At 22.8% G+C, this 248,355-nt stretch overlaps 1 protein-coding gene and 1 non-coding gene across 2 annotated transcripts; one reads left to right on the forward strand and one right to left on the reverse strand.

The window, feature by feature from the left end:
• The first annotated feature begins 11,808 nt into the window (after window positions 1-11,808).
• Window positions 11,809-240,877, forward strand: LOC112595971. The gene is made up of 9 exons (XM_025341395.1): window positions 11,809-12,261; window positions 58,876-58,978; window positions 152,459-152,593; window positions 169,003-169,214; window positions 179,598-179,759; window positions 183,399-183,533; window positions 199,829-200,066; window positions 227,621-227,776; window positions 240,752-240,877. The coding sequence occupies exons 2-8, from the start codon at window positions 58,879-58,881 to the stop codon at window positions 227,740-227,742; spliced, it is 1,104 nt and encodes a 367-aa protein (XP_025197180.1). The 5' UTR covers window positions 11,809-12,261; window positions 58,876-58,878; the 3' UTR covers window positions 227,743-227,776; window positions 240,752-240,877.
• On the reverse strand, window positions 132,583-132,665 carry Trnal-cag. The gene has a single exon. It is a non-coding gene; the product is annotated as a tRNA-Leu (tRNA).
• Window positions 240,878-248,355: the final 7,478 nt, after the last annotated feature.

Consider the following 248,355-nt stretch of genomic DNA (forward strand, 5'->3'; position numbering starts at 1 on the left):
GTTCTATTATTATTATTTTCTTGATTACCTTATGAAATAAGTTTAAAAATTAACTACAGTAGTTATATATTTATTATTAAGACGTAAAATGTTTTTATAACATTTTTTTAATTTTTAATTTTTAAGAAATTATATACCTACAAACTATTTTATTTGGTAGAATTACGAGATTATACTTTAATATTTTTAATAGCTTTTAGAAATGTTTTTTTCTGCTGCCGTGATTGATTTGACATAAAGATTTTATTGAAAAAGTTTAGGAATTTTATATTTTTACGGTTTTACAATGAAGTGTATTTTATTGTTATTTTTTTTTTTCTAATATTTGTAAGAGCCGTTAACGCACTCCAATCCTATTATATGTATAGTCAATTGATTGGAAATTACATATATATATATATATTTAGTTATAAAAGCGTTAAAGCTGTAAAAGGTTCATTTGTATTTGTAGTTTGTTTCTAAAAGAATGTTACACTTCTATTGTTACATTTAGAAGTAGCAAGTACTTAAGATATACTTGCTCTTCATAAATAAAAAAAAGAATATTAAATTTAATAATAGAAAATACATTAATGTAAATAAAATCATATAGGCATCTAGAGGCTATAGTAAACCATTTTAAACGTAGTGATGTGTCTTGGACAATTATCCAATAAAACCAATATTTTAGATAAAGATATAACATGCTTAGTTTTATTATTTTATGTGAAACAAAATAAGATAAATTTGGAGTTTTAAACATTCGAGAATAATGACAGGTGATTTTAAAAATAAGATTTTTTGTCTAATATTACGTTAAAATTTTTAGACGTTAAAAATGTATACAAAACAAAAACTTTGTTAGAATAAATATCATTAAAAAACATCTAAAAAACTTAAGATTTTTATGGAACAGTTGAATTGGGAGGCTAAATGTTGAATAAACAAAATAATAGTAGAGAGGGAACATGGAAGAAAGTTTGTTTTAAGAGGAATGTAAATAAGAATAAGTCATTGAGAACAAATATCTAAAAGATCCAAAGCTCTAATTTGAGTACTAGAGAAGCAGTAGAGCACAACGTTTCTTTCAAAATAGGTCATAAACACATGGCTTGGCAGCACTTATTCACGTACTTGTTATTATTATTTTTTGTTTTTGTTGAGATATTATGTTGGTATATGACTTAGAACGATATTTGTTACAAAAATATTATCATTACTCCTTAACTATCTCGTAAGCACAAAACGGTTATATCTTAAACTAATTAATTCAAGTATTAAAATATGTATTCTTATAGATGCAGATGAATGGCCATTATTATCATAAATCAGAAAAATACACCTCTGTCTTTAAAAATAGTAATTAAAAAAAAATTTAGCGTACAATTTTTCAACTTTTTAATCAATATAGATATACATTTTAGAATCGCGTGTCATAAACGATTAAATTATTTTATATAATATGATATACAAGTGTTAACCAAATCGATAAATATTGAACAGAGTAATTCGATAGAGTAAATCAGCAGAGTGTAGTATTATACTTTCAACTTTTACCTATTTTTTCTGCCATTTTTTCCTTTTTCCACTCTAGCTTGCTATTATGCAGTTCAATCCTGTTTACCAAATTACATCTCTGATTGTCTTCTGCTGCTGATGAACCGAATAATTATGATGCGTATTATTAGTGCACATTTTGTTGCACGAACTATACCGAAAGTATTCTGTCCATTATGCTACTATATGTTAGTATGTATAATAATTAAATAGCAACGATATCCTAATGGCACATATAATTATTAATTTAAGTACAAGATGTTTCATTTTCCTATTCTGATTATACATCCTAACGGACTACGAACGTTCATTGTGTATCTGTCTGCATAATACATTTATTATTTATAATACAATTTATTTATCGTTTGGTGGATTTGGTTGAATACCATTGTGGATATTATAATGAATACGTTACTTAAATAATATTGATGAACGAAGAAACCAAAAAATCGAATACTCATTTTTTTTCCACATCGTAAAACTTTTCAGCTTGTATTTATATTGCAAATATCGTATTTTTATGTATTTTTATTATTATTTCAGAGACCATAAAACTATTTAAAAATGTATATCTTTATAAATTTAAATATCTTTATGTGTATAATATGTAAAATAAATAACTGTCTTTTTTGAAAAAAAAAATAAAAATAATCATTAAAAAATAAAAAAAATAGTATAGGTTTTTGTATTGTAGGGGTTGAGACTTCTATAGGATTCACAAAAAAAGTTTAATCCTTTCCTATTTCTAAAATAAATATGTAGGTGTCTATAATAATATCCAACATATTTTTAAACTGAGACTTGTTGTTATATATCAGGGGTAGCAAACCTACAGCACGCGTGCCAGAGATGGCACGTCGGTCAAATTTCAATGGCACGTGAAATATTAAAATTATAAAAAATTATGCTATTTATAGAATGTTGGTTATAAGAAATTTAAAGAAATAAATTGTTTAAAAATTATTTATTCTTTTATAAAATTTATTATATTACTATATTTGTTATGTAACTTTATTTTTATCCTTAGAAATATATTTTCTTTGGGCACGTGAAAAGTTTTCAAAACCTTGATTTGAAAAATTTTACACTTGACCCAAAAAATGTTCACCACCTCTGTTATATATGTTATCCTCACATGCATTTATTATTTAGATCACAATTTATATAATAAAAAAAGATTATCAACCCTTTCTTAATTCTTTAAATTAAAAGTATTTTATTATTCTCAATACATTGTTCTGTTGTAGTTGCAGGAAACATTAGAAAAATAACCAATACCAAAGAAAATTTTTTGATGTATGTCTGGTGATAATATGATATAATATAGAATGTATAAATCGAAAAATAAGTATTTTATTACCTATCTTTCACGTAATTTGCGAAATTTTTTTTGTAAATTTTAAATAAATGACTGCTTTGATAAACCTATAAATACGTATATCGATAATTATTTTAATTAATGTTCATCTTGCAGGTGTGTATTTAATATTCGTATTACTTAGTCATCGATTTTTATCATAAAGCTTACAGTTATTTTTGTATATTATGAAGCAGTGAATTATCATATTTTAGTTACTCAACTTACTAGTAGGTAATTAAAATTTGAATAAATTAAATAAACATTTAAAAAAAATTAAATTTAGACTTTAGGTATAGTTGTTTATTCATTAATATTTAATAAAAAAAAGACCTTTAAAACCATTTAGTGTATTATAGTGTATTATTAAGTATACAAAATGTTTTTTTTTTTTTTTTTTATATAGATTTATCGTTAAATATAAAAAAAATATTATAGATTACATATAATATATTGTATTTTTTAAAAGTTTTAAATTTTGTTTTAGAGTTTGACGGCGGTAATAAAGTTGATGTTCTGAGTTAACTGAGAATATTATGAAGTATATGTTGAATTATAATATTCGACTCTCAGTGAGAATATATTTGATTTTAATTGAGACACCTTGAGTTGTACAAATGCGGGGTTCTTCTTTGGATATTAGGAAGGTATTAGTAATTTATGTGTGACCAATTTTGATTCTTCATATTATAACTTCATATGTCTTGATTGTTTCGACGAGGAAGGTTCAATTGCCAATGCAATGTTTAATTTAATTTAATTTAGTATGTGGAGAAAGATATTTATATTTTATTTTTTTGTTCAACAACTAAAAGATATTATAAATTTTTATCAAATTTCATATCATATTGATTTTAACAATTAAAATCTTTATTTTCTACCTCTATAATTCAGTATTTATAAATGAGTTAATTTATTTGTTCATAATTGTATTCATAAAAAATGACACTAATACGATATACAAAAGATCATATGCCTTTTTTAAACATGGTTCAATGTTTAATGTATAGATGGTTTTTATTTGTTGTACTCGTATATTGTATATTTGTATTCATACAAAATTTATTTATAAATAAGCTAGCTAGTGCGTTTGTTTTATAATTTATGGATTACCCATTTCATTTTTTTTTTTAATGACTAACAATCATAATATTATAAGATTAAATTAAACAATATTTTTACTAGAAACTAATGGGAATTATTGTAATATTTACAATATAACTAGAGAAGTTTTTTGTGAAAAAATAATATAAAAAAATTATCTTGAAACACTACCCTAGAGTATAGTTTATTTTGAAGTTTTTTAAGTATAAATGTATAGGTATACACATTAAAATATTTGTTTATGAGTTAGTAATATAAACTTTTTTACAAAGTGTAGTACTTGCCCGTATTATTTAGATTATTTATTTTTAGTATGTTAAAAATTAAATTATACTCAAAACTCAGTTATAAATTAAAAATACTATTTGAAAAACATTTAAATTTGCTCATTATTTTATTTTTTATTTTTAGTATTGTTATATAATTTCAAACCATAAATATAAGTCATGATAAATTTATCAATGTATTTTCACAAAAATTATTGATATTTATAAATTCAACTAAAGTATATTTTTAAGTAATAAGAAGCCCAAGGCTGTTTAAAATCGGTAATTTAAAACGATTAAAAAAAAAAAAAACTATGTAGATAGGCATTTTGATTTGGTAGTTAGTAATTTTTTGTGATAAAAATCTATTAATATTATATCCAACCAATTGCCTTAATTACTAAAATTTAGTTTAATCGTAGAAAAATTTAAAACATTAAAGTGTGTATCATAATATACAATGAAAATAAATATAATATATTGATGAGCTTTGCAGTTTAATCACAAATCATTTACATAAATTTATATCAAAACCATTTCCAGAAAAAAAAAATGGAAGAGTTTGTATTTAGTAATATTGGCTTTGAAATTACTATTGTCATTATTTTATTGAAAGTGTGATTTCTGCTGTACGTCAATTATTTCACATCTTACTTTCGCACAAAGTTTTATTGATTGTATATAAGTTTATAAAACTGAAAGTGGTGAGTCAATTGACTCCTAATTATAACTAAAGACGCGTCACAAAAAAAACTGAACTTATATGCCATAGTGGGTAATGATCTGTTTGTAGTTTTTTATCCGCTAGTGCTAGATATGTTAAATACGATTGTCTCTCAACGCTATTTTCAGTAAAAAATTCAAAACGACACTTAATAATATATTAAGCAAAATAATCCAATTCAAGACATTAATTACTAAATATAATATTTTAATTGTCACAAATATTTTTATAAAATGTATACTTCACTATAAGTTTTAAATTACTATTTATTATATTTTATAATTTAATTAATGTGTGTTTTTATTCCTTATATTTAAAAAAAAAAAATGTTAATAGTAAACTTAATGTTGATACATTATTTCTTACCAAATGCTTATTTTATAAGTTGTCAACTTGGTAAATAAATTTTCACATAATTATAAAAATATATTTTAATATAACTTATTGTATTTAAATAAATAAACTAGAAAATATGAACGTAGAAAGCTGAAGAAGTTATTACTATAAACACCATAAGACTGAACTAGATGTATTAAAATTATAGTGTTATGTAGGTCCATTATGAATTATATGTCTTTTGTTTTTGCTTTTGAGAAACGGTAAATAGATTGAAATATATATACCAATTATCAAAATACTTGTTAAAAATCTTAATGTATTTTAACTAAGTTATGATAAACAGTAGAATATGTAAGATAAACATAAATGTTAATGAAATATAACCTTACTTGAACACTAAAACCGTTTTATATTTTAATTTTGATAATAATAATTAATAAAAAAACAATTTTGTATAGGTACTGGAAGTTTTTAGCTTAACAACAAAATACCTTTGATAACAATCAGTGAAGGGTAAACGTCGAATCGAGAGAACAAAATACGTATAAGTTTATGGTTATTATTAATAATAATAATGATAATATCTCATTTTATAGTAACTAAAGCTTAATATAGTTTACAAAGAATACATTTGAAATATAAATATTTTTGGTTTTACCATATTGATCCATAGATCAATGAGAACATCAAGAGTATTTAATAATAATAGATATTAGAACCTATAATAATAATAATAATAATAATATTGAACACGAATATTGTCAATATAGTGAGTAAAATAGTCTTTGTAAGGTTTCCTTATAATATTATAACATTATAATCAGCTTATCTTGATTAAACAATCAACTTGGACTATTTTAATTGAAATATTTCACACATCTTAAATTTTTAATGTATTATACAAAATTGTGGCATAGTTAACAATAATATGTATGACGAGTGTATGAGTGAATGCTGTGCTTTCATTATTATTAGGTTTGGTGTATAAAAAATACGATAATATAAAATGTAATAATTACTGTATAAAACGTTTAAAATTTAATTAATTTTATTAAAGCATAATTTTATTAATATGAAATTATTTATTTTTTTGAAAAAGGTTGGCAAACTCTAATGTACAATAAGTTTTGAGTATATCACTGTCATGGAATTGTTAAATTTGAATTTTATAATAAATCTGTTGTGACAAAAAATAATTCTGAGCGTAGGCGATCGAAGTATATTTCATGATATTGCTAGTGATTTATTTTAATTTTAGTATAATGTTAGGTTGATTACTTTTTTACCAAAAATATTGTATTATTAGATAATTAATATTTAATTATTAAAATAAACAGAAATTAATTATTTACATCAAATTATATCATTATTATTAACTTATGAGTCAACACTGACTTATTTGAAAACAGCGTAAATAGGTTCACAGTACAAATTAGTACATCAAAATTAACTTACAAATTTAAAAAAGCATTACGTATAGTAAAATCCATAACATACATAAAAGCCTTAAGTCCCTGCAAATAATGCTTTTCAACTAATTAATATTATTATTTATCGTTTAAACACATAATATTGTACAAATCTTAACTTGAAATGCTTATAAATATATATAAAAAAAAAAAAACATAAATAATTGGTACCAAAATGCTTCAAGTATCTAAAAATTTTCGTTTTTAAATTACATAAAAATATATATAAATATATATATTTTGTGAAATTCCTGTATATTCTTAAATTATTTCCTGATTTTTAACAAAATAACTATGAGTTATTTGTTTTTGACTCCTTTTTGACTTAAAATTAAAATACACACTAGTTACAACTTTCTACTAAAAGCCATCTTCAAAATAATTAAAAATCAAAGCATTTGTATTGCTCCAAAATGTAATGTTAGGCACAAAAAAAAAACCATACATCACTGTAAAATTATTATATTGCCGAAAATTTTATAAGTAGTTAATATTATTAAACAAATTATATTTACATAACCAACATAAAATATTATAGGAATCATAATAGTTTATCGGAAATATAGAGATATGATTATTTTGTTACACCGCTTGCTTAATAACTATAAACTAATACTACTTAATAAAATAATAATTATGAACAATTTTTTGTGAATGTATTTTTTTTTTTGTTTTATAGATTTTAAAAAGTATTATTTATTAAATATACTTTGGTAGTATTTTAAAATATTTCTTTATTTAAAAATAATGCTTGTGTGAATTTTATTTCAAAAAAAAATTGAAAATTATTTAATGTGAATAGCAGGTATTTAATTTAATAAACGGGCAATTTAGTCGATTGTGTTATGTATTAAATCTCTTTTTTTTACATTGCAGGTGTACATTACATACGTTTCTAACGGGGTTTTTGGTTATAAATAGTATTTTTTCATGGTATTACAACAAAAATCCTGGACGTAAATAAATTACTACGTGGCAATAAAATGAAATGCAATAGTATTTTTCTTATTATTTTCACCCTAAAAACCAGTCATCTACTGACTATAACATGGTAAAAATATTAAACACCTCAAAAGTATGATATATTTCACTTATAGATATACTAAAAATGTACACTTAAGTCGTTTTTATTTTTATTAGTTTTTTTTTTCGTGTAAAAAATATTGAATTAAAAATTCCCTTTATTATATTATAATATATTGTTTATTAAAAATTATCTATGAATTACAATACATTTTATAATTCCATTCATTTTTTTTTTTTTTTTTTGATGACTGCTTTTACTTTTATTGATTTTGGTTATTTATAAGTTTTAAAAATGTTATTACTCTATAATCCATTTAAAATCAGTTTATATCAAAACGTTCAAGTGTCCAGCACGTCTTGTGGTTATAAAACTCGATTTTTTTAAATGATTCTTTTAAAGGCTACATTGTATCTCATGTTGATAATTTATTTTCTTTCTACCTATCCACGAAAAATAATGTTTATTAAAGGCATTTTATATTCATTAGTATTAAGATTACTTAACCAATTAGTTTTATCTCCATATAATTGTCAAGACGAGTAGAAAATATATTTTTGTTTAAAAATAAATTTAATGAATTTTTTGTCTTGTCCTTACACTTTCACTTCGGTACTACTGTTTTATTAACTTTACTATAATTGTAAATGTAACATCAATGATTTTACTAAATTCTTGTTATTTTTTAAACATTGATGTTCATTAAGCTCGTTAATATTTTTAATTAAAAAATGCAAGTTATAATATCTACTAAAAATTTAAAGGTGTATCTATTCTTACAGTTTACATTATAAAGTAATATAAATCATTTTTCTTAAAAACTTGCAAGAAATAAATTTAAATTGAAAATATTTAATTCAAATTAGAATACGATTTTGAAATAATTTTTAAGGAGATTTGAAAAATAAATTTTAAAGGGACAGAAAAAATTGTATACAATATTTAAGGATAGGTAGATAAAATATGTAAATACGCGCTGAGTAGTTAGCTATTAAATAGTTTTATTATTTGTGGTTTGACGAAATCCTAAATTCAAATGCGTATAGAAAAACTTTTATGGGATTTCGTATTAAATTTTCAAGAATTTTTATTTGGTGAATAATTTTTTATCAAAATGTATAAAAAAAAACACTTAAATTTAATGTTCCTCATGCCTACAAATAACTCAAAAAGAGTTATGAGGGTTAAAATATTTTGAAAATTTTATCGTATAAAGAAAATGATAATCTAATAATATTCGGTAAAAATTGCAAGTATCTATTATTAATTTTAGTTTTGAAATATTAAAAATTGTTTGAGTTAAAATAACTATCTTACAAATATATAAATATTGACATTTGTAAGAAAAAATTTAAATTTCAAATACATAAAAATAGCTCAAAAATAATCGAAAATTTTAGTATAAATAGAAAATGATAATATAAATATTTGGTAAACATTTTAAGTATTTATGGTTTTTATTTATTTGAAACGAAATCAGTGTTGTTAAAAACTGAGATTGTAGAAAAATCTCTTGTTTTTCTTAATTTTTTGTTTGTTTTTCCCGATTATGAAAATAAACACTGAAAATTTTAAATTTGACTAATTCAAAATACAAACTAGATAAAATTTAACGTCCAAAATCACACCTATTTTTGAAAACATAAGCATTTTATCATCAACTTAGAATTTAAAAGTACCGTTTCTATGAAATATAGAAGAATCTAAAAAATGAATGTTTATGTATGAAGCCAGAATGTTAAATATTTTTGGTGATCCAGTTTTTTTCTCCGCGGTTCAGATTTTAACATCTGTCCATTTATTGACATCAAAATTGTTCTAGTATAGGTATAAAATATACACAGTATTATTAAAATAAGTAATTGATACATATTGACTTTTGAGAAAGTGTTTTCCAACTGATAACACAATTATATTCATTTTTTAAGAATACTGAGTAATTAAGTAATTCGAAAGTATATCTTAACCATTGAATTTTATTTTATTTATTTATGACTTCATAAACATACATCAGATTATAAAATATATTATATTTTGCTTGATATTTTGAAACTAGCTGTCATAATATTAAAGTTAACAATAATTAATAGACCATTACATACCTAGGAAAAACATAATAATTGAAACATTGAGTATATAGCTACTGATATACTACCTTTAATTGCACACTGAGCATTTTAATTATTTCTTTCAAAGTCATATTTATACCTTATCTAAATAATAGTTACTTATAAGAACTATGTTGTTTTGAATAAAAAGAAATACAAATTATGTAATATTTTAAATATTTTTAAAAAGGGTAACAAGCAAGGAGAATATGAGAAATCTCGTTTTTTCGACAAATATCATGCATACAACCAGTATAATAATATATTTAATTGTTATAGCTATACTTAAGATGTTATTTACGCACGGTGTTCTACAGAAGTTTTTCATAAAACTCTATATTTTCCGATAAAAACATAGCCACTGATAAAAAAATCTTTTTTGATCCCTCATGAGTAATGCCTTAAAACAACCGCAGGAAACGAAAAAAAAATATGTATGATACTTGACTTGTGTTGAAACCGAAATGACTGGCGGATCGTCGATCTCATCTCTATTCTCAAGTTATGAATTTGGACGCTTTCTCTTCGTGGTTATGTAAAATGTAGCTACTACCTCTTTTAAACAAATACATATATAGGGGGTATTTTTTAATTGATTTTTAAATTTATATAAACTCAAAACTTGTACTTCTATTTTATTTAAAGTACAACCGTCCTGGTAAGATTTACTTTGTGTCATTACCCCTATATTGAAATTACCACTAGACACAAGACTTTATTGATCTTACCTTGAATATAATATTATAGCGTAGCATATACCTACTGTGATATGAAAATGAAATATCCGTGACATGGAAATCACATTCAATATATTGCGCACGTATTAGTTTAATATGCACAGTGATTTCTATACACGGTTCGAGTGTTTCTATAATTCAAATTTTGAAAAAAAAAATGTTCTTAAATAGTTGTTCAACTAGAAGTAACTAATGAAGTATTCATTTAACATTATATTTCTACAAAAACATTTACATTTGCATATTTACTGGACGTGTATTATTTAATGTTTAATTGTTTTTTGTTGTTGTTTTTTTTTTTTTTTTAGTAAAATTGTGTTTTTTGGTTTTTTAATTAAAATATATAAATTACCATTTTTATTTAAATGGCTCTATCAGGAGTATCAGACAGAATATATTTTTCTAAAAATGTCGAAATGTGGGTACCATAAAAACTCAAACACCACGATAACAAAAACATGTATTTTTTTTTCTTGGAAATCTATATAGTGTACTTATTTACTCTTCAAACATGTTAATAATAATACGAAAAAAAAAAAAACCGTTTATTTTTTATTTTTTCATACCTACGGCTATTATCGGTATAACATTGACGTGTAGCTTACAGCCATCTAAAATCGGATCACTGCGTACACGGCGTGCACGTACAGTATTATTATAATATTGCGCACGAGTACAGGCGCTATACAATTCAAACCTTTATAACCGTTGTGACATATTATTACAATAGAACGCTGCAGTGGTGCGATGCATAATAATAACGATAATAATTAATAAAAAAAAAAAAAAAAAAATAAATAAAAACTAAAAAAATAACACTATGATAACGTTATCGTCACAAATCGTTTCGCTAATAAGCGATATCGCGCCGGCCGTCGCACACGGCCACGACACACGACTACGCCACCGCCGTTTCTCGCGCGGCGGTCGCGTTCACGCTTGCGTCGCGCCCACGACACGCCGGGCAACCGCGCGGGGCTTTGGCGCAATTCGCGCGACCGTTGAAAACCAGAGTGAATATCGTCCTCTGGCACGCGCGCACGGCTTTCGCTCTCCGCCGCCGCGGATCGCGTCGATTTCGGGTTCGGATACGGCGTCGTCGTCTCGTATTTTCTTTTTTTTTTTTTTTAATATAACCTTCGCCGACTCTCGTCTCGTGTTTCCTAAAAACGGTTTAATCCGAAACCGCCGCCGCCGCCCCCGAGATTTTCCTCGGGTCCGTCTTCGGGGCAAGAGGGTCGAACAATAAATTATTATTACCGCGTCCGACGACAGTTGTTCGTCACCGTTCACCGTACAGGAATATCGTTCGGTGCGTGCGCGGGCGACGCGTGTCCGAGTGTCTGACAGCGGATCACTGTGGTCCGCCGATCGCGCTTTGGCCGCGGCCAGTCGTCGGCGACCGAGCGCGGTACTGTGCAGTGTTAGGAATCTTCGCCGACGGAGTTTGTGCGGGTGACCGACGACGACGACGACGATAACACATCACCGGTGTAATTATTATTATGTCGAGGGCTTGAACTGCCGCCCGTCCGTTCGTCGCGACAGTGTGATATAGGCACACGCGAAGCGTCTCTGTCTCGCATCGACAACGCAGGTGAGTGACGATGAGACACAATCACGTTAGACGTAGGCAAATCACAAAAATCATAGGCCTTTGGCGGCAGTGGCTGTGTAGTATTTTTAGTTGTGGTTGGTAGAGGGGGAGTCGTATTTTTATCGGCCGAACGACGCGACGATGACGCAAATAAAACGTTGTCGTCGTATTATTGTTGTCTCGAACAAGGGGGCTTCAATAAATTATATACTAATTTAATATCATGACGGTCGTCGGGCGGATTTTCGGACGCGATTCTGTCGGGAGTTGTGATAAAGACAAAAATAACAGGGGGGGAAGGGAATATAATATAATATCGTGACAATTATCACAGAGATTATGAGAACCTTTTCAGATACAGTACAATAAAAACGAAAAAGTGAGCAGTCTTTATCAACAAAGTTTTTTTATTAACTCTTGTTGTTCGAATTCATAACAACGATATAATGTTGTATACAATAGAATTTGAAAGAAATTCCTTAGATGGCGGACGAAGAGTATAATATTGCAATTGGATTCATTTAAAACATTTTTGTCCATTACTTTCCATTGACAATTTGTCTTTTGTGTTACTTAAAAAACATATTAATAATAATTAAACCGTGTTTTGTTCAAACGTCTTGACAAAATTTTTATTTTTTTAAATATCTAAACTCCTTAGTCCTTGGTCTTACGTATATGTGTTACGGTTGGATCTATTCATAGTGAAGAGTAGACATACATATTTTTAACCAACCTTTAAAGGAATAATTTATTTTATTATAATATACTTTAGGAAATATGTCTTTAGCGATATTTTAATAACATATTGAAATATAAAATATGTTTTAAAATAACTCGAATCCACTCCAATGTGGGAGTAATATCTGTACTTAAAAAAAAAATAGTTGCTCTTCGGAGACTCAAACTTATACCGCTGGCAATCTTCATGATTTATTTTATAGACATAAAATCATCGTGCAAATATTTATTTTAACCTATTAACTGTTCATTAATACAATCCTTATAAATATTATAATCACTGCATTTTAAAACCCTATAGTATTACATATTTTTGTTATTGATTTGTTGATTCTTAAAATATAATCGTATCATTTTTTAGAAATATAATTACTAAAGAATACATTTTTAAAATTGTACTACACAGTTAATTTAAAGATTATAAAATATAACATATCTTTAGCAGTTTTTTTTATAATATTATTCTATATAGAACACATTACATTAATGTATGATACATAAACTGATTAAATTGAATGACATTTATAATACGATGATTTATTAATAACCAGTCCTACATAAATAAATAAATATATATTTTTTTTGTCTCTTTTATTTATAACTTACTTACTTTTAATTCAAGATCGATGTTTCAAATTTAATATTGCATTAAAGCAATATTACTTATAAGTAACTTATAGGTCATACTCATTGATTTGATTAAATTGTATGCTAGTGATTTTTATAATACACATTACACAATTTCTGAGGGGACTGATTGGTTAATCTTGTAGTTATCTTTGTAGTTATGCCTAAAAATTAACCAATCCAATATCCACAAAAATGTATTTAAATCTATTTATTTTCTTTTAAAAGAATAGGTAAAAATAATTTATTCTTGTTATTTATTAGATAAAAAGAGTATTATGATTTTATAAATGAAGAGTAATGTGATTTTTTTATGTTAATAAGTATATAAAATGATGAAATTATATTTTATTCTTCAATCAATAACTATATCCTAAATTATTATTAAAAAAAACATAATTTTTTTTTCTTAGTAGAAATAAAAATATTGAAAAAAATCACTGGAAGGAAATAATTAAAATCTATATTTATTTTTAATTTAAAATTTATTTTTACATCTACAAAACATTTTTGTAACACTGACGTTACTCAAAAAATTATTAATATATAAATTTCTATGCATATAATTAAAAATAATTCTAGCTGTTTTTGTCAATACTATTGTACTATGTTTATTATTCATTTTGACGTTCACATGAAATATTACTTAATAATATATTACCATACATTTTATAAATAAACATTTTCGACTTTAAGATTAATCATTAGTAATTACACAATTCTTTCTTTAATAGGTCGTTAGTATATACACAATAACAAATACCATAAAATACAACATTCCAAAAAAATAAATATCTAAAGATTAACTAAAATCTGGATAAATATTGTCATACTGTTTATAGGTAAAGTTTCTTATATACATACTTAGGTATTATTATGCTTTAAAAGTTAAAAAATGGTATTATTATTCCATTGAATAGTCTCATTGGATAATCGAATTGTGGATTAACTTTGTAATTAATTATCGTTGAAACTTTTATCTTTTCATAAAATAGTCATAAACCTTAATAGCTATAGCTTATACATATTTGGATAATAAACAAGTATCTAGTTAATATGATATCAGTTTTCATGTTCTACTTTTATTTATATATAGTAAACTTTTCTTAATTTTCAGCGTATATATTATTAATACGTATATTATATCATGCTAGTTTAACAACGAAATACAATATTTGTGTAATTATGTAATATATATTTATCTATAATATTAACTAGGTACTTATTACCAATTTAAAATTTTATTATTTACAATTTAATGCCGCAATTATCATCTTTAATTCTAGATGCGTAAATATTTTTAAAGATCAGTAACTCGTCAACAAAATTTATGGTGTAGTTTAAAAAAGTCAGTAACTAGTTAAAAATTAGTTATGTTACAGGAATTATTGGAAATAATTTAATTTTAAAAGACAAAATTTTGATAAAACGTCAAAACTAAATATTATTATATTTATGATAAAATCTGAAATATCATCAAAATAATTTTATAGTTACCGTTGTGTCACGCCAACACTATATTTTACAACTATTGGTTAGTACATCAAACGTAAACGTAGATGTGATACGTTTATGGAAATAATGTAAAATATAATATTACCAGATGATTAGAATATTTTTATGGCATAATAATAACCATTATTTTAATCAGCTTTTGTTTTCATTAGATGATATGCGCTTAAATCGAATAGGTCGTTGACGATGAATTTTCATCATTTATTTCAACTTGAGATTATTATATTGTTACATATTATTGCACAACTACACTGTACACTGGTGAGGGGATGTGGCTTGCGGGTTTCTAAGTTGTAAAATCGATTTCAAACGATACGACTGAACGAAATCGAAATCAATATCGTATATGGCACGGAACGGCGCAAAATACGGTAACCAGTACCATGGTCCATGAGTATACGATGTGCTATAATATTATTATAGTTTCGTTTACCAGCGAAACTTTATGAATCACACCGCGGGCTACATTATGAGCGACTTTGTTTACACACGACGCTTAACTGCAGGTGCACTGAAATACCTATTTACATATTTTACGCTATACTACTGTAAGGGTTATGTTAACCCGACCAGAATAACGAACTGGTGATGGTTAATCGAAACCGAATTGAGAATATTATAATATTGTTTGTGATGGCTCGAAAAAGAAACTACATGTTGTGCTATCCCACAAGTTAAGTAATAAAAACATAATAATATCTTAATTTTGATGACAATGATTTGTATTTGTTTTTATTAAGATGATTAAAAACCAATGATTATATGTTTTTTCTAATATACTTGCAACTCACTACTAGATAAATTGGTTTGTTATGTTTAAAATATGTTTAAATTTCTATGTTGTATATGTGTGCGTTTCGGACACACGCATGTGCATTCCTTAGTCAAAATTATTGAGTGAACCTACTTCAATGTAAATTTTGTTATTTATGTATGCTACGTAAAAAATCATATTAATGATAACATAATTATAACTATATATTTAATAATATCATAGCTTTTAGTTATTTATTTTATATATTAAATCAAATATTTATGTTTGATTTGAAAAAAAAAAAATATTTCAGTTACCAATGGATGTAGTTACTACAAGTTATTAATTTACCAGTATAATACCTTCATAATTGTTAATTTATGAATAATATCAAAGGTTATTTTTTTCATTTTTTTTTTTTTTTTTTTTTTCATGTGATTAGTTGTTGAGCTAGTTAATGATTATAACTTTTGGTTAATATGTGCATTTAGTAGTAAGAGACATAGTTAATTAATCAGATTAAAAAAAACCTTGTCCTCCTGTCTTTAATAATGGTAACACAAATTATGTATTTAAATGTCAATATGTTTATTATCTATCATTACCCCACCTATAGTGTCTGTATATATGTATATACATCAGTTATTAAAATAGTTGAAGCATATGCATATTAGTTATTTGATACAACTATCTTCCATCGTCAGGAATCTGTGAATAATATGGGCGATACGATGTGAAGTAGCTTAATAGTTAATTTGACGTTTCGCTCGTGGCTGGTATAATCCTTATGAAACGGAAGATGCATCACTATAGACCAGACATGATGATACCTTCTCGAAAATAATATAAGTAATACGTACAACACTCGTTCTTTCGGAATATCGTCGTCCGTAGACTAACAATATAATATGCACTTGTAGACGACGTATTTAAGGTATAGGCATGTCAGATGTGGACAAGAATACTGTTAACGACTTTTCATTTTTTCAGACTGACTGACAGACAAAGGAAATTATCTTTGTTACTCGCTTTCCAATGTACCGTATAAACTGCGTGGACCACAACCTTTAACCGCGATTTAAAAGACTACCGTTCAAGATATTACTCATATTAAAACATACTGATAAAGCCTGAGAAATTGAATACTCGTGATCAAAAATGTATCATTACTTCTACTGTAATGATAATCATCACGTTATTTTGATTTATATGTTATCATAATTTTTCAAACAAGGATCAATAGTTGTAAAATACTACCTTATGTTTATATGTGTATATTCACTTTGTCACTTTTAAAACGATCCACGTCAGTATCGAATTCGTTTCTTTCAACATTTAAACATGAACTTTATTTGAATTTTGTATGTATATTTTACGACTTTTTATAATTTATGTTGACTTTATATTTTGAGTTGTCATTTTACTTAAATTTAATTACACAGAAATGATAATTTAATTAAATAAGAAATCGGAAAGAAATTAACAGAGATGCAAAACAGACTAAAAATTGAGCAATCTTTCGTTTCCTACTTTAGTAAACGTTCTTATTGGCACATGGTTGTGATTTAAACTCGAATTAATTATCATATTAAAAAAACTGAGGATCTTTCATTTTTAAAGTTAGTAGTTTCTTCAACAATCACATCTGTTAAATTTAATGGTACATATAATTTACATAATAATATGATGACTTGACTTGAATCATACGCTTTGGTACTATATGTCACTATTATTACATTTATACTAGTATAAATAATAGTACCTAATAATTGTAAAATAATAATAGATAATAATATATAATGATTAGTATCTGTAATTTACCATGATTGTATTCGTATTAAAATTTTTTTATAATATATATTAAAATTATTAAAATTAATATATAAATATATTATTTAGATTTCATACTATTTTATGCAAAGTATACTGCAGAATATTCTTGAATTTTAGTACTTTTTTCTATTAAATAACCTGACTATTTTTTAATTGGATACATTTTTAAAATTTTTACATTTAGCTATTGACTGTGATTTTATTAATTTATAAAATATTGTGTAATGTAATCCTTTTTTAAGATATTGATAGATCTTTTCAGTTCATAGCTTAATAATTATATTTATTTTTCATATGATTCAAAAAGAAAAAAAAAAGCTTATTGATAAATAATTTTTTATATGCTTGGAAGTATATAAAAAGGGACTAATTTTGAAATAATTTATTATTATTATTATTATTATATAAATTTTATTTGCATCCAAATTAATTTTTAAATGATATTTATTTACATTATCTATATAAAAGTAAATTATGACTTATGATTAAATTCTGAAACATACTTTACCCAAAACTAGGTCATTAGATTACTTGTTTATACATTTTTTAACGTATATGTTTTAAAATATATATTATGTACTTTGTTTAAAAAAAACAAAACAAAACAAAATAAAAGACAGTGGTTTTTAGTAAAGCTTAAGATACATTTATATTATAAACATTATATATGTAGGAAACCATAATCCCAAGTGGAATGAATAGACAAAGATTTATTATAACAATAAACTTGAACAAATTGGTACCTACTATACACCTATTAGTTGAGAAAAATTATTTTTACTGTTAAAATAATGTAAATTATTTTCTACTTATGGTATAGTTTATAAATATATATGATATAAAATAATATTTTTTTTTTAGATATTGCCATTATGTTTAGCAAAAGTATCAATTAGCCATAGTAAATATATTTCTTTAATATTTCAAAATAAAAATCAATGAAGTTACAGATGAATAAAAATAGTTATGATTTGTCTTTTGAATGTAGGTATTGCGTTTATTTTATAATTATTTTAAAAATGTAATTTTATTATACGATATAATCATGTTTTTATGTATTATTATTTTTTTTTTTTTTTTAGATTAATTTAAATTAGTTAAGCAAATATTTTTTACACTGTTAAATCGTTTGTAGTTTACATACATTATTTAAAAATAACCTTTTGATCTGTCCATTATTATTCCATTTCAAAATAATTGTAGTAAAAGTTTGGTATTATATGGTCATTATTTTAATTCTGTCTATACTCACTACAATACAAAAATTATTTTTAGCTTTTAGGTACGTATAATTATGTAGGTATACAAGTTGTACATTATTTTTTATTAGCTACTTGTAAAAACTATTACAGCTCAACAATTAAGTTAATATTTTGTTAAAATATTCAATTGAGTAGTAACTTATTAACATAATACTTCAGTAAAGGTACAATATAATATGAATGGTGCATATTATTGTTCGATATTAATTGAAAACATAAATTATATTAAATTGTTTATTTTTTGATGTAAATAATGATGTAAAAATTATTAATATTACACCTATTTAACTTATAACATAATATATCATACCATTAAATAAGATTTAATTGAAAATAATAATACTTATTAAAAAATAAAAATACATTTTATGCTTTTGTAGATAAATTTATGTATGAAAGGTTATTTATAAAAGACTTTAATTTTTGATTATTACACATGCAAAAATTTTGTTCGATAACTCTGTATATTTAATCGTAAGCCGAGTAACAAATAATAATATAATAATATGTATTTATTTTTTTTTGTGTCAGATAATATATTTTACAGTGGAAAAAAATATGACCGGATTTTCAACTTTCATGGATGTTTATAGTAGCATCAAATAGATCTAGTTGATACTGTTAGTCTTTGGAAGGAAAAAAAAAATTTAAGCAATTAAAAAAAAATTAACCAAGGGGAAAGATACATTTTTTTCAAGTATTTTATTTTATATTGTGTTTCAAACTTATAAAAATTGTTTACCTATTATAATATCATAAATATTTATATATAATACGTATACATAGAATATATTTTTTTTTTTTTTATTTTTTATTAGAAACTTGGTGAAAACCATTAGTTTCAACAATTACAATAATACGTATATATAACAATTAAAGTTATGTAGCAGAAAATCAACAATTTTAAAAATTAAATATTCGAAATTAATAAAAACAAAAATAGACAGATAATTAAGAAAGTACAATGAATCAAAGAAATAGATAAGAGTAATATAATGGTGCGTGAGTAATATAATAATAACTTGTCGTCACTGTAAATTTAATTAGAAGATAAAATTTAACAATATAAAATGGTATAGAATTAGGTATATGAGAAAATATTAGATTATTATATTTAGGATTTATTTAATAGTGAGGTGAGAAGGGAAAGGAGTGGTTTAATAATATTGGAGATTTCGGAGATAAGTGAGGTTAGTAATGTTTCAATATTTGAGCCAAATTGAGAATGACTTAAACCGGAGGAAGTGACATGAGCATATGATGGCTGGGTGGAGGGAGTACAAAAGATGGCTTTTGGAGTATTATTTTTAGATGAAGGAGTTGGAATATTATTTCGACTAAATGAGGGCTTGATGTGTTTAAACTTTTTATTTTCAGGGCAACCTTTATAGTTAGTGGTGTGATTGCCATTACATAGAGCGCATTTGGCTGGAACGTCGCGTGACTTGGTACAGGACTCTGAGGTGTGTTCTTCTCCACATTTAACATAACGTGGGTAATGAAAACAGTATTTATGAGTATGACCGTAAGATTGGCAATTAGTGCACTGTGGTGGACTTTTAGGAGTCCGTGGTTTTTCAACTGTGATTTTAGTGTTAAGAAGGAACTCAATTTTGTATATGTCCAAGTTATTTGTGGCTTTTTTAATATCGACGAAAAAAAGTGGCAGCGGTGCTTTATCCGAAAAACGTTTGATATTATGTATATTAGTAACACTATGTCCCAATTCTGCAAGACTAGCAGAGATGTCCTCGTGAGAGGTGGTCGGGTGGATATTACGGATGACCACTCGAAGCGGACGAATAGCAATTGGCTGGAAGGTATGAAAGCAATAGTCATTTTCGTCGAGGAGTTCTACTAGAGAGTTGTAATGTTCCCGGAAATGAGTGTAGATGATAGTATAAGAGGGCGTAGACTTACATATAAATTCAGAAGACTCTAATATAGTCAGCAGGATGGAGATGAGGTCGGAAAAATTGTTCACATTTTTAATGTAGACGGGCGGTGGTTTCGTTGAGACGAGACTGTTGTGTGTATTGGCGGTTTTCGAACATGGGTTCACATCGGCTTCATCAGTGTTAGCGAGGACTGAGAACCGATTTGGACTAGCGAAGACTTTGGATTTTTTCTCTACGACCTTTGGAGAGAGAGAAGATGTAGAATGATGTCTTTTATTCTTGTTGTCTTTACATTTATTGTTCGATTGAGACGACATAATAGCGTGTATTATGGCCCTGGCAAACTTGCTGTTGAAACCGCGATAAGATAAGAGAGCGACGGATATACGGTTAACGTGCGCACATGATGGCGTTCGAAGCCGGACTGTGAGAATATATTATATTCTATGTTATTAATTTTATTTTACTTTGTTAATAATATTTTTCAATTTTTATACGTTAATTATTACTCATATTTTTTATTTTTATGTATTATTTACTAAAAAAAAAAAAAAATTATATTATACTAGAATTTTATTAATTATTACTTTTCAAAAATTATTATAGTTATTCTTGTTGTAAGTTTTTAGAGTCACTATTACGATATTATAGTAAATTAATTTATACCAGTAAATGAAAATAAAATAAATATTAAGTATTACTTAGTTATTGAATAAATTTTAATATATATATAGTATATATGTATTTATTATATGCATATACTTTATAGTTGTTATCATTACGTGCCGAATTCTATTATGCTTAGTCGTCAAAATATAATTAATAATTATCATATATTCACTAATAAGTAATAATAAAGTTGTTTGTACATCTAAAATTATTTAAGATCTATAATTTTGTAGATTAATTAAATTTGCACAATACAAAAGTACAAGCTTCTACTTTATATTTATGTTTGTAATTTAAATTCTATTTAAATTTAATTTGTCACTGTATAATATTTTATCTATTTTAATACGACATAGAGCAATTTTTTTATTTGAATATTATTGTTCTTTGCGCTATTTTAATTGTAGGCTCACTATTTAAATAGTGTACTATAAAACAGTCTTAATATTATATACGTCCTACGGTAATTATTTTGGTTATATATTTGTTTGTGTATGATGTAAAATATAACAAAAATATCACTTGATTGTGTGGAATATTCATTAAACAAGAGTATTAAGTTATCTAACCAATGCATCTCTTGTAATTAGATATTACAATTTTATATGATTTATTTAATAATAAATTTAAGGGAATTGGAACATGCTAAAACTTTGTAATACAATTGACTCAAAGGTCAAATCTCTAACAAGAATATGAGTGGCATACAGAGTGCTATAACTTAAATTTTGAAAAAAAAAAGTTTAAGACTTTTACAATTTTATTTATACTTGTTATAAATCAAATTATGTTTATATTGAAAAGAAGGTTTGGTTTTGTTTAAAAATGTAAAATACAATTATTTTAACATTATAATCCATATTAATGTTTCATTTTGTCTTCTGATTGAGAAAATATATTTTTAAAACGTGACTAATAATATACCTATAGAAAACATTGAATATAATAATTATTTGATTTTATCATTGTGATATCGATTCATAAACTTATACCACCTGACTTACTTTTCATATACATGGTGACGGATATAGACGAGATGAATTATTTATTTTATACACGTTAATAAATTACTTACGCTACATTAAATAGTACGTGTACATTAGTAACAATTATCTTGATTTCTTGTGATAAGATGCACGCATGAAAAAATTTGCTTTTTCGAATGTTTGAAACCACTCACTTGGATGTGAATTACTCTCCTTTTAAAATGACCAAATTCGATGTTTGTCTATCATATAGTTCTCAATTATTTTTTCAGAGTTAAAAAAAAAAAAAAAAATTAATTACTTATGATAAATAAAAACAAAATGCTGAATTTCAAGTGTTAATATAGAAATAAATAGTAGATAAGATCTTCGAAATCTATCAAATAGAATCTATAATTTAAATTTAAATTACATGAAAAATTATTACAATATAACGTGTTAATATTAATTCAGATAAAAATATGTTTTATTACTTTTTTTATATACATAATAATGATATAAATTCTCTTATAATCATATAGTTGTATTATTTTAAATTAAAAAAAATATCACGCAATTGTTTTTAATAATATTTATAAATTGTATTTTAATGTAATTTTACAATATTAATGAATATACCTATAAAGTTTGTTTTTATTTTTGTTGTTTTTAAAAAAAATAATAATTATAATAAAATGAAAGATCTGTCAGATAGGACCATTGACTGTGTCCGTAATAAATTAGGTCGTCCATACAATATTGCATTGTCATTTGAATTTCCATGTACGTAATATTATAGAATACATTTGAACTAAATTATTTTAGTTTATATTTATTTTATTAAACGATATTCATGTTACAATGTTTATTTAACGAGATCATCTTCTGAAAACGGGATAAAAAGCATCTCTTTCGAAGTATGTCGGGACAAAGGGACATGGTGGTCAAAAAGGACAATTCTGTTTTTAATGTTCCACGTATATTTAGGTCACTCTTAAGTAACATTGTATAATAGAACAAGTCTATATTATAACAATATTTTTATAATACTTATAAATGAATTCTAAAAACTATTAAAAAAAGAAAACTGGTCACTAGCTATGGTAGGTTTTAAGTGTATGTCACTATAATGAATGTGTTAGATGTGATAAATCATTGTAACGAAAATGACTTTGAGTGAAGATGATGTGTAAGATTCTATTTCTCAAGTTATTTTATTATATATTTATATAAAAGTTGGTTATTTATTTTTCTAGCACTAAATCAGTAGGTTGAATTGATTTTTGATAAAAAAAAAAATTAATAAATAAATATATATAGTATGTATTATATAATTTTATGTATTGTAATACTATATAAATATGTAATTATTATCGTTATTAACTTAAAAAGAATTATGAAGCTAAACTCTAATTCAATTAGCATTCATTAGATGTGATTTTTCATCTACGAAATAATGATTTGTACATTTTATAATTTAAAAAAAAATTTAAATTAAATTTTTAATTATTTTGATATTTTGGAATTGTTATGAGGCACTAGTTATACGTATGAGTAATGAGAAGCCTCATAAATTATTTCCAAGCTTTTAAGATAAATAAAATAGCATTTTATCAAAATAATTATAAATACTAAATAACTTGAAAATTGAATTTGAATAGATACATTTTTATTGCTATTTTTATACATTTGTTGAAAGTATCTTTAATTATATCTTTCGGATTTACTTATTAAAAAAAAAAAAAAAATTAAATAAATATGGTATTGCGCAAATATTTTTGTTTCTAGGTTTGCTATTGTAGATGGCTATGAAAATTAATTCTTTGATGAATCAATTAGATCAAATTTGATATTCTAAGTCAGTCTCAGTATTAATACAAAATTTAATAGCATATTATGTAGACATAAAAAAAAAAAAAAATTATAAAACTAAAATGTCCCTATTTTTTTCAATTTTTAATTTATCCATTAACTATTAAAATGAACTTTTCTAAAATTTACACAATATGATAAAATTAATAGTTATCAGAAACTTATTAAAACATAATATATTATAATCCTAGTTTAATGAAATAAGAATTATTATAACATTAATAATATAAATGGATGACAAGTAATGTTATTTATATTTAAACTATGTATAGATATTATATAAAAATAAGCATATTATAATAAATAAGAAATACTATGAAAATAATCTTATATTCTTGTCTTTTTAAGCCACTTTTAGTGCAGAGAATAATGATTAAAATGTTAAGATTCTATAGTATTCTATTGATATTGTAAATCTGTCAGTTTATAGTTAAATTTAATTTGAAATACATTACATTTGAATTACTTATTAATAATAAATAAACTTAATTAATTAATTTAGGTTTCCAAGAAATGATACATGAGTATGCAAGTTATTTAAGTTTTTAAGTTATTTATCTTGTTATAAAATATTTATATATCTCAAGAATACATTTAGATTAAATGTACTTCAAAAATATTATAATTTATACTTCATAATTTAAAGTTTGTGTTTGGTTTTATTTGGTATGATTAATAATTTAATTATAAAAATTTGAATATCTCATATATTATATTACTTACTTGATGAACGACAAAAGCCAGTAACTTTATATTTTTTTATTTACATTTTAATGCTTTATATTTTTATTGGTTCTATCTTATTAGTAAAAAAAAAAAAAGGTGTACATTGAATTGCTCTAAAACCAAGAAAATGTCTTAAACATTTAAAAAAAAATTGTTATGTACATTTTTAATGATAAATAAATATTCTTCTTCTCTTATATTCTTTCTACCCTATAAATATTTTCAAAAAATTAATATACAACATAAATGGATACGTTTATTATATTTATGCCTAGTGTTGCTTGTAGCACTGGATAATAAAATGGTGTTTAATATTTTCAACTATAGATCTTCGAAGATTATCGATCAATATTATTTTATGTATTGAGAAATGTAGTTTCTCCTCAATTTAAATCAAAGGTGTTAACTTCATAAGATCCATGTTGACAATAATTAATTTTTAAATATTGTATTATATCGTAAATTGCATTTTCTTCCAAAATATTAGAAATAATTTTATTGTTTATTATCTCATATTTTTTTCAACTATAGTATCATTTTTTTTTTTAACGGATTTTCCGATATTGCTGTTATCTGTTTAAAATTGATTTTAAATTTGAGCAATAATATTAATGATCCAATGATAATCTAAATGTTTCTAGTTTAATAATATTAACTGAAAAATGTCTATTAATTGTTTGATAAATGTAAAGTCCAATTCTTAATTAATATTGCTTGTCAATTTTTAAGCATTTTAAATTGTAAAAGGTTTATTTTTTCATACTCTATCACAATAGGTATAACCAATCGATAATTTTTACAATAATATATAGCTTCTAAAAACCTAGTTAGAATTAGTTGAAGGGGTATTGTTATCTGTAGTGTCACTTCTATAAATTTCAATACTTGTGACGAGCATTCTTAACAAATCTTTTTTACGTTTGATAATAAAACATATATTTTTGGAAAATTTTTACGTTTTTCTTCAGTTGTTCTGTGAAGGATATGTGCTAATCATATAACTTATTCCATTTTTAAGTATAGTGCCTTGATATTTTTCCCCGCCTTTGCATGTAAATGGCTGAATTTTAAGGAAATTTGAATACCTTTTGACTTTAAAAAACACATATATTTGTCAAATAATTTAGGTATAGTAATATTTTTTAATTTTTCTAAAATGACAGTATTCAATAAAAAAATTTTGATGGAGCAACATATCGGTCTTCTATGTCCAAAGTTTCATTTACACTCACTCACAATTTTTTATTCTCAAAGTAAGCTCTTAGAGTATATATTATATTATTATAAAAATCGCTCACAAAGTTCTTTCATATTTGATATTATTGATTTTTTTGGAATATTTTTAAAGAAAATGATGGAAATTGGCTTTTTCAGCTTAGGAAAAGAAATGTTTATAGATACCATTTCAGTACAAAGATCTGTTTTAAATGAATTGTGTTTTGGTATATTATTCAATAATGTCTGAAAAACTACACTTTTTCATTTTCTTGTGACTTATAGTGCAAGTTAATGTTTTTTTCTACTTACATTTCTACGTCACAGTAAAATTTTTGACAGCCATTTTTATCTTCTAATTTTACAAAACAGTATGCTTTCATTAGTCAAAAAAAAAAATATGTTTCCCAAAATTCTTGAACGTTTAAATGTTAACGGCAATTGTCTGATGCTTTATTTTAGGATTTTTTCAAAATAATCGGGTAATTAACTACACAGCCAAAACTTCTAAAGTTGATTAGGAATCAGTTATAGACTATATATGCTATATATTTACTATAATATTTCAAATATGTTTGTCGAATAATGATTTGTCTATTTCATTTTGATATCACCATCAATAAAATAGATTTATTACAATTTTCTTTAAAATTACAGTTCAAACACTTAACTTTTATATTTATTTTTAAATTATTTTATGCTGTTTTGTGGTTTATAATTTTTTTTAAATTGATTAAAATATATAATAAATTATAAGCCTTTTGTTCATTATTAATGATTACATTGTAGACCTTTATATAGTAGTGTTTTTCAAAACAATAAAATTTCAAGATCATTCTTTTGAATAAGTAACATTATAGAGAACACGAATATAAAAATATTTTATCATTATGTCACATTATAATAATATAATAACAGTATAAATCATGAGATGCATACTAAGTATTTCATATTTCAAGCAAAGTCACAAATTAAAAAAAAAAAATGAGAGTTTAAAAATGTTCATGTTAAATTATAATATAATAACATTATTTCATTGTCATTTGTTTGATTTCTATAAAAATATGAGTTATACATTTCACAAAAATTAATTTAAATTAAATGTAACATTGAAAAAATTATCTCTTACTTTTTTGAATAGAGTAAAAATACAAAATGTTAAAAAATTAAGACACAATAAAGATATAAATTTTTCTGGTAAACACAATTTATAATTACCATAAATCTTACACGAATAATTTGTAACATTATCTAACTACCTTCAAATAAAAAAAAATAAATTGAGAAAATATTTTTTTTTAAATACTGGTAATAAATAAGAAAATATATAATATATAAAACTTAAGTAATCACTATACGTACACATAAATTCTTATAAATTTAAAGAATTAATTTTTAAGCACATTAATTTACTTTATTATTGATTTTAAATTTAAACTAATCATATATTAGGGCGTTGGAAAGAGGATTTCCTGATATTGATATATAATTTTTTCAAAATATAACGACTTACAATAATTAATAACATATCCAAGTTTTATTCAATCTATTTTAACACTTATAAGCCACTATTATTTTATTGTTTAATTATATATGTTAATAAAATATAAATTTTCTGTATTTATATTTTAGAAAAATATGCCTTATCCCCCCCCCCCCCCCCAAAAGAAAAAAAAAGAAAAAAAGAATACAGAATATCATATGACTATACTTTTTTTTTGTAAATTTGAATATCATTAAAGTAAATAGTAGCTTATAACACAGTTGAAAATATATTTTAACATAGTAGATAAATAAATTACGTATAAAGGAAGTAAAACTTATCAAAATTAAAATACATATACATAATTTATGCATCGCGTGATATAATGTTCATGTCCACTAAAAAATAGTTTAGGATTTTTTTAGTCTGAAAATGACCGTACCATAAGGTTTAAATATTTATATAAATACTATAGTAATCAATAAAGTTATAAATAATCTTACATTAGCATTAACGTTTCGGTTGAAAAAATCATATTTTTAGATTTGTTCTTTAAATAATATCATGATAGAGTTACTTAAAATTTTAGTATTATCTTAGATATGTAAAATATTGATAAATATGAAACATATTTTATAAATAAATAAAGCGTTTTTATCTTTGATATTTCACTATTATATTTAATTATATTATAATTTTTTGCTGAGAAAATAATGAAACCTTTATTTAATGATTTTTCTATACCATGATTAATTATAAGTACTTTGAAATCATATGTATAATACTAAATAAGTAATATAAGAATGTTCTAGCTATAGTATTACTAGTATTACTTACTTTTAAAATACAATAATAACTAAGATTTCAAATTATCTTCAATTCTAAGAATACGAAAAAAATTGTGTGTAATTGATAGTGGCTATTGCAATTAAAATAATATTTAGAACAGTTTATAAATACATAGTTATTTATATAATTAATTTTTTTTCTTATTTACATCGTGCATTATTTAATATGTCAATTCTTTACAAAATGCTGGAGAAACAGATCCCACGACTGTAGTGTACCCAAATTGCATATCCAGAACGCCGTGTTATCATTATTTGTATTTACGTTTAAATAATTTTAAAATCGTAATTTCATTATGATTATAAATACTACAACAATAAATTAGACAACAACAGCTGTATATATATACCTAGAATGTACACTTACAATATCCTAGTGTAAGAATTTTATATATTATACGATTGTAAATGGATAACAATATACCAACATATACAAAATATTAAATATTCAATTACAAAAAAGACAAGTATTTGCAAACATATTATTATCATTTTTTTCAATGTTGACTTTAGATTCATACTCAAATGTGCCTCACTAATGAAATGTGTGAGTGTAAAAATGTATTATTGAACAATATTTAACTCATTTTGTATTTCAATCCATAATGAATTCAAAAATTAAATTTGTTGAAAATTTATAAAATATGTTTAATGTATATTGAATTATATTCATAAAGGTATCACATTTTAATGCATTGTGAAAATGGGATTGTTAAAATTTTAAATAATATAAAAAAAATATTTATGTATAATATAGTTTTTAGTTGTTATTTTTAAATAGAACTAAAAGCTTATAACATTATTTAAATATATCATGATGAGTTTCGGAAATGAAATTTTTATTCTTGCGAAAAACTATTTTGGAAACTTGATATGTTAAATTAATTGCGAGTATTTTTGAATTATTATAAAAGAAATTTTTAGCCAACTATAAATTCATAGTTATTTATTACTATACAATGAATAGTTAAAAAGTATTTTATGCAATTTACTATAAATTATAATTCTAGAAATTTTTTATTATGAAATAAATAACAATAATTTTAAACATTCAAAAGTTACTAACAATATTATAAATTAGATAAACTCTGAAAACCTCGTTGATTTTATAGCTATATATAATTTTTCTTTTTTATGTTTATTTCGTGGATCAAAATTAACAATAAACCTTTTATCAGAATATATAATATATTACATAAAGAAAAGAAAACACTATACTCAATGAATTACACAAAATTCTGGGACCATAAAAAAATTAATAATTACAATACAAAAAAAATCATACTCTTTTTAACGAAAAATATTTATAAAAATAACCTAGGTTTTAGTATATTATATTAAAAAAAAAAAAATAAAATATTTTATAATTAGATAAAAATATAAGCAGTTATTATAATTTGAAACTATTTAAACTACAACTTATAAGGTTAATATAAAAAAAACGGTACTTTACTATTATCAGTCGATTACAAAATAACAATTCTATAGTTTGTTAATACATAGTGAGCGAAGAATTTGAAACAAATACTTTATGCACCATATGAAATTGACCGGAAATTAGATTGAAATGATGTTCAAAGTTTGCATAATTAAAATAATAAATCCATTATAAATTTCCCAAAAATGTTATAAACAAATACCAAATAATAATGATATTTATGGTAAAATGTATAGGTTCATGTTCAATGTTTTCATAAAAAAGGTAGATATGTATATAATGTTTGGATTCATTATTTTTGTTTTATTTTATAATTTATGAAAGTGAAAGTAATAAATTAAATTTCATTCAAATAAATATAGACTTTATTACGGCTGCTAAGGTAAACATAGCCATTCCTTTGATATTAATATATTATTTTAAAATATTTATATTTGGGAATGTTTTTGTTTAAATAGACATACATTATAATTGTTTTATGTTCGTGTTTTTTTTTTATGATATTTTAAAATGTTAAAGTTTAGTGTATTTGTTTTATTTTATGTAAATTTTGTTACCTTCAAAACCCAGACTTAAAGTTTTAATCAAAAGGTATTTAAAACTAATTTAATGATAATGCTGATATATTTTTAAGTCTTATATCAGTATATATTATTGAATAGACATTTGGCTGTTAGTTCAGTTTGAATAATTGAATAAATTGCACTTATATTATATAACTTTAAAAATGACATAGTTTAGCAAATATAATTCTTTTACTCTAAGGTTTTGATTTTAATATGCTTAATTTACGTATAGTTTATATTAAAAAAAATATATATTTCAGAATTTTTTTATGGGGGTACAAAGTTAAGGTATAGTATACTGTAAATTTAACCTTGATGGTAAGAATTTTTTAGTTCTCATAATTAATGTGCTTAATAATCAAAAGGCGGTAACTTTATAAACAAATTACTTCATTAAAAAAAAATTCTACTATGCAATAATAATGAAAAAAAAATATTCAACAAAAAATTTAAATTTGATCACATATATCCGTTATAATTAACAACAATAAAAAAAAAAAAATATATCAAATTTTTTTTCGTCATTTTGACCAATCTTGATTCTAACTCCATTATTACTTTTTTTTTTCAAGTGAAAAAGTCAATAACTTTATTTTTATCTATCTCTCTGAGTTTATTTATTATGGCCAAGCTATTTAAATGTAATTTAGGTATAAAAGACCGTAAGTAAGTTTTCAACTACCTAATAAGATTGAAAAAGATTGCTTAGCTGTAGCTGTAGAAACTTGTAACATAGTAAACATTTGCAGAAGTTTTTTGATGTTGTGGAAGATTATTTGTAGTGTTCTAATGCCTAAAATTCAAGTTGAGGAATATTTTAAATTTCAGTCCGTTTATTTTTCCAAAAAATTATTTTTACTTTAAATTCTAAATCTGAACCCTCAATTATAAAGATTTTCAAAACAATTTGCAGATTTTATTATAATCTCAGTATCATACAAATTAATGTATACAGAAATTTTAACTTCTATCCCTAAACTTTTATTTTGTTCCATAATAAATTTGTATAACAAATTATTATTTTAAAATTTATAAGTATAAACACCAACATAAGAAATTAATAAATAAAAACACAGAACTGATTTAGATTTAAGATCATATAAATTATGATAACACTATATAATTGTAAAAAGTAGACCGTTCATTTAAATCAATATTTTTTTTTTACTATCTTATCTAGTTATCAATTGTCGGTAATGTTTTGGGAAAAAAATTGTTTTTTTTTTGGATTCAATTTTGTTTAGAAATGCCCCAACTCTACTGAAAAATACATGTTATGTAGAGTATATTCTCCAGAAATAACAATCCAAATGGAGTGCTATAGCACCTTAGTACACATATCTGGACCAAAGCCTGATAATATTATTATATTATCCTATTTTATATTATTTCTATTAATTATTATCAATAAATCATTCAGTATTTAAACAATGATTTTTGAACAATTATAAAATATTAATTTTATATATGTAGATAATGCATTAATTACACTTATTTAATTAGATAACGAAATTACTGTTCTTTTGTTAAACTTGCATAAAAGGCTTAATTTAAATTTGGATATTTTTAATTTAAAATTATTGAAACGATTTTAATTTTATATTATTTTTACATAGTTTTGAATAAATAATTTAATTTATAATTTATTATTCAGTATTTATTTTTTATATTTAATTATAAATTATACATAATTGATGTTGTGTATTATTCATATAACACACTATATTATTTTACAAATTAGTAATGAATATTTTTTTTATTACATCATACTGATTTTATGAAATTAAATATAATATTATATATGATGATAAAAACACTTAAATGATCAATTTAATTAAACTCAAACAACTTTTTACTTTTTAAATTTATTTTTATGGTATTTAAAATTATAAATAATTATTTATCTATAACGTTAATTCTAAAATATGTCTTTCATTCAAACAATAAAATTTATCGACAAACATTGTAAAACTTCTAAAAACAAAATATCTACTTTTAAATTTATCTATAATATCTAAAATACTTTTTTTTATTGTTTATTAATTTGAAAATTTTCAATTAAATTTTAACATTTTTGTTTAATAGTGTAGTTCAATTTTTTCAGTCTTTCATAATTTTAAATGTTTTCATTTTAATTAAGCTTACACTATATACATTTATTTAGCTTATTTTATAATAGAATCAGTCATTTTCGCTTATGAAAATACATTAATAATTATGTAAGATGGAAATTTAATTGACATAAATATATAAATATAAAGTATCTTTCAAACTATTTTTATGTTATATGGGCTGATCAAAAGATTTGTCTATTTGTTCCTGTTTCATTTTGATTAAAACCTGAAATGGTACGACTGATTATAATATTGATAAAGTTTTACATACTGTTTTGAAAAAAGAAAAAAAAGAAAAAGAAGTTTGTAAATATTTAATCTATGTCCAATATTAAAGTTAGTAATAATATATGGTATAAATAATAATTATTCTAAATAATGATTAAAATTTATGATTTCTAACTTAGTCAACTTCAATAAAATAGCATATAGAGTTCAGACATTTCATTTTTGAGAACCTATATATACATACCATGTAATATTCTTTTTGAATTCTTAAAGTTATTATTGCTTTTCACTTGCTATTCTTATAACATAGAAAAAAATTTAAAAACCATCATCAGTATTACAGTCATGTTTTCACTAACTCCACGAATAGGTAAGAGAAAAGAATCAAGTATTTCTACCATCTCCATTTAGCCAATAAAGACCACTTTTCTTGTTAGCTCAAACCCTTAAACATGAAACATCAAGCTTATATCGTTCAAATGCTAGTTTTATTTTTACTGATATATTTCTTTGAAAAAGACACCGTTGTGTTTATAATTTTTCAAAATCATCCTTTGTTGTAGATCCAAGTATTACTACGAATTGCTATAAAGCTGCTCATTCTGTATTCAAGTATAGTGCGCACAAATACTTCAACAACTCAAAATCAACTACCAAGTGAAATTTACAAACTTTGTGTATAACTTATACAACATAATTAATTAAGATTTTAAAGCAAAAAAGCAAAACTCCATTGTAATAGTTACAAACAATTTTTTTTTAAAGAAAATATAAAATAAATAATAGTTAAAATGTTTAGTGTTTGATAAGTCGTAACTTACTGTCAATATTAAATTTTTTAAGAGAAAATTAAATATATGTTTAGCAAAATTTTATATTTTTGAGGTTTGATATTAACATATAATTTCAGTGTGTATTGATTTAATTACTAGAAATCAATGTTTATAAAATGTTTAAAAAAGTTTATTATATTTTTGGGATATTAAATTAATTAAACGCATATAGACGCACATATTTCACAGCATTCTTAATTTTATTTCTGTATCATAAAAATAAATTAATGATTTATAAGACGTTAATAATGAAATAGTTTCATAGGTAAATATCACTGTTTTCATAAAAAGTTTATCTAAAACTTTCTGTACACATTTTTTAACTTTGTATTATTATTTATTATTTATTGCTTTGATTGATAGAAAACAAATAATTTATTTATTAAAACTATTTAGTTTAAAACAATTTACTGTACAATAATTATAAAATCTATAATATTAAAATACGGAAACTATTTACTTCTAAAAATTTATCTAACGTCTTAATTTGTCTCAAAATTCCCGAGAAACAATTTACCACGTTATTCTGCAATGGAACCAACTCTATGATCTAATATATATTTTGCATACATACTGCATATTTGTTAAAGTTATCCGATGAATAGAATTTAGAATTGTTACAGCTTTATACAATAGACTTTTAAATTGTATTTCACCAAAGGTAGAGTTTTATTTGTATTACATTCACTATATTTTTGCATACGTGTTTAATATGTATTGCATCTATCTAATTTTTTTCTTTTTCAAAGAAAACCCAATTTACTTTTTGTGGTGTAATGGTGTTTTACACTATTACTGTATTTATTTTATATATTAGTGTTATGATATACATTCATACATACATATATATATATATATATATATATCCTAGACAGTTAAATAAATATATAATCTTACATTTATTCTTTATTATCACAGAGTCTCATTACATAGGTTTAACTATATTTTGATTACTTAACAAAACGTATAATAATTATACTATAATCCTTAGTCCTGCTACATATTCATGAGCCGAAAATGTTTTGTTTCATTGCTTCCTCTGCTTGTTGCTACTAGGTCATCGTTAAAGTAAAATATATTCTACTAACATTTACTGGATGATAATTTATGAACTTATGATGTCTTATTGTTTTTACATTTTGAGTGGAGTGGAAACTGCTAATGTTAGTTGGGTAGTATGATTTTTTATCCAATACAGTAACTAGGATTTTAATTATAAACGAGCTTAAACACTTGTAGTATATGCCATTGATAAGTAATAAAAAAAATTTGTTCTCTTTAGACAATTAAACATTTAAAATTTAGTTTGCTTACATTATTTCTGAGCTGTTTTATAATCAACAATAAAAACATCTTATTTCTTACAAGCTTTTTGATTAGTTATAATGACTGGTGTCAAATTTAAAGATATATATAAATTATCGTTAACATAGGCACTTTGTTAAGTTATTTTTTTAATATATACATTTTTAATTTTATTATGTCAAACATCAACTAGTTTTTCAAATTAAGAAAATACAAGAATTTATCAAGAATAGAATAATATAGTTTCACAATATATTCTAAATTCACTAAATAAAAATCACTTAAGTGTACTGCAGCTATTGAATAGTCAATAAAATAATATTGATTGACCTTAATTTTGTTTATTTATTTGTTTTTTTTTTTTTTTTTATTATTATTATTGAAAATTTAGAAACATAAAATACTTAAAAGTTTAATTTATTTTTATAATTATATTATTATTTTTATAAATAATCACTAAGGAATAACTAATAGTTAAAAAGAACAAATAGTTTATGTATAAGTACATAAATACCAATTAAACGCGTTTAATAAAATAAAATCTTCCTTTTGGAAATTTACCAAGCAATCAAATCAAAGCACCTATATTACTTGTACATTAAGATTAGATAATGAGACAGCGATTCTCCTATTGTGCTAATCTATTTTATAAATATTTTTCTTTTGTTTCGTACCTCATAGTCTTCTTTCTCGGATTTCTCCAAAGATAATGTTTACCCATATAACCTCTCATCTAACTACTAATTCACTCTTGATGATGATCAAGCTGTCCTCTACCCTTTAAAAAACAACTTTTCCAACGGCCTCGATGGTATTTCTGCGCGACTACTCTTCAACTGACGAGATTCTATTGCATATCCTTTATTTATGTTCTTCAGATTCTTTTTATATAAGGGCATTTTTCTTGCCGCATGGAAAACATGTTCAGTAACACCTGTTTTTAAATCTGTTTACTCCTCTTTTGTTTACAATTATAGGCATATTTACATATTTCCACACCCATCGTCAAAATGTTTGAATCAATTGTAACGACGATCAACATGGTTTTCGATCTAGGAAATCTACAGCAATCAATAGTCTAGTTTTTACATCGTTTATTTTAGAAACCTTTGAATGCCACGTTGATACACTGTTCATTGATTTTGAAAAATATTTTGATGTGGTTGATCACTGTCATCTTATTACTGAACTAACCTAACTCGGTATTGGTAACCCCTTGCTATTCTGGCTCTAGTCGTATCTCAGTTTCAGAGTGCAATATGTTAAAGTTTATAGTGCCTCCTCCAATTTGTCAACTATTTCCTCGGGAGTTCCCCCCGAAGGGGGACGTCTAAGTTCACTTTTTTCATTATTTCCATTAACACAATCAATAGTTATCTTTCCACCTTTAAAGTCCTTTTGTTTGCTGATGATATCAAAATTTATCGTAAAATTTCTTCCATCTCTAACTGCTTCCAATTAAAATCTGATCTTGACCCATCGAGTTGGTCAAACATTAAATTTTAATAAATTCTAATTTATGATTTTAGTAGGAAGTGTATTCCTCTTATACACCCGTACTCTCTAAATGGCTCTCAACTTAAACATGTATTCAGTATTAAAGATCTTGGGTTCTATCAGACTCTTACTCTTTAATTTTATAACCATATAAATAATACTATTGGCAGAACTCTAAAAGTGCTCAGTTTTATAAAATGCAACACTAGACTATTTACTCCATTCTTTGCCTTCGTTCCTTCTACTTTTTTTTATTTTGCTCTATTTTTGAATATGGCATAGTTGTGTGGAAACCATATTTGGCTAGGGATAAATTATGTATTGAACGGATTCAAAATCGATTTCTTTACTACGCTGCTTATATCCTTAATATTTCTCACCCTCTTCACAACTACATTTATTTTAACTCATCCTTAAACGTTCCTACTCTTTCTTCTCGCCGACTTGATGCTGATATTCAGTTTACCTCTTTTTTACTAAATGATTCCATTGATACCTCCGATCTTCTTTCTTCTATTTCCTTTTGCATTCTTGTCTTTCCAACTAGAAATCACTCCTTGTATTATATTTCTTCTTACCGTATAAACTACAACCACAACCATTCAACTCATAGAGTTTTTCGACCCATAATACCACTTAGAATTACATTTCTAGTTTTAAGAATTATATATTTTATCTTAGTTTTATTCCCATACTTATTGTATGTTATATAATTAGTATTACTATTAATACTATTTTATTATTATTATCTTTTTATATAATTATCGATGTTACCAATAATGTTTACATTTATGCTAAAATTTCTAATAACTTGTATGCCATCTATGTAATTTTAAAATTGTGTAAATTAATAAATAAATAAATGAAATAGATATACCAAAGTATTAACCTTATTTTCTCTTTTTGAGTGTCATTTAAAAATATAAATATTTATATTTAACATATATAGCACCAAGCAAAATCTAATTGTTAATCTCAATTAAGCCTCTTGGAAAAAAAAATAGTATAGAATCAGAAAAAAAAAAAAATAAAAAAATAATAATTAATTAATTAATAAGTGTATAAAAATCATCTTTCAAACTATAATTTTATATAATACAGAAAATAAACGTCAAGTAAAACACATTTTTTCAAACATACAATATAATGATGTGTTAAGTATAGTTTATTAAGACTTATGTGAAATAGAAATATTGAAATTTTTCAATAATCATTAATATTGATATTTATTTTAGTACTTTTGGTACTTAGATGGTACATAAAAACTATTGTCTTTGTTATAAATTTAAAAAATAATAAATAATTGTAAACACGCAGCCTAAGATTTTTCATATAAGAAATTATAGTTATACCATAACTGAAAAATGACAAGACATTAATTTTGTTTAGTGTCATAATGTACTTGGTTTTTATTATGCATGCTCGATGTAAAAGAATCCAAATAGTATTAAAAGCTTTAAAATTTGGCACATTGGCGTACACCACGCAAGTATATGTCACTTAAACAAAGACAAAGTACTGTTATGAAAAACTTAAGCACCTATCTTCTCATAAAGGAAAATAAGTTTTTGAAAGCTAGTAAAGTTTTAGTGAATAACTACATTTATGTAATTGAAAACAATTCCTGGCCAAAAATATATTACAATAACAACTTATAAGTTACAAAGATTGAAAAGCAATCCTGTGCTAACACTTTTTTAATTCTTCTTTTTTTATATAAATATGGTTATAGAAAAATGAAAGATAATACTGATAGTTAATAACACATTTTTTATAAAAAATATATACCGTTCTTCAAATTAAAAAAAACCTTTTATCTAGCTAATACTAATTCATATTCATTCTTCGTGTCATTTTTGGTATAGCAAAATAGTTTAATTTACATATTATTATAATTATTAGATTCAATATCAACAATTTTATTCTCTTAAGACAATTATATGATAATAATTTAATTATGTTCACTTAATAAAGTAAAATAATGTTATTATTGATTTTGATAGAAATTAAAACTATTCAATGTTTTTATTCGTAACAACGGTAGATTGTTTTGCCAAAAAAGTGTATAATTTACTAGTTGAACATTATGTATGTAAATCTCATTTAATAAAAACTAATTAACAATTTCTCTTAACGTTTTGTTGATGTACCAAATACTCTATGTGCTATACAGCCTATACAATATGAATATGTATAATATAATATATTATGTTTACATATTCAGCTTATAATATGTATTATGTGTATTGATACACTGCATCAGTGTGCCATCATATAAACATAATAATCTGCTAATAATTGTATTTATAAATTCAAATTACACACTACTGTACACTAACAGTTTTAAGTATGTATACTCATTTTAATAATATGAGATGGTTTCATGTCGATGCATATTGTCGTTTGCCTATTTGCGTTTTAATTATTGAGAATACTACAAATTTACAAAAGGTAATGAGTACGTTTAATGAACATTACTACAAAAATTATGTTATAGCATTTAATTTTCTATTTTAATTTAACATTGTATTATTATTTTTCTATTTTAAATGTAATTTCTTATGCCACATAGTTTTAATATTATAAGGAATGCATACAAATTACGACAATGTTTTCAATGTTTTAATTTTTTTTTTTTTTTTTTTTTTCATAGAATTTCTCTTATTCTTAATCATAAAAACTCAACTAAGTATATTTTAACTTATATTCATCCATAATCGAAGATTAATGAACAATTATCTTGAATCTTTAATTATTCTAAAATGTATTCTCATTCGAACGCTTGAAAACGTAACACTTAATTTTTAAAATAAAAATAGTTATTAAATTATTAACACAATCGACACTTTTTGGAAAAAAATTCAAAAAACGAATTATAATATTCTCAATTTCCTGGTGAATTGTTTGTCGTTTATTTAATCATACTGATTGTTAATATATTGGATATTTTCAGTTTTTAAATAGAAAATATCACAATTTTAGGATTGACGATTCAATATAATGATACAAAAAAAACTTTAGTTTATCAACCGATTTACCGTTAAGATTGGTTTACATAGTACAGATACAATAAAAAGTAAAATAGAAATGATGAGAATTTTTCTTTGTTTGCAACAAAAAGTAAAGCAAGCTATAACAAATTTTAAACTTTCTACTTACAATAAAAGCAATAAAATAACAACTTAAATTCGACAAAATGTATTTGTTTTGTTTTGTTTTTTTTTTGAAACTCACTATAACATCATCACGTGACTTTATTGTATAGTACTCGTATTTACTATTTTTGTTTTGGGCAACAGTATATGAGATTTTTAACAAACAATAATTCGATTTTTATCTTTTATCATTGGTCTAATTTTATACAAAAACTGTATGTTGTATTTATTTAAATTATCATCCAAGTATATTGAAATGATATTTCGACAAATATGATTAATAATTAACAAGCATAGTAAAGTATTTAAAATAAAAAAGCCTTTATTCGACCAAAAAATTTATACGAGAACTTCAAATACTTTGAGTTGGGGGAAAAGAACATTTTCTAATATTATCGATTGAAAGTCATAGCTAATATTATAATAAAAATACTACTTTTTTTTTGCCATGAGATATGAAAAAAAAATGAAATTTGTTGAGATTAGACGATCAGATAAATTCATTAATTGAATTGTTGCGGTTATTACAACGAAAACGGTGCTTTTCGGGACACCAAAACATAAAGTTACCCCAGCTCAGCAAAATGAAGGCAACCATTAAAATAAATTTTACTCATATGGCCAACCACACCTTAGGGAAATTCCGTCAGCTACCGCCGATTGATTAGGGATAATTTTCTACACTTTTGGATTACGGCCAACGACACTGGTCTGAGTTTAGGATAAAACGTAAATATATATATGAGTGCATTCCGCATTACCAGTTACTTCATCAAATAACTTTAATAGTACATTAAACAATTTAATATAGAAAATTAAAAAATCGAGTAAAATAACATAATTATCATTGGGTATAACCTTTTGTGTAGCGTAAAAAGCGTATGTCCAAATTTGTTATAGCACGTGTTACTTATTCGATTATGCCACCGCTCACTGATATCAAGAATCCGGTAAATGACTAAATCGACCAGATAAATGTGTGGTTTGGTATTCAAATCATCTTTACTTCCAAACCAATTGCTGAGTCACAAACTAAAAACAAACATTATCAATACTATCCACCATGACGATTACTCCACAATTGATACAAAAAATAGCACTTTTTAAGGCAATTACCTAAACCCCACTCTGGCTCATTTATTTCATCCGAACCTACAGTTTAAAAATTAGCCACTTAAATAAGTGGTAATTTCGACTCACTTTTCTCTATCAATAATACTTCATTTCAAACCATTAGTTGTAAGAATAAAATCTAGTAAACAATATTTTTGGACCATTGACTGTGTTAGCTACTTATTGAGTATCATTAAATATGATCTATCTCTTCGTTCTCTTGAAATTGTATACATATTTTTCAGAAATGATTAAATAAATTAAGTATCATGATTACTAATAATCATATAAGATATTATTTTATTCATGAAACAGCGCATTTCATAACTAAATATATTCAATGGAGATAATTCCACAAAAAAAAAACATTAAACGTATTTTTTTTAAGTAATGCAAACTACAAACTAAGCTCATTTATATATAAATAACAAAGATTATAAACTAAAAATAAATACAATTGCGTAGGTACTCAATGTATATATGTGTACGAAAAATTGTGTTTTTTATACTTGGTCGAATTTAAGCAAATATGACGTGATAAAATGAATATATTTTACACTTCAAGCATGTGTCAACATACCTTTAAATGAATTAACTATAAAAACATTTCTTCTAACAATTAGATTTAAAAACCGACTTTTTATTTTCTAAATCATTATTTATTTAAACTTTATTATATCTGGCGCTCAAATAAAACTTGGTACCAAATTTATTTTCATTTGAATCGGTTTAAAATTTATAATTGAATATTGTAGGACATAGTAAATTTAACTAATGGTCATTAATTATTGCACTAAAGCTTTTGTAAATCGGAAATTGTATGAATAAAACTAGCGTGCAAGTATATTTGAATTTTAATACTTCCAACAGATGACAAAATTAAAACAGGTGTTGCCAATGGTTATTGTTATACCAACTATCAATATATTTGCTTAAACACATAGTATTGAACATATTTTATTTCTACCACAATAGGTTACACCTTCGTTATGGACCACCAGAACATTGTACAAGTACACATCGTAAATTGTCATAATGTTAATGTTGTGAATATTCTATTGTGCAGTTTAAATAATGTCAAATTACAGAAAACCGTACTTGTATACCTGCTAAAACAAAATGTTACACTATAGATATGATAGCATACACATAACACTAAGCTCAATCGCAATATAAATTAATACAAAAGTGAATGTTAAAAATACTTGTAAATTAAACAATTTGTCTTGTTAAATTGTATTTAATGCACTTATTATTTATTATACTACGATTATTACTTAAAATGTTTTTTTTTTTTTTTAATTAAAAATATTAACAATTTAACTTATATGGATTAAGAACAACGCCTGGTGTAGGAGTAATTTTAGATAAATAATGAGAATATTTACGCACAGCTATTATTTATATAGAGCGATAAAAAAAGTAATCTATATTACCAATAGAGCTTATTTTTATTAAGATTAACATATTATATTTATCATATTTTCGTTATTGACACAAGTAGATTATATTATCAAAAAGTAGTAGTTTAAATAAAAGATGTGTTCTTATAGTTCGAAATGCTTAACATAAAGATATATTTATAAAGATCATTCATAACTTCAACAAAAATAAGGTAATTATTACTATGTATTTAAAATGTATTTTAAGCAATTAATCCAAAATTTATCAACATTTTATAATTTTTAGAAATCTCCAATAATAATAAATTTTAGGTACAATATAAAATCTGTTTGGTTAAACCATTTTAAAATAATATTATCCATAATATATATAATATAATATAAAAATAACAAAACAATTACTCAAAAGAATTTTGATTCTTAATTAAAAAAAAAATCATCTGTTGAATATTTTACAAAACATAAGAAAATAGATTCTTAGTTAAAATATGAAGTTTCTATGTATTAAACCTATTTTATTTGTATGTATTAAATGTATGGCAACATATTCTGAAATCATTATAATATATCATTTTAAATAATGATAAAATATTAATAGGATTAATATTTTAATGTTTATATAGTATTTTAGTAGACATTTTCAATCAAACCAATATGGACAATGTATTAAATATATATATTAATTATAGGAAATGAAAATAAATCAAATTTCAAGCTTTCTAATATAGAGAGATATGAGAAAAATGAAAGTATTTCTATGCGTTTCTAACTATACTTAATCCATTAAGACTTTAAATTAAAACTCTTTTTGAAAAAGGTCTAATGTTTTTATAAAAGATTTCATAACTGACTGATGTTTCTTCAGATTCATCTCATTGAAAACCAATCAATCAGTCAATACATCAACGAAAACCTTTCAGACTTCATTAACTGTAAATAGTAAATGGTACCATCATCACATTATCTAAATGTCTGGTTATTTTAATATAAGTAAAAAAAAAAAAAATAATGTCAATTTTTTATGTTGATTTAGTTTTTTTTGAACCGTTTTAGAAAAATCACACTTTAAGTTGTAAAATGCTACAATCAGCACTTGATAAGTAATACATGAACAATTATTTTAAATTTGAATTTTGTACACACACCTATAAAAATTCTTATTAAAATTAACTCCAACACATAGCTTTTGATTGTAAATATTATAATTGTACTAACACTTATAATAGAATTTTTAAAAGATAATAATATATAGTATTAACTTGATGATTATTTTTATTTTTTTTGCCTGCAAAAAAAAAGCTAGATGGTTATCAAACTTGTGTATAGACTATAGATGATGGTATAATATAACATTTGAATAGAATATTCTTTATGAACTAAACAAGCGTATAAAACATATAAAATATTTTAATGAAAAATGCTCTATATTAATAAAAACATCGTAGCTCATATTTAATTTAATTCAATTATTGAATAACTTATATAAAATAGTGAATAAATAGGTAATATGTATAAGAAAAAACATAATGAGTTATCATAATATTATTTTTATCAACATTGACTAATTTTTGAACTAAATTATAAAAATACTTGCATTTGTAGTCTTACATATACACAATATTTTGTAAAATATCTTTATTGCTATACAGCAAACTTACATTTCGGAATATTATTTTTACTACTAGTCTGAACTTGTGTATATATTATTATTGGTCTATAACAAAAAATAAATAAATGATTGCAACTTTATCACTAACACAATGACTACTTCTATTATCTAGTTCATTATTTCATAATTTTTTTACACTGAAAAAAATAATTATGTCATGAAACCAACTTTATAGTAGCGAAAGGCTATCATACTGGTTTTAATTTTTTCATGTCATATAAAATAGTAAAAGTCTATTATCTTATGTGTGGCAATCGATATCTTCTTATTAGTCTGGATTTATCTTAACTGACGCATAAATTAATAATTATTATTAGCATTCAGCATTGTAAGTGATAGATCGTAAATTTGAGTTCTCAATTGAAAACATAGTCTTAAGTTATAAGTTTTCATGGTTTTTCAGACTGAAACTTTCAAAATAAAAAATTTAAACGTTTATAAGTGTCTGATATTTAGAGTTATTATGTAGCTATATTGAATAATAATATAAAATTGTACAAAAGAAATTTTTTAATAATGATTAGCCAAGTTGTATAAAAGCAATAAATTACAAAAAATATTATAACGTTTATGTTATATCTATATATTAAACAGTCATACAGCAAAAAGTATACATTTTTAGATAGTATAGTTATAATATTAAAAGTTGTTTTATCACAACATACAATTAGATAATTAAAAGTTCATATTCCTTCTAAGTTCGCTTTATTTAATTTGAATAATATTTAAACGGTAAGAAGCCTAATAGATGAAAAACATGAATATTATGCTAATATAAACAAATTTGTTAAATATAATTAAATAAATTAAGTTTTGGTTTCCAAAATTATGTTTTGAACAAAACATTTTGTTAGATGGATTATGGCTTTCAAAGTGGATAAAAACTAAAATACATTAAGTTATTTTAGATTATATTATATATAATTTTAGTTTTTTATTTATGCGACCATGTTATTTCAAAGTGTGTATCTCGCAATATTTCTTTGAAATATAGAAAAATATATTTATTTATTTTTACAAAATACTTGCATCCTATTATCACTTATTCATACATATTTACATATGTTAAATAAGGTAAAATTTACATAACTTAAATTTTGTATGTTAAATATATTATAAAATTTTAAAAGTTATATGTATTACATATTAACCTATTATAAACAATCCTCAATGATAGAAAATGGAGAAGTCAATGTGCTCTAAGGTAAGTTTCAAATATATTAGGTCATTTGAATGGTTCAGATTATTGTTAAATTTTAATTAAATTATAAATCATTATATATTATTAAAATTCCTTCTACAGAACACACAGTGTGTCAAACACTATTTTTTAGGATATTTTATAATGTTTTTATTTAAGAAGCATTAAGTAATGTATTTTTATATCGATTTGTCATATAGTTGGTTGAGCACATATATATCTTCGCACATATTTAATAATACAATTTTTAATATTGTATATATTATTGCTATTGACTTTACTTGGAGTTAATACCAATAGTCTGCAGAACAGTGTAAACAGTGTTCGTAGTATAAATTTTATTTTGTAAAATAAATAACTAATACTAATATTACATATAAATGATAGGAACATATATTTTTTAAATACTTTAAGTACGTAATATGAAGAATTTTGTATAAAATATTTTTTTTAAATAAATTTTTCACATTTTTCAGATTATTTTAAAAAGCACATAGATTTTCTTATTTTAACTAGATTCAATTTAATTTCAGAAACTACCAACAATATTAAATATATTTGCATATTTATATATTGCTCTATAAAATGATGGTAGAAAAAATAAATTATCACATCGACGTAAAACCAATGAGTTCATCAATTTGCTCATAGTATATAATTTTTACTTAAAAAATATATTTCAAAATTAAACAAATCTGTATGAATATAAAAACTAAAAAGGAGATTTATCATGATCACTTAATATCTCACCTAAATTATAACTGATTCAATTAAAAACGTAAAAAAAAAAATAAAATTGAAATACCTATTAAACCAGAATTTTTGAAGTATAAAAAATTTGATTATGCTTTGTGAAAATGATTTAGGAATGAGTAAAGTAAACTATGAGGATATAGAATCTAAAACTAAAATTTATATTTAGTTAATTTAATCTTTGATCCACAATACATAGTTTTTATATCATTCACCCTAAATCTCAAGATATCTTTCAAAGTAAAATAAAATGCTGATCAAATAAACCAGTTCGATAGAAATTCAGAAGAGAAATTATATTTAGTATGAATTATGTAATGTTTAATGTGACACCATGAATTATGATGGTTAAGTCTGAGGTAAAGAGATTTGATAGAAATTTATATTCATTTACAGGTGATTCAATTTGGCTTAGTCGTAAAAAAAAAAAATGATTAATGTCTGAGCCAAATTGAATCGCTTGTAAATTTCGACCTCTATTAACATCATATTCGGAAAAACAAAATGATATTCTCTATTAAATTTGTGACCATGCGTAGATAAAAAAAAAAAAAAAAAACCCGTCAAATGTTTATTGAATCAAGTTTATACCGAATAATAAACAAGTATCAAATACTTAATTTATATAATTCACAGCTTCTAATAATTTACAAAATCATCTAATTAGCATAGAAGACTGGTACACAAAATGAAGGTTAAAAATTAATTAAACAAAATCTGTTCATACAACGTTCACTCTTAGACTTTTACCTTGCTCTGCTGTTTCCATCTTTAATTCCCAAATTCCCAACTTACAAATGGTCAATTACCTCGGTCTAATCTTAGATCTCAGGTTAACTTGGGCTCAACATATAAAATCTAAGCGTCTAAATCTTAACTCTCGTTTTCGTTTGCTTGAAACATTTATTAATAATGACACATGCACTAACCTAAACACAAAACTACTTAAATATAAATCCTTAATAAAGCCATTATAGACATATGGTATCCAGCTATGGGGTAACGCCAAAAAATCGAACCTTAATAAAATTCAAACCTTCCAATACTTAGCCCTCAGGAAACTACTCAATGCTCCTCCTTGAACAGCACTATCCACTCGGATTTCAAATGAAAACTGTCCAAGAAGAAGCAAAAGCACATTATAAACGTTTTTATAACCGTCTGTTCTCCAAAAATAATCCATTAATACGGGATCTTGGAGTCTTGACCATTATTGGCAATCCACCTTGGTGTCTCAAACATAGTTGGTATCGTGACCTAATTGATCCCCCTATGCAAATTAAAAAAAAAATACTCATTAGTAATAGTCATTGATGGATGGCTTCTCACATCTCGTGTTTCGTGTAAATATATGTGTTTATGTTAGATCTCCTCTTTTTAGTTGTATTAATGTATAATTTATATATGTAATTTCACTCTCTACCACAAGTACTTATTGTGCCACTAAGGTATAGATTGTATATTTTAAATAAAGAAATAAAAAATTACATAATGACAACATTATAAGGTGAAACCTTAAAATTCTCATTCGTTATCAGCATTTATTCTATTAAATCGTTTATTTTTTACTTTTTTAATTGCTGTATAAACACTATCAGAAATCTTATATTAAACTTTAAATTTTTTTAGCTTAAAAAATGTTTTGTTTTTCAATATTCAATTATAAAACTGTTTTTTAAATTTTGTGTTATTTATATCTTTTTTTCTGTTAATTTTGAAAATTAAGTATATCCTAAAATACCAAGTATTTTATATTAGAAACTAATCTTTTAAATTGAAAATTGAAGTATTTTTAATTCTCAAAATTCTGATAACAGTTAAAAGAATATATAATGTACCTAACCTAATGCAATATTGTGTTTTAATTATATTTGAAAATTAAACTCTGTCAAAGCATATATATATTTTATAAAAAACGATATCATTGAATCCACCTTTTTCATAATTTTAATAATCAACGAAAATAAAACTAAAAAAATAACTTTTTCATAAATATATTAGGGATGAGTGCACAGAAGGGATCTATTTAGATATTATTTACTTATTTAGAAATTATATAGTATTCTAAGAAGTATTTATTGTCAAACCTTCACTTCAGCAACTACATATTAATGTAACTCAGATCAAAACTTATAATAGTTACCAAGTGACTTAGTTATATATTTGAAAAGGCCAAAAATAAATTACTAGACATGTATATGGTTTAACGACCTACATAAGATAATCAATCATTCATAGAGTATATAGCTCAACAAGTTTAGATGATTAAACTCCTAGACACCTAAACAATACCCAAACTAGTGCTCGAATCACGTATGTCAATTATAAAATTGAATAATATTTCAAAAACTACTTTTATAGGTACCACCCGTGAATAAGTTTAATTCGAATTATCGCCATATAACCAATGTAGTATCATTATGTTATTGTAAAACGATTAAATATAATTTCAAAAATTAAAAATACTAAATAAGTATGAACATAGTAAATTTATTTAAATAACTTTTACATTTAATAAAATTAATTTAATAATTTGATCACATTTTATGATTATTTTTAGAATCTACTTAATGTAAAATATATTTAATAATTTAAATGTTATATTTAATTTGAAAATATGTATTTTTATGAATATTTTAAGTAGTATACATTCATGTAAACGTACAATATGACAAAGTTTGATTGGTAGTGATAGTAAAATAATTTACTGCATTATGAACGAACTGAAAAAAATACGATAATAATAATGTAAAAAAAAAAAAAAAAACGAGAAAATGATTGATGGTTCTATTCTATGTATAAAACCACTGTATTATCACGTCATTATCTGGCCTAAAAAATATAACTCTCGTAGTCATATAATGGACTTTATTATTTAGCAACATTTCGACAAGTACGATGGAACTTTTAATTTAATCTTAAGCACACATTTGTTATCAGTTATTCCTTTAGGTAGGTATTCGTGTTCTGTTTTACCTTCCAGCCTCTAGGGATGACTGACTTTATGCTATTTTAACGTACGAGTAAACGCCTTTTCTTTCCCGGGATTTAATGTAACTGATGTTTTTGGAAAATAAATAAATTAATCCCCATTGAAAACATTTGATATAATATACTAGAATTTCAACATTTAATTTATACACGCAGTGTAGAAAATATAATAATATTTACGAGTATAACACTATACGAACCAAATTATGACTATTGTCTGCAAAACTTAAATACAACTTTTCGTTAATGAGTTATGTATCTAATTATAATTTATTATAGACGTGTATTCCAATAATATAAAATTAAATTTACGTAAATAAACTTTATATTCACCTCAATTTATTGTCCTTGATTATTTTACATGCACATTTGATAATTGCATAACTACTCACATTCATTCTATTAATAGTTTATAATACATTATAGTGTTTTATAATACAATTTAATGAAATAGTACTATAAAAAAATAAATAAAAAAAACTTTAATAAATGATAAGACCAGGACGGTTTTGTGGGTGACTTGGGCCTACAACCTGGGCAATTGTTGAAAAAAAGGCGTTATCAATAATAATACACTATTAAAATTGAAAAACCATAAGAATATAATTCTAATATTTTAATATTTCCAAACACCTAGATGTCATCAAGAATTTTATAAATAATTCCTGTTACCGTTTCTAGTGGTAAAAGAAGTTTTTTTAAAATTGAAACATATAAAAACGTATCTGTGTTCAACATTAGAGATGAAAATCAAATATCTCTAGAAATTGTTATTTGTATTAAAAATAAAATAGAATAAAAATTAGACTTCTCAGAATTTATTAAAAATTTTACAAAATTAAAGCAAGACAAGTCTTTATTAAGGTTTAGAATCTCTTTTTTACATTAAAATGTATGTAAATTAATAACTAATTTATAATTAAAATATGATATGAGTTTTTTGTTTATATTTTTTAAAGAAAATAATACAGTATATATATTTATGTATGTATGTATGTATGTATGTATGTATGTATTACAATAAGTATAAGGCTGTTTTTAAATACAGTTTGTTGACGTAATTAAAAAAACCATCAAGATGACACTTGAATTTTATTTGATTAAAATAAGACGACTAATATTTATACAGGAAGATACGCATATCTGTTTATTCAACTAGGACGCCAATGACTCTACTGCTGGAACTGGATATGACAATGCATGTTAAACATTATAAAATTAAATTAATATAAAACATGAAAATTTGAAATTATTAGGTACATTAAATACTAAAATATGGTTTATTTATAAAATACTTAAGTTAATATTATATTAATAGATAATCATATGCGTGTATTCTGATATACTACGAAAACTATTTCTACTTAATTATGTTCTATGTCTACGTAATACATTTTATTTCTATACTGTGACCGTAATAAATGGAATTTAGTTTAAAGTTACACAATATTTGTTTATGGACGATTTCGAAAAACCATTTAATCACTGTAAATCTGTTTACTTCTCTCAGATAAAAGTATATGATACAATATACTTTTGCATAATCGATCCAACTGTATTATTTAGTATTATATATTTTTACATTATTTTTAATGTAAAAATTTTGGAAAATTATATCGATAAAACACATTGAATAATATTATATGTTTCTTTAAAATTTTGTTTCATTTTAACTATAAATTATATAAAAGAAATATTTTCAATAATAGTTAATGGTTTTTGAAATAATGAGTGGTTTATAATAAAACAATCTCTTTGTAAGAGTAAACGTTAATTGATTTTATTTCTATTTAAAATAGCTGTATTTGACATATTTTTGTAGTAAAATCAATTCAATAAACTATAATTATAAGTGTTTAACAGTGGTTTACTTTTATTCAATCATATTCGTTACATACAAAAATTAAAATCGATTAAAAATGTTTTCAAAGTTATTTTAAATAATATTAAGTAATGACATTTTAATGCATTTATGAAATAAACTGATTAATTATTATAATTATAATTCATACTATTTGCGGAATTCTAATTAAATACGTTTATATTCAGTTTAATTTATTTATGATTGATACCGTGACTCATTAATTACATAATATGCATGAAGTTTAAATATTATAATATTATTTCCGTACGTTTATTATAATTAAAATGTTTAATACACACAATTAAATTAGATATGAAAAATTTAAAATTATATTCAAATAGTAATAATTAGAAATCATTGTAAAATATATTCAATACTAATATAAACTCTAATTAATTCATTTTAAAATTATTTAGAACTTTAATGTTTTAAATAAACTATTGATTTAAAATAATTTAGCTATGTTATTATTGAAAAATATTATATTCAAAATTTTTAGCTAATAACTTTGCTGAGAAATTTTAATTAGTTTAAGTTATAGACTCGACGATAATATTATCATTATAAAGTTAAGACGATAACAGAGTTTCTTGTTATAAATTATTATTGCTTAAAATGATTAAACACTGAATAATAACATTGACAAATCTAGTTCTAAATAAAATTGAGTAAGCCTCATTAGTATAATCTATAGTTAACACTTATTGCTTATTTATAATGCTGTATCATCTTCCCATATAAAAAAGTTTTCAATGTAGCTATATATGTTTATTTTAATCATATATCTATTTTAAATATTTAATTTTAAGTTGTTTTATATATATATTATATAAAACATATGGATCATTGTGAACACTTTATTATCATATATAGATCAAGACTTGTTGAACAATAATCAATTTAAACCATATGTGGTCAGTAAAGCGAATTAAATAAAATAAAATATACATTATTTAAATGAAAATAAATAAACAAATAAATGAAACAATAATATTATTATTTTAACATTTAGTAATTAGATTGTAATTGTCTGCTGAAATTCTTGACTCCGAATTTAAAGTATCATTACAAAGCCAACACCCAACACTGTGGTGTAATTTAGAGAAAACCGCTGCGTCTGGTCATGGCTGCGTTTTAAATCACGTTATGCGTGCTGGCCGGAAAACCCTCGGCGACCATCTCGTAGTTTTCGGGAAATTAACTCTAGATCAAGGAGACAGGATAAATGTAATTTAAACACACCATCCCTTACGACAGCAGATTATTGTCACTGTATTTTATATAATGCTATCATTTAATCTTATATTATTATTATTTGGCGTCCATTTTTGAACAACATTTTTTTTTATTTAACTAATCAATTTAATAGATATACCTACGTTATTAGAGGCATTTTAATTTCAGTATTTCATCACAAAGATTTGATATTAAGGTTCTTTGAATAATATTATTCTTAATTGCATTCTATTTTTTAACTTAAGCTTCTGTCATGTATGCTAATACATTCAATCAGTGCATACTAACTGCGTCCGAAACTATTATTCTATTATTAGTAGGTGAATTGCGTCCCGGTATACCTTTTTTTTTTGCGTCCTAATATCGATATCAATATGTTAGTAAAAAATAAAAATTAATGTTTATTTTTATTTATAATATAAAAGATTCATAAAATCATATAAATATGCAAAAATGCAAATGTTTTACATTTTGTTACGATAATAATAATTTTAATTAATTTTAAATATAGTGTAATATAATTTAAAAAAATCATATATTTTACATTTTGTCATGATAAGACGAACTGCACTGAATAAAAGTAAAATATAAAAATATAGTAAGGGTAAAATACAAAAGATTATTGAAGTAATGTCTATATTTTATCGAATCTAACAACTAATAAGTTGTATTATATACACATGTTTTCCTAACATCTTCACATCACATAATACCCACATATAAGTTATAAATACAATATATCATAATGTACCTAATTATTATGATACACCACAATTGATATAGATGAATTATATCTACAAACTAAACTGTCCTCATTCCACAAATAGTGAGGTTTATTATACAGTATAGTTTATAAACTATCGATTTTAGTGATTTTAGTAGGTATTGGTAATAATTATACAGCCGATTTGTGTCCCAAAACGGGACGCAAGTTACCGGTCAAATTTACTATATACCTAAAAAATATGCCTTTTAGACGCAAGTAACATATAACCCATCTAATGTGTACTAATAAATTCAAACGCATATAATTAAAAATACACAAGAACTTTATTGATACAATAACAGCGACCGCATAAAATGATCAAAACTGGAGAACAATTTTCTATCCTCTTTTTAAACATAATTGTTATTGGCATACTAATATGTATTATCTAAAGACCTAATAATTATTAATTGAGTTACTTATAATATAATTATTTTTTTAACTTGATTTTACGCATCATTTTTGTAATTTTTAATATGACACTTTATAACTTGCATAATATTTATTAAAAATATAATGTGTAAGTATATGATCATGTTTTAAATTAAACTACGTGTCAAGATTTCATTTCATGACTAGGAGATACATTTATAGTTTAAGGTAAGTACACTACATTATAAGGCATCACAGTTAAATCCACAATAACATAGAATAAAGTACTGTTTTAATAATACAGAATAATAATAATAATATAAAATATTTTTCGATAATATTTTTTATTTATGTTACGTGATGATTAAAATCGAGACATAGTTTCACATGTTTTAAAGTGTAATATTTTCTTCTAGTTGTATTATATGGTTTCAAGTCAAAGCATTATATTATTCTGGATAATTTTTTAAAAAATAATTGTTTGTATTGCATTCTAAAATATATTCAATATTTAAATTTATTGCATTACATTTAGACTTTAATGATTAATTTTTAGGACATAATACTAATACTATTTTTTTTTCTTTTTAAGTATAGTTTAATTTAATGATATCGTCTGTGATGTATGAACGCTATTTTTGACTAAAATTTTATGATTTTCGATAATTTTAATTCCCTTAACTTAATGACTAAAGTTTTACTTATAATCTGTATCAAATCACGTAATTTTTGTAATAGATTATTGAAGTTTTGTGAATTAAAAAATAATAACATTGTTATTGAAAATAAGATCTAAGTTTGTTAAATGTCAAGACTTATATTTTCACTATTTTACCTTAATCATTACATATAACATTTTTTTTCTACTCCTTCATTTAAATAAATTATTTTTTTTTTTTTGTAGATCTTTATATAAATCGAGTAAAAATAAAATACATAACCGGTTCTGTTTCATTATAAAAAAAGTATTATTTGTCACAACGCTATAATCAATTAAAATAGGCTTAACATGTTAACATTTATAATACATTAAGGAATACGGCATAAGAACTGTAACAATATATCGGTAATAATAAAAAAAAAAAAAAAAATGTTACATACTGAACACAGATAGCTTCCTTAAATTTTAAAGTAGAAATAAATCATTGCTCAGTAAATAATTTATGGGAAAAACTTGGTTCACTAAAAAATGGTCTAGACTTAAATAAAAAGTATGTGTTCATATCTTTTTATCGCTATTTTATTGTTATATGAGATTTTTTTTTAAAGCACCAATTTCCGTAAATTATTTTTCAAAATAAATTCTCCTAGTACACTTTTAATATATAATATAAAAATCTATCCTAATATTTTACTGGCTAAAATGTATTCATTAGAATTTAGTTTTATTAAGAATCTAAAAATAAGTAAGCCAACAATACTAAGTAAAGTAATTTATCTCATTCTTAAAATTAAATTAAATATTATTTACAATAATTTTGCTAATGGTGATGGATTTCAAAAAACATATTTGTCATTTTGAGTTGACGTCTCTTAACAGAAAAAGTCTTAGTTTTAGATAAATAAATAAATTGAATCTTTACGCATGTAAACCTAACTTTGCATATCATATTTTATCGTATCATTTTGTAAAGAAAAATTGTTATCTAAATAAAAAATGTTTTAATTTTCAGTGACTTGCCAGATATATACTGTAAAAACAATTTTATAACGTATTTGTTATTATTCAATTAAATAATTTGTCAAGGTTAAAATTTAATTAAACTATTTGTATAAATACATAATATTCTATTACAATTTTTTTCTCTATAATTCTATTTTTTAACTGAAAAATCAGTGTCATTCAGGATAAATTGGTCATCGATTATCACAAAACAATACTGAAATATTTAATTGAATTTATTGTGTTGTTATAAAAATTAAAATTGGAATTGATTTACTTAAAAACACTTAATTATTTAGTAAGAATTATTATATTAAAACGACTGTCCATATTTGGTATCATAATCTAAAATTTTAGTGATCTGATTAGCTAGAGAGACTAGATTGGCGTCAGACGTAACTTCTAATTGTGTGTGGTCCACGGAACTGAGCTCCTCTTTTATACTAAAAATCGTACAGCACTAGCCTATTGTTGTTACCACAAAAGAAATAAATCACAGTAACGCGTTTCCCGCGTGTTATCTTTTGTATGTTTTTAGTGTAAACATGACCCGAGGGGGTTTTTACATGCATTAAAAGCCAACAGCCTTTTACATCCCAATTTTACTCACAGAGCAATAGGTTCGTTTAGACTCGTTTGTCCTTTAACAATACATACATACTATGCATTGGTATGCGTGTAAGTAAGAATGAGAACAGAATTGGTAGTAAATCAAATTATAATATTCCTTTGGTTTGAAAAAATAATATTATTCGATTATTTGACTTAAAAAAAAAAAAAAAAAACCAAAAAAATAATGCATATAATAAAATTTGTCGTGTACAGCATTTAAGTATGATTTTCTAACTAGTTTATTAAAAATTAACACTATTAAGTTTTAACTTTGTATTTTCATACACTTAAGTAATAACCACTACCGATATTATAATCCATGTAAAATAAAAAAAATTCAAAAACGTAAAAATAGCAAACATAATTTTCTGCACTAATAGCTATAATTTAAATATATTTTTATCATGTTACTAGATATAAAGTATTAGTAAATATATTGAAAATAATTTAGTTCATAATATTTTATGAATTATAATTTTATAAATAATAATCTGAAATTATCAACATTTTTTCTTAATTACACTTGACTTCATAAATATTTTTAAATTTTATTTTATTTAGTTTTAAATATCAAAAAATATTTCTTGATTCGTTTATTTTAAAATCAATTATTCTTAATTTTTACAAAAGTGATACAATTTTAAATGCATTGTGTTAAATTGTTTTAAACTACTCAATCTACTTATTTAAAATTCTAGTTTCCATCACCCGCAACAAAAATATATGCGTAGATTTAATATTAAAAAACCAAATTACCAAATACATAAATATGAGGTCTTGTTTTGGCTGTCAAAATAATGTTGTATACATTGTTTAATATTAATAGTTTAAAAGCAATGATAAATCATCGAATTTAAAAAACGATTGAGCAGAGACCAGTAAAAATGGAGTGACGCTTGATGAGATTTCTTTAACATTTTTTGACGGTTAGTTGTATCTGCAGTTATTCCTTTTTTACGCTCAAGAAAAATACTGAGAAGAATAAAAGTTCTTTAAGAGTACAAAATTTACCCGATTTTCAATCATGACTTGTTCATACCATTTTTATTGCCAAAAAATGTGTCCACAGAATAATAATATATATATATATATACATATATATATGTATATATAATTATGTACAATACTATATTATAATGTATATGTTATAGAATATAAACTGTTTGAAATCGTCTCTCGAAATCTAAAAAAAATAATTTAATAATTGCAAAATACGCATGCACTATTTAAAGCTTATTTATAATTCAAACACTAATATAGTAGGTAATTAGATACATATCTGGTTATTTTTTTTCACTATACAAATCTGTGATACGATAATCTATATAGCATTATAATTTAAAGTCAAATCGCTTAAATCTCTCATAACAATGAATATTTTAAGACATGTTTCATGATAGTCATAAAATAATTATTCGATATTTTTTAATATTTATACATAGTTGGTGTATCCAACAACACATATCTAATATAAATTAGACTACATTAGCACGTTATGACACATATAATTTCCCAACGAAATAACATTCCCACTATAGCTACCCAAGAATTATCATTTTATTTTTTAATCTTATTGAATGGTAGTCGTCAATATTTCTATTAAAAATAAATCGCTACATGTTTTCAGTTACTTTAAATATTTTTAATCGGTGCAAAATTATGCCTTATTGTACTTCCATCGTACCTTTCTGAAACACTTTAACAGTGTCTTCAAAATATATTAATTCAACTCTCTTCTTATTATTTCAATGTTTTAAAATGCTGTAGTGTTGTTTTTACCGAATATCTTATCATAATTACTATGGTTCAAATTATATCTTTACCGCTGAGAACGGTGTATTTTATTTTATTGTTATATAATGCAAATGATACTATGTTGTTTATATTATTTTGTTAATTTTTTTAAGAACCGTATTTCAATAAAATAAATGTGATACTTGTTTCTATCAAATTTAATACATAGGTTATTTTACTTTATTACTTTAATGAAATTGGAAATGTTACTTTGATTAAAAATAAAAATTGCAATCATAAAAATCAAAATCAATTGGCTCAAAATTGTAACAAAGCGTGTGTTAAAAAAAAAAAAAATCTTTCTAGTTGATTAACACAGCTCACAGATATTTAATAATATTATCTACAACAAACATACTATATATTGTTAAAAATACGTATTATGTTTTCATGTTATTATTTTTTATCAATAAATTTAACTCTTAGTAAAAATTCAAATTGTGTATTTGAAAATTAAATTTAAATCGTATTTAAATTAATTAAAAATATTATTTTTTTTAAACTAACCATAAGGTGGTATTTGTATTTTAAGTATTAATATAACGGTGGTGCATACATAGAGTAATATAAATATAAAATATTGACAAAGGACCGTTTTATTTTTTTTGTCCCTTTTTCTGTAGTAGGATTGAAAGGGATAAAGAGGAAAACATAACTACCTGAATTCTTACTATACGTCCTATACTAATAAGAAGTAATAATCTATATAGGTCACATTGGTATTGAAGAGTAGATATTTATACATTTATTCTCAAAAGCTTAAAATAAAAAAAAAGGAGAAAAAATCAAGGTAATAATATTGTTTTGTCAGATGATAACAAATACATTCACCCTAAAATACATTTAAAAAAAAATTTACTTGCTAAGTATATTTTTTAAAAATGCAACATATTTAATATTAAGTCATTAAGCTTCATATGTTTGAGTTAAATATAAAAAATCCGGAAGTTTAATTTAGTAATTAAATTGAATATGATTAGTGACGCTTACTTAACCCATGGGTACTTCTTTATGTCTAACAACATAAATCCATAAACTGACTGTAAACTGCACATTATATGAATTTAACAATGAAAAATATTAACCAAATGTCAATTATGTAGAAAATCAATTTTACACTAACCAAAATTATTTGAAATAACTTGCCACGATTAAAAATTAATCTACTTCCTTCAAATCATAAATTAAAACATTGTAATTAACACAATAGTGATTTAATAAATACATTTTATTTATAAAAACTAAAACCATCTCAATATATTATCTTAAAAATACATTTTAGATAAAAATAAATATATATATATATTTTTTTTTTAATGACTTTTGGGTTTTTTTTCAGTAATCATAATAAATTTAATATCATTCTTAAGTGTTACTGAATATATGTTTAATGTAATTTTGACGGTTTTTTTTTTTTTGCATAGTTAATCACAGTAGATACAATTATATAGTAGTGTCGTAAAGTCGAGTAAAACTTTATCAAACTTTAAACATAGTGTCCACCTATTAATTGAGTAAACTAATGACCTGTGACTTAATGATTATAGGAGTAAATTATAAATAGATTATAAATCATTAACTGTTCACCGTATCGTATATTAATTAGTAATACATTTTTTTTTTGTTATTTTAGAATATGGAAACAATATTTGGTGTACACATTCGGCTTCATATTGCAGCAGGAATTTTGCTATCTAGCTATTTAATTATAGCTCAAACATCATCTCTTCGAAACGGTAATATAATTAAATGTATTTAAATTATTTAATTTCTATAATTATAGTTAAAACAAAAACAAAAAAAAATAATACATTTTTTATAATGGAATTCAGTATTATACTTTTTATGTTTAATATTTTACTATTTTTTTGGTTATTTATTTTGAAGTCGAGTAAAAATAACTTAACCAAATACAGTGGACCCTCGATAACTCGAATCGGTTGGGGGCGAAAAAAAAATTCAAGTTATCGTAAATTCAACTTACAGAGGTTACACATATGATATGTTATAAAGTAGGGGCCAAGACATTCTTTCGAGTTATCGAAAATTCGACTTATAGAAGTTCGAGTTATCGAGGTTCCACTGTATTATAAAATACATTTTCTATGTAGATTACTTAATATTTAATACTTATTTATATTAATTATACTATATTTCTAGAAATATGTGGCTATAAAAAATAAAGTGTAATTTAAGTTAAATTACTAAAATATTTGTCCATGAACTAAAAATAATAAAAAAAAATATAATTAATTTAAATGTAATATTGACATTATATTATTTAACTAAGAATTACATGTTCATTTACATTTTATAAACTTTTATCTTATATTATAATATTATTTAACAACGATTTGTATTGGTCTTATATTATTATTTATTAAATTATTCAAATTTTAACCTATTATAATCTATTATAATATATACTCTAATTTTATAAATAACTAAGATAATTGTATTAAATTAACAAGAATTTTTATCCAACAAATAACTTCAAATCAACATTTAACAAAAAAAAAAAAAAACAAAACAAAACTAAAAAAATTAAAATTTTGTATACTAATAAATATCTCAAAAAGTTATCAATACATTTTTAAAATTTTATCCTGAATAAAAATTATGATATAAATATTTAGTGTAAATTGCATGTACTAACGGTTATTAAGTTTTGAGTTATATCAAAAATACAAATATCAACAATAAAGTTATTAATTTGAACTTTTATAGTTTACAAAACTAATAAATATTTTATTTTTATGAATATAGGTAATTAATTATTAACACAATATATAACAAAAGAAAAATATTTTTTTTCTACTAAATATAATATTACAGTGGAACCTCGATAACTCGAACTTCTATAAGTCGGATTTTAGATAACTCGAAAGAATGTCTTGGCCCCTACTTTATAATATATCATATGTGTAACCTCTGTAAGTCGAATTTTCGATAACTCGAATTTTTTTTTCGCCCCCAACCGATTCGAGTTATCGAGGTACCACTGTATTAGCTGCATACAAATTACATGCCAAAAAAAAAAAAATAAAAAAAATAGTCTGAATTACATGTTACCTTGTAAAGGAGTTTGTTTGATTTACATGCTGTATACCCACAAGCTTATTTATAATGTACTTATATGTACAACTTAATAACAAAATAATGTATGTAGACAATTTTGCATGTTGCCAACAACAAAATAAATTAAATGATACGTTTTAATAATATTTAATAATGACATTGAATATGACAATATCGACAATATTATTATTATTATTATTATACATATAATATATTGCAGTGTATTGAAATTATAATAATAAAATATCCAACATGTCAAAAAAAAAAAAAAAATCCATTAAGTTTTATAATTTTAATATTTATTTGAAATACAATGTAAAAAATGTAAAATTCATTCACTTAATAAGCTACTGTAATCTTATTTAATACTTCATATTTACAGTGTCACCTTCTCAATTATTTATATATTTTATTGTAATGTAACCTAAGACCGTCATTAAATTTCTTCAGTAGAAAACTAAGTTTAATTATTTCAATTAATAAAATTATATAGGGCATCCCTCTAAGATATGGCATGCAATTTGGACATTCAAATTAATGTTTGTTTTTTTTTGGCATGTAATACGGATGCACCAATATCATTTTAGAAATATAACACAATGATTTTTTTGATAAATACAAATATTTTCAACAAAATATATATTATTTTTTGGTTAATAAGGTAATAAAATGGAGATATAAATATAAAAAATTAATCAGAAAAGTTTTATTTTTTATTTTTGGCACGCTGCTAACTTAAAACTAAAACTGATAAGGCCTATAATGAAATAAGAAATTTGTTTTAAAGTTTCACTGCAATACTTGAAGTAAATTATTTTGTAATCAGCGCAATCGTATTATAGGAAAAACACAAAACTTTGATTCTAACAGTTTACAACAGTTATTATTGAGTACTCAATTATTAATGGATATTGATTTTCATCGTTAATTATAATATATACACACATATATATATAATGTATCAGCTATGTTCTATATAATTTGTTTTTGTTTTTAATTATTGGTATAGTTATTGTTATTATCGGTGACATGACATTTAATAATAATATTATACTTATAGATTATAACATTATTATTTACGAGACTGGTGATAAATTAAAATCATACCAAAATAATGTATTTAATTTCGAATAATGACTTAAAATGTGTCATTATGTCATTATAAAAATAGAGCGTAACAATTAATGAACATTTTTTTTAACAATATTTTTTTATTTTTATTTTTTTTTATTTTTTTAGTAATAAAATCTAAAATAACTATACTATAATGTTAATAAATAATTAATAAATTTAATCTGAATCTGTTTCTTAAAATTAGAGAAAAAAAATATAAATATACATATATTTATAAACTATCTAATAGGCACTTTGATTTTACGTATGACCAATCCTACACAGTTACTGGTATTGGACTAATATTTGAAATATACGTTTAAGCATATTTAGATTTTAAAAAAAGGTTCATAACCTATAGGTATTTTTTTTTATTATAAACTAAATAAGTTAAATTTACATTAATATAAATTGAATTTGTGTACCGTATCAAAAGCTTAAGAAAAATGTTGTATTTTATATTTGCATAAATATAACTTTAATCAATTTAATTTTTTTTTTAATATTATTATTAAATGTATAGAACTAACGAAGAGACGATTATTGATATATAAATTTAATACTAATAAATCACGAGTCTTTGACATCGATACAATTCCGATATCATGCCATTATATTCATAAAATTAACAATACACAACGACGATATAACGATTAACGGGTATACACTATACTACGGGATGACTAACGAACAAAAATGACGTGCAGAGGTATTATGAACGACTAGGTACCGAATCTAAACGATTTTTCATAGATCAAAATTCAACCTTCGTCAATTCGATGTCAACAAATAGAACAATACAATTTTGGTTAGATATATTTATTTTAATTATACAATTATATTTCATAAATTTTAAATTATCCAATTATTAATGAATTACACTTTTTATCTTGATAATAATATTATGGAACAATATTTAAATTTGTATTTATATGTTATAGATTAATATAAAAAATCAATAACAATAATAATAAAATCATCTTTACAATATTATATAGAAATCTTTGTTAGGCATTCAATTATCACATAGTTCACATGTACACTAAATAGTATTAAATTTTAAATCAATAATTTGTATTTTTCCATTACGCTTATAGGAACAGTCGATAAAATCAAAAAATACTATTACTATTTCAAGTATTATTTATTTTAGATCCAATGATAAATGAATATATTTTTTTTAATTCTTCCTTCTGAGAAAATGCAGATCAGAAAATAATTTTAAACACAATTTAAAAAAATAATAAGATTTTAAAATCAATATATTTTTATTTCTTAGCTATCCTATTTATAATTGTAAATGTAATGCATAAATTATTTGATGTGGATTGACGTGTAAGACCTATGCTTGCAATATTAACAATCTTTAGATCATTTCAATTTAGTTATTATAAAATTCAAATATTAATATATAATAAAAAACTACGGTCTAATAACCAAATAACACATTTAATGTAAAAAACTAAAAAATACCATCGAATTTTCATAAAATATTTTATTTTAAATTAATTGTTTAGAAGCTTTTAGTCAAGAAATATTGCAAAAAAATGCTAATGCTATTATTGTGATAGTTAAAGTGCATTGATTGCTGTAAAATGTTAGTATTCTGTTTTCATTAGTTTTCACAATTTTTCTAAAATGTTCAAAACTAACATTTAAGTATATAATTTTCGGAAAGGCTATTTTTATGAGCTAAAAAAAGAGAGTGTTTTTAAAAAAGTCTATTTTTTTCAGAACTCGAAATATAAAGTCATACTTTGTTTGAAAAAAATATGTCCTTTTTTAAAATATATGATTCCAGATACATTTTTTTTTTGTATTTAAGAAGTCAAAACTTTAGTAAAATTTACAAACATAAAATAAACGTTATTAAAAAATATTCACGGGTGGTCGAATATTTGATTTTTACGGCATAAATAACAAAAAACAATTTTTCAGGTACTAAAAAACAGACTTTAAAAAGTTAGAAGTTTTACTATAAATTACGATTTCAACCACCCGCTTTGCAATGAAGTATTATTAATTTATTTCCACGGGTTTTAAAATTATAAAATAGATAATGTATGAATACAAATTTAAGTTTCTTGTCTCATTTTGTTTGCCAATTTATGTTTGTTTTATTTCTTTTATTATTGTTAATTAATATTTGAATGTTGCAACTACTAGTCTATTGATAGAGTCTTAAAATAATAAAAATAGTAAATTTTCAATAAAAACATATTATTTATTTATAATAACAAGTTATTCTTTAATTGGTATACGTACTTTCTCTAATCAATTTCATGAATAATATATAATATTATGTTTTTAAATAAAGTTGGGTACTAAAATGTTTTTATTCCTTTAAAACTCTGAGTGAATCAAGTGATAATTAGTGTGTTTTTTTATTCTGTATTTCAACCTTTTTTTAAGCAGAAAAAATTATTTTAACTACGAAAATTATGATAGTTCTAATAAGAAAAATTGATGTTTTTGAAACCTTATGTATAAAGTATAATTTCTCATCTCAAATAATTTTTCTAAAAATTAAGGAAAACTAAAAACTAATAGCAGTAAAAAAGGAATATTAATGAAATCTCAGTTTTGAAAAAATATATTTTGTTTCAATTGAAAACGGAAATAAATTTAGATATTAAAAATTTAAAACTAATACTTAAACAATTAAATACTATAATCAATATAATTTTAAAATTATTTTAAAACTTATGACCTATTTATATTAATTTTTAAAGTTATTTTTCTATTTAAATTGATCAGATTATTGTTTTTTAGTAAACAAGTTTGAAAATTTAATACATAAGTTGTATTATAAGTTTTTTATGTGAACAATTTTTATTAAAATTTAAAGACAGTAAACTTATATTGTTACAATTTTCTACAAATATTTGAAATTAAGTTTTGACGTCATTGAATTTTTAAACGTAAAAATATATTTTTTTCCTTACCGATTTTTGTAATATTTAAAAAATGTATACATTGAGACTTATAACTTGTTGCAATTTTTAACAATACAATTAAAGTACGAAATATTGAATTTAATCGTAAGATATTAATAGCATAGATTTATTCACATTATTGTGTGGTTTATTAATATTGATTTAAGTTAATAAAAATATTATATGATATATTGGTAATAATATAATAATTACATAATAAATACACCAACGCGATATTATTGTCAAAAATTAATTCAACCTAACGTATAACTAACTGAAAAATTAATTTCTTATACGTAGTAGTATAAATATTAAATACCTGAATTATGAGATATACTTAAAAAAATTATTTGATTTTTGTGTAGGTGTTTAAAATGATTTATTATTGAATAAAAATTTAACACAGCCATTTCAATAAACTACTGATTGACGATTGATAAAGGTACACTTGACATCTTACTAAACTGCTGCAGCACGCTTTGTGTATTTTTTTTAAATAAATAATTTAATTTTAAATTAACAGTTAAATTAAGTATACAATGAGGCATCATTTTTTTTTAAATATATTGTTTAATGTCAGTTTAAAACATAAAAATAATTAAGTTCAATACGATTTTAAATCTATTTAGTAATATGATTAATATTGTATGAAGTAATATAAATGATCATTTTTTTAATTTATACATATTTATTTATTTTTAATCATTTCTGATTATGATCAATTTTAACGATCGTTTATTTTATCGTTGTTTTGAGTTATTTAATATATGAAATATTATCATAATTCTATGTAAAGGAATTATCTTTGAGCAACGTATACCTACTAAAGTTCAGTTACCTAATTAAAACGATAACAAAAAAATTAAGAATTGAAGTTTGAAGAAAAAAACATAATACAGTGATGAACACAATATTACCTATGTCATATGTGCAAGCAATGTTTTGTATAATAATATTATAATAATATTTTTCAATAAGATATTAATAACAATTTCAGCGCCTTAATAATACAATTTAGATTTAAACATATCCATTTATCATAGCTGTTATTGTAAAACATATAACAAATTTATATTATTTGGGATTACAAAAGAAAATATTTAAATATTTTTAAGATTCGAAATAGAGTGATTAATATATTATTAGTTTTATGAATATGTGTGCCTTTTTTTTCTAAATAATTTACATATTTTTCATATGTGTTTCTTATTATGTACGATAAAATATTTTTTTCATGAGTAAAAATGCTTCAAAGTTTTACACACTGAGTCATTATAAATTAAACTTTTATTTATATTTTTTTTAACCGCCTTAAAACATCTTTGTTTAAACGATTAGAGTTTTTTATAAAAACATAATAAAACATCATTTTCACACTCGCATATACATGAATATATATAAATACATATTCAATAATATGGTTAGGGGATAATACCTACAATGAGATAATCATTTTCCTTAGTTTAAGTGTCTTAAACTAAATTGAAAAACGTCAACCATTTGAGGCGCCTAACATCTTATGAGATATCAATAAGTCGTTTCATAGTTGCGTTGTTGTACAATATTATTTATAGATATATGTGAATCAAAATATTTAGACAAATTTTAATTTATTTAAAACACGAACTTATTATTACACTGTTCTATTGTATCTACTTAGAAGTTAATAATAACTATTAATATTATTTTAAATTATGTCACAGTAAGTAATACATTTGTTTTTTAACAAAAATAAGTTCAATCAATCTTACTACTAATAGAAAAATAAATTATAAATCACAGTATAACTATAAATAATAAGACATATTCAGAAATATAGCCACAGACAATCTTAATTTAAAATCGTTTTTCATCACAATATTATGCTATGATTTATTCTTAAACTCAAATTTAATACACCCATTAAAGTGACCTATTTGATTGAATTTATCGTTATCATTACGAGTTACATTCGGCAGTTTTTTTAAGAATTGAAATGTTATTATGATTTATTTCTGTATATTATTGTACAACGATACAATTTATTGTTTTTTCTTTTATTTTTTTCGTGTAAAAAGTACAGACATCAATCACGTTAGTGCCAAATCTCGTGTAAACTAATGCTATTTATATATATATATATATATATATAAGCAACTTTGTTATTTGACTATCATACTTGAATGATATACAGTATTATTATTTTGAGCTACATGTGTTGTAAATAACATAACTAGGATTTTTCTTTTTAAATTTATTATTTAACTCTCTTTAGACATTCATAATTTTACTGTATCTTATTATGGAATTAGAAATATTCTGAAAAAAATAATAAACATCTTTCAGAAATATTACATAATTAAAACAGACCTTACTCTTGTTTGACCATGCGTAGCCAATTTTTAGATATTAGCAGGTCACTAGTAAAATGAAAAATAAATTATTATTTTTAATTATTATAAACCAGAATGATAACATTGAAAAATAAATTTTTCTGTCCCATTTAAACTAAAATTTTAATATTATTTATTCACGTTAAAAATATTTTGTTATTTTGTGGTTTTTTCTTGTATTTGTATAATTGTTATGGCTTATATGTTTCCTATAATAGCTTATATTTAATAATTGACAGTGATTTATCGCTACAATAAAATTTAAGTATATCAGCTCTTGATTCGATTACAATTTAAATTTAACAACTACCAATAGTATTTTGATTATAAATTCTGCAGGTAAGCAGGTATGTTATAAAATATCCAGTAGTATAAGTAATACATTAATATAAAATATTATATGTTAACAATATATCATAATATACCAGGCATATGGAAAACATAAGACAATTTTTTTTTTAAGTTTTTTACAATTACTATGCAAGCTGTAATCTTATATGAGACATTGAACAACGTGGTGAATGCAAAAACGTATTATCAAGCGACGATCATATTCATTCATATTTAGACTGTATCCTGTTGTAACTTAAAAAAGATATTTGCATTCCACATTCATTGAACATTCTATACACTAGAAATTTTTTATCCATAATATTTTTAGTCAATATAATTTTATCAAGAACAACAAATAATAAAATATTTATGACACATTTTTTTACATTTTAAATTTTTTGAGCAAAGCAAAAACTCAATTAGTGTAACTATCTTGTTTATTATTATTATTATTATTATTATTATTGTTATTGTATTACATCACTTGTAAATATATTTTTAGTTAAAAATTGTACTCAAAAAGTTTCAGGTATTATCTTTAAAATTGAACATCTAGTTTTCATGCTACTTTTCAAAGAAATATATTTTTAATATTTTTGATAGTTTGTCGAAGCGTGAAGAAAAATTATTAACGTACAACATTCTAAAAAGTAATAATTTATTTATATACTTTAAAACTTAGTATTAAAACACAACATTAAATATTTTCCGTGGCCCAGTGTTGCACAATGGTTGACTTTAGTCACTAATGTGTTGCATCGGCCACCATCGCTAACTCTCGGATGGGTGACCACCTGAGTTCTTAGTGACTAATCCATGGCGCACACATACACACACATGTTCCAACCGTACTAACCAAACTTTACAAACAAACCTTACACAAAAAAAAAACCTAAAATTCCTATCCACAGCTAATGGCCTTAGTTTTCGAGCTAATATAAGATCAATAAAAAAAAAAATAAACACCATCCTATGCTAATATTAGTGAAGCTGATCGAGTGATCAATACTGTGTTTTCTGACTGCTAACCGGCTTTTGGCATTTGTATATTTTAACATTTGTCATTTTTTTTTTTATTCCCTTCAGTTTCCATAACTACGTTTGAGTCAGTTCATATTTACATTTTAAATATTTTCATCCGTAAAATATGTTCACACATAGTTACACATAGGTATATTTAAATAAGTACATTAAAATATCTTGTAGTGTGTAGGATTTTTCTGATTTTAATCTAGTTTTAAACTACATTATTCTTAAAATGGTATTTTAAATCCATTTAATGAAATTATCTAAATAATATTAATATACTTACATAATTTATAGTATCTCTGTTTAGAAACTATTAACTCAAATATAATGTGAAATGATTATCAGTGAAATTTTTATGTTAAAAGATTTTACAGAAAACAAAAAATCTAAAATTATATCATTAAAAAATTCATTAAAAAAAAAATAAAAATTTGGTTTAGTTCTTAAAAAAAAATTTGTTAACTAAACAGAAAAATTCGTTAAATCGATTTTTTTTTTTTACTTTACTGTACTATTTTTATCTGTTTATTATTAATTTTAAAACTATACTATACAGTATTTATAGTAAATATAGGTATAAGTATGAACTATAAATTTAATATTTTTTTCATTATGAAAGTTATAGATAATTTTATCTTTGATTAAAGTATTAAACAAATGATTGGGTACGATACTAAGTTGAATAAGAAAAAAATACGTATAAATATTCTTTTCTCATATTAAGAGTTTAAATTCATCAACTCGATAATATTCATTAAATTGCAAAATTATAAATTATTACATCTTGTAACATTTTTATTTTTATTTTTATTTAATGCGGTGTACATTCATTATTGGTATTTTTTTGTATTTTATTTTTTTTTTTTTTTTGTATTAGGTCGTATAGGTCGTAGTAAGAAAAACAAATATGCCTAGAAGTATGAGTGATAGGTGAATTAAACCATACTGAAAATGAACAATTTCGAATAAAAATAAAAACGTTGAAAGTATAGAAGAAATTGAGTTGACAAATAAAAAAAACCTAAAATCTACAGTGACAGCTTAATTTAGTGAATAGCAAAGACAGCACAAAACCCTAAAACTGGGAAACTGGGTCAAATTAAGAAAAAAGGTGTAGAAAAATAGTTTTATTTGAATTTGACCAAAAACAAAATACACAAATAAGTAATTGAAAAGCAATTGTATTAATTATATATAACATATATTATAATACATCTGCTACATTTATTTAGAACTCATGTTGTATATTTCAAATAATAATTTAGATAACTAAAATAAAAACAAAAATACATTTTATCCAAAAATATCACTTGACTTACTATAAGCATTAAAAAACTTTTATACTCAACAACTAAGTATCAAAGCTTATGGCGATTTGGTTTATGTGAAAAATTTAAATCATTTTTTACCAAATCATACGTTCCTAGCTCGCCTTTTTTGTAGATCTAAGAATCTGAGATAATAAAATATTATGTACGTGTTTAGTTCTATTACCTGTGATAAACTGGTGGGAGTAGTAACTAAATAATTAGTTTACTACTATAAGTTTTAATGGAGTTATTAAATAATAAAGTTATGATAATCTTCTCATTATAAGTGGTATTGAAATCAATACAGTTACCAATTTTATATTGAGGTGTTAGTGCATTAAAACTGTAGACTTATATGCTTATAGAACACATAATCCTAATAAATTTAAGATTTTATATTTTATATTTTTATTGTCCAACTTTCTTCGTCTTGTATTTGAACTTTGTATAATTCATTAATACAACAATAACTTGGGGTTTTATCATACTTTGTAAGTTCTCGAACACATTTAATTTGAATTATTTTTCATTTTTATTAAGATCTCTAAGAAATATAATAAATACGAAGTTAAATACGAAGTTAAATACGTTACTGAAAAAATCTGTAAAATAAATTAAGATAAAATTGCTAAGTGTGATAATTGTACTAGTTATATTTAAATAATTTTAATGCTGTGTCGCAATGATAAATCATTACATTCGAAAAACTATTCTGAAAATGCTTAGTTTTTCCCTAATACGTGGCCTAGATTTTTTTTAACGACGTTTGTTTATTATTCGTTTATTTAATTTTATTTAAAGTTTTTTTTTTTTAAATTTAATAATTCAACTCCGACTACTTTACTTAGATTTTAAGAATATAAATAGGACGCGTAGATTGTGTTAATGGAATTCATTCGAATTTCACTCACCTTGGTAAAAGACAATAATTATTATGCATTAAATATTTTATCTAATGATAAAAAACATGAATATAAACAGCTTTAACTTATTAAAAGTATTGAAAATACTCATACTTTATTAAAATGTATAATTTATGAATAATGAGTATATATATATATATATATATATATAAATTATTATAATTGTTAGTATTGGATATATTATAAATAAAATTATGTATTATATTATTATCCTGGTTAATAGAGACTATTAGTATGGTGAAATCTATACAATACATAGTAACTAACTTAAGGGATATTAATTGATCGCAAACTTACTAGTTTGTCAATCAACATTCCAAAATATATTTTTGTTTTTGTTCTATGTAAATATAAAAAATATAACTTATTTTATTGTCAATAAATATTGGAAAACCTATAAAATATATCAAAAATTTCTTCTTTCTAATTCACATAAACAATTAATTAAAATTAGGTATTTTTTTTTTCTTTCATAATATTATCATTTATTTTCGGAATTTTCAAACAATAATATTAAACGTATATGTAGGTGCCTTTTAATATTCTTCTTTACTATCAATATAATGTAGAAATGTATAAATAATATACAATTATAAAACTATATAATTCTAGAACTTGTTTTCTTATTATTTTAAAAATATCTTTATTATTAACACTTATAGTTAGGTATTAGATAGTTAGTATATTTTAATTATAAAACCTCCTTTGATTGATTTTAAATATACTTTATACAATAAAAGAGATCAAAAACACATTTATTCAAACAACTAAGATATCTGCTTATTTTAGAAAACGTCTGTTTCATATAGTATAAAAGTATGTTTCAGTATCATCAACATTTATATTTAATTTTAAAATATTGAAAATATCTTTAGATTAACAATAAAAATACAAATCAATGAAATTAACAAAAAATATTTTTTTTCTTAACTTTACAATTTTTTTAAAATTTTTTTGCTAGGTATTGTTAGAGTGAATTTTATTGAAACCATTGAGATTTTTAATATTAATCATCAACCTTTGTAGTTAATGTTTACAACATAACTTGAACTAGAATTAAAAAAAAAAAAAAGAATCTAGGGTAAAAACAATGTTAGGTCTCAAAAATAAATCAATGCTGTCATTGAATCCGTTTCCGGCAACATTGTTATGGTTGGCATTGTGTAGGATCTAAGAGCAAATGAACCAAATGGTACAATATTAGACACTAGTCAGTTGGGGTATATTGGATAAATAAAATGAATACCAGGGAAATGGAGGGAGAAATTACTACGTGCAATATTAAAAAGAAATGAGTTTTTAGATTTAACGGTCTGTAAAAAAATTACACAGTATTTACAACAAACGTCTGTACAAAAAAAAAAAAAAAAAATAAAAATAAAAATAAAGAACAGATCAAGTTGACTATAGAGAAAAGTTTTTAGTTATACGCTTAACTTCTTTTGCCTGAAACTGAACATGAGTACAAACATTGAGTATTATTGTGTAGACAATTTTTTTGTAATCCTATTAAAATAAAGTTTTAAGTTCACTTGAAGGTGTATTTAAAATTAAAATAGTTTATTTATTTTTAGATGCTTGTCCAACTTAATATTATGATAATAAAATAATATTTTTAGACAAGGAATTATAGAAATTCTGCACTACAGCAGTGCATTATAATATAATACATGTATTATGGATATATTATCATTTGTACACAACTCATAGGTAAGTAGGTATATGACATAAGTGTAAGCATAATAATAATAATAATAATAATAATAATAATAATAATACTCTGACATTTGATATACTTAAATCTTAAATAAATATTTTTTTGTATTCATGATTATGTAAAGATAATAAAATATTTAGATTTTGAACAAAAACTACAAGCTAGAATAAAAAAATAAAGAAATAATTTTAATTAGTTTGTAAAAAAGTATAAACTGTTATAAACCTTGAAAAAAATAGACAAAAAAATCAAAAAAAAAATATCAATTATCAATTTCGTTTACATAGAGTTATTTTTAAATTATTAAAATCCTCAAACAATAATATTATAACGATATAATAGGAATCCTCAAGAAAATATCTGTTTTATTATTGAATGGTAGATATTATAATAATCAATTCATTCATTAAATGAATATCTATATTATAGTTTATTTTTAAATGACAAATATGCCTACATAATACTTATTTAAATTATACGTACAAATAATTTAGTCACGTACCAGTTAAAAGATACAAAGTGAGTACAATATTTAATGATACACGTACATTTCTTAATAACTAAATGAAACGACTTGATTATCGTGATAATACACGTGCGAGTTACTTCACTATTAAATTTTATAAATTATTATGAATATTATGGTCAGTGGAAGGATTAATTCCTTCAAAATTATCTAAAATTATGTTTTATATTATTACTTTTACAACAGGTATACAAATATTGGATCACTGTTTGTATTTTACTTTAGTTCACATTACTAACACATAAAATATTATATATATATTTATATACACAATATGTAAATATCCATGCATATGTTGTAATTAAAGCATTTTTTTGTATTATATGCATAAAAAAGACTTGTGGTGTTGAGTTATTAATATAAACATGTTTAGTAATTTATATGCTAAAATGTATTTATATTCATCTATATATACTTTTAGTGTAGTGTCAGTATTTGGTATAATTGCATAACATATGATTTAAAGTTTGTTTTTTTTTTTAACGCTTAATCACATTTTAGTATTTTGTAATATTTTACTGGATGTAAATGTAAAAGCAAATAAATTCACTGTGTAAAATAATAATTTTAATATTGTGTTTTAATGACTCTATTATAATATCATATTTTACTATTATAGTGAATTAAATTTATTTAAATACGCATACTTAATCAAAATTAAATAAGTTGAAGAATGCATTATTATTTAGAGAAGGTTATCCTAGACATAACTGAAGTTAAAAAGTTTTTATATTATATAAGTATTTAATAACTATATAATATACAAAATATAGTCATATTAATTTTATTAGAGAATAAACATTTTGATAATATATATTTGTATAATTTTTAAGCTTTGATTAGAAATACAAATATTGCAGTTATTACTAATCGAAATATTATTTTGAAACCATTTTTGATGAATTTAGCCAACCAAAAGGTTTGGAATTGTGTATATGTGTTAAAATGTTAAACCATAATTCAAACGTCTTATTATTGTTTACTATAATCATTATCAGATATGATAATTGAAACAATATGTTATACTGGTTAGTAGGTAGTAGATACCCACAAAATCTATAAAATAAATAAAAATACATATTTTTAAATCTTCAAAATAATATTAATAAAAAATTGATTTCTATCGTTTCTGGTTTAACCATTTGTACATAATCTATACGATAGATCATAAATAAACTTACCAATGTATTTTATTACTCAAACACCTACTGAAAAATCATTATTTTATAAGCATTAGTGAAATTTATATCAGCACTGTATATATATATATATGTATTATAATTGCAAACTTAGATAAAAAACAGAAAAAGGTATACAGCAATTTAATGTTGATAATCCCAAGCTTAAATATTTTAACAAATCGTGGGTAGGTAGTAGGTACCCACTTTAATTATACATATTATTCAGTCGACTATTACCCGCTTGTCTGTCAATAACATTTTTTTCTAAAGAAAGTTTTTGGGCTGAAATAATAAAGTTTCTGTTTTTATGATAATAAAATTAACACACAAATAGTTACTAAAATAAATTAATTATTGTATTGAAACAAAATTGAAGCATAGCAGCTGATTGCCTAAAATGTAAATTGATAACATTGGAAACACAATAAATACAAATTAATCAATAACAATACTACAATGGACCTATACAATTATCAACTGATTTACAATACCATTTATGGAATATAATGATTAGAACCCTAACTATTTTGACAATGAATGAATTTAGACTAAACGACCCGAATCGTGTGCGTTATTAATAATTGTTTGCGGTAAAACCTATTATTATAAGTAATAAAAATAAAAATGATTGCAATGGTAGAGCTAATTCGCGTAGTAAATATGGATTTATACACAATATAATTATTATATAAACTGATTTAAATCTCAAAAAACTAAGATCTAAGTGCAAATTTTAAATATATTATAGTATATTATATTAAATTATTATTCACATAATATAGTTTTAATTGTATAATACCAACTTACTTTAAATTATTCAATATTTTATTTTATTCTAAATTGATTTAAGAAATATTTACAATAAAAACAATTATGAATAAGGTAATTTTTAGAATGTTAATAAATAAAAGATGTTCATTGTAACATAATATCAATGGTTTTTTTTATCTCGACCTCTATTATAAAATAATTTTATGTATTTTAGTAAATCATTATTGTTGTTTCTCGTTTCTATAAATCATAATAAATATTGTATTGTATTTATTTTAGACTCAAATCTGATATAAATAAATCGAACATTTACTTATTTTTTTAATATTATATAAAAAAAAAAAAAAAATTGGCCATAACAACAATATTATATTACGCTGTATCTAAAGATGGTGGTTGAAGTGTCGTCCTGAAATGTTCTTCCAACCATCTAAAATTAAATAACAGAGACGATCGATTTAGTTCTACACCATATCTCATTTAACATTACGCCAAATATAAACACACTTCATTTATGGTATGTGCTTCGGAGTCAGATGAAATTATGTTCATTAAACGGTTCACAGTGTTATGAGAAAACTAGCGTTCAATTAGTGTTACATAATGACATTATGCTCTCTATTGCTAGTTTCTGTGAACAGTGTTTTCTATTCAACTGTGTATAATTAGTAAAAAGGTTTTTCTATCACGTAAAATTTGACAATAAAAACCGCTGTTCGAAAAATAAATCGTGGCGCCAACATAAACAAATCACACACACATAAAAAAAAAAAAAAATACGGACTACCGATAGGATACAAAAACAACTGTGCATTGACCGCTCGTTTCATCTAGCTCAACTACGACGACCGTGGTTTGAATTAATATACTATGCATTTATTTTGTTATTTATATTTATTATTGTCAATTTTAATACAATTATTTTAGATTTATACGTTAAAGATAGAATACATTTCGTATATAAATAACGTATAAATACGTGAAATACTTATTTACTTTTACAAAAATGCATAGACTATAATTTTGTTAATATCGTTCAAAATCGATAATTTTCAATTTGTCAATAATATATTCCCTGCTCAAAAATGGTTGCTAATTTTTTTTTTTTAAATTATTTTACTTTTATTTAATATTTTAGATTGTGATTGGTGAATACTTAGTCTATTTAATAAGGTAATATTATCCAAAAGTAAGTTTTCAGATTTTTTTAAATCATAATAAAATATATTTTAAAACACTAATACGTATATATTAATTTCTAGATTGCCTTAAATGTCTACTTTTTTTTAGATTAATTTTTTCTTAATCTTTTAGAAACCAATATGAAAATCGAAAAAAAATTAGTTTAATTTCTAACTGATACATAAAAGCACACACGAACATTTTAATGCAATACAAAATATAGAATTATAAGATCAGAAAAAACTTAACATTGTAAGCCCAAAATATTTATGTTATTTCCTTAGAACCTAAAATAACCACGGCGTTTATAACTAAAAGACATACGTCATTCGATTTTTTTTCGATGATTTTTCAATTATCAGAGGTCTTAGCTTCATTTTGAGTTCTTTGATCACGAACTATGTTTGTTACAAGATTTATTTTCTCCACAAAAGTGATTAGTCTGTCTATACGGTAAAACTATAAATTGTCATTGAATCTACTACGTTGAGAAAAACAATTGACAACAAAATCTCTGCATTATTTACACTAGTTGACCACAGAAAAGTTGTTTCTTAGTCCAATCTTCAGTCAAATACATCGAAACAAGATACATATATATATTACACTGAAATGCGTGCATAAAGTTGGCACTACCACTTTGTGCTACAAACTTAAAACCCGAGTAAATGTTTTGAAAATTAGTTGATACAAATTTAACAAAATATTTGCTTAAGTTCAAAGTCTATAGTACAAAGTGGTGGTTTCGACTTCATACACGTCATCAAATCGATTATTTTAATAAGCCATACCTTACTTACTGTTGCATTTTTTATAGTATAAACATTTCAGAGATTAAACTGAGCTCGTTTTTCTAGTGTTATATTTTTAATTATCTACCACTGGGTGAAATTAGAAATTCTTATAAAATTAATATAATTGTCTATATCTTGAGATATACAAATGTATAAATGTATAATTTGTTGAGCTTGATAAATAAATAAAAAAAAATTATCGTTAAGAAAAATAATGTATAAAAATATGCAACTTGATTTATGGTTATTCTGTTCGGTACACAGAAAATACAGTAAAACTAATGATACAATACACATTTGAATCATTGTTTTTTTATAGTTTATTTATAAGCCGTTAAATATTATTTTTAATGACATAAAAATAATTCAATGAGATAATAACACAAATCTTATTTCATCATATTTTTATTAATTTATAGATTATCGGTAAATATTGTTCATAATCAAGAAAATTAAATACAAACAAAACTATTTTAAGTATGATTTAGTGGGTCATGGATACGATTTGGAATTTAATCAAGTTTTTTATTCTGTACAGTTTCTTGTACCTAAATGTTTTGTATTTTAATTTATGCAAATTAAATATATTTTTGGTATATTTTAATTATTTATAATCAATTAAATAGTATTCTATAGATGTGGCATAAACTCGACCATAAAAAAAAAGGATTTAGAAAAAAAAGAAGAATATCATTATAAAATCAATATTGCTCTTTTAATCAAATTCAAATTGTTTTTTTTTTTTTTTATATAATATTTATAAATGCTGAACTTAATTTTTAATTAGTGGTAAAATACATTTTTTAAAAATATCTCAAAACAAAATTGTGTGTACATTTTAGTAGTAATATTCTTAGCTTATAACAATTTTTACTGATATATTAAAATGTAACACGCGTCACTTATGTTCTAAATTACCAATAATAACTGTAAGTATCGATAATTTATTAAGGTCATACAATAAAACATTTAATCTCAATTTTATAGATACAGAAAAATATCACATAAAATTGTTACACCAAACTTTCGTTTGTTCATTAAATAATAGAATCTTTGTTATTTATTTCTTTTCGTTATTTTCTTTATTCTGCAAATATTTGTTAGTTGTTATGAAATAATAAAATTAATAAAATATACTGAACAATATAAGTACAGAGAAGAAAACACAAGGGAAAAAATATTTATTAAATGGTACAAACTTATGTCACTGTTGTTTTTATTGATGCTTTTTGGTAAATATTAAAGAAAAAATATACATCCATGATAATATCACAACAATAAAATTCTTTAAATTATAATATTACCATTTATTCACTAGTATAACTAATAAAACTATTTTGTATTGATTGTTTCGTTTAAGTAAAATTCTAACATACATCGCTACTTTATTGTTTTAATAAATCATTGTGCTATGTTCAAACATATTGATCGTTTATAATAATCATAGTAAGATATAAACGAATTATATTTCATATATTTGATTTTAATAATGCTGTAGATTTTTATTCACGTTAAATATTATGTACATATTGACATCTCATAAAAAAATGGTAAAAATGTAATTTTATAACACTGACACTTTTAGAACTCTAGGCAATAGTGATATTATGTTAGATGATGAAAAAAAAGTAACATTTTAATGTGTTCATATGTCAAAAGAATTTTTTCAGGTTACCAGCGAGATTTATTATTTTTATCGATAAACGTTTACTATTAAGTTTTAATGAAAAAAAGCAATTTAATTTTCACATTTGCTGAGTAAATTTATTAATAATTTTCCATTTAAACTGAAAAAATTAAAATTTTGTTTCGTTGTAAGGAAAAATTGTTTTGCATCAATCAATTACTTATTTATATTACATTTTGTAAAAAAATTTGATGACGACCAACGTTATGGACATCTACATCTACATAATAGCAATCAGTTAATGAAAATCTAATTTTCGTTGTAATCGATGTGATCCAAATTTATAGTTACGTCGGACAAAGTTTTACTGATAGCATAAGCATAGTTTTTTATCAGTCTCCCTCCTCATACAATAAACGGCTGACTTTGTTTATATATTACCAAGCTAGTCATATCTTCGTTTATTTATTCTTTAGTTTATGGTGGTTAAAAATTTGTTTTTATCTACACCAATAACAGTATTATCCACAATTATTATCAAATTGTATCTAATGCATTAAATTATGAATTAATTAACTTGGCACACAGACTTAATCCAATTCATATCAAATATTTTTTTTATTAAAAAGCGCAATCTTGTCGCTATATTTTATGAATAATTTGCAACAATTTAAAATACTGATAAAAAAAAAAAAAAAAAAAATTGTTACAAAATTAAAAGTAGCCAAGTTGCAAGAAATAAACATAGTTTTGGCTCGCCAAGTTAATGTCGTTGTTTAACCATTTTAAACGATATAGACCAAACCACTGCCAACACTTTTGTGAAATGTTGTAAATGATTTGCAAAATATAAAGATACTAGGTATTATAATTACAAAATTGGATAAAATCAAACTCCAAGTGACAGTTACCCAAAATTAATTTTACTATTTTTTGACGACCTCCACTACATTGGTCATTTGATAACTTATTCTTCTTCTTACATTATTAAAATTATCAAACTTATCAAATAAATATTGATTATATGAATTGATTTTATTCAAATTACCTAATTTATGATTAAAATACCAAATATGGTTCATTTAAAAATTCGTTGTGTGTGTACAATGACATGAAAAAAAATCTGAAGAACCTAAGGACTATTTGTCTCTCATAACTGGTTTTCAGAAACAGCAAACAGGCGTAATGTTATCCAGACTTCTTCTAAATAGTTTAAAAATAAATAATATTTCTATAAATATTTATTGATAAATTTTATGGTTGGTAGAAGAGGCAAAATTTTTTCATAGTAGAGTTTTTGGCTTGGTTAGATATAGCTTATACTGTTGATTTTTTTTTCAAGTAGTATGTGGTCCGGCAGGTTTTTGATTTTTTTAAATATTCGAGTGATTTTTGTATTTTTATGGCATTGCTGCAATCATTACTTTACCAAAATACCGTTCTATGTTAATTATTTTTTAATATTTGTCCAATTGAAATATTTACTGTATGAGTACCTATCATGCTACAAAAATCGTCGACAATAGAGTCTACATATTCTTGGATGACATTCGAACTCGGGTCTGTCGGCTTTATAATTGAGTTATGTTCAATTAGTTTAGAAAACACTTTCCAACTTGGTTTTGTAATGTTCTATTTAAGAGAGAATAATACAAATAATTTTTATTTTAGATACGAATATCCATAGGCCAATGAACACTCCCACTATATTATATAGTTAAAATTGTCCATTCCATAAAAGGCGATAGGTTAGAGGTGGTTTTGGTTAGGTATATGGTAAATAGTGATCCGTTAAAACTGTTGTATCTGGTTGGTTCTCCGTTATTAAAGAATATAAGGGATTCTTCGTTTTCGATAAATTGTTCAATTTTTTTACCACTAACATCAGTGAGGTTAGATCCATAAAATTAATTTTGACTATTGAAGTTTTTCATGATTAGGTATACAAGATTCAGGAAATTGGTTTATTTTTATTTTTTAACTCTATATCATAAAAAGGTGTACAGTCTGGAATATTTGACTATTGTCCTTATTGCTTCTAGATGGAATTTACTGTAAATATTATTTTTTATGAATTTCGTCACTCCTCCACTTGCTTTATTTGCTGGTCTACAATTTTTATTGTATCCTTTTAAGTTTTCTAGACTTGAGTCTTGAAAGATTTTTTAATTTGTTTCCTGAAAACAGAGTATATGTGGGTTAAATTCGCAGAGGACTTGGTTTATATAATATCTTTGTTGATCTTAAAAAATCTTTTGAAAATTCCATTTATATTTCATTATACAATACTGATCCTGATTAATAAATTTTTTGGCCAAATTAATTTTTTTAAAGGAAGAGCCTGGAATAAAATATTTAAAAATTTGGTGAGGTAGACATTTATTGAATGATTATTTATAATAACTTGGATTTTCTTAATTAGATTGATTATTCAGATATGCATCTTTATGTTAACTTCTTCAACTAAGTAATGCATGAATACTTATGGTTTGTTGGTGAACAGTTATTTGATACTTTAGAAGCATATTTAATATTTGAAGGACTAGTTAAAGTACTTAATACTTAAAAGTTATATGTACTTTAATTTGATACGGCACACTAAATACGTGTGTTGATCGTGAATTAAGTCTGTACACTAATTACTTATGCTGTAAATACTTGCATGTTTTATTTAAATATACGATTATAAATATATATTATATACAAATTTTTACATAGGGGATAAGGTTAAGTGATCGCGTATTACTTACGGACACTATACAATAACATGAATGTCGTTATATAGTATCGGTACAATATTAAAGGGGACCTTTAAAAGGTCGAGTCCTATCACGTCGGGCCCGCTCAAGCAAGTAACTTTCGGTCGTGGGACTCGACCGGAAAAGCGTGGCCTTGGCAGGCATGTTGGGGGGGGGGGGGGTTGTGTCTGACGTGATCGCCCTGAGAAGGGAAATTTTGGTGACACCACTCTGTTGCCGTTTGATGCCCAGATCGTAGGTCAATTCTTAGCCGTGGCCCGTGGGTTTACTCTTGGTCCGCGAATTGATCGTTCCTCGGTCAGTTGCTTAACTTATCTCTGGTTGTTCCTCGTGATCAGCACTAGTATTAATTCGAGTACTTTTAATTGGTCGGTTATAGTTGGTTTCTGTTCGGGCGTTTGATGATTCCAAGGTTGTCGTGGACCAATGAGATCGTACGGTCGATATGATTAATCGTCGGCTTCTTTGAATGTTGATTGCTGATCGACACGGTTCTTGCTGCCGTGTCGCGGTCACCGCGTATACGTCCGTCGGTCGATACAAGTCAGGTCCACCAAAGAACGGCGATGTTGGAGACCGGCGGTGAATAATTACGGGTCAAGTTGTCGTAATGTGACCGTCTCGATGGTGTGGGGCAGCATGTTGCTAAAGCGCTTCGGTGTTCACGATACACTGTTTAGTCGCCGTGAAGCGACTAAACCGTAGTTAAACTGTTGGTCAACACGAATCAACCTGCCGTGGTGCGGCAACCTCGTAGATTAATCGTCGTACTGGACGGTGCTTAGTCACCGTGGAGCAGCGGTATCGTATTCGAACTGCTTGTCGATACGACGTTTGAATTGCTGTGTAGCGGTGAGATTGTAAAATGATCCGAGTCTTCTATTGTCTGGATCTGGGCCTGGTTTTGTGATAGATGTTGACAGGTTGAAGAATTGAAGTGGGCTGATTATTCCGTAGAAGTTCGCCAGTATATATACCAATATACCCTCCAAGTGGTCACCTTATACCGATTCTGATTAGTTGACGTTGGTTAATATGATGGATAAAAACCACACCGTGGCCTAGTTGCTTCTCTTTAATCAGTATATTTTTCATCCGTCATAATGTTGAGATATCTTTTTAACACATACTTCTATAGGCGTGTTTTACTTACTTATCATACCGGTCGAATTGTTGGTCTTTAGAAAGAAATTTTCAGTGTTTTGGTATTTGTTCCGTAACAATTTAGGGAATCTCATTAATTGTGTTGAATATAATTATTTGTTCTTTTTTAGGAAATTTTTTCAGTAATTTTTCAAAGTTTTGGTGAACTTTTTTGTTTTGTGTGTGATCTTTTGATTATTTAGAGATAATGTTATCAGGGAATACAAGTAACTTAAGTGAACTTTTTGAAGTGGCTGGAGTAACTTTGTATTTCTCAGACAACTTTGAAAGTTTAGATGACTGTTGATTCATATTTGGTTTGAGACTAGTGTTTGTTATTGGTCGTTTTAAAACGGTTTTGTATGTACATTATTAGGCTTATCGGCCATAATAGCAATTTGTGAGCCCGCTAGACTCACTAGTGATTAGATGCATGGACTATATACTTGGAGATATACATTACCAAACTCGATGCATTGTTACTTTCATTATATACTTATATCGAGAGCTAATTAAACAGAATGTAAAAAGATTACCTATGTGATCATTTTGAAGACCAAACACGTAACGATTATTATTATAATAACCTTAAATTCTATTGTAATACAACAGTAATTTATCACGTACCTATTGAAGTAAAAAAAAAAAAATATATCATTAATATTTAAAAATTTTTCTATACCTACAGATTTTTACAAAGAACTGTAATAATGAAATTAATAATTGTATAAAAATTAAAATCAATTATGTTTAGAAATATCGACTGCATTATGCAACAAAAACAATATCTAAAATTATATTTCATAAAATAATTATGATAATTATGATAATGTTCATTATTTAAAATTCAGTTTAAAAATAGTATTCAATTACTTCAAAAAGTATTATGAGTATTTATGATGACACACTATAAAGATAATAATGCTTTTACCAATATGTAAAAATTTATTTTTATTTTTCTAAATTTATAATGATGAATAAGTATTAATCAATAATTTTACCAATTATAACCAAATATCATTTATTTTAATATAAAAGTGAATGAGTAGAAATTTAATCGTTAATCTGAAAATAGTATTTTATTTAAACTTTACAATTATAAATGACTCAAGTAAAATTGAAAATAAATTAAACGATTTTATATACATTACGATATGTGAGAAATTAAAATTACTGTTTAAAATAATAATAATAGCTTCAATTAATGAATATGTCAATAAATAAACGAATATTGTTAAATAATTAAGTGAATATTTTATACAGTTATCATTAGTACACCATAATAGTTTGAATTTTTATAAATTTTTAGTTATGTATCATATGTTTATTTTAATTTAAGCTTGTCAAAATCATTATTTGCCACAGTTTAAACGATTTTCTATAACTAGTTACTATAATACAATTAATTGTATAATTGTCAATTTCTTAAGTGTTATAAATTATATCACTCACCGACTCACGTAGTTTTCTATATCAACACGGTTTTCAAAGTAAGACGTATAACACAAATTTATACTTTATAGATAGATTTATACTGAAAACGTATTACTGCTCTTGAAGTGAACGTGCTATATGAGATTTGGAATGAAAAATATGTTGGTCAAAAGTTCAAATTTAAAAATTATCTTGCATTTTTATTAAATAAGGGAATTTAACTGACTATATGTGACTAAAATATAAAAACAATTAATTACATTTTCGCAGTTTTAATATTTTATTTTTAGAATTTTCAAGAAAAGATTCATTTTTAAAATTATTTAAAAAAAAAATTTACATTAATTTGTTATTGAAATTAATTAAAATATTTTAGTTAATTTGTTTATTTAATAATTAGTAAAATCATGTATTAGTATACAGATTTATGTAAAATGTTATATGCTGATTTTTTTTGACTTTCTTCTACGAAACAGTCGCTGTAAATATTAGAATTTGTTCTTAATTCTATTTTTGTGGCTTTCCATATTTAGCTATCTGGAATGAAATGTGAGTCATATAAATTGTGAATTATTCGCTTCTTCATTTTGTCAGGAATCACTTTAAGTGCGGTTGATGTACTGCTATTCCGACGTTTCTTGATAAGTGTTTCACCATTAAGCTCTTACAGAAGTAGAAAATGTTTTTCAGTTTTCTACATGCATATATAAGAATGAGGATTAAGATAAATAGTAGTAGCGATTGAAAGAAGATAATGAATACGCAACAGATAATATCGATCTTTGTTTTGAAAGTATGTATATCGTTTACTGAATATTTATGCATTATTTTAAGATTAATATTCTTTTACATATTGATATGAGTTATGTAATTGTGTTAGTTAGTATAGAACTATTTGAGCTATTTAAAAATTATAATTGAAAAATATAGTTGACCAGAAAATATAACATTATAACTATAAATACATTGAGTTAAGATTTTTGGCATTTAACCTTCTAAACGTTTATTGTGAAATGAAGATTTATTTAATAATTTACAAAATATTTGTGTTTGGCAGTGCCAGCTACATGTTTCGCATTAATATAACTAGCGACTATTAAATTGTTACCGTTCCTAAGAACTGTTATTGTTCCATTGTTATTTTGTACTTATGTGACAACTATTGTTGAAATAGAAAATAGTGACGTAATCTTTAGAATTATGATTATTTAGGTACAGATTCCGTATGAATGACAATTATTTTAATCCTAATTAAGATACAAATGAATTAATTTAAAAATCTATGATTTATTATTTTTTACTATAAGATATTAATGAATACACTTTGTGTTTATATAAAACACATTGTTGTTAAATTTAACAAATAGGCAATCAATATTTCAATTTATTCTTCATCATTTTTTTTTTCTAAAATAACTAAAAACAAAAATTAAATGAATACTTAAGGAAATAATATTTTAATTTGGCATTCAATCAACCTTAGTTTTGATTTTGAAAATAAACATGATATTTTAATATTTTTTTTATCCTACATATTATAATTTTTGCATAATTTTATTATTAATAAATCAAATAATAAATGGTAAAAGTTTTAACTGTTATTATTTTTATAATTAGTAAGAACAGTTCACTTAATAATTTTTAACGCTTTCAACTTTGACAACTCAAAATTGATTCTCAGTAACTGTTGATTTTAGTTATGTTACAGTAAAAGTTGTAAAATTTATACTTATTAACGTTGTTATTTAGGAATGATGTTAATATATGATAATGAAAAATTTGGAAGGGATATATCGTTATTTATTTAGGATTTAGGTTAATTTCAAACAACATTATTTCATTTGTTAATTATACGTATTTAAAAGTTTGTATTATTCATTTTTAAATGACAAAGAATTAAGGTATTTATTTTGAATCATATAACTTTTCAGTTATGCAATAGATGCATTTATTCATATTCTAAAATCTAGGTAGGTACATCATCTTACAGTGATGACCTTAAGTGTCCATAAAACTATTGCAGCTTATTGTTTCTAAAAGGTGCTATCCCTTTCTTCTGATGATTTAAGATAAGTTCTGAAATTGAACTAAATGTCTTTGCATGTAACAAGTTAGTATATCGTATAACTGCTGCGTTAAAGAAAACCAGTTTCGGTACTTTATAATATAAATACATCAATTATGTAAATTTAAAGTTTGAATTTTATTTTGTTTACATAATTTATAAAAGCAAGAACTGATAATAAATTGTATGGAGATCTGCGGGCTTTGTCAGCATCAGGTATAGAAACGCGAACAGTTTTTTCGACTTCCAACTCTCGATATTTTTTATTTGATTGTGTAATCATCCTCTCAGCTCGCTTTTGAAAACATTTAATTAAATTATTTCTTTTATTTTTACATAAATGATATTTTTTTGACGTTATTTATTAACTGTAATAAAAAGGCCTGCTTAAAACAACTTTAAAGTGGTTGAAATATAAATATTATTTTTTAAATTATATCAAGATACTAAATAATCAAAACATAAAGTATCATGACAAAAATAGAATCATAATCATAACGTAAAGTCGTTGATAGTTATACGCAGAAAATGTATTGAACATTTTTTGAAAAAAAAATATATCTATTAATGAATGAGATATTTTATTATACCTTCATTGGTGAAAACCTTTGCATTATTTTTAAATATATTTTTCCGTACATAAAATACAAATTGCACTTATTAGGATGCCGATTGATGCTAACTTAACTATTTTTTGTATATAAACATTGGTTGGTTCTAATATTTTTAATTCATAAATTATGTAAAAGAAAAATTATTAAACAATAATATTAGTATCTAATTATAATGTATGGTGCTTTTGAAATAGTATACATTTTAACTACGAACACTAATATTTGGATTTATTCTGTGCCATCCAAATTGTGAGTATATCTTTGACGTCTCAATCAAGTTTTTTACAAATCCTTGACTTTGACGATATTATGTTTTATCGTATTTAAATTTTAAAATTAAACACATAGAATATAGTTTGCTAATTAATTAAATTAACAAATTTTCATCCATTTTCAGAATGGCTGGTGTCTCGAAAGTTGTATAAATATCTAATAATTTGTATGCGATCTCTTTCGCACGTTTAATCGTTAAACTTCTGAGTAAGAAAAATTACATAAGATGGTTTGATAATTTAAAATAAATCGAAATTCATCAATATTTTGTGATTTTATATCAATTAAATCTATTTAAGCCCTTAAATTAAAAGCGGAATGTAAAATTTGTTTCAAGATTAAGCTTTTTTATTGGATTGGATAGCTTTTCTTTTTGAAACAGATTAACCATAGGTTAGGTAATACTTACTCTAATAAGATAACAACATTTTCCAACGTGTACAGAAATTAACAATAATAAAATCCATATAATAAATCACGATAATTATGAATTTATTAAATGATTATTGTTATTTATTTTAAAATAAATTTGTTTTTTTGTATAACATAATTTATTGTATGACAGTTATATATAATTGTACTACAATTTATAAATACGGTTAAGATATAAATATAGCGTACAAAATGTAATTAAAAATATTAATTAATTTATATTATACTATATTTTTAGGATTTTGAATTATTATACATTTCAAAGGTATAAGAAACGTATAAGACAAGACATAAGCATATAATTAGTAATAAATATATATTGATTGCAGTATCAATGTGAATAGAATAATACAGCAATGCGCTAAAATTGCAGTTTTTTTATTATTATTGTTATTATTATCATTATATGCGAACGAAAGCTCAATAACTGTTTTTACGTGAACGCTATTGTATATTTTGACATTGCCAATAAAATAGTGTCTGTTTTTCACCGTTTTATAAGCCAAATTCTACAAGGATTATTTTCCTCAGCTTAACTACGCAAAGAACGCGAGTTATTAGCTCATACAGTGGAGGTGTATATCTAACATGATTCAATACACGCCTAAAGTATTAAAATGTTTGGTCCCCATATTATAGACCCACGTTTATTGGTCACTGGATTGTACATAGTTTTGGTAAATAATAGACAGCCGTAGTGTCAAAAAATATAAATTATATGCACATCAATGTTTTACCTAAATTAAATTTGCATAAAATAAGATTAATATAAAAAGCAACATTAAACCAATTATTACAATAATATTGCAAAACTGATTCCAGAGTAGTAATTCCGTACAAGCTGCAGTATTAACGATTAAATGTATGAAAATGTATTAAATTCTAGTTTCTTTAATTAAATAATTGGAACTTATGAATGCATTTTGATTTTTTTGAAGGTAAAAATTAAGTTTTAACTTATTTTACTTTAAATTGACTTAATAGTTTTGTTTTTTTTTTTCGTTGCATTAATTCACTAAACAATTTTATGGATACATCAACATTGAATTAAACTCATGAAATACCTCAAAATCAGTTTTTGGTCGATACTACAAATAATGATTAATTTAAAGCCTACGTATTTTGGTCACTTTGATAGAGAATTAATAGCTACTCTTGCATCATTTTATAATTTAATTTGTTAAAACCTATATATTTACTAATATATTTCTATATTCTTCTAAAAATTATAATTATGTCTAAAAAAATATGACTGATTTAAAAATAAATAAATTAATGAATGATTTTCACTCAATAACCCACATGACCATTTTTCACTTGAAACCATTTGATTAGTATATTTTTATCTTTCATGATCAATTTATTGGTACCTACCAATTTACAACCCTAATGTTATAGCAGTTCTATACTATTGAGTAAGCAATTGCGTAACTCTAGTTAATTACCCACCTAAGTATTCAATATACGATAATAATTAGCTAGCAATAAAAATGTGTTTATGTCAACAAATGTCAATATCGATCAGTGGAATTTAATGAATTTATGATAATATAAATAAACCATTGTAAACCATAGAAATAAATAATTATTATTTTTTTTATTTTATTTAACGCAAATATAATCAAGCACACATCATTACTAGTGTATGTATGTGTTATTACCAATATTGATAGTTTGAAAAGGAGATCAGAAATTAGCGCCATTGGTTTTAAATAATTGTACACATTTAAATAATAATTTAAGCTTCACGACAAACAGATATGTTTAAAATTATTATCAATTACTCGTAGTTTATATTAAAGTAAAAACAATATTTATTTTCTATTGTGTTAGTCACATATGTATTGAGTTATAAATTGACCTCAAAATTATATTTTTTTTCATGACATTGTAGAACGCGTTTTTTATTTTCTTAAACGTTATCTAAAATATAAACAAATAAAGGTAAAAACGTAACTATTTATGAATTTTTGTTTCTAATAATGTACAACATATAATATGTTGGTTTGATTTATTCTCTTTAAACTTGACTTTAATAATTTAATAATATTACAAAAGTTATGAAAGAAAAATGCATTTTTATTAAAAATAAGAATATAAATTGATTTTGGAAAACATATTGGAGAACATATTTATTGCTATTTATTATTATTTTAATCTAACCAAGTAGTACTTTATGGAAATAATAGATTTACAGGTTTCTATATAAATCTTTAACATATACATTAATGTTTAACTCATATTACAAAAATGTATGTTATACTACATAATATTGCAGTATATCCCAGTCTTAGAAAGTATAAAAATAATTTATTTTATAAAAATAAATATTGATATTGATTTTTACAGGGCTTGAAACCGAAATTTTTTTTTTCGATTTCGATTTCGGTTTCGGATATCGGTATTTATTTTTTCCGATTTCGATTTCGGTTTTTGATATCGATATTTACTTTTTTCGATTTCAATTTAGGTTTTTGATATTGATATTTACTTTTTTCGATTTCGATTTCGGTTTCGGATATCGGTATTTATTTTTTCCGATTTCGATTTCGGTTTCGGATATCGGTATTTATTTTTTCCGTTTTCAATTTCGGTTTCGAATACCAGTATTCACTTTTTTCGATTTCGGATATCGGTATTTTTTGTTTACGATTTGATTTGATTGGTTAACTTTCTTCCCATTTTAATAAATCACAAAAAAAAAAACTAAACAATGTTAAGACCAAATACCACGAGAGACGATACTATAACATAACCACAGAGATTTCAATGCATGCCGCATGCGAAGTAATAACTAAAATGATCGCAACTTCCAACTAGATAATAGCATGATAGAAATTATATTATGTTATTACTTTACTTCATTAGTACATAAATAGTATCCCAATAACAATTAAATTTGTTTAATATTATTCTAATAATATTTCTTTCAACAGTATGGTAGGGGGTGGGTGGAGGGCCGGAGGGCCGGAGGGAACACATTTTTCAGTTGACAGAATTTATAAATACCCAAACGATTACGTTTTAGTCTATAGTTATTGTTATATAAATTAATGATATTATTGGACCGGACCAATCTTGTTCTAAGAAATTCAGTCAAAACATGTTATTGACATATTTTATCGTGTGCAGTATTATACTATTATTATTTATTAATTAATTTTTAACCGCATAACCAAACATTTTCCGACAACACATCTCATCATTCTCATGATCTCATCTGACAATTAATTGTAATACGTCATTTCATATACACATTTATTTTCGAACACTATAGGTGAATAATGAGAATATTAACTCATTAAATATTACATTAAACGATAAGTAGTCGAAATTCGAAATAATGCTTCGAACTCATCTTCAGTATCTAGTAGAGGTTTTAATTTCTGTTTTTGATATCGTTATTTGTTTTTTACGATTTCGATTTCAGTTTTGATTACCGGTATTTATTTTTCCGATTTTGATTTCGGTTTCGGATATCGGTATCTATTTTTTCGATTTCGTTTTCAGTTTCGTTTTTGATATCGATTTTTAACGGTTTTAACCGGTATTCAAAATCGGTACTCAATACCGGTTTCAAGCCCTGGATTTTTATGTTAGTTTGATTGTGGGTTATGGTGTAATTATAGCTATAATTTATTTAATTTATTATTTAAACAATTATTATCCAGCTGTAAAACTAGTAAAATTGACTTATAATACAGCACATTTTTTTTTTTATATATTAAGAATGTTTATTATTTTGTAACCCATGATTAATTATACTATGTAAGAATACATTAATGATGTACAGTTTTTTTTATTTTTTTATTTTAAATTGTATTATAATTGGTTATATTATTTATTGTACCATAAAATATCATTGTTTAATAAAAATTCTAATAACATTAACTTAATACAATAATTATTTTATTCTTTAGAAAAATACCAGTAATTATGTTAACTACAAAATACTTTTGAATGTATACAAAATTTTTATAGTTTTATTACATTTTATAAAATTATCAATACTGTTTTATAACCATGAAATTCATTTAGCCATATTGTTAGAATTTTGTAATTTTTATTATAATGATGTTGTACAAAAATAAATTCTTATTTAATGAATATTAATGATTCATAAGTTATAATGGATATTACAATAAAATATATGAGGGAATAATCCTAAAAAATGTTGTAATTAATCTAAAACTTTTTAAGGATAAAAGTGTAGAATTCGTTGGTCTAATATTGCACTTGTTCATAATTTCTCCCTCGAGAAATATTTGAAATTAAATGCAAAGTATTTACATTGCGGTAATTGCCTTTACTGAAAAGATATCGGACGTAAAATAATAATTTCTTTTTTCAAAGGTAACATTTCAAAAAGAACGAAGCAAAAAGTATATTAAAAGAATACGGAAACATTTTTCTTTTCTTTTTTTTTTTTTTTTTTTTTAGTTGGAACAACCCAGATGACTGGAGTGTAAAACATTAGGTACAACGGTTTAGCAGTAGTTGGGAAAGAAGGGGGTTTGTAGATGACAGGATGGTAAAAAGATTTTACGAATGAATGCGTCTTGTTGTCGTATATAAGCATGTTAACAATAAAATATATATAATTAATTCTAGAATAAATGTTTTTGTTAATTTTGTTATCAGTATAACAATGTGTAATAATATCATTGTATTATTTTTTAAGGCTGTAACTGATAATTGTTGTCACCGTAGAACAAATGATGAGGTTACTTTTTACTTTAAATCATGTGTTTTAATATTATGAAGTAAATGGCTTAGTTTTTATTGTAAATAACATTACAGTTGTTATCTAAATATTTTTGTCTATATTAATAAATATAACATAGATGACAAATTACGCCATATTTACTAACTATTAATTGTAACTTCTGACATAACTTCGTATCAACTACATATAAATACCATTCTGTGAGTATTTAATTAAATATTATAAATAATTAAAAAAAAAAAAAAAAAATACTTAACAAATATTAAATTTTAAATACTTTTCAAAATATAGGTATACACATCATTTATCAAAATATCAACATACTGTTTAGAATTTGTTTACAAAAAATGTGTTATAGTGACAATTTACAATCCATTAAATAAATTCTAAACACCTTCGTATGTTTTTCTAACGGTTTGTTTAAAGTTTATCTTGATTCTATGTGCAAATAAAGTTTTTAATTAATTTTAAAGTAAAATACATTTTCGAAAATAGCTTGTTACTAGTAATGTGTAATAATATTTTTAAAGAAAATAAATTAGCATAATATATTGTTAGCTTTTTTAAAATATAAACATTAATTCTTAAAGCTATGCACTTTGATTACTTATATTTTTAGTGCATAATGATAACTATTTTTATATTTATTTATTAATACCTGTATTTGGACTTCATAATGAAGTTAAAATAGCACTATGTACTTAATAGTTTCAATGTTAAATATAATACTCACACATCTATAATAATAAATTATAGCATCTCTATCTTAAAAGTAACCATATATTATATTCTTTTAAGTTTTAGATAGCTTATGTTTCTAATAATTTGTGTGAAATTAAACACAAGTTGATTTAAATAGATAAAAATATAGATTATTTTAAAAATTTATCATAAAACGTCATAGAAACATCGACGTAAGCTATATGTAGAAGCAGATACTTATAACAAATTAAACATAAAAATACTGGTTCAGTAACCACTTACTAGTTATTCGTTATATTTGATTATGAAATAATAGTTGTAGTTATATTCAATCATTATTTAATTAAATATATCATTTAAAAATTTAGGATGTCTAATCTATTATTTGTACTTAAGTTTGTTATCAAGTTGTATCATGCAATATGAATAATGAACCCATATATTATATACTTTATACTTTGTCATACTTTCTAGAGAATTATTTTTTTAATTGGTTCAGTTGCTAAAAATATTTAATTAAACTTACACTTTACTTTTAGATTTTGAACAGCACGAATAACACTAATAATTAGTTTCTTTTAATATATATTTTTTTGGAAATAGTTGAACTTTGAACTTAAAATATTTGTAAGTTCATAATATTTGGCATAGTTAGAATTTTGAAAATTTAATTTTTTAGATTTTTAAGTATTCATTTAAAATAACTGCTTACTTTAAAACATTTTAAAAAAAATGCCAATATTACACGTGGTCTTACTTGAACCAAGTTTTGCTTAAAAATCGTTGTTTGTAACGAAAATGTATCATTTATATTTTATCATGTTTATTTAATATTATAATACAATATACTATACTGTAAGAAGATGAGTAAACCAAATTGAGTGCTCATTGCTTAGCAATTGATCTGTGTATCATATACTGCTTTTGTACTAATGCATTTTATAACTGCCTAAAATACTTATCTCACAATGTACTGATTTAATGTCTATAAAGTTCTTTACTTATAGGTTAACACATTGTTTTAAAAATGTTTAAATTACTTTTATAATGATGAAGTTATAATTATTTAGAAATACTAAAGATCAAAATATGTTAAAAGAGCCTTGGCCAAGTTGGACAAATAAATGGCATAATTAACCTAATTGTCATTTTTAGTATTATTATTTTTACTTACTTATTTAATTTGTAATAATATTAAATAATTAATAGCTACTATACAGAGAAAGTTTTAACAATGAGTTTTATAATACATATTAAATATGTAATGTTTAATATTTATTGTATTATTTAGTTTATCTACTAAGTTTTGAAGAATTATAATATAAACATTTCAAATCTAATAAATACCATTTACGATATCTAATCTAAAATAGATATATTATTGAAAAAAAAAAAATTATATTTTAAGTTTATTTTTAAATAATTATGAAAAAATTAACTGAATAAACATATGAATATATAATTTTGTAGCATTAAAAAAAAATGAAAATAATGGTCTCTCTGTTTTAATCTAAATTTTCTTAATATATGTTGAACATAAATTTACAATCAAATATCAAAATGATTTAAATATTTTTATAGCACCTCTCAGGTTTTATATTAGGTACCATATAATACGCATTTAAAATTTAAAAATCAACTATAATTTATATTTATAGTTGTTTTTACTGTAAATTTAAGTATTCCATAGAAAATATATACAATGTTCATACATAAAGAATTAAAAAACAAAATGTAGAATCACTAGTTTCTACTTTTTCCGTAAGCTGAAAAAAAAACTGAAAATAGTTTTAATGAATTTTTATTATTTTATTATTTTTTAAAGAAAATTATATGTTTTGCACACTGAATAGTTATTGTAACTGTGACGGCTGGGAAAGGAAATGATTTTCAAGTGGTCGTGTGTAGAAGGTATTCCTCCAACTGGAAGTAGGCTGAATATAATCCCGGATGCTTTTAATGCTTGCAGGTTTGCCTTCCGTTTTGCTGTAGTTCAAAATAATCTTCTATTCTTGTGTAAATTGAAGTGTATGGGTTGAAGCGCAATTCACCAGTACATTACTTAGGACAAAACCAACACTAGCTGCTGTCTTTCATTAAAAATATTGGATAACATTGAAAGAACTTGAAATTAATTTATTTTAAAAAATGTTTCATACACATATTATTTTAATTTTTAATTTAATATTTTTACTTGCAATATACGCTATTATACTATTATTGCAGTTTGAAATATTTTAAAACAAAAACTTGAAATTAAGTTGTCCCTATATAACATTAAACAATATAAGTACTAAAATTCTCCAACTGTTGACTTGAAATCTAAAAATATGTATGCACATTCAAAATTTCGTATGATTATTTTACGTCAAATTTTCTTTTTTTCTTGGTATAATTGCTTAAGTGGATGTTATAATATTATACATTATACAAGTATAATAGTATTGTGATAGAATATTTAGAATAAACACTTTAATTTTATTTTAAAATTGAGAGTTTACCTACTCGACAAAACAAACTATTTTTAAATATTGTCTATTCGGAATTCAATTAAATTCGCATTTTTAATTTATTATAGTCAATCGTTTTGATGGGTTCAATAACATTATTCAGCATTAAAAACGTCCAAAATTGTAAATTTAAAATTTGCTTTATTTAACAACATTTTTTATGTGACATACAAAATAAAGTGACTTAGTAAGTAGTAAGTGCAATAGTAGAAAAAAAAGTTATGATAGGTGTCTAATATATATTGTATTATGTAGTCATTTTACATTACTTGTTATTTTATCTGTAAACTTGAAACCATTTTTACTAAATTCTAATATTAAGAAGACTGGATTACCGAACTTATTAAAAAAAAATATATATATATACAGATTTTTAACGCAATATGACTTCTGATACCTGATTTTAAATTTTCGCGAAATTACGCTTTTTGATTTATGATTTTGCAATGTAACTATAGCACAACTTACAAGAAAACATTTAATTAAAACGAAAAATAGTACTTGTCAGACGTCAGTGCGAGAAAACGTGTGTTGGTGACTTGTATGTATATGTATTTAAGGTCATAGTGATAAGTTTATGTGTTATACTAATGATAAATTTATATTAACCACTAACTAGCAAGCCAAGCACGAACTATCTTGGAAGTGTGCCAATATTGATAATTCCTTAAAAACGTTCAACATCCAAAAAATTGTCAGATATTAATTATTCATTGTATTTTTAATAGGAAATAATATTATTTTTTTAATAAAATTACCTAGATTTGTATTATTTAATTGAATTGATTTAGTTTAATAAAAATAATTTAAAAATAAAAATGATTCTATACTTTATGTATTATTATTGATAACAAAACAGATTAAACTATCATATTTTGATACACTAAATCGACCAGCTGTTTTGAAAACACAGCAATTTACATCTTACACTTTTGTTAAAATTAATTATTTAATAAGTTATTAATAATGAATTAACCATGCATTAAAAAATATTCTATGACCTAACTAGGTATATAAATATAAGTAGTTAAATACACATTGTTTATATGCTTATTATACTTTCGAGAAATGTTTTCTCCCAAAACTGTTTAGTTAACTTTTAATTGTCTACTTAGTGATAGACTATATAATTGAAATATAATAATATAATATATATCAATGTATATTTAATGTATGTAATATATTATAATGTATAATCTGATAACTATCTTATCGACATCCTGCAGCTCTTTTAATTATTGTTATTTTAAACTTAAAATACTTTCAAAGATTATTTATTCCACATAAGACCTAACTGATTATAAAATCCACCACAATAGTTGTCTACATTGTGTGTAACATAATATAGCATGAGCTTTATCAATATGGAAAATATAATATTAATTATAGTATTTTTCTTTATTTTTCAATGATAATATTTTTATAGCAAAGATATGTTTTAATCTATATATTTTATTTTAATAACGATTAATTAATAAATTTGTGTATACAAAATACGTTTATATATATTTTTTTTTAAATTAATGATTTTTTTTTTTATTAAACATAATAACCTAAAATTGATTAAATAATACAATAAAAAAGCATTATATATAAAAAATACAAATGTGAGTTATCATTAAGAAACCTACACTATTTCAATAGAAAGCAACCTGGTTACGTTTTATGTATGACGTTGCTTACTAATTAATTCCAATTTCTTCAATAGACTCCCGAAAATAATTTATTAAACATTTGAGTAAATAATCAATAATTATTTAGTTTTACCCCCTCCCCCAATCATCTTTAAAAATACATTAATAAATTAATTTAAAATCTATCAACGTTTCTCTTAAAATTCAGTGTAAATTAAAACATGTATATATAAAGTAAAGCCACCAGTAAAATATACACTTACCATATTCCATATCAATTAAAATGTTGATAGTAATATTTAATTTCACAGCATCTGACCATCTAAAATCCTATTTTCTCTAATAAATTTATAAGGCAACTGTATTTACCGATACATTTGACTTCCAAATTAATACCGTTAATTATATCGTATCACTCCAATATGTATAGTTTATGGGTTATATTCTAATTTTTATGTTATTTTACTAAAAGTTTTCCTACTTTTTTTTTATTAAAAAAAATTCAAAAACATTGCTCTCTCTATGCATTAGGTACATTCTCGAAATAATAAATAAATTACCATTCAAACGTTTTGTTTTATTTACAGTCTTACAATGTATAATATTACATATCGTTATTTGTTTTATTTATTATTATTATTATTATTTAACAAGCTACTCGGTATTTTTTAAGAAATAACGAGTTAGTTTCATTGTATTAAAACAATAACAATGATTTTTATGTATCAAACCTCTATGGAGTATAAATTCATAAAAACATGAATACAAATTAAAAACGAACAAACATCGCTAGTAGTATTCAAAAATGAAAAAGCTTAATACAACATGATCGCTAACCTATACCATAGGCCTGTCTCAGTGTCTTAAGGCAAAACTAATCAATTAAAAATAATATATTAACGAAAACAATAGCAAGGACAGGAATTAAAACATAACTTAGATGCACATTCTAATTTCTAACTTTATTACCGATTCTAAATATTGTTAAATAATATACAGTATATTACAGTATATAGCGTTTATCGTTTATATTAAAAATTATCGTTTTATCAAAATATATTTACCTCTTTCCCTATCCAAGCCGGATAAATATTGTTAGGTATTATGGGGTAAACAAATGAAATTATTTGTTCACTACAGAGTAAATATAATATGATTTTTCCTCAAGAGAAGTTTTTTATAGAATGGCATGCACTGGTGTTCATTGGAGTTATCTACTAGATAGAAACCAAGAATCGCAAGGAATGATAAGATAGATGAATTTGTAATATTTATCCGAAGAAAAGTAAACCGTCCACTGTGTCCATGATTCCACTCGTGTGTGATTCTTTAGAATTACGATATTAAGCTAAAAAAGAAATTATATTAGCTGTAGTTATCAACTGTGCGTGCATTCAAACTTTAGCGGTGGAATTCTCTTTTTCATTTTATTCTATGTTCATATATGACTCAAGATACATAATCATTGAGTAGGATAGTGACAAAAGTTTAACCTTACAATCAGATAACGGATAATAATGGAAAAAAATATATGCACTTAAAAGGATTTGGAACAATTGAATAGTTTCAACAACGATTGAGAATCGCGAGAATTGAAAATATTTGAAGAGGAAAAGAATAAATTATAAATAACGGATGAACAATAGTATAGTAACATGTATGAAAATAAAGTGAGCTGTATGGAACTTACAAAACTGCTTATAGAAAATACTACTAAGTCTTATGAGAATAACCCATTTGTAAATACTAGATATGAATCTATGAGCGTGGAGAATATATCAAATAAAAAATTGAATTCTATTGTATATTATATTTTTTATCATTGTATAATATATACAAATTAATTGAAACATTATTCAAATTACTGGAAGTACAACTATATTAGTAGGTACAATGTTTATTATTATTCGATGTTGCAATGACTCACGCACGATAACCTATAAAGCTTTTAGATTAAAATAATTAAAATTTTTCCAAATGTTTTTTTTTTTTTTAATTTAATGAAAATAACTCTAAGTCCAACTATACAATTTTATACATAGATAGGCGTGTAGGTGCTTGCTGTAGCTCTGAAATACTACGTCTGATTACGGTCTATCCCGGGCTCCCCAATATGGATCCTTTACTTATTCTATGATCAAATTCCCTTTGATAAAACGATTTCGTCGTCGTGTTCCCGAGAATCACGAGTAGGCACAATATTTTAACACTTCTGCTATAGGGCACACGGATGGCATAATATGTCCTAAGCCCACACGTTAGTTGATAAAACCACAACCACTGTCAGCGTTTCCTCGAAAATGTTATCACAATTAGTCTTAAAGATCAGATCAGTGTAGAATTACGACTTTTTGTTAACGAACAGAAATTATAATAACAATATATTATATAATTTATGACAAGGGTGATTATATGAACTGTGACTCCTTTCCTTATTATTATTCTATTATTGTTACGACCCACGTTTAATTGTTATCTCACTTCAATTATGTCTTGAAATGTTTAAGTCCATTTTTGTATAGGTCACATTTTCTGATTTATAATTACAATACATATTATTGTATAATTATATCATTATAAGCATTATGACTTTAAACAAATAATGTTTTTTATCCATGAAACTATGCTTACAATTTTATTGAAACAATATTATTTTATGAAATAGATTTATATAACAGTTCCTAGTAGATTATAAAAAAATCTTATGGAAATGTTGGCTTCTAATTATTTTTTTATGCAAAATGTATTTTTATTCTTTATTCATCAGTAAAAATGTGTATACCAATAGTGAATCTACCAGAATTAAGTACAAACAATTAACAAACGTAGAACAATTGAACGCAAACAGTTGAGTTTAAATTATTAAACTCGAGGAAAATTAAACTCTTACATTTTTATTATAATAATTATGTTATACAATTTACAATGTAAGTTATAAATTAACTAATTAAAAATATTAAATGACTAAAAGGGTCTGTTCCTTGATCGCTTTGCTCATTATCATAAATAATTAAACAATAAGAGATCATAAAATAACACGATAATTTTACAGGTACTAAATGATAAATGACGTATCAAAAATTAAATATTTTGTGCAGTACTCTAAAAACAATATAAAGTGTACTGATTTCTCGTTACATAAAAATCAGTTACAATTAATATTTCTTATTATTGATGCTGTAATTCGTTAAATAAAATATATATATAATTGTTTTATTTGGTTTAATTTCTTTTCCCTTTTTATTAAAATTTCAGTAAATTTTCAAATAGAATAAATGCTATTTAAAATTGATTTAAATGATAATTTCAACCTTTTGAATTGTTATTAGTCCTTAGTTTATTATTTTTATTAAAATCACAATAGTTTAAATTCTATAACTATACAGGAAATTTTTTGTTTTTAAATTTTGTATTAGTCGACCGACTTAATCTACAAGTATCCAATCTTTTTAAAACAATCAAAAATAGGTCTCATCAATATTACATTATTTTTTACGTACAATTTGGTTTCTAAGAGTTTAAAATACAACGATAACAAACTTGAGAAAAATGTAATTAGAATTTTAAATTTAAATATTTTATGTGAATTCAGAATTTTTTCGATAGTTTATAGAAAGTTCGGTACCATGTACATGTTATACTTAGATTGGTAAAAATTATAAAATAAATCTTTTAATGCGTTTTGTAGAAATGTTATTTTTACAGAACTGTTTATACCTTAAATAGGTTAGGTTATTAAAGTAAAATCAATAGCAGCATTAAATTTAAAAATGTTTTTAACAAACAAAAATAATAAGTTTTGAAAAATATACAATGTAATAAGCTATTAGCCACGGCGAATCGCTGCCATATGTAAACAGTCCTAATACACATGGTTGGTACAATAAATTTATTACAATAAAAAAAAAAAAAAAAAAAAATAGTATAGATGATTAAAATAAAATTTTACATCATCTTAATTTTAGTAAACTTCTTAATTGAAAAATATATTTATTATATAATATTCACTTTTGAAGATGCTGATCCAACAAAATTTGACGTTTTAGTAGTTCTGTTAATTTGCAATCTTTCATATTTTCTATTAATTCATTTGTTTTGTTTATCGAAATATTATGTTTTTACAGTTTTATTATTTTCTATACAATCTTACAGTTATTTAAATATATATAACAACAGCGTTTTAATTGTATTATATCAAATACATTTCTATTAACCCATTTATTATTTCTGTTACATTTATATAAATATCTGTATCATAAATTTCCAAGATCAATCTTGATCACTTTTAAAGAATTCTATGACAAAATAACAGTGACCTAAATCTTTATGTTTTATACTACTAGAGGGTAAAAAATAAAGTATCACTAGACACTGATGTACATATGGACAATTAAAATCTAATATTTTTTAAGACACATATTTTAAATCTCGTTCAATTTTTATGAATAGTGTTTTTTTTTTGAACTTAGTAACCATTGATTCTCGCTTAACTTAAAATTAAATATTATCTTTTTTTTTTTTTATTTAATTGTATTTCCATAACTTACATTAAAACTATTTCATTATTTTAATTTTCAGAAGGAAGACATTTAACTTTTAAAATTATAATCTTAAATATTAAAAAATATAAAAGAGGTCATTTTAATGAATATGTCAAATTTGAACTCAATGATTAACAATTAGATATAAAAAACAATTCAAAGCAAAGAAGATCATATAATTTTATATTTCTAAACAATAAATATAAACTATCATAATTTATTTATATTTATTTATCAATTAGTTATTATAGTAATTTTCCTACTATTTTTTAATGGTATTAACTATTAATAGACAACAGCTTTAAATTTTACTTTATAATAGCATCATTTATAGTTAAGTATAATTATACATGAAAACAAATCCTCAAAAATTATAAAAAAAAAAATTCAAATACATGCAATTTTTTTTTATAAATTTATCAAATTTTTGGAGATTTTTTTTCAAAATTTAAATTTGAAACGCGTATAACATAATTTAGATTTTCACTTAACGTTTATTAAAATTCCATAATTACTAAAAACTTATGGCGATTTTTATGTTACATTTTTAGTATTTTTGAGCAAAAAGTTTTTAATTTATAAAAAAAATAAAAATTAAAAACAAATTCAGGTATTGGGTAGTTGGTAAGTTATTATTATTTATTTATTTATTTATTTTTTTTTTTTACCTCACACTGATTTTAAATGAAATTTTCTGTTTTTCCAATTTTATCACCGCTTATTACTAAGAAAAATACTGAACATTTTTTACTACTGAAAGTGCCAATTAGATTAACTTGCTTACCTTAAAATACATCAAGGTTGAATATCTGAGTATTTTTACTGTTCCTCAGACACAAAAAAAACACTCACATCATTGCTCCACTTAAAATCCAAAAATAAATAATTAAATTATAATTATAAGTAATTAATATTTTATTCTTGATATATAATAATTAGGGCACGGATGTTGTAGTAGTAAAAAACTACTAAAATTGATTGCAGTATTGCACTAAAAAATACCAAAATTTGCACTAAAAATTACAACGTTTCGTTATAATTTATAGATGTTTTATTTTAATTCTGCCAAAAAATATATTTTTTACATTTTATAATAATAAATATTAATTAATAATCTATGCGTATTCTAAACATATTAAATATTTTAAATTTTAAACCTTATTGCATTGGACTATAAGTGTTTGTTTTAAATTTTCGAATTCGAACGCTTTTCGATTTGGAGCCAATAAGTTCTTATACCTCAAAAAACTTCGTTCTACGTCGGTTGATGTAAGTGGAGCGTTACTATATGCTGGAAATATTTAAGTATTATCTTATCTATACGACTTTCGAGTTTCGAATATAGCTAAAATAGTTGTATAAATGATTAAATTCAATAAAATTGCAATAAAATTCCAAGTATTCCAAAAATTGCAAAAAATTGCACTTAAAACTTTTAGATTTGAATTCGTACTTACATGAAACGTATTTAAAACTTACTTAGCAATAAATTGGAAAGGTAGAAGAAAAGTTGCAAATGCAACAACATCCGTTCCCTAATAATAATATAAATTATAAATAATATTGAAAAGAATTTAATATAAGGTATTTAAATAATAAACGTATCACATTTTTAAAGGCGATGTGTCTTACATTTAATATACTCTGTGTTTCAAATTCAAGTAGACAAATAGTGTTTTATTTTTATTTATATTTTTATTTTTATTGGTTAAACTTATCATTTATATATATATATATATATACTTTTTAATGATTTTTAAAATGTAAATTGATTAATAGTAAATAACAATGATCTCATTCAAATAAAATACATCTATCAACAATAAATTTATAATATTTTTATGATTATATATCCAAACACATGCATACGTTATATATTTATCGATTAGTGAATGTTATACTACTGTTGTATGGTTTACAACAGTAATATTTTTACTCAAGTGTTATAACTTAATCAATTTAAACATGTTTAGTATAATTATTATTTTTTAATTATATTTTAATGATCAACCTTCTTAATATTGCAGAGAATCATAGAGCAGTGATTAATCATGTACCATCAAGGCATGTTAATAAAACTAGTAAAAAATCATTAAGGTTAAAACAAAATATATTTTATTGTATTAATCAACAATAATATTATTCTAATAAAGATAAGTAATATTAAAGTTGATATAGTACTATAATAATATAATACAAAAACAATAATGCTTTTGCTGATTGACATCTAGTTGCACTAAAACAATAATTATTATTTATATGTGTTAATCAATATAAATATGTTACAAAATATAAGATAAATTTAGTATTCTTACTTTATTAAAACATTAGGAAAATAAAATTTACCATTGGTTAACAGTAACAAATACACCAAACTAATAATAGTTTCAATAATTCAAAAAAAATTAAAAATAATTTAATAAGCAACATAATATGTTATATATATATATATATATATATATTATATGGATATTATTTACAGCTTAAGTCATATTTTTGACCAAGTTGATCGATATTGAATATTACGTGCCATGACCTGAGCAATGTTTGATTTGATTTTTGATGATGGGATTTTTTTTTTTTTTATGGTTTCCAATTTCCGCCTCAGACTTAACATGTCTATCATAAATGTCATAAAGCCCCTACAATTCATGTCATTTTAACCAGTAAATTTATTTATACACTAACAAAGAACTTGAGAACACCACGTGTACTTTAACTTTAACAATACTATAATAATAGTAATTTATAACATCGAAACATATAGAGTTTATACGTATTTAACTTTGTAAGTTATACTTTATTTATATTTATATATTTAGAATTGAGCTATATTAATGTTCACAGGTATTTATAATAACAATAGAATTATATTTTAATAACATTTTTTTTGTCTAATACAAAAACAGTTTATTTTGAATATAAAGGCAAAAAGTAATGAAAATAGTTTATTTTTATGTGATAATATTTTAAACTTACTATGGTTCAAATTCGTAATTAGTGATTATATTATAAGTTTTAAATATTTTTTTTTTTAATTACATGGCCCATATTTGATTTATTCAAACTTATAATTATAAATTGCCTTCTCAAACCAATTTCTATTTTTACACAAACTCATACTTTTAATTTTTTATTATTTAGATATATCAATTAACATATTTTTAAGCATTTTATTTTACATTTAAAACGTATGTACAATATACATAATTTACATTTATGTTCTTAATTCTATGTATAGATGTATATTTTATGCATTTGTATTTAATACTAGACAGACTTATCACATTACCATTATCTTTTAATTTTACTGCTATAAACAATAAAACTATTATTATGCATTGAACAATTATTTAAAAGTTTGTTTTTTAACAAATTTTATACTTAAGGAATGAAAAAAAAAACTGTTATAGTAATACACTTTTGACTTTTACTGCAAGATACTTCAAGACAATAAAAAGTACAACTTTGGTACTCATAAAATAATAAACATAACTTAAGGTTTATGTTTCACAGGATTTTGCGAATAGGGAAAAATTAATTGTATCGTTTTAATTTTAAATCAAATCGCATGTTGTATTACTTAGAAAAATATGTAAAAATGTATAATTTATCTATATATCTAATATTTAATATAATATACATTAGATATATTATGACGTAAATTATATTTTATTTTAAATGTAACAATTTAAAATTCTTCAATAAATCATATAGTAATCTTAATGAATCTAACGTAAAATATTAAGTTAGAAGATTGAACGTGATGAATACCAGAATTTATAGTAAAAGTAATAGTTGAAAATTATAGACACATTATAATTATAATACGATAATTAAAGATACATATTAGTAATATCTAATAAAGAAATATTTTACTTGTAACTTATTTCCTGATTATTTTTTTTCAGGTAAATATAATGACTATCAAATTCAATAAAACTACTTGTGGTAATGTATATACCATTTATTTTTTATAACTATAAAATGTACACAATATACTTTATAAATTATTTTCAATACTGTATGAATTTAATAATATACTAATTTAAAGTAAAACATATTGGATACTATAGTTAAAAAATAAGTTAATTTATAACATTGAAAATTCAGAACGAAATTGTGTATAACATTATTTCGTTTCCTCATAGGTATCCTAAAAATACCAGTCAAAACATAATAGATCCCCTTTATTTTTATTTGTCGTGAAATTAATTTTTTTTATTAAATTTAAACCTATTATCGCTATTATTGTCATCTTTAATATCATAAAAAACTACATAAGAAAATAGTTTCTAAAAATGGTGTTACTGACTTCAAAAACCATAAGTATATGAACTTGAGATAATAAAACATAAGTAGATACAAAATTTTGAGTGTTATAAAGGACATAAATAACCATTAAATTTAATTATTCCAATAGGCATGTGATCCTTGATTTTTACCCCATGTGAATAATTAAAAAATGTTTATCTGTCAGAATAACACAAGAATTATATTTTAACTTAGATTGAAAATGATATACAGAATTATTATAATTTATTTTTTTTATTCAATGCTATACACATTCATGTGATTTATTTATTAGTTTAATTAGCAACGTTTAAAATTGTTTTTATAGCGCTGATGATTAATTACTGTCAGATTTTATACTTCAACACATTTCTATTATACACCAATCTCAGCAGTCTATCTTAAACATTGATCTAATTATTTTATTTTTGATTTTCCACAAATGAAGTATTACTCTAAACTTGTATATTAATATTCAATCATATTCTATTTTTATTAATTGAGAAATAAATTTAGAATCGTCATATTAATATAAAACCAAATGTATGATATAAATATTTAGTACAAATTGTACTAAAATGTTTATGAATGTTTTAAGTTTTCATTTTTTTAAAATAATATTTTGGTACATATTGTATAGTATAAAAATATCAAATTGAATAATATTGGAATGGAAAATTTTAGATAAAATATAAATTACATGTTTAAATATATTATACAAACTGACTTTTTTTTTTAATAAAAACTTATAATACTATCTTAATAAGTTTTAAAGTCATTAACTAATTTTATTACTTTTTAATACTATTTATATAAATCTTATATGTTTTTCATACACTTTTAGATAATAAAATTTAACATTTTTTATAATCACTAAAAATATTAACGAACTCTATTTAATTTCACGAATCTTTACAATATATACAAGTTTTTTTGATATGAAAATTAATTAAATCATAATTCTCATGACACACGAATGCACGGCCATTTTCTTTAAAATAATAATAATAATTTGAATAACATTACTAGAATCATTCAAAATGAAAAATTTTATCCGATATTCAACTAGCATAAGATTCCTAAATGTATTTATTTATATTCTGTATATTTTAGTCGTTATAGTATATATCATGTACAAGTATATAACTAATTCAAATATTATTTACAATAATTTCACACTGTAAAATTGAAACCAACAGACGATAAATTAAAGACTATAATTTGTTTTATCATACTTATTTAAAAAGTTTTGAGCTTAATATAATTTATTGGATTTTTATAGCTATATTGCTAACATTTAAATTTATAAAATTTAATTTAAATAAGATAGTTATACCTAGTATAAACCATTATTATTTTTATCAATAATTCTATAATTCGTCTTAATGATGGATGTTTATGTATAATCTTAATAACTTACGATAGGTTATCTTAAATAATACTTTCACAAACTCCAAGCTAACTAAAAAATAAATGAAATAAGAGAAATTGGATTATAAGAATAACTTAGTTTAAAACATTTACAAAACTATATTTTGAAAACTTTGAAGTACAGAATACATAATATCAATATAATTTATATACCTATACACATTTTATACTAAAATTTCCGTAAAATATATCTGATTATACGTATATCATAATTTTAAATTGAAGATATTAACAATCTTTCGTGAACAACCCGATAGTCTGCACACATGTATACGTTTCTCGTGGATTCTGCTCCATTGAACTTCCTTGTAATTTAAACCCAAAAATATCACAGCTGTTTCACTTAGCAGTATATTTAAATTGCCCTAACAAGGATCAATTAACTAAATTCTACAAGCAAATATAGTTATATACCTATTTTATTTTATTTCATCTTAAATATCATATTATAACGTATGTCATAACGTAACAATCAACGAGTACACAATTACAATGGACTACACATACGTTTGTTCGCGATAATTTTGAATCTAGATAATAACGTACCTGGGCTATTTCGAATAAAACCATATCTTCAATTAAAATCATGAAAAATACAATCGTCACCAATAAAGCATACAGTATAAAAAAAAAATAATAGTAAAGAAAATAAACACATTTTATCATCTTCTTTCTTTCCGTTGCAATAATCGACTCTCACAAGCTCAAATAAAATAAAACTGTTCTTTACGCAAAATCAAATCTTTTTGCTTTCCACAGAAGATTCTATCGCCACCAAAAATAACATTATCGAAACTGACGACCAAGCTGATGCTTCAAGTGAGGAACAACCAAACACATAATGATACGCCAAAAATCGTTTTACCTCCACCTATATTTATAAAAAGTGGCCATGACTATATCGGACCATGTAATCTCTTCAAGATATCATCAATCCCAATAGTTTCTTCTGAGAGTCAACCATAACTCACCACAGAATCCAATCAGACACTCCTGTCAACTACAGGAAAATAACGCATTTTTTGAAATATGATAAAGTGCAATATCATACTTATCTGCACCTACAATTCTCCGATGGTTGTTATCAGGAACCTCCTCCAACCGTCCACTCTTAAGGTTGATATTGCTTCAGTTATAGAAGAAATAGGCCACACTGTTAGAAATTTCACCAATGTCAAGTATAAACGAATAAAACCAAACTACATCTCTTCTTTGTTGATTTCGATTTTGTGGAAAGCGACAGTGGTACTTTCTTAAAAATTCCTTTTTTACACACGAAGGTAAAAGCAAAAGAATCTTACAAAAAACGACAAATATCAGAATTCTAAAATTACCAAAGCTACGGCCACACTATACCCCACCTTGCGTGTGTGTCAAATTTAGAGAAAATTATCCTTCTACCTTTACACAAAATCATCAGACCTTCTAAAAAATAGTTCTCCTCACCATTGTTTTCTTAAATCTCAAAAAAATTAATAATGTTATATCAAACTCTCTCCTCTTCCTAATTTGGAATTCAAACAGCCAAGCAAATCACAAAAATCAAAAATTAGTCATACTTCAAAACATAAAAATACTATTGACATCGCACTTATCTCTAAAACACATTACACTATTTTCTAATGTTATGATTTATTTGGTTTTAAATCTTCAAAACTAAAAATCCAGACTACTCACCATATGCTGAAACTGCTAGCATAGTCAATTCCTCACTAATATTTTACTCTCTCACTCATTACTAATCAACGCATATACAAATTTTTAGTATACTTTTGATATTAAATGACTCACCTATTAATATTTATGCAGCATAATATCCTCTTGAATACGTCATTAATCTATCTCAATTTAATGACTTTTTTTCCAATATTGAGTAGAAATTTGTAGTAAAAGATAACATAAATGCAAAGAACATTGGAGCTGTTGCAAAAATAACACTCGTGTTAATATCCTCGAGCTTTATCACATACTAAAAATTATAAAACGCGTGCCCCTCCTCCCTTCATTAATCTATTGTCCAACTTTATATAAAAAAAGGTCCGACATTTTCGATTTATTCATATCAAAAGTGCCCAGCAGTTTCCAATAACAACTAACCTGGATGTCTTTTGTTCTAACCTCTTATCCGTCTTCTTATCAAATGGATACGGTCCTTTTAAGTAAACCTAATTAACTTAAATGTATTCAAAGCCAAGTGAACTGGGAAAAATTTAGATTAATTCTTGACAACCAAATTAACCTGAGAATCAGCTTAAAACTTACCATAACATACAGATGAAGTTATAAAAAATCTATTTAAATCAATTCAAAAAATAGCATGATACTCTTTCTCTGCTTTTCTTTCTAAAAATTACACTTAGAATCTTCTCCTAAATAAACAAACTTTAATTTAGATAAACAAACAACGTAAGCCATCTGGCAAAGACTCAGCAATCCTTCTTCTGATAAATGCAAATTTTAATTTTAAAAATATCTGATCTCGATTAGATCAAAGAATTTTAACAAATATCTTGTTTCCTTATTAAATAATGATAATTCACTCTAGAAAGCTATAAGAAAAGTTCTTTGCTCCAAACTTTCCTTACCTCCTCTGAAAAAACTTGAGCCTCTAGTGATCTGGAAAAAACCAATACATTTTCTCATTGCCTTTCTTAACTTTTTAACCTCATGGTAACATATGTCCAACTTAATTCGAATTAGTAAACCGTTTCTTAATTTGTTCAATATCCATAATTTGTCCTCCCAAATATATCCAACCGACCGAGATCGAATACGTGATGCCTAGACATAAAACTTTAAGCTATGATTTAATCACAACAGAAGTGGCAGTACAACGAAATTCTCTGTCCTTTAACATTTTTTCTTTATTACCATGATCCTCAAGTCAAATTAACCACCTGACTTGCTTAGTTTATACAAACCCACAAGTCTTTTACAATTGTTCTTCAAAATTTTCAAAAAAATATATTAAAACTAATTCTTCTAATAATTCAAATTAACGTAACAAAAAGTTTATTTGAATTCTTCCACTATTACTGTATTATACACCAAATCTATCACCTAGTTGACAACATATCCTACGCATTTGAAAAAAGCTAATATGCATAGGTGCATTACTTATCGTATAGTTTGGCATATAAGTCTCATTTTCAGTTAAAAACCATTTTTTTCCCTTTACTAATTAATTACCCTTTTAATTTTACTTAAATAAAAGCTACTTCAACGTGCGCTCAGGATTTTTCATATATTCAATTATTTTTTCTACAACAATTATGAACATAAAAAATACAGAAATACCTCGACGAGTGACCGTCTTTATGAACTCTCATGTCCCATTAGTTGACTAGTTAAAACTATGGATAGTCACTAATAGATGATTATCGGCAACAACCACGATGCGTTGCAACACGGAACCTTCCTATTATACTAAAATCATAGATTTAACGCCATCAACATACCCCATATTTATATATCTCGACAACTACGCAAGCGAGTTGCAATACATTTAAGTACGTATCAAGATAAGATATTCGTGCATTTATATTCCCATATACCCACATACCTAACCAGAAGGAGCAGTGAGCCAAGTCATCAGGTTTATTTTATATTTAAATATATTTATGTTTTTGTACTAATTTCCTGTTGTGAATTTTTGATTGTTATTTAATTTTATATAATGAAAGTTAATAATTTGTTTGTGAAACGACTACATACAATTTCATTACAGTTCATATCTAAAATACTCCCTAAATTTATGTCAATGTATCTATTTAACCTTTCTTTCTTTAGATCGGTTACTTCTAACTTTAAAATAATTAGTAGCTTCTCCTATGACAACGCACTTTTGTTTGTTTTTATACTTCAATTCCAAAATGGTCTTAAAATGCATTACAAACTACCTAAATCTTGATATCGATTTAAATTAGGGAGGGGAGGGTAAATTTCAATAAAACAAAATCAATCTATTATACTTGTATGTTCATGTTTTACGAGCTATCTGTCTTGCTATCCACCTAAATGACCTACCGCTACCATTTGCCTAAATTTCTTACTAACTAGATTCTCACTTAAATTTTCGACTAATGCCTTTTATATTTTACCAATACATCAATTTGAAAAATAAACTTATCTTTTACAACTTGCTCCTCAAACCAATATAAACTTATGAAATCCAGCTATGGAAACACATCAAACCCTATAACATCTATAAAACCCAAAGATTCCAATCTAAATATTTCCGCCAAATACCCAAAGCCCCATACTTTGTCTCAAATGATATCCTCCACCAAAATCTCTCAATTATATCCATTAAAAGTTTTGCTGATATCTTTTAAAAACGTAAAATTATGTGAAAAAGACAGAAAATGAGAGTTTGTCTAATTTTTTAGTTTGTTTTAATGTTTAATACATTAAAAGAATTATATGAGTTTAGGGTGATTCTGAGCCATCATGTTATTGAATTATTTTTATTAAACCATTAGTATCTTGTTTTTTATCATTATTATTTTGCATCATTGTGATTTTTTTTTCTGTTTTCATATTGTTATTATAATGCCTTAGCATTTTTTTTTATTTCGATTTTATTTTTTTGTAAAAAATATGTAAGTATAACGTTTAGAAATAAATATGATTGTATGTGACGTGTGTGTTGTTTACTTAGAATTCCATCGTATAATGATCTATATAAGTATATAATAGGGGTTGTCTACTGCCTGAACGAAAAATTAAATATTCACCAAAACCGTTGATTACAATGGAGAGTTTAATCTTATTTTCTTTGTTCTTTTACGTCACCGACACGAAAATGAAAAAAACTTGCACTGTTTTATCATAATGAAAGAAAAAAAATACCTTTTCTCGTGGGAGGGGAAAAATTAATTTTTTTAAAGAATTACAGCTTTGTCAGAAGTTTTCACTTAGATCAATTAATTAAAAATATACATTCAGTTAATCAAAACATCCACAGAATAAAGTAATAAAAAATATTTTGTTCAAATAAAAAAAAATTAATTAATATGGTGAAATATGTATAAGTTTTGTATAAAATTATATATTTATGTATTATTTTATTCATTTTCGATTAATAAACACATTTTTTTATATTCATAACAATAAAATATGAAATTATTATTATTAACGCATGAACAACTATGATGAGTACCAACGTCGAAAATATTTTTTATTAAGTTACAAACATAAAACATTGTAAAGCGATAATGCACTCTTTCTATTTTTACCAAGGAAAATTCCAACAATGGTTCACCTATTGAACATTTTTTTTTTTTCATTTACAAAAAATTAATAATAAATAACATAAGGTATGAATAATAATAACTTTTATTTAAAAATATAGGTATATTAATTAACGTATACACGTAGGAATTATTAAATTTAACTCAATGAAAAATATATATTTATCAGAGATATCAATAGATATACACTGTGAATAAATAAATGTTTTTTTTAATATTTATAACTTAAGTGTGAACTTTTTTTTTTTTAAAACATTCTATGTGTATTAAAAAGTTTTTTTTTATTATATAACTAACTATTCAAATACCTACATAATGATTAATAAATATAAAGTTATTTTAATCAAATGCTACTCCTTTCAAATAAATAAATATTCAATAATATTTTATTCTATTCAATTTTTTCCAGTTAAAAATAATTGTAAAGGGAAATTGTGTTGTTTTTCGAGTTAAAAAAAAAGGTAGGTTATAATAAGTGTAGTATGACACCGAATATATAACGTCACTTTCATAATAAGCTCTCAGAGTTTCTCATTGTATTATAATATTATAATTTATAATTAGGTATATGATAAATAATAAGAATTAATTTAAATAGTAAAAGTTTTGTTTTTTTTTTAAATATTTACTAAAACATGTTTCTCGAAATAATGTTGAATGTAATTTGTGAATTTCACTGTAATAATAAACGTTAAATAAACATTTTTAATTTTATAGTTTAATTTTAAATTTTATTGTAAAATTATTTTGATATATCATATATGGTTAAAAAATTTGATTTTGTTTTTTAATTAAACATTCATTAATAATTCGTTTGTTTTAAATTAATTTTTTTATTAAATTGAATATTATCTTAACAGAGTTTTAGTAAATTACCTTCTTTTACGCTTTAGGTATTCCTTTCAAAATTGTTTTCACATATACACCCTTTCTGCACGCATGTTCAACCCACTATATTCTGTTTTTGACAATCGTAATAATACCAGAGGTTTTAGTATCTCCTCGTTAAGCCGTCTTTTCCATATCCTCCTTATTTGATTCAATAATAATTCATAACACCTTGGCTTAAATATACATACACATACACACACACACACACACACACATAAATACTTCAGTAACTTCATTATTTATTACCATATTATTTACAAAGACCATATCATACTGTACACATTTGTCCGGCACTATAAATCATTAAACATTATACAGAATTCCTTTGATAATTTATATTTTATTTTTCGTTCATGTATACCTATTAGTTCTTTAACTCTTCCAGGGATATAGAAAATGTATTCATGTATTGTGAATTTATTTTCAATTCAAACATTCAAGTGATCTTTAATTCGTAAATTGTTAAATGTATACATATTAATATTAAGTGCACACATTTAAAAGAAATTTAATTGTTAATTTCTATCAATATATTATATACAATGAATCGTATTATATTTATCACATACATGGAAGCTAGATATGTTAGGCTAGATATTTTTATCATAATTAAATACATATGTAATTAGGTTATGCAATTTCACAATAGTCCTGTTGGTAACAAGTAGTTATCCATAATTTACATCAACACATTTTGAATATTTTAACTTATAACACACAGTTGATAAAGATTCGATTGGTTTTAGAATTAAAAAGTTATGATATTTGATAGAAATAATTTATATGTATGAGTACATATTTTAAGTAGAATACATTTAATATAATTATATTTTTTATAATTAAACTTACATTAGGTATCTTAGTAAATAAAGTAATTTATGAGATATCAAAATTTGTAATTAATTTAATGTTTATGTGTCGTTTGTAGTTTATATTAATACATTGAAAATATGTTACCGTTTTATGTAAATACTTATTAAAATCTTGGTCTCTTATATTTTCATATTTTTTCCAAAAAAGTAATTTATAGCTTTGAGCTATATTGATAATAATATAAGTGTCAAATGAAAAATGTATCGATGTATATAGAGTTATTCCTAACCATACTAACCTTGATGTCTTCCTTTAACAATGAATTTATTAAAACTCTAATTTTATATTCTGAGTAAAATGATGAATGTATTGATTTTATCACATTGTATTTTTTTTCCTTTTTTGTGTATATGAGTATACGAAAAATCTTTGATTTACAAAAATGAGGGTGATTTTAAATATCAAATTAAATCTAGTTTGTTCTTTAAAAAAGCCGAACTTAAAAATATTCTCGTATTTTTTTTTATAATTGGGAAAAATAACAAAAAAAAGAAAAAGAATATAACACCAATTTTGAAAAAATTGATTTTGTTTTTTTGATGTAACTCAAAACGAATACTCGTAAAAATTAAAAAAATTTCCAAATATTTATATTATTATTTTAAATTTACTATAAAATTTTCAAAATTGTTCGACGATTTTGTGTTATTTATAGGCATACGATATTTTTATTTTTATTTTTATACATGTTGATTAAAAAATATTTATGAAGTAAAAATTATAAAAAATATAAAATAGATGAAATGCAGAATCCAGTATTTATTATACATGGAAAATGTTTTCCAACTATCGATTTAATAATTAAATTAATATGAATATAGATCCCTAAAATTTTTATCGCCTCCAAATTATTTAGACCCACTATCATGAAACTATTATTCTATAATATTCATTGTTAAATAACTCAAAAAATAATTGTTCTGTTTGATTTTTTACATTTATATATTAGCATTTATAGAGGAATTATTTGCTAATTATTAATTATAACTATAAATCAATAGAAAATCGAACTTTTAATTTGACTAATAAAAGTTTGTATCTTCACACAGCTTCTAAAATATCCAAACTTTTTCACTACACGCATAGCCCAAAATCGGCCAAATATAAATAAAAATCAATACACTAAAAGCTAGCACTAACGCTTATGAATTTATTTAATCAAAAACGCATTATATAAAATAAATAGCAATATGTTAAAATATATTATTTAATAACAGTGAACAACATTAAATTGCTATTAATTAATGTATTAATTTACTAAAAAAAAAAAAATAATGATTTAATTTACTTCAATATATTATTAACATATTTTAATGTATTTATCGCAACCTTATACTTTATTTATACAAATAAATTAATAATTTTAAAATAGTGATGTACTATTTTTCCAAAGTAAATATTATTTTAAGCACACTTTTAAATTTCATACTGTACACTTCAATTTATAGTAGTACACAAAGTATGTCATACTACACATAATTAAAAGGGCTATGGAGCCACCGGACACTTCTTAAATACCATTATAATCTAAATAATTCAAATTATGGTGTTAAAGAATATTAAAAAAAAAAAATTCTAAAAATCAGAATTTAAAGAATTGCATTATTGAAAAAAGGGATTTTATACGTTTAACAAATCATCCTGTATATACATAAAACTTCTTTATATAAAAAAGTAAAGTATCTAACTTAATTATTTTTGCATACAATCTAATATTAGTTTTTAATATTTTAGCCTCAAAACTAGTTTTTTTAATTTATCTTATGCCTGCAAACTAAAACCATTAGCTATAAGAAAGTATGGTAGGTTAGATTTTTTTAGAATTTGTAGAACTATAGTACAGTTGCACGAGTGTGAGTACCATGGATTAATCGCTAAGAACCCGCGTGGTCACCCATCTGAGAGCTAGCGACACCAGCCGATACTGTATCTCAGAACACGTTAATGACTAAGTCCAACAAACGGTTTTTATTTTTATTATTTTTGTTGTTGTTTTACTAAACTAAAAGAGCAAACTATATAACTATAATAAAAGCGAGCGGGTAAAATTAAACCAATTGCTGTATTAATCGATTTTAATTCAAAAGTAATTATCTTATACGAGATTGTATTAATTAATTTAAAAAGTATAGCAATAATAACTTGTATAATTTAATATTAATGCATTTTAAATTGTGTTATGGCATCATTATAGTTCATCGTTTTTTTTTTTTTTTTTTTTTTTTCATTCTTATAACTTATAATTTTATAAACATATGTGTTCATTATGATTTTACATAATATAATGGGTAGGTATTTTATACCAAAGTAGGGACTGAAGACGTTACAATCGATATTAAAATTATATTTTAAAAACAGTGATTGAAATTTGAAACATAACTCAAATGGATAACAATTTAAGAAAAGCATTAAATGTTGTTAAGAAAACAGTATGAGTATTATTAACAAAAATAAATATTCTCAAGTATAAGTAATTAAATAAATGTGTATGAAGTACTAGTATAATTTTATTTTCAATGATTGATAGGAAAAATATGTTGTAGATTTAAAATATTAATAATACGAAAAGTATACTATATAAGTTATTGCTTAAAATTTAAGAATGTTGTAATACACATAAAAAGATGAATAATTAAATATAACATTATGAAAATGTTTTAATTTTTAGTAACGTTACACGATTTTATTTTAAACTTTGACCTTGGAAATATTTAATAATTTATTTTAACATATACATACAATAATATTGACCTTAAAAAGTTATTAAATTTAAGTGTCAAATGGATGTATATATAATATATAAAGGTAAAATGATATGTCAAAAATACCGACTAAATGACATTTTGAATACATAATTTTTTCGACAATTTTGTTACTTTTTATCTCTTTGGAAAAATTTACTACCACTGATATTAAAAATAATAAATTAATATTATTGGTACAAAATACCCGTAAACAAATAAAATTAAAATATACAATTAAATTATCTATCCATTTTCCAGCTATTTAGTGACATATTGTGGTTTTTGACTAAAACAATTTGAGTAGCCATTATAATATTATATATTTATTTTAATTTTGAAAAAACCACGAAACTATTGAAAAAACAATGGTAATTTTCACAAACAAATTTCAAGGTAAAGTAAAAAGATCAAAAATAATACCCATGTGTTTATATGGGCTTTGGCATATTATGAATTAAAATTTAAAAAAAATATATACACAAATTTATTATTTTCGATAATATTGTAGAAACATAACAATTTTATAACCAAATTAATAAAATAATAGTTTATTGAACAATTATTTATCATTAATCAATATATAAATTATTTAGAATTTATCCAATTTTCAATTGTGTTAAAATATAAAAGAACAAATTTAACTTACAAACTTCATTCCTATCTTACATAAATTTAAGATAACCAAGACAAGTTCCAAATGGTTTTTCTATCAATATTTTATTGTTATTAATTTTTAGTGATTACTAGTGATTTTAAATTCTGAGCAAAACAAAGAATGTATTATTGTCTTTATTTATTTAAGAATTCTGTGTTTTTATTTTAAATTTTGAACATGCTTTGATTTTTAATTTCAGTATCTTATTTTCTAGTAAAATAATGTAAATTTTTCAAATTTTTAAGTTTTTTTTTTTTTAAATATTTGTCAAAAAAACTAAATTCCTTCACTAAAAAGTTTATAAATTTGAAAATTAAGATACAAAATTTGTACAAAAATTTAAAAGTATTAAAAACATATAGACACAATTTTTATAAGTATATTAAGTTAAAATGTTGATAAAATACGCTAATATCATGAAGATTTACTAATATTTTAGAAATAAATAAAGTATGACTTAAGCTTGATGATTTGATATAAGGTTTCTTTTAAATATTTTATTTGGAAATCAAAATATAGACAGTTGTTTATATAATATGATTAGGTATTATTATTATTATTATTTTTTTTTATAGTATCTGTCTAATGAAAATCATTAAATAAAAAGCAAATGTATTTTTCGTGAAGATAAAAAAAAATGACTTTATGAGCTCATTTGGAATTAAAAACTTCTCATTGCTAAATATCGATACAATAGAATTGTCATTAGACGTAGAACCGCTGATTCTGAGAATAAGTAAATTAAGTGATAGAATAATAAACGAGATTGCGTGCAATTAATAAAGTTGATACCTTTATAACTATATCGTTATGACTCAGTGTATTAAAGAAAGCGTCAATCGACAATACCATCTAATACGTTACCTATATATATATATATTTTTTTTTTTTGCGTAAGTTTTTAAAAAGTTCTGATAAGGATGTTTAAAACTTGTTAGTAAAATTATTTTTTGTTTCTTCTAAGACTTTCAGTATTCGATTTCACGGATACATGATTGCAATTTACAATGTAATATACTATAGGATAAGTACTTCTACACGACCTCGTAAAACTACCATGTTCCAATGATATCGGGTATCTTTAATAGGTAAGCTAACTAACTGCTTCCGTGGATATTACATTATTATAGTCTACATTATCTGCACGTACTAAATGTAACTATAACAGTAATTTCGTGGTATTACAGTAGATAGAAAATGGAAATACACAATAGTCATTATTTCTATCACTTATCAATGAAGATGCTAGGAAAATTGTATTCAACAATAAATTTTTTTTTTTTTTTAATTTTGTACGAAAATCAAAAAATATATTGTCCTGATATAATTATATTCTTGAATTAAAAAAATAGTAACAGTTTTTTTTTTTGTTTTTTTATTCACAGCATAATATATTTTTAATGAATAATATAATTACTTATCTAATTAATATATAATCTACTTGTTGGATAAATGTATTATGTTTAGTTCTAATTTTATAAATTTGGCCAAAAACTTTCTTTTTTTTTATACGTATTTAAACCATTTTTATAACATTGTATACGATCCGTGCTTATTTTAAACTAAGGTATTATTATCTACTTTTAAATTTTTCTTACGAACTGTTGAAAAAATATTAAATGTTTGTGAACGTTTGTTAATCGTTATATTTTGTCAGCAATTCTTTTCTTTTAAGTCAGCAAAAATTTATTTTCAAAAAGCCCCGTAGACATAGTTAAATATATTTGTATGTGTACATATAATATCAAACAATACTTGTATAGTTGGTAAAATACTATGACATGACATACATTTATTTATTTTTTAACATCAAAATCTTGATATATATATATATATATATATATATATATATATATATAGGTAGATATTATATAATATCAATATGTAACCAATAAATAATTTGAAATTTTAATAATATTATTACTATTACTATTTAATTTAATTTTATCATAATTTGTGCATCATTAGTTTTAAAATGTATTAATATATACTAAGCCTAAGTTACTATATTGTTAAAACTTTTATTGTCGGGAAATATTTTTTTTAATAAATTTAATCTCAATAAAATATTGAAAATTATAAAATGCATACTACATTATATTTTATATGTAAAATACCTATACCTAAGCTATAATATTAGCTTTTAGCGTTGTGTCGAAGGCGTCGCTTATATTTATCATTATGATACTGAACATTGTTTTTTTTTTTTAAACTATACCTAATTGGGTAGGTCAAAACGTTTAGCCCTCTCTATTAAAAACTGTAATTACACCATTCCAGAACACACTTATTATCATAACTAACGGCAGCCGTCACAAATAATATTATTTTCTATGATACACTCGTATATAATACTAGTTTATAAATTCCATACCCCATAATACATTTGTTGCGATCACATGCAAACGCTTAATCAATTTTGATGATCGATATAGATTTTATAACCATGATCAATTTTAACAACGGTCACAAAGTCATATCCTGTAACGTGGAACTTGTGAATAATATAAATTGAACTTGTATACATAGGTGATTGATGGACATCTTGCTTGGCGTACTAGGGAAATAGATGGAAATATCGATACTAGTAAATTTTTGTATATAACTCCTTTTTTTATCGTGTATTGTTGCAGTAAACACAAATTTTCAAACTCCCAAACAGCAATGCGAAAACAGTTTGATCGAATATCGAACAGCCAGTGTCCATCAATTATTAGGACCAAATAATAATATCGTAAAACCAACTTCTTCACACTGTACACCGTATCATGTAATGTTTAACCGGATTTATAGTTTTTTTACCTACCGTGTTGTGTCTACAAGTTGAGCTCCGTACCATTCGAAGATTTTTCCAATAGGCTGTAGTTAAGGAAGGATTTCATAATTATAACAGCTAATATTAAAATTCAATAAAAGGCACACCATATATCAGACGACATATTATCTAGCTATGAACCCGTTTTTTAGTATACTGTTTTGATGTTATAAAAAATGAGATACTCACAAAATGTTGTTAGCTAAATATTTTATGTATATTGTACAAAGCACTTATGTATTGTGAACGAAGTAAATCTTATAGACATAGGCACCATGACCGATAAATTAAATGACCACAGCTCACATTACACATACAAATGCATAACCACGATGATTTACATTGTCGGTCGACGGCTTTTCGGTTTGAAGAAAATGCGGTTAATTTCGGTATTTTTCATCGCATCTGTTGTGTTATTTGATTCTCGATTAAGAATAAATGTAGGTACTTTACATCAATACTTCATCATGTCACCTAGGTTACTCACAGGTTTTGAGTATATATAATATATATATATATATAAACGTATAATTATTTATATACTTCTAAACCCTACAAATTGCTACGTATTGTTGACGTAATTAATACATATTATTTTCAATGGTTGTAAAATTAAGTCTAACTTTGTTAAATATTCACATAACATGCTAGACGATGTTTTTTCGAATGATATTTAAATTTGAAGTAGGTATTTCACTATCGTTATTTCATTTATATTATAGTTATACTTATTAGGCATCATAATATATAACGTATACATAAATATGATTGTATGATTGTATGAATAAACAGGTTTTATAAAAGTTTGACTTCGGTGATTGTATAATAACAAATAGATTATCAATGTTATTTAGAAGTATTGGATAACTAAATTTATGAATATGAGTGAGATGTCAATATCATTATTCACATCAATAAACGAATTATTTTTGTAGTTATTTGTATTGTTTAACATGGACTCAATGTTTGCGATTTCTGAATTAACAGAGTGCTCTGACTACGAACGAATAGCTGTATTCCGTGTGTCTAGTTACCTATTATTAATACTTTGCGTGCATTACCGCTGGTTTGTCCTGTAATAATCTTTCGTATATTACGTATATGTAACTGTGTTCGCTTTGTAAATACATACCTAATGCATGCATAGCAATTCAATAGAAGTGAATATGATCTCCGACAACAAATGAGTTCTAGTGATAGCAAGTGAGATGCGCGTGTGTGTGTGTATGTGTGTGTGTATGTGTTAATAAAAACTTTGAAATGAGAAAATGGTATAGGAAAACAAATTTTGTATACCTATAGTTAAAAATATATAATTGTTTATAATATAATATAACACAGACCTTTTGATTCAACAGATAAAAAATAATGATTACAAATTATAGCAATGTATTTCTGGTTATGACACCGAGATAATAATAAATCAAATAACTCCCAGCGACACAGGGCGAAAGGTAAAATTATAGATAAGTATTCACAATTTAACAATGATGGCAGTGGAGCGTAGATTGGACAGTAGTTCCCTATTATAAAATTGAAATATTTGTACACACACACACACACACAATGCACTGCCTTTTACCTTTTTAGACTGAATATAAAGTTATAGGTACCTATCGTATTATTAGTTATTACCTTAGTACAATATAATATTAGTATTGATTTCTGAACCTTTTCAAATATAATAAGAAACTCAGAAATTTGCACTTAGGACATTGCATTTTGACGTTAATTAACAACTATTAAAAATGTCATCATTATAATTAATTACATAAAAATATATAATGTATATAAACTATTTAACTGCTAGATAAATTTGCACACGAACCGAAGCATATATTTTGTTCAAATCTAAATTTGACTGAAGTTGGTTTTTCAAAACATACTCTCTTCCGACTCCGAATGTCAAATGCTTCTGTTAAATTTAGGCCCACTTCACAGTTAGATGGTGAAGTAAACCACATATATTTAGTATTCTAGTATTATATAGTGAATATAAAATAAAAATATTAAATCAATAACATCCTTGTATCCTACTTAAGAACATTATTTATGTATTATTTTTCAAATAAATTTTAATAATATAACAATATTACGCTGTGGACAACGCATATCACGAGTACACTTAAAATTGTTTTTTTTTTCACAGTAACAATAATTGTATAATTTTTTTTTTTTTCTAACGTAATTATTTTTGTTTTATAATAAAATATAATATGGTAATAATTGAATTATTGATCAAAAGATAAAATATGTAAATAAAAATATAACGTTTAAGTAAGAATGTTATCAATTATCATTTTATTCGTGTGGATAATTAACACCATAACCGACAGTAAAATAATATTTAAAACGTAAAAATTAAACAGGCATTTGATTAAGGTATGGATTTTTTGAAGAGGTGATTATCTTATACTTAGGGGCTTAAATATTAGTATATAAGAGTACCCTTTCTCTCATAGTAGTTACGTTGACGGCCCAAGTAGGTGTTAATAAATTAAAGAAGATTATTAAAAAGTCTTTTTATTTTAATAACTACTTGATTTTACTAGACTCTATTAATTTAAATATGGTTTAAGCTTATAGTTTTGAGATTAATCCTTGATAAATAAATAAAATACTTGTTTAATATCTACGAACATGCATGATCTACGAATATCTACAATAATTTTAAGCCAATACTTAGCATATAAGATAAACTAGATTTCGAACTTCTGATTATATGTCAAGTTAAAAATCAGCCATTGAACAAGTATGTGTAAATAGCATAACATATAATGTACATAATATTATTATTTATCAGTTATCTCGTATACTATGATTCGCCGAGAGTTCATAGTCCGAAACAACATGGTGACCGCAGACGCTGAATTCAACTGTGAACATTTGGAGATAGAAATCTAGTTTATTATATTTAACTATATAATAGTGTATTTCGTGTGGCACGAAACACTGAGCGTGTAAACAAATAGATTTAATATTATAGTACACATTTTGACGGGGCCGTTTTTATAATATCGTTGACTTTTTAAAAATACACCGAGGATAGAAAAAACCAACTGCGCAAGAGTTTTCTCAATTTCTTTTAGCCCAAAGATTCACGTAATTAATCAAACGAGTATGCAGTACCTTATATTGTCTAAAATCTTATCGTACCTACACTTTTATTTTATGTTTCTATTTTTTTTTTTTTTTTTTAACAAGTATACAGCGATACTTATGACAAATTGTAAAACCAAACTTTTAGTTCTTTTATAATACACTATTTATGGAAACTGACATTAACGAGTTTTCAATTCGTTTTTCGTAAGTTATAGTAAGAATATATTTATTCATAAGCCAAATTATTTTATTATTTATGATTTATAGATGTCACATTAAAATAACATTGATGAATTTGAAATTGTATTGATTATTAGATTCTCTTACTGTTGAACCTTGTTTCATTGAACGTCCTATAGAATAAAGATTGCTTATACATATTTATTGCTTATTAAGGATTTTTTACGTTATAGTTTTAACTATATTTTTCAATAATATAAAAAAAAAAACTTCTAGTTTTTTAATCAATAGACAATAATGTATAAATGTAGAAGTTAAAATAGTGTAATAATAATACTTAACTATAAAAATGTAATTAATAATTATATACTTAAAGTCAAACAAGAAACAAAATAATTCAATAGTGTTATAATAATATATCATAACGCTAAAGCAAAGTAAGATACAAATATTGACTGTAAAAAATATAATAATATAATTTAACTGTTTAAGAATTTAAATATTAAACATTTTTTTTCAAAATTTTGCTTTCAATACATACATAATTTATTGTATTTATTGTTAATTATATATCTTATTTTATTACATCTCCGAAAAAAAAATAAACGCAAATAATTGATTTTCTTTGATTATTATTTTAAATAATATATCTATTGATATAAGTCAGATAAAAATAAACATTAACCAAAATGTTATAAATAATCGTATATATCGTACTCGCAATTTAATATATATATTGATTTATTATTATATAATCATTAGTCACAGTACTTACTATCTATACTATTTACTCAGGAAATAAGAAATTTGCATTTTAAATTCTGAGTAAAACAAATCATTTTTTTGGTTTTACAATGTTTTATTTTATTTATTATCATTATCTTTTTCTGTAAGCATTTTTCGGAATAAATGTATTATTTTTTTTATTTGTTATCAAAGGTTATCAAAGCTTTCTACTATCATGTACCGAGGTGAAACTGGGCAAGCTAAACTAATATTCTGTCTGATTTTTTTTTCATCATTACGCAAAATTAATAAATTTACTTTGAAGATATTTAAACTTGACTCGTGTAACATAAAATATTATTTTCATTCAAATATATAAATAAATATTTGAAAATAAACTATATAACTTAAATAATGATAGCAATATTTACAAAAAAATTTTAATTAAAGGACGCAGTATCTGTTTATGGCGTTTCCGTTTTCCTATTAGGTATATAACATACCAATATTTAGGCTCAGAAGTTTCAATTTTGTATTGTTTCCTTAAGCATAAAAGTAAATTGACCTATTATAAAACTCAAAGGTAAGACCATTATCTACGTTTTCTCGTTGAATTTTAAAGTATTTAAATATTTTAGCGTTTTATGAGGATTATTAAATTTTAATATTTTAGGCATTCATAATTTTATTAAAAGTTAAGCTATTATAAAAATCCAACGAGATAACATAGATAATATTCTAAAACTTTAATTTTGATAAAAAGTCAATTATTTTCTTTCTAATATGTTCCAAGATAACAATACAGCAGTGGAAGTGCTAAACTTAAATATTAATATGTGACGCGTTAGTTATACGAAGAGAATATAGTATGCGCCATGCGGTTAGATCCTCTGAAAACAATGATCATTATGGATACAAAGCATATTTATTTTAAAAATAACTAGGTTATAAAAATTTGAAATTATGTAAGTTCTATCAATTTTATTTTCTTATGACAACTTAAAAACCTTAAAAGACTTTTTGTTTAACATTGATATTCATTCAACAACAAATATGGACTTATCATAAATTTTAATACAAAAAAATTATCGTTAAATAATAATCTTTTGCATATAGTTTAAACGCATTAGTGCTTAAATAATACGTTATGTTGTCAATTATAATGTTAAGACTATCATTATAATTCCATACCTATCTACTTGTATTGATGTGTGTATTAATACCGAAGCAGAATTATATTTCATTTAAAATACTTAAATGTTAGCAGTGGATTTTGTATCACTTTAAATATGAAAATATTATAAGTGGATTAAAAAAAAAAAAAAAAAAAAACATTAATCAATATATATTATTCATTTATACAGTTATAATTTATAAGTCTAAGTTCCATATAAGAAAATATATATTATATAGTTACATTAATATTTCTCAGCTTCTTCTAAAGAAGGTAAATTAATTATTTAAAAAATTTAGTCAACTTTTAGTATTTTTTATGAGCATGCAATTTTGTCTTAAGTAATTTTTATTGCTTTAGTTTATAGTGTAAAAAGCAAAAGTGTATGAGTATTATAAAAATTTTAAACTGAAAATTAAAATACCTTAAGCTACTATTTTGTAATTTTCATATGGCAAAAATGGCAAAATAGTATAAGTTTGTAATATGATTTGATTCGTTTACAATCAATATTTTTCCCATAATATTGATATATTGTGGCTTATGTCGTCTTAAGCCTTTTAAATATTCTAGATATTTTATTTTTATTTATCATGAGATATTATTTCTAGCTTATTGAAAAAAGATTTGTATTATTCAATGTAGTAATATAGCACCTAATAGGTATTCCTTGTCAAACTCATATAATATATATTCTAATTCGTTCATAGAAAAACAGAAAAAACTTTTACTATTCAAATTTTACATCCATGCAAATAAAAAATTACCTTCTTATGTACACAAAACGAATCAGGGTTTTTTTTAAATTTTACATCATTTTTGAAAGAATTTATGGTAATACCCGAGAAAGATGGATATGGTAATAAATTAATTTAAAAAAATGCTACCAGGTTGAAATAAATAAGTAATAATATTAAATCTTTATAAAATAAAATAAATAAATAAAAAGATTAACTGTTTAAAGAATTAAATTTAAAAAAAGAATACCATGTTGAAAATAACACATTACAAACAATTGATGATACAATATTACTCTAAAAAAATTCAAAAAAAAAAAAGGGCTTTTGCTCAAATTAATATCAAATATTGTCCATAACTTTTACAAAAATTATTCTGACAACCAAATATATTATGACATACATAATAAATTTCGATAAAAGTTTAGGTGATAATCATAACTAGCTATTTATCTTACAATTTTTATTTTTATTTTTTTGCATTTAAATATGGCTTACCTATTTGTATAAAATAAGATTAAATTTAAATAAAACTATTAACGATGCAATACCAATACATAGTATATTATTATTTTGTTTATTTATTATTATTTAAGTAAGTTTAAACCATAAACATTATTTTATTAACATTTCTATACAGTATAAGTAAACAATGACTAAAAATATTTTAAATTAATGTTATATTTTATGATTTTATTTAATTGTTTTATTTGAATAATTCTTTGTATGCAAAACTAAATAAAATATTTATATTTATTTCAATACCTTGTCATAAATTAATAAAAATTAAGAGTTAAGTCAAAGTATAAAATCTGAAAGGCATAACTAATGATCAGAAAGAAATAAATCAACATATTTAAAATAAAAAAAATAATTATGTCTTGTAAGTGGTAGATAGGTACTTAATATTTTTACGATTTTATTGTCATACTTTAATTTGCCATAAAAAGTTAATTTTACGAATTTTATACTAAAAAATTTATAATGTGAATATAAATATTTAAGTTTTGCCAATAGAAATTCGCAAAATTGAATTTGTTTGTATAAAACTAACTCTAGCCTTTTTTCTTGAGAGTCAACGATATACTAATATTATTAGGAATATATAAGTACCTATATATTTAATTTTCTTATAGATTTTTAAAAAGAAAAGTACTTATTAAATTTCAAGTTTTTCAGTTTATTTTTTTTCATCTAACGTTATTTTAGATAAAATCAATGATCTTAAAAATGGCACATACTTAAGAATCAAAATGTCAGTATTATTGCAGGTGTTTCAAATAGATAATAATTGAATGTGTTTAAATAAATATATTCAGTATACTAGAATGATTATAGCGCTATTTTTATCATTTTCCAATTAGATTTGTAATTTAATATGGTTTAATATTTAATACCACAGCACACCTATATGTAGTATCAAGGTAACTAAAACAAGACGAATATTTAACAATCGGTCACTGTATTATGTTTATATTTCTATGGTATTAATATGATATTTCTAGCTAATATTCCATAACTTAATACAAAACGTACATCATACAGTACTATTAGTGGCCTTTTATGGTTTAATAATTCTTGCTGATATATGCTATAATATTATACACAATCGCGACGGTCAGTGTCGACGTTTGACATTCGTTCAATCGACATTAATTTAATATAGTACGCATGAAACCCGAAAAATCAGTGCACGCTGTACGCGCGGCGTATAAGGGGGGTGTGCAATTGAACATGAAGTTGACACCAAAAACGACCCTTCCGGACTATTTATGAGACCCCTATCAGGGTATATCGCCGGTCGCGCGAATCCCTCTCCGCCGAAATTGATTTATCTCTGGCAATGCCGACATAGCCAAAAATTCCAACTCGTTATTGCCCCTATAATATACAAACCGCACATTTATTACGCTTTACATATTACATGTATACAAATATTCTCATAGTATATGGATATTGTTTCAGTAAAATTCTCAATACGATTAATTAATAATTAATCTACTCAGGCGTATGTCACACGAGTTGATGGTTTTTTTTTTTTTTTTTTTTTAAACTTTATTCATCAACGACTTTTCTATTAAGTCCCAGTTTAAACGTAGTACAACATCCCTGACATTAGGTAACATTTCTCAGATTACTTTACAGACAAATTTAATTACACCCCATCTCAGTCCCCTCATACTCCTTACACAAAACACGCCGTTTGCTTATTTTAATTTATTTTTCACGGTTAAATAAATTTTGCTATAACTTAGTACAATCAGAAGATCTGTTAGCTACAGACTTTGAATATATATTTATAAAGAAAAGAACCTTGTCACTACGTTTTAATATAATTTATAGCATGTTTTATATTATTCAATTATTGTAATTCCAAAATGATTAAAATATGATTATTCCAAATTCGAATTTGTATTCTATGAAAACTTGTTTTTATACTTATTTTCAATTTATTCACAATGTGTATTATTTATAGTTTCATATTTTCTTATTCCGATCAGAATTAATAAACATATAATACATCCACACCTTAATTAAAAGATCTATAGCTCTTATTTTCACATAATTTGCTATACATAATATAATTCATTTAGAAAATAAGTATTAGTTTACGTAATTAAATTACATTTTGTAAAGTTATTGATTCTTATAAATAATAATATATTTAAAGTTATTTACAATTTAAACGTTATATTATTTTTTTGCCGATATATTAAATTAAATTTTAGTCATTATTAAAAAAAAAAAAAAATCATAAAATATTAATTATTTTTACCTTTAACGAAATAATTGTCATAATTTTTTCTATCAACATGTTTAACATTACATTGTGCGGTTTATGGTTGAACGATTTATAACGTACAGGAGTATAAGACAAACCTGAGACAAGACTAATCGTCTGTGTAATGATGCACCTTACAGTCGCTATAGGTATGTGTCCTACAGTGCGCGAATGTATAAGATGATTTCACTTTTATGTCTTGTTTCATACAGTAAACCATCCCTACTTTTTGAGCGAACATATTTTCTGATCACAGTAAAGAAGCTAATTATTCATACAAATGAAAATAAAATTACAAAAAATCAAAAGTAACAGCACAATTATTTTAATTATAAATGTCTTATTGTACTCCCATCTGTTAAATTATACATAACTTTTTTTGCAGATCACATATAATCTGAATTAAAAAAAAAAAAAAAACTGTTAAAAAATGATCCAATTTTTGATTTATTCGTTTTTAATAAAACCAATTTTTAGTTTTATTGGTATAATTCAAAAAAATAAATAAATAAATATATCAATGCTAGAGATTGGAAATTTGTGACTTGTACAGCCTCTATTCTATAACAATATTTTATTATCATTTACTTATTTTATCATAATACAATGTATAGTAAATAGATAATACATTGTTTTATTGTTACTAGTTATTACCTATAAAATTGTTAGTACTTATATTAAAATTTAATAGTAAGTAAACTTCTAGAAATATATTTTCCAAATTATTCTTTTGGGATCCATTGGAAAGTCGCAATTTTCAAAATTTAACAAACAACAACCGACCTTGTTGTCTTATTCAAGAAGCCTACTTTGTATTCCACTCTCTTACGAAAAGTACCGGAAAATATGTAAATAATTCAAAACACTTAGGAAAAAGTAAACAAGATGAAACAAATTTTTTTTAAATTATGACATGAAATAAATCTCTTGTGATATATAATATAATATTAAAGTTTAAGATTTAAGTTAGAAAAATGTATCTAAAATCAATAATTTTTTTAAAATTTATTTTTACTATTTTTTTTTTTTTTATTTTACTAAAACCATTGTTAAAATCAAGTAGTTTGTAAAAAGTTTGAGATTTATAATTTATCATATTTTTTTCTGCACACATTAATTTAATATTTAACTATTTAAAATTGTATACATTGCCTTATTTTCAATATTACCTATGATCAATGAATTTAAATATCTATGAATGCAAACATCCACTATTTAATATAATAAGTTAAAATCCTACGAGTAACTGATAAGATTAAATATTAATGTGAATGTCGAAATATAAAGTAAAAATGTATTTAAAATATTATATATTTTATGCGTTTATTACGTTTGTATTCAGCTAATGAATAATTCTTTACCCTTTATTTTAATTGATTTCAGATACATTTAAAATCTGTCACAGCTAAAATAACTAAAGAGTCAACAATTTTCAACATCTATTTTGGTACTAATGTGAAAATTAAAGTTCCTATAAATAAATAAATTATATTCTGTTAGAAAATGGTTTTTTTTTTTTTGGATCGTCTTAAATGAAACGAACCATCTATATATAGTTATAAAACAGTAAACAATCGGCTCGAATAAGAGGTTATATCAACAAAATATATAGGTATACTATATACTACATTTTAAAAGTGTAATTTTCTCTTTTTTCTACTTTATTTACTACCTAAAATTTCGTAGATGGAAAAAATAATTAAATGTACTATCATATAGTCTTAAGGTTTGTCATCTCGTTAACTCTTTGTAGGTTGATTCTGTTATTTCTTTAGATTCATAATTATGTATCTAATATGCGAGTATATGTGTGCATGTATGTGTATATATGAACATCTAAAATCTTACGGATGCGGGTAAAGTAAGAACGTAGGAGGGTTGGTAAAAATACTACAATGCGTTAACGTTATTTTGGCTAAGTCGTATAGTTGATCCGTTGCCAAGACTATTAAACATCGCAGGATTTTGTAACGAGCTCTGAGTTGACCTCATCAGAAGGCTCGAGGAAACAAATGAGAAAAAACAAACCTAATCTAAAAGAGTAAAAACAAAAAAAAAAAAGGGCGGTGTTGTCTTGTTTGCGAATGTTTATTTATTTTTTATTGTTTTTATTTTTATTAATATTATTATTATCAGTATTAGTTACATTTTTTTTTTTTTGCTTTTCAATTATATGGAAAACTCAACGTAAGACAATGTGAATCGATACCTAAGTATATAATATTACAATAATAATTTATCGTTATTTTTATCTTTAATATTAGCTAGTCCTCGCCCAACTACATTAAAGACGCCCCTATCTTTTATTTCGTTCTCCTCCTTTCTATTTTCTCTTCTTTATTTTCATTCATCTCTTCTTGTCAAAGACCCCTAAAATAAATCATAAAGCTTTTAAACCTAATAGTAGTGTGACTAGAGATGACATTTGTGAAAACTGATTGTTAAAATCATATAATTTTAATTTAAAAGAACTATGTTTTATGATTTTATGATGCAATGTTTGTTTTTTAGTCAAAAAGTCCTTAAAATTTAATGTTAAGTTCCAAATAAGTTTTTACTAGAAATTAAAAAAAAAAAAATGTGAAATCTATTTACACTTTTTGTGGTAATTTGAACAATTGATATTCAAATTTTGTCAAAATCTCGAAAATTTACGAATTATTTAATTATATTAAAAATATATTTTTACAATTTTATTGTTCTTTTATACATTACAAGTTCGGAAAAATTTGATGCTTAAACTAAACAACACAATTATAGTTATTTTATTGGAATTCATGAAGTGTTATTCGTAGGGGCTTGGCATTGCATGTAAATTGTTCTAATATTATTAATTATACTGTAGGTGTACAATATACACAATTCAATTTCCAATATATCAATATGAATTTAAAACTACTTATAAGACCAATCTAATCACACCGTCCTAACTTTTGTAGTAAATTAGTTTATTTACTTGTAACTTGTAAGTTAATATAATTGCAGCAAATTTTATCAATTATTATGTACGTAAAATAATGTTATAATATAAATTATGTGATTTTTTTTTTTTTTTTTGTAAAAATTAGTTTATTTTACTTTATTTATAAGTTATAACTAACAAATAAAAAAATAATGATAATTACCTACTAATAGCATACCATAAATACATAATAAAAAGTCTTTATACATGCTGAAAAATTAATCTCCACTTTGAATCATTTCTTATTATAAGAATAAATACCTACAATTAATTGAGAATTTATAAATTGTAAGTCATAATCATTAAAATTAAATGTAAATAGGTATGTCCTTAAATGGTCTACTAAATATAATACCTGTTATATTACAAGCAGAGTTACTATTTTTATTGTACAACTTTAAACCACATAATCAATAATCACTCTTAATAAATATACACATTTTATTTTTATGCATATTTTACATTTACCTCTAATATAGATTGAAAACTTTTATTCTATATGTATAGGCGTTCTTTAAATGTACATATTAATAACAATAAAATAATATAAAATTTATTACAATAATGTATTTATTTTTTTTATCTTTTATCATTGATTAAACTTACTGTATTATGTATTGTATATTTAATCAATGATTTTTCTTTATTTTGATCGTCGGTTCCGGAAGTCGGTTAAAGTACATTCAAATCTGCTTTAAAATATCTCCCATATTATTTTATATAATACTTATGAATCAAGTTGTAAATATTTATGTATTATAGCCATATGTTTAGACAGCGACGAACAAGGTTGTTATGAATATTATTAATTGAATTGTTTTCAAATTTGTAGAATAGGTAAACTTAATTCATAAATATTTAAAAACAATAATTTTATTATTATAATAATTTGTATATGGTATGGAATTGTTTTAATTTTATTATTCAGTAAACAATAATTATTAAGAAACATGTTGGTAATGATTAATAAAGTAAAAAAAAAAATTGCAAAATTTAAATGTCAGAAGTGGGATTCGAACCCACGCCCACAGAGTGGACTGCGACCTGAACGCAGCGCCTTAGACCACTCGGCCATCCTGACGATGTTTTACACAGTTATTATTAACATTATTTAACTAGATTTTAATCTATAATTAATATCGAAATAAAAATTAATTGTTTAATAATAAGTATATTATAAATAACGAATTTATTTTACTACAGTTTAACATTTTTGAAATAATTAATTATAGCAGCGTGATAGAAAGTACGTATTAATAGTAAATACTTAAAATAAGATTTACCTTGGTACGTGTAATATAATTTTTAATTTAACCTTTTAATTCCTAGTGCTATTTTAATGGCATAATAAAAGAAACGTCATTATAAAATTCAATTCAAATTATTTTTGCTATGTTAACACATGTATAGAATACGTCAAAAATAATAAGGAATTAATACGGACCCAAAAAAAGTGATAGTATAAAATAAATTAATTGATAACAAAATTATCAGAATTTTTTTTTCTCTTCATAATATCACCTTTTCTTATAATTCCAAAATAATACAAACACTAAAAATTCCATACTTATTTTCTAGAAACTAAACTGTTATTGTTTACAGATTATGAAATGATTTTGTAATTTTTATTACTTATCATTATCATTTTATTGTGCCGTAAACATTATGCCATTAACATGGCAATTGGGCATCATAATCATCATAAATTTCCTATCAATAAAAATGTCAATATTGCTTTGTTGATTTATATTTAACTGTTTCTTTTTTGTAATACTATTTATTTGATTGGTAAAACATTTTTTTTTTTTTTTATAATTATAAAATATTTAAGATTTATTAAAAAAATAAAAATACTTGATTTATGGTTTTGTATTCATATTCGTTGTTGCTCGATTGTCATTAAGATGGCATAGAAAATCACAACCTTTAACGCCCAACTGCCATTACAATGGCATGTCTCAATAACTTAAGACTTAGTGATCAAAAAATTCTCAAACTCAAAATAATTCTTAGTTTGGTCACATGTATAGAACCAACACAATTTGGGACTAAAAGGGTTAATAATAAAAGAAAAAAAAAGCGTTTTTTCAGCGGTGATCACTTTATGCAGTACATCACAGTTTTAATTAAGTGCTTATATTTAAAGTTACCTATGCATATTTATTTTTTATTAAAATTTAAATGTGCATATACGTCACAATAAACAAGCTGTTGTTGAAGCGCACTTGAATGAATACCACCTGACAACTGCAGCATAATGTGCATATCCCAGTAAAGAATCTGTACCTAACGGTACAGCTCGACTTGTAATTCTCAGGAAACGAACAACACGTTTCGTCTGACTGAAAATGATGAAGCTCGCAAATTTATTAATTTACAAGACTTATACCAACGGTCTCAACGTGACCACCATAATGTTCTGGCATTAGTCGTGTAGTGCCACAGTACATGTCTTCAGACCTCTAACCACTACTATTCGGTATTCCTATTAATATACACATTCTGCTGTGGTATCATTTGGTGATGGTGGTAAGGTGGCAAGATGGGCATTTGTCCCTGTCTGATTTTAAAAACAACTCGATGATCCGAAACTTGGTTCAATCATTATTTAAGAAAAAAACATGCCTATTTTTATAATTTTTTCTCAAAATATTATAATGTGTGCTTAAAATGAGAGATTATTGTCAGATTGATAAATTAGTCAAATAATAGCTGTAATAATGGAATATATTAATAAATGCACAAAGACGTGAGTGTAAGTTACAACGATGGAAAATAACGTGGTTATTTGCTAGTAAGTAGATACCTATCTAGGTAAACCACGCCACCACCAAACGTATTTGTACCTAAACATTTTAGATTACGGTAAAGTTAACCGCCGTCAATAAATATCTTTAAAGCCAAATTTTCACTACACCTCGTTTTGTTGCGTTCTGTATATTTAATAGGCGTATATAACAAAATGTCGGTAACACGTTACCTACAAGTTAAATTATACGGATGATTAAATTATTATAGGTAACCGTGATATTTTTATTTTTCTCTGTCTGTTTTCAATTCTGGATTAAGCCATTTTTGTTATCGTCCACGAATGTATAATTTTATAACTCAATAATACATATATCGTTAAACGTTAAAGTAAACTTAAAGACTACGCAATATAGTAATGCACAAACGTGAAGACGTAAGATGTTGAAATTAGTCTTGTAAAATTTGCCTAATAAGCCTTATTATTTTTGGTCCGACTAACACATCGTCTGTTTTCTAAGGATTATGATCGGAGTGATGCCTCAACCCAGGGGTATAAGCCTCGGGTCCGGACACCCCCCTTAACTTATGTTTCTCATAGTATTTATTTTTATTTTTTAAAGTTACCCTGAAATTTTCATCAAATTTTATTAATTAGATTGATTATTAGATTTAGCATTTTGTTGATAACACGTATTGAATTCAATGTGTAGATCACATCAATTTTAAAACTAATGTTTAATGACTATACCATAATTTAACTGGTATAATAAAAATAATTAATTGATATACATTATAAATATAAATTTAAAAATGCAAAAATATATTAAATAATATAATTTTGTTTATTAAGCAATAAAATGTATGTATTATTTAAGGAAAAGAACAAAAAACAGTACCCCCCCTCCCCCTCTTAAATAAATCTTGGTTGCACCACAGTCTCAAGGTAAGACGCTCATCAGTTACCTAAAAATTATATGTACACAACTATTGAATTATAGATTATCATTAAATTTAATGTAGTTTCACTGAATAAAGTGTGTAAGTACCTAAGTACACATGCATATAAAATCCAAATAAAATCTTGAGAACTGTTTGCATTATCCCTCAGCCCTTATAACATAGAAAAATATTTTTAAAAATAACACCTTGGTCTTATGTAAACCTACTAAAAAATTCTAAAAATGTTTTTATTTTTGTTCTAAGTAATTATATTTTATTATTACTTTTTGTTTTAAATATCTGTCTACATAAAATTATAATTACATAATACAATATGTTTAATACTGTTTAGTTAATATTAACCAATAATAATAATAATTTTTATTGGAATGATATTAGTTTATGAATAATGTCAAGGGTATAATCCAGCATTTCAGTTTATTATACTTTTCTATCCACGATAAATAATTTAAAATCGTAAATTAGAGCATGCACACTTGTAGTATTCTTTTATTTAATTTAGAGTAAAATGTAGAATTGCTAAATTGTTATTGTACATAAGAAGTAAAAAACAGTGAAATTGTAGTTGAATCGAAATTGGCCAACAATCTGTACTACTATTCTCCGATACTTCTAAAGAATACTTACACTTATAGCCGTTTCCTGTTATGTACCTGCCTTATCCGCCGAGTATTTTCTTAGATTTTATTTTCTTCCTTATTTGACCCACCATTAACCAGCTCGTTTGAACGTACTGCAACCTTTTTGTAGATACATTTCTTTGTAATCCTGGTAGATCCTTTTGATTATTAAAGGTAGGTATCTATTTTCTTTTTGGTCTGTGTTCTTTGATCATTTCTCTTTTTAATACAATATACCATAATTATTAATATCATAAATATAACGTGCAAGTATAATTGGTGAAGATAAATATGTGAACCTTCCAATAAAATTTGTAACATAACAATAAAAACAGAAAACAATCATGTTTTATTACGTAAAATACATTAACAATATGCTACATATGTATTATATACACACACACACACATATATATATATATACATTTGAAATTATATTACGTTAGTTATAATATGTTTGTTACAAAAAAGTTTATAGTTTTTGTTCAGTCATTTTAAAACGATTACGTTATTGTTCGTTCTCTATTGGAAAAAATAAAAACAAATAGTTTATGTTATTTTGGTAATTTAGCATCAATTATAAAGGACGAGTAAGAACTTTTTAGAACACTTCCCACTAAACAAAAAAAAAAAAATATATATATATATAATAATTATAACAATATTTATAATATTTTTTTTATATCATTTTTCAATTTATTTTATATGATTTTTGATGTAAAATATATTTATATTTAGTTGTTGGAAAAATATTATTTTTTTTCCATTTTTATAGCTTAAAGATTATAGCATTAAATAATATTACCTATTGTTCAATTTTAAATTATAATGCATAATGATAATTGAACAAACATAAAATTAAGATATTTAATATTGATTTAACGATAAAAAAAAAAAAAAAAATGTTTTATGAATTTTAAATGGTTATATTGAATGTATTTACAAAGCTAGTTTTATATTTTTCACCAAGCATCAGTTTAAAAATGGTATTCTTTGCACGTAAAGGGTTGGTAGGTAATGTTCGTACGATGAATAATACCACTGAAACAGTTGTATTTATAAATAAAATTTAAAAAAAAAAGTGTTTGTAACTATCTTGATGGAACCATTATTTTTGTGGATATAGATACTTACATATATAATATATATTATTTTTTTATTTATTTATTTATTTTTTTTTATTGGGATTTAATAAAATGTAGTATACAATTTAATAATACAATATAAACTATATTAATTTATAATCGTATTCATACAATTTTACAATTGTACGACTGCTGAAATTTATGTTATTAAAAATATTCATGTATGTGTGTTACAATACGTTTATTTATACTTTATGTTCAACAAATACCTACTTACTACTATTATACATATTTCTGTAAACAAAATATTAATTTAAAAATGTATTATGGATTGAAGATACTCGATATGCTCGTAAGTTTCTAAAGGAGGATTAAATGGTGGAGTTATATAATATGTGGTAAATATATATATATAAGTTTATTAGTTATAATGCAATAAATCAGTATTAAAGCGCATCCAATTAAAGAAAAAATTATTTTTTTACCATAATATGCTTTATACATGGTTGCCTCAGTTAATAATATCTATAAATTTAATGATTGCATATATTATATAAAAAATAAAAAAGTAAAAAGCAATATGACGTAATAGTGATGAAATTGTAATGTATCGACAGTTTTTTCGTAGTAGAGGTAAATTTTATGTTCTACTGCATTTTATCGCTACCACCGCAGAAATTTGAATATAACCATCATTATTTAATATTCGATGAATTTTTTAATTATTATTTTGACATTTCAATAATTTTTCTTATAAATTGTATTTCCCTTTATAGTAGTATATGTACAACTAGGTCTAGGTCTAGGGCCAAATTTTGAGTAAGTTCTTGTAGAATTTATATATATATATATATATATATATATATGTATATTTAATGTGAATAAAAGCTCCCTATATTGTTTTATTACATTTTAATATTTGTAAGTAGCTTTTAAATTATATATTTCCTATAATATACATGTATTCTTTTTTCAATATCGATAATAGTCAAATTTGAGAAACAATATTGCAGCTCGTTCTTCATACATTTTAAAAATACAATTTTTTTTTGTTATCTATTATCCAATACATATTTTGGAAGGGGGGTTTAAGCTGAGTATTTTATAAGGGTCCAAGGTTAATATTTACACAGAACTATGCTAAGAAAATTATTTTTAACTCCTCTCACTCATATATAAATCCCAAATATACCACTAACTTTAATATAATATTAAATACTTAAATTCTTAGCTACAAAAATCTACTATAATCTACTCGTATACTTTAATAATCGTTATCTAGGAAGTGAAAAATTTTACAAAGCCTTCGAACATAAAAAATTTTCAATCATTATAATTCATATTATACTTTCCAATATTCACGTATGGGTATATTGTTAATTTATACGATATGTATCACTTCATTCCAACCTAAAATAAATACAATTACTCAAAATGCAATAGTTTTATACGATATGTTTTACAAAAAATTACACTATCCTAATAATCAAATTCTTATATAAGTTATACATTTTGTCACAAAAATTCCTAAGATGAAAAAAGGTCAAACTAAAAATTTAAAATTATCGAAAAATTTATATATATATTTTATAATATTATTAATTGTAGTTTACAGATACATAATACAGATTTAAATTCATACAAATTAAAGATTATAGATTCTAAGTAGAGTTTTGGTTTTAAAATTGTATGTGATTTTTGATTTTTATATCTAAAATTTCCTTAAAGAATATGAAAAATACTCTAATCTCTAAATTTTAGAATGATATTAAATAGTGAATTAAATCTAGTTTAAACTTCGGGAGATATAAATTTAAAGTATTTAAATATCTAAACCTTTAATATTTAATAAACATTTGGGATTGAAATGTAGGTTAAATCGAATATCAAAATATAAAATAATGAATACTATTAGTATTTAAAACAATATTTGTTAGATTTTAAGATACATATGTTTTATACAATCTTAAAACATTTACTTATTATAATTTTAAATAAATTAAAATTGTCTGTACACAATCACATTTTTACTAGACTTAAACTAATTTTAATATATATACATATTTAAAATCTATATTCTAATAATACTATATCATAATAGTTCACATGTATTAGGGCCACTACAGTAATATAGTAATGCACATATACGGACCATACGGTTATTACTGTTCCTCGAAAAATCGGTTAAGAACTACTAAGAAAAAACTAAAATAAAATAATTATTTTTATACATATTTCTACTTAGCTAGTGTCTAATATTTAGACTATTAAAGATGAATCAATCTCAAGGCTAATTTAATAATTAACCGTAAAGATGAAGTGTATTATTGCATAAAAATCACACAATAGTTTATTAAAATTAGGTATTTACTTTTTTGATATAAATTTGTCTTTTTGTAGTAATGAGATTATTTTTTTCAATTCTAATAGGACTTAAAAAAATAAAATAGTGACCGTCGTGGTAATATTAGATTTTGTTTTAATATTTGTAAGTGAAGTATACTTAAAGTCTCATTTTAAAATGATATATCGTTTTTTCAAATGACATAGGCGGATTTCTTGTCATTGAATACTAAGTAGCTGGATTAGTGCTGAAAATTTTTTTTTTATAGAATAATATCATCTAACTACGATTACAGAATTCTGTCGCACTTGAAACAAAATTAAATATTTGAAAAGTGTTTTATTAAAAACCCTATTCAACATTTTATTTATTGAATATTTTAATTATAATAAGCTAAGAAAACAATAAAATAAATTATAGCTGTTTATTTTAATCGATATAAACATGAGAAAATAATGAATTTTACAATTAATACGTAGATACCGTAGACACCATTGCTCTTATTGTACATAACATTTTCACTTAGTTAATATAATTAGTAACGATGGTTTATATGAAAATTAAATTAAAGGTTGAAAGGTCATTTACGTGGCGTCTTGTTCATCTTGGACCTAACCTTGAAAAATCGACTATTTAATATGACACTTAGAATAATTAGTGGTTACTTGTAACAGTTGTAACTGAGTGTTGAAAATAGTTTGAGTGTATAATAATACTATATGATCTAATTGCATTATACAAGGATTTATATTTTACTGGCAGAAAAAGAAAGCTATATGATATATAAACATGTTGATCAATAAATTTCCATTAGCTACTATAAAATCTACACAATTTATTTAAGTTTATAACAAAAACAATATTTTTATTATGAAACTGTATTGGTAGTCTATATTTAAAAATAGAGTAAATAAATATTATGAATCATAAATGTATAATAATAGAAACTGAATGACATTATTACGGAGGAAATCTATTGATAGAAATTTTCAACCAAAATAATACGTTTAACTAAATAAATATTATAATACACTCGCTACTCATTTTAAATATTAAAAAAAACATATTGGCAAATTGTAAACCATAAAATATAGGAATAATTATTACATATTACCACGTAAATACTGATTAAACGAGCTACTTAATAATATGCAAGTAAAATTCCGATTCAACTCAAGTATAGAATAGATATTGTTATAGCGAATAATCGGAATAAACACTATAGCATGCTTTAAAAATCGAACATGAAAATAATTTAAACAAGGGTTGTATTACGATTATATTGCAATGATATAATATGACTACAAATATAGACATGGTATTATACTTACATACATTAAAATATTTTGATTTGAATTGGTTGATGAAGTTGTATAAAAATGTATTATAATCCTATTTTTTTTCTGCAAGGAATAATTTAACATTAATTACTAATTATTTTACTTCTATAAAGTAATGTTAAATTTTGGAAAATCAATTTTTTTTCTTTTTTTGATATATTTTTTAAAGGATATTTCTAGAAATTTTAAAACATATTTTAAATATTTCATGTTCAATACAACCTTGATTTGTTTATTGATATAATGGAATTTTAAAGTTTAAAATATTTTTAAATTTAATTCAGAAATACAATTTATAAGTATCATAATACATTTATTAAATGTCACTATACTGAACTATATAAATATAAGTACACACATATTCCTTAATTTTGGGATATTGTAATTAGAGATATAGTGCAACTCTTTCATTAAAATAAAAAATATGTAAAAATAAACAATAATTAAAAAATTATTGTTATGAAATTTCCTATCAATATCATTATATATATGGCAACGATATCCATGAGTTCTGCAGCATGTTGAATGATCAATAAGTAACTATCTATCACAATTAACATGTAATAATAATAGTAATAGTTATTATATATACATTCTATAAAATATATAATAATAATAGTAACTAGTAAATAGTACTTAATAATTATGATAGATATCGGTGGAAATCGATTACGACTTTATCTTTTAGATAGGTAGGAACTAGGTACCAAAAATATACGAACATATGCAAGTTAAATTATTAGATGGTTATGAAGGTTATGTGTCTTCATAATCATGTTAAAAGTCAAGGTGATATTGTGAATAATATACATAAAATAAATCATGTATAGCGGTGGTGGAATTTAGTGGATTTAAGTTTTGTTTAAAGTGATTGAAGGGGCAGACATTTTTCAAAACATTATCAAAAATTTAAAATATAATATATGTAAGCATATGCTATATAAAATACTTAAATTTGTTTAAATTTATACATTATTTATTATAAATAACAATTGGTATTTTTTGGAAATTGAATTAAAAAAGATTTTAATGCTACAAATAAACCAAAAAAATTTAATCACGTCAATTGTATTTAAGTTGATTGTCTAAGTCTGTAAGACATTTCATCTATTATAGATGAAATCGAAATAAATTTTTTATAATATGAATATATATAAATTTGGGTATCAGATACTACATATCTTAGGTTTGTATTATTCATGTGAAGTATACGTACAAATAGGTATATTTATTTTCACATAAGAACTTATGAGTAATTAGCCATTAGGCAATCAAATTTTATACGAATGCATTTAGTACGGCAACAAATAGAGCATGGGGATAACTAATAGTATATTTATATACAATTTAAGGATATTCAATAGTAAATTTAAAACATAATAATTCGATAATGTTAAATAAGTATGTCTCGTTACATGGAAAAACTCGTTTTGGAAATTCAAACTATTCCAAATTAAGTAGTGAAATTCAATATAATATATTATAAGTAGGTATTTGGTTCTTGTATGTCAATCGAAAGAATTCTTTTTCCTATTAACATTTATCCAACTGAGAATCACATAAAAAAATAAAAATAAAATAAATTTCAAGTAAAACAAATTTAAAAATGTGTTATGAAATATGTATCTAATTAGTTTTATATTCTAAGCGAACGGTGAATGCATTGATTTTTCAATGTTGTGTCAGTTATCACCTTATAGGATAGTACAAATGCTTCAATTTTAATTTCAGTAGTAGTTTTTGGTAGCAGAATTGATCTATTTTCCATTTCTCTAGTACTTACTTTAATAAACAAGAAAAACAAAAGAAAGAAAGAAAAACTGGAATTTTTGTACTAAATCAGTTTTTGATGAGATTGATTTCTTTATTTTTTTATGATTAAAAAAAGAAAAACCGTAGAAACTTGAAATTTTCTCCAAGTGTTAATTTAATATTTTCATACAAACAATATTTTAAGTTTAAATAAACATTTTTGAGTTAAGAGCTGCAAAAATATTTACAATATTATATTTGGATGACTTATTTCCTTTAAGACTTTTTCTAGTAAATGAAAATATTCATATATGTAAATGATAAGAAAAAATATGGAAAATATGCTCTATTGTTATTTAATTTCGTATATATAATTGTATTTTTAAAAAAAATTGAATAAAATGATAATACTTTTTTATTTTTAAATTTGATTATAACCTTAGATTAATTCTTTAGTATTTTTGTTTGCTCTTTAGTTAGTAACTGTATATTGATATTTACATATTTAATAATAAATAATTATATTATTCAAGCAAGATATTTTATTATTAATAAAGGAAAATTGTAAAAATATCATTGTGATGAATGATCATTTATGACTTACATGTAGGAGTATATGTTTAATAATATAGATTAACGCAAATGTTAGGTTATTTAAAAAAAAAAAAATAAAACATTTATATTGTTTTGTTAAACAAGTAAATATGTAAGTAGATTTTTAAATTGTATTTACTTATAAAAGTTTTTTGTTATTCCACTTTTAAATAATAATTTTCCTTATATTAATACAGCATAATACTCATTACGTATAATACTACAATTTATTTTATTGTAAATGAATATTTTTCAATATTTTGTAAAATACATTTTCACGCAGATTTTTACCACTACAAATAGAACTTTATATTCTCTTTACATGGACTTAGCATGATAATATTAATCTCAATTTAAAAAAAGTCACTAAATGACATTTTCAAGAAAACATTATTCAGGGAAACTCAAATTCCCCTGACAACCCCCTCACTTTAATAAAAAATCTAAGTTTTTATTTAACTCCTTCCCTCTATCTTTTCGAATTTATTAAGCATAATACATCTCTCCTCGCTTTCACCATCTTTATTCACACTCTCTATTTTTCATGGATTCGTTTGATCATCAATAATGGAGTAGTTATTTGGCATCCTAATGTATAATATGATCATATAAACATTAAACGTGTTTGAAACTGCATTATTTCAATAGTAGTAAATAATATGAATATCTATGAATTATCTTATAAGTCAGAGTATATTATATTTGAATTGTTCGAAATCGACTAGTAGTGGTTAATATTTTAATATAATATAATTTAAAATTGTTTTGGATGAAATGATTTACCAATAAATAAATAAAACTTTTTTATCACAGTTTAAATCTGCTTATAGTTCAACAAGAATAACTAATTATAATAAATAGTAAGTATTTATATTTTCTATTTCCATATGATATTGTAAATAAAATATAAACTTATTGGCTGTGTATACATATTGATTTTAAATACTATAAAATATTTTTATTTTAATGCAACTTACCATGTAAATAATTGAGCTCATTGAATACAAAAGTAGAAAAGTGGGTATTGATCTGCTGTTAATAGGTGGGTAGAAGGTTACTGCAATGAATCAAATTTGAATTCTATGATATATCATTTTATATGAAAAACAATTCTGAACAGAGACATTCTGTTAGCCTAATCACTGAGTAAATTTAATGATATCAATATTAAAGTATTATAGTATTTTGGTAGGTAGATTTACTTTTTTTATTTATATTAACTTTTAAGTCAATAACACCCTTTAATATAAAACAATATGAATAAGTTAATGTATAAATAAAGTAATAATAATATTTTAAAAATCAATCTATATATTTTGGAAATATCGTTAGGAATAGTAAAATTCATAGTATAGGTAAAAGTTTTAAGTTTCGACAAATAATGTTTTTATATTACATGAAAATAATAAATGTTATTATTTATCTTTTAAATATGCAAATTCCTCCAAGTTTTAAATTTAGACTTTGTGAAAGTTTCAAGTTTCTACGGTTAGTTGTTTTTTAACTATAAAAATATGAAAATCAATATTGTCAAAAATTGATTTAATATAAAATTTCAATTTTTCTTAATTTTTTTTTTCGTCTTTCCCGATTATTAAGATAAGTATCATAGAATTTCTAAATTTATCTCCCCAAGAATAACAACTAAAACCATTTTTTTTTTAAGAAACCACCCCCAAAATTTAAAATCTAAGTATTTTTATTGCCTTATATAATGATAATTGAAAAAAAACACACATAACATACACATAATTGTAAAATCAATACATATATCGTATCGTTCAGAATCTAAAAATATTGAAATTAAAATTGTCATTGTATAAAGAAAAAATGATTTTATTTAATATTAAAAACACAAATAAAAGTAAAATAAATTCCATTTATTTACTTAAATGTACTTACTAAATGTTCTAAAAGTTATTTAAAATTTAAATTCTTAAAATATTTATAAAACAATAATATAAAATGGAAAATCGTAATTATTTCATAAGTTGTGCAAAAATAAAATAAGTTATTTAAGTCATTAAATTAAAATTTAATACATTTTAACAATAATAACTATTCTTAGTATTTTCAATTAGAAAAATAATGATTAAAAGAAGAAAGTTATTTTTATGTTTTCTATAAAACAATTAATATTCGTATAAAATAAATAAGCTAAACATTTTTACATTTGATTTTTCATTCAGAATTATGATTTATGACTGATGTATAATAAAAATTAATTTTAATATGTTTACTGCTATCATATTTAAATGTTAAACAAAAAAAAGTGGGCAAGTAGGTACCGCTCTGCTGCACATTAGGAGGTGGGGTGAACCTCGGACTAGGGTAGGTTAAATTTGAATGCAATGATAGGTATCATTGTATACGAAAAACGATTCTGAACGGAGATGATTTGTCAGTCTAGAGTATATTATATTTAAATATTGTCATACATTCTATTTTGAAACAAATATTTTATTTTTCAATTAGGACGCATTTGTGAAAAGTCATGGTTTATCAATTAATTATTAATTTTTATGAATTATACCTACAAAATAGTTTGCAAATATTCATGGTTTTGACGAATTTTTGTCAACATTTAAACTTCAAATGCTAATAAAAAAAAATTGTGCCTATGTATTCTTAAAATTTTTTAATCACTATAAGAATAACTTATGAGGAACTTTGTATTAAATTTTTAAGTATTTTTATTGGGCCAAAAAATTTTATTGACACTTCAAAAAAAAATGTTCAGAAAAATTGAAAATTTCAGTTGTCTATAAATAGCTCAAAAAAAGTCAAAATATTTTGAAAATAAAATCATGTAAAGAAAATGCCAATATAAATGACTGGTAAAATTTTCAAGTATCTACGATTTATACTTTTTTAATATTAAGAAATATTTAAAATCGTTTGAGGATAAATTGTTATCGTTACGCTATTTCGTAAAAATTTAAAATTCAAAAGCACTTAAAATTTTTCTTATAATGATGCTTCGAATCTTTACTATAGCTACTTGAAGGAAAACTTAGGGAAAACATAGTGTAGTATTTTTAATTCTTTGTTATAAACACAAAAAATTTTATGATTTTTCAACTTCAAAATTACTTACAAATTTTCGTGTTTTAGTGTAAATATTTGAACTATAAACGTTTATAAAAAAAAATTGTGACTAATGATTTTTAATTTTTTTTAGCTACCATAAAAACAACTCATAAGGAGACTTGTATTAAGTTTTCAAAATTTTTTGGTCATCCAACATTTTTTTATCGACACTGCAAAAAAAAAATTCTCATAAAAATTGATAATTTCAGTGGTCTATAAATAACTCAAAAAAGTCAAAATTTTTTGAAAATTTAACTGTTTATAGATAACACTAACATTTGGTGAAAATTTCAAATATTTACAGTTATTAGTTTTTGAATTACAATCGTATAAAAAATCGATTTGGTCGAAAACTGGTTTTGCGTAAAAATTCCCGTTTTTCCGTTAACTGTCTACCATCTGCTAATTTTATCACATTGTCCATGTCTAATCGCACCCAATAATTAAAAAAAAAATACGCTCTGTATTCAATTAAATATATAAATGTTTAATATTTCAATATTTATAAATGAAAATTAAGTTTTTTAAAAAGTTTTTAATTATAACATTTTAAGGCTCAGACTTGAACGGACATTCAGGCACATCTGAAACAATGAGATGTGTTGGCGAAAGTGTTTCCATGACTAAACTAGAAGAGGTTTCCGTAACACTTGGTAATGGACTAGACTTCACAGGAGACGATGTCGCTTTAGAAACAGTTGATCGTGATGATGAAGATGATTTTACATCTAAACTAGAAGCAGATTCCGCATTACTTTGTATAGGAATAGACTTGGCGGGGGATGATGGCACAATAGAAACAGTTGGTCAGTTGGTGGTGTTGGCAAATGAGGTTGCACAATTGAACTAGCAGAAGTATCCACATTACTTTCTTATGGACTAGACTTCACAGGAGACGATGACTCGTAAGAAACAATTGGTCGTGTTGGCGAAGATGATTTTACATCTAAGCTAGAGGAGGTTTCCACAGCAATTCAATTGATAATGGACAAGAATTGTCAGGACACGATGGAATATTAGAAACAATAGGCGTTGTTGGAGAAGGTGGATTTAAAAGTACACTTGTGGAAATATTCGTATCACTTTGTAAACGCTTACGCTGGGGCATGAACACCCATGATAGTATATCAGCAAAAGTTGGTGTCTTTGGTGTAGGCGGTTTCGCGACCAATCTCGTAGACGTATCGGTAGCGTGTTGTAAAAGCTTACGCCTAACCATGTACAGCCTTAATTGCACATTGGATACATACTCTTGGCGTCGTTAGCATAAGCGATTTTCCAACCAAACTCGTAGACTTTTCCGAAACATGTTGTAAGAGTTTACGCTTAGGCATGTACGACCGTGATGGCACATAACAAGTTGGTGGTGTTGGTGAAGGTGGTTTTACAACTAAATTAGAAGCGATTTCCACAACACATTGTGAAGGGCTTGACTTGACAGGATACGATGACACATTCGAAAGAGTTGACGATGGTGAAGGCGGTTTCACAACTACACTAGTAGAAGTACACAATGACTCAGTAGAGACATCGGCAACGATTTCATTTTCATGATTTTGTAGATTTGGTTCGATCGGTTCTGGGTCATTAGATGTTTGTGCTTGCTCCGATTTGATAAATTGTTTGTAGCATTTTCTATGGCAAATTTTAGTGCAGTCCTTACATTTGTACACCGACTTAAATAGTTTAATCTTTTTACAGTATATACAGCATACGAAACGATAAGGAAAAAAAGATTATTTTGATGAAATAATGGCTATTATCCATTTTCATATTATGTTTAAGTGCGAATTGTATGTACGATACGATACGATTACAGTAGTCAACTAATTGTTTGTATCCCAAATATTTATTCAACGTTTGAATTCCATGGGTTGTTAATAGTTTCATGGAAATAGTGTAATTATTATTATTTTTTAATTTCAGCGTGATAATATTTTTTTTTTGTTAAAATTATTATTTACATTAAATATCTTCGTTTTATTATAAGATTAAAGTAATGTTGAGCGATTTTATTAATAGTTTTAGATATTTTATACAGATAATTGTAAAATCACTCCGTTCAGAATCTAAAATATTTATTAAAACCTGATCGATATTTTAATAATAATCACTTGATTATTATTTTTTTTTTTTTTTAATCTATGTAAATTTTTTTTTTTTTTGTTGATTTAGTGTAATGTTTATTTTTAATTCCGAGTAAGAATACATAGAATTCACATGATACATGCAAATTTCCGTTGACTCAAGTATAAATAGGAGAAATTATGGTTCAAACATTTTTTTTTTTTAATATTAATTTTCTTATTTAGTTGTTTTAGTTCAAAGCGCAAAGAAAAAATATTAAGAAGTGTTTAAACAATAGAGATATGATATTAAGTGTAAATCCCTATTTGAAATAAATATTAATTTTATATCATCCCACTATCTCAATATAGCACACATATTAAAAATTTGATTAAAATTTATACATTTGTAAGTATTTAAGTTTTGAGTAAAGTGTAAATTAATTTATTTTTTGTGATCCATGATTTTATTTATAAGTATTATAAGTATTTTGAAATTTACATATTCTACACATTTAATTAACTAAATATTAAGCGTTGGTACTTATTAATACTATTAAGAAGTAATTTATCAATGCTCTCAACTTTTAAAGAAAAACAATTTATGATAACAAATAAAAATGTTGATGAAATATGCACTGCATTTATCAAAACGATACCAATTTTAAGCCACATCCTATATTCTTATCCAATTTTTATATTTATTCCCATTTTTAATATGAATGATTTAATACGTTAAATTGTATTGTTATTTTATAAATTAATAGTTCTAAAAAAAACTATGTCTAATATCATTAATATGTTATAAAAAATATAGGTTATGACGGTTTTTGATATTATCACTTTTTTTTCGTACTATGACTTTGCAATACTTCAAAATAACTATCAACTAGGCATCAAGTGTACTGAAAACTTTTGAACTAACTCCAAGCTTTATCAAAATGTTAATGACACATGAATAACGGATTTATAACACAGTGTCTTGGAAACGGAAGTGATTGTGGATAGATTGAGAAAACACTAAAGTGAGAGAAGGTGAAAAAAAAAGAGTGGAAATCGTTAGCATCCTATCCCATTGGATTCGCATGCCATATTCAAGTTGAAAAATGTTTAAATACAGAAATCGAGTTTTCCCCTATTTTAAGTATCTTACGTATTTTTAGTTTTTATCAATCAGTGCTTTGTAGGTATCAAAATAATTTCGACATAAATTTTCAAAGGTTATCATTTAAACGTTGTTACTCCGAATTACATGAAAATAACTCTTCACATTGTGATGTAGTTTTTCCGAATCTATAGTAATACTAAAATTTAAAAAGTTTTGCTGACAATAGCTATTTACCTAACTGAGTTATATGACACAGTTTTCTTAGTAAGTGTTTAAATTAAATTCTATTTGTATTTATTTTTTGTTATACATGTATGCAAATAATATATTAAACCTATACTTAAATTTAAATTTAACCTTTTTACTTCGATTTTTAAAGGAATCAAGTTTATTTTTAAAATACATAATATATTATTATTATTATTGTTTACAGCATTTAAGCTAAAAAAATAAAAAAATAATGTAAGTTAAATGTATTTATAAATTGAATGTGATAATAATGGGGGTAGAAAATAGCATTACTTTAAAATATTCCACAAAAAGGATCCATATCCGGAAAATCAATACATTTAAAATATTTATATATGAAAAATACTTAAAAATTATCTTGGACTATTTTATTGTATATTACTAATTATACAATAATGATACATTGTATCAGTCAATAAATTATGCGATTAGCTTTACATAGTATATATATATAATGCTAATTTATTGATTATTACGATACAATAATTCAATAAAATATATATAATTTATATAACTTAATACAAAGTATATTACTCGTAGTTAGTCAGTTAGTATATACAAGTAATAAGATATTATTTAATTTTTTTATGGTATTTATGAAGAGTATGAATATTATTAATTATTTATGTACTATCTGCATTTATTTATAATTAATACGTATATATCAATTATGTGGTTTATTTATGTTAATGTGTGTATTTGTTTTATTTTTTTTTTATGTTTATTGAATAGTTGTAAACAAAAGACATTTAATATTTTACCATGTCAAACATTTCGATTTGTTCGGTAGTTGAGTGAGTGGAGAAGCAAATCTATTTTAGTAAAGCGTTCTACATTGAGAACTTCTTGATAGGCTAATGCACGCAAAATCTAAAGCATCCAAGAAAAGATATAAAAAGATCATAAATAAACATACATATAAAGATAACAAGAGATGCGAGAGGTCATGTTGAGGGGTATCTAACGGATCGGCCGAGCGAATGTGTGCGCATGTGTTTTGTCAAAAGACCGTCACGAGGGACGAGACGTAAAAAAAAGAAACAGCACGGAATCACAATATAAAGTGTCGTTGTATCTTTGAAACTTTTTTCTTAAATCCGAAAAAAAAGAGAAATGCGACTTTGGTAGGAAAATATGTCAACGCTATTCGTCACCACCGTCTTCTCTATTATATAGCTCGTATTTCGCTTGATAGCTCTCTGCACGCCAGTTAATAAGATGAATTCCGTATAGGTACTTTTTCAACAAGCGTCCAATAAAAGTTCAATTTTTCACCGCCGCCACTGTGTTGGTTGTTCGGGAATTTAACGGGTGGATATATCGTCGATGTTATGACATATACTGGATAGAAAAGCGATGCAAGATAGAGAAATTGGATAACTATGCTATGTGATATCATAATATTGGATAATACGAATATATAATATAATACCGTTGTCTGCCACAGCTAATAAAACACAAGTCTAAATATACCTTTATTATATGTACAGTAAATATGCATATTTTATGAACACGAAGAGTAACATTGAATCGTTATCTGTAATTTAACCCATATTCAGTAATAGCTATACTACATTGTGCTGTAAAATACTTTTATAGTATTGTACAGGTGCTTATTATAATATTAACACAGAACGCTGGACATGCAGGACTGTTCTTCATTATAAATAATTTTGAAACATTTTTGTTAATGTTTTTCGGTGCGTAAAAAAAAAAATTGCTGTAAAAATATACATTATAATTATTACAAAACAATATGATTCGTATAATAATATTCAAGTTGTAAGTAGAAACTCCTTGAATATTTGGAAATATATATAGATCTTATGTATATGATGTTTTTAATTAAAACTTTTATGGTGGTAGAAAATATCGAATGTATCTACCAGTTTTTTTTAGTTTTATAGATGCACATTTATTCAGTTATGTAGCTAATCATGCAGCTACAAAACATAATAGAAACAAATTTTATTATTTTATGAATATAAAGTCTTAGGACAACAATACCTAAAATAAGTAATAAATATGTTTCTGAGAGTGGCGGAGTAAGTATCAAATGAAAAATAAAATTCAGTTGAAAAATATAAATTATTAACTATATGTATTGTTAAGTGAAATAAATATAACTATATGTACCATGGTCCATCGAACATTAAAATTTAAATTTAAATACATAAAAAAAATAGTGTTATTAAATGAAATATTAATGTATGTTCTACAAATGAAATTATTGAGGATAGAATTTATCGAGGTGGTTAACTAATAATATGTTGTTTTTGTAAAAATATGATTCATTTGTTTATTTTCCTTTTTTATCTGTTAGAATATTTTATTGAATAATAACTTAGTGTATTTGTGTCTCTTTAGTGTTAAAAATTGTATTGTTAACGTTGAATCATATATTATATTAAAATATTTAAGCCGTGTATTAAAAAATATTATGCTTTAAATAGTCAATACAATGTTTTTTAGAAAAATTATTTAACGTATAAATGAATAGTAAAAAATAATTAAATTTTATAAATAATTCTTAAAATTAAACAACATTTTTTTTAAGAACAATAAATTTGTGAAATAACTATTTATTAACAATTACAATTTTAAATAAATATATGCTATATATATGGAAATCCAAGTCTAAGTTTTACTTTAATTAAAATGAGTTTATTATTTATATAATATAATAATTCAATTATTTATAAAAGTAATAATACCTTAAAAACTACATTATTCTCCATAGTAAAAAAAAACCTAGTCTAAAAACTAATAAACTATTTCTTAAGGGGATTTAAATTTTGGCACACTTGATTTTTGATATTGCATAAGTAATTCTAGTAGTCATTTAAGTTAAAATATTGATATTTCTTACACTTTATAATCATATTTTAACAAAAACAATTAATTTTTTTTTTCAGAAAATACTACAAGTTATAGTGGTAACACAATTACAGATGCAGAAGAAGAGACGGAAAAAATTAGTCCATTTTGGTCGTTTAATGATTCCGTTGATTTGACAAAATATGAGCAATTTGATCATCAACGTTTTATTGGTAAGATAATTTTTTAACTCAATTTACTTTTTCCGACCAATATTTTATTTTCATATTGAAAATTTTCTTTTACTTAAAGTGAAATTTGGCAGTTATACACAAAATACACAAATATAAACTATTATTGCTCATTATTAAATATTTTATTTTTAAAATTAAAACCAAACTAAAATAAAAGTGATAAATATTTACAATTAGGAATAATGATAATGATTTTATCCATCATGATTTTTATGTTGACTGCATAATGCCTTTGTAGCATTTCACTAAAAAATACTCTTTCTATCTGAATTGTGTATCGGGGGCTTATACATAAAATTTGCATCATGGATTTCTTGTTGTATACATAAACATAGCGTTCCACTTCATTTCACTATCATCAGTGAAACAGTGAAACTAGGACGAATTCTTATAACGAGTGGTAAACTACCAAAACAACTATATTTTGTATGTTAAATATAATACAAAATTAAAATGGCACTATTGTATGATTCCCGCTGTAATTATAATTGCATTAATAATATTATGCCTCGTCATAAATTAAACAAACATTGTACTTCATTAAATTATAAATGTATTTAAGTTCGTATTAAAAACCGTGTAATTAAAAATACTGTATGAATACATCATTCTTGAGTGATCTCAAACTCTTTTCATATTTTATAGACATAAAACCTTTTGGTAGTTAGAATACGATTCAAATAACAGAAAACGATCCCAAGTACTAATTAATATTAATAAAATTCATATTTTTTCGTATTTCATAAAGGTATTGGATGTAGTATTTGTATTTGTAAATAATCTCATAAATATAAAAAATGAACAATTTTATTCCAAAAAAGAAATAACAAGTTTATTGGTTATCTCTGAGTTTTCAAAAATATTGATATATGGTTTTAATGTATTAAAAAAGTTTTGAATTTTCGTATTCAATATTGCTTATCACATTTAAATAACTTCCGTTAGCAGTTTAACGACACACAATTTAGTTGAACAGTTATGATTTTATGCTACAACCTAATAATAGGTAATAGGTAATAAAACACCAATACATTATCTCACATCCTCCGTGCGTTTAACACAGATAACGCTGGCTTATACACCCTGCTGATTATGATATAGTACTTGATTCAGTATTAATTAAATTTAATGAAACCAATTTATTTAACAAAATTGTAACATGTTATTCATGTATAAAATAGGCAACAAATTATTGTAAAAAAACATAAAACATAGAATCAATAAACTTATCTTAGAATAACGTTTTACTTTGCTGATCAGAGAGTAACGCTTGAAAATGCAATCACGATAACTTACCAGCTAGAAGGTAAAAAAATAAGAATGTGTTACTACTAGATCAAGTCAAAAGCTCTTATCTAGTATCTAATTTCATATATTTATCATAAAAATTACATAAACCTACTAAGAATAAAGAATACTTCACGTCATAATATTATTAAATAATAATAATAATGAAAAAAAATAAAATATAAATGTTAACAAAAAAATATAAAATTTCAACAAGCACACTTAAATGAACCTAAAAATAGTCCTAGGATCTAATTATCTTTTCATCTATTACAACGATTTCTACAAAAATGTTGTACTGATCTAGGAAATTGATGTAATGAGTATTAAAGTAACCCAAAGAAATAAACAATAATTAAAATTATTGAAATTATTTACCCACTCGTGACATATTATATCAAAAATTGTTACACTAGATTATTTAACTCACTTTTTAAGTCCTTACATTATATTGTTGTCTAACTTCAAATCTTGACTGTAATGAAGACGATATATTGAATGACAGCTGAAAAATACGACATTGCTTAACGCTTATGTCATAGCATGTGTAACCTAAACTCAGATGTTATTCAAGTAATTACTTAAGCTTAAACAAAGTAAAGCATAGATAAAAAAAGAATGAATAATTTAAGCTGAAACTTGTACTAAAATTATTTTTTAGTATACTAAATAGTTTTTTATAAACCGTTGATTAATTAAAAATACATAAAATAAAATAAAGATTGATAAATGCAAGTTAATTTTATAAAACTGATATATATATATATATATTTATATATATTAAATTTCACATATTATGTTTTGCTTTATATTACGAATATATTAATAGAAAAATACTAAGTTTATTAGTATTTTGTATCCTTGAAGTTATTTCAACATAGTTAGTACATTCAATTTCTGACGTACTGAATGCGCCTCATATATATTTAAAGATTTGAAGTAAATTTACTCTCTTATTGGGTTTAAAGTTTAATAGAAATAAAACACATCATCGTTAAACCTATAAGTTTTTCATTTCATATTGAATCAAATTTAATGAGAATGGAAAGTATATTTTTATGGCAGTGAACTTTTTGAAAACTAATTTTTGTTTTATTTAGAATAGTTAACTTAATTGTTATACTTCATATCACTTTAAAAATGTTTACATCAATTGAATTCTTACTTTTAACTTTGAGTGGAGTAATGCATATTATATTATTTTACAATGATATATGTTTTATTTTTATTTTTTGTATCATGATAAGTAGCCAAATAATTGGTTCAATTTTTAACTTTGAAGATGGTTTCAGATAAAAATTGAATCTAATTTATACTTGAAGAGATACAAATTGAATATAATGAGTAGTTTTCTAAATAATTAGTTAAAACAAATACAGAGAAAACTGGAATTTTTATATAAATTCTTTATTTAATAAATTTATTTTGTTTTTAAGATGTAACCCAATAATTATTAAATGTAGAAACTTGAAATTACCACAAAATAGTTTAATTATCTTTTTTATACATAATATAATTGTTTAAAAATAAGTAAAAATCTTTGAATGTTTGGTACAGGATCCTACATGCTAGGATATAAATGCTATTCATATATCTGTATTTAATTATTTAAAATGCATATGCACAATTATCTTTATATGCATTTTAAGTTTAAAGTTTGTAACAATTTGTCATTATCACGAAAATTACATGCTACACTAATATTTTTTACTCTTTTATAAAGAATTTATAAAATCTTTAATTATTGTAGTTGAGATTTAGAAATAAAATATAATAAGGTGTATTTATGCGCAACTAAGGCTCGGATTTATATGCAAATACATATTTTCCCTGTCACATGATAAATTTGTTTCAAGTTATATTCGATTAAATGAGCTATATTTGATTTTACATATATATTTTTTTTTTTTACATATTTAGTCCATTTTGACAATATAGACTATTATAGTATTAAACATATGATTATCAATTTATTTCTTTACAAAATTTTATCAACTTAATGTTTTTAGACTCTAGGTGGAAAGATAGTATTCGTATTACAATGATTTATGTTTGTTTTTTTTTCTAATTCATATTTTATTTTTGTGTTCATCATAACTCTATAGTTCAGTAAAAATAATATAATCTTCGTTTTAGAGATTTAAAAGTTAAATAATAATAAGTAATTTTCGAAATAATTAGAAAAAAATTGGTTTAATTTTCAATTGTACGATTATTTACTATAAAGATTTGGAATTTTCATTAAATATTAATAAAATTATGTATGATAACATCAATAATTGTTAATGAGTATTAAAATCTGAAAATGCATTAATACATTTCTCATAATTTTTTCTTATAATATATTAAACAATATCAAAGCTATATAAATTTGTTTTGTGTTGGTATAAGTGTGTGTATTTTTGGCACAAAAGTTTAAAAAATGAATACATGATCTCTCTTAAGATATTCTTATATCAATTCAAAAATATAAAAATATTTATTGTATTTTGGGATTAAATGTTGACAACATTAATATTATCAGATAATATTAATAAATAATAATTTAGTATATTATTATTTAAGTTATTTAAAGTCTCTGTGTAATAACATTTTATTCATGCAATTAATAATAAATTTGAATTTATCTTTTCAATGAAAAGTAACAGTAGACTCCTATTTTAAAAAATAATGTCATTTTTGGTTTTTTATTAGTGTATTTTATTATTTTTTTTAAGTTAAAAATGCCTGGTGTGGATTGAATTTGTCTTTTAAAATTGTATGAACAATGCTCATTGAATATATAATGTTTTTTTTTTTTTTTTTTAAACCATTGCAATTAAATTGTATGATTTATTTATTTTTAATATATAATTATTATTAATATAATGTTTTAAGTACATTTTTATAAAATTAAAGTTATTATTTTATTTTATAAATCTTTCAAAAGTTGTATTAATAATTAAACGAGCTTAAGAAAGTTATTAGAACCATTTTTCATTGATTTAATACCTTAGAATGGGGTTTGAACTTATTACATGACAGCATTCATACAAATTTACTCAATTTATTATAAGATAATTCAATAATTTTATTTTTAAGTTGAAAGTGATACTTGTTATTAATCATTGCATTAGAAAAATAATTTGAGTAAAGTAACTTACAACTCCAAATATCAGTATTTTTTTTTTTTTTTTTTATAATTTTTGTTATCATTCAGGCATTATTCTCATGTTAAACCAAATAAATACAATATTTTTCTGGACTATTTACCGAATCCTAAACATTTTTTAAGCTTTTTTATTACTCAAAAAAGTTCTTACAATAAGGCCGAAAAAAAAATATATATATATATATATTATAGTAAAACAATTTGCTGTAGTCTTTTTTTTTTCTGTTTGCCTTCTTTTAGGATATAATATGTATAACGTATATGATTGTACAATAATATATACCTACTGAATTTAATGTAGTTTAGAGTCTATTTATATACCTAAGAGACAAAAGAGAAGAGACTAAGTCCATTATTTTAACTTTTCAGGAGAATCAAAAACAATTGTCTCCTATTTTTATTTTTCTTAATTTCTTGTCGTAAATTCAAAGATTACGCCAACGAGGTTTGTTGTAAATGATAGACTTTAATATTTTCAACATCATAAATATTTTTTCTTTTAATTTTCACTTGTTTTAAAGCTATTTATTTTATGATTTAAATAAAACGTTTAGACTTGGATCTAATTGCTCAATCACATAGTGACTCGGATTTTAAAAATCAAGGTAATAATAAAGTTATATTGTATGTGTCATTACATATTTTTTTGACTTAAGATAAACTATTGACCCCTTTTTATTTGGTATTGGATTATCTACAACCATAAAAAAAATATTAATTTATATTTTAAATGATAAATCAAATTTATAATTCATCATAGGTATTTTATTACATTATACATATTTATATAATTTTTATCAATTCTACTTTATGTTTTTATAACAATATTATATGATTTAAAATATAAAATTATTTATAAGTATTATAAATGCCATGAGTTTAATTCTTATTTTCTTTCATGCTCAACCAATAAAGTAATATACTAGTTCCTAAATTCTATAAATTTGAAATCAAATTTATTCAACAATTTCTTACATAGGAAAAATATTGATAAAGATAATACAATTATAGAAATAAAGGAATTTTTTTTAAAAATCTTGAAAGTTTGTTAAGATCAGATAATGGGAAAAAGAGAAAATAAATAAATTTACTTGGATGTAATCAGAATGATTCAAAACGCATTTATATATGGGAATTACTTTTTATTACATTCCACACAAAAAAAAAAGAAATTTTCTACAAAATCAGAAAATTTCTAGATAGCAATAAGCCTTCATATTAATAGGAGTAGGAATATTTAAAATATTTATTTACTTGTAGACATGTATTTTCATAAATTATTTGTTGTAAAATAGTATACAACGGTTTTTATAATTAATTAAAAAAAAAAAAAAAAAAAAAACAAATAAAATAAAAAGCCTAGTATACTTGTTGTTTTACTAAAAAATATAAATCTTTTGAACGTTTTGTTCTCATTTATATATATTTAATATAGCCAAAATAATATCTTATTTACTTATTTCAAGAGTTAAGTTTTACAAAATGATTACTTTATAAAAGTAAAATATGAAGAAAGAATATAAAAGCAAATTGATATTTTTAACGATGAGGAGAATTTTATGCCTTGTTATTGCAAGATTTATAACCTAGTACAAGTTATATTGATTATACATAATTATAATATCGTTTACTAACTGTAAATATATTTTATAATTTTTAAAATAATTTTAAATATTTGCCATTTTATTAACACATTATGTTAATATTTAACTTTATTATGTTTTTTATTACGTTCACTCAACAGCAATAACATGGTTAGGTTTATTAGTTTTGTCTCCGAAACGATGGCCATTGAATTGAATATATTTTTATAAATGCATAATTTGTATATATACTACCTATTGTCATATAGAATGGATCTACTAATAATAAAAATTGTATTTTTGTATTTATTTTGATGATTTAAAAATAACCTATAATTTAAAATTTTAAGTAATATGTGATACAAATTACAAGATAATATGTCAATAATAAATTATAATATTTTCATTGAATGAAACAAATCTTCATAATTTTATCGTTAAATGTATTTTGTAGATTTATTTAAAATCTAGTAATCCCGTATCAATAAACTGAAAACCTATTATATAATATAAGATATTGTAGGTTCCCAGTTTAAAAATATGATCTCGTTTTATATTCATATATGATATGACCATAAATTAAATATACTAAGTAAATTAATTAATCTAAGATATTACGTATTTCTTAAAATATATTTACCCATAATTTATTTTTGATACTTCAATTTAAAAAAAAAAATGGAAAAGTAGTAAAGTAGTTAACCAATCTACTATACAGTAGATTTCGAATATACCTCGTAGTCATTCAGAAAATTACTGTAATATTTTTAACTGTATAAATTTTAATTCAATAATAAATCATTGCTACAAAAAATAATATAAACGATTTTTTTAATTTACAGCAAATAACGAACCTCAAATATATCTTATTCGTGAAAATTAAAATGAGAGGATTTATAGAAATATCTATTTTTAAAAATAATTTAAAACAGAGAAATTTTAAAAGTTGGTTATTTTTGAGTGTTTTGCAAAAACCTGAAAACTAAATTATATTTTTCATTAAGTATAAGAAGCTTTAAAACCAGTCACTTGATTTTAGTTTTTAATTTTATTTATATATTTTAAATAAAAAAATTAATAAAACATGTACGTCATGATAGGTATTGATGATAAATATTGTAATATACAAACTACACAACCAATTGCTTTAGGATATCATACAAATTAAAGTATAAAACTTACAATAATATAAGAATTTATATTTTTATTCGTTATATTTTTTATAATCAGCAAAAATAAAAATAAATCATTACAAATCAATAATTTTTATACAAATATCAAAAATCTATTTTATTGTTTTTGATTTTTTTGTAACTCAAAAATTAGTAACCGTAGTTATTTGAAACTAAATGACTTAATAGTTATTTTATGTTAATGATAAAATGTTCAACATTTTTAAATTTTTTTTGAGTTATTTGTAGATATGTGAAATTTAAAATTATTTTTAGTTTTTTTTCTATAAATGCCAATAACATTTATTCGTTGCGTCAAAGTTCTTGAAAAATTAGTACAAGATTACACAAAGGTTATTCTTTTATTATAAATATATTATATTATTATAATAATAATTAAATACTAATGATATTATAAATGCAATGCTTTTAGTATAAATTAAATTTACTTACTGTAGTACTAAAAGTAAAATAAATAATTTTATTAGCTATATCAAAGAAATATAGCACTTGGTGAACATTTTGACACACAATGTTTTTCGTTTACAATCTTAGTAAATCATTAAATTTAAATTTAATACATATAATAATAATGATCTACTCGATGCCTAATGTATAGCGGGGCGGTACTAACTTGCTTACCTTTTTTAATTCAAATAAAATGTGCATATTGAAGCTTTTGGTTAATCTACTTAATTAAGTAAGAATTTTCAAATAATATTAAAACCGTCTTTAGATTTAATATTATTTAATGTGAAACGCATTTGCTGATGAATAATAATTAACATATTCAAGACTATTGCCGATCCCGGAAATCATTGTCGAAATTGAATTATTTTGACGATATAATATATATATATATATATTGATATAAGATTTATTAAAAAGCAATGCGTTAGCTACGTGATCGGTTATAGGAATTAGATTAAAGGGAGCATCAGCAATTGAAAGGTCGTTCTTTATTGGAATCTGATATTATATCGACATGCACATTGTGTATTTCTAACATTTTAAAACGGAAACATTTGAAAAACCACTTAGTTTTTATATATATATATATATATATATTTTGCTTTTAGATTACTTACAAGCACTTGTTGCCTCTCTAGAGGATTGGATTTTGGTGTAAGATCTCTTCTAAATGCATAGAAAAATGAATTAGTTGATGGCGTATAACAGTTGTGCTCACAAGAAATAAAAGGGAAAAACGCGTAAAATCCTTGTGATAATAATTGAATTACGAGAAAAAATATTTGAGAATCGTTCAACGTTCTCAAAAGGGTAGGTAAAACATGTAGAATAGAATGTGAGTGTATTACTGAGAATCCATTATAGTACGTATACAGTAAATAGTGATATCTCTGAGGGACAAGAAATTATACAATTCGTTAGTATTTACTATTATAGAAGTGCCATGTGATGAAATTTGATTTAAATATAAATTTTTTCTCTAAAATTACATTCAATGAAGTTTTAGCATCAAGTAAAACAAATTTCGATTGCGGCAAAATAAATTGGATCTATAAAACATTGTTATTAGAATTATCCGCAATGCGGCCAATTTAAAATGTTTTATTATGTGTCGCATTTAGGTTTCAACATTATACATTTTTGTAAGATAGTCAAAGTATTAAATTATTATCAATTGTTTTCAAAATTTCACAGTTCCTTGGCAAATATAATATAATATGAATTCAATATCAGTGCACTTTCACAAACATTAGGAAAACAAGATTCGAATTACTTTTGAATAATAAAAATATTTGTTGGTTAAAATGTTTCGATAAATAACATAGAAAAAAAAATGGTACTAACATTTTAATATGTTTTAATGAGTTTAAATGATTTAATTAAATATAAATGTTTTTAAAGTATAATTTTTACTCTGTGAATCTATGTATATCTCATTTTAAGTATATGCATATTTTATAATAATAAATAGATTGATGTTAAATTAGAGTGATGCCGACGATTACATAAATAAAAATAAACTTATTGTTTTGTTGAATTAAGTATTATGTATAATATTTACTGTAAAATGTTGTACGTATTAATATTTATTATTATTATCTGGTAATTGGGATTTAAAGTAGTTAATATTAAATATTTGTAAGGTATATACTCGAAATTAAACAAATATTTCAAATGCTATCATCAATTACAATTTAGTAAATACTAATATGTAATATATTTATTTATTATTTGATGATTAAAGAGATCTATGCAACAAATTTATATTTATAAAAAGTTAAAATACATACCATTTTAATATAATATATATATATATATATATACAATTTGCTAAGTAATATTACTAAATTAAATAGTATATTATTTTTTTTTGATCTCAAATATTTTAAAAATTTGAACAGTACATTTTAAAAATACAATATTTTTTTATATTTAATTATGTAGAACAGTTTTTTTTTTTTTTTTTTTTTTTGAGAAATAAAATTACATTTGTAATATTCTGATGGTTAGGTTTTCTTAAAGCTTAATTCATTAGTTTTGAGATATATAATATGGCAAATTTCGAATTTTTGATATAGTGTGAATATGTGATCTGAAAGACATCATACACGTCACATGTTGAAACTCTTCTTTGATCATCAAATAACTATGTATTGGGTGAGTGTGATCTATTTTAAGTCGGTTAATCACAGTTTCTTCTACTTAGTCTGACGTTTGCCGTAAGTTTATGTTGTTTTTTATCCTATTAAGTTTAGTACTATGATAATGCCAGTTATTTAAAAACTGAATATGAACTTATTTCGTTTTTTTACGTCTGACAATATATATATATATATATATATATATATATATATATATAATAAAAGATAATGTTGAGGAGGTATCTGTAAGTGTTGCTTTTTCATTCCGTACGTTATGCCTATATGCCGAAATAATATTGTTATAAAATTGTTATCAAGAACATATTTTAATTATCATTATAATAATCCAATTTTTATGTAATAAATATTATATTTATAAAAACAAATATGTTTTTATTATGTATTTATAAAATGTTAATATTCAAACTTTGAAAATTATCGAACAAGTTTAAAAACAATTTATGAATTATTAATTAAGGTTATTCTTAAGTTTACAATTGAAATAAAATTTCAATAGTGATTTTTTCTTTATGATCTATGAATACTCATGTATATAATTTTATATTTAGAACCTAATCTACAACGAGTTTCCTTTTAAATAAATATCACGGATAATTTAGTGGTTATTATGTTACATTTAAAAGTTATTATTATTGCAAATATAAACTTTATAATTGATTGATATTTAATTATTATTTTAATATTATAATTAAATTATATTTTAATTAAAATTGAATCATGTTTATTTTGAAATCGTTTGCAATATGAAATGTAATATGTATTATTACCTAATAATATAAAAAAAATTTAATTTAATACGTTAGGTTATAGTTTATAATTTAAATTATATTTACTTCTTAAAAGTATGTTTAAGAATCTACAATAATTTATTAATCTGTAATAAAAATAAACAAAATAAAAAAAAATTTAAAGGTCACTCTTCCTTTATTCTATATACGTCATTCCAATACTTATATCTAAACCACAATTATTTAGGATAGTTTGCATTATTTTTTTATGTTAAAATGTATCTTAATCGTGTATCTAATAGGCGTATGTAATTACTTAATCCATCAAGTAATTTTAATTTATAAACGTAAAGAGAAGTATTTATTAAAATCTTAAACATACATTCTAATAAATTATATGTTATACATAGAATAACGCGTGTTTTACATACGTATTTAAATATGTTGATTTTTTTTCCAATTTATCATATATTAATTTGTAAAGGTTTAAATTTTCAAAATCAAACATTATGTAATGCGAAAAGAATATTTTATTGTACTATTAGTTCTTAATATTTTTATAATATATTTTATTTATGCTTTATGTTTTAAGAAATAATAAAATTGATATTTCCAACATAATCACATTTAGGTGTTGAAAAACAACGAAACTAAGAAATATTACGTAATAGAATATTACGATTATGAAACTGACATTTTTTTTTTCCTTGTGCATTATCATCACTCATTGTGTAAAATACTATAGTATGAAGAAAGATTACATAATACGGATTAATATATACACAAAACATGTTTCATGTATCACATGTAAAATATACAACAGCCTATATTATAAAGGAAATAGATTTTATATACCATAACATACATAAACTTACAAACTTAATATATAATTTATATTTTCAACGTACAATACGTGTATTATGCGCGCACATTAAATACCTAATCAAAATGGCCAATATACCTAACACAAGACAAATACGAGTATAATGTACACAAATAAAACTTATAAAAATATAACTCATATTTTATGCTCATTGCTTCAACTACACAGTGCAAAATTTAAGACTAAGCTACCTAACATTAAAGATATCACGACTTGAGGGGTGCCGTGACTGACAAAAGTCTTGATTTTTTTTTTTTAGACATAATTCCTTTCTGCGAATTAAATTTTACCAACTACTAGAATTCATATAGCTGAACATAAATACTGATTTTAAATAATATTTATTTTTATAAATTATTTGTTTGCTGTAGTGAAATTGTAAAAATTTAGTATCAATAAATATAATATTATAATTTATAATCATCTAAATACTGATGAAACTGTACATTATATTATACACAATACAATTATTATATTTTTATATTTTCAACACTAGTTATACTCATTGCTCTGTAGTCTGTTGACTATATGTAATTTATTAAATGTTTTATGTATGTGCAAAAAATATTTCTATTTTTTAGTGCTTCATTAAAAAAAAAAAAAAACACTAACGATACAATTTTATTATTAAAATCACTATCACAGACCCGTTAGTCAGCAAAAATCGATGCGTGAATAGTCCATATTATGTGGTTATGAATTATTTTACGAAACTTTAAAGTACATTTCTTTAAATTCTTCAGAAAAATCCGCTATCAATGCCGAAGCCTTAGAGACATGTGATATTTTTGATAAGTTAGAAACAGGTATAATAACAATTTTTCGGAATGATAATTTACAGTGATTTTATAAAACTAATAAAACTTTTCAAAAAGTAACAATTAATTTGTATAATATTGAGTTATCATTGAAATCACTATTAAATTACATAAACGATTTGATGGACCATATTGATGATTATAAAGTCAAAGGAAAAATAATTTAAAAATACCAAATTTATGAAAAATTATAAACAAAGAAAAAATAAATATTTTTAAATGACTTGATAAACATGTCAACAATTAAATCATTTTAAAATAAAATTAGTTATGAAAACCAATACTTTTTTGTAATAATTGAAAACCTGATATTAGAATTATTAGACAAATCAAAATCCTACATTAGACTTGATAGACTATCCAGTTTTTATTTAATGCTTGATATTTATATATCCAAATATATTAAAAGATATAACGAAAAGATTAGTTTAAAAATATTAATATTACTTATATTCTAGAAGAAGATAAGTTATACTTATGAAGATTTTTTACATTTCAAACAATTTTTAAACATGCTTGAAATTGATGAGTCAGATAAAAAGTCTCCTAGCATTTTTTGAAAATTTTTCTAAACAAATTCCATTTTTCTAAATTTGGACACTGCTCTAAAAATGTATTTTATCATTATTTCATTTAATGTGACTAGTCAAAGATCATTGAGTATTTTAATGAGAATTAAAAATGTCCTAAACAATTCAGTTTTAGGTACAAAAGTATTCAATTTGGCATCATATAGCGCTAAATAAAAATAACTTGAATCTGTGAACTTTGATGATTCAAAAAAAGCACTAAATATAAACATTTTACATCAATTATTAATACATATATTTAATGATATAAAACATAAGTGTACATTTTTAATATTTATATTAATGTAATTATTAGGTTAACTATTAACAGATATAAAAAAAAAATATTCATTTATTATATATTTATTTTATAATATATAAAATAAACTTTTTTTATCATCATAAATACTTTTTTTTTTTGCTCTTCTAGTATCTTACACTACAAATTTAATAAAAATTTTAAATAAATCATTTTATGTTTTTTTTTGTAGACTTAAAAAATGGTAAATAAATTGGTAGGTGTCTCTCAGCTCTTATTTCAGCTATGTTCTAAAAATTAGTGGCGTTTGTTCTTTATTTTTTTATTAACCTAGAGTGTGCCTTTTAGGTAGGTACATTTGACCCTGCATATTATACATAATTAATGGAAATCAAACTGTCAAACTATTATATAACGGCTACAACAATAACACCTTAAAGAGGCGTAACCGTAAAAAAACATCATATAAATAGTACTCCTTTCTTGCAAATTTTCAAAAACTAATGACGACATTCGTAATACGCTTTATGACGAACCATGATACAATGCCTTGCAACTATATGAGTCACGGACGTGTACACGTGAACTAAAAAAATTATCTTTTTTTTTTAAATCGTCTAAATAATCCTGAACCAAATTTATCACCTATCATACATACCTAAAGGTTAGATCTAATAAATATTTCACAATGAATTATCTATAGCTTGTGCATTTGTAATACTGGATTTCCAAAACACGGTTGGATTACCTAGTCAGAGACAATATTTCTGAGCTAACTTCTTAAAGATTCGGAATTCAATTGCATTAGCTTAAAAGCTTCTTTTTCCAACATTTGTATACTTGTAATATTGGATTTCCGAAGCATAGTTGGAATACTCAATCAGAGACAATATCTCTGAGTAGAGGTTTGTCTCAGTATACTTCATAAGGACACCAATATTAAATTACATTGTCATTGTCATTGTCATTTGTTGCATCAAAAAGGAATCGCACTATCATCCTTACCCATTCAACCATATTGAATACCAATTTAAATGTTATTCAACGCATCAGAGCTATAATTTACATAGTACAGCATACAATATTTACATTTAACTCTAACAACAAACTTATTGTACTTGTATTTACAACCTCAAAACATAGCTTAGTAACGCGAATATTAAACACTACAGTCCAGAGACATTTTTCGTACACATCAACCACGTATATTGAACTATACAGACTATGAGTAAAATAAGCAAATCATAACATATTAACATAACTTTATTTCAAATATGTTGAACACAAAACATAATACTATAGTAATAGAATAATCGTACACACGCATCCCCATAATAATGATGTAACCACTTTTTTTTTTTCAATTATTGGCGTTTTTATTCTGCTACGGATGATACTCAACTATCTATATTCATTACCCCTTTTCACTATATTATTTATTTATTTTCATTTTATTTTTATTCTACAACATTTTTAATTTTAGTATAAAAGTGCAATAAAAATTATTAAATATTTATATCTTAACAATAAAAAATATATTTTAATATTGAATATTTTATTTATTATTATTTTTTTTTTTTTTTTAAGTTGGAAAGCTTAAGCAAATTAACATTGTACATTTTTGATTGTATCGTACAATTATTATAGTGATATTATCACCACTCAATAAATTATCGAGGTTATAATTAAAATTTAAATATAATATAGGTTAGGTTTAAATTTTAATCGTTACTAGTGATAGGAATACACTGGGTCTCAATCATAAATTAGAATAAGAGTTTTGTCTATGCGCTATGTAATTATTATAAATCAACAATTCGTTTTGTACGTAATAAAAATTTGTTCGAATTGGACGTCATTAAATTCAAAAAGTGGTTATAATTCTAACGTTAAAACAATCTACTGCAGACAAATAATATATGTACGAGATGATGATAATATTATAGTTTAGTTGTTCATATTTTTTATAGTATGAGACATTTATTTTCTGTCTTTGTTTATTTATATTGTAACAATTTCTCAAAGATTTTTGTGTAACTACATAAAGTTTTGTTATCAAGTTTGACGAAAATTCTTCAGCTCAGTACAAAAGTTTTTTGTTATAATAATAGGTATCATGTATGTATTGTTCTAATGTTCAATGATAATGTGATTCTAACCTTAGTTTAAAAAATAGTTTTTTTCACATTTATATAGTCTTATGCATTAAGTTACAGAGTAGGTTATAGAATGGGAATAAACGCCTTTAAATGTAAAAATATTGGTAATTTTAATATTAAGCAGTAATATGTAATGCAATATAATATGATAAAAAAAAAATATGTTTTTATGGATAAAAACGTGAAGTCATAGTTAATAAATTATATTTATCACTCTATCAGTTCTTGGATATTTTATATAAAACTTGAAAGTTAGTTTTATTTGAAAACTTATAAAATTTCCAATTTCTTTTTGTTTTAATTTCTTTTAAGTATTACTTTGATATTGTATAATTTAAAATTTATCTAATTTTGATGACAGGTTTAAATTATCTTTTTTATCATCTATATTATATTATATCATATTTATATTAAAACTGTGTTGTTTAGATCAAATACACTACTCAATAAAGTATACTACATTATAATAGTTTTTTTTTTAATTATAAAATAAATATATTTTATTTTACATATATAACAATAGGTATATCTAAAATTTGATGTTTAATAATCTTAATTTTTTCCTTGATTTTATAGGAACATAATTTAATATTTTTAATTTGATACTCTACATATTATTACAGTTAAGTGTAAATATTTATTATAGATAATACATGAATGAATAAAACTAATACAAGATACTATAAATAAGTATTAATAAATTCAATAATTTATCCCCTAGTATTTACTTTTTAGTTTTATCGATTCACATTTTAAATTATAAGGTTTAAACACCATATAACTTTGCTCAAAAACGTCGATTACAATTTATCATTTGTTATTCATTTTTAAATAATCAGGGATATTCAATAACAGTTATGAAAATACATGAATATAAAGCTATTTTACTGGAAAATATAAATACGTTAAAATTTTAAGTGATTTACTAATAAAAATTTAAACTTTAAAACTTTTTTTGATCTTTATATTCCTACAAAATTGAATGTCATATATTTTGTTCTAATAAATTAAAGATAATATCTCTATCCATTTAATATGTGATTAATACTCTAAAAAATTATGTATAATATAATATGTGCACTTACGTTTATAAAACATTCAATAATATTTAACACTGTAGTCAACACATGATTTTTTGTATTTTAGAGACTGTATTGGATCCTGAATTAGTTCAACCGACAACATCTACTGTGCCAAAAATAAAGACACCTTCACATACAAGACGGAGAAACTACACTAAAATTCAACAACCAATATCTCCTCCAGTTTTTGAGGGCCCGGCAATGTCCAATGTGACAGCTAGATTGGGCGAAAGCACGTTTTTATATTGCACAGTTCAAAACCTGCAACAAAGACCGGTATGTGTACTGATTATATTTAATTATATTTAACAGTATTTATAAAAAATTATAATAATATTGAAAAATAAATAAATTGTTATCAATCGAATAACACAATCTTAGTAAAACTTTTACTATTAAATTTATGTTGTTTTTACAATATTAATTATTAATATTTATTATACTAGTATAACGTTGAGCTATCATTATATATTATTTGTTATATTTGTTAAAAAAAAGATAATTCTATTGAGTTCTTTGGCTTGGTTTTTTGAAAAATATACCAATATTGATAATATAAGTTATTAATAAACGTACTAAAACATTGAGTTAAAAAAAAAAAAAAATAAAAAATAACTCGATTTTTACTTTTTAACTTCTGTAATCAAATTGTTCAGGCTTAGTAAACATTCCCAATAAGTTATTATCTTCCTTGATATTCAAAACTTAGGCCACCAAACAAAATTCAATAAACTTTTCTTCGTTTACACTTTTAGTAATAACTATTCATTTAAATTTCCAATTATTCAAATTATATTTATTTTTTTTTTTATCAGATTAATATTGATTTGTGTATTACCAAAACTATTTACTTTATTTTAAACTATTTGCCAAAATTTCTTAACATCATTATGTAATTTGTTTTTAAAAATAATTTTTTTATATGTTATAATTTTTAATACCCACTTCTAATTAAATTACCATGAATAAAATGCATTATATTTTCGTATTTAAATTGATTCTCGATGGCGCAATTAACAAATAAATTAATACAATATACAATTGGTATATATATAAAATTAAAAATACATTTATTGAAGAATTAAATAGATGTAATAATAAAAAGATTCAAAATTTTACACCGGTATTAGATCATACTTATAAATTATACTAATATGAAAGCCATAAAATGTGTTTACATTTCATTGATAATCTAAGACTCAAAAAATGTCTTATTCATGTATACGTATAATATAAATATATATTATATTTATTATGATGTTAAAATATAATATTTTATATCAACTAAAGACATTATTTATAATATTGTATGAACTCCAGGAATAAATTTCAATTACTCAAATAATATATTATTATTTTATATATCATAAATAATATATATTTTTACACTGTACCTATTATATTTTAATATATAAGTAATCAAGACTAAGTATTTAATTTCAAGAGTTGATAATAATAAATAAACCAAAACATTATGTTTAAACATAATATAATAGATACTACCTATGTTAATTCTTCAATCGCCAAAAGTGAACCTCATTTTATAAAATATTACATTCCAGGTATTACTAATGGATGATATACAATTCTTCATAATATACTTTTTGCCTATCTGATTCCAAACATTTTCGTAGTGTAAACAATTTTTTTTTTATCTGACCAGAATGTTACATACATTTCGCATGAAAATTGTTATGACATTGCCAGATGTGGTAAAAAAATACATATAATTATAATAATAATTAAAAAAAAGAATAAAAAAGTAGGGCAATTTTTGTCAGAAGAGCAGCATTACTTTGAAAATTACAATATATTTATTAGGATTGAAATAATAACCGATAAAACTCGATAAAATGTATAATGTTGACTATTCTAATAAGCTTGAATTTGAAGTAAAATCATTTGATGTATGAAATTATTTTTTGAAATACAATCGAAAATTAATTTTGCGTGGAGTTTTACTAATGAAAAGGTATGTGCAGAATCGTGAAACACTGTTACTAATAATAATTAATATACTTAGCTATATCTTTTCAAAAAGTTTTCAATTCAATATTTAATAGGTAATTAAATATAATTAAAAGTCGTCATTATATTATTTCATTCGAATTTTAAATTAAGTCAATTTACAGTATTTTATAAAGAATGTTGAAAATAGTTCTAATAATTTTTTCTTATTTCTTATTTTATATTATTTTTCTTTTCCTAAATATAAACTAATATTTTAGTTAATTGGATTAACAGTTACTTATTGTTAAAATTTTACTTCATTCTTACTAATTTATATTTAAGTCATTATTTATAAATTATAATATTTGTGTCAAATTAATATATTTTATCTATTTTTTTTTTTTAATGATGAAAAATAGTTAATTCAATGTAAGTAGTATATTATGTCGTAACTCTTACAATATTAAATTGACGATACGGCATGACGTGTATCGTAAGAAAAGCATTTTTATAGTAAGTGTAAATGGCAAGCGATGATTTTTTTTACCGTTTTATAAAAACAAAATGTCAAATTAGTGTCTAAACATTATAATTTTTGTAAAAAATTTTGTTCACTTTATGTATATGAATACACAATATGTATTGTTGATAAACACTATAAACTACTTCTTGAATCAATACTTGTGCACATATTTATCTTTACTAACTTTTTAAGGTGTTTTTCACTCAACAATTATAAGTAAACAATTAATCAAAAATACTATGAGTAAAATATAATACGATATTTGGTATTTTAAATGATAATAAATATTATTACATCCATTAATATTAAATATAGGTATTGAATAAAAATAAACGTAATAAAAAATAACAGAAATAGAATAATGTTCATTAAAAATTATTATAATGTTTGATATTTAAATATGATATAAAAGATAAATTAATAATCAGTATTGTTAAATGTTTTTTTTTTTTTTTTTTTATAAACTTAATAATAAATATCTGATATAGATAAATGTAACGTTTATTTTATATGGATATTATAGAAATGTAATTCGCTAACTACACATTTCTTTTATAATGATTTAATTTTTTTTTTTTTTTTAATTGGTTTTAATATCCGATAGTTCAGCGAAGTTGATATTTAGTTGGCAATGATATTGACATGTACTCGATTGTAGGCAATAAGTAACTTCCCTAACAGTTCATGTTCGGTACGTTGTGATTCAAAAACTACACTGTGTTAATTGGCATAGAAATAAAAGTAATACGTTTTACAATAATTTTTTATTGTTAAGCATTGAACATCTTTGATAAGATGTTGTGTGGGTCTTTGAAAAAAAACTGTACCATTACTAGCTGTACAAATGTCAATCAATTTAACAGATGTAGTTTACATGACTAGTAATTACATATCAGAGTAGTGCATAGCAAGTGCTGTTATTTAAATGGTTATTTTATTTTCACGATGAGATAACATACGTTTAAACCTACGACAATCCTCTTTTCTAAAACGAGTGTGAGATAAATAATATTTATTCTTAGTTCATAAAATGGAAATTCTTCTAATACGACATTTTTTATAATATGTCTATTGTTTTATTTATCTGACACACAATTTCAAAACTGTCCCAAGAAATTTAAAAATTTAAAATAAAAATAAGATAAAAATATAGGTTTTTGATTGTTTTTAGTATCTGAAATCTGATCATGACATACAATATTTTTTATTATTACCTACCATCAAAAAAATATTATATTATACCCTATTTTAATACCATTTCTAGTAGTCTTTTCTATAGATAACCATAAAGAATTATCACTACTTTTCTGTGAAATATCCATCATTCCTAAAAAATCATTTTATAACATCTCTATATTACATGCAAGGCTGCAAAAATTATTTTCTAGTCAATTTTCTTAAATAAATTGCATAAAAATAATAACCAAGTACTTGTAACTATAATTATCTGTATTTATAATAAATGACTACTTTCTTTAACACAAAATCCAAACATTATATTTAAAGAAAATGTTTTTTTTTTTTTTTTTTGACATCGACAGATCGTTAAAAAATAAATGTTAAAAAAAAGATTTGTATAAATATTAACCTAACATTACATAAGATTGTACTTTGAAACTTTCAATTTCTAACCAATCTAATAATAATTTTTTTTTATTTGTGATATAATAAGTACCTATACTAGAATTGTAGAAATATAAATATTTTAAAATCCTGACTCTTTTATTGTATTTGAAATACAATAAGTTTTTCCTATTACCAACTGCAAATATATAAATATATTATACATGGATTTAAAAGAATTTATTTACTTTAACATTTTGAATTTAACCAACTTTCAAAACAAATCAAAACTTTCTATTCATAGTCAAAGTATTAAAATATATTTACACATGTATTTTACAGTGTATACGTTTTTTGTAGATCTATGCGCATTATAAAAAATTTAATTTGGTTTCATATCCAATATTTTAAGCATATTAATACTTACGTGTATTTTGTGTTTGATATGTATTACAAATTTACCAAGTTCATTTTGGTATTTATTTTATTATAAACTAGGTACATAAGTTTTAAATTTTATGTACATCGTAAATTTTGGATAAAATCGTAAGATTAGGAATAAATGTATTATAAAATTAAAATATTTAGATACTTCAAATTAATATAAGACAATAGTTTGTTAAATTCTTAAATCAATAAATTTTAACTTTTTTTTAAGATTTAAATTATTTCATTTTAATAAACTAGTTTATATTATATAAGTGATTCAGTTATCATAGTACATAAATCATAAAATTATAATATATTATATAAAATATTTGAAAAAGAAAAGCAATATCAAATAAATGTTTCATAAAACACATCTGAACAAAATTATAAACTTAAAGTATAATTAATTAACTTTGTACGTACAAAATTTAAAAATGTTCGTTAATAAAATATACCAGTCGTCATACATAAACGTTTTTTGTGTCTAATTTTTGGTACATTATTATCATTATTTTTTTATATATATATATATTATATTGTAGCTCACATCATGTTTGATAATCTTTTTAAGCTATTTTAGGAATAAATACTGTTGACAACCTTAACATTTACCATATACTACAAAATGCTGCCTAGTCCTAAAAAGATCAAATCTCGGTTGTATTAATTAGTTACCTACCATCTATAATGAAATAAATTTTACCAATAGTATAATATTAACATGAAAGTGTAGAACATCAACAGATAGTACAATTACTTTAATTTAAAAAATACAAATCATTATTATGAGAATCATATATTAATATTTATATATATATGTATAATAATCAAACAAGCTATCAAAGCACGGTAATATTAAAAAAAAAAAAAACCTTACAAAATTTCTAAAAAAACCGACGTACTGCAAATACTGTTTGTAATAATTCTGAACACTACAATATTATACAATAATATTATTGTATATTATTGTAATCCCAGGGTTCTATCAATAAATAGTACACCATACGTCTTCATATCTTGGTAGTAAAAGACGAATTTATCTGGTTTATTAAGGAACTTTAATGTAGCCTTAAATTGAATACAGTTACTTGTATAAATGAAAAGTATAATTAATATCTAACTTAAGACGTAATGAAGTCCTCTGAACTTTGCAAGGAATGTTTATCACGCAGAAAGACAATACACATACGTCACATACGAACAAAACAATTAAATTTAAGGATGGTATAAAAGCTGACTATGTAACAGTTACACATACATATTATGTTCAATATTATGAACAGATCGTACATACTGAATTGGAATTGAATAATAATTAATATAAAGACTCTTATTTACGTCACATATATAAATACTAAATACTTAGTTTTTATAGATGAAATATGTCGAGGGAATTTTCCTGCTAAAAGATTTACTTGGTTATCAAATAAAAATTCTAAAAATATGTTTGAATTATTCTTGTTTTATTTGTATTCATCTCGTTCATAAGTTTTATTAAATATTGACTGATGCTTATTACAATAGTTGTACTTTTTAAATATACATATATAGTACTTCCATACCTTGGAAAATTATTTGAAAATCTTCTATTAAAACGTCTTCAAAATATCTCCAAAATAAATAAAACCATTCCTAACTCTCAGTATGGCTTCCGAGCTAATCATTCTACTATTCACCCACTACATCGTCTCACTGATGTCATCTCATCATCTCTTGAATAAAAAAAAATACTACTCGGGTGTCTTCCAAGACATTGGCAAAGCATTTGACAAAGTATGGCACAATGGACTTCTCCACAAACTAAAAACAAACTTTCCAATCCTATATTATTTAATACTCATATCTCATCTCAGTCATCGTTTTTTCCAAGTAAATTTAAACAACTCAATTTCAAACCAATTTATGATCAACGCCGGTGTACCCCAAGACAGCGATCTTTCTCCTCTTTTATATCTAATCTACACTGCAGATATACCTACATACCCTTTCACCATTCTCAATACTTTTGCCGACGACACTTGTATCTTAGCCTCCGATTCTGATCTCGCAATAACAAGCTTCAAACTTCAAAACCACCTCGATTTACTCGAAAATTGGTTCACACTATGGAAAATAGAAATTAATTCAAACAAATCTAACCATATTACTTTCTTCTTTCGTCCAAACAACTGTCCACTAGTTAAAATTTGCAACCAAATATTACCCCAAACCAACCAATTAAAATACTTAGGGCTCATTTTCGACAAACGGTTAACTTGGAAAGACCACTTATCTGACAGAATAAAGAAACTTAACTCCAGATTACATTTACTAAATCCTCTTTTACGATCAAAATTAAACTTGAAACTCAAAATCCTTATTTATAAAATTTTGATCTTTCCTCTGTGGTATTATGGCATACAAATTTGGTGTGATGCCGTTCCAAGTAACATACAAAAAATTCAATAATTTCAATCCATATACCTTCGCACTATTACAAAATCCCCCTAGTATGTTAGTAATAATACCTTTCACTCAAATCTAAAAATTAATTTCGTAGATTAAGTCACCAAAACCGCTTATTAAAAACTCCACAAAAAATATTGCTCCCATAGTAACCCGAAAATAAGTTATCTTACTTCACATCATATCCCTGACAACCCCCCACGAAGACTTAAACGTAAATGGGTTAGAGACCTACTACATTAGTTAATATCCAAGTAGGTAGCTCCATTGAGAGCCTTCTTTCATAGTGCCATTTTAATGTTATGTAAACTTCCTCATCATCATTATTACTTGTTGTACTTAATTGTATAGTTGTATTTTCGATTAAAATAAAAAAAATATGTAGTATTGTACAACAATTTCTAATTTTTTTTTTTCAGACAAATATAAGTAAATTTAAAAGTTGTTATTCAGGGTCCAGCATATGCGTTATATAAGGAAATAGAAGTTAATTTCCAATAACAAAAATATAGCAACTGATTAATTGGATCTATAATATATTGATGAGATTAAAATTGATCAATTAAGCATAATTAATATATTATAGTTATTATAATCTATAATAAATAATCTAAATATTGCTTTTATAGAATTTCTTTTAAACCATGCATTTCGAATCTCATTAAAACAAATATAACCTATAAGTTATTGGAGAACATTTAATTTATATATTTAATTAAAAAAAAAAAAAAAAAAACAACTACATAATATAAGAAATGAAATAATAGTTAATAATCTTTTTTTTTTTTATTTAAAAATGATAGTACGTGCTTTAAAAATATTTTTTTTCACTATAAATTTAAAAATTCTGAAATAATTATAATATTATTTACTAAAAAACCAAATAATATTAATCTTGTAGACAATTATTTTTATAAATATTGAATTCATAGGATTTCTTTTTTTAACCCAACTTTTTTTATACGAGTAGATTAATTTTTTTGATTTATTAGGTTATGTTAAGTTAGGATAAAAAATAATTTCTAACTATTTTTAAATAAATTGATATTTTATCCACTATTGTTTAAATATAAGTAATTTTACAGATTAAATGAAATGTGTATTTCAAAATAATAGCTGAAGTAAAAGGTTTTTTCTCAAAAATAATGAACGATAAGCGTTCTTTTGATGAAATATATTTCGTCAAAGACGTGTTCTACAAGTTATAACTCGCTGAACTGTCGTAATTACATCAATTATTGTTTTGCGAACTTATACACTTAAGCAAAACAAATGCGGTTTGACGTCGGACAAATCGTTTCTTCATCAGCATGGCATGCGATTACTTCATAATTCTAAGACTTGGTAGTCTGGAAAGATAAAACAATTATTATTTTCAGTAAACTATTCAAGACGCCATTCTCCAAATCATAATATTTTAATGTGCATTGCACTACTACCGTATCGATTGGATTTAATTTTGGACAGCGACGTGTTCGAGTGGGTATATTGTGTTCGTGTCATTTCAGTATACTAGCTGTCTTGCGTACTAAGCGCCGGTATTATTGGTGGTCCTAACTTTTGCCACAATTCGTCGTGCACTAAATGTTTTGCTTTAAAGTAGTCTTACAGACAATAACTTTACAGCTAAAGTTCATTCAGTTGGTGTTAACTGAAGTAATAAGTTATTGCTTACAACCTAACCTAACCTTGCGCATAACATGAAATACAATTGGAGCCGTTGGACGCAACTCGGGACATAATAATTAAATAAATAGTCCCTTGAAAGTTTTTTTCTTAAGTATATAATAAAATCGACGTCAGTTTGATGTATAATAGTTTTGACATAATTCCATGCGTCTATTTCATTATACCTGTGTGACGTTAATGTAATTATACACAATATATTAATATTGTGTATAGAAAGTATGGTTAAATTTGGAAATATAAACTATAACATTATGGATTAAGGTTACAACTTCTAATTTATACATTTCATGAATTGTGAACTTATTTTGCATCTTTGTTCTATAATTCATGTTATTTTTTAATAATTATATAATTGTGATTTGATTTTTTTTTTTTTTTTTGTAAAACAAACACCTATTATTTTTCTAAATACATTATTTTGAGTTCTACATCACAAGTGAACTTTAAAATCTGTGCACTTTAAAAAATATAATTGCATATTTACCATTATCCATAAATTAATCCATCAACTCCAAGCTATTAGATAAAACTACTTTTAAATATGTTAATTTAAATGAATTATTCATAAATGTATTTTTGTTTACAGTTAAGTGAAAACGTCTATTAAATTATATTTTATTTTATTTATATTTATTAATATCTAATATTGGTATCAATATAATTTGGTAAATTAATTTAGTATTGTTTACAGATAATTGTATTCTATAATAATTTTAATTAAATCTAAAATTAATACATTTAGTAACACAATATTATCCTCAATCTCTATTATTTCAAGAGGTTTTGTACAGACAGACGTTGTATGAATCTATACAATTATCTCAAGTTTCTTGCTCACAAATTAACATCTTTGTCCAGTTTTGAATAAGTGATATTCTGTAGTATGAAATTGTTTTCTATTCTCTTAAACTTAATAAAATACAATTTAAATTAGAAATTTCTTGTACGATAAGCTATTATATTATTATTATTAAACAGTTTAATATTGGAAAAATTTTATGAGCTATCTACCATCAACAAATATTGACTAAACTTTATGATTTTAAGTTACGAAAGACTTACTATATCCATAAGTTAAAATACTCGTATAGATTCATTTTGAATGTCCTTATATTTTATTTATTTACCACAACCATTATGGAAATATTTTATATAATAACATATTATTTTTGAAAAGATAATAATAGAACAATGCTTGATTTGTGAAAGCACCCAAATAAAGGCATTGATTCATATACTTTGTATATATTCAACATTTTAATGAATTATAAATATATACTTTAAATACAATATTTTTAGCAGTTTATAGACCGACTTAATACTGAACAACTCAATTTGATTTTGTACATAGATCTATTTATATTAAATTTATGAGAAAAATGTTATTTGAAATTCAGGAATTACAAATTTTATGAGTTCATATAAGTATATATAATAAATGCAATATAGTACGCGATAAACCTTTAAGGTACCTACTTATACTAATTATCGTTGAAGGGAATTTAATAATCGTGTTACGGTAGAAGAAAATAAAAAATAATTATTGTTTAAAAAATCATTCATTATGTACAATTATAATGTATAAAAAAAAAAAAGAACACGTGAATGTTTGTTATACTTCAATTTTATGTTTTTTATTTTATTTATTTTAACATGACGAAATTATGAAATGATCAAAATAAATGATAAGTTAAGTACATTTGAAATTCGTGTTCAAGTGCTATTTTTATTAATGTACTTTTCCTTTCTGTACCTAACCTTCGAACTATCCACGCGATACTGGTTTTATATTTTGAGACAATTTTTGATTTTATTTTTCTTATTTTATTTTTATTATACGAGTATTTAATAGAATTCTAAGGTTTACAGTATTTAACGTCAAAATATGATGTTAATATTTTCACATAATAATAAAAAATATTAAAATATAATAAATTATTAAATTATTAGTGTATAATATTTTGAATTGTTAGGGAATTTTTAAAGATTTAAGGGGCATTACAATTCCAGTTCTACTAATGTTAAAATTCATAGCAATAATTATCATTTTTTTTTTCCAGGTATCTTGGGTTCGTCGCCGAGATTGGCATATATTAAGTTCTGGTGTTTTTATGTATACAAATGATGACAGATTTCATGTAATGCATGCAGATAACGCAGATAATTGGGATTTACAGATCAAATATGTACAAAAGAGAGATGCTGGTTCATATGAATGTCAAGTAAAATAATGTTTATAAGTATCATAATATTAAGTTAACTGTAAATTAAAATGAATATCATATTATTATATTTAAAAATACAAGTTATATTTTATCAAATTAAAAATAAATAAATATTAATATTTATTATTAAAGAAATTATATTTTTTAAAACATCTCAAAGAAATACAATTTATTTTAAAATATTAAATAATTAATTTAAAGATAAATTTTTCGATAGAATTTAAGTTTTAAATTTAAAATATATTAATTTTTACAACTTTGTATTTAAATATTAAATATTGGACAAATATTCAAATAAAAGTGCTTTTACAACTTACTCATACTAAAATAATAATTGTTACATCATTATTTTTCCGTCAATAACACATTTATATGGTTTAAAGTTCAATATGTGTAATTTGTATGTAAAAAATAATAAGAAAATTATTCTGCTTCAAAATATATAATTAAATAAAGGAAATGTGAGGTTACTTTGTTATGTAGGAAGCGCGAATTTACTTAGTCCTTCAGTAAATCTTTACATATGAAAACTATTCTGAGCAAAAACGGCTTTTCAGCTTCTATTACTAAATATATTTTATGATATCCTCCATATTTATTTTCAAATGTTCCTAATTTTGACGAATTTTATCAAATTTTAAATTTCAAACGTATATAAAAAATATTTTTAGTATTATGCTTATTATTTTAATACTAATAATCAAATTTATGAATAAGTTTGTGCCAAATTTTCAAGTATTTTCCTTGGAACATTTTTCTTTTTCTTTTTATCGACATTAAACAAAAAAATATGCAATTTAAAATTTCTATTCATTATAATCTTATAATCCCCAAGAGCTAATTTAATTTATTGATAAACTAAAACTATACCATGTAAAAAAAAAAAAAATTCTTATATGAATATTTTGATGAAAATTTAAAATTCCTAAAATAATTCATTTTTGAATTGACAAAAAATGAAAATAAATCGATTCTGCTTAAGTTAGTTTTACATAAAAATTTCGTTCTTGCTAATTGCTATTTTGCTTTACTAAATTATTCTAAAATGTACTAGGAATTTTTAATTTATTTTTATCTTCCATGTACTTACCGAATATACTCATTTTTTTACTATTAACCACCTTAAAATTGAAAATCTATGCATTTTTCCACGATAAATAGCATACAAACGCATAAAACAAATAAAATCATTATAAAATCAATACATTTATCGCTCCGAAATATTTATCTAAAACTTATAAAATCATTGTAATACACGAGATGAAAAAAAAAATAAAAATATTTATTTCTAGCACAAATTATATTAGAGCAATAATATTACTTATATTCTTGAAGTGAAAACATTTTATTTAAAAGATTAGCGAGGAGTATAAAAAGTAAAAAAAAACATAAATACTCAATAATATCATATTATTTTTAATTTCAATTTATTATTAAGTTATAAATTAGTAATTATATATCATAAGTAAGTTTAAGAGGGTGGAAAGATGAGCAGCAGATTACCTAAAGGTATTAACAACATGTAATTTAGATACCAACAATATTATTAATAGTATTACCCAGTTCTAAATAATTCCGGTAAAGGTACCCATTGTACGACGAATGAAAGATATTTGTTAGGTTTTTCAAAACATTTTTAAAACATATAATATTTAATAATTAAAATTAAACATTTTATAAATTATTAGGTATAACTACAAACTAATATGTAAATTGTTATGATTTATACGAATTTTGTCAACGCTATAATTTGAAACGTTTATAAATAATTGAGACTTTATTGTGTATCGACATTTTTAAATAATTATTGAAACAAATTTAAAGTGATCTTGTATCTATTTCAATTTCGGGCATATTGACTTAGAAGCTAACATTTGATCACCATATTAGAATAAAAAATACCTTAAAATGTATTATTATATTTTAAATATTTATAAATGGATTTAGATTTTTTTTATTCATTTAAATAAATACTTTGTTAAAACATTAACAATATCTTATTTATCACTTAAAACTACACTAATAATTAATATTTTAGTTTTTACCAGCTTCAAAATTAAAAAAAAAATAAATATATAAATGTTTGTAAATCCAATATATTCCATCTAAAATTTAATGTTAAATGTTATTGCTTATTGATCCATTAGTAATTGTATATTATTTTTAATTATAACAATTCATATTAGTTATAAAACGATAAAATTTGTATCGATAGATCATAATTAACCTATGTGGTAATATTGCATTTCTGTTTTATCTTAAATTTAGAATATTAGTACTCGAGTCACGATTTTTTGAAAAATGGAAAAAAAATGAAACTTATTAATAAGTATAGTCTGGACTTTGGAGACTATAAAAATATATATATTATATTTATAAATTACATTTTATCTCCAGAATGGACTAATATTTTAGTCGTATATATGCAGGGTACACGTACACAAAATACACAACACTAAAATAATGTTTCGTTGCTTTAAATTTTACTCATTTCAGATGGATCTTTTGATATAAATTTCAGTATTTTACTATCTGTAAACTGATTCGTATAATACTTCTTTAAATTTCTCATGATTGATTGTTATAAAGTCAGTAAATCACTGTAAAAAAGTAAAATGTTAACAAATTCTAACTTATTGTTTTAATAAACAGTGATTGGCTAATATTTTAAGTTCATAACTATGTTCAAAGCTTAACTATAGTAAGCTAAAATATGGAAGATTTATAAATTGTGTATTTAAAAGCAGAATAATTATATGGTAAATATTATGACATATTATATTTAATGAGTTATAGTCAGATTAAATTTGTTTGTATTACTCATATAGCCATCAATGGAATAATTATAATAGTTGCTTTTTGGATAGTTTTAAGAATTTTTTACATATTATGTTTGAGATAAATTATTTTGGTCACAAAGAAATGAATAAATATATCATGCATATTATTTGGTATCTGATTAAATAAATAAATTGATAGATACGTATATTAAGATGATACAAGGATGATAGTTTACAAAAAAAAATCGTACAAATAGCAGATTTGAAATTTAGAAATTACAATATTATAAATGCTATAAAATATTTAGGATATATTAATTGATAGTATAATATACAATATGCCAACTTATATCAAATATATTTTTCTTTAAAAATGTTTACAATATTTAATAACTTAAATACAGAATTAGTTATTGGATTTCATTTTAATTGGACATAGAAATAATTTATGTACTTAAGTGGTAATTTATCATAATTTTAGCCAGATAAGTATATTTTATATACGTAATTAAATAAAGAATCTAAAATTAGAGAGTTACTTTACCAAAGAAATAATTTTGCCCAAAAACTTGAATCCTGTTAGAGAGATGCAATGTAAATAGTTTTAATGATGTTGCTCGTCATTCTGAATATTTTTGCTTGCATAATATACTCACAACAATTAACTAGTCTGCTTAGTTTGCTTATTTAGTATTCATAAATAAATTTAACAGCAAAAAAAGTTTATATTTAACGATTATTTGATATAATGATAAGCATATAATTATAATTTCATAGATATTATTATTTTAAATTATGACAGAGTATATTTTGTATAAATATCAATTAATATATTATAATGATTTTGTTTTTTAAGGTGGCAATGGGAACGGGTATTGCTTCGCATTACTATAACTTGGATGTTATTGTACCAACGGCTCGAATTTTAGGAAGAGAAGAGTACCATATTGGAAAAGGAAGTACAATAAACCTCATATGTGTAATAGAAAATGTAAGTTTTAGTTTATTAAATTGTATTTAAATAGTTTTAAGTATCGATGTCTATAATCAATATTTTTAATGAATGATAATACACATTTAATAATTTATACAATGACTTAAAATATAATTACTTATTTGGTATAATAAAAAAAATAAACATGAATCTGTTTTTGAATAATTATAACTGATATTTCAGATTAAAAGTATTTAAAAAAAAAATTCGGGAATATTATTAAGTATTATATTTACATTAACAATACTAATAAAATAATTAAAACACTATGATAAAAGTAGTATGCATAGATATGAATGAGCATTAGTTGGTATAGAATATATTGTATATTTAACTTGTAAGTTATAAGTCAATAAACTTAAAGAAATAAAAAATAACGTAAACAAATGGCACACCATCTCATACATCTCTCGATGTGCAGACATAATACATTCAAGAACCAGAATCAGACACTTAAACTTCACCCATATATATAATATAAATATATTTAATTAAATAAGAAGAATAACCCTGTTGAAGTCATTGTGACAACCCCTCACGATAAGACACATGTCTTAGATTGCCCACTATTCGCCCCCGCAAGGACCATCTCAAGTACCCTTTAATTATGGAAGAAGCTCTTGAGCAACACAATGCCTACTTAATATACCAATTTTTTAAAACTATCAGTATTGATATTAAAAATTAAAAGAAGTTAAGTTAAAATAGCATGTTAAAAAAAAAAAAAAAGTGATCTCTTTAATTAAGCTAAGCAAACAACCATATAATGTTAACTCTATAATATAAGTACCTTATGTAAATGTAAATACTAATATAGGCTAATGACCTTGATATTGAAGCCTTCATACTTGATAAAAAAAAAAAAAAAATTAATAATAACAATAATAAAGCTATAAGTATACAATTTATAATATTCTGGTATTTGGCAAATTAAAAAACAATAAGTTTTAATTATAATATTATTTTTATTAATTTTTATTTATTTATAATATTATTATATTATAATATTTTGACAAATAATTTTTGAAATAAGAATAACAACACTATTGCGTGCATCAACTTATAATATAAAATACTAAACTATAAAAAATATAATATCACAATAAATTTTTTATAAATATTTAAGTATTATTAATATATTTTGTAAAAATTTTAAATAAAAATATTGTAATATAATTTTTAACAACCATATTCTTTCTGTGTACATATTTTCATTAGTAAAATAGATAGATTTATGCATACTATTTCTAATTTTAATAAAAAAAAAAAATTATTTCATGTTTATTTTTTTTTAAATTTAGAATTTTGATTGAATTTTAAAACAAAGATAATTTTTTACATTACATTAGTACTAATTGTTAGTTGTCACTTTATGCTTTGTTTTAGAACTTTAGTTGTATAGATTCAAGCATTCTAAATTTATAAGCAGAAAACAAACAGTTTATTTTAACACATCCCATAAACTTATGTTAAGTGAATGTTTTATGTAACGTTAAGTACTATACACGAATAAGTACTTAAATAAGTTAATTTTCTTAAGATTATATTTTAATAAATCGTAAATACTTATTCCAATAGTAAAATTACTTCTATTAATGTAAATGGCATAGTTAATATATGGTTAGGTAAAGTTTTTGAATAAGTATTTGATTAATTCTGACACTAATTTATCATATACTTCACAACTGTTTTAAAAGTTTATATTTGATACTGTTTAAAGTATTTAAAATTTAAAATACCAATTTTAAAATAAAAATATATCTATATGAATGAAGAAGAATTGTTATTTATTATACTTATTAACTTTATAAAAATATAGTAATCTACATAAATGTAATATATTTTAATAAGTTTATCTTACAAATTTTACGATTTAATTAAATATATGCAATTACATAGCTACGTATATAATTATTATTTATATTCGATACGTTCTAAACTCTTTATAAAAAAAAAAGTAATTTTGAATAGTAAAATATATTCAATTTTATTTCGATATGTTTAAAAATTATTCCTAAAATAACAATATAAAAAGAAATATTAATGATATTTAAAAGAATTCTATTATATTTAAGTTAAGTATATCAACATTTTCAAAAATTCATTCACTAAATAATTTAAAAAAAAAATTGATCTTTGTATTACCACAGACACTTTTTAAGTACATAGTACAAAAATCTTGATAATTTTAATATATGGCCTTTAAATTATTTAAAAATTCAAAAAAAAATTATATAAATTATCGAAAAAAAAAAAAAAAAAAAAAATGAGAGAGAGCATTTTTAATATATCATTCTATTTATTTTATGTCTGCTAGATATTTTGTATTATTTTCCTAGTATAATACATAGGATTACTGGCGAGTTTTATCTTGAAATCATATTTTACATTTTACGTTTTTTCCTCCTCAGAAAACCTTAAACCTTAAGTCTCCTATAACCTTATACACGTATAAGCAACGACATTATTATAAGCCTTAAAAAAAAAAAAAAAACTTCATTGTCTACGTTAATAAGAACCGCACAACTATATTTAATATAAAATTTTTATATTAAAACAAGAGTATTTAAAACAACATTTTTTTTTTTAACTATAAAAGTTTAATATGTGTATTGATTTTAATTTTCAACATTATGAACTGTAAGTAAATTCTATATAAACAATTTATTTATGTAGATAAAATATTTTGTAATTCAAATCATTATAACTTATAATAAATATTAAATAACCTATATTTTTATACATGCATAATATATGATTTATGACTTAATTATTAATAAATTAAATTTTACTTTTAAGTTTTCACATAGCTGTATGTGAACTGTAAGGTGATCATACCGATATGTCTTAGTTATGCCTAAAAACCAGATTTTTATACACTAATAATTATGTAGCATACATATAAATATTGAAATATACACTAATAAACATAAAAAAAAAGATTTGTAAGAAAAAAATATTGCAAAAAACGAAATAATTTTTATTAAATATTTAAATATTATGATTGAACGTATAACATTAAATCAAAGTAAAACTTAAACATTCAGAACAATCTATAGCATATTTTATGATTGTAATAATTTTATTTTATAGGAAATAACAATATAATAACTATATATTTATACACCAATATTTAACATCAAGATCATCAGATTAGAAGAAAATTAGTTTTTTTTTTTTTTTTAAATATTTAAAGATATCAATATGATTTTTTGTATTGCAATTATAAAAACTATATTAAAATTTTGGGGTGATGTTTATTTAATTAAAGTGTATTCAAACTCATGCATTTTACAAATTTTATATGTTTACAAACATATATTTTTTCAAATTTAAATATCCACATTCTAATCAAAAAAAAAAAATCTTTATACAATTTTTGATTAAGTGAACAATTATTTAAATAATATTTACTTTAGTTAAAGTACTTATGTTTAAAATATTGTGATATAAGCTAAAATGCATTTAATGGTTAGTGCATATCAGTAATTTCATAATACACATAAATAATTTTCTCTTTATACATACATTTTTAATTCATCTAGTAACGTACCAACTTATAATTTCTAACAGTTATTTTGAATTATTAAAACACGTTGAATTTATATAATATAAACGAAATAATATATTTTACTTATTGAACAAAAAAAAAAAAAAAAAATAATAATAATAATAATAATAAATAAAAATATTATTTTAACAAATTTCAGACAGTCGACATACATTTATTATTTTAAAATATTTATTTTATTATTCCATTCTACGTTTGGATATATTCTGTCATTCTATCTACATTCAATTCTATGTTGGTAGGTCTTAAATATTATAAATTTAAGTTTGTTAAAAATAAATAATCAATTCTCTTTTTTTAAACAAATTGATTTACCTTACAAGATAAATTAATTCTGTACAATCAAAATGGTTTAATCGGTTTTCCTGCAATAATACAATTGTACGATATACCTAATACTTATACATACATATATTATAGCTATGTGAAATATTTTGTTACATACTTAAAATGGTAATATTAGGAAAGTTCCTTTCATATAGCTATTAAATTAATTTACTCGTTATTTAAATAAAGTTATGATGAAATATTATTACAAGCCAATTAGTTTAAAAGTATTTATTTAAAGACAATTTTTGTTTATCATTTTAAGCATTATAACATAAAGAAAGATATACTATATGTAATACTTTATGTCCCGACAATGCAAGTTGATTATTTTTGAACTGTTTCATAATATTCAAAAATTTGTAAATGTATTCAATTTTTAATTTTTTTACTACGTTACATTTAAAACGTCCTGAAATATTAGTTTAACATTGAAGAAAACTGTAGAAAATCATCAAAATCTCAGACAATAAATACTTTTTTACTAAGAATTACAATTACTCCAATATCTGTTAAAAAATTACGCTGGATTTTATATTTTAAAAAATTAAGATTAATCCATGCATAAAAAAATATACTGATAATTTTATATTAGTTTTTTTTGTAAACTTTGTTAAATATAAATATATTATATATAAATATTTAATACTGATATAGCTTTATAATTTAACGTTTGTAATAGCCATTAGAGAGAGAAAAAAAAAAACGTTAAAAACTCATAATTCATTTAAAATTATTTTTTATTTCATGTTTGTATTGTTATTATTTTTTAATCTGGCTATTATCTTTTCTTTACTGACTCGTAATTTTCTATGCTCTATTGGATATAAATTGTATCTTTTAACAGTATGGCACGGAACGATACAAAGTAATTCTCAAATACGGATGGTAGTAACATATTTTAACATTTCCAAAGAATTTTTAAACCCGATAATAACAAGAATCTTTTGTAATATTTATGCATGCACTTATAAACTAAAAAAAAAAAAAAAAACATGTATAGGTAGTATATTATGGTGGATGTAGTGAAAATATTTTTAACTTTGGTTACCTATTTCATTTTATGATAGAACAACTTTCAATAAAATTCAAACGTCTATACTTAGAATAGGTACCTACATATTACTTTATTTTTAAACTATTCAAAGCTATCAAAGCATATTTCTGTAAACGTAATTTATTCTCAAAAAAAAAATGTTCAACAGTTTGTTCAGAACTATGCAGGAATATTTTAAATAATTCTAAATAAAATGTATAATTTACAAAGTTATTCATTGATTAATGGAATAAATTTAAGTTTCGAAACCATGATTTACTTATCTATTATAGTTAGTGTTTGCTCATAATCTCAGTATTATGTTTCAGTTAATTGTGGACAGTGTTACGATTATGAAATGAAATCAGAAAAGAGAAATATGTTCATAAAACCACGCTTTTAATAATAACAAAAAACTGTCTACTAACTGCTATATAGTGACGACATATATTATATAAATGTCACCAATATTTTGATAATTATAAATTATAATTCAATATTACAACAGATTTATAGGCATAAGAAACCCATGTTTGTATAACTAATATTCTGAATCATAATTTTTGTCGATCATGCATTAAAAATAAGGTTATTATTAGCCAACATAATGGATTTTTATTAGAATTCAATTTTAGCATTATATCAAGATAAGCATTTAAATAGTTATAATTTAAAAAGTTATAATCAATGTGTTAAACCTTTTCCAGGTATAGACCACATTTGTCATAAATAAAAAAATATATTTCTGTTAATGTTTCTTGTTTATCAAAATAAATGTTAACTTCATCAAATTTCAGTGACAAATGTATTCTGGTCTAGACGCTGTTTAAGTTCAACGCTGTCTTGTTTTTATTCGTTACAAAAGCAGTAGGTGTAATTTAAAAAAAATCAATAGAGTATATAAGTACTTACTACATAATATATTAATATAATATACCAATTTTTAAGCAATTTATAAAATTTTTTATTTGTTAATATTGTCTATTAGATATACATTATTTCAAAGTAAATCATTTATAAGATATTTATAAAATAATTAAACTTCACCTTTACTTTGTTAATTCCAAGATAAATTAAAAATTGGTACTTAATTTAATTACTTATTTGAAGTTTGTTTAAATATGAATTAGATATAAATATTATATAATATTAATTATCTATTTATCAAAAATATATTTTGTTTTCTACTTGATAATTAAACATTCATAATTTTGTTGGTAAAAAATGCATACAAGGAATAATTTATTTAACTTAATTATTTAGGATCTAAGTTTTTGTGTATTATATTGCACTAAGCTATTGTAAAATAATAATACAACAATATTAAAATTGCTTATCTGTTATAAATTATTCTCAAAATGTTAAAAATAAATGTAATATATAAAACAAATATGAGTACATAATTCATACACAACACGTTACAACGATCAAATTATGCAGCTCTAAAATTGTGTAATAAGTAAAATCAGATTTCCAAAGAGATCAAATTATATAAAATATTATTGATTATACATAAACAAAAATATCGAAATCATTAAAATATGAATAAAGAGTTTCATTTTATAAAATTAATCTAAGTAATAATATTAAAAATAATTTTAACATAATAAAATATGAAAAAATGATTTTAATAATAAAATTAATACTAGAGAAATATGATTCGATCATATAACGCACTGAACACAGATACAGATTTCCAGTATGCACGAAATAACGCCTAATTTCCAGACAATTAATTTCGCATCGAAAACGCCTGTGATTGGTTTACAGTAAACTTAATAACATTATGAAATCCCTTGGCGGCGGTTTCCTTAAAAGTTCTTTCGTCTTTTCATGATTCATAAAATCCAACGATTTAATAAAACTATTTTAGTTGGATTATCGCTAAAAGAATAAAAAAAATAATATTAAGTATTGGCAAAAGTTTTGTCAGTAATATAATCAGGATATTAAAATTATAACATAAAATAGATTAGAAAACGAATCAGGTAAGTAACTCAAAATAAAAGTATAAAAGAACAAATCTTTGTATGATTTGAATTTATTAAGAATCCATTAAATAAAATGTTAAATGTGTCAAATATTATAAACTATGTCATTTTAACACTTTATACTATTATATTCAAAATGACAGCTTAACACCGTCAGCTAAATTTATAATGTATTTTTATTATTTTTTTAAGACCATTTAATGGTGAATATAAGAGAAAAAGTATTATTCCGATTACATTCACTATTTTTAATTCAATTCAGAATTTTAAATACATGCAAACGTCCAATTTTAGGCATTTTATTTTGGAAAATACAAATAATCTCACAATTGATTGCATCAATTACACATTATTTATAGTTGAAAATTTCAAGATTATAGAAAGTTTAAAATATTTTAATGAATATTTTAATGAATTTTTTTTAAATTGTACTTTATTATTCATTTTAAGAAAAAAATTTAAATTTAGTTATTAATCTTAATTTTTCTTATTAACTTAGTTATGCATTTATATTTTGCTGCTTATTACTTTTATAATACGTACATCATTATTTTATATATTTATATAACTAATAGAAGTCGTTATTTTTCACCAGCTCCAAATCCGTAGTTGTGTCAATTTACACTATTAAATCATCTTCTAACTGATCATTAAATTATTTTGACTTGAAAGAGAAAGAGAGTAAAAAAGAGAGAAATTAAACGACAAAAATTATTTTTTAAGAAAAAGTTAGTACACACTTTATATCGTATTATATGCACAGACAGTATTTTCAAAAAAATTATCACTAGATAATTTACAAAAAAATAAAACTTAAATCTAATGCATAAATACTTGACTACGATGACGCGTCCATACACTTACCTGTAAACAACTTGGATGATAAAGAGTAATTTTTCATTATCTATTAAATACAAAAATTAAATGTTTAATTTAAAAAAAAAAAAACAGCATTTTTTGACCATTTGTATCATGATAAAATGCGAAAACCTTTTTACGAAATTCCGTTTTGATATTTTTCAAATATAAGCTTTTGAAAAACTGTTCAAATATCAAGGGGAAAGTAATTTATCATATTATACTGATATTTTTTCTATGGTTTTAAGTTCTAAATGTAGAAATGCACTAGTATTTAATATAAATTTGCCTATTTCCAGCCACAGTGGCTGAAATTATTCTATAATATTACGTACAATAGAGTAGTCGATTATGTGAACGTTTTAATTAATAACGATAATACTGCAAATCGTCGTTATATAATCACGTACTATATGAACCAACAATAAACATAATATTGTTATGAAGACGTATTTACGTATCACTGGGATATTAAGAATTGTCGTGAGACTAAATATTATGCACGTGAGGTTACACCTTATACGTGTACATATCAATTTATTTATTTTAATAACGACGAGTCTGACAATTCTGTCGAAAAATTCCTCTGAGAAAGTTTCTATTGTACTTACACGTTCATGTGTAATAATATAAGACACTCACTACTGTGTGATATAGATAATATCTATTCTACGTAGAGTATCACACATAGAAACACAGTAAGGGTTTGTGTTATTAATAATTTTCTCCAAACTACATGCTGATGATATTAGAGGTGAAGAGTATTTTGTAGAAATACAATTTCATGAAGAAAGACATGTCAGGCAGAGCCTGTGATCCATTAACTAACAGTGTGTATATTGTGACCGTGTATGTGTATTTGTAATATAAAAATATATTATATTATATGACTTACAAGGCAACGAATAATATATTTTCAAGTTATGAAAATATAATTAAAAAAAAAAAAACTGTAGATTTTAATTAATTAAATATTATATTTATTATTTTCCACTCGACTCAATTTTACGTGCAATAAGAATTTTCTTTAATTTATAATAGTCATAATATTATATTGGTTATCGGTAATACATTTATAATAATTGTATTTCTTTTCTAAAAATAAAACATAATTTATCGCGAAATTCTTAAATAGTTTTTATGTTACACAAATTGGTGAACTATAATTATTAATAGTGATAGCATTTACCAAGTTATTAGTTATAACATGTTGTTCATAACTCATAAGGCATAAAACATAATATAGTTTAATGGCCACAAAGGACATCAATTTTACACAGTTGTTTCTTTTATAAATAAAATGCTTTTTCTATTAAAATGAAATTTAAATTCAAGTTTAAATGGAATTGTGAAACTTCTTATCAGTTAAATTACATTTTAGTTTAAATTCCATTTACACCATAAAGTATATATCCGATCGATGTCCACCTAAAATGTTGGTCTACACATTTATCGTATGTTATATTCAAAAAAAAAAAAAAAAAAATATAAGGTGATTTTATTTTGGTTACTTTAAATATATTTAATTATAATGTATTAAAAAAATTAAAATTAAATAATTATGCATGCATATTGAATAACAATTATTATTACAAAAATAATGAATATTTTCATAAAGTGCGTTTTTTTTTTTTTTATTAAATAAAATTTATCTGTAGTAATTAGATGTTCTAACAAATATTTGATTAATATTATATTATTATTGGAAGTAAATAAAAAAAAAATATTTATTTCCCATGTCAAAACTTAAGGTTTTATTTATTTTTGTAGTTAACCAAAATATTTTTCAGATTAATTTATAAATGTTATTCAACTTTCATTTATCTACAATATAAAAATAATAAAATACTTGTATTTTTTATTGTTTTATTTTCTGCTTACTGTAATTTTTACTTTCTATAAGTCATGCCTATTACCTAATAGAAAAATATTTTTTTTTTTCTGAAATTAGTATAAATTTACATACGTATTTGTAAATATTTTTATAATAATTAACATTGGATATAATATGATAAATTAACATTCAATTAATTATGTATACAATCGTATATTATTTATGAATATTGTTGAAATATAAAATAATACCGTGATATTATTATTATGTGGTATTATTTTTAATTTTTATGTACTGATGAAAATAAAATACCTGTCACCTGTACCTGTACCAAAATTTGTGTATAAATTGTTTAAAGTTATAAAAAAATCAAATAATTCTATTTGAAACATTTGCGATAGAAACTAGTCATCAATGTTCAATATTATAAATTATATAATATTTACAACAAGTAGAAAAGCACTATTTTATTTATACACTTGTAAACTTAGAGTTTGAGATAGGTTAAAACTTTTGTTAGAATAGCACGGACCAACAGATTGGTTTGATTATTTAAGAATAGATTCAGCGTGGGTTGATGCACGCGATCAATCCAATCAATAATTTAAAAATATACAATTTAAGTCCAATGGTCAAATTTCGAAAACAGTTTATATAATCATCAATTAGTCATTAGTCATTAGGTACTATATTATGCTGTATTGTCAATATAAATTTACAAACTTTGGTTTCATAGGTACTTTCTATAGAATTACTTTTATACAATCACATGACAGGCATTGTGAGTCTTTGTTTTATTTTATGTTGCCTGTTTTACGAATTAAGGATATACTATATATTTTACCTAAAATAATCTCGTGCTCCATTCATATGAATGAATGCTGACAAAGTTCACAGTTATATCTTCGACATATAATTATTATTTAAAATTCACCTATACATAGCGTTTCAACAATTACTCTGACTTTTATAATATTGTAATATATATTTTTTTTAACTCGATTCGAGTCTGTAAAAAAAATCGATATAAACACGGTAAAAATATGCATTATATATAGGTAGGTAAAATTACATGAAACATTGCTTTAATCGATGTAGCTTTTTAGTGGATATTATTTTCAATTAATTGTTCCGATCCAGGTGTCGTAAATCTAAGGCCTTTAAAAGTGTGATTCGACAAAAGACAAAACATGCACCATATAAATGTAAACAAAATATTGAAATTGTTTTGGATAAAGCTAGTTGTAAAGACGTTTCAAAGGCGATGATTAAAATCGATGATACGCGAAAGGTTCACTATTTGTTCACAATACCACGAAAGGTAGCATTTATTTAATATTGAATTGTACGGAATTAAAACAATATAATATTGTCATAATATATTAAACAAAAAAATAATACTCAATATAGTTTGTTACACCAATGGTTATTAGTATTTTCAAAAATTTTGTCAATGATAGTGTATTGAAGCAATTGTACGTTAAGTAATAGATATGTAACTTATAAGAAGCATTATTTTGGTTTTTTTTTTTTTTTTAAGTAAAAAATATATTACATAAAAAAAAAATGGCTTATTGTGTCTTTTTCTTTACAATTTTGACATATATACAATTTAATTATTAGTTAGGATTCACTTTGTCGGATGTTTAATTTCACACTATTTTTTTATTAAAACACTTAATTTAACGCTTGCGAATTGGGCACACAAATATTAAAAGTTTTGAATAAATATAGATATTCTATATCGTTTTCCATTTTAATCTTTTAAAAGGATCTGCCCAGTATATGTTAGTCACTTACTCGATCAACTGTACTCAATTGTCTAGAGAATCCGGAGACTCGTGTTCACAGTCCGTCCCGAAACATCGGAATGTGCGAACCCAGCCTTTTAAGACACGTAGAATCGTGAAAATCGAATAGCTCCCGCATGCGTTTTCCCTAATACTTCTCTGAGTCAACACATTCGTAAGAAATGTAATATTTATTATGATTATGGCGCCATTTGTTAAGCCATAATCTACTATTAAATGAATTGAGCTCAACTTTTTTATAGGACACTAAGAAGACGACATAGGTACTTGCAAGCTGACCAATTCGGATTACTACCATTTAAAAATACATCAATATCTGTACACAAAAAGAAAACAAATATATTAAAATTTTGTATATTGATTTTTATATAAAAACACATAACAATAAACAGAAGTACAATATTTACATTAATAAAGTTATAAAATTTCAAAATCTACTGGATATAAGTTTTGTTTAAAATTTCAATGAAATATAATAAATTAGTTATTAATAATAATTGTTTTCTTTTATTGTTAAAAATGTATTACTTCTTATAATCATAATGGTTATTTTCAATAAATCAGGCAGTAACCAAGTACGTAATAGTGTAATCGACTGAAACTTGATAAATCATATTAGAAAATTTTACGTTTAAATTTTAAGGATTACAGCTGAATATTGAATGTTTTTTCGAATAATCGATAATCGACTATCATTACACCGCTAATCTATATTTAAAAAATGCTGCAATTGGTTTTCTACATGCACAGACATTATTGTAAATTATATACTATAAAACTAAAGACGAGCCTTTAGAAATATTGAATATTTTACTCGGGCTCGTGAGAGAACAGACCTCCCAAACTCTGCCACCCCTTAAAGCTACCTATGGTTTACTGTAATCATTTATAGACATGTTAAGATTTTAAACAAGTTTTAAAAGTAATTTTTATGTAGAATGCAAAAAGAAATAAAAAAAAAAAAAAAAAAAAATAGTGATACTAAATAAATCATAACTAAATACCCATATAATATAGGTATTTAAAATAAAGTAAATATTGGTTATATAATGAAGTATACGGGACTACAGTAATTATGATTTAGTTTTGGATCGAATATGATCATGTCTGGTAGGAACTTTTGAGCGGTTATCGCCTTGATTATGAACCGACTGGAATGCTAGGCATCCTATTCAAATATTAGAACGGTCCTTGGTATAGAGAGCATATTTATAAAGCGGGACTATTTTGGTGTCTAGTGTACTCGTCTATGAAATGAAGTGATTAGATTAAGCTAGATTATATTATTTCACTCATTATAAATGCTGACAGGTTTAATAATATTTATGACTAATTTTTTAGCAATAATTATCGCACTGATTTTTTTCACCTACTTTTTCAACCATGTCTTTAGTACTTATGTTCAGTATTTTTTTTTTAAGCGAACATTTTGGCGCGCGGCGCACATTTAAGTAACACAATACTATTTTTTACGAACATGTTCAACAAAAATGTTCATTCTATAGTGCAGACCTGAATTTAAGAATTAGACAACAGATAAATTACCAACACTTAGACCATTTATAATTTTCAATAATTTTACATTCAAATATTAGAATTTATGTTTAACGAAATTAGTAGCTGTTGAAGTTGATACGAAATTGGTGAAATTGATATATGCCTTTATTTACTGATTCTAAGTTGCCAATTAATGTGTTTAACTAAAAATAAAAAATATATATATATATTATATACTTTAAACATTTTACAATATTGCTGTATTAAATTTAAATTTTTAAATTTTAAAAGCTTACAAATAACACATAGTATATTAAAACGTTCAAACGTTGTAAAAAATAAAAACATTTGGTTTTTTATGTTTCTTTACACTAAAATCGAATTATATTTCTGAATATTTGTATTTTTCTTTAACGATTGCTTTATTCGATTAAAAATATTTTTATTCTTAAAAACTAGTTGTAAAAATGTTTATAAATGTATATAGTAGTGTAATATTTTCTATTCGTATAAATGTGTTGTTTTTATAAACAATAAAAATATTTAAAATATGATATTGAATCTTGCACTTCCTTTTTAATATTATATCTTTTATATTTTTTTTTTTTTTTTAATTCATAAAATTACTAATAAATGTACTAATCATGCATAAGATATTCACAGAATCCTCATATTTGTACATCGATCGAACAATTCACAACAAACTTCCATATACAATTAATCATAGAGATTCATTCAAAATTATTAAAAAAAAATACACTTAGGTTTCTAAAGAAAAAAAATATTGTACCATGACAGGTTTATAGCATTAATAAATTATTTTAATAGAAGACGATTTTGGTAATTATTTATAGTTGTATTGCTTTATATTATAATATTTTACTGCGCGATTGTGTAAATAATGTTAAATTATAAATGAATAATAAAATACACGTACTTATTTATTTATTTGTTTATTTATATTAAACGGCTTTTTAGAACCCTTTATCAAAATACAAAATAATTTTGTATATACTTTCTGCTTAACTTAATAATGATATAACTTAAAAAGATTAAAAATATATGAATAACAAAATTAAAATAAGTATGTTTTAGTAAGTATTACAATAATAATAGTGATAAAGCATGATTAAGTAAAAATTAATAAATCTATATTATACATATAATAAGAGACCGCCCCTATTCATTCATCATCACCCAGACCGAACCTCAGAGTCTAGAGACTTGAAATTTTGTATAGAGGTTTTTTAAGCAATGTAAGGGCGCACAAAGAAAGAATTTTTCAAAACTGGACCTCTAAGGGGGTAAAAGAGTGGTTTTTTAAAGTTTGTATAGATTTTATATAGCTATACATGTATTTTTTTCCAACTACTATCGCTAATTAAAGAACTGGTATTAATAAAACCAGTCACAGGTAATCGGCGACCCGCGATTGCAACACACAATAATTATTGGTACCAGCGGTTGACGGTCCAAGTCCAAAGATAATGTGAAATAAGTGAAAATTTACTAGGTACATCTACTGTTGATCGTCGATCCTGTATAATCTAATAGTGCTAAAACAATTACCACACATAATTAAATTGTGAACTCCATATAATATTAGCATTATTAATACAATTAAATTAAACACTAAAATACGGCCTACGAAAATGCAAAAAAGAAACTATTTTTCTTCATAATACACGGGAAATTCCGTGTCGGGACAGCTAGTATAACAATAAAACAAACATAAAAACCAAGAAAATAACTAAATATTTTATGAAAATCAATTAAAAAAGTACATTTAAGGCTATATTAACATTCTGTCTGAATACATTACGCTTACGCGGTATGGATAAAAAAAAAAACCAACATATACATTATACAGTTCGCTAATAACAGAGCTCTGGAGAAAAATGAGGTGGAATTATAGTTATTTTTGTATAAATTTTCATGAAATAAGTTGAATTATTTTAATCGGTGAGTGAAATTATTAAAACTAATCAGAAATAGTAATTCCGGAAAATTAATAATATAATATTATAAGTTATGTGTGAATATGATATCCACAATTATCCCCAAGTCACAAAACGTAATCTCCAATTTGATTATCTGTACGTTATATGAATATCTTAAAATGGGTTTATTCAATTTAAAACATTATAGTCTTAATCATTTATACAGAACATTTTTAATAACATTTATTTGCACACTTGACTCAAACTCGAGATTTGACCTATCCATGAAAAAGTATACAGTTTTCAAAGTGCTATTTATTATATTAATGTTTTAATTTTATAAAAAGTTGTAAATTTTATTTTATTAAATTTATAATTTAAAACGTTAACTTATGGGTCTCCACGCAAATATTTTTAGTAGATGCGTTTATATTTTTAATGACTAAAATCAATTTGTACTTAATGGCGTTTACACATATAACATTTTAATAAAAAACAAACATACATTTATTCTTGATCAGAAGTCTAATAATAAGTAATAAATAAATATTATATATAAAGAACAAATTAAAAATATATTTAAACACCATAATATTAAGTATCAAAGTTACATCAATATGAAGTACACGATGCATTCTTAACACAAAATCCTTTCTAAAATTTCCTGAAAACTTTTACAATATTCTTGTTTAACACATTCTCATTGCCTAAGATTATTCAATGGACCGTTACTAATACTTACTATGAACTACTCTAACAACGTGAAACATGGGAACTAATGTTGATAATTAAACACATATATTTTATCCAGTAAACAAAAATATAATAATGTAAACATAATTGAAATATGGCAACATGTATTTTTAACACTTAAAATATCTATATTAATTTAAACATCAACAAAAAAAGTATATTTATATTTTTAACTATTAGAAAGAAAAAAAAATATTAATGTACAATGAATTAGTAAACATTTGTTATTCATGGACTTAGATTCTAATGATTATGTTAAAATAAAAACTAGGAAATATATTCTGCTATGTAGAATGTTTCAAATATATCTTGTCATTAAATAAATTGTCAGATTCCATTTCTAAGAAAATCTTATAATTGATCTATGGAAAAATTTAAAATTTATTTTTCTATACGTAATACGGTACATTAAACTTTGATATTTAGGGAAAACTCCATAATAAACATTAGTTATATACTAATAAATAATTGCTTATTTTAAATTTTTAGTAGGGGTTGAGTTATAAAAAAGTAAATAACATAACATTAATAATTTCAGCACTAAAACAGTTAAAATATAATATACAGAAATATTATATAAAAAAAAACAAACAAAAAAAAAAAAAAATGAAAATATTCTTAATTATAATTATTTTAACAATTATTAAGTTATTATTGGTATTTTTTTTTTTCAGGGATCATCGTCAACAAGGAATGTAGTTTGGGTTCATAATGGAATTCCTATATATAATATTAAAAATAATAAGAAAGATGATCCTAGTCCAATTATGGTAACTACTGAAGTCATACAACCTGACAATACCATTCAGAGTAGGTTATTTATTCGAGGGGCATCTCCGTCAGCTTTGGGAAATTACACATGCACAGCACCATACACCGAACCTGACACGGTCAATGTTTATGTGAGCGAAGGTAAGATATTTCAAAACTGAAAAAATAAGTGGGCAAGTGTATATTGCTCTGCTATATAGTTGGTGTAGAGTAGGTCACTGTAATGGATATGTTAAATTTGAATTCAATGATATTATATCATAATATACGAAAAAATATTCTTAACGGAAACGATCTGTCAGCCCACATCACTAAGTGCATTTCATAATGTGTTTTTGATATTTTTATTTAAGTAATTTATTTTACTATTAGTTTGATTCAAAGTTTACTAAAAAACATTAAATTTAATATATTATTGTTATTATTGATAACATATTAATTTTTGAGTTCACACCACCTTATCGTAATAGTGTAAATAGGTTAATGATATAAATAAGTTATATCTTAAAATTAGTTTACACATTATGAAAAAAGTTAATGCATACAATTATAGATATTTGAAGTTAATAGATAATATTTTAAAAATAATGGTTTAGAACAGAATCTATTTATTTTTTTCTAAAATGTGTAGTAAACATTTTTTTAAATATTTATAATACTGGATAAACACAAAAAAACATTATATTATAGATTAATATTATTGAAACTTCAATTTTTTTATTTTTATTCGATTTTACAGATACAACACTTTCATTCAATTCGTTTGCTGTTAACTGTTTGTAAAAAAAATCTATACTTAAAATAAAAATTTAAATATTCAAGAATTCAATTAAATTACATAAATAAAATCAGTTATTTCTTAAATACTCATTTAATATTATTATATTTTTAATAACTTAAGTTAAAAGTAAAATGAGATTTTTTTTACATATTTTCGATAGTCTGTTTGGGGAAAAACATAGTAAATCGTAGACATTATATTAAAATATTATGATTCACCGTACTTAATTGTTATCTTCTTCAGTTTTATAAATTAGTATTAACTAAGAATTTTTTCAACAAAAAATGTTAAAGACATATTATATTAAAAAACTATATAAGTTTTCCTGATGGGTAACGATAAGTTCATTATAAATAGGCATTACAAATATAATAAATAGCTGTAAAAATTGAACAAATTACGTTTTTTACGAAATTCTTAAATCATGCAATATTTTCATTTATTTTAAATTTAAAAAAATAAAATATTTTTAATAATTATTCCATTTCTTAAAAATTTAATTTTTTAATAACATTTGTAAGTGTATCAATTATATAATATGTATTATTATTATTGCTATTTTAAGTTATTCTATATTAATATATATATATATATATATATATTTGTGTGTAAGCTAATTAAATGTGTATCCCTTTACAATTTCAATTTATTGTAGCCCAAACTAGTTTTAGGTGATATTTCTATTACGTAGTTATTCAGTTATAATTATGAACAGAATATTATAATTAACCCATTTTATATTGTTGAGAAAGTGATTTATGCATTTGTTAGTTATTTCTAATGATATATATTAATCCGGGTAGATAATATATGTCTTCTAAACCACTTTATCTGTATACAAATCTTTTAAAAATCTACTTATTTCATATGTAATAGTTAACTGTTTACTTTTTTCAATAAGAATATACTTAAAATAAATCATAAGTCGCGAAAAAAATTATCAGACATCAATATTTGTTATTGAAAACATAATTTTATAATTATTTGTATAGGCTTAGCCACTAAAACTCAAAATGAATGATTAAATTATCAAAAAATAATTTTAATTTGGGATAGTTAAAACTTTTTTTAATATAGATAAAATTTGTTCAAAATAATCTTTACGTAGATTTTCTTCATAATTAAAAAAACTAATAAAGAATGAAGTTAAATGAACTTTAAAAAATTTTAAAAAGATAACACTACAGTAACACTAAAAATTTTGCTTCATTCAATATCTAAAATAGGATTTATTCTCAGACAAATTAAACAAAATTTTTATAATTCATTAATAATATATTAAAGATTAGTACAATCAGCATATTATTATGTAAATAAACAAAAATATACATACAATGGGGGTGACCCATCATTAAAATAATTGTTGATGTATTTTTATATTTTTTTTGTTCTTACTTTAATTAATAGGCTTACAAATATATAATATATGAACTAGTTTATGATTTTTATGAATATTGTTATTATTGCATTCAAATTTAAATTTGTAGGTAAATTATTCAGAATTATTCAAGCTATAGCTTTTTAATTAATATTTATTAATTAGAGGATATTTCAATGAAAAGTATATTCATTATTAGTATTTCTCTAAAATAATTTCTAACTATAATATATTTTTTTTATTATTTATTTATTATAACTTTATTTAGAAAATATTTGAAATTAAAATAATATACATTGTTGTAATTTTAATCATAACTTATGTACATACTGTTAACTTACATTTTAAGTATTATTAATGAAAATACAATTGTATTGTGATTTAATTATTTTTGAATTAATAATTTATTCATTAAGATAAAATAATAATTTAATAAATATAGAATATTTTAAATATAGCTTATTATTTACATAAAAGTTTTTGAAATAGTATTTTTAACAGTTTCCAAAATAAAATAAAATTATAAATAATCATTATAAGCACACAAATACTTCATTTTCTTAACTGACGAGTATGGTTTACAACTTTAATATTTCCAATAATTGATTAAGTTTAACATTTATATTGTAATACGAATACATTATTATATTACTTGTATTTGCATAAATCTATAGATTTGTTTCATGATCTTAAATTTAAATATTTGGTATGATATATTTTTTAAATTTATAAAAAAAAAAAATGATATATATATATATATATATATATATATATATGTGAAAATATAAATAACACTTTGGAACGTAAGTTTTTTTTAATAACATGAAAAAGAGAGAAAAAATTAACTACTGTTACAGTTGGTATTAAATAAAATTATAGGTACCTTGTTATTGAGTAAATCATTAATCGGTATGAGAAGAATTAAATTTGAATTGATAAATCAAAAATGATTCTAAATAGAGATGGTCTGTCAACATATATTATTAAGTTTATTTTATGGTATAAGTAATATCAATCTTTTAGTAAATTATTTTATTATTAATAATACAGTAGGTTAAATTAATTTAAACCAAAAACAATATATTTAAAATGTAATTAAAAGTATAAATACGTAGAATAATATACATTAAAAGTTTCAAGTACAAACGAACGATATTTTAAATTACCACAAGATATCTGGAATCGTTAAATCACTTAAAAGCGTGTAAACTATATTTTCAGTATAGTTTTTTATTTTATTTTTTTTTTTTTTTTGCTAGAAAAAAAAGGTATTTTTTCGAAAACAAATCTTTACTGTCAAAATATTTTGTAATATTTATATACTACAATTTTATCATGTTTAAAAAAATGTTGATATACATATTTTTGAAACATTTTAAGTATTTACGATTATTGATTTTTAAATTACTTTAAAAAAAACAAAAACTATTTTTTTTCAAAGACTGGTTTTGTGTAAAAATTTCGATTTTTACTAATTTTTTTGTTTTTATTTTTAACATATTAAAAAATATTTAATATTTTTCATTTTAACTTTTCAAAATTATAAATTAGATCTTATTTACTACCAAAAACTATATATAATTTTGGTTATTAAAAAAAAAAATGTTTATAAATTGTCTACGTATACAAAAGAAAATATAGTTAATTGTATAATCAATTAATTATCACTTATCTAAAATCTAAAATGATGAAAGCAAATTTTTATATTAGCTAAAACCTTTTAAAAATGGTAATGAATTGTAAATATTTAACTGCTTTTTTTATTTAATTATTTATCTATCTATTAACATAATTCTGTATTCTCACAAAATTAGTTTAAATAATTTAAATTTTAAGCATTTAAAATATAATTTGTGTTTTTACACTTTTGAGAAACCAAAGACCAATACCTACAAATTTAGTTATAATAATTATTATTTATTTCTCTTATAACTGGTTTTACACCAACAGCTAAATAAATAATTATTACTAACTTACGATTAAAAATATTTATAGATAGCATATTTCCAAATTAATTGTTAATGTATCTCAAATTAATTATTTATTATTAATGTATAATATTTATATATATATATATATTCATTAGGGGGTCTTTATTTTTATAGGCAATAATATAATATTATATATTATATATTTTGAAAAGTTAACACAGTATCTTTTTATTTCGTTAAGTTACACGATTAAGTAATTTTGGTAAAATTTAGAAGGTGTCACTGTTCTGGTATCGCATTAGGGTGATATATGATAAAAGGGGGTAGTTTTCTTATAATTTTATTTAATTCAAAAATTATCGTACTTAGTGCATTTAAGAACCTTAATTATATACTTTAATATTGTCTATAAAAAATCACTTGACAAAAATTATCATAAGTTCATTATTTTTTAGGAAAAATTGATAATATCTAAGTATTATATTTATGTATTGAAATTGTTTTTTTTTCAGTTAATTAAATAAATATAAAGTCCGTTTATATATATTAAGACAAAATATCTGATATGATTATAACTCAATTTTGGTTAAGGCTTAAGTAATTATAGAATCAAGATAACTATATTGGGATTAAAATAATTCATAAACCATATCACTATTGATCCAAAAACTGTTTTTTTTTAAGGGAAAATAACTCGAACAAAAATTAGCTGTAAAACCTAAGTAAATATTAAAGTGTTCGAAAGTTCTCAAGTTATGACTTAGATTGAAGAACTTATTTACGCCTCAAGTGGTAAATAAACTTTTCCTTGTGGTACTAAGAGGTTTATATTTTGCTTTGTGAAAAAAAGACATATAAAAATTATCTGCAACTAATTCTTTTTTTTTTTTTTATACAAATCGCAAACATATTTATAATTATTATAAACATTATTTAATAATAAAAACATTTTCTTGAACTAAACTAATTTATTTAGATTTTACTAATTATAGTAATAATTATAAATTTTAAAATATATAGTCAAACTTATCCAATTCGATAATAAATATTGGCTTAAATATTTTTACATCTATCATAGTAAAAATATTTATATTTATATATTACCATCAAAAACATAAATTAAGGAATGACCATAACTGTGTTATGATTAGTCAACAATGATATTTCCATTCAAATAAGAAAATGCGTACGATATTAATTGAGAAACATCATAAATAAAATGCACATTATTTTCAAGGTATGATGAATAATATATGTAATAATATTAACGATAATTCAAACCTTTATCAGCCCTAATTGTATCGATAATCGTGTTTATGAACTAGAAATGGATTCGCTTTATAAAATCGATTAATCTTATTAGCACTAAAAATATCACATAAATGTCGAAAATCGTGCAATATTAAGTAAAAAAAAAAACTCGTATATCATACATAAAAGATAAGATCTCGATAATGGAAAATTTAATTTTTATAATATTTGTGCATTGTGAATCTATTTTTACATATTTAACTAAATTTAAATATTTTCTTAAACTAAGTTATCAAAGTTGTCTTCCAATTATAAACATTAATGTAATTTCTTATTCATTATTGTAAATTTATTAAAAAAAATATTTAAATTTTACAATATAACCTATAATGGCTGTTTTAAAATGTTTACGTATTAGTTTAATTCGATAGGCATTTAACGTTATTATCTAAATTACATTAGGAATTGTAGGTTTTTTTTATAAAAAATATAAAAACCTGCCGAAGTTCTGTCGCATAACAGTATTTTTTCTACAAATGTCCATGTAATTATAATATTCAATTAGAACTCATGCTATTATTGTACTTCCCATATAAATATAATATTTGATTTGAATATATGTGTTTATTATTACAGTATCTCAGTATATACTATATTATGTTGTGTTTGCAAATTTAGTGTTTTTTTTTTTTATAATATGTATTGAATCTGTACAATTTAACACGTATCGTACAAGGATTATTTCAATAGTTATATAGAATATTTATTTTTTATATACGTTAGCAACGACACTATTTACTTACTTTATAAATTAGTAATACCTAACACAATATTATATTTTTATTTAGAAAGGAATACATCACAACAACAAAAAATGAAACATTATATATATCTGAAAAATTAAATTTGTTTAATTTAATTAATTTTAACTAAAAACTAAAAATAATATTCATAAATATTCTAAAAATGATTTTTTTTTGCCATAGCTTATATAAACCTCTGTTTATTTTTAAATTAAACGTTTATACTTATTGCATACAATTATGCATATTTAAAATTTTAGACATGAAGTACGAATAATTGCCAAACTATATTTACTAAATAAGTCAGAAAGAATTTTTTTCCAAGGTTTTCAACTGTCACTATTTTAATATTTATTTTATGCAATTATTTGTTAAATACTTCTGTCCATTCTTATTTAAAAATTGTAATACATCACTACGTTTTGTTCAGTTTAATATAAATATAAAAGTATATTGTGGCACCCTACAAACTTGTCAGATGTATTCTAACACAAAATAACTGTCTGATTTATCACTCATAAAAATTCACATACGAAAATAATTTTATAACTAGAAATTTAAATAAACTTGATGTAACGTTGATGAGTGTACATTCCAATCCGTCACAAACTTTTGGCAACGATAAAACTGACATTGTTATTCAACTTTTGTTATTTATAACAAACATAAAATCAAAAAATATATATCATAAAACACTTTATATTTATCAAAAACTCTAAAAAATATTTTAAAATTTAAAACAAATTTTAACTTGTAATTTAAAAAATGTAAATCATAAAAATATATACACGTCTGTAAAATCATTGTATAATCAAATTTATGAATATGAATATGAATACCGTCCTTGTTTCAAACATTTCTATTAAGTATATTAAGTGTATGCTATAATGATATTAATTTGTACGTTAAATGAGTATCTTACTATTGAACATTTTATAAACGCTTAAAATACTAATACGATATTACCTGTATATTTCTTTAGAGATGAATTAAGCTAACAAAAATTGTAGTGTACCTTATTCCAAATTCAACATTGATTTTCATAATATTAGTATACTACGAGTATAACTAATATATTAGCGTTATTATTAAATTAGTAAAATGTATTTAAATGTTAAATGTTATTAATTATTATCATTGTTATACATTTTAACTACAATATAATACAAATAATTATATTTATCGACGTATAAATCTAACGTCCTTTTTTAATAATTATCTGATTCTTCAAAAATGAACCAAATAACAGTAAATGGAATTGGAGTTTTTATTTAACAATAAACCAATTTAAACTTTTAAAAGGTAGAAGGTTAATTTTTTCGGAAATAAGTAAATAACTAACATTCTTTTTCAACATACTGAGATCCTTAGAATGTATCTTGTAACAAATAATTTAATTAAAGAAATTAATTTGTAATAAAAATATTTTACTTTGAATATTATTTAAAAACATTTTATATTTTAATCTAAATTATGTCTAACGACTCAATTTAAAATCACAAACCTTTAAAAAGTCAAAAAAAAAAAAAAAGTGATATTTTAATTAATTATAATTATATAAAAGAAAAAAAATGTTTAATATATACAATTTTAAAATATAATTTATTTACTTAAGGTTAATTTTTGAAATTAATTTTATATTTGTAATATGATTGTACTGTAGTTTTAAAATTTGTTAATTGTATTTATGTTTGAATATAAGGAGACTATAATAATAGTTATAGATGACAGCAAAGGACTGAAAGGCCAAACTATTGGATTCTATGTAAATGATACTAGTAGATATATTAAAAATGTAAATATTTATTCAGTTACTTTCATAAACAGTATACAATTAAAATTAATATAGATAGTATCTACTTGGAATCAAGTTTAAATTAAGTGATATAAATTGATATTTAATATTAAGTATAAGTTTTGTTGTACAATTCAATCATACTATGTGGATTTCAAATTCAACTTTCATGTTTACGTTTGTAATATGTAGAGGAAAAATAAATATCGTATTTCGTTATAATGGAATTTAACATTATTAGTTTAATGGACGTTAACATGAAATATACAATTTATGATAAATTAAAACACATTTTATGTTGACTGTTTATGTTTATTTGTAGACTGGTAAATAATAATTGATATGATATCGTCATTTATATTATAAATATTTATTATTAAATAAAGTAATTTTTATTTAATATTTTATAATGGAGGAACCCACTCAAATTGTTTTAATTTATTACTATATTTTTGTTTATATTTTATGTATACGTGCAAATATCATAATTTTTAATTAAATTGCCTATTATATTATATAATGATGAACATAGTAGTATATATAACCGTTTTACGCATATTTATGAATAATAAAGTATTTTTGAGTTACTATATAAATCTCCTAGAAGATAATTTAGATATTGATATATATCGTTGATTGTTGTTAACATGGTTAGAGATACTTTTTATTTTTAAAATTATTTATTTCTTATAAGCTGATGTGAAATGAATAATTTATTTTATTATTTTATTAATACAAAATTACTTGGATATTTATTTATTTATTTATTTTTATTTTTTTGCCATACATTTATTAACAAATTATAATCTACATTTATGTTCCATAAACATCATTATACACATCTATCTCTTTTAATTTATAAGCCTGATTTTGAGATTATCATTATAAAAATGTACAAATGTCATACATATTTATGCTAATCATTTATTTTAATGAAATCATAAATACACTTTTGCTCAATTCATTTTATAATATTTTTATTTTTTCAACTTTTAATTGTATCATCCAAAACAAGTGATATAAAAAATAAATATCACTTAAATAATACCTATTATTAAAAAAGTCTGACTTAAAATTAAAGTTTTAAGTAAATAATATATTTTCCACGCCTTGGTATCATATTTGTAATAAATTTAAAATAATCTAAAAATGCCATTAATGAAAATATTAAGCAGTGATATTATTTTAAATATTGAGTGATATGAACTCCTGTTATTTTTACTTAATTTAGTTTTATTCAATTAAAAATTTCTTACATAGATTTTAATTAATTGCATTTTAGTTATTCTGTAGGTGTAACTTCAATATATTTTATAAATTGTGTTTATTTGAATCTGGGTTGTATGATAAAAACTAATAACAGCAAGTATGCATTGACAATATATAATAAGTTATACAATTTTTGAAATAATAGTTCAAGTAGATAGATTATTTGAAATTTTTTGGGCAGTTATCTTATAAATTGTAAATTTGTAATTTGATCAAATAAAATTAAACATTGTATAGAATAATTTATATTTATATATATTATACTCGTGTATATATTACAATATTTTTTAAAAAGTGACTAAGTTTAAGTGGACTGGGATTGATAATTCACTGTTTTTTTTCTGTCATAGATTTATATTATTAGACATTTAATATAGCTTCTTTAGAAATTTAATTAAAATATGAATACGTATTTGAACATCTTAAATTGATAAATTAAAATTTTTAAAACCTTCATTATTTTACGATATACCTAGTTTGAGACTTTTAATCTAAAAAAATGGAACCCATGGAAATATTAACTTGACTTTTTCTATTTAAATTGAATACATAGATATATTAATATTATTTTTTTAAATATTTTATCTACTCAACTAATTTCATTTTGACAATAATAACCGTTGTATTTTAAAAATATCACAGCCATTAATCCTATATTATATAAGATAAACAGACAAATTAAACATAACATTTATATTTTTATTCAGTTGAAACTTCTTACGACATATTTTTTTTCCTATAAAATCCATTCGCAAAAAATGTATAATCCAAAAGTATTTTTAAAGTACTAATCATAATTATATTTTTTTTTCTTACTTCTTACTGAAGATCAGATATTTTTAAATAATACATTGTATCGAATATTTTTGATTTTATTTTTATACTAAAATTGTTTAAAATTATACTTACAATGTGTATTATATAATTCTAAATCTCTAAGTATTTATGTTTTATATAATTAGTATATAAGTAACTTCAAATAATAATCAGATCTATACAACTTTTTAATTTACCTTCATATCTTCATATTTTAAATTAAATTCTGTTTAAAATTTTAAGTATATCTTAGATTATTTAATTTTTTAATTTACACTAGAATTAAAAAAAAAAAAAAATGTGTAAAGCTGTTTTTAGAAGAACTGCCATTAAAATAAACATAAATATAATCTAACCTTATAACATGTCATACTCGTAATTTGTATCTTATTATAATAGATTATATCTATTAAATTTAATCATAGTAAATATTAACTTATAACCTAATTTAACCTAAAATAGCTTTAAATGATTAATTTTAGATAAATAAATAAATGGTGATTATTATTTATATTGTATTTTTGTAATATATTTACAAATATTTATGTATATGTAATTTATAAGTTTTTTCGTTCTACTCTGAATTTTAAATAATAAACATTGATGAATTAAAGAGTTTTCAGATAAAAGCTTAATAAAAAATTAATATATTTATATACTCTATGAATATTCCTATTGTATAATTATTCTTATCAATGGAAAATCTAAGTGAATGTACTTTGGGTCCTAACACCCTAGCCAGAATTGTCGCATCATAGAGAATTTTTAATAAGACCATTTAAATTAAAATTTTTATTCTATCAAATAAGTTATACATAATTATTAATATATATATATATATATATATATATATTATATATGTATGTGTGTGTTTATATTATGCTATTTTAAATGCATGTTAATAAAAAAAAAAAAAAAATTAAAATTAAAGAATGATACTGTTTTTAATTAGATTGGGATCCTTACACAAAACATTTAGGTTGCATCACTGATTCCTATCAAAAAGTATAAAGTGTAAATTGTTTTTTTCTAATTTGCTTGACTCTTTGGTTCATAGTGCAATTTTTTTATGTTTAAAAAATAGCTTGTTGAATTTTTTATTAAAAAAAAAACTATATATATATTACTTGTTAGTTAAATTACTTAATATATCACAAAAAAGGAGTATTTATATTATTAAGATTTTTTTTTTTACATTGAGCAATTAAAATAAATTTTATTATAATCATATTTATTATCACTCATACCTCCATTCATGCATATAAGAGTAAAAAAAAATGCATGCATTATACTTCTCTAGAGTGTTTTTAGGGTAATATTTCATGAGGTTAATTTACATTCTATTGAATGCAAATATGGGTAAAGTGTTGTGTTACTTTGAGTTACACTTTCCAAAACAGTAGCTTTTGAAATATCCTTTGTTTTTAAATTTTAAGTTTGATTTTACCCTCTCAATTACGTTTATCAGCACAGTTTTATTTTCAATTCCAATTCAGATACTCATTAAGCACACATTTTTGTACAAATTATATTTTATTTAATACATTTTATGTAAAATTAAATTGTACATCCTTAATAAATTAATAGATATATATTTTTCAACATTACTATGAACTTACAAGTAGCATACATATTCATATACATCATTATATTCTAATATTTATATAATTTTTACGTGTAGATTATAATAAAAAATATAGAGAACAATTTAAAAGTAGGTATGAAAAGGTATACAATTTACCAGTTTATTAAAATAACCAATTGAAAACCAAATTCAAAATTCAATTCAAATCTTAAAATATCTTCAGGTACTTACCTATTTAAATTATTTAAAATAAGTAATGTTTGTATAATTTATATGACTTAAATATTCAAATACATAGTATTATTTAAGCAAAATATAATAATAAAATTATTATTAATATTAGAAAATAATAATTATTGCAAGATATTATGTATGATGAAATTTTAAATTTAAAAAAACAATTAATAAGAAGAATCATTATAGGTCAACTATAAAATACGTGTTAATGTGTTTAATGGGAACTAAGTTTAAATCTCACTTAGATGTCTTGATGTTTTTTATATAAAGAGAAAGTATCAATAATAAGTAAACTATTTGTGCTTATTTAAAAGTAGTAATTAAAATAATTTAAACTTTAAACTTTGATAGTCTTAAGATTATAAAAAATTGTTCTGGCCAAAAGTAAACGATAAAATAAGTTTTAATTTTTGAGTATTATTTTCTTTAAAATGTTTAAAATAGCGCACTCTATTATTTATATCTGGTGATTAAACAGGTATAAATTTAAATAATCTATGTACTTATTAGATGATTGTATGAGTAGGTACCCTTTTGAAACAAATTATTTTTACTCGTGTAATATTGTAACTGTAAATATTTAGTTAAAATTTTCCAGTTGATAACACAAGTTATATAAGCTATAAATTTATGAAGTACAGATTATATATTTTCCGAAAACAAACAAATATATAAAATAGTTTGTTTTTTTTTTAAACGCTTCACTCACATTAAATATATTTTTGTATGATGTTTAAATGATAAAGATTTCGTATTTATTTTTTTCGTAATTACATTTTAATCACATACGCATGTATTTCATAATATAAAAAACAATGTGTAAATGTTAACTGATTATTATTGTTTCTAAACAAATATTTAGATATAATATAGGTTTGAATACCTTTGATGTAATAAGTTTTTTTTTTTTCATGGTTGATTTAAATAATTAATTTTGTTTTTTTAAACGTACCCAGCTCGTTACGAGATTGACATCATCTGTGTATTTCACTATTGTAATGGATTGTACTATGATGTAATATTTAATAATAATTATGTTCTTTAAAAATCTTACATAATATATGACCAAAATAATGATGCAGTTCTGTTATTTATTATTCACACGGAAAACCTTAAAGAAATGAATCTAAACGGACGCAATTTAAAAACAATCAATTAAAATCTATTTTATAGTTTATCTATTAATCCTTGTCAGTGTAATGCCGGACAATACCCAAATTAGTTATTTCGGCGGTAATTTACGTGACTATAACGTAAGAAAATTTTCAATGTTTATTAATGTCATCACTTATTATACCTACCTCTGTAGTGAATTCAATATATCAGAGTGATATATTATTATCGATTCTGCCCGAAAATATGTCACATCTCCGTAATAATTGGACGCGATATTTTTATTAATAGGTGGAGTTTATTTATCGTCCACGTCTACAGGCTGTACCTACATCTTATAATAAGTATCTACACAGCTTATAGTTCCACGGTTTTCGCGTTTTCGGTAACATCAGTTGCTCTAGTCCACTCATTATTATCGTAAAAACGTATCGCCAAACGGAACGGTACGCTTTATGGGCTAAACATACGAAATGCGAATAATGAAAACCTAATCATTATAACGGTGACGGTTCGAGATGAAATAATAATATAAGAAAACGTGAATATGATATGTGCATTTCATACAATATCATAATTATAATAATTATTATTATTACTATTATTATCATTATTATTATTATTATTATTATTGAACGATTTGTTAATGACGCACAATAGAATTTTGGGCACACGTACCGCACTGGAATCCTATACTAAGTTAAATCGACCGTCTAAAATTCACATCAAAGTGGATTCCGCCAGGCCATTTTTGGGCCGTCACCATCTCTTTTGAATTTATTATTAAATTTATTACGGCGCATTAGCAGCGCGCTTCAATCGAATCGCTCGTACCGGTAAATAATGAAACGCTTTCATTAATACACGCCCGTCTCCGTGGTTTTCTCGCGTCCGGGCTCGCGTTGAATCGCACCATATGATATAGGACGTCAATACACCTACACATCATATTGTTATTACCAGAGCTACCTCTACTGCAGTCGCCGCTATAATTGTGGATTTTATATAATATACAATTTCACCACATCCGTTCAACGTGTAATACTAATAACGTGTTCTTTAAAATAAACTCGAGGTTCTCGTACGAATTCACAGTATAAAATTCGATCTAGTAGTAACGATACTATAAAGCGAATCCGATAATATTATTGATTCGCATTAATTATTCGCTGATGAAGTCATATACCTACTTTATATGTAATAATATATTATTATATTATGTAAGTGTGTAAGTGTTTTCTTTAAAACTTTGACTAAATCAATTCATGCATTCTTTAAGTAAGTAGGTGATATAAAACCAAAGACTCTTAACTTTTAACCATTAACGACTAATGTTTGATTACAGAAAATCGATTGCGAATTGATGATAACGATAATAATATTAATAATGTGTGATGAAATATTTTGATTATTAATAATTATTGATCAGATATTATTGTGTGTAATTCATTGTGTCATGTTGGTTTCAATAAAAGATATTCGTGTTAAAATATGTTTACTATTTATATAACTCTAATACTGCATCGGACTGATTGCATTAATTGACAAGAAAATTATTATTATATTTTGATTTCTTTTGTTAAATATAATGAGATAAATGTAGTGATCTCTCACTACAAAACACTCAAAAAAAAAAAAAAAAATTACGTAGTCACGCTTTTCTTGTATCTAACGCCGGTTGTTCGTAGTGATGTAGACAAGTCAAATAATCTTAACACTTTGCGTCAATTAAAATATAATATATTTAATAAAAGTTAAATACGTCAATAAATTTGAGGACAGAGCTTGAGCTCTGCCCGATATTAAACATGAAACTAAATCTAAAAATTAGTGTGGAGCTCTACCCGTGTATATACTCCGAATTGGACCTAGGACATTGTTTTACAAGGTGTTGGTAGGACGTGCCTCAACTTTTAACAACTCTCCTAGGTACGTGTTAATGGATTTAGAAATCGTGTAAAAAGACAAGGAGTTAATTCTAGGAATAGTAAATAGATGTGCAATATCCTGTAGGTTATACTCGTGATATAAATACAGTAGTAAAGGTACAGGTTTACTACTTCGAGCTATTTAGATAAACTAGTTGTTATTATTGCTCACAACATGTATCTATATTTTTTACCTTTACTTTTAAATTATAAAATAATATTTATCTAATTTATCTAAAATCTGTTTATAAATAGTAGATAATAAGAAAATTAGCTGATATTATTATTGACCCCTATTAACGGTAGATAACAATGATAAAAGAGGCTTTTCACATTTATATTACCTTAATACGTGTATAAATGTATACATATTTTTTAAATTGGTGTAGGATCAAGACAAGTAAAAACCCAGCATATTTTAAGTTACCGAAATGGAATTTTCAGAAATTTTAATGGAATAAGATGTAATATTTGTGGAATTAAAAGAGATATACGGTAATCAAAAATCTCAGAATACAGGTCTTTATATTCAACATAATATTAAATTTGTCATTTTTTTTTTTTTTTTTTTTGTGTAATCGCCACTTATGAACTCAACAAAATCATTATAATTTTAGATCGGTGAGAGATGTTATTCAATTACTACTACTATTATTTTGTCTACTCGATATTTAATGATATTGAATAGTAATAGTTGTTATATTAATTCTATTAGAATCACAACTTAAAGAAGATTCAATTCTACTGTGAATACACAAAACAACTATTTAATTAGTATCACTTCAAGTATTAACAGTAAATTTTCAACGTGACTATTCTTAAATCAAAATAAAATATTCTCTAAAAATATTTCTACTCCCAATACATCTAAGGTGATGGTGGTGTAATTACTATACCATTGTTACTGTAGATTTTTTCCAAAAAAGAACATTAACAGTTGGCACAGATGATATTTAAGAAAAATTATATCTAAAAGAATAATAATGTATTACACCATTGTGAGTAATAATTTATTAATACTTAATTAAAAACGATGTTTAAGTACTTTGAAACTAAATATATTTTCCAAGCAAGTTTTATGTTGTGGGTATTATATTTAGATAAATTTAAGGGTATAAGAAATTGTATTTTACTTATTCATTATAACAATATAACAAAATGTATTTTTACATATTTTCATGCGTGTTTATAGTTCATGTTTCCGCCTTAGATGGGTATATACTATATATGTATAATGTATGATAAAGAAACAACTACTTATACTTAGTTGTTTGTTACTACGTAATACCTAACATGTTGTGAAATTTTATATATATATATATATATCTCAACGATATTAATTTATACATTTTATTTTTATTTTTCATTTACTACACAATTTATATTCTGTAACTTTTTCTTAATGTGTATGAAAACAATATAGACTAAAACATATATATATATATATATATATATATTTATAGATTTATACGTTGGAAAGGAATTTTTGATCTGGAAATATGTACCTATGTAATTAATCATAATACCAAAAGTTTTTTGGAAAATATACGTTTTCTTAATGTAATTTTTCTGCATAGTATATTTACTTTGTTAATGATAATACTTCTGACTGTATTTATGGTCATAAATTCAAAATATTTGTTTATTTTATTATTTTATGGTTTGCATTCAATGTTTTTGATATACATTTTTTTTTTTTTAGTAGTTATCTAGAACAATTTGAATATAAGTACTTAGTGGTGAAATTTATGTTTCTATTACTTACATCCATAAAACATAAAAATAGACAAAATAGCCTAAAGTGTAAATTTGCTTTTTAATGTATATTTAATTGCTGTTAAGGATTGTAATATCTCTGCATAAAAAATAATATATATACCACACCGAGTTTTGAAGAAAAAGATATATGAAAGAAATAGAGTTCCTAAGTGACTTTGTTTTATTGAACGTGTACAATAACAGGAAGTTAATGTAGAGTAGTTTGAAAATTTATTTTTTGCTGTATCTTGGTATCTCATTTTTTTTTTTTTTTTTTTGTGCCAATTCATTTTGATATGTTTTAAAGTATTCTAATAATCGAATAGATCTCATAGTTTTCTTTGAAATTTTATATCATAAATACAAATATAATTTTATAAAATAATATTTAATTTATATCTATAGAATTTTATAGAATAAAATATTAAAATAAACTTATTATACGTTTTGTATATTAAATAACTTAATTATATTTTATAAATATCAACAAATGTGAATACTATTTATATAATTAGATTATTACTTTTTTATAATAAGAATATTTGCAAAATCACATTTTCGTAAAAATGTACTCTAGGTTTAAATTATTTTTCCAAATAACTATTAAAAAGTTCAGTAGGAAGATATTTTTATTTAATTTGAGAAAATAATCCTATTTAATATTAACTGTTGATAAAATTAATATCCATTCACTGTTGATAAAATTAATATCCATAAATACATATTATATATTTAATTTTGGCTTAAGTTTATATATTTTTCTCCAATCAAATAGTTACGATTTTGGTTTTAAGACACTTAAAATATATTATTTATATTTTAAGAACTGATCGAGAACTTATTTAAAGGTAATTTTATGAGGATTGTGCATAGTTTTATCTTATATTTATAATAACGTATAACTAGATGTATATTAGTAAAATATAGATCTATAGATAAACTGTTATATTCTTTTTAATTTTAATCAGAAATAGTAAGACTTTAGATAAATCACTAAATAGTTCCTTTGTAATATTAAAATATAAGTAAAATATGTTTGAGTTATTAAAAAAATATTTGTTTTTTTTTTTTTTTACTTGACATAGACATTATTTTATGTTTAAAGAGTTTTTTTTATAGAATTAAATATTTAAATATTTAAAATATCATAATTAACAAACTTTTATCAAATTTACTGTGTTCTATATAGTTATGTTTAAACAATATCTAAAATTGTACTAATTTTACTGCATAATTATTGATTTTTATATAAGCTATATTTATATACGACTAGTAGAACTATTATAACTCAAATCACATTAATATAAATATAATTCCCTAATTGAAAGTTTCATTTCTTAGAAAAATAAGATTTCGATAGATATTTTTTTATTTACTACCTATGCAATTTAATGTAGATATATAATTTAATACTCAATGGTGATAAGTTATAGTTAAAAACTGTAAAAACAAAATTAATACAATTAATAGCAATGGCATAAAATAAAATAAAAGCATATTATTATCGGCAGGGCATACACTACAATCCTCATTATCAAAGTTTTGTAATTTAAGTATTTAAAAGTTTATTATGTACGTACACTTGATTAATATATTTAATTTTTTCCATATAAACGTATAATTTTAAAATATTGAAAAAGTTTTTTAGTAAATAGAATATAGAAATTAAAACTTAAAATCCTTTAAGTACAGAATCCTAATAATGAGACTCGTTTTGCATAACATGTCAATGATAATATATTTTTATTTTATGTTATTGATTGCATTCATTTGTATTGATATATTTTTTAATTATAACTTAATACTTATTATCGCTAAGTATTGATTTAAAATGTTAATATATATATATCCCGTTCACTAAATTAATTTTTAAATATTTTAAAGGTGCATACTCGCACAGAAAAATGTAAATCTATAAATTTGGTTTTTATGTTTAATATTATAGCATGATATTATTTTTTCCCCATTACTTTTATTAACCTTTTCAAATAAATCGAAATATCTATTTTATGCACTTTAATTATATATTATATAAGATACATTACAAATACATTCTGAGTCTGTTGGTCGTTATCAAAACTGACAGACCATTTAACGAATTCTATACAATTATGATAACGACAATCTCACTAATATTAAGCTATTTATTTAGATCACCATGTCGTTAAGCATTCGTGCAATTCTCTTTTGAGACTGTACTTTGTTAGAAAGCGATACAATGACAAATAATCATCGAAAGTTATACATTATTATAACTCAAACTTTGATAATTAAATCTTAGTTCAATCATTAATTGTGATCTTCCCTTATAGCAACTTTCTTTAAGAATTGTTTGCATAATTTATATGGTTGTTCATAAAAAATACAAGTTATTTACGAAAATTATCTCGTTACACGTGTAATTTTAATATTCATGAGTACCTAAATGTAACATAAATTATTGTATTAAATTCTATATCATAGCACACTGTTATAATAACATACTCGTGCATAATTGTTTATTTTGGTAAATTTATACTTACGGGAATGAATGTTATAATTAAAATAATAAAAAATATTATCTATAAATTATACAGATAATAATACTCTCTATTTATTAAATAATAATAATTTATTATTTCAATACAGTTTTCTGATCTCTGTGCTAAGTATTATTGAATTTATATTACTATTGTTATTTTTATTATTGCGAGTATTATTATTATTATTATTATTATTATTATTATTACCACTAATATTTAATGTATTTTGAATAATTTGAAACTACTTCCTCGTATAACACACAATTTTAAATGTGACAGTCGATTTAAAGTTACTATTCCTAGATAAACTTTTATTTTAAGTTTGTGATATTATATTTTGAGAATCATAGGTATAAACATTAGGAAATGTGTATAGTTCATTTTGATTTTTTTATTCAATTGGCTGTGGTTGTTTATAAATTATATTTGTTGTTATAATTATTTACTTTTAAATCGGTTTATTAATATTTTATTATTTTTAAAGACGTGGAAACTATGTTATATATTGAGATAAAATAAATCTATTGTGTATTGTTCTATGTTGTTCTAAATTTTTCATCGTTTTTTCAGTTATTTTAATTGCGAGTTTTGTATAGTTGTAAAATAATTAATTATAATTCAATGGTATATATTACTTTTAAGGGAAAAAAACATAATAATATTTCAGAAAAATATTAAATATAGACATTCTGTATCACATCGATTATTATATTCACGATGAACTAAATAATAATATACATTTTATAATGTTCATGTGATAATTTGTTTTTTATTATTTTTCATTTCTACAGTTGAAATACTATTTTACAAAGTAATTAATCACTAAACGAAAATGTTATTGACGTTAAAAATAAATAAATCTTATCACATAAAATAAATTTGCATTTATTATACTTACATTCAAGTAAATAAACACTTACCAACAATTAAAAAGTAGACTAAATAAGCAAATAAATAATAAAATATATTGGAGCTAATTATAAAACGGTAGAGATTATGAAAATTAATTTAGCCTATGGCTTATAAAGTTCACATAACAATGTAGAACCTTCTAAATTTATATATAATATATATATATATGTTATACAAGAACCTTTTTGGTACATTTAAAGCTCATATGGAAGTTATAAATATTATTATTATTATGACAGGATATGTACACACATAGCTTTCTGCTTTTACTTACAAGGTGTATTATGTTCTATAACTGATTAAATTAGATATAAACTGAGCTTAAATTCGTATTCATGTTCTCTAAAATCTAAATCACAACGCTGGCTATAAATAATAAAACTAGTTTTTTAACAAGCTATTCTTTTATACAAAAAATATTCGATGTTTTGTTGTTTTAGTGTTTAGGTAGTGAAAGTACAACTTTTTAAAATAAAACACATTTTTTTAAGGATAACGTATAACTCAATAAAATCAATATGTTTTGAATAAATAAAAATAATAAAAAAAAAAAAAAAATACGAACGTGATATAGTTATAAAAATAATGAACATTCTTGTTTTATATTAATTTAAATTTTATAATAGAATACGCTGTAGACAACGTTGCATATTAAAAATATTTATATATTATAAACTATCGAAAAATGTAATCATAATATAATATCATAAAAATTGATATTGTAATAACACGTGTTGTAATCTGGAGTGTGAATTTTTTTTTTTTTTTAAATATCTTGATAAATATAATTTTAATATTTTCATAATTAAAATAATTGTAAACATATTATTTTATTATTTAAGACAGGGAATATTATAAAATTATATAAATCTGTGCTATATTCATTTGAATATTTTGTACCAACATTTTATTTCCATTAAAAATGTACAAGAAAATATGCTTTTAACGATTTTGTATACAACCTAAAAGCAGACTGATGGTTTAATATCAAATTTTATTTTAAGAATAAATAATGATAGTATCTTATCTAAAAATGTAAGTATTAATTTATTATTAATTATAAAACCATCATCTATTTTGACAAAATTATAAAATAAATATTACATTTTTTTATTTTTTTATATTTGCTCAATTGAATATAAATAGTTACATGATCTAAATTTAATGTAATATAGAACAAATATTTCCTGAGGTACAACTTACTATTATTCACTTTATATTTTATAATTTATAAAACTGTATAAATATCATCAATAAAGAAATTAAAATTAATATATCTAATCTAAATTATACAAAACTCATATTGTTGGGTAGTAAAATTAATACTTTTGATAAATTAGTTAATAATAATAATAAAAATTATCAATGTAATTTTAATATTATAAAATCTAGAATTGATATTTTTTTTAATTAAACCATACATTTTAAATAAAAAATAAAATATATGTTACTGTTTTTAAGCATTTTAAAATATATAATGTAGGTATTCATTAAAAAAGAAATATGATCTACGTAAAAAAATGACAATATTAGATATATTTGTTAATTATATAATATATTTTGATAAATCATTGCATTTTAACACCTAACATGTAATTAAATAACTCATATTTACACATACGATTAGTTTAAATTTAAATTTGATAATTTACACTTCTTGTTTTAGTTATTTATTAATTTTGTACATAAGAAATAAAAATGATGTGTTTTTTTAAATCTAGTTAGAGAATTAATGAATGTATTACTTTTCAGAGATTAGTTAAAATTAATTATTTTTGAACTTTACACAACTTTAGAATAATAATAAAGTAATATTTTGATTAAATCTAAAACAAAAAAATACATTAATTTTTAAATACATTGATATATATATATTTGATATTTACTCTAAAGAAATATTTGTATATTTGTTAATTAATATAAATAAGCTTTTTGACAATAACTCAAAAGTCAAAATGAATAAATGTGTTTCTATATGATAATTTTATTATATCATGATTTCAATACCAAAAACATTATTTATGTAGAATATACATAAGATATTTTCTGCATAATATTTGTCATATATCTAATAATTAATGTTTATTTGATATCTAAAAATATTTATCGTAAACAACATATTTAGTATATCCTTTTAATATCAAAAATAATATATCGAAAATCTGATTCGTAAATAACATTAATTGGATATTTTGTTAATGATAATATACACAGGATATGTTGTTATTAATATTTATTTTGTATCTGAAAATGGGTATCATAAATAAAATATTCAAAGTATATCTATTTGATATCAGAAATAATATTGATCATTTAATTTGTTAACAACATTCATGTGATATTTTGTAAATTATGTACACTGGATATTTGGCTTTAATAGTTATTTGATGTATAAAACTGTTTATCATAAATAATATATTTATAGTGTATCTATTTAATATAGAAAATAATATATCTAAAAACAGGTTTGTGAACTACAATAATACTACCCATATAATATGATATAGTAAAGAAATACTACATGAATATTCATTGAAGATTAATTTATATATTTGTATATCTAATTAATGTCTTAAATACACTGTACACAAATTTTTAACATATATTAGACATCTATAGAATATCTTATGAACCAATTATCCACATATCATGGATGTTCTGAGTAAAATATTTAAAAAATATCATCTAAAAATTAATATGATATTCTCCATATATTATATGTATATTCAACAATTATTGATTTAAAATAAAAACCAAAAAAAAATGCAAAAAAGTCGATCGCAATGTAATTTAAAGCGCCACCCAAATTTCACGGTAGCAAGATTTGTTCTCATTTCTACCTGTCAGCCTAATTTTGGGAAATCAATTTCTAATGTTATCTTAATTTTTTATGTATTTTTCATTTTTATACTGCATTATACATTATCTACCATATATGACTTACAAACATTTAAAATAAATATTTTTTCTTGTTTAAAAGACCTAATAAGTAATCTGATATTAATTAACTAATCAATATAATTACGTATTAAAAGTTTTCTTTGTAATATTTTTTAGATCATATAAATAGTTTTAAAAAAAATTTAACTTAAGCTTATTAAAATATTACTTCAATATGTAAAAGTGTAGAAATTAATCAACAATAAATAACGCTTTTTAAAATGTATGTAATACGTAGTGCATACATTTTTTTTTTAATGTATCCAATAAGTAAATAAGTAAAATAAAATAATATTAATGTATTAAAATTCTTTTTAACTATCAAAACTGTAATAACCGACCAGAAAAGTGAAAAAAAAAATTGCGAATTTAAAAAATAGTGAATTAATAATAATATCTAAGATAAAAATAAAGAAACTAAATTATAGTGAAAAATAATACATCACATTTTTAGAGGAAACTCTTATTTTTACAGTAAATACTAAATAGTGTAATGAGAATAGAGAAAAACTTTAAATAATAATATTATCTTTATTAGTTTGTCATGATTTTTGTGACTCAAGGTAATCTCCGTTTTCGCTTTTATCGTTAATATAGTATACACGATGTATACTATATTTAATCAACATAGTTTTGTACAATGTTCGACGACATGACAATCAAGTGCTGTGCTCATTATTCTATTTGAATCACCTATATTTTTTTAAATTTGATTTTAGATTTATGGAATTTATTTAATCACCCAATATTATGGGTATTTATCGTTGTGTTGAAATATGAGCAATATTTAGAGGACATTAAACAGGAACAATTCATTGATGGAGCAAAATAAATTTAAAAAAAATAAAAATAAAAATTGTTTAGAAAGAATATGTAACCTACACACATTTTATAATACTAACGACAATATTAATTATTTAAAAGCTATTGCTTATAAGTTATAACTAACCCTATAAATTGAATACTATAATTTTGTGAATATATTTACATTATACTTATAATAATAATATTTTTTAGCTATTTTGGATTTCGTAATAACCTAAACTTCATTTTTATTTATTTCGCTATTTTGTGATCATTATTTATCTTTTCGCTTTTTTTTTTTTTTGTTGATATAATGACCTTTAATCCTAAATGTTGTATCATTAGAATGGATTGGTTTGATGGAATGAAAGCTAATTAATCTGTGCTATACATTTATAATATTTTAATATTAAATATACATAATTCCTTCATAATATTTTTTACATATCAAATAATTATGTATTTTTTTATATATATTCTTATTGCATGGTTTCATAAACAATCACTAAACATTTAATGAATCAATACTAAAATAATGGTTCCTAAACATGATTTAGAGACTCAATATTGGTCAATAGAATTTTAGTGAAACATTAAACAAATACACTTTTTTATACAACTCAGCGGTGGTCTATTAAACAAAAATCTATTAATAAAATTGCATATTAAATATCCTAAATTTTTGATATCCATAAAATCTTAGTAAAAAAAAAAAAAAGTTATAATTGATTAATTCAATAATCTATTATAATATGCAATATATTACATCATAACAATTATTTCATTAATGACTTATTTAATTTTCATTTTTCTATAACATAAGTTGCTAAGTTTATATAATATATCTAGAGTATATAATTTTTTTTTTTTCAATATTTTCTTTATTTTTTATTTTTATGTCAAAGAAGATAAAACTATCCATTATTTATACCATTTTACATTATCTTTAATACGAGTTCAAAAAATATATTTTTTTAAGAATTCCTATTAATCACAATATCAAAATATATATTAAATAATAACAAAATTATAATTTAACTTATTTTAAACATATTTAAATATAATATTTTAAGTTATTAGATTTAAAATATTATACTGTGAAAAATATATTTTAATTACACACTAATTAAACTTATCTATCTGTATAACTGTTAATAAGTATAAAATTGCTTTTTTTACATTTTTTTTTGTTTAACTTATTTACAGATTAGTACAAAAATAAGGTAAAATATCAGTGATTTTAATATAATTAAATTCATTGTTAAAAAAAAAAATTATTTGAATATTTTTTTTTTTTGATTTATTTTGGCTTTATTTGCTGTAATACAACTAAGACATTATGCCTACCAAAGTGCTAAAACATTGCTAAAATGTTATTATACTTTTCTAATTTAAAAAATAAGTAATATACGAATTACAAAATATTAATTCATAAATAATCTATTCTTGTAATAATTATTCTATATTTATTATTATAATCATTATATTTTTAGTAAACAAAAACAATATAAAAAATATTAGTCAAAAATATATAAAATTATATATATATTATTTCCAATATACAATAAATACATTTCAAACATAAAAATAAATTATTTCTGATTTAAAATTTATCTTTAGAAATTTCATTTAAAATGGATTCCTTAGTTTATTAATATTTACACCAAGTCAAAATAAATTAAATTATTAATAACCTTTTTGTTAATTATTAATATTAATTCAAGTTGAAATTATAAATTGATTTTTGCAAAAACTGTTAGTAATTTCTATTTATTTATTTATTTTTTATGCACGGTTTTTCAATATTTTTATAGTTGTATTGGTTGCATTTTTTTTATACGACTGAGAAATAAACATCATTGATACCTTATCTTACAACATTGTATATACTTAAATTTCAACTATTTTTCTATAGACACTTATTTCCTGAAGAATTTCAGAACAATTTGAATGAATCTTTTCATAGGTTAAAAATGAAACTCTCTGTATAAACCACAAAGAGAATGAATCGAGAAGTAGCTAGATCAGTTTACTTTCATTATTAATGTCATTTTATCTTACTTTTTTTTTTCTATTTTTAACTGGCAACATTCCAATTTATAAAAATAATACACAACCGTATAATTTTCTTTACACAAATATGCATTTTTGTTTTATTCAATATAACATTAATAAATGATTATCATAAATATTCATGTTTTCATGATAAATTATTAAATATCAATAATTACAATTTATTATTGAAACGAATTTAATCTGTATTTAAAATATTTAATACTAAATTAAAAACAAATATTATATAAATAATGTGAATATTGATATATTTTGAAACTCAGTTATAGTTCAAAATCAAATCTATTAGAAAATTGTAAGCCATGTTTATGACTTTTAATGAAATCATGATGTGCAAACATATTTCCTTTGAAATCCTTTTCTGGACCGCAATATCTCTGAATCTAATATAAATATTCCACATCGCTAGCAGACATGAGTGTTAAGCTATGGATTTTCAGAAAATTTACTGCAAAAGTAAATCCGCCTTATACGGTTCAGAGGATAGTTTGATTGTATCCATAAAATGCTAGACGTGTATTATGTTTTTTCGTTTATTCCAACACCTCAAAACAAGCGATCTGTACGAATTTCTTCAGATCACAACTTTTTATAGAAAACAGAAAACCTAAAATTCGAAATATATTATTTTGAAAATACAGAAGTAATTTTAAAACTATAATTTTGTTACCTTTCAAGATTTTTGACAAGTTAATAAAATTAATGAATATGAGTAATAAAGAGCGTTTTATTATTTCGACAAGGGCAATTTCGACGTGCATCAAATGGACGCAGTCATTTGAACAATCGAAAATTGGACGCATGTGACATTTTGACTCGGTGCAATTTAAGCTCGAATTAATATCAACGTAAAACAAAATATAATCTTTAATTTTATGTCCTGAATTACTTAGCCTTATACCATTAAATGTCCCTTAAACTAACACTCATAAGTCATAAACTTGTATACACAAACTTACTGTTATTATAGCTGTATATTCACGTTAATCAATAGAATGTTAATTTCGGTTAACTCGACAAATTATTTTGATTTTTTTTTTTTACGATAACTTAACCAAATTAATATTACTGATTTAGTTTTTTTAAAAGTTTCTATTTTATACTAAGATAAGTAAATATATATATATATATATATATATATTTGTAAAAAAAAAACTATTAACATTATTATGGATGTAAACTGTATAGTTTATTGATAAATTAATGAAAAATAAAAATATGTACAAAGTGCAGAATGTATAATATTAAATATAATTTATCATATTTACATATAAGTTTATTTTATTACTTAAAAAACTTAAAATTATGCCTTGAAGTACTTTATTAGTTGTGAAGTTATTTAGAACTATAATATATAGATACCCAGATACCGTATTTTTTTTCATCGAAAGTGATGACTGATATGACTGAATATATTATTGTCTTTTTATACAAAGTGTATCACAATTATCAGATATCTTCAAGTGTAATTTTAATTAAAAAAATATCATATCTCCACGATATACCGTATATATTATACTTTTTTTTTGCGTCAAAATCAACTCACACATTTATGTGGTGCGTTAATAATTTATCAGTAGAAATGTTGTATAATATGCCCAATTGTCGTTGTCCAAATGAACGCTCCGAAATTACCACATCGAAATGGCATATATTCTTAAAAACATATTACGAAATCTTTTTTTATATTGATATATTAAACATTTTATGAATATTTTTTGTATACTAGGTATAAATAATAATTTTAATTTAATTTAGACAGTATAATAATGTTTTTATTTTTTATTTTGATGTTTTAGAAGGTGACAATATCGCTGCAATTCAAAGACATGGAACTTCATCGAGTGCATCTTGTACTTGTATAATACATATTGGATTCCCGATGATAGTTGTATTTCAGAGAATTGTCAAGTTCTTTTGAAATGAATAATAATTGTGTACATAATCATATTAATGTAAGTATTTAAATATATTTAATTAATTGTTCTCTTATAAATATGCAAGGTATACCGAGGAGAGTTTTACAATGGTTAGCATTATAATTATTCTAATAGAAATTAATTCAACTTCCAAATGGATTTCTCCAACTTTTTTAAAATTGCCATAAATAACTTTATTACACATAATAATCAATAGCCAAATCTCAAACGTGATTATGAAAATACATACTAGAAAATAAAACATTTTTGAAAATAAAATAAGTCTAAAATAATTAAAAACATAAAAAAAAAAATATAAAAAGCATTTCAATACTTTCTATTAACAATAGTATTTTTGTTACATAATTATATCAAATTTTAATCTAATTTTCAATAATAATAGACAATACATATTTTATAACCACTTATTTTGATGTTTTTATATTTTCCATTACTTACTACTTATCTATTAAGATTGTTATGAAGAAATTAATTTTTTTAAACATATTAAGCTTTTAAAATTACCCCATAAAGTATTGCAATCAAAATAACAATCTAAAATTATTCTTATTATTTATATTCAAACCATAGCAGTAAGTAGCATTTGTTTCACAATTTAACTCTTGTAAACGAACTAGTAGTTGGTGATTTATGTATATTAAAATTAGTATAGCTTTATCTCATCAAAGATCATTTAAATATTTAACTTTTAAGTTAAAGCTTTTTATTTTGACTTCTAATCAGAAATTTAATAACTCACAGTTTTTTTTTATAAAAATTAATTAATTAACAAAAAAAAAAAACATAAAAATAATTTATATTATTTTTTTTTTTTTTATATATATAATAACTAAATATAAGTTGATAACCAATCTAAAAGATAATCTAAAATTATATTATTGCTAAATTCAAATAAGTCTTGAAGCTTAAGAATAAATGTTTTTATTATAGATTTTTATTGGCTGATCCTGCACGTCGTTAATGTGATAAATAAAATAATACTTAAGTATTTACCATAACGTTCAATGGAGACTATTTGTATTCTCAAAATAATCATAAGTGTGTGTATGTGTGTGTGTGTGAACACCAAGTATAAAATACAGATTCACAATTAAATTTAATTATAAAAATTATTTTATTTTATTTTATCAATGACAGTGCAATATAAATAAAATAATTTAAGTTTTTCGTAAAATTAATAAATTCCAGTTTAAGCTCATTATTAAAATTCAAAATTTAAAAAATTGATTTCGAGGTGCCTATTCTTGAGTTTAAGATTACACGTGTAGCAAATTTCAAAATTATAAAGCAATGGATCATTACATGCACAAATATTATCTTTCAATAATATGGATATCACATGACCTGAATTTTTTTTAATATCAACCAAATTAATATTTTGCAAGTGACTTGGTTAAATTTGATAATGTATTAGAAAAAGTGAACTTAAAATACTTAATAAACTATAAGCTTATAAACTTAAAAAGATTATTAGTTATTATAAAATAAATCTTTAAACAATGTTCATAATTTTTGCATATTTCTATAACACAAACTTAAACAACTTGAAAACGAATCGTTTAAATTATGATTTTCATAAGTTTCAGAAAATATATCTGTTAAATCATTTTTAATAGTAAACAATAATTTTTTTCTGAAAAAATAAAAATTTATAATTTCACAAGAAATATCTTAAGTAGTATAAAAACATCAAGCATTCGATTTTTTTAATTATATTAAAAATTTTTAGAGTTTTATTTTGAATAATTATGGCACTGTTGGAGTAAAATAAAGTAAAGCTTAATTAATCAATCTTTAAAAGAATACAAATGTAAAAGATGTATTTAAATTATGTTTTTTAAATGCGATTGTTACTTTCTTAAGTTAAAACATCATATTATTTTGTTTATTTAAAAAAATAATTTATAAATAATACAATTTCAAAAAAAAGTACCATGTAAACTTAAAATTATACTGTACAGAGGTCCCTTGTTTCAAAATCGATACTAATATTATTAGAATTAATGAAAGGAGGAAATTTATATTTCTTGAACGTTTACAAAAAATAAATAAAAAAAAAAGTGTGTTATTTACATATAATTCGATTGATTCTCATTTAAAATACAGTTACAGTATAATACAGTATAATTATATTCAAACTTGATAATTTATACATTATGTACTCTTATAATTTATAAATTTAATCTAAATATTGTTCATTACATAAGGATATTGGGTGAATAAGTAGTAAAGTACTTGTAATTAATAATTATTTCTGAAATTAAAGTAATCTCTATGAAACCCATAATTGCACAATATCCATGGATTATTGTGATTAATACTTTTTTTAATTATGTTTTTCAATTTCTGTGAATTGTCCGCTGTATCATATGACTATTATAATTTATTTAAACAAAATAAAATATTAATTGGTTTGGCATACATGGCACTTTTATGAAACAGTTTGTACTCAGATTTTTTTAATTTTTGCCAATTAAGTCAATCCGTTTTTTGTATAAACTAAACATTTATTGACATTTTTAGTTTAGTACATAATATTAAAATTCTTAACGCCTCACCTAACAGAATGACAGAGTTGTATACGTGGGCTAAAAATATTGAAATAAAGCAATTTAATATGTAAAAATAATATTATAATTATTTAAAAAAAATTATGAATAACAATCGTTTTCGTTTGCGTTTTTGACCTTTGTCAAAATACCTACGTTAAATAGTTTTTGTTCTTAACATACTACGTTTTATGACTAAATATAGTTAGTATCCGATCTCCACTGTACATTAATAACATTTATTATATTGTTATTAAACTTTAAATAAGAAATGACATGTATAATGGCGTGTATTTAAATAAGCTATCTCTTATTATTGCAACAAATGTCGCCAACAAAATTATATCAACATGCCATCACAATGGAGTACTTATGAATAGAATATTGTTCACACGCCAATTATTGAATTCAAATAATATTGTATACAATCGTTAGAAATATGTTTTGCATCCATTATTTTGTGATTGCAGCATTATGTTTTTCGGAACACTATCGGGATGGTTTGTATCCCGAAGTCGAATATCGATAGTTTTCTGTGAATTTTTTTTTAATTTTTCAGTTAAGTGGGTAGGAAAATCGTGATAAAAAAGTTATCCTTTTACTGATTTCGTTAGAAAACCTCGTGTATGGAATCATGCCAAATAATTTTATCCTGTGTTAAATAACTGTATATTATTATATGGCTGTATTATTATGTATGTCTTTTAGTCCAATCTACACGACAAAAACTAATCGATTAGAGACCGGCACCATGTGGGGCAGACGATATTAAATTTTGAAACTAATTTATTATTTTTCATAACAATTCAAGATTATTTTTACTTGTATTTTTAATATTACTTCAGAATCATGGTAACAGTTTGATTATTATTACTAAATATTATATTTATATCACAAACTTGTAGTTCATTCATGTAAACTACGTATATTTCTAATTTTACTATAGTATATATTTTGTGTGTTATGTTAATATGATTTCCGAGATACAGTGTTAAAACATAAAAACAATTAAAGTACATTATGTTAACGATAAATAAACAACCGGTAGGTGTTTTAAATTAAGAAACTTCATAAATTAGAAATAATTTTGCAAACGAGTCTCATATTACATTGTTTATGTCTAGTTTTTGTGCATATAAACTATACAATACATCATTATGAATTTGTGTAGTTAATGATATTGGCTATTTATTACAAATTAATGTTTAATCGTGTAAAATTGTTTTTAATAAATCATATTATATTTAAAAATTAAATAATTACACGTCTATATTTATCTATATAATTAATGATAATTTATGCGTAAAAAATAAAAGAAAATATTGTCGAACATACACAATATATACTTAAAGGTATTGAGGATTAAAATTTAACATAGAAAATATATTATGTAGTTTATTGGTTTTCATCCACGGGTATTAAATTAGGACAAAGTATATGCGGTAAGTTGGATAGTTGATTTAGATAAAATATGGGGGTTTCAGCTGAGATGTAATACAATGTGTAGTTATTTTTTATATTTGCAATGGTAAATTAATTGATTTTTTTTTTTTTTAATAGTTTTTTTTTTGGTTATTTCGAGTTAGATAAAACACCGGACATTTCATAGTAGCACAGCTTATTCAGTTTATATTATTTTATTCTTCTATAATTATAAGACGTGTACTTGTGTATTGTATACGTATAATTAATGATATATAAGTATATGTGAGTGTTATCACTAAGCATAATATGTCACGTGTAAAAATCTAAATCGTTAAAAACGCAAACTGCTCACGGTACATTGGAAAAACTTCTTTGTTTAACTTATTTTCGAGTTAATCTATTAGTGACAAATATAATTTAAGAAAAATCTTAGTGACTGTACACAATTGAATAGTTAACTGTATAGTAGTACGTTTATTTATTTATTTATTTTTTTTTTTTTTGAGATTTTATATAAATAACCATAAAATAAATATTACTGTACAAATATAATACTAAGTATATATTGGGTAGTTCCCGTTTTGTCCGACTATTTCTGAGGTTTTTTTTTTAACATAAACATATATACAATTATTGATAAAAATAATGTTTATATTTTTCCTTCTGTTCTTTAAATGGTTATTATTAATCTATATTGTGATGCCGGGATCGATGAACGAAATTACTACTTTATTATTTTATTTGTTTTACAAATAGTAAATTGGTCTGAGCTTAAGTATAAAGATTAATTGATTATGAGAGGGGTTTTTAAAATGTACAACTTAACCTAAGTGTATTTTGTGGTGTCTAGATACAAAGCGTCACACAGACACTTTATCTTATATAACAAAGTTAAGGGCGTAACTTATTTATATTCCGGGATAGATCTACATCGAACTTATTTTAATATTTAAGTATGGACATAAAACGTTTAATTTCATGGAATAATATTTTATTTAAATTTAAATTAGATAGATTGTTGACCTAATGAATAACTTCAAAGTATGGATCCTAAAAGTCCAAGATTAAATAGACATAGATAGTATTTTATGATGTCAAGTTCTTCCTAGTCTTAAATTTTCGTACGTAGAGTAGAATTCGTGCTTATTATTATAAATATGGTAATATGGGTTTTAATGGTATGAAATAAGTACATGTTTGATTAATTTAGGTAAAAGTATTAAACAGAAACACATAGAATAGCTTAAATAAAATTATTTGGATTGTAGGAAACAGTAACATTTGTTCTACTAATTTACATGGACTTAAATGTGCATTTTGAATATCAGTTGAGATTTTAATTTAAAATTAAGTCATGTTTATTAATAGAAAACAAATATTTGAGTGTTGATTATGAGTTATTCATAAATTATTATTTACATTAAATTTTAAGAAAATGACTGTATAGCACTATGTCTCACTGGAGCACTGTAATTGTAGGTAAAGAACTTGCCTCTTCCTTTTCCTCAAATAATTTAGTTGCAAATATGTGTAATGTGTATGTATAATAGAGCTCTATAGCTAATAAAGGTTATATACTTATATAGTTATATTTTCAAAATATAATATTGTATAACTAACTCATAAAACAATAATTTTTTTTAGAATATTTTAGTGAATTAATAATGGTAAATGAGTACCGATCGGTAAATTTCTAGATTTTTCTTATAGTAAAAAATAAAATGATTTGCTCCGTTGAATAGTCCTTGATAACTTTTTCTATTGATTTATAAGGTATAGGATTAAAATTTGTCCAACGTAGTCAATAGTGTAAATGCATGCAAATATTATATGCGACATACATACAGGACCTATACCTCTTATTATGAAAATACTATATCATATTTTATTACATAGAAAAGGTTATTTTCTGTAATATGAATTTCGTGCTAGTAACTAAAGTAATCTGGTACCCTGTTACTTTATTGTTATATTAATATTATTGGTAGTTGTACAATTTCTTATATTACAATAGTTCACACCATAGTGGAAGCTGTGAGAATATATATTATATTTGACCCCCAGTCTCTAACACTGATTGGTATTATTATTATTTTTTAGGTCTTATACTATTCATTTAAAATATAGAAGGTTACTTTTCACTTAAATAAAATGTATAACAATTTTCTATACAATAATTTTACTTATAAAAAAAATAAAATTATGTAAGATGTATAAGTACAATTTTAAATAAGTAACTAATTTAAATCTGTATAATATCATATAGAAACTCGATAAAATGATTGTTGACTTTTGACATGAGAATTTAATAGGAATCGATATTTAATTTTATAAATATATGACAAGAAGATCCCTATAAACATAAATTCTTTTTTCATTATATTTTTAAGAATACTGAATTGTTTATTTATTTTTTATTAGATAACTTTTTTTCTTTTTTTTTAACTTATACACAACGAATAATAAATTCTTTATTTTAAATACCAAGGATAAAAATGAATGTTTGTGTTAACATCATAGGCATTGGTATTTTTATAAAATTATGTTTAAATTTTTAGTTTTAATTTTTTTTTCGAGTTGTTATTGCATTTGTGATAATTAAAATACCATATATTACCTACTAATTAATTATTTTATAAACAGTTTCTATCAGAAAATTTGAAAATGTTGATATTTTGAATAACCATTATATAAAAATTACTTAAAAACATTATTTTTCAAAATAACAGAGGAAAATAAAAAAAAAAAATTTGAAAAATTCGGTATATTTATGCATTATATCTAATTTACTAAATCGATTTTGTATTCGTATTTATGTTGTAATTTTAAATTGAATTACAAAAGGTACTTAATTGTTTCATAAAATATTTGTATACAATTTTTATGACATGATGGAGCATTAGAAATTTATTGAAAATTGAAGTTATGTTAATAAAATTAGTTTCCTAAAGTTTAAAAATTAATTTACAGTTCATTATAAATTGTTCTTACAGTAATTATAAAATAAAATATATATGCATATAATTTCTCGAAAACACTTCAGTTAAAATTTTTAATAAAATTGGATTTTTAACTGAAGAATAACGGTTTTCTTTTTAATTTTTATAATTAATAATATTAATTTTAATTATTCCTATGTTTAAGTGTTTAAGTTAAAAAAAAAAAAAAAATATTCATCAAGAAACTTTAAACTATTAGAAATATTATTTTGATTTACTTATACCAGGATTTTATTAACATCATAATACGGTACATTGGTGTTGGCTTATAACTTGAACATAACACAATTCAATATACTAATATATATCCACATAACTCTAAAAAATTATAAAATATGCAGGTATTTTTTTGCTTGAAAATCTAAATTATACACACTTAAAATTTTTTCCTTGTGACTTTATTAATAAATATTAAAATCATAACATATTATATAAGGAAAATTATTTTAAGACATAAACAATACTCTAATACTCAATTTTTATGTTACCTGCAGTCATTGTAAAATAAAAATGAAAGGTACAATAATATATATATAATATACATAAATATTTCTGACATTTGTATACAATTTTGCGAGGCAAATTTGCAGATACTAGAAATTATCTGCCCTATTAATAAGTAAATGTTGAAAATAAATGATATAATATTAATAATAATAATGTAAATGAATATTAGAAATGTTTTTTTTGAAAAAAAAAAAAAAATGAACAACACGAGTTAAAATAAAATTTTGATTTTTTTTCGTTGGTATAAAATTATAAATTTCATTTAAACTGAAAAAATATATTAATATCTATGTAATATTTTATCTATGTTGTGTTTAAAGTGTATAAATATATTGTTGGCTGGTACTACTAAGTGCTCTCCCAATCTGTTAGTCTTGCTATGTATATGTTAACCTTATTAAAATTACTTATAACACTTAACATGTTTAGATTATAATTAAATTTAATAAGTAAATAAAATAGAAACAAAAGAAAAATGTTAAGTATAAATTAACTCAATATTAAAAAAAAAACAAAAAGCTTAGTATTTTTAATTTTATCATTCGTCAAATCAAAAAAAATAAGTATGTGTAATATTTACAATTTTTATTCAATAAACTATATTTCTATAAAAAACGGTTTTGAAATATGGATACTACCTATATCAGTAAAAAAATCACCGGATCAATACGTCCTGTTAGTGTAATGCAACATAAAATTATTTTATTGTTTGCTCATGGATATTTAAAAGTATACATTTAGATTACTCAAATGAGACGTACTAAAAAAAAAAAAAAAAAAAGAAAATTTGAATAAATAAACAATATTTATTTATGATTAAATATTTTTTGAGTGTTTTATTTTGGTTATTTTAACTGCTGAACGAGAAATATTTACATTTTTTTTTTTCTTAGATACCAAATAGTCTTATGGAAATAATTATATGTAACAGTTAAGCATATGTGTTTATCCGTATTTAAACCATGGTACTTTATAATTTATTTATTAAAATAATATAAAATACCAAAATAAAATAAAAATAAGTTTCTAAGGAATATTTCCAATGTTAGTGTTAGTAAATATGCATAATTTGTTAACACAATTAATTTAACGTAATTAGTATTATTTTTATTTTCTATTTAAAAAAAATATACATAGCAATCAAATTAAAAACACATTTATACATAAGTTAAATTATATTTGATTAAAAATAATTATAATCTTTAAACATTTTTTGTTCAATACATTCGTGAGTCATATTTAAATTTGTAAGTTTATTGTTTGTATTCCTATAAAATATATTACAATCACAAATAATAAAATACGATTATAAATAACGATTTACAATCAATAGAATTTTAAATTGACCCAAATTCTTTAATATTTTATTATTTTAACTATTGATGTATATTATTTTTATTTCAAATAAATCAATATTAGTTACCGTTAACCAAACAACTATTTTTCATCAACATTTATTATTTTTGAATTCTTATAAAATAGTTAACATCATAGTTTAAATTTAAAGCATTTCATAAATTTTGAATTACGACAAAGATATAATATTGCTTCACTTTCTGATAACTAACTAAAGAGCAGTAAATAAATTTAAATAAGTGTTAAATGGAATACACTCAAATTACATCCAGTTTAACCCTTAATTTGCCATATAATTTTTTTTTAATTAAAATGATTCTAATTGTCTCTTAAATTTAGTATTTCTGATTATTTTTACTTAAATAATTTCTTTAAATATAATATAAATATTTAAATTTTTTTAAGTTCAAATTTTTAAAAAATTTAAGTATGTTTCGTGTAAGAAACTTCATAAATTTATATACATTTTAAACCATTAAAATATCCAAATCTATAAAAAAAAAATCTTAAAATAAAAAAAAAAAAAATTAATTAAATGTATTACTTGAGAAAAAAATGTGATTATTCTTGATAAATAACTTGGTTTATACCTATATAAATATTATTGTTATATAAATACTTTATTTTATTATCATTTAATATTTTTTATTTGCGTAACGTTGTATTCTATGTCTATATTTGCATTAAAACAAATATACTAAGTAATTGGGTATAATGGATTTTACAATTCTCGCTTACATAATATAGTAATAAAAATACGAGAGAAAAAGATTAATATTAATATTATAATACTCGAATCTTATGCTACAATAATTCATAAAATAATCGTGTACAATGAAATATTTTTATCACAAAATATAAAAACAGAATATAATACGAATAACATGATGTTTAATGATTAAATTGAATAAATAACATGAGTTAATTGTGGGCATGCGTATATATTGATAACAAAAACTAATCGTTTCAAATGCCTAAAGGATCTCTGGTAAGTAGTTGGTGTTATACAGAAATTGTTCATCTCTCCGGCATTATGCATTTTAATTAATTTAAATATACTCTACTGCTATACACTCAGCTTTAACATTATTTTTTCCCTAAGATTATAAAAGTAATGTCAGACACGGATTTAATGTTTGAGAAAATCAAAGCTGGTTTTGTCTTGAGTATCAACGCTGAATTCAAACGTCAATGTTATTTGAGCTTCTTAACAATCATAACGGAGAATATTTTATGTCAAAAAAAAAAAGTTGAAACGTGAAAATTATATTATGTCTATCACGTAATCGGGCAAATGCAATGTCATATATTTCGTTGAAAATCTTCATAATGATGATTTATTGATTTCGTATTTTTTTTCATCCTTACTTTATTATTGATACTATTATTCAAAATTCAAACATGCTATTTATTACACCACGCTTTTCACATAATCTTATGCAATATTTTCCTGATATGATATCGAAAGAATTATTATGAGATATTATGAACAAAAATCTCAGTTAACTAATTTTGTAGTCATATTATTCTAGCTGGTATTATTTTAAATATTACATATTTTTATTATATTCGTTAATTTTATTTTCTAATTTTTAATACTCATTGCTTACAGTAATATTGAATTGAATGGTTCTCATGTTTCTTCAAATAATTTATCACAGATGTGCATTTTTACTGACTAATAATCAACACTTTTATAAAATATAAAGTGTGGTAACAGTTTCAGAATAACCTGTTTGAATTGTGTTATGTTCCATATTGTTTGTTACATTTTAATCATTAATAACTTAAAATAGTTTCATCTGCATAATATTTACAGCCTATAACACTCAATTCACATCGTATGAAATAACATTTTTATTTTTTTAAACATGTAAACTATACGAGTGTATTCTATGTTCTCTTTAAGAAGTCTGAAGTCTATACAATACAGTATTATTACATAATATATACCTAAATATAGTATAAACTTACTCTATTCATTCAAAATGCCTTTAAAATACTAATATCTCAAACACATCTTCAATATATTGTCCTATTAAAATTGAATATTATATATGTACTCTCTTTATGACATATTATAAAAAGTAGAAATATTTATAATCCTAAAACCAAATCTATTAAGTTTAATATTATAGCAATGTCTTTGTTGATGAAATATTTTATGTAATTTAAAATAATTTTTAAATTATTCTGGATGTGACGACTATTGTTAAAGTTATGAATCTAAAATATTTGTGGGTGTTATATATTAACATGTTATGTAGTAGTGCAATTTTAAAAATATGTTTGAAAGAAATAGTTATTATTATACTTCAAAATGAACTATATGTTTTACAAACTTTTTAAAGTTAAACTATAGTAAAAATGGAAAATGTCTAAAAATGTTATTACAGTTATTATAAGTTCAGTCAAAAAAGAAAAAGCTTACTATTGAGTTTTATATCAAGCAAATGTGTATTTCAAAATAACTCCACATGATAAGCATAAAAATAAAAAATAACTTTGAATTTCATTAAAATTATATAATTATTCATTAGTAAAAATATAGAATATAATTTAATATTTTTAACTCGTCCAAACAATAACTAAATTAATCTGTAAAAACATTATTTCTAATTACAACAGTCAAAACTCGTAGGTAGGAATAATGTTCTTAAGATACTGATAAAAAGTAACATTGTTTTATTTTTGAAAGAATAAGGTAGGATTTCTTTGTTTTAATATATATATATATTTTTTTATCATACTTGTGTGTATGTATATTATTTCATTTTCCTTTGAAAACGTGATAATATTAAACATAAATGATATGTGTTGTGAAACACAAAATTGAACTACCAAATACATAAAGTTTTTTTCTTTCTGCCCAATAAAATTATATTACTTATTTACGACCGTACTAATAAAACAACAACCGATAAATAATATTTGGAGAACACATTTTACTACGAATTTCATGAATTAAATGCAATTTAAGTCTATACTGACATGGTGTATGAGAACACTTATTATTTTTTTTTTTAAATATACATGACGAAACATAGTCTGTATGTATTTGAAGTCTTCAATTTTCATTTTTTTTTTTTTTTTAAGCATTTCATGGTTATTGCATAATTTATAGAAGCAATATTCTTTATTCCCGCACAAATTAGCTTAACAAAATAGATTTATTATAAAAGATCGATATTTAATACAGTAATAATCATCATTATTGCAAATATTATTAATAGGTTTATTATTATATATTGTATCCTTAAGTCTAGAGTCTTTATAACCAACATGTTAAGTTAATATTAATTAACTGTATTATCAAAAAGACGTCTTAAGATTGGTAATTAAATTAAAATATAATATTTTTTAGTTACGTAAAACCTTTAAATTGTTTTTAAATATATTTTAAAAACACCAACACTTATTGGCTTAATAATAAGTATTACGACATTACTATGATCGGTGACTACATTTGTAAATAATTAAGATACGTTATTGATTGCAAAAAAAATTATAAAAAATAAAACTTAGTAAAAAAATATTTTCACTATTTACTTTTTTATTATTATTATTATTATTATTATTATTGTTAAATTACTAGAAAACGCAATTATACGTTGACATATTGAAAAAACCACAAAACATTTTTTTATAATAATGTACGGGTCAAATAATCAAGGCATCTTAGACATAACGAGTGATTTGGTTATCAATATAATACGAATAAAAATATAATAGATTTTCTAAATAATATCAAATATAAAAACTTTTACATTTATGAGATATTAATGGGTGTGGGGGCAGCTTTTGAATGTGTTGGCGGATAGAGTATAAATTATACAATTTTGGTTATATGCTAATTTATTATGTTAGGACTAAATAATAAACACTCAATCAAATTTAATAACTTTTTAGTTTTTTTAAATATAGAACTTAATATATAAAAGAAGGTTAAATAAATATAAATAAATATTATAAATTATCCAATTGTTTTTCACTATATGTAAGAACCATAATTAGTAGACTTGCACTTATAATAATATTATTATAAATTTTACAGAATATACTATAAAACTTTTATTATATTTATATAATCGTTACCTAACATTGCTTTATTTTATTCGGTAAAGTATATCTAACCTTTTATTTTTTTTTTTCAGCTGATTTGGAACAAGCATTGTGAATAAAATAGTTGCAAAGTCATACAATAATGATTTATTGTTAATCTTCTGCTGAATTACAGTTTCTGAGTTATCGTGAATATATTTATAAACACAAGTATTAATTAAATATCTATGCTATAAATTTCAGCATTTATTTATTTTTTATTTTTTTTTTTTTTTTTTATAAATATGAATGTAAATTATAATAATTTATTGGTTCAAAATAAAATATTTACTAAATTTTAGTGTAGTGTACCTCAAAAATGAAAATGTAAAAGAAAAGGATAAACATGGTTCCAAATTAAAATTTCTTCAATTTAAATTATAATTATATAAAGCTAAGAATTTCGTTATCCGATTTACCATATAAAATTTTAATTATGTTTAAATTAGATAAAGCTAAATATTGTGATTCCTAACATAACTGTTTTTTTTTTTTATATATATGAATATATTATTGATTATATAATTTATGTTGATATAAAATATTTTTTTTTAAACTGTACTTTGTTTTTTTTTTTTTTTATCATTGTTATAATAAAATCGATTTAAATAGATTGCTATACTTTAGTAAGTTTAGTTAATTAAAAATGTATTATTAAAAAAAAAATTGTTATTTTTTGAACCATGTTATAAGCCGATTGTATTGTTACAAAAAAATATCACCATTACCTTCTTGTGTTATTTAACAAAATGCATAAAATAGGTGAACAGAGAATGTGTATGAATTTACGTCCAAAATGTATCTTTAAATTAACATAGTATATTTTCCCAGAAAAAAAAAAATTAATTTACTCATGTATCGTTATTATAATTTAATGTATAAAATAATATTATATAATTGATTTGTTTTATTTATTAATTAAAACGTTAATTAGTGTGACTCTTATTACATGAAGCCGGCCATTTTATTAATGTCAGTATTGTAAATAATTAGTTTTCAAAACTTGAATGTTATTTTGAACTTAATAATATAACGTTGAACAGATGAATAAACTATGTGTACATAATTATATTTTGTTAAATTTCAGGTTTTACAGCATGACAGCGTGTATAGATATGTATTCATTTTGCAATACACATATCTATCAAAAATAAAGTAATTATTTTATTATGTTTAAGTTATAGTTAATGCATATTCTACCTATCAAAGCTTCAATAATTGGTTTAATAAAAAAATAAAAAAAATTGTATCACTTTGGACCATGACGGTTAGTTATCAAACCTTATGAGTAATAACACTTAATTTTCTAGTGATATTAACAACGACCCAAACGCAATTATCGAAAGTTCAAAGTATATAGCAGGATAAATTAACATTACTCGGGACTAATTAAGAAAATTAATACTGTGTCCCTTAATGTTCCATATTATATAGATTGTACCTACAGTGATGTTCATCCATTTGATTGGGCCAACGCCACGTGGTTTCATAAACCGATAACAAATCGTTGTAACGTATACTATATATTACAAGTGTTGTCCATTTGTAATTTTTGATACAATCAAAAGATATGATAAATATGCCACCAATAACAAATTAATAAATAATATGCTAGAATTTTCCGATATTATTTTTTTTTTTTAATTTTTCATGAAAAATCCAAAAATAAATGGTTTAATTGTTCATCAAAAAATAATTTTAATAGCTAATGTACAGACTGTAAAGTAAGACTTTTCGATTATTTTCCATGTAAACTAAATATGTTGTCTTCAATTTTTTTTCTACTATTGGATGGTTTTAATTATACAATATGTATGTGTCAATTAATTTAAGAAATATAGACCAAATCCGATTACAAATTTGAAAAACTCAAATGTAAAATTAGTTATTTTTATTATTAATATTTTATTTTTTTGTGTGTGTGTGTGTGAAATAACGTATCAAAACAAGTAACTTAAAGTAATTTAAATAAATTAGATTAATATGATTAAACAATTATTAATCGAAATAAATTCAAATCAAATTATGTATTATAGTTAGTGATAAAACTATGATGAAAATTAAATTATAAATATGTGTAGCCACAGAATTTGATTTTAACTAATTAAATACATACTTCATTCTTAAATTATGGGTATAATTAATTTTAATATTATTACTTATATTATAAATAAATCGGCGATCAAAAACATTTTTTTTTTTTTTTGTAAAATATATACATCTATATAAAATTGTAGGTTTGTAAAACAAGTATAAATTTAGTTAAGTCTAACATTGTTGTGAAGGAAGAAATAAAGAATGTTGAATTAACTTATTAACTATAAAAAATAAAAATTTAAAGAATTGTTATTTATTTATTATATTGTATTGTACATATTTTAAATAATATAATTTGGAATAATATACAGTATCTAATAAAAATAATAATTACTAAACTAATACAATCATACTTCTTTTTTCGACGTTTCTTATTCTAATGTTTTTTTCTATCAATCTTAAACTAATAATATGTATTTTTTATTTCCTCCATAAAAATGTCTACATCTAAAATATAAGAGATTTAAATTATTAAGGTAACCACCATACGTGAATTTTAAATCAGGTATCTTTATTTTTTGATCTCTATGTCTTATTTAGTTTCACAGACTTAAAAAAAAAAGCTTTTATCTTGTTTTAGAAATGTGGTTCTATTTTAATTTTAATAATATTTACAACATACGATAATTAAATATGTGTTATAGAAAAATCTGCACATGAAACATTATTTTATAGTTGTATTTCGAAACCAAAATTATGACCAATACATTTTTTTGGAACGAATCAAGTACGATACGCTATATTTTACAACCTTATAAATAATAATGAACTATATATAATTGCTCTGTAATTAGATATTTTAAAAATATGAAAATTATCAAACAATTTGTGTGTTTATAAATATTTAATATATGAATTATATAAATACATTCACCAAAAATGTCAAATAATCAAAGAGTTATCTACTATATTTTTTAAGAAGGAGATTTAATTTATAGTAATTATTGACACTTATGATTTCATAAAAAAAAACCGGCTTAAAACATTGTTTACTCACATTTAAGATGGCGCATCGTATAGGCAAAATTAATACACTCTAGTACAGTAACATAAGTGTCATATTAATATTATTTCGAGATAGAGTAATAACCAATTTTATAAGAGAGTTATCTTTTTCAATAGTATGTTTATTATATAGATTAAAAATATTAACATATTTAACAATACACTACTTATTTTTACTTAAATATTGTATTAAATATATATTTTACTATTCACACACTGCTTGATTTTTACTTATTAAATTCTAAGCAGATAAAATACAAATTAATTGGTTTTATAATAACACGAGTGTTCATTTTTTTAAAACCATATAGATTTAAGAATTGCACTAAATATTTATTTTAAAATTGTCTATAAGTAAAATAACATTTGCAAAATATTTTAACTTTTTCAAATTATAAATTATATTTATAATTAATTTATAAAATATTTTTTTTTAACTGTGTTCGTTTTAATTATGATGAAAGCTTACTTATTAGTAAAAAAGTATGATAATTAAATGAAAATTGCTATTATAGAAATATTAAAAGAACAGTCACTGTTGCTTTAATAAGCTTTTAATGTTAAAATATTGAAAACAGTCATCAAAAAAACGAAAGTTCACAAATTATTTTGTAGTTAAAACATCAAATTTTAAAAGGTTAATCTTGAAAAATAAGTACATATGGCTCATACAAAAATAATTCTACGAAATTTCAATTATTAGTAAATCAAAAATATTGAGATTAAATATTAAAATATGATTTATAAGAAACAACTTATCGGGAACAATTTTTTTAAAATATTTTTGAAATATTTATTATTCTTTTAATAACTAAATATTAAAAAACACAGATGTGATGGTCTATATTATATTTTTTTTTATAAATTTTATAACAAATAATTACTTTAAGGTCACATTCTTCATCTTTTGTAGACAAATATTTATCATTAACAGGTTATCTTAACAGGTAATATAAAAATTGGCAATTGAATTATTATTTGAGTATTATATATTGATTAAAAAATATAATCTTAATGCTTAATCAAATTTGTATATTATTACTATATGTATGTTTTTTTTTTTTTTTTTTTTATTGCAACAAACAAAAATATTATATTTTTTAACTTTTACTAAATAAACTTAATTTTATAAAATCTCTATAAACTATTAATGTAATGTAAATTACCTTTGTATTTTTATCTAGTTCACATACACTAATTACGAAATATATTGATTTTGTAGATAGTTAAAAATTTTAATAACATATCTTATGTTATATTTTTGTGAATCTTGATATTATCAAAGCCATAACATTTAATTTATTCTTTTTTTTTTCATTCGTAAAGAACATTATTAATGTTACATCAACAAACAGTTATGTTTACAGTTATTATTGCATTTTCTCTTAACACTTGAAATAATTATTTAGTAACGTCAAACATAATGATTATAATTCATTTAGTTATAGGTAAATACTAAATATATTTACAGTATCCAAGTATTTTTTTTTTTTATTATTATTATTATTTTACAATAAGGTACTCCTAGCTTTTGCTATCTATACCTAGAGATGTAGGAAAGGTAATACATTTTTGGCGAGTTAAGTGCAATAATTAAATTATTACAATTTTAAGTCAGGTGATATCAAAAGTTAGAGGCTTAAGTTAGAATGTTTCTTGAGAAATTAGATCATGTGGGCGTCCACGTTTGAGGCGGCGTTGTGGAGGTGGTCTGATGTTAATATGGTAGTACATTGAGCCTGTTAACTTGTGGATGGATTCAAAGAAGCTCACAGCCAATAGTTGGAATTTTGAGGTTTTTATGTATATTTCAGTTCCTTACAAACCATGTAGCTTTTAATATCGTTCTTAGACAGCATATACGTATATGAATAATTATTGAAAATTCAATAGATTTACACTATAAATAGTTAATTAAATAATATTCAATAGACAATAACAAAAATCATATTTATCTGTATAACTGTATATATTTATAATCACAAAAAATATCATATTAATACATTTCGCATAGTTACAATATGGTACATAATGATAATGAAAAAATATAAAATCTGTAGTTTTTTGAACAGTAAATATAAAGCCACATTGTACAGAAATTATTTAACAGTTATTTTATAAAACATATTTAGTATACCTAATAAAAATCATATTTTAGCAAAATAAGTGGTTACTATAGGCCAAGCTAACATAGTAAATATTTTGATACCACAAAACGATTATTGCAATAAAATTCCATAGTGTCACATTGAGAAAAATAATGTGTACCTTTCGCAACTATGTCAATTGTAAGATGTACGTGGTAACCGATGATCTAGACATGAACAAGTGTACTTTAATTTTGTGATTGTTTAATTTTAATAAAAGGTTTCTATAAGTATAATACGTATATATTTGTTTCTTATATTTTTTCTCTCTGAGTAAGTAGTAAGTAACCTTGCTCTGCTTTAATCTGAAAACAATTAATTATTGGTTGTTGAGGATTAAAAGAAATAGTAAAGTCATCTTAATGGGCTATTGAGAACTTAACTGAAACTAGTAGGATTTTTGTTGTTTTTAATTGTTCAAAAGTAAGCAGGAGTAAAACGGTAAAAATAATGTTTATGACAGTAACTATATTTTTAACATATAAAACATATAATATACTGTTTACCTTTTTAAAATAAATATAACTCAGACACTGATATCTAATTCGTTCAATTAATTTTCTATTAGTACAAAGCTGTAATTACTATAATCGAGTACAGATTTTACAGAAAAGTTATAAACAAATTAAAAAATTAAATTTAGTAAATTTTGAATAGTAATAATTCTAAAAATTAAATATTTTAAATAAAGTAATCATAATACAATAGTATTTCAAAAAAAAAAAAAAGAAAGAGTAAAATATATTTTGTATTTTTACTTTGAAAAATATTGAACAATACATAATTATAAAAATATGCAAATTGGTTTAAACCCAAAAAATAACAAATAAAACATCTGTTAAAGTGCCATTTAATCAGTTACTGCTTACCAAAACTTAGCCAATTTATGTTGCTCAAAGTTTTAGATAATCAAGTTAAATTCAAATAGAATATTTACTCCTTAAGACATAATTAAATTTTCCTAAACGTCATAAAAAACAAAAAGATTTTTTTAAATCTAACGTGTTCAACCTTAAGAGTGATTGACATATTTAAGTGTCTGTTTTACCAACGTATTCAGGATGCCACTTCTATTCGATCAAAAACAGAAAAAAAAAACAAACAAAAAACATTTTCCACAAATATATTGTTGAGAGCGACTTAACAAATAAGACCTCAGTCACGACAATAAAGGATTACGAGTGCTATAAATCTCAGGCTTATGGATCAACCACAAATGATTAACGAAAAATAGCTTTTTCAAATCTACCGAATTTATATATGACATCAACGGGACCAAAAGCCAAAACTATTAACAATAAATTGAGAAAACTTTTCTTATAACTCGTGCTGTATTTTTTATCATCATTATTCTGTAATTAAGTTAATTTTTATTATTATAAAATATGCATTTAGTAAACTTGAAATCAAATTGGTCATAATGTATTAACACATTTTAATAACTACAACTTAAAAAATAATATATGTTCTTAGATAAATAAATATTATGTTGTTTTAGTTTATTTTTATAGCTGGATATGAATAGTTTTAGAGAATTAACTATGACACAAAAAAATAAAAACTATTTTGTACGTTGAAATATTTGTTGGAGTTGTCTTCTATTTAATTAATATAATATGAATACATCGTATGTATTTCAATATTAAATTTAAAAAAAAACAGATTTTTTTGAAGATCCAATGAATCGACATCAAATATGTATATTTTATCTTCAATAATGTTTCACACTCGGTCTAAACAGAACTAATGAAATATTTGAATACAACAGTTATCCCAAAATTTCCGAGGTTATTTTCTAATTAAATTTCATATGATGTAGTGATGAGTTATTTGAGTAATGTAGTTCTATAAACTGCTTTTGGATTATGATATAGGTATTATAAATTAAATAATAACATGTTAATAGGTAATATGTGGGTTTGAATATCTTCTGATTGATTACCTATCAAGAATTTAAACATGCATAAAAAAAAAAATTAACTCAAAAACATTAAATAAATAAGATAATCAATTACTTAGACAACTATTTACAATATAAATTGTAAATTTAATTAAATCTATTTAAATATACAAATCATTTTTAAAATTATATAATTTCCCACATATGGTTTTATTATTAAGTTTAAAATCTTCGTTAGTTTTAAAAAATTGTTAAACTTTTTTTTTTTTAATTTTAATTTTGTTTGGAAAATTGTGTTCAATAAGACATCAGTTTGAGTGCATACATTGAATTACTGTAGTAAATTAATACTATATCGTTTTGTATGCACACAAAAAATCTAGTCAAATAGATACAGTAGATATTTGCTTTCAAATAATAAGAAAACATTTAATTGAAATAAAATATAATAAGAAAGCATGCGTTCTTAAAGATTCAGTTACACAAGTCAAAAACCAGAAATAAATAT

Source organism: Melanaphis sacchari, unplaced genomic scaffold (genome assembly GCF_002803265.2).
Source record: "Melanaphis sacchari strain LSU unplaced genomic scaffold, SCAv2.0 Contig2_pilon_pilon, whole genome shotgun sequence".
Taxonomy (NCBI): domain Eukaryota; kingdom Metazoa; phylum Arthropoda; class Insecta; order Hemiptera; family Aphididae; genus Melanaphis; species Melanaphis sacchari.

What these genes read in the sequence shown, in the direction of transcription:
- LOC112595971 (XM_025341395.1), top strand. Translation starts at nt 58,879, where the DNA reads ATGGAAACAATATTTGGTGTACACATTCGGCTTCATATTGCAGCAGGA. An exon ending in AAAACCTGCAACAAAGACCG is followed by an intron (nt 169,215 to 179,597) that starts GTATGTGTACTG and finishes TTTTTTTTCCAG; the next exon opens with GTATCTTGGGTTCGTCGCCG. An exon ending in CAATGTTTATGTGAGCGAAG is followed by an intron (nt 200,067 to 227,620) that starts GTAAGATATTTC and finishes TTGATGTTTTAG; the next exon opens with AAGGTGACAATATCGCTGCA.